Source organism: Leptidea sinapis, chromosome 4 (assembly GCF_905404315.1).
Source record: "Leptidea sinapis chromosome 4, ilLepSina1.1, whole genome shotgun sequence".
Lineage (NCBI taxonomy): Eukaryota > Metazoa > Arthropoda > Insecta > Lepidoptera > Pieridae > Leptidea > Leptidea sinapis.
In genome coordinates this window covers 16,540,364-16,828,721 of record NC_066268.1, presented here as the reverse complement: position 1 = coordinate 16,828,721, position 288,358 = coordinate 16,540,364, and the positions used below count along the sequence as shown (strand labels likewise).

Below are 288,358 nucleotides of genomic sequence, written 5' to 3'. Positions count from 1 at the left end.
CTGTCAGATCTGGACCAAAATACAATGGGACCACACGGGAAGCACCAGCTTTTAAATAAAAAAAGAATTATCAAAATCGGTTCACCCAGTCGAAAGTGTTGAGGTAACAAACATATAAACAAAAACCGACGAATTGAGAGCCTCTGAATAACTAAATGAAAACTGGACAAGTGGACATTGACTGTACTTGCAGGCAGTGGAACAAATTCTTAACAATTGCCTATAATCACAATATTGTTGGATTGGCAACCATGTGTCAATATGCTTTTGTTATTAGTTTTATCATACGGTTGCTATTGCTTGTTGAAGTGAAAACCTCTTAGACACACTGAGAGCTTCATTTTGTGGGTATTGTATAAAACTGAGCTATCACGTTCGGTTTTATAACGCTCCGAAATCGAAGAACTATTAAACCTAATTCCTTACGATCTGGATGTATTTCGTCCTTCCATATTGAACTTGCATATGCCATAACTAATGCCAGAACCAAAGTAGGAATTGACCTCTGTTGCGCGATGTTTACAGGACGATGCGACATAAGCAGCCCGTACGCTGGTTTGGCCTGCACTTTCATATAAAGTCCCTACGGTTCAGAATCTGTTATCGATATACTTCTGTATAGGTTTCATATCTCTCTGGAATAAACCTACTGAACTGACGAAGCCGCGTCTTAAAGCCAGTAATGCTATTATGACCTACGGCAGACTTAACTCATTAACTACACATTTCCACAGCTGAATTCAAATTTTACTGTTCAACAAAACATATTACACCGTATAGATAAGATAATAACACAATGCCAACTCCCGTTATATTAAAATTTTACGACTAATAACTGAATTTTACTCCTCGAATTCTGTGTTGAACAGATTAACTCACTCGAGAGCGACTCGAAACGTTCTTCCTGTTTTTCTTATAAATGAAATTATTACGGGAATAAAATATTTTACTGTCTGTCAATTTGCCGGGTTCAGCTTGTGGAAACACCGCGGATTTTAAGCAGAGGTTAAATTTTACTACTAGATAGAGTTATTATTTTATATCAACAACCTTTACATATTTAAACGCAATCTTTTTGCAAAGCAATATATATCGACGGAATATAGATTCCCAATATGTGTATTTGGGATGGGCATATAGTTCTACGGCTTTGTCCAGCAGTGGACGTCTTCCATTTCGTCGTCTGATATGATGAAAATTATGATTTTAGCTCCATGGAAAGACTAGTTAAACTTCAAGGGGAATTGTTGACCTATGGGGCCATCTCATAGCTAGGGAGGATCATTTGTTTGCGTATTATTACAGCAGAGGAACTGATGAAAGGTTGCCATGGTATATCGTCCTGGAAGTACCGCCAGAGGAAACTTCCTTTAAACAAATGTTTCTTAGGCATATAGGGAAATTTCAAGACACTCGCACTATGAATGCCATATTTAAAGGAATTCAAGGAAAAAATTATCACCTACAAACTGTGTAGTACCTACAGGTTTTTTTATTGCGCCCTTTTCCTTTTTTGTGGGAAAACGGGACGAGACGAGCAAGACATTCATCTGATAGTAAGTGATACGCCCCGCCCATTACTTTGCAGTGCCGCTCAGGGTTCTTGATTGACCCTGAAATTCAGGGCAGCATCGCAATTCCTATAATTTTGGGTCATAATGTGTTGAGTCTCATTAGCCCAGTAATTTCAGTAGCTATGGCGCCTTTCTAACTTGCATTGCTTGACGGCAAACAAAGATCCGCTGTGGCACCCATCGATTCGGATACTTTGTAAGGAAGCTAACCACTGGTATAAAGAATACAGATATCTGACTTGATCAAAAATTTCTAACAGTAGTGCCAATAAGGTTCACAATTTGCCCTGTGCTTCCCTGTGACATAAAAAAATAGGAAAGTCCGAGGCCCAAGTTGTCGTAAGAGACGACTAAGGGCATTTACCAAACCAATTTACCATTTTTTGTCTTCCTTGCACAGGATGCCGACTAGATTTTGGGTACCACAATGGCGCCTTTTTCTGCCGTGAATCAGTAATGTGTAAGTTGTGTTTCGGTCTGAGGGGCGCCGTAGCCTAGAGAAACTGCTGGGCAAATAAGACTTTACATCTTATGTTTCAAAGTGATGTGAAAAGAATTTTTGGATTTTTCAAGAATCCTGAGCGGCACTGCATTGTTATGGACAGGACGTATCAATAACCATTTATAGCTGAACGTACTGTTCGTCTCTTCCCTTATTGTCATAACAAAACGTGTGAGGCTAAACGTTGTATAGAAAGCAGCGTTTGGATGAAGAATCAAAACACGGCTTACGTCTGAATGGGCTTCTGATAGAAATGGAGTTGTTTTGAACAAAGGTGATGTAATTGGTGCATTGTACCGCCCGGCGCCCGTAGGCGGGCTTCGTTAGCCTTTCTTTCGTAGACGCGGTTTTGTCCGGGCCCTGCTAATTAACTATGAAGTTAATTGATGCAGCAAAGTTTCCGAGTGAAACTTGAATTAATTGGCACGTTGGACTTCAGTCTAATTAGGAGCCAGAGGCTTTTCAGTATCGCACTCGTTCAAGCCGTGAAAAACACACAAAAGTGTAGGACGGTTTCTGCGCATTGCGAACGAGGCCTGGCCACTTTTAATTGCGGCCGCTCATTGCCTTAACGAGTGATACTACCATCATTATATGGATGTAGTTTTGTTGCTAATAAGAAATCTGATTAGCACTTCAAACTCCAACGTACTTTGCTGGCTTTGTTTCAATTATGTGCTCGAAATTTAATTTTTTTGTGTTTTATGAAGGAGTTTGTATTTTGTTCATGTTGATTATTACTTAGTTTTGCATTTTAATTATTTTGTATAAATGTGGCGATTGTACAAAAGTGACGACGGATGTAAAATTAGGTGAGTTTTTTGTTTCTAGAAAAATTAAAACTCTTTCTCCTTTAACTTTTATTTTTCACTTTGGGCTTTAGATTCGTATCTAAACATAGCTATAGGAACGCAGGACCCTCGAAGTAGACGATCGCGTCTCGCATCCCGCTATTCTAGTCACGGGTACATATTTTCTTCTGTTTGTTTTTTAATCGAAATAAAATTTTAAACATAAACTGGGTACATTACTATATAAAATACGTATGTAATTTCTTCTACCATCGTGTAAGTCGTAAATTAGTTTTGGCCCTATTAGCTAAGGGGCGTCAAATTGCTGATGCTGTCTCATTTCCGCACACAGCCTTGATATGCAATAAGTGAATCGAGTGGATCGTAGTGCGCTTGAACTGATTTATAAATGTGTTACAAACCCATCACAGGTACAATTAGAAATTAATCTTAATAGCGGGCATTTAAAGTAGTCAGCTATTTCTTTGGTTTAACTAAGTGAAACATCTTTTATTTACCATATATAATATTTAATTTACAGCAAACTTTTTTAAGTTGAAAATCATTGTATTGTATAGTTTAGATACTTAATTTATATTAACGAGTATTATAATATTATATGCCGGTACAGTCATGAGTATTAATAGCAGTGAATTATTCAAATTTTACTGTCTACGAGCACATCTTAAACGTCAATAACACATTAAAATTATTGCTTTTCTAAATCATTAAACGTTTACAGCTTTGATGGTTCTTATTTTTTTAACAATATAATAATTGCAGCTTGCTTTGCCGATATTATGTCCGGCCGGCTAGTCGAAAGAGTTTCAGTTCCAAAAGACGCGCGTACCATTTACATAAATTTACAGAAAAGCCTAAAAAAAACAGTTCAGTCACGTTTCGTATATATATATATATCGGTACATTTATAACATTTGCTGGTGGGTAAGGATTTTTTGCCGATAGAGATCTCAGGCAGGGTGAGTTTTGTCCCGAGGCAGAAAATCCCCATAATTAACATACATTATAAATTATCGGAAATGACCGGCGGAGATACTGGTAATTACATGGTACCATGTTGTTGGTGAGCCATTATTAATGTGTTTTTGTTTATTAATACGCGACTGTTGTGGGATATTTTGTATTGTTGTGGCAAATTATAGCAACATATACACGTAATTGATCTTATTACGTGGTTTTGTTGTGTGATAATATTATTGCGTATGTGTTATTTGGGTTAGAGACTTTTGTAACAAATTCTCGTAAAAGTTATAGAAACATCACCAGTAAATCCCCGTAAAAAACATTCATAAAAATCTCCTATTATCCGACCACACTTAACACAAATACACTATACACACGTTTATTTGTGGTCATATTTCTCCTGCAGTTTTAAATCAATAAAAGAAAATAATTTTATAAATAAACATTATCAAGATAATGCACAAAAGCGAATTTTCTAGAAACTATGATAATTATAATGATAAACCAGGAACAACTTAACTCAACTATTCTAATAGAGTCCAAATATTAAGTTCGTTGTAGTTCCTTATTTTATTTTAATAGAAAATTATATACAGATGGAAACATTGACTGTGGACTTAACGTCGATGACGTCACATCGCCTCTTTGTTACAGTCTGCAAAAAAAGCATCATCTTCTATACATATTAATAAAATTGGAGTGTCTGTTTGTTGGTGTCTATTTTAGTGAGTTAGTTAGTTATATATATATAATACGGCACATACACTAAAATATTCTTTTTTACAATTTTTGTCTGCCTCTGTCTGTCTGTTTGTTCCGGCTAATTTTATTCTCAGGTAGCTGATGTAATAAGGAGTAACTTAAGCTATTTAAGCTTAGTGCTTTATTTTAGAAACATTATATTATTTTAGAAAAATAATGTTGAAATGTTCAAGAAACGGTCTAACTCTAATAATAGTAATGTCTACTGTGTCACTAGGATGTTATTAATTATTTTTAATAAATCAACAATGATTATTTTTTAGTATTATATGTAGATTGATGTAAAAATGTAGTGTTGTGATGCTGATTATCATTATTCTTATGATGAAAAATCATTGAAAGAATCTGGGTTATGTAGAAAAAGTATTTACTGTTCTGACAGTACTATTTATAGCGACACAGAATAGCAGAAACAAAAGAATTATTAACAACAAAAGTCAAAACATAACATGATCTGTAATAACCTAACGTAATGAAACTGCAAACTGTACTGACGCAACAGGATGAGCTCGAGGGGGTGAAAGGTGAACGGGAGGGGGCTTCACGTTTCAGCGAGATCGAGAGATAATGTTGCCATAATATAGTAAATATCGAAAATCCGTCAAGTTCACCAAAACTGAACTCTTTTTTATTATAGAAATAATCCAGGAAGATTAAGATATTGTACCCCTATATAACTACCTAGATTCGAGCCAAATATGATACTAAGTATCTTCATTTTGACTTGGTCTTGTACAATATTTTAACGAAGAATGTTCAAAATGACACATTTCTTACAGTTTCTAGAAAACTGATCTAAACCTGATAAATATCGAAGATTAACCAATTTTGCAAAATGGTTGATCTACACAACAGAATACATTATTTGGTAAGATCTTAACTAACATGACAAAAACAAAATAAAAATCAATTGTAGGTTTTTACACGCGAAATTTAAAAATACACTTTGATTTTTTTATAAACCTCGTAGGTACTAGAATTAATAGTCACGCTAGCTAGCTGCTAGCTTTATTTCTGATAATTTTTTTGAATATTTTTCTATTTCGGGATAAAGAAACATACAGGCATACTTGCGTTATAAAAATATTGGAATTGAATAAAATATCTCAGTGCGAATAGCGAGTTTCCCAGCGATGTTTCCACATGATCGGGGCTCGCTTCTGATGGTGGTAGCCGGCTCAATGTTCCGACGGAGGCAGCGTGGAATAAGCCTGTTGGGACACGGACCAGCGAGCATGATGAATACCGGCGCTCAGATACTGGCTGTGATTCAGAGAAATATTGTAAGTGATTGTGTATTTATTACTGAAGTGAATCGAGCGTGCTGAATGAATGAATGAATGAACATATTTTGAGTGGTTTTAGACCCTACATCTGATTACAATCATTTTCTGTTGGTTTATCTTGCGGTGGATTGAGGGTTCAATCCCCGCTCGCATAGTATATCCAAAAGAATTTTCGAAGTTATTAGTTCTTTTGGCGCATTAGGAAAAAATTATCACAGTTAATTTATACGATGCGCGCGCACACTGTCACGTCAACACACCCTAACGATAGCTGGTCAATTAAACCACTTGTATCATACTTCAGCTACCAAGACTGTGTTAACTCATAATTATGTCTGCTGAACCACAACCAATACACGAGAATTATTTGAATTTCAATATATAATGTTAACCCTTGCAAGAAGTTACCCAAATTTAAAAAAATGGTAATTTGTTAGAGCTAGGTCCGGGGAGTCTTATACATTCCAATTAAAGCTACTCTAATATGCATTGTGTGAAGCAGTTAGCGTTGTCCTGAAGCAGAAGTGGCCTGTAGAGATTGACAAGCCTCGGTTGTTTAGTAGCTAGCTTTTCTATCATGGTTTTCCATTTTCCGCAGTCGTCTGGCCAGATTTAAGAAAGCTGTAGTGAACGACACTGCCTCTAGTTAATCAAATGCTCACAAGTAACTTTTTTTTTGAGTCAATTTTCATTTGAGGTTACGTTGTGATGAGCGCTTCCCATTATTGTACATGATTCACTTTTCATCACATGTAATGATTTGATTTAAATTTCCTTCATTATTGTGCCGGTTGACTAATGTAACGCACCAGTCTAAGCTTTGTCGTTTTACTACAATTTATGAGGTTTTTCCTTTCAAGCTTTTTTACCTTCCCAATTTGCTTCAAGTGGATTAAAACAGTATTATCACTTACACCATAGCCTGCAGCTAATTCGGACGTGGTTTGTGATGGATCCGCTTCCACGACAGCCTTCAATTCTTCATTATCAACGTTGGTCTCCGGACGTCCACGGGGCTTGTTCTGTAGATCTAAATTTCATCAACGTTGGATACAAAAACGCAATGTGTTTTATTTTGCGACACCGCAGCCATACACATAATTAACCCTTCGAGACGTTTCTGCAGCACTTGTGCTACGGTGGAACTTGTACTCGTAAATACGCAAAGATGAAAATATCAAAAACAAAAGAGGAAAAAGCAAATGAATTACGGTTTTCGAAACGCATGAGTAAATAGCTGTATAAAATTGAATTCTTCCAAGGAGGAAATATTTGAGGTCAAAGTGTCCACGCCAATTTTATATGTAAGGACCTAATATTTTCATTGGCTGTTTTTAATACCTTATTTATTACAATATTATTTCTCTTCAAACGTAAAATAGCACGTAAAATATTTTTTTAAGGATATTCGTTTTATTACGCTAAAGAAGAATAATTTGTTGCGTACCTACGTACGAAAGTATACAAACACTTTTTTTATAACAATGTAACAAGACAATGAAACACCGTCGATAAGTTCACTTGTACCACAAAAAGCAGATTGTTGCTTGATAGTTTAACTATCTTAATATTTACGTCAGCCTGTATCGGCATATTCGGCGTTGATATATCGAGCGAGGTTCAGTTTCGTGGTCACTTGGAAGAGAAGAAGTAACGCGAGACAGTACTTCACTATAAGGAACCTCTGGGCGGGTGCTCCCCAGTACCAGCTTCTTCCATTTGACCGCATACAACGAAGAGCGGCACGAAACGTCGACGATCAAGTCATCTGCGATGGGCTTGATTCTGTGGCGTTGCGGAGAGATGTAGATTCTCTTTACATCTTCTAGCACATTTACCACGGGGAGTTCTTCGAGTGGATACCAGCGGCTAAATCCCACGACCTGACATCACATCAATGTCTGTCATTCTACAACCGCAAGTTTTGTATGAAATTTCTTGCCTCGCACAGCCACTTTGTGGTATCAATCACCAGCTGCAGTATTCCTAAGCCGATACGACTCAGAAACCTTCACGGATGGAGCATACCCCCACGTCAAAGGCCGGCACCGTATTTCTTGACCCCTGGTGTTGCGGATGTCCATGGCCGATAGACTCACCACTCCCCACAACGTGTGTCTCTGGTATTGGGTTATAATAAACCTCATATAATATGTTATTTTTAATTAAAAATAATTATAAATTATTTGTACAAATTAATTGTACAAAAGTACAAACCACGAGCAACGGGTTATCTGGACGACCACTTATTCAATTAGATCAACAATGATGTGCATATAAAATAATACACCATTTACCATCACTTCGGTAAATATTGAGATTTAATGAGAAGAAGTCGCAAGAAACTCATTGATGCAACAAAAGTACTCAGAAGTCATGACTAACACGAGTTAGTTACATAAATATATATTTAATTTAAAAAACACTAGAATTAGTATTAATAATTGTGTAGAGTATATTCATCAATCCACATACACTGAATAAATAAAGGTAATACGGGTTCATTATATATATAGAAAGTATATTAAAATAATTTTAAATCAGTGACGTACAATAAAAGACTAGACTCCCAAACGCCTATTAAAAGGTCGTCACAAAATGTCCGAGCGGCGTTGTATATACGTACCTATACATTAACTTACACATATAACATTAAACATACATTCAAATTAACCTTTGATCGTAGCAGTAATGTTCAAAGTTATTGATACGCTCATTAGGAGTAGAAGCACTACGTCACACGCGGGACCGACGCGAACAAAAGGCAAGAACATTTTGTTTCGGCAATTGAAATGTAAGAAACATGTTTTATTTAATTATCCGTTATATATTCAAATGTTGTGGAGCCTTCAGGAGTGTCAATTACGATAACATTCGTCTTCAATAAATTTGACACGTGTTTCGCATATACGAGGCATTCTCAGGAGATGTTGACCCGCCAAATTCTGGTACGAGACAACTAATCTACTCCGAACGTGACGAATTCTTCAAAGACGAATCTTAGCGGAATTTAAACTTCAGAAGAATCACAACATTTAAATATTGAAATGTAATTATTTAGCAAAATGATAAATAACGTCAAGTTAGTTACATAGTTTTGTTTATTAAAAGCGGCACTTACCTGAAATACGACACTCTGTCCTTTTTAAGTTTGCCTATGCTGTTATTTGGATAGTTTTTCACTGAACACATTGTCATTGCGTGGTGTTGTATTCAAAGCGCGGTTAAAACACAACTGAACGAAAACTCTGCTTAATTGAAGACTAGGCAGAGTTTTTTGTGTATTTTTAGAAAGTGCTTGTGTGCATAGTTATTAATTGTACATCAATGCCTTAAATATTTTAATTTTAAGATTAATAACATGAAGCAGAGTACCTTACGACATCCACCACGAGTTGCGCCCGTTCACAAGCCATCACCTCCCTCGACTATAACATTATATTAGTATTAAAACAACAACTGTCGAGAGTATATCTGTAAAATAAAATGTTCCGAACGAATTCTGCTAAAACAAACCAAACCCTTCAAATGATAATTGCAGCTCCTATTAACACTGAAACGTGCATATTCTTTTGTTAAACGCAAATTTTATAATAATTCAAATAATGACCGCGCCACTGGAGTGACCGTTAATGACCGCCGGTCGCGCGTGACGTCACCTCGTTAGCCGCCTGAGAGGCCATTGTCGGAGTAAAGAGTTCTCGATTCCTACCGAGATGTAATGCTCTTTCCTACTTCTTCCCTCAATATTTAATTCAAATTCAATATTTGCTTGCAAACGACTCACGTGTAATAGATTTTAAACGTATCGTATATAGACAGAGCTCATGAACGGATGCTACTTCTGGTGGCTGGATGACCCTGTTACCAGGAACTGTGCTTCATAATTTTAAAATTAAACTTATAATATCACTAATTAAATGCTAGCAAAGTACCTTTTATTTATTAACGGTGTGTGTGGATTGATCCATCTATTGTATTCAATTACTTTTGTTTTTACGTATTAATTTACATTTATTTGTTTTTTTAAAATACTCGTGCAAAATGTTGAGTATTTCCACCAGCTTGGGGGAAAGTTGGCATTCTATAAGCTGTTATAGACATAGCTATTTTCACTCTGTCTTCATCAAAACCGTCCAGTATTTATTACGTATCTCCTTGGCTTTATGACTGACGCCCGGTATCCACCAAAGCGAAGAGTTGAGGATGTAGTTTGATAAGCAATCAGATTTCGTTATTTCCACTTCTCCTCTCCGCTTAGCTTCGGTGGAAATTGATTAAGAGTAGAAGACAGCAGTTGTCTCATTATCTATAGAATTTTATGCCGCGTCGAGTGATACAGCGGCTCACGGCTCACCTTTTAGACATTTTCCATCTTCCTTTCGTAAACATCACTTGACTGATATTGAGCTCTCACAGCTCACATCTCCTCTCCGCTTTGGTGGATCCCGGGAATGATTTTGGCCATTAGGATAACTTCTTGTATTGCGCTTGCAGTCGGGATTTTCTTGAGGTAACTACATATTAAATGTTAGTGAATAGACCTGAGATGAAATAAAAATAATTATTAAGTTGATTTAAATCTTCAACGCATAACTCATAATAACATTAAATTATAAATTCAATTATTCAATGCAGAGTGTGAATATTCAAAATGTTGGAACAAACTTTACAAATATATGCAAGAATCCTTCCAACATAGAAATAGTTCATGTACCTATTATAGCTTGTTAAATTTCATTTCAAATGTTTATATTCAAAATATAGTATTTAACATCACTTATTGAACGTTACAAAATTGTCAGTTGTAGACACTCCCGATAGAAGTGAAAACTTAAAACTTTTAGTATTAAAGTTTGAAATTTCACAATGGTTTATAAAAAATTTATTATTAATTTCAGTTTACTTTTAGAACTTATTTTCAAAAATATATTAACGCACGCTCGCACGACAGGCCAAAAGTTAGGATATCATCCCCACAAGCTGGATCTGTGGCGGTCCTCCACAGTGCAAGTAGCTTTGTCTCACTTTTTTTTTATGGAATAGGAGGACAAACGAGCGTACGGGTCACCTGTTGTTAAGTGATCACCGCCGCCCACAATTTCTTGCAACACCAGAGGAATCACAGGAGCGTTGCCAGCCTTTAAGGAAGGTGTACGCGCTTTTTTTGAAGGTACCCATGTCGTATCGTCCCTGAAACACCGCACAAGGAAGCTCATTCCACAGCTTTGTAGTACGTGGAAGAAAGCTCCTTGAAAACCGCACTGTGGAGGACCGCCACACATCCAGATGGTGAGGATGATATCCTAACTTGTGGCGTATCGTGCGAAGGTGGAATTCGGCGGCAGGAATCAGGTTAAACAGCTCTTCGGAACACTCCCCGTGATAAATGCGGTAGGAGACACTGGATCGAGCTAATACTGGGGTGCGCCAGACCCGAGGTGACAGCAATACTCCATGTGTGGCCGGACCTGCGCTTTGTAGAGCGCTAGTATGTGGGCCGGCTTGAAGTATTGCCGTGCTCTATTAATGACGCCCAGTTTCTTTGAAGACAATTTAGCTTTGCCTTCCAGATGTCCACGAAATTGGCAATCGCTCGAGATTTCGAGACCCAGTATTCCGATACTAGGCGAGGCTTTGAGGGAAGTGTTGTCGAAGAGCGGTGATACGACAAATGGGGTTTTTTTAGTGGTAAACGCGCAAACTTGAGTCTTCTGGGGGTTAAATTGGACAAGGTTCAATTTTCCCTATTCCGCGACCTTCTCAACAGAGGACTCGATAGAAGACACAAGTTTCTCCCGGCGCTGGTCGACGATTTCCCGAGAGAGACCTGCATGGCCCGTGTATATGGCATCACCAGTGCTGACGTCTGCATAGCAATGAATGTTGGAAGTGTCCAACATATCATTGATATGCAGAAGAAACAGCGTGGGAGACAGCACACAGCCTTGGGACACTCCAGAATTCACGGGCTTCGGGTTCGAGCAATATCCGTCGACAACGACCTGTATGCTACGCCCAGTGAGGTAGCTGGAGGTCCACTTGCACAAGCTCTCGGGAAGCCCAAATGATGGAAGTTTGGAGAGGACCGCCTTGTGCCATACACGATCAAAGGCCTTCGCTATATCCAGGCTAACTGCCAGGCCTTCCCCCTTGCTTTCAATAGCCGCAGCCCATCTATGTGTCAGGTATACCAGAAGATCACCTGCCGACCGACCATGGCGAAACCCGTATTGTCGGTCGTTGATCAACTGGTGACCCTCTAGGTATACCAAGAGCTGACTGCTAATTATGCTCTCCATGATTTTGGAGAGCAGGGAGGTAATAGCAATTGGCCTGTAGTTTGCCGGATCCGAACTGTCTCTTTTTTTTTGGATCGGATAGACAAGGGCAGACTTCCATGAGTCAGGGACTACGCCTTTAGAATAAGAGTGCCGGAATAAACGCGTTAGCACCGGCGTCAACTCAGGGGCACATGTTCTAAGCACGATTGGAGAAAAGCCATCCGGCCCGCTCGACTTCCTGACGTCCAACGAAAACAGAGCTCGCCTAACAGTTGTCTGTCTGAACTGTACTTCAGGCATAGAGCTCTGACACTGCGGGATGGTCGGCGGTGTTTTTCCGTTGTCGTCAAGAGTCGAGTTGGAGGCGAAAAGAGTGCACAAGAGATCGGCTTTCTCTTTTGCCGTATGGGCCAGGGTGTCATTCCTCGTGTGCAACGGCGGCATGGACGGCTGGCTGAAGTTACCAAGAGCAGCTTTCGACAACGACCAGAACTTGCGTGTTCCGGTCGGGCAACTGGAAAGCTGCTCGCCGATTTTGACGACGTGTTTTGACTTTGCAAGGGCGATTTGCCGCTTAAAAAATCTGGAGGCATGGTTGTATTTCCTCTTAAGAACTGTGCAGTTCGGATCCTTTGTGCCCAGCGTCGCAACCCAAGTTTGATACGCCTGTTTTTTGCAGTCAGATGCTGCTTTAACTGACGCATCGAACCAGGGCTGTGATCTGCCACCGATGGGTACTACAGAGTTTGGTATAAAAATATCCATACCCTGTAGTATCACATCGGCTACTGCAACGGCGCAGGCTCTAGGATCATCCGAAGGGAAACAAACCCTGCCCCAAGGGTAGAATGCAAAAAAGGAACGCATCCTATCCCAATCTGCTGACTTGTAGTGTCAAACGCGGCGGGTCGCTGGTGGTCTGCGACGTTGGCGTCGGATAGGCACTACACTCCTGACCAGGCAATGGTCGGACGTTCCGAGAGGGGCGTCGACATAGACCTGGTAACAATCAGGATGTGTAGTCAGCAGAAGATCCAATAAGGACGGCATGTGGCTTTCCAAATCCGGAAGCCGCGTTGGCGACTCAACCAATTGGGACAGACCATACGCCAATGCAAAATATTGCACAGATCGCCCTGCGTAGTCTGTGGTACGTGATCCAAGCCATTCGGCATTGTGCCCGTTGAAATCACCCAAGACTACGATTTCAGCGGAGGGTATCTGTGCAAGTACGTTGTCAATTGCCGCTTGAACGCAGCCCATGAGATGATCAGTTTCTGCGTTACCACTATGGGACCTGTAGACACACAAATAGATGCGGACGCGGTCCTCTAAATCTACGCGGAGCCAGAGAGTGGACAGGTCCCTACCCTCAAAATTGCCGAGACGGCGACAGCAAATATCCTCCTTAACGTACACTTATACCCCGGCAGGAGGCAAAAAATTGTGCTCAATTTTGTACCCGGGGTACGTTAAATATGACGTATCGCTAGGTCGAGATATCTGCGTCTCAGTAAGGAAACACAAGGCCGGCTGCGCCGTCTCAAGGTGGTGGTGGACGGTGTTTAAATTGAGGTGAATTCCCCTGATATTGCAAAAGTCCACGTTGAGTGTGGAGCGGGGTGCCGTGGTGATACTGCCTCGTTTGCCCTTGGTCATGCGCGGTTCTGTGCCCTCCCCAGAATACGAAGGGCAGCCCGAGCTAGAGTGCCCGGGGAGGGATTCTCCAACTCTGGTAGAGCCGGTACCCTCCTGGGGTAAAATCTTTTTTAGTTCCGCTGTCATATTCGGGTGGAGGGGGGGGGAATGGCCACCGGTCCTCGACACTAACCTATGCGAAACATAGCGGCACTAGGCCGCTACTTCACGCCGGTATTCTGTGCGAGTGTGGTAATTAACCCGGACGAGTCTGGCCCGATTGTGCTGACGTCAAGAGACAGCAGCGTGACTCTCCCACTTCTAAACAGCCCTTAGTCGCCTCTTACGACAGCCATGGGCCTGGGACTCCGCTATTCTTTTTACGCCCAGGGAAAAGTACAGGGCAAACTTACTACAAAGCTATGGAATGAGCTTCCATGTGCGGTGTTTCCGGGACGATACGACATGGGTACCTTCAAAAAATGCGCGTACACCTTCCTTAAAGGCCGGCAACGCTCCTGTGTTTCCTCTGGTGATGCAAGATAATGTGGGCGGTGATGATCACTTAACACCAGGTGACCCGTACGCTCGTTTGTCCTCCTATTACATAACAATAAGAAACCTAGGTTATGAAAGTTGCGTTACTTATTGAAGTTATACTTCTTTTGGCGCGATGGAGAAAAATTATGAAGGTAATTTTTACGATGCGCGCGCACACCGACACCTGAATTCTACATCGTGAAGTTAGTTCTAGGTGGCATGTAAATCGATAACATAGTTATATTCAAGTTGTATATTCTAGTATTTTTATATTTAGAACACGTGTTTCGTAACAGTACAATTAAACAGTGTTTATAAATAAATATTATTTTGGTGTTTTTATTAAATCAATTTCATATACGACGGTGATAGTATTTACTTATAATTTATCAGTATATCTATATATATTGAATATTAGTGATAAAACTGATTAGAATATACTGTTTTGAGTGCATTTATAGATTTGAGGTTAATTGTCGGTATGTATAATTTATTTACATCGCTAATTAAAAATTATTACATTATTATCTAAATAAAAATTTTTTTCGTTTTGTTTTATTTCTGGATACAACTTTATCTTTTTTTTTATATGAGAGGGGGCAAACGGGCAAGAGGCTCCCGGGATGGGGAGAGGTGAGGCAACCGCCCATGGACATCCGCAACAACAGGTGTGTCAAGAAATGCGTTGCCGGTCTTTAAGGTGGGAGTATGCTTTTTTCTTGAAGGTCCCTATTTCGTATCTGTTCGGGAAGACCGCTGCAGGTAGTTGATTCCACAAAGTGGCTGTGCGAGGCAAGAAATTTCGGACAAAACGCGCGGTTGTGGAATGCCAGACGTAATGCAGATGGTACTTTGCACGTTATCTCCGGCGGTGGAATTCGCCCGCTGGAATCAACGCGAACAGCTCCTCTGAGCACTCCCCGTGATAAATGCGGTATAAGATGCAGAGGGAACCCACATCTCTACGCAATGCTAGAGAATCAAGCTGATCGGAGATGACTTGATCGTCGATGATTCGAGCCGCTCTTCGTTGTGTGCGGTCAAATGGAAGAAGCTGGTACTGGGGAGCACCCGCCCAGAGGTGAGAACAGTACTCCATGTGGGGCCGAATTTGCGCCTTATAAAGTTGCAGGCGGTGGCTTTTAGTGAAGTACTGTCTCGCGTTACTGAGTGCACCAAGCTTTTTTGAGGCCAGCTAGGCCTTCTCTTCCAAGTGACCACGGAACTGAACGTCGCTCGATATATCGACGCCACGTATACCAATACAGGCTGTAGCAGTTAGAGGAGTGTTCTCGAATCGAGGGGATACGACAAAGGGAGACTTTTTAGTGGTGAATGCACAAATTTGTGTCTTCTTGGGGTTGAATTGGACTAAATTTTGTCTGCCTCATTCCGAGACTTTGCAAAGCATAGTCTCGATTTCAGACACAAGTTTGTTCCGGTTCTCGTCGACGCTATCCCGGGACATATTGGCACGGCCGGTGTAGGAAGCATACCCTGTGCTGTCGTCCGCATAGCAATGAATATTGCTGATTTGCAGCATATCATTGATATGCAGAAGAAACAGCGTAGGTGATAGTACGCAGCCTTGCCTCCAGCGTTTATGGGTTTTAAGTCGGAGCTTGCACCGTTGATAACAACCTTGATGCTCCGATCAGCCAAAAAGCTAGTGACCCATTTGCACAACTTCTCGGGAAGCCCATAGGATGGCAGTTTCGCTTTAAGCACTTTACGCCACACCCGATCGAAGGCCTTCGCTACGTCCAAACTCACCGCCAACTCCTCTCCCTTCGACTCAACCGCTTGCGCCCATTTATGGGTGAGGTATGCACGAAGATCACCAGCTGAGCGACCCTGACGGAAACCGTACTGGCAGGCGCTGATCAGCTGGTGCCCCTCTAGGTTTCCCAAGAGCTGGCGGTTGATGATCGACTCCATTACTTTGGAGAAAATGCAGGTAATGGCAATGGGGCGGTAGTTGGACGGATCTGAGCGTACACCTTTCTTAGGGATCGGGTGAACTAAAGCCGCCTTCCATAATTTCGGGACTGCGCCTGATGAGCAGGAGAGCCGGAAAAGACGGGTAAGGACCGGCGCCAGTTCCATAGCACATGTCCGCAGCACTATCGGGGGAATGCCATCGGGCCCGCTCGATTTGTGAATGTCCAAGGTGAGAAGTGCCTTAAGCACGGCGCCATGCCGGATTTTTACCTACGGCATGTATGACTCGCACCGCGGAATATGCGGTGGTGGTGCACCTTGGTCATCCAGAGTCGAGTTGAACGCGAAGAGGGAGCCCAGGTGATCAGCTTCCTCTTTCGCGTCATGGGCCAGCGAGTCATCATCCCTGTGCAGTGGCGGAATGGCTGGCTGGCAAAAGTTTCCTTGGACAGCCCTGGCGAGCGACCAGAACGCACGAGTTACCGAGGGAAGGCGTGCAAGTCTCTCGCCAATTCTGCCAATGTGCTTCGACTTCGTGTCAGCAATAACTCTTTTGAAGGACCTGGAGGCATGATTGAAGTGTTTTTTAAGTTCGCTGGAATTCACATCCTTAGATACCACCCCATTGACCAAAGCCTGATAGCACTCCTGCTTTCGGCGAGAGACCATTTTGCAGGAGCGGTCAAACCATGGTTGGGACTTGCCACCACTAGGCACAGAGGAGGATGGAATGAAGAGTTCCATACCTTGCAGTACCACATCAGCAACAGCGTTAGCAGCGGCATCTGAATCTCCCAGCGAAAAACAGATCTGCCTCCACGGGTAGGATGCAAAAAAGGACCGCATCTCGTCCCACTCTGCTGACCTATAGTGCCACACGCGGCGACAGCTTAAGGATCGGGGCCGTGTTAGGCGCGTGATCGGCACGGTGCTGCGGATAAGACAGTGGTCCGTCGATCCCAGAGGAGGGTCAACGGAAACTAGGTAGCCGTCCGGATGTGACGTCAACAGAAGGTCCAACAGTGAAGGTGTATGATCTTGCACATCTGGGATTCGCGTTGGCGCAATAACCAGTTGCGTCAGACCATATGCTAAGGTGAAGTCGTGAACAGATCTCCCCACATGATTGGTGGTACGTGAGCCTAACCATTCGGCGTGGTGGGCGTTAAAATCGCCAAGAAACACGATCTCTGCTGTGGGGATCTGCTCCAACACGGAATCTGTAGCCATTTGGATGTGTTCAAGGAGCTGGTCAGTCTCTGCGTTACCGCTATGGGACCTATACAGGCATGCGTAGATTCGCGGATGGTCATCGCAGTCTACACGCAGCCAGATGATGGATAGGTCCTTCAAGAAAACTCAGGCGTCGAGAACAGACATCCTCCCTGACGTAAACGCACACGCCAGCCCGTGGTATAAAGGAGTGTTCCAAATTATACCCCGGGTATGAGAGGTAAGATGAATCAGCTAAGGAGGATATCTGTGTCTCGGTTAAAAAGAGCAGGGCCGACTTCGCCGTCTCCAGATAAAAGTGGACGGCATTTATTTTGAGCGAAGCCCCCTGATGATGCAAAAGTCCACAGCGAGTGTAGAGGTTTGAGTCTCCTGCTCTGTTTGCCCCGAGTCAGCGCAGATTTGCCCCCTCCAAAATACGCGAGGCAGCCTGGGCAACCACTATTAGGTACAGGCCCTAATTGTGGACGCCCAGGGACGGATTCTTCAGGGCTGCATAGCCTGGTACCGTCCTGGAGTAGTCTATTTTTAGTCCGTGCTGCCATTTGTTTTTGGGAGGGGGGGTGTAGGCCTCCGGATACCCCACTCACCGGACGAAACACAGCGGCATAGCCGCTATTTTACGCCGGTTTCGAGTGGCGGAGTGGTATTTCTCCGGGCGTGCCGGCCCAATTCGGTTGAGTCCGTGAGGACCCAACATGGCACTACCACTCCTAAACCTCGATAAAATTTGATTTATTTTCCATACGCCAAAGAAGTATAACGCGTGTACATAAGTACACAAACTCTTTCTTCCAATCACTTGAAACTCTTGGACATTAATGTATATGTTTGACTATTAATTTAATTTAATTTAATAAATCATAATAGTCGGAACACAAGCGAGGGTTCGGTCTAATATTTTTTATCATTTAATAACAAATGTGTAGTTTTCAGATTATTCCCTATGCTGGTAATATTAGACGGTGTTACTTACTTAAGGTTATATATCTATGACAACGGAATACTCTATATTATATATACGTTGTTTGGTACATAAACGGTAATTTGTTTTTTTTACTTTAACTTAGAAGATTGCATTTTTCACAACTTCAAATACTCTCACGCGTTCCCGAGATAAAGGGTCTTAACAGACACACATAACAACAAAGTGGTCGTATAAGGATTCTGACTTTGCCGATTGAGGCACGGAACCCTAAAAATATTGACGATTGATAAAACTTAATCACTCGAAGTACCGATTGTTTTATTGGTTGGACATCCAGTTATATACGAATATACATTAAAGTTTGTATGTCGATGAAAAAAATGTAAGTGTAAGACCAAACTCAATCCCCACATTTTGTAAACGTCACTTTTTTGGATTTCTTCCCGTCTTTGAAACTTATTTACAGGTAAAATGTCAACAATGCTTTAGTCAGTTATTGTATCAAGCCCCAGCTATTGTAACACAGACCTGCAAATACATCTAAATCTTTACAAGTAATGGCACTTACATTTAAGATGACAGATAAACACGACATAATAACAATAAAATATATAACAATAAGCCATTAGACGCGTTGAAGAAATTTTTCGGTTATTTTCGAGGTCTCGATGGCGCGCGCGCGGCCACTCTGAGAGCCGGGTCGTGTCAGTCGACGAGTGAGGTCTGGCCTATGACCTTACATATTATACACAAACATTTACGATCCATATATTATTATATGATGAAAGATTTATAGCTCGCGGCATAATTAGTATTACGTCTGATATTTTAGGAATGTTCATTACATAATTAATAAACGGCATAAGATATAATCTCTCAAAATTTATTCCTTAGAAATTATTTTCAATCGACATCAAAAACAGGAGGAAAGTGTTAATATATCTGTATTTTTTTTTTCATGTTTGTGACCTCTCTAGATCATTTATAAATTTAGATAGACTGTGACATCTGTGAAAACATTGAAAAAAAAATGAGATTGACAATTAACCTCTATTTTGAGCAATGCTACACTAAGATACAAATTGCTATTTTTTTTATTTGCTTGTTTTCATCGGTTGTCTAGCCGCAAGAGGCTCTATCTCAACATATTAATTATCTAAGGTTGCCGCATATCTCCGCCTTTTACAGACCAATAGTTAGAACTTACTTTGAAAGTGTTTACTCAATAAAGTAAGATGTTACAGACCTTTCCATAACTTCCACTGTTAGGACATGATGACCACGTGATAATGTAATATTCCGGTAATCAAATAAAACAGGTGATCGATAGTTCACCTCAAATAAAACATGAACGACCTTAGTACTAAATTTGGCATCAAGTTATACCTGAGAATAATCCAAAAATATGCTTAATGTTTTAAATATTCTTGGTTTATTCTCAGTATAAATTTATGCCAGGTTTATTTGTAAGATCGAAAAATTTTCTCATTTGATCAACGGACTGTCCCTCCGGATCGTTATATTAAATGCATTTAATAAAGATTTATTCACTCTAATGAGACTTTTGATCTGACCGCTAACTCAGCGGTCATTTTTCATACGTATTGAAGGGAACAATGTGTTATATTTATCTGTTATAAATTAGTACAAATATATGATATGGTCGGCGCCGCGGGCTCGCGTAAATCACCTGCAACCTCTTATTAAGTTGTTAGACCGCCATGTTGTGAACCCACGCGCTCACGATCCACGCTATGTGTCCACGCCCTTAGTTGTGCTCGCTATCTTGTATTTTCTATTTGTCTTGTTCACAGTGTAATTCAATTTTATACCAGTGCTGTTATTTATCGTACCGTATTGAGATGTTGATCGAACTGATAATGTGTTGCGTGGATTTGTTGAATTGATGATGTAAATTAATGAACACAAATTTTACCTAGAAAGAGATGAGAGAGCTTTGCCAGCTGTTGGGTACCACAGTGCTGCCGAGACTGGTCGCTGTCCGCCATTTTATGCCATTACGGCTTGAAAGATTGTTAAAACACCCGAGAGACCTATGGGTAACAAAAACAAATATTAGCACAGTAAATATGTACTTTGTCTGGCCATAAATACTGTTACAATTAAAAATGAACAAAATATTACATTTGAATTTGGAATCTGTCATTTTTATATGATTGTTCATTGAGTTTTCTCATTTGGGCGCCAATACATTTGTACAATATTTTGCGATATTAAAATGGAGTAGGGTGATGAAGAGAAACGAATCGCTGTGATTGCACTACACAAAGTAACAGACTTTAAAAGTAATAAATGTTATTTGCAATAGAAAATTTATTTTCTTTGTTTCAGTATTTATGGCAAGACTAGGTAAGTATTTATAGGTATTATGTTACATACCTCAAATAGAGACAATAATTAATAGAGCGCGGCTGGCAACCCTACGTATAGTAATAGGCCATTCGACTAACGGGGAACAAACTCTTACTACTATACTGTGTCAAGAAGCTTTTAACACCGTCTCTAACAGCAATCCCATTGTACAAGTAACACTTAAATATTTCAAGATAATCTCTTCCACGAAAGCACCTTACTATAGACGTACATAACTAACAGAGCTCGAGTTATTGTGAAACATAAAGAGTTGTTCCTTTGTAAGGGCGCACACAATAAGCCATTACGAATTAGCCATTGGTTTATCTGCCAATGAGTTTTATGGTACACGCCTTCAATTGAATTGAGTCGAGTTCAAAGATCAATTTATAATGAAAGATTTTAATTTATGATGAATTAGGTTCGTTACGTTAAGATCGTCGTTGTTTGTGATTTGCCGATTTTATATTGTAGAATAATTAGTTTTCTCGTTTTTTTATGAACTCGCTGGACCTCGCTTCAACGTGAAGACTTTACACTGAAGAAATCTATAAGACAATGGGTGCTCGATCAGAACTACGTCGGGGTACGGGGTGGCAACGTATGCAGGTTTAGCCGTGTTGGGCCTGCGTAACTCGTGTTATAATAATTTATCAATTAAAGTTGTGAACTGATCTAACAAGTACTTATACTGACTTTGAAAAAACATGTTGGCATTTATTTGAGGAATTTTGACCGACACAGTTTGCAGCGGCCCAGTAATTTTATTTAAGACTTAGTTGAAATGTCAAACTCTCAACATGCCATACATACACAGCAAATAAAGTAAGTAAATATTTTGTAACACAACCTCTTATAACAACGTATAATGCATGCAATGAGGTAATATATGAGCGAGTGTGTTTGTTAGTTTGTTTGTTTGTTAATCTCTCACCTCGGCACACAACAACGTGTCGACAACATTCAAACGGCAACTTTCTTTGTGTTTTAAAATCAAACTATCCATTTTATTATCTTCTAATATATCTGATTCTGCGTAGGCCACCTAATATTGTTTGTAAATTTTGTTGATATGATTTAAAAGATTTACTGGGATTTTTTATCACTTCTTCTCTCCATATCAAAGCCCCTTTATGAACTGATGTAGCTTCATAACATTTACCAAGTGTTGTTGCAATATGTTATATATGTACCTACTCATTAACTAATCAAAATAATAATATTTGTGACACACGCCGTTATTCTCAGCTCTGAGTCATATATTTGTGAATGGGAAAAAGTCTGAAGTTGAGTGACATAAAATCCTATTTCAATAAAAATCAATAAGAATCTAGGTGTGACGGAGCTTAAACTTTGAAAGAAATTATAAATGAAAACTTGAATATAGGTAGCTTAACCACTTAATATAGTTAAAGGTTGAGTTAGTAGATAAAAATAAAGTTTAATATATTTTTCACTTCTTATGCTCTGAAATTGATTATTTGAGCACGATATAGGCTGCACAAAATCGATTTTTGTGCACAAGTGCATAAACGTATCTACTCATAAATATATCTATATGCATGTCGTATCACCGCTCTTCGAGAACACTTCTCTTAAAGCCGCGCCTAGTATCGGAATACTGGGTCTCGAAATCTCGAGCGATTGCCAATTCCGGGGCCATCTGGAGGGCAAAGCCAAATTGGCTTCGAAGAAGCTGGGCGTCATCAATAGAGCACGGCAATACTTCAAGCCGGCCCACATTCTAGCGCTCTACAAAGCGCAGGTCCGGCCACACATGGAGTATTGCTGTCATCTCTGGTCTGGTGCACCCAGTACCTGCTCGATCCATTTGACCGCGTGCAACGTAGAGCAGCTTGAATTGTCGGGGACTCAGTGCTCTGTGAACGGCTGGATCACTTGGCGTTGCGTAGAGACGTCGCTTCATTGTGTGTCTTCTACCGCATTTATCACGGGGAGTGTTCCGAAGAGCTGTTTAACCTGATTCCTGCCGCCGAATTCCACCTTCGCACGATACGCCACAAGTTAGGATATCATCCTCACCATCTGGATGTGTGGCGGTCCTCCACAGTGGGGTTTTCAAGAAGCTTTCTCCCTCGTACTACAAAGCTGTGGAATGAGCTTCCTTGTGCGGTGTTTCCGGGACGATACGACATGGGTACCTTCAAAAAAAGGTACACCTTCCTTAAAGGCCGGCAACGCTCTTGTGATTCCTCTGGTGTTGCAAGAGAATGTGGGCGGCGGTGATCACTTAACACCAGGTGACCCGTACGCTCGTTTGTCCTCCTATTCCATAAAAAAAAAATGCAAAGAAAATGAGCCATACAGCCAAACACAATAAAAATTTCAGAGATAGAATTTGTTATTTTATAATATTTACTTTAATTTATTTGCCTGTGTTTTTTAAAACATATAAGATATTAAAATTTTAATACGGTAGGTTATTTAATTAATTAATAATATATATATATATATATATATATATATATTACAAAATTAATTTAATAGTAGTCTTTATAGGTCTGGAGCCCAAGCCTAATATCAATGCCGTAAGATTAAAAAAAAAGTGGCGGGAAACGGGTCTTGTTGTTTCGTGCGTTTATTAATTTCTTCAAATTTGCTAAAATTGTTAAAATGGCCAGTGAAGAAAAGGATTTAGCACTCTCTGCTAATACGCTTATGCAAAATTCTGAAAAATACCGTTAATAAGGCGGGAAAAACAATTTACTTCAGTATTCAAAACTGTGCTAATTTTACTTTGAATATTAATTAAAGAAATGTTATGTTATACAACTATTTTATTTGCTCGGGCTGCTAAAAGTCTCGGATAAAAATGGTTCTTTTCGTGCACTCGTTGTAAAATATACTATTAATTGTTTGTATAATACTTTTATTTATTAACAGTGTATATACAGATTGACACATCTACTGCATTTGTTACTGTCTTGAGTTTTTTTTTAGATTAATAACTTATTGTTTTAACTTACACAAGTAAGTCAAAATGTTTAAGTAATATTGATGCGTCACTTTATATACATTGTATAAAATATAATGTAAAACGCTGAAACTGTAAATATAGCTTAAAAAAAGGGTTTCATTGAGTTTCTTGTCATTTCTTCTCATTAAATCTCAACTTTTCCGAAGTGATGGTAAACTCACTTCTCTTCTTTCTTTTAAAACATTAAATAAGGCTACTGGAAACCCAAGCGCTGGCAGCTATTTCGGTCAACGGATCAGCCTTGCTATCCAACGCGGTAATGCTGCCAGTATTCTTGGTACGCTTCCACGTAATGATAGTTTTAATTTTATGTAGTCGTAGTATTGTAAATATAGTTATAAGATTTGTTTTGATTAAATAAGATGTGCTTTTAAAACATTAAATATTACATGTAATCATTATATAGTACTACTCAAATCTTCTTTTATACAAATATAAAAGAAGAGTACTGTGTAATGATTACATGTAATATTTATAATGATATAATTGTATATAATACTCGTGAGAGCCACAGAGAGCGCAGATCTTCCCAGCGCGAGCGTCCAAATAAAAAACAATATTGTTTATGGTCAATTATGATTATCAATTGATCTATGACCCGCGCCATTTGTTATAATATTAAATTTTGATGTCAGCTTATTACTTTCTTGGGAAGTTATCGAACACGTTTCTCTTATTCGTATTTCTGTGCTCAGTATGAAAACATACGACACAAGTAAAAACTTCATTATGGCGAAGTTGACAAAACGATAAACAATTACGCTCTCTTAGTCAAATCAAACTAACCTTACTGGTAAGGAAGGAAGTTTGAACATTCTGGAATGAGCGTTACATATCTGAGCGTGACACTTCAGTCTCAATCACTATGTAAAAAATTAAGTGCTCTGTGCACCCAATGAAGTATCGTGTAACAACCCCATTATGAGAATTTGCAGACAATTAAATAAGTGTGTGTTGATGTTGATAATTTCCTTTCATATTTAAGTACAATCGTTTAAAGATACATACTCACTATAAAATTAGCTAGTTTACGTTCCATTATATTTTAATAATTTTGTAATCCCTGTCGTGTCCACTTTTCTTACTGTAATTGGTGAATGCTGTGTATAATTTAAATTGGATCTCAGATCTCAGAGATCTCAGATGTACGTGTTATTAGATGATAGTTTTATTGTGTTATCTGTTAATATTATAAATAAATAATTAAATTACTACTACTTGGCGGCAGAATTGGCCACTATATAGTTACTGCGAAAATAAATCAAATAAAAAGGCTGCATTATGAAGTTATCACGTCAGAGGCACAACATAAACAAATGCTGCAAATAATTTGATAGAGACGACTCACGAATATTATCCAACGTATGAACGAACTTCACACTCTCGCGAGCTCTCCACTTAAGCTAATTATCAAAACGGCCTTTCAAAAAGTCTCATTAAGATTTAATTATAATTAGGCCATCAGAACACGAACCACCCTTTCTTCTTACATGTCTCTATACTCTGCCAGTCATCGGTATAAAAGAGCTATTTGTCGAGAGCTCGTCGACTCGTCGCAGTAATAAGCGTCGTTACATACGGGCCATGTGACGTCATTACGCGGGTTTTTTCGCAATTTGTCGAGAAACATTAATTAAAACACTCCCACGGTATTTGAGACAGTGAAGCGACTTGCGTTAGACCGGTCACACAACGAGTGCAACTCGATAAAATTAATGCAAGCTGTCTATACTCGAAACAGATTCACGACATTAGATATAAATAATGATTTTGTTGTATCTTTTACTGATTTCTTGTGATCTGCAAATGTTTGAGCACCTCAAGGCGTTTACTGGGTTTTAATCCGTGGAATATTTAAATATAGCGAATTTTGCTGTATTGTAAATGCGTCATAAAGGCTTTATTATATGAGCATGCAAAGGAATCAATAATTTAATCTATCATATTGAACTTTTAACGTATCAGCATGTATATTTGTTTCAGATATTATAAGAAAATAACTTTGTTTAATTTTAGCACTACTACTGATTAATTTAGAAAGCACATACTCAAAGTTCGATGGTCTGTTCCAACGTGAAATTGGCTAGACACACCACGTGTCTTCCACAGAAGTCACAGTAGGTAGCATAGAATTGAGAATCATCATCATCATCTTCATCATCAGCCGGAAGATGTCTACAGCTGGATAAAGTTGGATTTGACGAGTGACCTCTTTCGCGAAATTGGACCTGCCCTACTGGTTTGTTTGTCCGAGGTAGACGTACTCGTCAACAATTTCGAGAGTACAGTTCCCAATTGTTATGGGATTAGGTGCGACATGGACATTTGACATGATCTTCGTCTTGTCCATGTTCATTTTGGGACCTACTCCTTGGAAAGCTGTATTGAGGCCATCGAGCATATGGCTCAAGTCTTCCATGGTCTCCGACATGATTACGATATCGTCTGCGAATCGAAGGTGAGTGATGCATTCGCCGTTCCAGTCCAGAAGCTTAAAGACATCTTCCAACGTAGCGGTGAACAGCATGGGTGATATGACATCGCCTTGTCTGACTCCCCGCTGCAGTCGGATAGGCTTCGAGATCTGATGCTGGAGATGAACTGACATGGTAGCGTTTCCATACAAACACTTCAACGTTTCGATATATCGGTAATCAATGTGAGACCTCTGGACAGCCTGAAGCACCGCCCAGGTCTCGATCGAATCACAGGATATCTCATAGTCCACGAAAGCCAAGCAAGTGGCTGGTTATACTATTCTGTTGTCTGTATAACCAACCTGCAGCGTATAATGTGGTCTGTGGTGTTTAGCCTTTTTGGAATCCGACTTGTTCAGGAGGCTAGAAGTCGTCAAGCCTGCGCACGAGACGATTCGTGATATCCCTAAAAAACAGCTTATATACATGGCTCAGAAGTGATATGGGTCTATAGTTCTTCAAAAGCATTGTATCGCCTTTTTTGAAGAGCAGCACCACTACACTTCTGTGCCATGCTTGAGGCGGTTTGCCGCGAGAATCACGGAATTGAATAGCTTCTGCAGGGTCTTAAGTACAGGAGTACCACTAGCTCTCAGAATCTCAGCTGTGATTCCATCATCACCCGGCGCCTTTTTGTATTTAAGCTGTTTTAGGGCCATACAAATCTCGTACAGGGCAATATCTGGGATATATTCGGTATAGTGTCAGGTTAATTAGGCTGTTTAGTCTTCCGCCTTGTTGGTAACAGTTGCCCATGCGTTCATGTATAACTGTCCGTAGAACTTCTGGACTATCCTCAAAAGTTTGGGCTTAGATGAAACGACCCTGCCGTCACTGATCTTCAGCTTCGTCAGTTGGCTCTGCCCAATAAACAAACCTCATGCAAATACTTTGTAGCCTTTGCTACGCTCTATAGGCGCTTTTACACAATCTGTATTGAGACGGCGTATATTGCAAGTCAATGTTTTGGAGATCTGTCTATTTAGCTGCCTGTAGTGGGAAGCATCATCCGGGCACAGGTCATTTGGCGTTTTACATTTATCAATTTGAGTCGGAGATTTTGCCGGTTCGTTTTGAACGGCTAACCTTGAAGAATTTAGACCCAGCCGTTTGAACAGCTGCCACGAACACTCGTCATGTGTCCGGAACTTGGTATTATCAAGTCCTCACCTTTTCCTCGGACCTCAGATTACCCTACGATATCCCATCGTAATCTGCTCACAGCTTCCTCCAGTTCCTCCAACTTCTAATCGGCCCGCAGTGTCTTGACATTGTTGCCAGGGCCAACGGTCTTCGTTTATGGTAGCCTTACCAAACCCGGGGATTCTCTCTCGTCACTTCGCTTATAGCTGCTACCGTGGCTCGGGGCCGGGGCCTTAATGAGTCTCTCATGTTTTCATGGGGTGTTTTTACCATAGTCGCCACGCTTGGCAGGCGGGTTGGCGATCGCAGTAAATGGTGTGCTCTTAACAAAAGATGCTGCTGCCCATTCCCCTTTTGTTTGTATCCCTTAGTCGCCTCTTACGACACCTACTGGAGGAGATGGCTATTCTAGTGCGACACCAAACGCATTAGAATAGAGAATAGAGCATGCAAAGCTCACGATAATTATTTTAGTAATTAAAACATTTTTCATAACAGTTATCGGCATTTAGGCAATAAAATTAATACCTTACAATATGTGCAACCTTCTCTCTCTCAAGATTCAATACACTGTGCGACGCTTATTGGAAGCTCCTTCTCGCGGGCTCTGCACTCGGTTCAATTGTCAGTATTTATTATGTAAAAAGAGGAAAAAAACAAACAAACATACGGGTCACCCAAGCTATGTGTTCACCGCGGCCCATATTATCTTGTAGCACAAGAGGGCTATCAAGAGCGTTGCCGACCTTCGTAAGCTTCAAATAAACGTACATACTATAACCGGGAACACAATTATTAGTACAAGTGCAGAATTTGATTTGGTAGCATTTCAACAATGCACCTATAATAACCTTATTGAGAATTTCATCTGATTATAACTCAATTCAATAGAACTTTGCAACTTCTTAGTAAGGTCAAATAGCGCGGTGTGGCACAAGCTTAGATTGTCGTCATTTCCTCGAAAGTAATTCAAATGGAATCGTATGCGCTGTTATTAAATATTTCATAAGTTACCCCGTCCCCCGCGCCACCAGGCCGGGAGCTCGCGAGCCGGCCGCATATTAAAGTCATAAAAAAGGGTTGTTTGATCTATCCCCTAAAACAATTTACATATCTCTGCTCAGCCCGCCGCTAAATTATTTAATTAAGAGAGGCATAAGTTTTTATTATTTTAATATGGCGTTCATAAAATTGCGTTAATAGAACAATGGCGGTTTACTGGATTAGGTGTTGTCAAATATTAAAATTATAATGTCATCACATTTCAAGTGCGTGGCAACTTTATTGCTTTGTTAAGCTCACCTGTGCGTTGAGCTTTCAAAGCTTAACTTAAGGTGTTCCTAAGAAAGCAATATTTTCGGGATCTTTGAAATCTCTCTGCTTAATGCCTTTCAAATATCAAACCTAGGAATAGGATACTTATTTTTTCTTATTTATTTATTGAAAAACAAACAGCTTAAGTTATATACACATTGTAACACATAATTTATATTACATAATATAAATATAAACAAAGTAGGAGTTAACATAATACAAAACAAACCGATTTGATATACATTTAAACATAAGGCGAAAAAGAACCAACCAGAAACAAAAATACAAATGAAACAAAATTTATCAAATTTATCGGTTGGACATATTTTAAGGATGTTTAAGATATTTTTTAATTTTATAAGCAAATGTTAGATAGCTGCTATGAAAAATGTCTAAGTGACTATAATAATTGTTATAAGTGTTGCATGCTCTTATAATAAAAAAATAATTGCTAGTATAGTTAGTTCTACGAACAGGGATAAAAATGTATCTATAGAACGTGTATAATGTTTTGGACAGTTAAGTTTAATATTACTTAAAATACGATTGGAATCAATTAAGTCATGTAATATTTTGAAATGGAAAACTTGATCTCTGCTTCTTTATTTCAGTCTATACAAAAGCGCCAAAATAATTTTATTTTATTAGTTATAGCTTATTAGATAAAAAAATATTTAGAATACCTCTGTTTTGATTTATTTACATTTGCATTACTCCTCTGGACTATTATGACATAATGACTTGACTTTGTATTGAAAAGTACAGTTAAATAAAATCTTTCAGGTGACCAAGACAAAAAAAAATTTGAACAGTACTCTCTAAATTAAAATTAATGGTTTTGGCGTTTAAGATGTTTCATTCCAAGCTTAAGCCAGCGCTTCACATTATCGATAATCGGAAATGGGTTTAACTCGCAATACAACGTAATCAAACACCCAATCATTTCTACATACAAATATTATCAAATTGGAATTTGTATTGTTGATTCAAGATTTTGCAAAATATTTTTAAAGTTTTCTTGAGGCACGACTTGAGAGTAACTTAGATTTTTACTTCGGTCGGATATTGACGCTCTATAGCTCTATATTTTTTGAATGAGAATCAGTGATGAAATGAACATGACATTCGACTGGTGTCTTATGTAATGCTATGTTGTATATTGGCTGCGTTCTCTGACTATGTCCATTATAATGTAGTGTCGGTCACGATTCTTGATTGAACCCTAATTTTTGAGCTCCTTACTATTTTGTATTGAAAATTATTATTATATTTTAATATATATATAATATATAGCTAATGCACACATTGACAAATTAAAATGGGTCAGGTCAATATCGGGCTGTCAGGTCGTGTAGAATATATGGGACATCCAAATTTACAAAAAAATAAGACTAAGAAAAGCTGACACAGAAGACTTTCTTAAACAGTTTTTGTTAACATAAACAAAAATCATATCAGTTATATTATTATTTTAATGAACGCTTACAACGAATATTTTTATTTTGAAATAACTTCTGTAAAACGGTTTAACATTAAGCGAAGCGTGCTTACGGTCCTTTAAAATACACACCTCATTATCATTGGAAACATCATTTCAAAACACGAATAATACAGTACAAAGAGCTAAAGGTGCAATATATTACACACGAGAATTCAAAACTGCATGTGTAAAAAGGCAAACCAGACGGAAGTATTTAATTACGTAGAAATTTAGAAGTGCGGAGAAATAACAAAAGATAAAAACGGGACGCACCCGACCCCTGGTGGAATGTTAGTACTAGGTCGGTATGTTAAACAGAGTCTAATAAAAACAACCGCTGAGTATCGAACAATAATTGTCTCATGCTGTTATTAAAACCTATGCTTCCACGTTCTCTTAAAGTTCGTGCCAACTTTCAAGTATGGCTGTAATTATTAGATATTAGAAGCCACTAGAATTATGCGGGTAAAAACCTCACCATATTGTAATTTTATTCCTGGTACACCTGCAGTCTAGTCTTCTCGTTTCGTGCTCATATTTATTTATGTATTTTCTTTGATTGACGCGAGTGTTACAGATATAAATAAAACACTTTTAAAGAATTAAAACGCGTGTAATTGTAACTTTCTTTTTACATTAGATTTTTGCGTAAAAGTTTCATTTTTATAAATATTTTAGTTAACCCGACGTTTCAAGACCTTTCCAGATCTCGTTTTTATGGGGACTTTGTCAGCCCTCCTGATTACACGCGTTTTAATCCTTCAAAAGTGTTTTATTTAAATCCTGTCTATCCAAAACTAACTAAAATAGCAGATATAGGTCAATGTTAATTTAACCGATTCCCTGTAGTCCTCTAGAATAAGAATTGTTTTAAGATGGTAGGCGCTGTTAAAAATTTATATTAAAATCAACTTGGCACTGTGTCGTGGCGTATGTAGAATGTAAGTCAAAAAGGACAACCGGCGTTTGAGCAGGTTAATGAGAGAATTTTTTATGTGTTTTATAACAATAAGGAATGCAAATTTGTTGGTGGTTACCAGCGCGTTTCATTCGCTATTGTTTTAATGCCATTGCTTACCCGACCCTGCTATATTACGTTTAAATTCATTAACCCTGCGAGGAATTTAAGTCTTACCTTTTGTTTTGTTTTTAAACACCATTAAATGTAAGGTACTGCGTTATTGTCCAACAATAAGTACGGTCTTTCATTAACACCTAGAAATTTTAGAAATGGCTTAGTAAAAAGGAATAAAGGCCATTTATTTTCTCAAAATTGATACCTTGAGCATTCTTTTTGACATCACTTCTAACAATATACCACTGCATCGAAAACAAATTGCGCTCTAAGAAAGAAGAAGCGGCGCAAGAAACTCTCCCAGCATTATTTTTTTGCGTTAGTAAAATATTTTTTTTTTTTAGTAAAATCGTTTTAATCTGGTTGAAGTAATCGTCGCCCATGTTTGAATCTTTTGTTTTTACTAATAATAACATAATTATTGTAATAGATTATCTTTTGCCAGGATGGGATTATATATTATTCATTCCTCCTTAGTCGTTCATTTTTAGCAGAATGGTCGTGACCATGGGGCTGTCTTTTCTTAGAACCCTTTAGGCTGTATTGAGTGCTCGAGCGACGGTCATCGCTGATGTCGGTCGAGCGTAGCGCGTAGAGCATAGTGCTCAGCTGACAGCAAACTTGATTGCGCGTGTACAATTGCAGTATATTATCACAATAGCGCGTCAGCCCGACGTACGCCGCGGCTGGTCCGACGATTCTAATCAGTGCGATTTTGGAGGAGGTCTTTACCTGAGAGGGATTCCAGTAGAATAATAAATGAATACCTAACAATTCAAATGATTTTTTTATTAATCTTAATTCACACATCAAAAAAGTCTAAGCAACATGCATGATATTACAAATTTACCATTTATATTAATTAATTTCTAAGTCTTTATTTACTCAAAGTGCATAGGTATGTGAACATTATTGTTATTGATGACATACTGGCTGGTATCGATTATGTTTTGTTTTTTCAATAAATTAAATGAAAGGGAATTTGTTTGAATTTAAGTGCGTTTTATTGCTACGTTTAGTCTTGATTTTATAATTTTACCAACCATTTAAATAAAGTTAGCGACAAAATTGAATTGTTAGCTATTCTTTACGTCATGGAGCGACGTCATTTGACGGTGAATGAAATGCAAAGAGCTGTAGGGATGTTGCAAGCGGGAAGTAATCAATCTCAGGTATCTCGGCATTTTGGCATTCATAGAAGTGTTATTAGTCGTCTTTGGCAGCGCTACAATAATACAAGAGAACCCGCTGAACAGCATTCAGGCCCTAAAAGGAGTACAATCACTCGTCAAGGCCGGTACATACAACTGACTGCAAGACGCCAGCCGATGTCAACCGAGACATAAGTTTGAGGCTACAAAATTCAAGTGGTGTTGATGTAAGTCCCCAAACTGTGTGAAATCCACTAAATGAGTACGGCCTACGAGCTCGACGCCCAATTAGGTGCCCACCTATACGTCACGGGAATCGCGCTCATCGAAATGAATGGTGTAGAGAACGCAGAACATGGACCCAGGAACAATGGGATGAAATTATGTTTTCCGATGAGTCCCGATTGGGGTTTAGGCCTGATACAAGAAGGGTGCGAGTGTACCCTCAGCCCGGAAATACTGAAAGGCTCAGGTGCATTCAGGAAGTTGTCATTGTCCGCGATGGACTCCTAAACTAATGAACGGATTTTAATGGGGATTACTTCAGGTAGTGCAGTTAAGTCTAACTTGAGAGATAGGATACTTTTTATTTCGATTTGAGACTCATAATACCATAATACCATACAAAACAAATTTTTATTTCAAATATTTGTTTTGTATGGACATATATCCTATGAGAGAATTCGGGTCAGCTTGTATATATATAAATGAAATGAAATGAAAATTTATTTGCAAGAAATTCACAATGCTATCATTAATATTCATAAGACATTATAATATAAGACGTTAATAATTCAATAATTCATTTAGTACCTACGTATAATGTTAACAAATTCAATGTCATAAAAGTATATAATTTACATAATTATATTATTATTAAATAGACTAATTCATAATAACAATTCACTTTGTATTGAACAATTTATTTAAACTATAGAAGCACTTATTTATTAACCACTGATGCAGTCTTCTTTTAAAAACCTTGAAAGGTAAATCTCTCAATTCATTAGGTAATTTATTATATATTTTCATAGACATGCTATAACAATTTCTACTAAAAGATGCAGTTCTACAGAAGGGAATTATGAGTCTATTTGGATACCTTGTGTTTAAAACCTTCTGGCTTTTTTTTTGAATAGAAATCAGACATATATTTTTGAACAAATAGGTTTATCTCATAAATGTATAGGCATGGCAGCGATAGAATTTTCAATTTTTTAAAAAGAGGTCGACAAGAATCTAGTAGACCGGCTCCACAAACTGCCCTGATGCACTTCTTCTGTCCAATAAATAAATGCCCTATGGTCACCGAGTTGCCCCATATGACCAATTCATATCGTAAAGCTGAAACCACGAATTCATGATATGCCATTAGCGCTGTTTTTTCACCTATTATTTTGATTCGCGTCTGAGGACAAATACGTGTTGGTAATTTTTTTTTGCTAATTTTGTCAACATGTGACTTGAAGGACAAGTTCCTGTCTAAAATAATACCAAGAAAATTGACAAGTTGTGCTTCTTTAATATTCTCATTATTATAATTATTAACATTAATATCATTTCCTTTCCCATTCTTATTTTAATACTGCATATTCATTGTTTTTTTTTATATTTACAGTCAGGTTATTTTCAGTAAGCCATTCAATTGTGTCCTTTATTGTTTTATTAATGTTATCAGCAAAAAGTGTACAGTCATAAGTAGTAATGAAGATTATGAATAGATGTGGACCCAGTATACTTCCGGTACACCTTTCGTTTTAAGTCACAGTTCCGATCGATAAGGTACTACTTCTTGTTTATTATTTAATTTAGCAATTTCAACGTATTGAGTGCGGTTTGAGAGATAACTTTTAAGCCAGTCATTTGCTAGACCTCGAATACCATATTGAGCGCATTTATCTAATAGCTTTTCATGACAATCATTGTCAAAAGCTTTGCTCATATCAAAAAATACCGAAGTTACAGGATTTTTTTTGTCTATGCGTTCCGAAATTTCTTTTATTAGCGAAAAACACGCTATGTTTTCAAGAGAAATTTCGGAAGTTGTTGATTATCCTTTTTGAAAACCATTTTGTTCCTTCAAAATGATATTATGTTTCGACAAAAAACGATGCTAATCGAATGTGCATTAGCATCTTTTCGAAATTTTTTGAAATATCATCATGATACATTATAATAATTAATTTATGTTTGTTTTGTATAAGTAAAGGTAGATAAAGTGTTTTTCTTTTACGGTTATTTTGTAAATCTGGAAATATAAGGCGCGCGAATCCGACATACACTTGACCGTTTCTATTTCAAACAATTTCAATGAGAGATGTTATTTAGCAAAACAGCACTGAAACTACAGATCCCAAATAAATTGAAAGGCAAAACACACACGACGGAAATGATTGGTGAAACCGATTTCCAACAATTTCCACAGAAAAAGTTGGAGAATTAGAGCTGTGAGAGAGTTCGGAACAGCCTCGGGTCAGGTTCAATTACGCGAGTACGCCGCGCGCCCAATAATTGGCACCAGAGTCCGCGACAAAGCGCCCACAATAGGCTCTGATTAATTTTCGAACTACACCCGAATTCTAACTAGCAAACACGCGGCTGCCATGAAAGCTCTGCCAAAATTACTTCGATGTTTCGACGTCCAGTATATGTCGATGTATTGTCTGTCCTATATCTACTCTGTGTACATCCATTCTATTTATTACCTTTACTATATTTAGGATTTCATTTTCTGTGGCGCTTCGTTTGAGACGAAAATAGATCTTGCTTGATCATTACGAGTCTACTCATCTATTTGGAAGAACCTCATTAATTTTAAAATCATATTAATCCTAAAAAAGAAATTAAATATTATTTATTTTACGACTTCGATATGACTTAGGGACCTACTTCTCCCATCTCTTGGGCCGAATCTCTTAGCCTCTGGTATTGTTGTTCATGGGTGGTTGTTAACTTTTTACTAAAAGTATATCTTCTGAGACCCTAGCCCGTTTGCCCATTTAAAAAAAACTAATCAAGATAATTTTTTAAGAAAACATAATTACAGTATGTACAGCATAGATCATTTATACGTCTAGATAGACTCTGACAGCTGTGAAAACGTCGAAAACAATTGAGGTTGACTGCTAACCTCCATTTTGAGCAATGCACGCACACTAACACAAAGTGTCATACAAATAACGAGTGTAAGATGTAGTTTGTCACGCGTACTAAAGTAACAAACCATGGCCTGTTTTTGTCACATTGAAACGACACTGCTAATATACTGATACTTCGCAATCAAGGCACTAAAAGCATTACCCATAAACTGGAATGAGGAAATTTAGTATGATTATGAAACAAAGTTTAGAAGATAGAACCATATGAATGATCTATATACATACATACTAGAACATCATACTATATAAATACATACTGTAAGAGCCATAGTTTTTCGTAAATTAACGCTTCAAATAATAATAATTTTATTTAAGGTTCTATGACTAGACAAGTTATTATTGTACATTTACTGTAAATTTATAAGAATTATATTAATACTTATAAAGTATTTTTTTAGTTATTATTTATTCTACAGTTATAGTTTTAGATATTATTGTAACAACTTCTTAATACTTTTTATAATTCAACGTCACGAAATACATTTCTTCTGTTAAAGAACAGAAATAATATTTTATACTATTGTTATTGCTCGTTTTTGTGGACTGAATAATGAGTTATTACAGAATAATAAAAAAAAATATAAACATATTTAGTCAAACTTTGACAAAATACAAGTTGTGTGATAAAAAATTGCTAACAGATTATGATTAGTTTGAAATACACAGTTTAATTTACAATATTGGCATTTAATTTCATTAATTCAGTATATTTGTATTTTATTTTAATAACGGGTATGCCGTACCAGCTATGAGTGAACTAAATACATAATAATTGTAAACTGTATTGTTACTTTAACTTATTGTAGTTTATTTGTGTGCTTAAATAGAAATATATATATATAAAACTATTTATGATAAAATAATATACTATATGTTTATACACACATATTTATTATATCTTTATGATTTGTTCCTGTTTCGCCCCGCAAAGTATCGCCCCACACAAAAAATTCTTGTTTCGCCCCAGATTTTATTCCTGTTTCGTATCGAAAATAAGAATAATGAATAATTTATTATTTTATTCTTGTTTCGCCCCACTTTTTGTTCCCTACTCGCCCCGGGTAGTAATTTATGTGTTTTACAACATGTTTTGTACGGACAGCATACAAAATATTTTAAAAATCATATTTTTGACGATAAATATTATTAATGAACTCAACAAGTTAGTATTCAATACCAGAAATCAATTAATGGAAACAAGAGCCTTTTAACTAATTAAAATTTTACTTATTCAAATTGTTACATAAATTGGTTTAAAAACTCAATATTTCACCTTCATCTTGATGCATGGACTTTGGAATCAAGATAATTTTACTAGGTACTTGATCCGTTTAAGATATTTTTGTGCCAAGTTTTATCGTTATACTTTTGAGACAACCTAAGACAGCTGTGCCGCAATCTGCAAAAACATAATATCCTGTAATAGGCTTATTAACACCTTTCATGCGATCGTTTGGTCTTGGGTAAACTATCGGTCTTATATATATCTAGAATATTGTTGTAATTCACATTTTTTTTTTGGCTGTACAAAAGTAACATTTTAAAAAGTGGGACGAAACACGAATAAAAATCAACGTGTGACGAAACAGGAATGTGGGACAAAACCCCGGGGCGAAACAGGAACAAATCATTTTTATCGATCAGATTCCACCCGACAAAAGTCGGAGTAAACAAATAGTTAAAATTTATTGTTTTTCATTTTTCTAGTGACTATATTTTGTCATGACTCCATAAATTGTGACAACACTCTCCTATAAAGTATATATATAGATATTATGGTTTTCAATAAAGCGTTGTTAATTAAATGCCACTATCAGATATTTACTACTGCGGCTGATCTGTGTAGAGTAGAACACAACTCACTGACGCTGTGTAGGAAATTAAACGTCGCACGGTCACTTCTGAGGCTCGATACAAAGACGATTATACAGACGAGAATCACTAAGACACTGGATTAACTAACTCATTGTTAGTCATTTGTAGTGTAGAATGAATAATGTGAGTAATCAATATGGATACTAAATTCATTCGCGGGGAACTTTTATCTAACTTGAATATTTTGAACTAATTACAAAAATACAAAATATTGATTTTAAATATCATGTTTTTTCTGTTGAGTTTGCTTCTACGTCCTATTGAACGGAAAAGCATAGGACTCACTTGATAGGACTCAATTTATTGTAACACTCGGATAAGTCATCCGTTAAATTAAGCACTAACGTTGATCATTAAATTTGTTATGAAGGTTCTGTATTTTTCAATAATTTAATTTTCGCGTAAGGAAATTTCGACCTAGCGTCTCACGCACTAAGGTCGAGTATTACATAAGTTGCTATTACATAAACAACTTTTCTGTTTGTGTATGCTTTCTTGTGTATTATTTTCTAAGTGAGTGAACTGTTTGACACCATTGAGAACAATCTTTAGAGGTATTGATATTTATACCTCTAAAGATTGTTCTTATAAGCTGCACCTTTTTATTTTTAGTGACTTAGCGTTCGTGAAGTATGTTATTGGTAACCAGTAATAGTGTGCAACGAGTTATTGGTGCCTAGTATAAAGCTTACTGACAGCTTGGACATCAAATTTATTTTGCGAAATTATATTGATGCTTTCCAAACCACGTAACAATATGCAAACTCATTTGCAAAAAATCGGGGGGTTTTAATTTTTTCCGTCCCTTTAGAAAATACAATACCAAAAGAGGTTTTAATCAGTTGAGAATATTACTGGCACATTTATGGAGTGTTGTGGTGCATAAAAAAGTTTATTCCAAATTCAAGTTTAGACATAGTCAAACTTAACAAAAATTGCAGTTAATTATTATTATTGCGTAACGTGGCAGAATAACGTATTCTGCCATTTATTTAAATAATCTTTGCATGGCAGAATCGTTGATAGTTCGTATTAACTCTAAGCCATTTTTAGATAATTATTTCCTTGATATTTTTTTATCTTGATACCATCATTTAGCGGTCCCTAAAATGGTTTATAGAACGATAGCAACGAGCAAGATTATAGCGATACTTGAGAAAGGGTGATGTCAATGTTATGTGTCCCAGAGACTAAATGTGAGTCTGTGTCTGGAAGAAGACCATGCACAGAAGTTCTAGATGACCGTGTCCTGGTGAGCCAGACATTGAGAAATCGACAATCTTCTTATGTTGTCCTCAAAAATACTCTAGAGGAAGTAAGAGGAATGTAAACCAGCTTATGGACTGTCAAGTAGACTTCTCGCTGTCAATATATGCAGTCGCCGTCCAGTCCGCGTCGCGAATCACAGACACGATCTATCTAATACAAGCAACGTACTTAACGTTGGAAGAGTCAAAACCTTTCACCAATATCTAAAATTCTCCGAAACGGCTAGACCGATTCTCATGAAATTTTGTGTGCACATTGGGTAGGTCTGAGAAACGAACAACATCTATTTTTCATCCCTCTAAATGTTAAGGGTAGTCCATCCATTTTTTTTATATTTTTGACAATTTTTTTTTAAATTTTATTTTATTATGATTCAGCATTAAAAATTAGATACAACTTCAAATTTTTGTCCTTCTACGATCTATAGTTGATTTATGTATCGCGATGTTTATATTATTCCGTTCCATCCACAAATCCGCTATAGGGTTGCAAGATGGCAATCGAATACAATAATTGAAGTACGATAAATTTGGTAGGTCTGAGAATCGGTTGCATTTACTTTTCATACCCCAAAATTTTTTTTATTATTTAAATGGTAATACAACGTTTGCTGGGTCAGCTAGTCTTATACATAATTATCGTGTCCCGGTGTTTGTTACCAAACTCCGCCAAAACGGCTAAACCGATTTTTATGAAATTTTGTGTGCATAGCGGGTAGGTCTGAGAATCGGCTAACATCTATTTTTCATACCCCTGAAAAGGGTGACACATCCCTAAATATTTTTTTTATTTTTTTGAGCCCCGACAATCATTTCAAGAGGCTCTAACTTAATAACTGGATTTAGGGTCAGATACAGCAGGTAGCTGCAGTATGTTGGGAACGGCTCGCATCGTGTGTAATATCCTCAGTCTGTCGGCCTGCGACGCCGGCGGAACTGTAGTGAAGCTACACCGGTCGGATTATATTTTATATTTGTATTGATTATGTTGTTTTTTATAAATATGCTATAATAATAAATATACGAAAATTAATTTTAAGTTGTAATAAAGTGTATAATAATAATCTCGTATGTTGTTAAGATATATAAGTTGAAAAATTGGAAAATATGAACAAGAGCCTAGTTATTACCGCATGAGTCGAAGTAACCGAGTGGTGAGTACCGTCGGCAAATTAAACGGCCACGTGCACTCGAGGGCTTCAGGGACTCTGTTGTCTGTACTCGCGGTGGTAATTACTTGCCGACACTTAACTGAATTCGCTAAATCTGAACTTGATAGAAAAATAAGCGCTAATTGCTGCGCCTGGCCCTATATTTACAGCAAGGCTTGAAATAAAAAAGAAACGAAAAAAATATTTATTATTAATATAAGATAGTGATCGTAAATACTGATGACTAACCCCCTTATTCATAATAGTCTGCTAACTTAAAGCATTGCTAATTCTCACTCTTCTATTGACCTAAGTCAGAGTGAGAATAACACTCCTTAGCGGCTGTTTAAAGTTAGCGGACCATTATGAATAAGGGGGCATATGTATATTAAGTCATCAGTATTTACGATATTTCATGTATATGAAAGAGAAGAAGCCGTGCTATATTATTTGTATGCGTTACATTGCTTTGACTACCAGCGTTTGTCTTCCGTTTTGCTGATCTTCATTGGCTGTGCAATGTCTACCTTATGTTTTTAGGTTCAGATTGCCTGAAGAATATCTGAAGAAATCAAATTACCTACGACGTTGGAACTATTTTGTATTGACACTGACCGTTGACACAGAGCAGGTATAAAGCCCATGTACAGTCATACACTTACGGCCGTTCCCAATATTCAGTCTATCTCTTACTTGAGATAAAAATCGTAACTGTCGTTGACTTTTCTGTCCGAATAAACTTATCGACGGTAACTCACCTTATCCGTGCACGCTGTCTGCCAATGGGACGACATATAGCTTACCAGCGTTATAAAGTTTGTATGGTAATTGAAATTCACGCGTCCCAATATAAGGTGATAAGAATGACTTATCGGGTATATTGGGACAGCTTCAGATTATTGACAGTAGAAGGTAGTTATTTATCTCTATCTGTAGATAGTATATTGGGAACGGCCGTTTCAATATACTCGCGTATGGACAAGCTAAGCGAGCGGGAATAATGAACATCTGTAACGGAGATACAGCTAGATAGAAAGGGAAAGCGAATCTATTGTGACTGTAATCGACTTCGTTTGATGTATCGTAAACAGACAGCCACTATTGACATTAGTTCCTTAGTATTTTGAATGTTAAGCCAATAGGTAAGCTGCCGACGATAAACATCCATGACTCGGAAACAAACATCCATCACATAAATGTACCTGCACCTACCAGGATTCGCACCCGGGACCTCAGGCAGACTCACTAACTATATGGGTCATCGATTATTTAATATTTCATTATTATAGAATCAAAGAGTTTATGAAGATTTTAAATAGTGACTGGTCGCGGGCGGCAAGGATTGTCCACTCTCGCCAATTAGATGACCTCTTGGTTAATAGTCTATTAACACCAACTCGACACCATACCACAGTCATAACAAAAATACAAATACAAAATACAAAATCATTTATTTCGCACTTTTCATATACAAATTAACATTTTATACTGACCCCCACACTAGGCGTTGCCTGTCTCGTGGGGGAAATAGTAGAATTAACAGAAAATAAAGATATACAAGCGGCTAGTGACAACAAGCTGATTACTAAAATTTTATCAATCATATAAAGAAATAAAGTAACAGTAATAACTATACAAGTATTAATTGTGTGTATATGTGTTGTGTGTATGAATGTGTGTGTATTGTGTATATGTATTGTGTGTATTTTTTAGGATTGTACCTTAAGAAGAACACACATTGATACATTCATTCAGTTCACGCATACTAAGATTTACTTGTATTTACTATTAGGAAGCATGATGTAATTTTTCTATTGAGGTTTGTGAGCATTAAAATATTATATTAATATTATTCGGAGTGAAAACTTCTTTCGACGCTTAACCCTTTTTTTTGTCGGTTTTAAATGAGACTAAGCCATTACGCTTGACTATGTGACTACTATATATACTTGACTATAACGCTCCATTCAACAAAGTCACTCCATAATATGATGAATAAATATATTTGTATTCTGTTCATCCTTCCCCTTTTTTAGTGTGTACCAAATCCTCGTGTAAGTATATTATACTGGTTCTTACCAACACACCCTTCATTGTGCATCCTCGCGCGTCTCTGGTATCCACCAAAACTTAGTTTGTCATTTGGGATGATTACCAACCATATTTGCGCAATTTTTTTTTATGGAATAGGAGGACAAACGAGCGTACGGGTCAGCTGTTGTTAAGTGATCACCGCCGCCCACAACCTCTTGCAACACCAATCTCTTGAATCACAGGAGCGTTGCCGGCCTTTAAGCAAGGTGTACGCGCTTTTTTTGAAGGTACCCATGTCGTATCGTCCCTGATACACCGCACAAGGAAGCTCATTCCACAGCTTCGTAGTACGTGGAAGAAAGCTTCTTGAAAACCGCACTGTGGAGGACCACCACACATCCAGATGGTGAGAATGATATCCTAACTTGTGGCGTGTCGTGCGAAGGTGGAATTCGGCGGCAGGAATCAGGTTAAACAGCTCTTCGGAACACTCCCCGTGATAAATGCGGTAAAAGACGCACAATGAAGCGACTTCTCTACGCAACGCCAAGTGATCCAGCCGTTCACAGAGCACTGATGTTATCTTGTTGACTATTGTTATCTTTGATCTCTCCTTAAAGCACTATCATTAAAGAGATATCACAGAGACGACAAACATCTACAAACTAGTCCAACAGCTCTCCTGACCTATCACAACAGCTGCTTTTTTCAAAGTATTCGCGCTTTTTTGATCTTCCACAATCATGTCGATATGACATATACATGATGATAATCATGGTACAAGAACGTTCATTCCAAAGTTTGATTTTAACTGATATTACTGGTACTGATTGATATCCAGCTGGTGGGGATGATGTACAAGTGTGTGTGGTTTTTCGAAATTAGAATTTCATTAGAAGGTCAAAGGAAGTCAAGGAAGTCTTGCGATAAAGAGACACAATGAAGTAAAATGGAGAGCTCCTCCATCTATTAAGAATCCAGTACTCAGTGGCTCACTTGGGGTTCCATAAAGACGTCGACAAAACAACTTACTTAGAACAAAATGGAGCTGGCTCATGTTAAGGCAATAAAAAGTATAATAGATAGACGGCTGAAGCGAGTCACCATCCTAATACGTACAATTGCCGTGAAAGGTGTTGAGAGGTTAGCGAGCGAACTATGGCTCCGATTCGACAAACGCTTGGCGTTAATTAATTGGATATTTTCACACGTCAGTGCGCGGGTAGATCTTGCCAAATAGATCAGCACTCGTGCTCCTTAATTAGCGCTATCATCGGGAGGAGATCGCTGCGCCTGCCTTCTCCACGCCAATTTGGACTGCCCGCAGAGTATATTTATACAGAGTTATTAAACCAAAATACCGCTATTATAGGCTCAATGTCCAATAAAATCAATATTTGAAGCATCGACACATACTAAAATCTTTCACAGATATAATTGGATAGACTTGTGTGATGTAATTGGATGGATAGAATGACGAGCGTTATAGGAACAAAATGTTAAACATTTACAAAAAAAATCAATAAGTTACTTAAAATGTGCATTAGATTACCGATTGATAAGAAATTTAAGTATTTAAAAGGATTAGAATATTATTTTATGGTATCACCATAAAATTAATGTATAAAATGTATACGAAACAAAAAGAGTAAGAATTATTATCGGGAACGACTAAGTGTATATTACCAAATGTTATATTATTATATATATATTATATGTTATACAATTACCCGCAACCGTAAAACTTTGTATAAATGTAATTTTTACAAAGTATTGGTGTTGTTAATTTTACTTTGAATGTACTGTTTTATTAAATAAATAAATAAAACCCTATTTTAATGAAATTTTATAGACATACGCATTGACATAATCTGAAGTACTGACTTTATTATACCAATAGCTTATCAATATTTTTAGAACAAAATCAATATTTGTATCATATAAATGCCTTTTATGCCTTCTATATATTTTGTTTTTATAATAATACGACTGTCATTGAGGAGAGTGTATACACACAGCTTATGCTGATAAACAATAATTACCTCTGAGTAATTTCTACTCTATTGATCTTCGCGAAGGAATACTAGACAGATAAGGACCAGAAAGCTAGGCAATAACCTCATTATGAAATAAGTGGGCTTCTGCCGTTTGTTCGATTATTATGGATAATATCTGCTTGTTAGCAACCATCTCTGTTTCGTGCCGTGTTTATCATTCTTGCATAGGTCACCACATTTGTTACTGAACTAAGTTTTATTATTTTCTTATTTACTTTGAATTAATTTATACTTATGTCATGATATATTAAGGTACACTACAGTGCCGCGGAAGGAATAAAATGGAAACCAATTTCCGTAAGAAATTGTACATAGTATGTCTGTTTTACTAAACGTACCAAACAGATATGAACGATAAAAGAGATTCTGCATTTTCTGCAGAATTCTCACGTGTTAGCTAGATAGTGTTAGATAGATCGAGGTGTCTTAGAGATATACACATATAGATGAAAAAAAAGGTTTAGAATTCATATCAGTATAAAATGATAAGATTCGTAAACTTAAATCATAACATTTGATCAATAATTTTTATAATTTCCTGTGATGATAGCACATCTTGTATGATAATCTGAAGCGCTGGTTGCAGTGGCGGGACCCTGTATAGCTAGTGCTTTTAAATTGAAAATACTAAGGAGCTAATTCCAAGCGAGGCTGACCGTCTACGACTAGTCCATCAAAATCGGTTAGTCTCAATTGATTCTCTTTCCTTTTCTGTCCTTCTTTGCTCACTTTGTTCGTCTGTAGATTGTAAGTATGTGTTCAGCACACTAACGGTAAAGACATACTTGATGGACGTGTGAATGCACAATATAATTAAAAAAGTCAATTATCACTTATTGTAATTAGCGGCGTAGTTGCCGACAAAAACGTTATTGTTTCTCGACGGCTTTCAATCTCCAGGCTGAATGGAGTGGCTATCACACGTGTGGCCGCTGCAGTACTCGATACTCCAGCCCCAAGCTATGGCTCGTGAGTAACTGACACTGCTTTTTGCTTTCGACCGGCCTTTTATTGTCTAGTGAGTGTTCGATTAATGATGGCTTCATTGTTTAAAATTGAAAAAGTATTTATCTCTTACATTATTGACCAACCTGCTAATCTAAGAATTTGATAGAGCAAAAACTCGAACAAATAATTAAAAAAATAATTGTGTGTCAACTTCAACGCGCGGCCAACGTTATCTTTATAATATAGTAGGTCCTTACATATGAAATTGATATTTAATATGGAAGGAATATAAAGTAGTTTTTTCTTTCGTAAAATATTTTACTATACATAGTCCAATATTTTCCAATCCCTAACTCACTCTCGTGTCGCTATACATGCACTTTTTGCATATCAAAGATACCTAATTATATATTCTTCACTAAAAGAATATGTGAGGAAAATCAATAAACACAGTTAAGGTGGTTTGTACAGAATGAATAAACTCTCAGAAGGCTGTTTTACAGAATGAATAAACTCTCAGAAGGCTGTTTTACAGAATGAATAAACTCTCAGAAGGCAGTTTGATCTGCCACATCGGAGTTCAATAAAACAGAAACGGAAATCAATATATCTACGCTGAATAACTAATGATAATTTCGTCATAAATATTCCAAGCAACTATTTAAGAAGGACCAACCGAAAAAAGGAGAATTGGCGTCCTAGGTGAAGGTGAATAGAAAAATATAAAAGTGACAGCTTCATGTCAACTTATAGATAATGAGAGGACAGAGAGGCCTGTCACAAGCTGGAGGTGGACTATACCCAAGAAGGGGTTCCAATCAATACTGATTGGAATTCAATGGGTTTTGTTATTATTTATAATAAGTATTTCAAGAACCTCGTCAGTTGCTTTTTCGTGGGAATTATTGTTTTGTTAGAAGTCCAGTAGGGAATCGCCACCTCATAGTAATAACCATCGCCCACAATCACTGTTATCACAGCAGCTTTACTGGCCTTTTAGGAATGGGTACCCTGGTGTTGAAGGTACAAAGCTTGTGTTGTCCTAAGACACGGCGAATAGAAGTTCATCTAATAGTAACGTTGTTTGTGGAAGAAAGTTTCTCGAAATTACATTGTGAAGGTATTAGGACATTCAAATGATTAAGATGATGATAATATTTATGGCATCTGTGCGATGATGGAGTTAGGCGGTAGTGCAGCGCTCTTCGTGAGAATAAATAACCGCGATGAGAAATAACCAAATAGTTGGTCAAAGAGATATTAATATTAATAGCACTGAAAGTCGCCATAAAGAGTACAAACAATTTAAGCCCGTGTATTTTAATGTCAGTATGTAAGGCAGAGTTGTAACCTGTTTTTGTACGGATTTCTGCATTCCTGTCAGTAGTGAGCGAGGCTGGCTTCAAACGGGGTTCTGTACCAATCTGAACGGAGTGTGTTTCGCTCGCTCGTGAGAAACAAATGTATCAGACCTCTAATTACGCTTTATGCGATATGGCCATTTAATTAGCAACATGTTTCCCATTTCGAAACATTAATTAATATTTTCATCAGAGTTCTCCGCATTTAACTGTGCTTTTATTACTCGCTTGAGATTTTAATAAAGATGCCCGACCACCCTCGTCGGTATATTGTTATTTGGAAAGTCCTTATTAAGTTTTACTTCGTTTTGTGTTGTCGAATTGTTAAAATTTATTGATATCGATCTTTTTATTTGATTAATTGTAAAATATTAAAGATATCAGCTCTTAATTAAGAAAAGCGACTTATTGTTTAATTCAAATACGTTTTTACAATTTTAATTAAAGGTAATTCTCCTAACTCAAATTCAAAACCAAATTCAAATATTTTTATTCAAAATAGGATGTGACATCACTTATTGAAAGTCAAAAAAACTACCACCCATTCCAAAATGAATGCCTCAGGCCTGAGAAGAATGGACGCAACAAACTAAGCGGGCTTTTTTTTCATCAAAAATATGTTTTACAATTAAAGTAAAACTTACAAAGTAACATTGTACAATTAAACTTATTATTTAATAGCCTGAGGGCGGTCGCTCCATTCCCAATCTGTGGTATCATTAAGAAAGTCATTTATGTTAGAGTAACCTTTACCACTCAAACGTTTTTTAACAATTCTTTTGAATAACGTAATACTTTTGTTTTGAACATTTTCTGGGATCCTGTTGTAAAAGCACATACATTGCTCCACAACAGACTTGCTAACTCGTCTTAGCCGAGTAGTAGGCATTATAAGCTTATGTCTGTTCCTGGTGTTAACATAATGGTTATGACAGTTTCTCGCAAATTCACTTATGTGCCTATGAACATACATTACATTATCAAGAATATATTGAGAAGCGACAGTCAAGATGTTAATTTCTTTGAATTTTGCTCTCAATGATTCCTTAGGGCCTAGGTTATAAATAGCGCGATAGCCCTCTTCTGCAGCACAAATATTGTATTAATATCGGCAGCACTGCCCCACAGCAACATACCATAGGATATAATACTATGGAAGTAAGTAAAAGTATACAAGTCGCGCCGTATCTATGTCAGTTAGTTATATCATAGAAACGTTAGCGTAGTACTGAGCATCCAGTAAAGAACTCTGACTTGGAATTTCCAAATGTGTAGCTAAAATTCTGTTCTGATACTGTTAATAACAATGATGGTGATTGCCACTGATCAAGAGCTCTCGATTGTTTTAGATATTATTTAATATTTTTTTTTACTCCTCTCCTATTATCTGTCATTTAGATAGCACCGATCAGTAATATAAGTACATACATTATAAGTCTTTCGAAAAGTCTATACTCTTTGGCCAAAAAAAGGATTGTTTACACTACTTATCACCAAAAACGGTTGTTTTGGTGCCACAGACAACTAAATCTCGGATAGGTATTCGGTTCATAGAAATATTAGGTAATACGTAGTAGATACTTTATTAGTGAACATTTTAATGTCAACTTAAGAAAACTATTTGTATTTAGTATATTTTGTAAGTTTCAATTTTCAAGCGTTGGCTGTATGGCCTTTGCCATTCCTTGAAGGAAAAATTAAACCACTCACCAGAGATAAGTATGTATAAAAATAATTTCCCGCCCATTTAAGCAGAACTCAAAACCTTGTGATATTTGTGTGTTTATTAATAAATTTATAAAATAATGTCGCTCAGAATTTTTGGGTTTTTCAAGAACCCTGAGCGGCACTGCATTGTAATGGGCATGGCGTATCTATTATCATCAGCTTAACGACCTGCTCATCTCGTCCCTTACTTCAATATATAAACACTGGCCTGCAAAAGTAAGTATCACACTTTTCAAATTAATTTTTTTTCTTAACTATAGAAGGTAGAGATTAAAGATTAAAAACGTTTTGTTGCAATTCTTCTTCTCACTGTACTGTCACTAATGTAGTCCCTCCGGGTCTGAAGTAGCTGTTGCTGGACTTCAACTGTATTTTGGTGGCGATTTCTTAACACAGTGGAAATAATATAACGATCTTCTCGGGCACTGGTACACCTGGGTCTGCCAGTACAAGGTCTCCTCAGATGGTGTCCAGTCTCTTCGTACCTTCGCTTTACCTTCTGGACCGTTCGTACCGTCACACCCACCATTCTTGCAGTGCGACGCATACTGATGCCCAGTTCCAGAAAAGCCATGATCCTAGCACATTCTTCAACTGAAAGAGGCATGATAAATAAATGTTATGTGCTTTTTAGCATAAATTTTTAAAACAAGACCCATCAATCTTGAAAAAATTTAAAACAGAAAGAAAAATGTGAATGGTAAAATTGTAATTCGGAAACGTCCACTTTGAAAAAGGAATGGTTTTGTTTTTGAAGTTTTTTTTCAGCCAATTCTTAAAAGAAGGTTACCGACTATAAAGTTTTTATGTACAAAATTAAATTCTCTTTGGAGTCCTTTTTATTTCGAAAGTATATCTTGTGAACTTAAAACGTTATCCCAATTTTAATTACTACTATTATACTATTATAGGTGTAAGTATAAAAATGTGCATTCCAATTACTATTCTAACATGAAAATTACGTTTTCATTTTTCATCACTACTTAAGTTGTCTTCAAAATTGTCCATAACATTATTCAAGCAACTCCTTTTGTATACCTACTTAATTATATAATTTATATTTTTTCATAATTTCACGATATACCAAATTGGTATGATATTATTAGTATCATTATTTTATGGAAAGGGTGGCTATAATATGTCTAGTCCTAATGAGTCCTAGAAACACCGCGTCCAAAATTTAACTATTATGTTCGCCACTCATACTTAAAGCTCGTCGTCAAGCCTTGCCGCCTAACCGCAGTATCTTCTTGACGCCAGTATTGCAAACAGCACCTGGGAGCAGGCTGTAGTGGCTAAGGATGATGGTAGGCTTATGCATTAGTGGGCCGCAATTGCAGAGGAGATGAAGATTCGTTTCATCGGCATGGCAAAGTCTGTAAGTTCTTTCGTTTTTTATTCCGACCAGACAGTGCCCAGTTAGCATCCTGGTGAGAATGCATAGGTTTTTCCTGTTCAATGATAGAGCTTCATTCGTGGTTCTATTATTGAATGCCTTTATCAGTGATTTGGAATATTTTAAACCTGTTGAGTTGCTCCAGCGTTTAAGTGCTTCTTGTTAACATTGGTTCCTCAGGGTGCTACGAATGGTGCTCTGATATGATATAGAGACATTTAAATATCACCACCAGGATTCTTTGCTCATAATGCCTTCTAGGGGGAGCTATGTTTTGCCCTCAAGCAGTAAGTGCAAGCATTATTATGTTTCGGCAGGGCCGTTGCTAGTGAAATTGGTGGGCGTATGGGACTTAACAATGACTCAACTCAATACGGCTATGATTAAACTGAGCCAGGCATGGAAAGACAGAAATATTAGCAATCGAATTATGATACTCCTGGTTCATACACTTGTCACATTATCGCTCTATATGGTGCAGAGACATGGACTTTGAAGGCCACAGACAGACAGAGAATCAACCCCCAATGTGTGGTGTTGGCGTCGAATGCTCCGAATATCATGGATGGGCCGTCGCACAAACATCTGCATCTTAAAGCAGCTTATGATGAAGAATCAGCGTCACGCAGGGGAGCCGACAACCTTAAGCGTTTGATGGTGATGGAGAAAATAGGCTAAAAGACCTAGAGGTTATATATAATTGAACACATAAACTATTAATAGAAGAAATGAATGAACGTGAGTCACAATCCTCAGCATTGAGGGAATGACTAAGTAGAAGAAGAGACTTAACAATTTTATACTACTTACTAATAGACATTGATGATCACGTGTGGTACGTATCACTGTTCATCAGGTGGAGGTCTTGCTCGTCTTATCACTATTTCGGTCAGATAATTTAAGCGTCTAGATTAAGCCTCTTTCTGCTAGACAACCGATGAAAACAGGTCCCGTTTATTACTTTAGCGATATGCATAACAAGCTACGCCTTACACTCGCGATTTGTATGACACACTGTGTTAGTGTGCGCGCATTACTCTAAATAGAGCATAACTGTTAACCTCAATACTTTTCGATGTTTTCACATCTTATTCTCATAAAAGCACCTTCTAGGCCACTATCGTTGTTGGTATTTTCCATAGAAATCTTATTAATAAGGCACTTATTATTAAGATTTCTATGTATAGTATTTTGTGATGTTGCAAGAGTTATTTTGTCGTATTAAGATAATGTTAGACTCAATAAAGTAAGTAATATAAAATTAATAAGACCTTTATCTCTAAATAACTGGAATCGATGAAATTTGTATAATTCCACGTATTAAAGGCCCGAAGGCATGAGAAGAGCTCTGCTAAGGAAACCAATTACGCTAAATGTCTGGGTCTTCAGTTAATTAGAGGCAGAACGCATCAACCCTCTTAATTAATAGGTATTTCAGCTGGAGGCCCTCACCACGCGTACCTTGAATGTTGTGTTTTAATTGTTTCATTACTGATGCATCATTAACGTTCTTATAAATAAATATATTGAGACTGCATTATAATCATTGCTGTTATTAATTAAAATTTTATTATTAGACTGTGAACATGCTGAACAAAGTGTCGCGCGCACTGAACTAATAAACCGGGTTTATTGTCATGCGTTGCCTCATAGCAAGATGTTCTATCTAGATTCTAGACGTGTAAATTATTTAAAAATTTAAAAGCACTAATGAAAAGTATCAAAAACTCATTACAAAATAAATGTAGTTGCTGGAAGACCTGTACAAAGTACCTGGCGCTGCCTAGGAAGGTCAGACGACTAGACGAGGACAACTTTTTTACCGCCAAACATAATGTAGTATGTAAGCTATAGAATTCGAAACAAGAAGTTCCCTAACAGAAATGTTATCATTGATAACAAGTATTTATCCCTACTCTTTGTTGATTTGTCACCACAATTTGGGAAAATTCTATTACGTACGAGTCAAGATGCTAGACAGCCCGAATGTCTGACCCGGTCTGGTGACCTATAGCGACTAAAAAATACTATACCGGAGGTACGTGAAGAAGTGAAAACTTTCCTTTATTTATCAGTATAAAAGTACTAGCATTTATGTGGTTAAATACCATATTCATTTATTGCGCTACCGTACGGTTGCAAGTAAATAAATAAATTGTAAATAAAAAAAAAAAAATGTAATTTCAGTTTACACTGAAATTACATTTTTTTATGGAAATGGAGGACTAACGGCCCACATTCTAGCGCTCTACAAAGCGCACATCCGCCACATATGGAGTATTGCTGTCATCTAATAAATAAAATAAAAATCTCCGGTCTGGTGCACCCCAGTATCAGCTAGATCAATTTGACCACGTGCAACACAGAGCAGCTCCAATTGGTGGGAACCGTAGCGTAGACCTTGGCGTTGCGTAGAGACATCGGTTCACTGTGTGTCTTCTACCGCATTTATCACGGGGAGTGCTCCTAAGAACTGTTTCGCCTGATTCCTGCCACCGAATTCCACCTTCGCACGACACGCCACAAATAAGGATATCATCCTCACCATCTGGATGTGTGATCTTCCACAGTGTGGTTTTCTTACTTTCTTCCCACGTACTAAGCTGTGGAATGAACTTCCTTGTGCGGTGTTTCCGGGACGATACGACATGGGTACCTTCAAAAAAAGCGCGTACACCTTCTTTCAAGGCTGGCAACGCTCCTGTGATTCCTCTGGTGTTGCAAGATAATCTGGGCGGCGGTGATCACTTAACACCAGGTGACCCGTACGCTCGTTTGTCCTCCTTTACCATAAAAGAAAAAGTTTTTTTTAGTGGTAAACGCTTGAGTTTTGACTTGAGTCTTCTGGGGGTTAAGATGGACCCTTGTCTTTACTCAATTTCTCATTTCCTTTCATACCTTCTCAACAGAGGACTCGATAGTAGTCACAAGTTTCTCCCGGCACTTATCGACGATTTCCCGAGAGAGACCTGCATGGCCCGTGTATAGGGCATCGCCCGTGCTGTGGTCTGCATAGCAATGTATGTTGGAGATGTCCAACATATCATTGATATGCAGAAAAGACAGCGTGTAAGATAGCACACAGCCTTGGGGCACTCCAGCGTTCACGGGCTTCGGGTTCGAGTAATAACGGTCAACAACGACTTGCATGCTGCACCCAGTGGAGAAGCTGGAGGTCCACTTGCATAAGCTCTCGGAAAGCCCAAATGATGGAAGATCAGAGATACACGCCTTGTGCCATACACGATCAAAGACCTTCGCTATATCTAGGCTAACTGCCCGGCCTTCCCCCTTGCTTTCGATAGCCGCCACCCATCTATGTGTTAGGTAGGGTATACTAGAAGGTCGCCTGCCGAACGACCATGGCGAAAGCCATGCTGTTTGTCGTTGATCAACTGGTATTATTTTACGTAAGAAGCTATTTATATCACATAAGAAATTTAAACACTTCAGATCTATTACAATTATTTTACATTAAAAAGTATATCTCTCAGAAAAATCAACTTTCATCCATAATTTCAACGATTGTTTTCGTTCAGGCCCCGTGTCCTGCCGCGAGTTTAACATTTTTTACCCATCCCAAGAAAAGTGCTCAACGCCGCTAAAATAGTTTTCACTTCAAAGCCCGCCTCTTTCTTCTGTTCCCTCGTTGTGTTTCGCGGTATTTGCCGTCAAGCATTTCTTCACGGGGAGGGACTTAGCTGTTAGCTTGGCATTTTTTCCTTCTAGAGTACGTAGCTCCCATATCACTGTGGCTTCCCAGGCTGTCTGTAATTCCAGCAATATAGGCGTAATATTTTCTGACTGAATCCTAGTAGTGATTTTTTACTTATCGCCTTTTCCCATTTACTTCGGGCAGCTTTGAATCGAGGACATGTAAGAAATGTGTGTGCGTGTGTGTTAACAAACATTACGTTACTTGTAACTAAACGTTGACACGTTGTGGGACTAGTGCAGCAATGGTGTGCAAAGTGACGGCAATATATTACGAATCGAATACTGGAATATTTTCGCCGCATTTAAAACAGCAGTTTAGTTAAATAAAATGTTTAACCACTAAATGTCATGTCGACTGACTGCATGTTGTGGAAGATTTTTCGCAGAACTTATACTCAAATATTTTCGCTTTGTTTCAAGACCGCCGCGGCCGTTCCAAACAATTCTGAATCTGGTACTGGTACTGAGTACTTACTCGCTGGTGATCCAATAGTCACCTGTAAGGCGACATGTTCAAAGCGGCTTTTCTCAACAACTTAACATCAAACAAAGTCTCAATATGAGCGAAATAATCCGGATGGAGAAATAAGCAAGTAAAACTTTTATTTAACAAAATAGTTCGAACCCCCGCTCCATCTTGGAAATCACAACTTAAATCTAGCGCGTTAGTACCTACCTGTCTTGAAATTAATAATTTAACTTAGCCCTTAATGCGCAGCCGCTTGTAATGCGATCCACCGTATATACGATAAGTGGATCGCTGAATATCCCAAAAATGGATGAAAAAAATTTAGTTTCACTTTAACAAAGAAAAAATCAAATATCTACCTCTTCATGAGAACATACAAAATTTCATTAAGCTGAACACATAGTAATATATCTTGTTTATGTTAAAACGAGTTTCCAATTGATGTATGATATATTTTAATTGGGTGTTTTCAAAATTTTAAGGAGTGTCCGTGGCGCAGTAGGTACTTAATAGATTCCTCACCCCAGTACAATATTATGTTTTCGAATTTATATGCACGTTTATTCGACGATCTTGTGATTCGTCTGGTGTTACTCGATAGAATGTGAAGTATCAAATTACCCATATGTGTGCTTGTTTGTCCTCCAAAAATAATTAAACATAATGTATGCATTACAATAACGTTAGATTGGTTCTTATAAATAGATTCGTTTGTAAATTGCTCTACGATCCATTGGAGGAATCAATAAACTGTATTTACGAGGTGTCAGTATCAAGTCGTAAATGTGAAATTGTCCTCGGCTGTGGATAATGGCGTGCTTAATATATTTGTGAGGTTCCATGTACTGTAATACTTAAACCTGTGTACATTTCAACCGAGAACACGGCTCTTCGATTAACATAAAATGGAGTCGAGTTGCGTGGGCGCAGGACCTTGTTGGTCCTTCGAAGTGGGCCTTTCATATTAGATTTAGATACTCTAGTCCAATGTATGATAGACTTATTTGGTATTGTGCTTATTTGACATCATTGAAACCATATATAAGACCATTTAACTTTGCTCAAGAAGAGGGCTATTCCCGCTATTTATAACCTAGGTCCTAAAGAATGCAAAATTTTAAGAAAAAACATTTCCCTCTCGATATATTATTGATAATGTTATGTATGTACGAGTTGTCCAGCTGCTGTCGTGATCGCAGTATTAAAACCAGAAACAACATAATGGAATAACATAAAACTAACAATAATAATATTTATCGCCCGACCAAAAGACTTACTAACTCAACTTAACCGAGTAGTAAGCAAAACAAGTTTATGTATGTTCCTGGTATCATTATGATTATCACAATTTCGCTGACATTCTTATGAATTATGAACATAGCATTATCAAGAAAATATTAAGATGCAACAATTCTTTAAGACCTAGGTTATAATATGTAAATAACTAAATAGATTGAAAGATATATAACAACATCGGTTATGTTAACTGAAAAATTTAATAATAATATAACTTTATTGCAGACACAGAGATCCATAGTACACTAAATAATGCAAAGAAGCTATGAAATAAATATAAAAATATGGTAAAATTTAAAATAAACTGCTGACATTAATATACACAATGGTGTAATCATCATCGTTTCAGCCAAAAGACGTCCACTGCTGGACAAAGTCCTGCCCCAATGGGGTCCATCCCCACGACGGTCGATCACATCACTCCAACGATCTTGACGAGGTCATCACTACATCTACCATCACTAAGTCTTCCGATACGTGGACTTGAGACCGATATTTGAGGACCATTTGGATGGTTGCGAAACTGATTGTGGAACCAATGGGCTATATCGATGACTTTGGTTTTCCTAGGGATCTTCTCATTTCTGATTTGGTCTCACGGGGAAACTCCGAGCATAGCCCTGTCCATTGCCCTCTGAGCTACCATGAGAGACCACTTTCTCATCACACACGTTCAGAGAATGGTGTGACATCATGAAAATGGTACAATTACGGGTTTAACAACACATTAAACGGTTAATGTATGTCTCAAAATATTGAGACTATTGACCTTAAGTAAAGTACTTCAAATCGTGTAATTATCAACGAGGATCTCTCTAAAGTCGGTTAAAATTCAATTGCCAAGTCATTTATCGTTGTTTCGTAATAAAATTAAAACGAAACTCTTGTTCACTCATATCAGGGTTTAATAAAAGCCGTATTATAGGAACATTTTTGATGATCTTTTAAATGTAAGGCGTGTGACACATTGTACGTGTTCAACATAATATTGAATTTATTTTTAGCTCTTGATTGAAAAAATGTTTCAAGATATAATATAATATAAATATTGTTATTATTACTTTTTTTTATTCTATGAATAACTATGGGTATACGAAGAAAAAAGTTTGTTTTTTAGGACTTTTACCGTGCAGAATGCTTAAATGAACAACATTGTAACTTGTACTAATAAAAACCGACCAAATGCGAGTTGAGGTCGCGCACGAACGGTTCCGTACCATTACCTATAATAATAATAATCTATAAAAATCATGTTTGTTGTATGTGAGCTCCCTTGAATATTTATTTCATTCTGTTTTTTAGTATTTTTTGTTGTAGCCGCAGCAGGAATATAATATGTCTAACTATCCCGGTACATGAGATACAGCCTGGTGGCAGATTGACAGACAGACAGATGGACAGCGGACTCTTAGTTAACCAACGGGTGTCTTCTTAGCACACGATGCCAGGCAGGCGGCTCAGTTTCTTGCCATCAACCAGTAATTATCATTATTGTTTCGATTTGAAAGACACCGTAGCTTGTTACAATATTGGGCTCATAAGACTTAACATCTTACGTCTCACAGTAGCGAGCGCTGTTCCTAAAATTGACTCATTTACAATGCTATTCGAGGACGCATTTTTTTGTTTTAAACCCAGATTTTATGCTGCTGAATTTAAAAGAATTAAAATTACAAGGTAATTATCTGAAAATTAGTTTAATTTTAAGGATTTTCAATACATATTTTCTCATATTAAATTGTAATACTAAACATAATCTGTGAATGCCGAAAATAGAATTTAATTGGAACTACTACATCCAATTTTTGAAGAGAAAACACTTTCCTTGGGTTGGTTATAAAATTTTAAACTCACGTCAGGACATATGACCTAATCGATAATTCGCAACACAGTCGTTGAAATTATGGATGAAAGTAAATTTTTTAGATAGATAAACTTCTGTTGCAAAATACTAGTAAAAATAATAGAATTATAAACTAAATTATGAAAAAAAACATATTGATATAACTCACTTGAAAATTGCCTCCAAAACATTATACTTAAACAAGTTATTGGTGATACTTTATCTCATCGAAAATGAAAACGAAAACGTTTATTGTTCTCGTTCTCATTGACTTTCATCACTTTGATCGGATAATAATTGAGTCTCTTGGAACTATGTACAAAGAATACTCACACCAGACAAAACTTATAAGTAGGTCTGTTAGTGTATCGCGCGTGCTCATTGTATTAAGTGGTCATATGTAGTGAAAGGTCTTCTCCGAAACACGTTGCATCTTATGGTATAAGTATTATTCCGATCGGTTCAGTAGTCTTCATAGTATAACAGAAGGAAAAAACCGGGTATACATTTATTAAAAAATATATATTGTTTACGTAGACTCTGACGTTACAGAAATTGGCGTGTTTGAATAGCCCAAATATATTGCCCGAAAAGAATATTTATTTATTAATTCAATAAGTATGTTCTTATTTATTATTATGTGTTTAAGAATGTGTTTGATAGCTTTTAGGAAAAATCAAATTTAAGTATTTTTATAATCATGCAACCACATATAAATAGCAAAACAGCCGGGTCAGTACTTATTAGTAATATATATATTATAATGTGAAACAAATTGAGGCCACGACTCATTAATCTTGCGTAATGTTGTCCTTTTTGACAGTACGTCAACGAAGGCGGACACCTTTTTGCATCACTAACTTACAATTACGAATACATAACTCAATTCCAATTAGTTCATTAGCAATGGACATTCGTCGAGTGCTGAAGGTATAATGTTTTAATTTATTAATTGTTAACAAATGCAGTCTGAAGTCCCGACGGCGAGCCGATGCAACGTTCAGATAACATTCCGGTACGCAAACCGAACGTGGAATTCTTGACATGGTCGAATCTGGATCGAGCTTGAGGTAACCGTAGGTACTCGCTTTTGATTGAATGTGAGGAATTCACAGTTGATTCGAGTGCGTCTTCCATCCGTCCATCTGCAGCTGCCAATCTAGGATTTCGGCTAGTTAGTGGAGCAATGTTCCGAATTCCGTTGCTTGACGTCGTGGCATATTGGATGAGAGGTGGTTGGGCGATGCGATCGTGACAGAGAATTCGTCGGTCGAGTGCGGCCGGAATGTGAACGATAATTGATTTGTCGGATTGACGGCAGTGTCGACAACGGCGAGATAAACGCAGCGGACTCTATCCGCCATTGTACACATTACTTACAGTCGGCAACTGATGATCTGTAATACAGCACATGATTACGGCGCGCTAGATTAATGCTGCTGTCAGTTTGTTCTGAAACATGCAACAATAAAGAGCTGGTTTAAGTGAGATATATTTATCTGTTACAAATGTTATTAACATAAGTGTGTTGTTGGAAGTAAGTTTGTAGATATATTGTGTGTGTCGCGTGTGGCACTTGCTTCTATGTCCACTTATCGTATTACTATCGAAGCTTAGTTTAGCTTTTGGAAATAAATAAGTATACGCCTTTTTCTTAATTTGTATATTTAATCCCCCAATACCTGGATGTGTGGCGTTCCTCTATAGTGTGGTGTTCAAGGAACTTTCTTCCACTTACAACCAGTGCGGTGTTTCTAGGACATGTGTACATTTACAAGCGCGTACACTTTTCTAAAGGGCCAGTAATGCTCGTGTTGGTGTTGCAAGAGTGTAGTACGCTTTTTGCGCCTTCTTTTCCATAAAAACATGTATTACACAACCACCATTACCACCATCACAGAAGGGTTGCAGAGCTTTTAAGGAGGTGCTTGATTTTTTCCGTACCCTTTTGGTTTTTACCAGTGGGACGTTCCTTTGTACAGCATGCTGACTTGTTGAATTTTGTTAGTGCCATTACTGGCTAATGAGACTTAGTGTTTTATGTCTCAAAGTGCCAGGCCCATATTACGATGCCGCTAAAATAGTTTTGCGTTCAAAGAGCAATAGTCAGAGCTTATCACTAACAATCAGGTCTCATTTACTCATAAAAATCATCCTGAAAAGGACAACGAAGAAAAGAAGGAAATATTGAGAATTTCATTTGAATCTTTAGAAAAATTACTTTTTTTCGTCCCAAACGATAAACTTACATTTTAATGTTCCCAAAAGAAAAAAGTCATAAACACGTTTTTCCAACATAAAGAATCCTTCAATACACTGAAACTTATATGAATCTTTAACACAACGTGAATCATATTAAACATTATAATATTGTAAGAATGTTTATTTTGATATGCACGGTGGCAATTTATCGCACGCAAGGCCTGAGCGCTCGATGACCGGTTGAGGCTTGGTAACCACACGGACTCAAATAAAATTAATATTCATAGCCGTTGTATTTATTGGCTTTCAATTAGTATAATCTTAATGGTGCATTAACATATGCGCGGGCGACGAGTAAGAGTTAGCTTTAAGTGTTGTTGTGTGAGACTTTAATGTATTTTGTATTTATAGTGCGATTGTATTATTTTGATCAAATAACTAATAATAATAAATCTAATCTAAAAATAATAACTAATAATAATAAATCTTTATTTCTGACATAACCGTACAATTCTTAAATATAATAACTAAAGATAAGACACTAGACCCCTACTGGGTGAAAGACTTCTCAATTTCAGTCAATTTTTCTGTGTCGCCATCATCTTCCCATCATCTTTGGGTTAACACCTTTTACCAACAGGACCGTGCCACTTGTTGCCCGAATTGACCACCAATTTTTTGACGCGATGTTATCAGAACCGTATCGCAATACGCCACGCCATAAGCCATTGCGATCTGTTATGACTCACTGCCATATAGCAAGAGGTGCGCTTTTTGCTCTTCCCATCTCTTATCTATATATATAAAAATGAATTGCTGTTCGTTAGTCTCGCTAAAACTCGAGAACGGCTGGACTGATTTGCCTAATTTTGGTCTTGAATTATTTGCAGAAGTCCAGGGAAGGTTTAAAAGGTGAATAAATAGGAAAATGCTGCTAAATTAAATAAAAACCACAAATTTGTTTTTCCTTTGATGTGTCCACACACAATTTCTATGAGAGAATTTATTGACGCACGGTTTGACAGTTCTGCTGTGAAACAATTTCATTACGACAGCAGGGTGCATGTTTTACGAAGTAATTTTTGATGTTATGATATATTATTGACAAATTCATATAAAAACATTATTTTATTTATTATATGCAGAACAACGTCTGTCAGGTCAGCTAGTTTCCATATAAAAATATCGTTTATATAATATAACTAGCGGACCCGACAGACGATGTCCTGTACACACGTGTTAAGTTTGAAAATTCGGTCCAGCTGTTAGGAGAGGTTCACTAACATACACACGGGGAGGAGAATTATATATGGACTGAATTGACAACAAGCCATTTTCATTCACTAAATTCACTGAACCGCACGAAAAATCATCAAAATCGTCCAGCCGTTTAAGAGGTAGTTGAATTGTGAATCTAAATTCTAAATCATCCTCGAATCCACTTGAACACAAAAAAAATTCATTAAAATCGGTCCAGCCGTTTAAGAGGAGTTCACTCTCAACACCCGTAGGTATAGAAAAATTATATAGGTATATAAAGATAATATAACGTCAAAGAAAGTCATACAAATTATAAACAGATAGCCTCAAAGTCAGATTAGGTCAAAAACGACACATATGAATATCAAAGTGATGTAATTACAAGAATGTATATACTGCCGCTTCAGAAGAATTAAACTTGATGAGTTGAGTTATGAGTTAATCTTTTAAAGCAACACTTACAGCTTATATGTAAAATATTAACAAACTAAAAACTGTACTCTGAATATTTCGTTAAATGAATACTTTCTGTGTGCTATACAAAACTTGTTAGACTGATAAGAGGTCTTGACAAATAATAAGCTATAATATCACACCATATTCAGGCAAAGTATTTTTCTGCGTATAGCCAAATAATACATAACAGTACAAGTGTATAGTGTCCACGCAGTCGACGTGCCGGCACCATTTATATATGTATAATATACAACATTCATCCTCGGCATCAAAAATATTCTTGAATAGCTTAACACCTGCATCCTTTGTTGAACGTCTATACAAATGATTTAAGTTAATAATAAAATCTGGCACGAAACTAATTTTGGCGAGACAACACGTCCTGAGGATGCCTCGTGTAGAGGCGAAACACGTGTCGAATTGTTTAAAAAAAAATATTGGCGGAATTAACACTAAGGAAAAAAAGAAAAAAAGAACGTAAATCATTTGTATAATTATGGATTTCCGCAAAGTACGCCTACTTAAAATGAACGTCCCCTAGTAAAATGCCAAATTGTTTCAAGTAAAATGAGAGTTACAGTAAGCATTTGGCTTAAAATTATTTTTTCAAAAAAACACACGATAGTTTTACGGGTCAGAAGAGCATCCCGATTTAAATATTGGTGTAATTTTACTATGTTTCAGAAGGTCAGGAAACATGCCATGATTAATACAATTATTAAAGACTATTGCAAGTTATGGTGCTCTGACATAAATTATTGAACTTATTATTTTAACAGAAATGCCCCGTATAGCAGGAGTTTTTTTCGTGTCTAGAGATTTATAAGTTTTAATTATTTCTCCAGGACTATCAAAACTAAAATTGAAAATTTGTTGACATTCTCTAACATGTTCCAGAAGAAGACACTCAGCAACACTGGTGTAGGATACAAGAGTGCTTATGATGGAAACTGGAATGTCAGAAAAAAATTCTCAAAAGCAGTAGCAACTTCCTGCTGAGATTGAATTATTGTATTGTTTATTGATAGATTGTATTCAATGTTGCGGGTTTTCACTCTTCCAAATTCCCAGGTAATAAATAACATTCCATGTCATCTTTATCTGACCATATAGTTCATCAGTAAATGCTACACGATTACAAAGAAAGATTCAAATGCGATTTATAAAAACAATCAAGTTGTCATGAGTGCTAAAATCAGAGAAAACTGTAACAACAGAATCTGATAACAACATGTTGAGCTGCAACAGCGATTCACCTTTAAAAGAAATAGAAGATACACTAGAACGGAGAAAAACTTTGAGGCCAAGAAATAATAGACGTTTTGCAGCTAACCTTGCTGAATAGTCATCGCCTCAGACATGTATATATATATATGAAAAATTAATTATCTGCACATGAAGAATACAAGACATGGACTGTGGTAACAAGAGCGGATCAGCGGACTCTTACTACCAAGTGGGTCTTTGCAATCAAGAAAAACTAAGATAATCAGACACGGTTCAAGACTCGTTTGTGTGCACGAGGTTTACTCAAATTAAAGATCTGGACTACCAAGAAATATTTTCTCCAACAAAATGGTATGACGCTATAAGAATTATTCTTTCTATTGCAGCAAAGTTAGAAATTCAACAATTTCATGTAAAGACTGCTTTTCTTAATGGGCATCTCGAGGAAAATATTTTTATAGAAGTGCCGGAAGTTACACCTTTAGATAAAATTCATGTGTTAAAATTAAATAAATCTTTGTATGGGTTGAAAGAAGCCTCTCGTTGTTGGAATAAAAGGTTCACTGAGTTTTTAATGAAATATGGTTTTGTAAAATCCCAGGCTGATAATTGTATTTTTATAGGGGTGTTAAACGATATTAAAGTATTTTTAATTATTTATGTAGACGATGCCGCAAGCTTTGAAAATTAAAGTAATGGAATTATAAAGAATAAATAATTGTATCCATATACACCAAAGAGATTACTTAGAACAAATTATTGAAAGATTTCGTTTGACAAATGCAACTCCAACTGGTACTCTAACAGAATTTTACGTTACACATTATCAAGGTTTTATTAGCAATACTTACGATGACGACTTTAACAGGACATTTACGATAAATCAATGAAAGTGTGAAAGTTTGGTTTAGAACATATCGCTCCCATACACAAGCATAATATTTGAAACAAGTTTGAAATATAGCGGGAACTGAAAATTCAAAATCAAGTATTTTAAAATCACTTATTGAACATCAAATAATATGGCGTCATATAAAAGACTTACTAACTCGACTTGACCGAGTAGTAGGCACAACAAGTTTATGTTTGTTGATCGTGTTAACATTATGACTGTTGAAGTTCCTTAATGTGCTTATGATTTCGAAACAAACGAAAATGTCCGTTAATAGTTAATAGACGCCAATAGAAAGAAAGAAGGAAAAATGTTTATTTGTGACGTCTAAGAACCTACATGTAAATACAAAAGAATAAGTTAAACATACACAAAATTATATTAATTATGGGAAATATTATTTTCTATACGTCACAAAGTGCTCCCAACTTAGCATGTTTGCTAATATGAAAAGCAGCGCTGGTGTCCGTTGGGCCATTTGGTGACTTCGCCTTAAAGATAATATAAAATAATAACTAATTTTAGGTTCTAAGCTTAAACTATTTATGGCCTTACAAATAAAATTGGCATTAAGGTACAACTAAGCATAAACCAAGAATATGTAAAATGTTTACAAATAGACATTTTGCTGACGAATTTTCGGACGTATAACGTTTCCCGCGTTTATTTGCAAGGCAGTGTTGTCAGCGATATTGTAAACATTTTGCATTTTCTTTGTTTATCATCAGTTATAACTTTACACCAAGTTTATTTGTATGGCCGTTAAAGTTTTAGAAATAGTGAAATAATTAAACAAATAAATTGACACTTACACGTAATTAATTTTATTATATTAAATACCGCTGTGTACCGCAGTCTGGTTTAATTTAGATTTAGTACTGGTTACTCAATAGTGCTAACTGTATGGGTATGTTTTGAATAATTACATAAATGGGCAACTCAATGAGATCTTAGTTGGTAACCCCGCTGGCGGAAGGCTGCCGATGACCTCCGCGGACCGGTTGTGTGGCGCGCTCTCCCCGCGACCCGCGCTCCTCACTCCTCACTCCATACAGCCTCCGCCGAGACGTTTCATTACGTTATTATTATATTAAATGCTTGCATTGTGGGTATTAGCCAGATCATGCAGGATAATGCATAAATTCTTCGGTTAATATAGTTTTGAAATTGCGCTTGATTTAACCCGTTTCTTTTTTAAATTAATAGCTACGAGGTTGAGCTTATATCACGTTGGATTAATACTTTATTATGTTTACTTACAAAATCATAATAGTGAATTCATGAAGCTTAGACGATTAGTCATTTGTTTGTTGTATCGACAGAATACATTCTAATCCAGAAAAATGGTAATAGTATATGACATATTAAATTAATAGTTTGTTTGTCCTTATATTTAAGTGTCATACCGTTCATCTGATTGCGATGAGTTTTTTTTTGATTTTACACCTTGTTGCTTTTATTTGCATTCCAAATAAATATGATTATATTCTTGGACATTGAATGCAGTTTATAATCCTTTTTAACATTCAAATGATTAAAGATGATAGAAATAATTAAAAATAACAACCCATACAGAAACAAAATTCACACAAAAGACAGCTAGCAATAAAAAAAACTTTTAGGAAAAATGATGAGAGTGAATTTACTCGCGCACATTGACTTATTGATTTTGACATTGAGTTATCTAACATTAACAGAATGAAGTTGGTTTGTCTCTTAAATTAGCTCATGACAATTATTATACACTATTATGGTAGGTTTAGTCTCCAATCTCCATAGTTACTATATTCAAAGTGGTTATTTTATATTAATGGGACAATAAAATAAAATTATAGTAAATATTCATGTGTGTGTGTGTATTTTCTAATATTGCTACATAATATGGATAAGTATATGTGTATGATTTTATGTATGTATATTTGTATAAATACCTATATATATTTTTAAAATCTATGTGATAAGATGATTTTAGTGAATTTGTGTCTTCAACACAAATAAGTAGTCTGTGGATAGCGTAGTTGATTATACATGTATATATTTATATTATAAGAATTTTATTTATTAAGTAAGATGTCATGTATTGTTAATTGAAATTTTATTTTGGATATATAAGTCGATTAAGCCTTTTATTTCAAGATAAACGTCTTTCCAATTGGTTCGATATTAAGGTTCATAGCTTTCTATCAATATAATTTAATTTCGTACCAAAACCAAAAGATATGTTGTTCATTTTTTATGACAATTATGTTAAACCGCTAATTAAACTGTTATTTTTAATTTACGTTCTTAGCTTCTTTGATAAAAGAAGCTTTGCCGACGAAACACGAAGCATCCTCCTCCAGCACCATATTTCCAGAGCATTCTACCTTCATACCTTCTTATTTTCAACCTTGCATTGTCCACAATATCATACAAAAATATTTTTAACAGCAACAATATTTCCGTTGTAATGTTTTGCACCCAAGCGAAGCAATAAAGCACATAACAAAATATCATTTTACATCGTCCATTGCACTTGATCATGTCGGTGTCTTTTGTGCGTGTTTTTTCTTATTTTGAAAGGTTCCGACCACACTGCTTCATTTATGCCGACCGCAAACTGCAACTTTATTCGTCTCGTATAACACATCTTTAAAATCAATAGTCGTTTACTATAATCATATGTTGTGGTATTTCTGATTTGGTCTGTCTTTTAGTGAAAACGGAATTCAGCCTGTCTGCGAAGGTGCTTTATTTATTAAGATTTCAAGATTGAAATACAATTAAATTGTGCCCCCTGCTTGTACTGGTGTGCCTGCGCCGAAGAGGCGTAAGATCCTCAGAGGGTTTAGACAGGGCACATGCTCTGCTTTGAGTAAAGGTACTCTAAGACACCCCAGTATTATTCTGGCAATTGCCTCGCATTCCAGTAGTGTGTGTGTGTTTGGGGTCTTCAGTGGCTTCATAGCAGAATCTACAAAGGTTTGATTCACTGAGAATCATTCTGGCTAGGTTAGTAGCTTACAATGGCCGGAGAGGAGCCCGTGAGGACTCTCAGCTGTCTCCTGTCCAAATTTATGCATTGTTTGACACGCTTACGTTGATAGTTTCCCGAGAACATATCAGCTTGCCGATAGTGCTTAAAGCAAAATTACTCTATGAAGAGATATTGTGCATACTCTGTGATGCTTATTTGTTCTTTAAAGTTTGATGAGCCAATGTAACAGCGCGTCAATTGTTCTGTGCGTTCTGACCAGTTTATTCAACTTCATAATGTCGTACAATGTTGTAAGGATTAAATATCTAAGAAAAATAACGAAAAGGGCTATAGCTTAATTTATGCATATAAATATATTTATAACAATAAAAAAATAACTATTAAAAATTATTTGTGCGTTATTATCGCACGCGAACATACAGACACTAGACATGCTGTAGGTATATATTTCAAACGTCGTTCTTTCTGGTTACTCCTAGGATTTTCTTGCGATCATATTGTTGGTTGTCGATTAAAAAAATATTGGTCGTTAGTTTTTGCTAAAACTCCATATTACATTAGATACACAATAAAATAATCATTTTAAAAATAACATTAATATAATAAATTTTTGATTAATAATATTGTCATTCTTGAAAACATTTTAATCAAGGGAATTAAAATCAATTTCTGGACAAAATTATTGTATTTATATCGAGCGCTAGGTCTCACTTGTTATTTTAATATCAATATAATGACAAAGTAAATTTTAAAAAAACATTCGTTTGTCATTCCTGTTTATTAACATTCATAATGTCACACGAAAGAAATACTTTGAAAATCTAAGTATTTTTTTTTTAAATTGTAGTTAAAAAATCAAACGAAACTGAAATATTTTCATTGTCATCAATTCCCCACGATCAAAAAAGTCAGCCTCCAATTATAACCAAATGTAATTTTAGACACAAGGAGTAATACGTGAACCAAAATATTCGCGTCATTATTCACAGACAACCAACTACCATAGATAAACCGATTATATAGAGCATTGTGAAGCAGAACAGCTAAAACAGATCCACGTCAAAATATCAACGACCAACGAGTGCGTGCTGGCTCCGGCTTCGACCAATTTATTCGCAGGGACGTCAGATTTCGAGAGCCTCGTTACGACTAAGCCTCCAATTAGACTTATCCCTAATTAAGAGATGCCAATAAATTACCCTCCATCACGGCCTAACGAAGACGCGCCACACTAATAACACTAATTGATTTTGAGTAATGAGCTTGAGTTTTGATAGAGCTGATTGGGGGCGGGCGGTATTGATCGTATTGCAAATATACTGGTTGGCTGTTGTGGATCTAAACTTATTTATATGTGAGATCTTAGATAAGCTGTACGTCTAGATAGAGTCTCTTGCTGTAAGACAACCGATAAAAACAGACCAGGTATATTAGGTTAGTGCGCGTGAAGCTACGTCTTACACTAGCGATTTGTGTGACACATTGTGTTAGTGTGCGTGCATTGCTTAAAATAGAGCTTATCTCTAAAAACTGCTCTGAACTCAATTGTTTTCAACGTTTTCACAGTTGTCATAGTCTATCTAGACGTACAAATGATCTAAGTGTGAGATTGATTTGTATTTCATTTCAACTTGTGTCATATTAAGAGTTGTAATAATAAGTATTTGATTTCTATTTTGTAGTAGCTAAATGTGTATTAAACTCAAAGTAAAATATTGATTTTTCTATGAATTTCAAACAAGGATTGGTAACAACTAAATAAATTAATTTAGTCAATCAAAATACAAAATATTTATGAAGATTTTAATTTGATAGTTCTGATTAGACAGAGACATCCATAATAAAATATGAGGTCACGTCTTAGCTGTGTTTTTTTTTTATGGAATAGGAGGACAAACGAGCGTACGGGTCACCTGGTGTTAAGTGATCACCGCCGCCCACGCTCTCCTGCAACACAAGAGGAATCACAAGAGCGTTGCCGGCCTTTAAGGAAGGTGTACGCGCTTTTCTTGAACCCATGTCGTATCGTCCCGGAAACACCGCACCAGGAAGCTCATTCCACAACTTTGTAGTACGAGGAAGAAAGCTCCTTGAAAACCGCACTGTGCAGGACCGCCACACATCCAGATGGTGGGGATTATATTGTAACTTGTGGCGTGTCGTGCGAAGGTGAAATTCGGCGGCAGGAATCAGGTTGAACAGCTCTTTGGAACACTCCCCGTGATAAATGCGGTAGAAGACTTACAATGAAGCGACGTCTCTATGCAACGCCAAGTGATCCAGCCGTTCACAGAGCGCTAGGTCCCCAACAATTCAAGCTGCTCTGCGTTGCACGCGCTCAAATGGATCGAGCTGATACTGGGGTGCGCCGGACCAGAGATGACAGCAATACTCCATGTGAGGCCGGACCTGCGCTTTGTAGAGCGCTTGAATGTGGGCCGGCTTGAAGTATTGCCGTGCTCTATTTATGACGCCCAGTTTCTTCGAAGCCAATTTGGCCTTGCCCTCCAGATGGCTACGGAATTTGCAGTCGCTCGAGATTTCGAGTCCCAGTATTCCGATACTAGGCGAGGCTTTAAGGGAAGTGTTCTCGAAGAGCGGTGATACGGCAAATGGGGTTTTTTTTTAGTGGTAAACGCGCAAACTTGAGTCTTCTGGGGGTTAAATTGGACAAGGTTCAACTTACCCTATTCCGCGCGTGAGAGAGGACTCGATAAACAAGTTTCTCCCGGCACTGGTCGACGTTTTCCCGAGAGAGACCTGCATGGCCCATGTATACGGCATCACCAGTGCTGTCGTCTGCATAGCAATGTATGTTGGCGGTGTCCAACATATCATTGATATGCAAAAGAAACAGCGTGGGAGATAGCACACAGCCTTGGGGCACTCCAGCGTTCACGGGCTTGGGATTCGAGCAATAACCGTCGACAACGACCTGTATGCTGCGCCCAGTGAGGAAGCTGGAGGTCCACTTGCATAAGCTCTCGGGAAGCCCAAATGATGGAAGTTTTGCGAGGAGCGCCTTGTGCCATACACGATCAAAGGCCTTCGCTATATCCAGGCTAACTGCCAGGCCTTCCTCCTTGCTTTCAATAGCCGCCGCCCATCTATGTGTTAGGTAAAGCCGCACTGCCGATCGTTGATCAACTGGTGACCCTCAAGGTACACCTAGAGCTGGCGGTTAATTATGCTCTCCATGATTTTGGAGAGTAGGGTGGTAATAGCAATAGGCCTGTAGTTTGCCGGATCCGAACTGTCTCTTTTTTTGGGATCGGATGGACAAGGGCTGACTTCCATGAATCAGGGACTCGCCTTTTGAATAAGAGTGCCAGAATAAACGCGTTAGCACCGGCGTCAACTCAGGGGCACACGTTCTAAGCACGATTGGAGAAATGCCATCCGGCCCGCTCGACTTCCTAACGTCCAACGAAAACAGAGCTCCCCTAACAGTTTTCTGTCGGAACTGTACTTCAGGCATGGAGCTCTGACACCGCGGGATGGTCGGCGGTGTTTTTCCGTTCTCGTCCAGAGTCGAATTGGAGGCAAAAAGAGTGCACAGGAGATCGGCTTTCTCTTTTGCCGTATGGGCCAGGGTGTCATTCCTCATGCGCAACGGCGGCATGGACGGCTGGTTGAAGTTACCAAGAGCAGCTTTCGACAACGACCAGAACTTGCGTGTTCCAGTGGGGTAACTGGAAAGCTGCTCGCCAATTTTGACGACGTGCTTCGATTTCGCACGGGCGATTTGCCGCTTAAAAAGTCTGGAGGCACGGTTATATTTCCTCTTCAGAACTTTGCAGTTTCGATCATTTGAGCCCAGCGCCGCAACCCAAGTTCGATACGCCTGTTTTTTGCAGTCAGATGCTGCTTTAACTGACGCATCGAACCAGGGCTGTGATCTGCCACCGATCGGTACTACAGAGCTTGGTATAAAAATTTCGATGCCCTGCAGTATCACATCGGCTACTGCAACGGCGCAGGTGCTAGGATCATCCGAAGGAAAACAAACCCCGCCACAAGGGTAGGATGCAAAAAAGGAACGCATCCTATCCCAATCTGCTGACTTGTAGTGCCAAACGCGGCGGGTCACTGGTAGTCTGCGACGTTGGCGTCGGATAGGCACTACACTCCTGACCAGGCAATGGTCGGACGTTCCGAGAGGGGCGTCGACAGAGACCTGGTAACCATCGGGATGTGTAGTCAGCAGAAGACCTAATAAGGACGGCATGTGGCTATCCACATCCGGGAGCCGCGTTGGCGACTCAACCAATTGGGACAGACCATACGCCAATGCAAAATTATGCACAGATCGCCCTGCGTAGTCTGTAGTACGTGATCCAAGCCATTCGGCATTGTGCCCGTTGAAATCACCCAAGACTACGATTTCAGCGGAGGGGATCTGAGCAAGCACGTCATCAAATGCCGCTTGAACGCAGCCCATGAGGTGATCCGTTTCTGCGTTACCACTATGGGACCTGTAGACACACGCATAGATGCGGACGCGGTCCTCTAAATCTACGCGGAGCCAGAGAGTAGACAGGTCCCTACCCTCAAAATTGCCGAGACGGCGACAGCAGATATCCTCCCTAACGTACACGCATACCCCGGCATGACGCATGAAATTATGCTCAATTTTGTACCCGGGGTACGTTAAATATGACGTATCGCTAGGTCGAGATATCTGCGTCTCCGTAAGGAAACACAAGGCCGGCTGCGCCGTCTCAAGGTGGTGGTGGACGGCGTTTAATTTGGATTGAATTCCCTGGATGTTACAAAAGTCCACATTAAGCGTGGAACGGGGTGCCGTGGTGTTGCTGCCCTGTTTGTCCTGTGACATACGCGGTACTGTGCCCTCCCCAGAATACGAGGGGCAGCCCGAGCGCGAATGCTCGGGGAGGGATTCTCTGGCTCTACAAGAGCCGGTACCCTCCTGTGGTAATTTCCCTTTAAATACCGCTCTCATATTTTGTTGGGGGGGGGGGGGGGAGAATGGCCTCCGGTCCTCGACACTAACCTATGCGAAACATAGCGGCACTAGGCCGCTACTTCACGCCGGTCTGGCCCGATTGTGCTGACGTCATAAGACGGCAGCGTGACTCTCCCACTTTCAAAAAGTCCGTAGTCGCCTCTTACGACACCCTTGGACCTTAGACTACCCTATTTTTTACGCCCCGGGGCAGCACAGGGCAAGTGTCATAGTAGCCTGTGTTTTCTCATAGTTACTTTTTGTATTACGTGATAGGGATACAATACCCTTACACCAAAAGTTTAAATGCCTGTAAGTTTGTATTTATTTGTTTGATTTTATTTTTAACTGACTTCAAAAATGGTTCTCAATTCGACTATATTTATTTTATGCTTGTTACCTCAAAACTTTCAACTGGGTGAACCGATCTTGATGATTCTTTTTGTTGTTTGAAAGCTGGTGCTTCTCGTGTCCATAATACATTGCAATTTGGTCCAGATCCGATAATGGTATCCACGAGAAAACCATAAGTCTTAAATTTTAATTAAATACTCTACTAATGCACGAATAACTCAATATCGCGTAAACTGATTTCGATTATTCTTTTTTTATTGGAAAGGATGTACTTTATGGGTAGTTTGGTTAGGTTCTTAAGTATGGGAACTCTTCAATTCTTAGGAGCAGATTAAGGAAACTCAGTCAAATCCTTATATTATATCCGGATATATGGACCTACCGTAATTGTTATGGTCAAGAAATTTTAAGTTAAGGAGAAAAAGCGCGTACATCTTCCTTTAAGGCTGGCAACGGTCCTGTGATTCCTCTGGTGTTGGAAGAGAATGTGGGTGGCGGTGATCACATCCGTACGCTTGTTCATCCTCCTTTTCCGTAAAAAAAAAAGTCGTAGTCTAATATGATGATGAATGGAACTCCTTAACAAGTTCCTAAGTTACAGTAAGGGTGCAATCTATGGCAGTATACAAACTGTCTGTATTCAAATTGTAATATGCTAACGTTCATTGCTGAATTCCAAAATTTGGTAGGTCTATACAAATTCAGACAATTAGTTAGTGTACTTCAAATTAACTAAATATAAAAAAAAACAACCGACTTAAAATGCACTTAAACGTATAAAAATAATTGCGTATTTTCATATATGTTATCTAAGTATTTAATCTAATTTTAGTTACGATAATTGTTATTTTTGGAGTCAGTGTCAGCCAAGGTAGGCTTGTAACTACATACATAGTTATAGTTGAGATGTACTTGTGTCGCACGTGCGACGTGACGAAGCGAGTGGCGAGAGCGGGGTCGCGGCAGGTGGTCACCGATTACAGAAATAACAATAATCGTAACTAGCATTAGATTAAATAATTAGATTTTATAAAAAAAATTATGTCTATTGTCTTGGAATAGCTTTATTGAAGACGATTGTTTTTTTGTTAAATGTTTTATTTGAAGTGTACATCATTATTGTCATGTTATAATAATAATAATAAAAGCCTTTATTCACTGACCATGCATTTAAACTTATATATTACTTATTAGACATGTTTTCTTAAATCTATTAATTAAATAAAATTATGTTAAAGTACAGCAACCACTTTAATGGTCAGGTTGTCTTTCGACATAGGCCTCCCCCTGTTTCTTCCACTTGTCTCTATCTCGCGCTTACCTTCTCCATCCTGTTGGTAAATCGTCCTCCCATCTTTTAATTTGACGTCATTGGTATTTTGGTACATTGGTATTTTTTAGTTTTTAACTATTTCTTTTAGTGACCAGTACCGCTTCCAAGTGTTGCTTATTCTTCTATCTATTTCTTTAGAGTGTTGGTCTTTAATTGATATTAGTTGTGCTAAATATATATATTCATCTACGTATTCAATAATGTCTTGTCCTATTTTAATATTTGCTCTTGAAGTATTTGTCATTATTTTAGTCTAACCCAACAGGTTCATAAATAGACCAGCTTTTTTACTTTCATAGTCTAATTGTTGTATCATAGTTTGTAGTGTGTCTGGTCTCTCAGCAACAACAACTCTCAACATCACAATGTCGTCAGCAAATCTTAAGAGGTTCAAAGTTGATCCGTTAATATTAATTCCAAAATCTACCCAGTCTAAATTTCTGAATATATCTCCTAACACAGTAACACTGCCGTAAAGAGTTTTGGAGAAAGTGGATCGCCTTGCCTGACACCTCTCTGAACACTAAATTCTTCGCCTTGTTGTTCAAGTTGGACTGTTGCAGTGGTATTTTTATATATTTCTTGTAGGATTTTTATGTATTTGCTTTCTACACCTTGGTTTTTTTAGCGTTTTCCAAATATAGCTATGACTCAGAGAATCGAATGCCTTGTTGTAGTCGACGAATGCCATGTAATACAGTTGCCTGTATTCATTAAGTTTTTCAATTATTTGTTTCACGACGTGAATGTGATCATTGGTGGAATAATCGGCGCAAAATCCCGCTTGTTCTCTCGGTTGACTTTCTTCTAGGCGCTTCGTTATTCGCTCGAGTATTATTTTAGAAAACACTTTGTACAGATTGGACATTAGAGATATTGGTCTGTAATTATTTATTTCATGTTTGTCTCCTTTTTTGTGTAGTAGGACAATAGAGGACTTCGTCCACTGAGGAGGTATTTGTTCGGTAGCCATTATTTCGTTAAATATATGCGTCAAATATTTGGATGTCGCGTTTAAAGATTCTTTAAGTATTTCGTTACTGATTTTATCGTCTCCAGGTGCTTTGCCAAGTTTTTGTGTTTTCATAGCTTTAACGACTTCTTATTCTAATATACAGGGTATTTCTTCAGCATCTTTCTCTGTTTCTGCTGGTACTGATTTGTCTGTGTTCGTGTTTAGTTGTCTATAAAATTCTGTCGCTACTTTGGCTATTGATGATCTTTTTGCAATAAATTACTCATTCTTATTCTTACTTTTCGATTTCATATTGGGTATCCAAAGCGTGTATTGACTTAAGTGTTTTAAACCTTTTTTGATGCCGCCTGTTTTCTCAATATATTCTCTCAATACATTTAATCTCTCTATTTTTCTGTGTTTCCTTTTCGATGTTTGAATTTGTTTGCTTATACTTGCGATTTTTTGTTTATTGTCTTTTCGATTGTCTAGCATTTTGTTTCTTTCTTCCGTTAGGTTTAGCGTTTCTTCTCCTAATTTGTGTTGTTTCTCTTTTTTAGCACTCGATTTCTTTAAGTTTACCAGTTCTTTTTCTAATATGTCATACTTTTCTTGCAGCGGTTTTGTTATATCAATATTATCTAATGTTTTTCTCAATTTGTTTAAGACATTTCGTGGTATAGGTGATTCTATTGTAATAGTCTTCGTTGAGCAGATATTATATATTCTTGACTTGCTGTTTGTGTGTTGCATTACTCCTCTTACCATTCTATGATCAGTATTAAAATTTAACTTATTCACAACACCGACATCACTAAATATCTGCTTTTCTCTTGTGAGTATACAATCAATTTCATTTTTATCTCTACCATTTGGGGACATCCATGTCCACTTTCTTGACTTTCCTTTTTTGAAGAAACTGGTCATAATTTTAAGATTATTTGCAAAAGAGTAATCTATCAGTCTTTGCCCATTGTCGTTTTTGTCACCACCACTGTAATCTCCTAGGACAAATTGGTCTTTGGTCGACATGCTGCCTTGCCTACCTTGGCATTAAAGTCTCCCATCAGTATTATATTTTTGCTTTTCTTTTGCATCACCTCTATAAGGTCTTTTTAGAATTTATCTTTCGCTAATTTTGTATCTTGTTCTCTGGGTGCATGTAGTTGTATAATCGACGTTGGTTGTTTGGATTCTGATAGCTGTATATTAAGCATTGCAATTCTGTATGATATTCCTTGGAAACTAATTATTTTGTCTTTCAAGTGTCTTTTTATTAGGAATCCCATTCCGTATATACCCTGTTTTTGGCCAAAGAAATAAAAAAAATATTCCTTGTATTCTCTTATTTCTTCACCAATTCTTCTTACTTCACAAACACCAATAACGTCCCATTTTATATGCCTTAGGGCTTCTTCTAATTCTTCCAGTCTGTTATCTGTTATTAGTGTTCTGACATTTAATGTTGCAATGTACGTTTTACTGCAGTTTATTTTTTGGCAAATAGATGTATTTCTAAGGGGGGGTGGTGGTCTACTAACCCCATGGGGACCAGCCGGGTTGGGGTTGTTCTGCCTCTGATTGCTGATATTTAGTTGCTACTTAGGTTGGTTTGGGATATAAGAAAAAGAGTTCGATATGCATTTGATTTGATGTGACCTAAGTCTCATCATATCAAATGCATATCTACTATTCTCTTTTGCTGCTGAATTCTGAACCACTGATTTTTTGGCCTGTTTCTCATTTTCTGGCGATGTTAAATAGTCTCTTTTCCTTTTTTCTTTGTTTTGGTTTCCCTCTTTTACTACCAATTGGTCGTATTTAAAATATGCCGTATTTCCTTTCGCACGTTCTTCAATGAGTTTCGTTTTTAGTTCTCTTCTTTTTTCTAATACTTCTCTAGGGAAATCTTCAGTGACGTATCCATTTTTAAGACTTTTCTTTAATTTTAGAACCTCATTTCTCTTCCAGTGACTTGTAAAACTAATAAGAACAGGTCTTAATTTAGTTTCTTTGTTCCGGCCGAAACGGTTAATCTTCGATACATAATTTGCCTCTAAGGTGATTTTAAACTCATCCTTGATAATTTTCTGGACTCTCTGGAGCAACGATGAAGAGCCCTCACTCTCCTCCAAACCAAAAAACAGAATATTGTTTAACTTTTTTTCCTTTTCTAGATACTCGATCTTCTTTTCTAATATTTCTATTTTATTTTTTAAGATTTTGTTGTCCTCGATCAGTGGTTCTAATTTTTCATTCATTTTTTCAAATATAGTATTTGTTTGGTTTTCCATTTCAATTTTCATTTTGTCAAAAAGTAGTTTAAATTGTCCCTCCATTTTTATGTATTTCTTTATTTACTGCTTAGATGACACTCGAGTGTTATGTGACATAACATACGTTAGTAGTTAAGTAACTTAAGTTACTAATGACTTACTATCTGTTTGTCAACCACAGACACAAACTCTATTGTTGTAAGGTAATAGTGGAAGAAGTAGAAAAATAAAATAATAAAGCAGTGTCGCGTTTTTGGATTAGTTCCGGTGGCGCAAACGGCGCTAGTATCGAGTCCGTATTTTCTAGTACGAAGTTGGCGTTCGTCTCGTTAGAGCAAAATGCAAAAATGTTATATTCTCTGCATAGGTTTTGTTGTTATTGAACTCAAATCATTCAACTTAAGTTTTGTTATGGTGGTTGTTCTTGTAAATATCTTTGGCATTTGTAGATATTTAGTATAAACTTTAAAATAACCTTGAAACTTATGTTCGTGTTGTGAATCTCATATCACTATAACTCAAATGTTTTTGACACTGCTATCACACAATGATTTTTGTATTGCGATTACTTCGAATAATGCTAAAAGTTATTTGTAGATAATAGCACTACACATACACTACGCGAACTGCACTAACGATTCAAATTACAGATAAGTATTACTAATCAATATTTCCAGTTTAAAACATTTTTTTCACGGAAGCTAACTTGTTGACACCGATCGGGGATGACAGAATATTTAATGTTAGTTTGTAATAAAAAAATAAGTCAAATACCTCATTCTTAAGCTTTGAAAGTAGCCCTGTTGATGATAGCAACAGTTCGTCTGTTCGATTATTTTCCATACTCAAAGGACTCCGCTGTCGTTTCTTATTTCGTAACCCGCAGTAGTTATACAGCTTAAATTTTGACAGTGTTTAAATTATTTAATAAATTAAACACTGTCATAATTTTAAAGTATTTAATAAAAGTTTTCGTAAAGCAGACAACATCGGTAAGCAAGATCAGTGAACAGAGTCTGTGACAGGGTGCCGTCACATGAGTCGTGCGCCAGTAATACTAGTCTTCTAGTTTGAATGACGCTGTTAGAAGTGAAATTACTGAGTAATTGTAATTATTACATAATGAGCTGACGAGCCTTCACAAATTTGAGTTTGTAGGAATCTTGCAGCTTTCATTATTTATAATAAAAAAACCAATAGAACCTAGCCTTATTTATTAACTCGGCTTCACTCACATTTTATCGTTAATAAAATGCCTCCTTTCAGGTAAGGGGTTCCTTCAACCACCTTTTTCAATCTCCAGTCAACTTCTGCCCAAAACTGCTACGATCGTCTGCCCTTCCAGCACAAGGCCGGCCTCTCTCTCTGGTGCCTCCTTATTGTTACCACATATTTCTTAGGGTGTTCGGTGTTCCTGATCACCTGCCCTACCTTTTCTTTTCTTTGAAAGGAGAAATTAAGAGTATCACTAATCCAAAATAATGACATGTGAGAATCGCTGAGTCCACCTTCTAGGCCGACAATTGCCTGTGTGAGCTATTTTTTGTAGACATATTTTGCAACTAATTTGGGAGTAACATGGTGGCTAATCATTAATTTTGTGAATTTTGTCATTTCATGATACTAGGGTTGTATTATTAAGAAAGTAAAATAGGTTTATAAGTAATTTACTTTCTCTATCAGAACCAAAATGTCAAATTATAAAATATTTTCTATATATAATATCTGTTTATTATGTTATTTTTATTGAATTGGTAAGAGGAGGTACTGATGCATCTATTTCCTCCAAACGTCCTACGTGTTCAAAATAACAGTAGATTGTGCTGCATACAAACCACACCATGTTGCATTGAGACTTGGATCTTAAATATATATTATGTCGACCCATATAGCCGAATGATTAGTGACCCTGACTACTAAGCTAAAGGTCCCGGGTTCGAATCCCGGTAGGTACAAACATATATATGATGAATATCAATGTTTGTTTCCGAATCATGGATGCTTATATGTATGTTTAAGTAAGTATATTGTATTAAATATATCGTCGTCTTGTACCCATAGTACAGGCTTTGCCTAGTTTGGGGCTTGCCCCAAATTATCTTGATAATTTTTGTAAAAGTGTGTCAAAGTGAAAATCAAATCAAATCAAATAGCTTTTCATTTCATTTGTGAAAAGAAAAGGATACTGTTTATGCTTATAAATTACCTATCTCGTTTTATTGATTGAATTATTATTATTAATTCATAAATTAGGAAAAAAAAATTTTAATTAATCATACAACTACCTATTCTCTAATTCTCCATTTGTAAGATTTATTTATTCAAAAATATCAATTCTTAAACTTTGTTGCTTTATAAAAACAATAAGTGTGTGCGTGTAATCTTCACGCGCCAATTATTATTTCATTTTATATTCTACATATATAAAATTCGTTAATTCCGCTTTCATATTTTAAAAATGTTCACTCACTAAATAAAATAATTGGAATAAGAAATTGAAGGTTAGATTAGCACATGTCAATATAACGTTGTAATTTAATGAAAATTTCTGAAAAAAACTTAAATAATTTATTTATTTCAAAAGTAGTCATAAATAAAAAAATACACTTTTTACACAAAGAGATTTTCAAGAAATATTACTGTGCAATTTGAATAATTTTTTTTCAAAATCCTAAAATTTTAACAGTCAGTCAGAAAACAATTTGAGTCAGCCCCAAGTCGCGCCTAAAGAAGATTTACTTCAAAAATCTTTAACGATATGATAAAATGCCTTCCATAATAAAAAAAAAATAATTTCATAACCATGTTCCACTGTTTAGTAATTACATCGAGGGTATTTTAAACAGCTTTTTGCAAAAAATAACACAGTACGCGCTCATTAAACTATTATAATATATTATATCCTTAACGGATGAAAGCAATCGTAAGTTGGTATCAACAAGTAACTATGTACGTGCAATTTCCCTTTAATTGAATATCATTACCATAGTAAAAGCTTAAGTTTAATTACTGAGACCGTACATTGGACTCGCTTGAAATATTCCCTGATAGCTAAATATCATTTAATATGCAAATATATAATTAGATTCGTTTAGATGGTGTCGAACGGCTAGGGTTGTCGACTACAAACACCAATAATAAAATGTCCAATGTTTTAAATGAATTAAATTTTAGTACCTATGTAAAAATTTCACATGTGCGTTCCTTCGTCATCATCGAATTTGGTTCACCCAGTCGAAAGTTCTGATGTAACAAACGTAAAAAAATCCCTCGAATAGAGTAAAAATACTAAAATTCAAAAGAAATGGTAGAAGAATAGCAAAACTTGGAAATGATTCTGGTCGTTTAAAGAAATAGAAGGTATGATCGAGTTGATACCAATATCATCGTACGTACGATTAGTAAGAACGTTCTTTGTTTTATTCCGTTTTTAAAAATATTATTAGCAGTTTAAAGTTCATAAAGCCGTGTGAAACAGTAATTTCAGTAATAATTGGGAACGATTATAGTTATTATAGTTTGAATTATGAAGTTTTTATTTCGAAATAGTGTATAAATACTAAAACAAAACTCATGTATTTAAGTGGTATTTTTGTACTACCCTCATATCGATTGTGATACAAGTGTGAATGCAATTTGGTAAGTCGTTTATAAGATACAGATTGCAAAATTCGTAACTTTCCCATTATACAGTGTAGTAGTTCCAGCGCTTGATACAAATTGGTTCGAATCTTACCACCGAACAAATTTTTGAATTTTATATTTTCTAAAAATGACAAACGAATGTAATAATTGCAAATTGAATGTGTTGGTTACACAAAAAAGAATAAAATGCACAATATGTCAAGTAATGTACCACCTGAATGTGTTGTGCCATCTGGGAGTAAATCACCTGTGCCCCGGGGGCAGTGGACTTGTACAGTCTGTAAGAGCTCGTCAAAAGTTCTGTCATCAACATCAGAACTGGGAGACGACTGATGGTACGCTTACTTCAAATAACGAATTGTTATCGGGTGTAAGGAAAGAGGTGCAGGAAATAATTTCTCAAACCGTAAGTGTCGAATTAAAAAAAAATTGTGAGGAGCTGACTGGTCTACAAAGTATAAAGTCATCCATAGACTATTTATCAGGAGTTTTTGATACAGTAAAAACAGAGTTAGAAAACGCAAAGGCGGAAATCTCAACCTTAAAGAAAGAGAATATTGAACTCCGAGATATCATAAATAGTCATACAAACGCACTTAATATATTGGATCGAGAGGCAAGAGCCACCAATATTGAGGTAAATTGTATTACAGAGCATAGAGGCGAGAACTTAGTTAAAATAGTAGAACAAATTGGAAGAGTTATAAATACTACAATACCTGAAGGGAGTGTAGTTAAGTGCACAAGAGTCGCTAAAATTAACAAGGAATCTTTGAGGCCTAGATCCGTTATTATTAAGTTTAGCTCATCTTTGCTAAGAGACAAATTTTTGGCTGGTGCAATAAAGTTCAATAAATCTAACAAAGAAGATAAGCTAAATACATCACATTTGGGATTATCTGGAGACAAGAAACCGGTTTATATTTCAGAGCACTTGTCCTCCACCGCTAAAGATTTGTACGCCGCAACACGTATTTTTGCCAAGAGTAAACAGTACCGTTTCGTCTGGTCGCGTAACGGTAATATATTCTTACGAAAAACCATATCAAGTGACGTAATATTAGTAAAATCAAAGGATCAATTAGCCACCTTAGTATAAAATTCTCTAATCTTTTGTCCGTCTCTGTGTAAATAACTTTTTATTGTGTAATAGTTTTTGTATTTTAAAAGGCATCAAAACTTGTAACTGGAATTGATGGTTAAAGGTTTAAAAATTTTCTATCAAAATGTTAGAGGAATAAGAACAAAAACTAATGACATATATCTTGCAGTACTGAATTCGGACTTTGATATTATAGTGTTCACAGAAACATGGCTTAACAGCGGAGTATTGAATAATGAGTTTATTGATGATAGATATAATGTGTTTCGTAGAGATCGTGAATCTAGCGAGTCATGCAAATTGGATGGAGGGGGAGTATTAATTGCTATTTCTAGAAAATATAAATGCTACAGGGTAGATTTGTGGGAATCTGATCATGAAGACCTCTGGGTTAATATGGTCCTAAAATCAATAACTATATCGATATGTGCAGTATATATACCTTCACCGCTTAAATATGGAACTATTGAAGGTTTCATAAAGAATGCAGAACATACTATTATAAATGACCAATTACAAGTGATAGTGCTTGGTGATTTCAATATTCCATCCATAAAATGGAGTTATGAAGATACTCACGGCACAAGAATGACCCCATCCAATAGTGGTCCTGTAGTTACAATTATCAATGATTTTATGGCACTAACAAGTCTATCACAGTATAACTGCATATGTAACGCATACGGTAAAATATTAGATCTTGTTTTCTGCAACTTTAATAATATAAAAATAGTACAAAGTGACTTTTCTGCTTTCTCTATAGATAAGTATCATCCGCCTCTTGAAATAAACTTTAAAATAGATGATAAAGAAGATTTGCTTTCTCCTAATGTGATCATAAAATATAATTTTGGAAACGCTGATTATGAAGGCATCAATGACAATCTTGAGGGCCTTAATTGGTCGTCTCTTTTCAGTGAGTGTCAAACTGTAAATCATATGACAATTATATTTTATGCAGAGCTGCGTAAAATAATTGAAAAATGTGTGCCTAAGAAAAAAATTAAAAATAAAAGTTGTTATCCTGTTTGGTATTCAACAAACTTAATTAAAAGATTAGCTGAGAAGAATAAATATAGAAAACTGTACTTAAAATATTGTAATCCTATGGATGAAATTGAATTTATGTTATTACGAGAAAGATGTGAAAAAATTATTAATTTAGATTATAAAAACTATTTAGAAAGGGTAGAACATAATATTAAATTAAATCCTAAATTTTTTCATTCTTGCTTAAAAGAAAAGCGTGATAATAAATGTGACTATCCTGCTCTTATGTCTTTTAATGGTTACTCATTCACTGATGGCTTGGATATTTGCAATCAATTCGCAAATCACTTTTCAAATATGTACATAATGTCAGACAAAATATTATAAAGAGAACCATCTATTAATACAAATTCCATACATAACTCACAATTAGGCAGTATCAACATAACAAAAATGGATGTTATAAAACTATTAAAAGGCCTTGATGTTAATAAAGGGCCCGGACCAGACGATATACCACCCATATTTGCTAAACGTTGTTCTGTTTTCCTAGCAGAACCGTTATTGCTAATATTTAACAAATCTTTGTGTGACGATGAATTCCCAAGTATTTGGAAAAGAGCCAGGGTAGTTCCCGTATTCAAAAGTGGGGATCGAAAAGACATAGCAAAGTACAGACCAATATGTATTTTATCAATATTTTCTAAAGTTTTTGAAAAATTAATTTGTCCGCTACTAGCATGGTACATGAAACCAGCGATGTCAGAAAACCAGCACGGGTTCATTAAAAAAAGATCAACTATGTCTAATTTAGCCTTCTTTGTGGATGACGTAACAATGGCTCTGGATAATACAGCTCAAGTAGATTGTGTTTACGCGGACCTATCAAAGGCGTTTGATGTAGTTGATCACTATATTTTGTTAGAGAAACTCCGGAGATACGGTATCTGCAGGATTCTACTTAGCTGGTTTGAGTCGTACTTAACGAATCGCAAAATGAATGTGGTTTTAGGAGGATATCAGTCCCACACATTTGTTGCGACGTCAGGAGTACCACAGGGCTCCAATCTTGGGCCCTTGTTATTTGGAATATTCATAAACGATATTATTGAATGTTTCAAGTACTGTCAGTTCCAAATATATGCTGATGACCTAAAGATATACAGTAAGATTAATGACAAATGTGATTCAATTCATATTCAAAGGGACTTGGATAGACTTTCTGATTGGTGCGATCTCAATAATTTAAAATTAAATCACTTGAAATGCAAAAGCATAACCTTCAGCAGAAAAATTAAAAATGTTGAGTTCGATTATAGTATCAAAAACAACATTTTAGAAAAAGTAAATCAAATAAAAGATCTTGGCGTGATCGTAGATTATAAATTAAGCTTTATACCTCATATTGACAATATAGTTAAAAATTCACTAAAATTGTTGGGATTCATAATCAGAAATACAAAGGCATTTAGAAAGTCTTCTACTAAACTAGCACTTTTTAATTCGCTTGTTCGAAGCAGACTTGAATACTGTTCTATTGCATGGAACCCATATTATCAAATACATAAATATAGGGTAGAGAGAGTCCAGAAGAAGTTCTTACGGCACCTAGCATACAAGGATAAAATACATAAAAAGGGTAACACCTACACTGATCTTTTAAAATTTTATAAAGCGTCGTCACTGTCTGATCGCAGGGACTTAATTGATCTCTCTTTCCTAAAAAATGTTATAGATGGAGGGGTCGATTGCCCAAATCTGTTGAGTAGGGTTCAATTGGCGGTACCAAAGCGTAATGCTAGGTCACATGTTCTCAAAAAACTAACGTTCAGGCCTAGATTAACTAGATCGAACCTAGGCAGATCCGCCCCTTTGTATAGAATAGTTGTCACCTACAACAACTTGGTTAAAAGAGCTGGTATAGATATTTTTCAGCACTCTGCCCCATGTTTCAAAAAAGAAATCAAAAAAATTATGAAAGTACTGCAAGATGGTTAGTCATTGTTCGTAGTTATTGTTTTATTCTTTAGTTTTTTCTTGGTTATTAAGTAAGAACATAGTTATTTTATTGTTTTATCAGCCTTTTGCTTGTGGCTTTAATTTGTAAAAAAATTATCAAAAATTGTTTTCAAAAGTTTTAGTTTAACAAAGGATGTATATAATACTATTAAGCATGTCGAGTTAGCCTGTAAGTGGAGTATACAACATTATAAAAGAATTTTTAAATGTATCTATAGATTAAGATAGTTGTATGCACGTTGGCTTCCTAATAAATAAATAAATAAATAAATAAATCATTGAAAAACAAATAATATTATTATATTACCTAATACCTACACGTGCAGTCTCTTATGTCTCCAAAACCGTATATTTTTCCAACGCACACTGGAGAATGAACAGAATGACCGATTCAAACTAACTTCATAAATAAGGAAATGTTCAAAAAAAAGTAATGTTATACTAAATAGATATATCGATAATTTTTGAAACCAAAAAAAATAATAGTAGGATGAAACCCATTGTAAATGGAAGAAAATATAACAAAAATGAAAGGAAAAATTCTGGGGTGATTAAGGGTTAAAAACGGTTTATCTCGATTTCCGGCAAAACTGTAAGTCCTATGGAAATAAGTCAAATCGAAAAATTGTAGGTAATAAAAAGATCTAATCTAAAATCTAAAAAAATTGATGAACCATCCTACAATTTTTTTCACTTTTTATCATTTTCAAAGGGTTCAGTACTGGTCTAAAAGGTAAGAAAATTAAAATAGATACTGAAGTGGAAAGGGAGACGTCAAATCAAGAAGTACCAGTTCTTGAGATGACCTACCGAAAGGATAGAGAACGTTAGCTTCCGACAGAGATGACAAAGGCAACAGTAAAAAAGGATTTTAATGTAAAATTCTATTTTAAACTTACTGTATTTAGTCAAAGATTAACTCAATAACTGTTCAGTCAATAAAGTAATATAATCATTAACTAGATAAACATTGCATATTCGTAGCTGGCGCCTCCACTGTGCATCTCCATACCGATCGGTTATTGTAGATTTTGTTGTGAAAATTAAGGTGTTGCGAAGGCAGAAGGGTCACCTAGAGTTGATGATCTGATGATGATTTGGATGACACCCAGAACATTTATGTAAATATTTACCATATTTTTTGTGTTATGCAACTACATATTACTGTATATATTTTTTATATAATATCTTTGTTTTTCGTGGCAGCCCTGTTGCCGGCCAGTAGGTACCTCTAACGCGACTTATTAAATTAGGTTGTATGTTTTTGATACATAACACAAAAACACATAATTAATTATTAATTTGTAAGTATTGAGAGTTTTGAAATACAGTACATTGCACTCTCAACAGAAGATTGTATTAATTAATAAAAGTAATTAATTTTTAAATGAAGTTTTGTGAGATTATATTTAAATGAAACATGTAAGTTTCAGTTACTTATTTGTTTTAATTAATATGATTGCACCATTTAATTTAAATGAATAAAGAATAATAACTGGACATAGTGCTGTTAAAAACGTATTTATCTTATTACATGAAAATTATTCTGCATCGTAAAAATACCGTTGTATTTGCATATTGTTTTATAACTAGATAGCTATCTCTTAATTTGCTTCTCTTGTTATGTTAAGGAATTTTTACGAGGTATTTCGTCTGTGTTTATTTATTTTTTGTATTTTTTTGTGATAAATGTAAGTACCTATCTATCATACGCCTGTATCGTTACCCTTTTTTCAGATTTAGTGAAGCTGTGAAAGCATAGCAAAGAAACTCGTGTAATATTAAATATGTTGTGTTGTTATTCTCCCTTTAACGGAGAAATTCGAAGTATCATTTGTTTATAGTTTGTAGACATTTGCGGTCCATAATCAAAACGTTTCGATGTAGAGATAGGCGTGCCACAGGGTTCATTCCTTGGCCCGTTTCTCTTTTTGGTCTAACGTTGCTTCAACTTTTTAACTATTAAAATATTATACGCTTAATTCACATTAGGATTAATATTTAATGAATAATAATCAATTGTACGAAGTCATTGCTATGCTCATTACATGCAAGCACACATAACTGTACAATTGTATATAATGCATTGTTAATATTGTGCATTTAGAAGTCGCATCTTTGTGTCCGATGTAATTTAACATACATTTTGAATATTCATACTCTTGTGCTTCGCATTGTTGGAAATATTTGTGAGGTCACCGACCTTGTAGCCGAATACATTTGTTTTATTAAGGACGTGCCAAAAGAATGTATAATATTAGAATAGAATAGAATAGAATAAAAATTTATTGATAACAAAAACCACCACCACACAATTATTAAAATGATACAAACCAAAATAAGTAATAATATTACAAGTATTAGTTTGCGTGATGTCCCCGCGTACAGCACTAGGTACTTATGTCTTATAATATGTCCCTTAAAAAATATGTTTTGTATGATTAAGGCGCGTGTAATTGTAACTGTCTTATACAGAAGGCTTTGTGTTTCATTTTTATTATTATTTATTTAAGCCGACATTTCGTGACCTCTGCTGGATCACGTTGTCAGCGGACTGTTGATGACAGGATTCGAATAGTTCATAATGTGTTCATAGTTGCTAATGTGACGTTCAGCTCCATTTATTGCCTTGATATTTTCTATAACCATATGGGTTTTTCTAACCAGACCAGCTCTTTCGAGGTTAAGCCTGAGCAAAAAGACTGATAAATAAAACTATAATAAGAAAACTACATTTAAAAAAACCGACTTCAAAAACTAAAAATGTATAAAATATCTTAATAAAATTTTAATTTAATACACATCTTATGCAAACCTTTACCTTTAATATTCTATATACCACTTTATGCTACTGCCGATGTAATCATTGTTACCACATATTATTTAATTCAAACTATATGTCGAGACACTACAGACAGTATAAAATATAATACAGAAAAATTATGAAAATGATTTCAAATAGAAGTTTAAGGACTTTTAAATTTCCTCATTGGATTGGGTGGATTGAATGGATTAATATACTAGATGGAAATTTAGTTGGCATTTAATGCATAATAATGAATACAAATGTAAGTAATGAAACAAAAGAGTTGGAATGAAATAACTACTTAATTAACCCTAAAACTCATTAAGTTTAAATTGCTTTTTGTTGTAGCACTTATTTATCAAGTTTATTTCTAAAAATAGCTGCTGATAGGTACTATGTTTAATGGAATAGTGAAAATAAACAAAGAAGATAATATGTTTAATGTACTTGGAACGCTGGATTTGTAATGATTAAGAATTGTTATATTAAATAGATGATACCCGCGACTTCGTCCGCGTGCACACATGACTGAGCACATAGTGGTTATAAAAATATTGTTTCTTACAACTTTAATAAAGTCAAGATTTAGAAATATTTTTTAAGATTAGCGCCAAGTTTCAAAGAATAAAACTTTAAAGACTTAATTAAAATCTATCCAGTAGCTTTTCCTTATTTATATTGATGTCGTCATTATCATATAGACAATTTTTATCACTCGGACAGTTGACATTGTGTACGTACAAAATTCCAAAGTTTAATAGTTAAGGTCAAGAGTAACAAGTAAACTCACACGCGTTCGCTACATTAAAAGTTAGGTTTAGAATATACAGCTATTCTCTTAAAATTGTTTTGACAAAAATAAGTAAGTTTAATTAATCATATCATATTAATCACTAACCCCGAAGATACAGTTTTAACTAGTTTTAAAATCACTGTAAAACCGTTTTCCAACGTTATTATTATTATAATTAACGATAAAAAGATGTTAATAATTAAGTTACGTGCAGTGAGTGTAAGAAAAAGATGAAATAAAGAATTATTATTATTGAATCACTTTATATTTTACGGTCTAAACGATCTACCAACACAATATCAGGCTTATTAGCAATAATACTTCTGTCTCCGATGACGATGATGCAAACCTTCATGGTCTTGGTGATATTCATCTTGATAACTTCATCAGCAATTACACCGGCAAATCCTTCAGTTTCTCCAAAGAGGTCATTAAATCGTAGCCAGCTCAAAGATACTTGTTTCGGGGCTTTCAGTAATCAGACAAAAACGTCAATGAAGCTCTTTCCCGTTAACACATTCATCTTCAAATATATTTTACTATAAAAAGTCAGAATCTTCCACCTCTTTGGAAGAGGAATGTGTGTCATTGTCCGGACGATACTTCATGGATTCCATTTAGAAAACGAGTACAGCTACTGGAAAGGCCTCATGTGATCCCGCTGGAGTTGCAAGAGGATGTGAGCAGCGGTGGTCACTTCCGTACCGTACCGTCCTACGCGTACGCTCGTTGTCCATAAAAAATGACTCTTGCCTGAAAAAAAGGAACTCACAAAACAAAATTACAGCGCAAATTTTTCTAAAAGTGTTCTTGGAAATTTAAAAGAATGGAAGAATCCTGTCACTTCTTCTGATATCAGTCAACTTATTCAAGGTTTTAATAGAGGCCTTGGAATTTTTAAGTGTCAGTTTTGGAGTTGAGGGAATAAATTACATTTGATATTTGTCATTAATCAATAGATATAAAAACTTCGTATTACGTTCTTCGTACGCGATAAACTGCTAAACTAAGACGATTAAAACTATTTTGATTAGAATCGGTTTTCTTTTTTATGGAAAAGGAGGACAAACGAGCGTACCTGGTGTTAAGTGATCACCGCCGCACACATTCTCTTGCAACATCAGAAGAATCACATGAGCGTTGCCGGCCTTTACGAAAGGTGAACGCGCTTTTCTTAAAAAATTACTTATGTCGTATCGTCCCGGAAACACCGCACAAGGTGGCTCATTCCACAGCTTTGTAGTACGTGGAAGAAAGCTCCTTGAAGACCGCACTGTGGAGGACCGCCACACATCCAGGTGGTAGGGATGATATCCTAATATGTGGCCTGTCCTGTGAAGGTGGAATTCGGCGGCAGGAGTTAGGTGAAACAGCATCAATTCCGAACCAATCATAATCGAAATGTGTATTTGTAACAACTTAATACCAAGCTTATTTGTAAGGCCATTAATCTTTAAATCTTATAAAATACAAAAACAAAATACATACACATATATTTATTTGTTATAAATGCTTTTTCCATTTAAATTTGGATTTCGATCTCTATAAAGATGCGTGTAACCTGATACCTCATCGACACAATGTTCTGTTAAACAACTTCTGATCTGGTTTTAATCTGATTGCAATCAAAAATGTTGTTTTTCGTGTACGGCCTTATCTTTTATTAGTTTTGGATCGATTAACAATTTATTGAGGTGCATTAAGACTTTATTCACAACATGGCATCTTTTGACCTTGTGTTAATTTAAAAGTATATCAGAAAATAGAATACAATTAATATTGGCGATAAGAGTTTTATTACACGTCCTGCATGACCAGTTCCAATATTAGTCACGAAATGTCAAAAGATGTTAGATCAGGAGGATGAGCCTGAAATAAGTGTAAATAGATTCAAATGCAGGTTACAGCGGGTACCTACGTACTGTGTGAGATTAAGATGATTTGAATTTGGAATGCTTATACTTTTTTTTAAACTCTTGGCATACATTATCACACGTTTTATTCAATAATAGTACATTCTTATCGACCTGGCACCGGCTTTTGAATAAGAGGCAATTGCAAAGAATTTCGGCAATTTAATAATTTTTCATCAAGCGAAAGTGATTTAAAAGTGGAGAAGAAAGTTCCCAGTAGACTTCACATCGCAATAGGTCAAAAGAAAATACTACTTTTGGTTCGGGTTGATATTAAGACGGGATTTTTTTTATCCGATAAACGAAAAATCAAATAAATCGATTTCTTTTAATAATTTTATAACTACCCATCATTCCTGTTTAGGATGTAAGGCGAAGGATGTACATATCAGTCATTCATTCGTGAAGTTGGTGAAAATAACATTTAAAGATAACGTTACGTAGATAGATATATCGAAGTAAGATAAGCGTATAATAAATAAATTTGAATTACATTTCAAATTAGCTTTGTAACGAATTCACTTCTTATGATTAGATTTACTATTCGTAATTATATTTGCAACAGTCTTCGTGAACAACCACGGCAGTTAATCATAAACTCAGAAAATAATATCTTTAAAAATAATTGAGACGACGCGTATTATAACATTACAATGATCCGTGTTATTACTTTCATCTTGATATAATTCCACAGCATTGGAAACATGACAATCATAGGCTACAGTTGGAAATAGACTTTAAATCTACTAAATTTTAAGGTTAGTATCGCGTGTAAAATTCCATCCAAAGTTGTGTCTCTAACCAATAGTCGTAGATTCCCAATCTATGACGTTAAATAATGAAGCCTGTAGTGGTACCACTTACAACAACATTACTTACCATAATGAGAGGTCCAAGATAAGCGTAATGCACTTAATTGGATAAGTTAATGTTAGTTAGTAATAAATTTTCTGCTGACACACTATCGTGGTACGGGGAAAACGATCTATCATTTCGATAGCATATCGTGGTACAGAGACGTATGACTATTGTTTGTTGAACAAGATTTTGCTTTTTGGATTTTTGTTAATGTAGCTATATATCTGTCCGTGCGCATACTTCATAGCTTCATAAAATAATTTATTTGCATAATATTATTAGAACAAAGTGGGTATACTGGTAGTTGTGGCGAAGCTCTAAGGGAAGTTAGATAAAAAAGCATATGATACGCAAAAGTTTTATGTCTATAGACTTCTAAATGTAATATACTAGCGTCATACACTACCTGACAGTCCAATAATGTGTGACAAATTCTGATTTGTCAATATGTCCGTTAACTAATAGTTTAATATTCAAAATACTAAAGAGCCGATAGTGGCTGACTGTTTACGAGGATCAATTTTTAATTCAGTAAGGAACTAGAGCAGGACTGATGGTAATTGATACGCCCTGCCCATTACAATAGCGGCACTACAATTGCGCTCGTCACCTTGAGACATAAGATGTTGAGTCTCATTTGACCAACGCAGCTATTGAGCCCTGATGTCGCGGATGTCCACGGGCGCCGCGGCCGGGCGGTGTCTTCAACACTTTCCATCACGAAAGTCTCTTACTCGTCTGCCTCTCTTATAAACAACTAACCATAAATTAATTAAATAAAACATAACGAGACGATGCTAACTATTCGTTGTTGTTAAATAATCTCAGGTTTTCCGTGGAAAAGTCCCAGTCTTGTGTTGTTTCAATTAATTTCGCTAATGACGTTGACTTCGCTCGCTAATTAGTACCGCTAATTAATCAACGGCCTCTTGTAACTCGACTGTTGCCTAATAACGAATAGCGCTGTGCATTCAATTAATTATGCTATTAACTTTATTATTCGATTTGGAACTTGATTATTATTTTAAAATGTGTTTTAATTACGTTGATTTGATTGGTAGAAGCGTATTGTTTTGCTTCTTTATCACAAATGCTGACTTCGAGTTTTGCATTAATGTGTAGCGCTGGTCTGTCTGTCTGGAATTGTTAAATTCTGGCTCTACATATACTACAATATATTCTCGATAGACTTCCAAACAGGTAGGCGCATGCTTTCTTAATTTTGCTAATATTTCTTTGCGGGATGAACTCTGGATTAATTCTGTTTGCGTTCTGCCCTTCCCTCGTAAGTTCCTCTTTGGGCCATATTTTGACTTCTTTGATTTTGATTTAAAAAAAAATGTTATTCACAATATTACAACTTTTTATTCGAGTGTGTATTTTATTACTGTTCCTGAATTGCAATATTTATATGGCCGTACTTTACGTATTCAAGGATAAGTGTAGCCTTATTTATAGCTGTAGGAGTTGAGTTCAGAAGATTGTTGCGAGTATCAAATTGAAGTGCAATAGGTTGAAGATATAAAAGCAAAAGATTATATACCTGTAGCACTCCGAACTTAACGAGAGGGATGTGTGCGAGGGCGCGATATATCGATAACAGTTAGGCTGAGATCTATACAGCGTACTTTACTTACGTAAAACTTTGCTAAGTGTGATAAACGGTAAGTGTGGCGTACTTGACTTTTGCATTGGACTGTCTTACCTTAAGCTCAGTATAATTTTATCTATCAAATGACTATATAAAGAAACTCTAAGATTATGCTAAGCTTAAACTCAGCTAAATTTTACGTAAGTAAAGTCTGAGCAAAGTCTAAGTATGCTCTATAGATCTCGTCCTAAGCGTAGTGATTCCACCTTCGCACGACACGCCACAAGTTAGGATATCATCTCCACCTTCTGGATGTGTGGCGGTCCCCCACAGTGCGGTTTTCAAGTAGCTTTCTTCCACGTACTACAAAGCTGTGGAATGAGCTTCCTTGTGCGGTGTTTCCGAGACGATACGACATGGGTACCTTCAAAAAAAGGTACACCTTCCTTAAAGACCGGCAACGCTCTAGTGATTCCTCTGGTGTTGCAAGAGAATGTGGGCGGCGGTGATCACTTAACACCAGGTGACCCGTACGTTCGTTTGTCCTCCTATTCCAAAAAAAATGTGTTGAATGCTTTATTTTGCACAATTGTTTCTTATTTGAAACGTTACCGAAAGACACACAACTAGGTTCCTTCTTTCTAACTAGGTCTAAGTATTATAAATTGAAAATAAAACAAACATTGGAATTACTACTTGTACAAAAGTAAAATGAATAAATTTAATAATTGTGGCAGTTAGGTATTCAAAAGCTAATTAGGAACTCAAGGCTATATTATATACGGATAAGTAAGTCACATAAGTAAATCTGTCTGTAAATTCGCATGGACCGGTGTCGCCAAATGTTAGATAAGTTCAACGGTGGTGATTCAAATCCTGTATTTGACATCGTCAGAGGTGATAAAAGCTGGATATATTGCTTCGAATCCTAAACCAAAAAACAATCAGCTCAGTGGGTATCTTTCGGGGATTGGCCAACTAAGGTAAAGAAAGGAAGAAGTCAAGGAAAAAAGATACTTGCCTCATTCTTTGGTCGGAAAGGTCACTTCGCGACAGTTGTGCTAGAAGATGGAAGGACAGTTACTGCAGACTGGTATGTCAGTCGCTGTTTGCCTGTTGTCTTGGAAAAAATTCAACTGCAGTACCCTCCAAGCAGGATCCTCCTTCACCACGACAATGCTTCAGCGCACTCCGCAAAACGGACTGTTGAACATTTGACTATGGCAGGTGTCGAGATAATGAGTCATCCGCCAGAGAGTCCTGCCCTGGCGCCCTGCGACTTTTATTTATTCCCAAGAACTAAACATAAAATTCGAGGTATTCGCTTGACGAGCCCTGAAGATGCGGTGAAAGCGTACGAAAATGCCATAGAAGAAACCCCTAAGGAAGAATGGGCCCACTGCTTTTCTCAGTGGTTGGAACGGAGATTACGTCGAAAAACTATAAAAGTATTGGCAACTTTCTACATTAAGCCGTTTTTCATTTCCTAAAAATTTTCAGTGTTACCTAGGTATAGAGGCATTATAACAGGCAAAAACAAAAGTTATAGAACAGTTACATTATTTGTTGGCTACCGTAAATAGTATATTGCTTAGAGCTTTATTATGAGTAAGTTAATTAAATATTAAATTTAAAATTTGTGTATATTTATGGAGTAATTTTTAATAAGATTAAGTTGTTAAAATTTAATCCGAAACGTATGCGTAAATATAACATATTATATTCCACTCTAACGTCATTTCCTATAAATAGGAAGGTTAAATATAGAAACCAAAGTATACTTATAATTTAGTTTTATAAATTACCTGTGAACATGTTTTGGTTGGCAAGGTTGCGAAGAAACGAATTAAAATAAACTTCTATCAATTAATATATTCTGTTCTACATAACCTTGTTACTATACAAGATAATTATAAGAGGTTAGGAAAGAGCGACGAGGTGAAAGTTAAGCTTTATTTTCTTTAACGTCATAAGGTTTCAAATTGTATGTGATATAACCGCTCAGGTCATATGAATAATTTAAGTATCGAATAAAATCGTCGATATTTCCCAGCCCTACGGTCAGCCGGCGGGGGGTGCTTGATGATTGATAGCCGGCCGGCTGCACGACGTGTTAGAGCGAGACAACATCACGTGCATCAGGTATGGAACGTTTCGCTCGCACTTGCCCAACTCAGCTCGTAATTGAATGGCAATTACCTGGGCTGTAAATATGACACAAGCGCGTAATTGTAGAAGTGAGGGCCCGAGCGCAATGCGAACGGCTCTTTACAAATGAAATATTAAACAATAAATCGTCAGTATAATATCATAATAGGTACCCAATAACATAGCTTCATAATTATACTTATGTCAGTGTCAAAATAGAGAGCGCTGAAAGCCGAATGACAAAGAGGATGTAAATACTACGTAGGTATGAAGACGCGGGACTACCTAAGTAAAAATTTAAATTTAGTTTAGTATTAAACGTGCAGTGAGATTTGACATAAGTTTGAATTAGTAATTAGATTATGGCGTCGATGTATCATCCGGCTAAGGTTAAAAGTGCTGAAAACTTAGTGGATTTCGGCTATCTCCGATTTTTACAAGATTATAGCCGTCAATCAATCAATGACTGCACGTTTCATACAATCGAGTGAATCGCTTTTTTATAAGAGAATTACAGCCTAGCGGCTGCCGAACGAGTTGTTGAGAATCACTAATGTTAAACAAACTTGTCAGCAAGTATTTCCTCATGAGACCATCAATAACAATTTATTTTACCAGTTAACAGTAGTTAAAGAGTACATCGCGTATAAACAACGTGACTCGAAATTTTTATGAATACTATGTTGAGACGTATTTCAAATGGTTCGGTAAAGAGTTTTACATTTCCATATATATAATATATAATATATAAATTGAATTCACGCCTTTCATTATAAATTCCTAAAAAAATACAGCAAAAATATGTTTCCAAGTATAATGTATATTTTTTAACGAATTATTTAGCTCAATTTAATTATTTTATAACAAATATAAGTTATATTAACGTAACTTATATCTCAATAATTGTGAAAATACAATCGACGGACTTTGACATAAAACAAAAATAAATACAATATAATATAGTATGAAGTTATTCTCAAATGTTTGATATTCAGTTTAAGAGTGCGTTGACTTTTGTAATGTGACACTCGGTTATGAGAACAACAACACAACACAATAGACCATTATAATATGTTAAAAACAAAAGTCTACTCTGTTATTATTTAGTTTGACAAAAAAGATAAAAGTTAATATTTATTTCGTTTGAACACGAGAATTCCGCATCCTAATAATTTTAGCGCTGTACTTGTTTATGGGATAGGTGACTGGTGATAGGATTAAATATTGACTTTAATGAGTAACAACAAACAATCTGGTAGTTGACGAGTAACAAACATATCATAACTTTTATATTATCCTCAGCCTCTGGATGTGTGGCATTCCTTCACGATGCCGTTTTCAATTAACTTCATTTCACGTACAATTGAACAGTGGAATATGATTCCATGTGTGCAGTATCCAGCACGACACAATATGGATTGGCAGCCAGCAACCCTCACAAGAAAGTGGCCGCGGTGATCACTTAATACTCGTACGCTCGTTTGTAAAAATAACTCCAAAATATACAATTTAAAATGTGTAATTTAATATCATGTCACCCAGAATATACTCGGACACAAAATGCGTAAAAGTCATTTATTTTATCAAGTTTTGATCTGCATATCCCTACAACGAGAATAAATAGCGCTATAAGATAGAAGAAATTGCGTAAAAATCTTATTCCTATTTTCGTCCTTATAAAAATTATAGCATTGATAAATCTTCCTCCATTAGTAATTGCTAAAGATAATAATTTTGTACCCGTGGGAAGATGATTAGTGCGTGTGGTGTCACACCAGAATAGCACCACCCCATCTCCTCCTGTGGGTGTCGTAAGAGGTGACTAAGGGATACATACAACGGAGGATGGGCAGCAGCATCTTTCCGAGAGAGCACCAACATCTGATATGGTGGCAAGATGATTAGACGCCTATGATGGTCAGTGAGACAATACTGATGCAATAAAATAGTCACAATAAAGTGGTCAGGATGTAGATGAGTAATAAGATTAACAGCAGAACTTTTGTATTTCATGGAGCCTACTAGAGTTTGCAACAAGAAATTTATTGTTATCGTGTTGTTGCTATGAAATCACTAATTTGAGCGTTAACAACAACTTAACAATAATAGATTCTCTGTTCTCTGTGCAATCTGTTACCTTTAACACGATTCAGAAAGACACCGCCGGCCATCCTGCGGTGCAAGGGATCGAACCGTGAACCGTAACCTTTGGTTTTTCTTGGACGTTTAGTAATTTAGTAAGCTGGATGGTATTTCTTCCATTGTGCTCAGAACTTCTGTGTCTGAGTTTAATCAGGTGCTAAGGCGAAAGTAAGTAAGTCCAAAATCCTGCACACAAACGCAAATACGTAGGTGTACTGGAACTGTGTGAGTCAACCCTTGTCAATTGGATCCTAATAAAGATGACAGCTCAAATGCGGCACACTATAGGCCTAATTCTATAACCACCCTCTCTCTCTCACCTGCTCTCCAAAATAATAGAGAGCAGTATAGCCCGTCAGCTCTTGGTATACCTAGAGGGTCATCAGTTGATCAACGACCGACAGACCGTCATAGCATAAGGCGCTTGTCTCAAAACTGCCATTATTTGGTCTTCTCGAGAGACAGCATACAAGATGTTGTTGGATATTGCTCGAACAATTAATTGTGCATGTACTTTGGACGTGTTATCTGAAATATCGTTCATTATTTCTTCTGCATATAAATAGTATGTTGGATGCCTCCCAAATGCATTGTTATGTACAAGATAATAGTGGACATTCTGTATAAACCGGCCATGCTGGTGTCTTTCAAGACATCGCTTACCGAAGAAACTTATGTTTTCTATCGAGTCTTCCATATCAATGGGCTACCTACGTCAATATTAAGCTGGTAATTGTTTGGTGGAATACAATTTAACAGACCTGACCATCAAAACCTATACTTTCTTACAATAGTAGAGCATTAATGATTTACGCCTTTTATTGTATAAATCTACCCTCATTTTGTCGCTTCTGGTAAACGTTAGGAGTTAAAAAATAAAGGAAATCGAACAGTCTTTTCTGAAAGGTAAAAAGGAGCCTAGTAGACATCTTGCGGAAAATGTACGTTAAAACTGAGTCATCTTGCTGTTATGAGCACAAGGAAGAATTAGCTAAATCGAAATTATTTTAGGGAGGATCCACTTATACTAGACTAGAGTAGGTTAAAACTCTTTTAAAGGGATCAAAACGCGTGTTATTGTAACTGTGATTTTACTAGATTACTATTTGGTTTTCCGATAAAGTTACATTTTTATTATTATTTTAGTAAGATCCTCTAAAAAGTGTTTTATTTAAATGTGTATACTTGCGTTAATCAAAGAAAATAACATCTCTTTATGTTCTATATTTTTGACACCGTTCAATCTTGTTGCTGAATTATTCTTTACACTGAAGAAGTAATAAAAAATATTCAATTAAACTGCCGCAGTAATACGAACGAATTTTCGCCTACGATAAAAACAATGCATGTTTCTTTATTCGAATGCAGAACCCTAAAAAAACTCATATCAACAAACTCTTGTCAATGACGGTGAACGCGTGATTCTTATGCCAACTATAATATATTATGTTACAGTAGTATTAAGTTACAATAAAAAACAAAACTTTTTGTGATGAGAAGTGGTGGAACGGGCTATAAGTTGACCTGATAATATATATAATAATGAATCCGCCTTCTAGATTCTTAATAAGATGGAATCCCAAGTTTTGGGATAAACTTCATTGTGTCAAATTTTAAGCAATTCAGACTTCTTGGAACAGGTGAAAATTGCATTGACAGATACCACTGCGAAATATATAATACATAACGGAATAAAACTTATACAGTCGCATCAATTCCTTATGAAAATATATATTTGTGTTTTTTTGAAGTGAAACACTTCTTTAACATCTTTGTGATTTGATAATCGATGAAACAAAAAAGCGACATTAAAAAGAGAGAGAGAGACACATAAATTCAAAAGATTTAACGGGGGAGAAAATGAGATAGGAAGCATTATACAGTGTTTTAGTATCAGGCGATCAAATTTGAAGAAGCCATTGTTTTATGTATGACGCGAGTATACCTTAATAATATATTTTGACATCATGTTCATGACGTATTATTACATAGACACCAGGAGAACATAAATTTAGTAGCGTTGATAGTAATGTCTTTCATAGCGGTTGAAATCATATGTCATCCTAGCATTTATGTACCAGGACTTCATATGATTCAGATAGACTCAGCTCTGCGACGACAATGTTGTGACCGCTAAATTAGTGTATTTCAGTTATTTTCACAGCTTCATCACGTAAGGTATTTTACTGTGGGGTCATACTGCTGACATTCATATAGTGTTTGCTCTGCGAAAGAGAGCTAGCTGTTCATGCTATATATCAGCTTGGTTATAGACAGTCTCTCAAAGAAAAATTAAACAAATAAATATTATGACTTTTCATTGTCAGTACATTTATGAAAATTTAATGTACGTTCACAAAAATCGTCACCTGTTTGCTCTTAATAGTGATTTTCATTATTATAATAAGAAATAAGAAGACTCACTAGAAATAAGAGATTGCTTGTAACTAATTCTAGTAGGCTTCATAAGATACATAATAGCTTTAAGGGTAAATGTAAACACTTTTATAATAAAGTCCCAGCTACTGTTCAGGCATTATCTCTAAATAAATTTAAATGTTTTATTAAAAAATGGTTACGACGTAAATCCTACTTCTCCACAGCTGAAAATATAAGCGATCGGACAGCCTGGGACTAGATTATTATTATTTCATAGCAATAACAATGACAGTACAATATTGTGTATTTCATAAAAAGAAGGCAAAAAAGAATGCTATGAGAGTTTCTTGGGCTGCTTCTTCACTCTCAGAGCGCCATTTGTTTCTGAAGTAGTAGTAGTGTCTAGTATATTAGAAATGACATCAAAAAGAATTCGAAAGGAATCAATTTTGACAAAATAAATGCCTTTTATGCCTTAATGCAGTTTAGAGGTTCTTGCACAATGCAGGTTTTACTTCTGACATATTACGTACTTTGCACGCATGCAATATTTTTTTTTGTAAAACTGTCACCAGTTTAATTTACTGAGAAACTAGATAATCTGATGTAGACAATTTATGCTTCGTTTTTATTTTCAACTTCGGGTTCTAAAATAATGGCAATTGTCCGTCTTAGCTTTAGTATTTTGCTATAAGTATTTTGTCGTGTCATTGCAGTAATCAATACCTGATCACTACATCATTATTTAACGTGTGTTTAACTCTTAATCAATGAGTATTGTGTCTATTAGTATTATTATTATATTGAAAAGGAAACTTCTTTAACGGCGCTTAGCACTATATTTGGTATCGCCTGTGACCTGATCAAAAATTCGTAAACAGCGTTGAAATTATGGATAAAAGTTGATTTATCTGAGATATAATCTTTTTAATCTACAATAATTTTAGTATTTCTGAAGTGCAAAATTTGTTATGTTATATAAATTGTAATTTCAGTGTACGATAGCGCAATAAATGAATATTGTATTTAACCACATAAGTGCTAGTACTTTTGTACTGATAAAGAATTCAATTATTTCCTAACCAAAGTTCAAGTTTACTCTTCTGCCGGCGCTCCCGGAGTGCAACCTGTTATTTTTTTTTTAAATATGAATTAAATGATTTTCATGAATATGAGGATTTTATGGATTTTATAAAAGACCTATAATATTTTATCAAGAAGTCTCCTTCTTTTCCATCTTCGTCGCCAGATAGACGTTACGCCGGGGGCTATACACCTGTACTGATGCTACCTTGGTTCTTTCCACTAATGAACACACCCTCCACAATTAACCTATTTAATACATCTGTTTGTTATTGGAATAACAAATTTTGTTTCAATGTTTATTGATTGATGGTAATTAAGTATTTATTTTACTAAAGAGATCTTTGACATACAATATAAAACTAGAATTACAATCACGCTCAAAAAATGTCAGAAGCAAAACTCTGCCTGTGAGTCTATAAGGCAGAGTTTTCGTTCAGTTATGTTTCGATCGCGCTTTGAATACAACGCCACGAAATGACAAAGTATTCAGTAAAAAACTGCTCAAATGGACAAACTTAAAATCCATCCTGGATTGTCGTATTTCAGGTGTGTGTACATTAACAAAATTGTTTTGTTTAACTAACTTGACGTTTTTAATTTTGCTAAATAATTACATTTCAATTGCTTAACACAACAAAATGCTTAGATAATTAATTTTTTTTGACGTTTGCACATCTTTCGTTTTCCATCTAGACGTATGAATGATCTAAAATTAAATGGTTATGAGGAGAAATCTTTCCGAAATACACTTCGAATGAAAAGAACACATTATATCTCAACTATTTGTACAATTTAGTTTAGTCCAAATATATAACAGAAATGTATGTTAGTGCACAAAGTTTCAACTGTCATACAACACATACACAAATAGGTCAAGCAACGTTTGAAGAGCAACCAATTACTTCAAATTGGATATGCAATTATGTCCGATCCGTATAACAGAAACTAACGACGGCTCTAATGCAGCCAGCTACATGACAAAAGCCAACAGTAAGGTTTTAATTGGCGTGGCCCGAGGTTGGCTGCACCCTCCCTCGCCCCCAACATTCGGGTTTTTCTCACACCCTTACAACAGGTGGTCACATCTGACGAACAAATCAATTTGTAATAATATTCATGATAAAATCCTGATTGTATTTCACTTATAAGATATACACAGCAGTAATGTTGCACAATACGACAGCTGTATAGCTACAGATATATTGCTAAAAGTATTTCGGTGAAGCGAACTAACGAACCAAACACGAAAGTTTTCACTTCAAACATCAAGCAGATAATATGCAACATGAACATAACGCAGCTTCTTCTACAAATTATTTAAGACAGATTAGTTTTAGTTATTACAGACGAATTACCTTACCTATTTAATGTACAGAAGGTAATCGAGACGTTTACGTATTTCTGGTGAATTTCTTCCCATACATTGTCTTAGCATAATATAGAAAAATGTTGAAGATGTAAGTATTGATTTATAAGAGTGACGATGAGTTTCTTGCAATTTAGAAGTAGCTCATTTAAGTTCAAAACACGATAATTTTAGAAATATAGAAGTGATATTTTTGTAAATAAATGATTATTTGTTTGTTTGTTTGTTTGTTTGTTTTAGTATGGACATAGTAATAATATATAATAGTAATGAGGGGATTGAAAAAAGACAATATTTTATACTGAAACTTTGGAGTTTCATAGAGAATTTCACGCGGATAAAGTCGTAGGCAGATACATGTATTAAAATAACTTGTATTTAACGAGAAAAAACTGTATCAGTGATATTTTATTAGAAATGCACATTAATTAGACAATACTACACTCAACTAGCGATCTTTAAATGGTAAAGCTTTCTATATAAGGTTGTACAGGAACCGGAATGTAGCTGGCGACATCTTAATCAGGTGTTTGATATAAATCCTTCATGAACGAGTCCTTATACAATCGTTCATTTAGATCGTTCACAGTTCACACGCCTCATTACAGTCCGCGTCTACCGTTTCCCGCAGCACAATGAGCGAGTGATTCGGCGGCGAATAACGAGGGCATTTTGTCCGTCGCCTCTCACGTCCAACGCCTTCCGACGCTCAATGAAAGTTTACCTGCAGCCGTAACGAGCGATCTGTCCCCTCCACCCGCAACCCCTGGGCCCAAATCAAAGCCCATTCACATCTGCATGCCGACACAATGTCGGCAATTAGGCCGAGGTGGGCCCTACAATTGAATGTAATGCGCTCGGTCCGCGAGCCATGTCCCGCTAAGTCGTCTTGTCTCGCCAATTTTAACGCCTTGATATATTAACGAAGACGTATTAAAATTTCACCGAAAGGCTTTTTATTGCGAGCGAGTTTGACAAATATATTGATCGATAGATACATTAAGATACGAACAGGGCCCATTTATCAATTGAAATAATTGATTACCATTATTAATACAGTTATGTGACATAAATATCATGAAACAATATATTCAAGTTTGATGGCTTTGCATTTCGTATTTTAGGTCAATAATTTAGTAGGTTGCGTCAGCGCTCCTTTTGTGCAAGTAATTGCCAGAGGTCTGGGTCAACTGTATACAAGCTGAAGTAAAATCTTTTACAATCGTTATTATGTTTGCAGATGTTCAAGAAGCAATTAGTTTACCACCTGCTTAGCTTATTAAATGTTTTCTTTAATCAAAACTGTAGTGTGTAAAAAGGTATTATAAAATATAAATAGTTTTTAATATACTTGCTTTAATGGGTGGTTGGTAACAGGAAGTTTGTATATTTTTTAATCTTTTTTTTAAATTAGAATCCTCCATTAATTTTATATTATTAATAATCCAAGGATAAATTATATAGGTCATCTGAAAATCATAAGGATTCATTCAATCACAGCAGCGTAGCCTACCCTTTACAGTGAGTGTACCAACACGCTTTTTTGTAGGTATCCATATCGATCATGTAAAACCATGAAATTCGTGGTGTTGTATCAAATTCAATTTTTAATTCGGCAATTTGAAAGCGTCGGTAGAGTAATAGATTGAACCGTTGACTCTCACCACGGAGCCGTCGGTTCGATCCTTACTCGCCCTGTATTAATGACCAATGTGTTTTCGGATTTCTAATGCATTTTTTTTTTCTTTATTGATTTAGGGGCTTTTATACGTATGTACTTGTCAGCCCCAATAAAATCTAAGTATATTAAAAAGACAAAAGAAAAACAAAATTGTTAACTTAACAAAAAAAAAGTTAATAAAACGAAAAGCAAGTTACATCTATAGTGTTCAACAAATAAGACTTATGGATTCAAACAGACTTATGGCATCCTTAGATGCAGGGCGGGCAAGTATATTTATAAACATCGGTATCAAATCTGTTCAAACCCATAAGTCTTACAATTTGTCTCTACTAGACTGGAATCGGACACATTCCTTTAACATGTGCTCAACATCCTCAATTGTTCCACATGAATCACATAGAGGTGACTCCGCAATTTTCAATTTCTAATTCATAATGTAATGTACCATTTAATCGACAATTTATACCGAAAATAGACATTTATAAGAGCGGCAACACTCTTGTGATTCCTCTGGTGTTACCCGAGATCTCTACGCTCGTTTGTCCTCCGCTTCCATAAAAAAAAATCATCTCAGTTTGGTTGTATGTGGAACAATATGTATATAATATCCGCTTTATAACGCGTATTCTTGTAATATAATTGCTCTTAAGAAACTTGCCATCAAAAAAAGTTTCCTATTCATTTTGCAAATTACTCAAATACTAATCTAAATTAGACATCAAATCAATTTTAAATAAACGGGACAACAATTTAAATTGATAATTTAAGGTAAGTTAAATACCTTAATTCTATAAAAATACAGTAGATTGTTTTTAACACTTTCAAGAACTTAAGACATTTATATCACATCGTAGAAACACAAGAAGAGGTACCTATATATTATGTAAAAATTTGCATGAAGAGTTTATTTTTAATCCGTTCTTTACGAAGAAAACCCAGTCTTGATAACAACAGAAGATAAGGCATATAAACATCTACGATCATAAATTAGGATAAAAGGAAGAATAAGGATATACTAGAGTGTGTCTACACTCTAGTATATCCTAATCCTTCTAAGGTCGTCTGACCTGACTCGAAAACGAATCACCAATTTTGATTTGTCAATGTGTACGGTGACAGTGCCAGTGATTTAATATTTATAATACTAAGGAACTAATTCCAAGCGTGGCTGTATATATATTTTACTAAAAAGAATTCTGGGAATGTTTCTTGCACCGTTTTTTCTCTCTCAGAGCGCCATTTGTTTTCGAAGCGGTGGTAGTGTAGTATCTATCTTGCTGTATCTACCCTAGACATGATCTTCACTCTAGCACGAGTTGTTTCTCTTATACACTAGTATATTGGTAGTCTGCAATCATAACACAGGTAAATGAAACTTAACAGCCTGAACTCAATTCTGAATTAACAAGTTAACAATCACGCAGACTCTAGATGTGTGGGTGAAGCTGCTACACATCGTCGCGTTCTCGTCGGGTACATCATTAAGGAGCATTCAGAGAGTCCGACAATATTCTTCATTTGCGTACGGGGTGGTCGTCATTTGGCGCATTGTGACGGACGAGCACCGAGCGGGACACCCGCCCTTAACTGCAGATGCAATGCCGGCGCCTTAATTGTACCCTTGTTTGCATGCAGGCTGCAGAATTTACACTTCACTTATGTTCGGCTTAAACTACATTTTAGGCTCAATAAGCAAAGATCTCCAAATGAATTCCTTCATTCCATGTTGTGATACTTGAAACGCTTCCTGAAGTATAATGTGCTGATTGCGTTGCAGCTTGAATGCATATTGGGTTGGCTCAGGTTTAAGTCTGTAGAAAATCATTGTAAAACACTATTATTTCTAGAAGACTGATGTATTCCTGGAAAAAACTTTCCACGACACATGTTTCGGGATTAGTGTATCTAAGTCGACACCGTATCGATAAAATATAATACTGATTGATTTACTAAATCGAAGTATTTAACCTCCGGTGTCTGTACATTGCATGTCATATAGTTTGCGGTAGAACTGGTCTTACAAAACTCTTGTATTGCTTCTTTAATTTCTTATTTCTTCCTTGGGTAAACTCATCCAAATCACGGAAAATGATATGAGTCTGCTAGAACAAGGATTGGCATGTACAGAGGATGTCAGAGAGTTTCTAAATATACACCTGTAGATTTACATCGGTTTCTCGAATTCTTGCGTTATCATGGAGTAATAATAATGAAGATCGATTCATTGAAGTTCAGTACAATAAAATCCTGCTGTCATTATTTAACCAGATTCTGAGAAAGTTGTAGTAAACTACACCATGAAGTCTCAAAACAGTTGCCATCATTTTTCTATAGGGAAGCTTCGATTTGACTCATTTTTGCGGCTTTTGCTGGTGTAGGACTATCCACACAACCCACTTTTCATCAAACTTCCCAATCCTTCCCAAAATCCCTGCATTTCTGTGCCGGTTCAACATGGTAAGGCATGCTTCAACGTGTCCTTCTGACCTGTCCAACTGACCTATAGTTAAATTATGGGGCTCTCAATTTTTCTAGCCTTTTTATTAAACTGATTTGACGCACATGGGTTAATGTTGTTGGCATGATAACATCTCGCAATGCAACTAACCGACAGAAATAGAATGGCGATTCTACCAAGAATTAACGACTAAGAAGGATGCTCACATCAATGCCGCTATAATTCCTCGATAGTTTGGTGCCAATTATAATTACAATACTCGATAGCTTCTACTATAGCATTTAATTCATAATTATTTACCTTAGTGGCTGGTCTTACTCGGGGTACATTCTTTGAGCCGAAGTTTCCTTTATGGAAGCGATTAAATCAACAGCGCATGGTGCGATCATTATCCATATTCTGCCCAAACACAGCATTGATATTGCGAGCTGTCTCTGCTGTTTACTCTAATTTTCAATATACCTATCGATCAACACTCATAAGTCCGTATGAAAAAAAAAATGAAAGTAATTAATCCAACAATCCAACATTGTACATTTATTAAATGTACAATATTCTACCTGTCATGTGAAAGAAGTTTCTCTTTATAATCTTGCACCAGAGAGGTCTTATCCAAAGTAGCCGGTATGGCAAAGCGCAATATCATAGTTGACCACAGTGAAAAATATATCTAATCGACTTTCAAGGCGCTTTCATTTCTGATCGGTGGTTCAGTGCCCAGTGGATACATTCCTGAACCTGTGCCACATACATAATAACAAAATAATATCAAAAGAAACAATCGAAGTGCAGCTGTAAATGTTTCAACCGTAGACTTTTTAGAAAATCGAATCTGTTCCCCGTTCCTTGGAGGCACTCAAATAGATTGACTAACAGTATTGTTAAAATTCCGCTGCAAAAGACACCATTAAATTTATTGAACCACTTCTCACATTACTCGCCATTTATTAAGTTGTATTTAACCAGCATTCATTCACTCCGGGAACATAACTCACTTACACTTTATTTCACTCCAGTATGCAAATGCACTCCAATTAGCGGAACTTATGTTTCTACGTCGGTATTACTCATTATTTCAAGCAGTACTTTTTGCCTCAGTATCACGACCGCTTTAATTAACCCAACCCACCCAAGAACAAGATGGAGGTCCTTCAATATTTTGCTTATTAACGTCTAATCTTTAACGATATCTGGCTATGTTAATTAAATTATTAATTAAATAGTATAGGGAATTGCTGCGGCCCGAAATTTTAAACTTAACGTTCATTGTCGTAATGACGGACCGCCGAGTATACAAGGGGAGGCAAATTAATCAAATAATACGGTACGGCGCGGGGCGGGGGCGACCCCTCCCCGCGCGCCTCTCACCCGCAGGCGACCGCGTGCTTCAGTCGCGACCGAATCGCTGCATGGGGAAGTGTCGTCGATCCCCACGGATAACTACTTTTTTCGAAGTTCCCTTTACACGGTTTTTTGTTTTAAAGTATAACAGGAAAGTTTTTGTGTGTTCAACCTTTTGTTTTGTAGAACATAAGAGATCTAAGCCTGTCTTTGCGAGTGTTGTTCGAGTTAATAAGTTTGTGTTTTTTGTTATTGTTGATTTTTTTGGTGCATCGGAGAACGGCGGTTCCACGAGGTAACAAACGTGGACATACATTTAAACGGACCCCCGAGGACAAAAGCCTTTAGGTAACTGTCAAGAAATTGTGCATGCTTCAAAGATGTTGTAAAAAAATAAAAAGGTGAAATGGTCCGGAATTCGTATTCTATATATTATTATCCATCAGTGTTATTATTGGAAGAGATTTTGTTAAGAATACCCGCCATTTAAAAGAAACATTAACATATATACCACGTGTAAGTGCAAAAAGTTGAACTTTTCAAATGAAAATAAACAGTAAACAATAGTAAATAAAGATGGCATGAAATACTCGGCTCAATATAGTGTGTTTGTCTTGTTAGTTGTTACTGGTAATGGATTTTGTAAAACATTCTACAATTTTGAAGGTTATATACCTGATTAGTTAACGATTTCTATTATATTTTGCTATAGTAATACGTTCGGAGGTTATGTTTTGAGAAGTCGTTCGTGTAATATTAAAAACGACAACAGATTTAACGGTTAGTGTGTTACAAAATAGGTATATATTAAGACCAATACTCCGTAACAAGCCTAAACACCACAAAGTTATTGTTAAGTTTCTCGGAATAAACATTCTATTGTGTTAACTGTTAACAAGTTTTAATTTAAATTCAACAGTACTTGCACCTCTTCAACACGATTACTGTAAGATAATTAACCTCCTACTGATTGAAATGATAAAGAAAAGTAATGAGCAAAATAAACGTACTTTTAATTAAATCTTAAAGAGAAACAAATATAAACCAAACCAATTAGGTACCTACCATTTCTGAGTTTGTTCGCAGCAAACAGAAATGATAGGTATACCTTCCTAGCCAACAATAATATTCTTTTTCAATCACTTAACGCTTTAATTATCATGTAGATGTAGATGACAAAAAACCTCGAATTATTACGAAACTAAGTATGTACCTATGTAAGTTTAAATTACTTTTTAAATATATATCTTAGTAGTATTTATACGGACCACTTCATTTCATCACCGGTTTAATTAAAAACGAGTGCCCGTGCCCCTTACCTCCCCCCCTTTTTTCGGGTTGAAGTGTACTACACCCTCCCCCGCATGGGTGTCTCGCTCCGCTTATATTTAGATAATTGTACAATCATCTCATTTAACGAGTCTTTCGTCCGGCACACGGTCTATTGTTTCTTTTTTGTAAACTGGGACAATTTTAGCATTGATTTAAAGATTATTTTACTATTGGATGTGGTTAAATAGAATAAAAATTGATTATTCGCTAATATATAAGTTATGTTTAGACATTCTGCCAGATTCGCTTTAGAAGTTTCTCGAGCGTTGCAAATAACATACGCCTCTGGAAGTTTTGCTATGACTAACTAGGTACTACTCGAAATGTATTTTGTAATCCTAATAAAGGCACAGAGAATCATTTTTTGTATGCTTGGTTATAATAAAAACAACAAAGATTAGAGAAGAAGAATTCATCATCGTACCGGTGTGTCGAATAATCCTTAGTAAAAGTCTATAATTATATCTACACGTCATAACGTTTTTATTTATCACACCTACGTTCCCGAAAGCTTCTCATACTGAATATTCTAGAAACTGAACAATTTTGTATGTACTAAATAGTCATTTCAATGTGAGACTTTAAATATGGCTAAAAGCAAGCTCAAAAAAAAGCCAACAAAGAAATAAGAATAATTAGATAATATGCATTCGTTTTACTAAACGCGAATCATCGATATGATGTACCGAATATTTCTTAATAAAGGCTAACGTATAATTTTTCGTTCCCACTTCGAGAGATATATTTATACCCAGGAGAATGTTCAACAAACAATCCTTTACGCATAAAATATTCATTTCAATCTGAGACTTAGAATGTGGCCTAAAACTTATGTAGATAATCGTCTACTTGCACACAAAGCGGGCATTGAAAGTTCTCAAAAAATAGAGATATTAAATGATACAGTTGTGGGGCGCTCTTAACTCCGAGTGTCGTGAGTTCACACTGATAGAGTCAAATGCAATTAAAAGTTTGACAACGTGCGTGGACGGGCGCGCAGGCTTGCGGCGCTCGCGAATCTCCACCTTAATTTATGCCAGCGATAAGCTGGAGTTATGAGAACCAATTAATAACTTATTTAGGTAACACTTCCGGGATACATATACGATTATCTTAAATCTATTCAAAATTAGCTGTTTCTTTCAAGATAGAATATGATAAATTAGTAATTTTTATCTAGTTTACGAATACCTAATGACTGATTATATGTAATTGATAAAATCTGAGTGTTATCATAAGAACAATATTTCTCTTAATATTGCTGCTACTATATGAATATTGCTGTTCTCCTGTTCTAGTGTACCACACACTCAGCTTAAGCGTTTAACCAAGTGCTTGGCAGAGCTGCTAAAATTATAGGAGATCCAGTACTAAATGAATGGATCGATTGCTTGTGGTTACGTGGTGACGTAGTTACTTCGTCTTCTGTGTTATTTTGGCGTTGAACAAGAAACTCTATCCACCTTCAATCAACTGTTGTCAAAATAAAATTGATAATAATATAATATTTTCTCATCCTGAACATATTGAACTTAAACGTAATATTGAAATAATACAGCCGTCTCTGATTTTTTAGTACTTTGCTGATTTTATTTTATAAAATAAGTCTCCGAAGTACACCATGGTAAAATATTTTCAGTAACCTTACAATAGCCCCGGGCCTCTTTATTAAAACCCCAGTTATAAACTCATCTATAACCTCTGTTATGCTTTTAGAGTTGCCAAATTAAATGCATGAGGTGAAGGAGTGCCGAAGTGGGCAGGATGCCCCGGAAGGCCCCGGGCGATCTATCTAATGAACCAACCACCCCACCGCCTGATTTATTAACGAATTAAATGCATTCTGCTGCACCCTCATGCAAATACACATGTCTATAAATTAATGCTACTTGATTGAGAAATAATTTATGACGTAAGCGTCCATTATCGTGCAATCGGTGCACAGTTTTTGATACTACCCTCTTTTTTGTGCTTTTAACAATTAATTTGCCTCATGCAACTACCTGACACATATTGAAAACAAAACTTTTGTATTACTCGATTACGCTGAAAGGTAAAAAGTTGTGAAGGGATTTAGATAAATTAGATACATAAAATGAACATAAATTGTATGTTTATCAGACAAATTTAAAAGCTTGTACGTAAAGCTTTGCACAGATATTGATTCTTGATTTAAATGACATAAAATTAATAAGACTATAAAGCCGTGCAAATCTGACTTCTTATTTTATAACACTTTACCAGACGCGATAGGAGAGTGACGAACGAATTTCATCGTTGCAGCTTTTTGTGTTGTTAGATTTGTATAGTTTTAAATACTTTATAATATCTGTGCGTTAGAGTTATACTAATAATTTTCTATGTACTACATTATTTATATATACTACTATGGCACTAAGTTGCGAAATATATTTTATCTACAACGATGCTTTAAATCCTCTATTAAAGATTCTGAAACAGTTAGCTTATTACCAACATTAAAACACCCAATGTCGTAATAACCATTACATCATCCAAACGAGTGTTGTAATGTTGTACTGAATTTCATAACAACACTCCTTGGTTTTTTTTGCCGATCCCTTCATGCGCAAAGAATTTCAACAAACAGCCAAATTCTTATTGCTCGATGCGTGGTATCTGTATGAATTTCAAAAAAAGCATATTTTCGTTTACGCGCGTTTCACACTACTAGAACGTGGCGCGCCGTAAAAAAAAGGAGGTTATTCGAAACCCCGCCATTTTTCTTGAAAAAATGAGCGATTCAAGTTTTGACAGCACACCGCCGGATATTTTAAACGCTGCAAAAGAACATAACATTCAAGTGAATGTTAATACTTAGTTTATTTGTATATATTGGAACGAAGTTCCTTACGGCAGGCTTGGTGGGGATAGGGATTTTGCTGCGCGACCGAACTGAAAAAAATGTGATAGTAAAACCGTAAGAAAAAATCCGTGGAAAAAAGTGCGTGGAAAAGTGCATGGAATAAAACCGTTAAATGAGACGTGCGCAGGCGCGACAGTCGCATACACAAGCGAGTAGTGTATAATACCTTTGTCTTTTTTTTTTCAATTTGTGTCGATTCTACATTAGCCGAAGGAACTTCGTTCCTACCTGGTGTCCCACGACACCACATCATTTTTTGTATATAATAAGTTATGGATGATATTAGGTTACTACTAGGACTGGCTGTTTTAATGTTAGCAGTAAGCTAACTGTTTCAGAATCTTTTAGAGGATTCATATTCTGGGTGTAGATAAAGTCTTGTATGCAACTGTTGATAATTAGGTATTAAAACACTCATGTGATACTATTATCACTATATAAACCCACATTCGTGTTTTAATACCCCTTATTTTATAATACTGTGGAATTAAAAACATGAATTCTACTTTTTGACTTTAATAATGCGTTAGATAATGTAATTATTTGTAAATCATGTTGGGGAATGAAATATCTCTACATAGGAAAATATTGAGACGGGCTGGGCTACTCATAATATTGTTGCATCCATTATTCAAGACAGACGGCGAGGGTTCGCGGAGCTCTCAATTATTAAAGACACGTTATAAACACATCCCGAAACTTCTTTAATCTATATTGAATGTTTTGATGGAGAAAACATTGATTCTTGTCCAACATTTTATACCTCGCCGCTTCGAACTATGTTATAATTTTGCTGTCTATTAAACAATATCCTGTAAAATTGGTTCCATGTTTGTTCTAGCAACAAGCAAAGTCATGTTTGACTATAACGATGAAGGTTGTGCTGAGAGAAGTGTTAAAATAAGTAATACCGCTGAGTCAATGGATGTACATAATCGTAATGGATCGCACGTTACAGGCTGAGATTGTAAATATTGTGTTGTTGTGATGACAGTGGAAGAATTGGGAATCTTTGCCAACTCCGGGAAGCAGGCCCTATTATATTGTTGTTATAAAAAGACTTGATCGGCAAAACGCGTATTTGTTATAATTATTATCAGTGGTTATCATCTTACATCACTAGAGCCCACATAAAATAATTCAGAAAAATGAAACTAATTGGTCTAATTAATATTATAGTTTAAATTAGTTTTAACAACGCAATCAAAAGTTTATTTTACTGACATATAAAAACATACACCGAAACCGATTTCTAAATAAAGTTACTGTATTTAAATACGTTTTCATATTGATACTAGCCACAATTTGATTAATTTAAACTTATGAATAGTTAGATAAATCTCCTAAACGCCAAATACGGTTAAATTAAATTCTCATTGAGCCAGTAAGCCCAGGTACACAGGTGCTTCAATATCGCGTATGCCCTCACCCATAAACGCATTGACTAACCGGTTTCCATTTCAGGTTGTATACTACTACTAAGCTATATCCGTTTGGCAGTAACGAATCTTACAATAGATTTACGTTCTGTTACATGACCTCTTACTGTTAAAAACTTCGTTATTGATTCGATGTTTTGATTTTATAAGTTAGTAGTTTGAGTTTAAAAATCTTTTTATTTATCTAAGAATAGGCAAACGGGCAAAAGAGACTCACGTAATAAATAAAGCTATAAAATATTGCTGTCATCTCTGGTCTGGCGCACCCCAGTATCAGCTCTATCCATTTGACCGTGTGCAACGCAGAGCATCTCGAATTGACGGGGACCCAGTTTTCTGTGAACGGCTGGATCACTTGGCATTGCGTAGAGACCTCGCTTCATTGTGTATCTTCTACAGCATTTATCAGGGGGAGTGTTCCGAAGAGCTGTTTCACCTGATTCCGCCGAATTCCACCTTTGAACGACACGCCGCAAATTAGGATATAATCCCCACCATCTGTTGTGTGGCGGTTCTCCACAGTACGGTTTTCAAGGAGCTTTCTTCCACGTAGGACAAAGCTGTGAAATGGGCTTCCTTGTGCGGTGTTTTCGGGACGATATGACATGGGTACCTTAAAAAAAACGCGTACACCTTCTTTAAAGGCTGGCAATGCTCCTGTGATTCGTCTGGTGTTCTAAGAGAATGTCAGCATCGATGATCACTTAATACCAGGTGACCCGTACGCTCGTTTGTCCAACTTTTCCCTAAAAAAAATTGAAGTTGTGAGCAACTGCCCATGGACATCCACAACATGAGGGGTCAAGAGATGCGTTGTCCTCCTTTAGGTTGGGAGTACAAACTTGCACATGCAGCTTGAATGTTGTAGTTGATTGGTTGGTTAAAGATTACAGCCTTGTAAACCAAAGCAAAATCCGAAGCGTTACCGCTATTCTAGGTTATTGAGGGTACCCACGTCATATAAATTTGCAAACGCCGCACAAGAAAGTTCATTACCAAGCTTGGTTTCACTTGGAGGAAAGTTCCTTGAAAACTGTAAAATGTGAAGAAACGCAAAACAATAGAACGATTACAATAGAAACGTAATAAAACACCAGGTTGTAAGGATTATGCTTTGTTGGTGGGGTGTAGTTCGATGGTAGAATTAGACAGCAGGGATCAGGTATAACAGACGCACACTGAACGTCTCCAAGCTCCAAAACGTCATAGATTAAAGTGGAAGATCGACATAGGTGTCAAGTGAAGGGTCCACTTCTTGTCCGTTGATGGCTGATAAAAAAACACATAATTTAAAATTACTAATTAAGAAATTGTTAAGTTTAATAAGGCGTAAAATAAATTTAATGCCCGCAGGAAGCAACCGTGAAATTTAATAGTGAGTTCAACTTTTAGTTAAATTAATGGCCCGTAAGCTATTTTCTTAGGCACTGCAATGTTAGTGTGCATTTAAAGAACCACTACATCTGAATCTCGAAATTGTTCGGACTTTCAAACTCTTCAGTGATATTACTTCCACGCCGAAAGCAGGCAATTTTCTTGTCATCCACTTATAACGTTACGGTAACTCACATTACTGTATTAAATACATGAAGTCGATATCTCCATCCCTTGTCTGTGTCATGGTCACAGACCTGTGATAGCGGCGACACTAATCGTTCATTAAGAACACTAGACATCTATCTAGTTCGGTTCGCTATTTGACGTATCAATTCAGGACAGATGAAAGAATCTCTTGTTATTTTGGTGTTGCAAGAGATGATAGATGCCGATGGTCTCTTAAGTCGATGACACGCAGACTCCTCATATCTTAGAAACCCACAAATTATACACTTCGACTAAGAGACAGGAAAATATTTAAAAATGGGCGATTCATTGAAATAATGAGCCGTTCTGAATCATTAATATTTATAGGAATAACTATTTGGCTTCATATAATATTTATCCAACGATTACCGAGCTCTTACCAACTATTCCTGGAACAGCCAATTTAACCTTAAACAAAAATAAATAGAGTGAGCCATAGTGTGTTTGTTTTGTTTGAGTGACGGTCCCCCGTTACGGCAACTAATAATTATTGTTCAAATAATTGGGGAACTGGGAATAGAATACGATATTTTAAGTCAATTAGAGTTGAGAAGTATGATTCAATGTTATAATGAAGTTTCTCTTTTGCTACGATATGTACGATATTCGACGATATGAACGGGTACTTCGATGAGTTCCGAAATCAATGTTTAAGAGATTACATTTCTTTTACGGCACTTATAAGTATTAATTATTATATATATTTGATTTTTTTATAATTTAATTTTTTTGTTTATGCGGATAATTTGTTTGACCAAAAATCATCAATTGAGCCCCACTCATATCCACGAATATTTTTGAAGTACAACTTCTTTAGGCGCTTACTGACATGAAGGAGTAGTGTGCTTGTATTATTGTTTCACTGTGAAGGACGTCGTCGCTGGTGAAATTATGCAGCTGCAGTGTAGACTAAATATCTTATATCTCATACTGCCGATTGCAACTGCAATGCCATTCACAATTTTAGGGTTCTATCAAAATTCCTGATTGGTACTGCACTGTAATGGGCAGGGCTCGTCACTTATATATTAAATTATTAACCCCCTTATTCAAAATGGTCCGCTAACTTAAAACAGCCGCTTAGGAGTGTTTTTTCTCATTCTGACTTAGGTCAATAGAAGAAGACAGAGTGAGAATTAGCAATGCTTTAAGTTAGCAGACTATTATGAATAGGGGGGTAAAATACACGCATTTTAAAAGTGTTAGATAGTGTAACCAAGTAATCTTATTTATATTGAACTACTTAATTGTCTCCAAATAAAAAAATTCTCGTACAGTGTGATTCTAAATCAAAGCATTTTCACACATAAAATGAAGAACTATATTACCAAAAGTGTAAGCCACCAAATAAATATGTATAAATTATATTAATATAACGATGATAAAATGAGAAGCAGGATTACAGACAGGGACAGGGTGTGTGGAGCCAAGGTAGTTAGGTATCGTACTCTGCGTGCGGCCACTCAACTTTGGCCAGTCATCCTGTTTGATTGTAAGGGGAAGTGGCTCTCGTAATTGGTGATCATTATAATTTTGTGAATCATCTAAATTTACGTCGCTGAGATAATTGCTACTAATTATACTAGGAGGGTTTTAATTTAATTAAAGTTGTTATGTGTTTATCTAATTTGCAGAAGTTATCCGACTGGTTATTGTTACTTAGTTAATAACTTGTGCAGTTATGCGTGTTTCTGCTTTGTGAGTTTAATGTTACCTAATAGACGTGAAGGAATTGGTTCTTAAACGTAAATCAATATTTTTTTTTTAGATCAGATCATCATTGTCAGTTTTTGCCTTTTTTTATATTTTTTATTTTGGTAATGTTATTTATTTTCAAACAGTACTTAAAACAGCTTCATATGATGAGACAGCGAATGTCTCGTGTACCTTTACATATCTAACAACAATTAAAACAGTTCAACACAAAATATTTGTTTTCAGTTCAGACTCCCAAATTTCGTCACGATTGTAACAGCTGTTTGTGAACTAGTCGCGAACGAGACTCTGATATTTTGTGTTTTATATTATATTAGTCATGATATTAAGTTGGAGCTGCAGTTTTTCTTAGTTAGTTAGCGCAACAGAAATATTGTTTTTAAAATCTAAGAATGGCCTCACTTTAAGTATGTTCTTATTTATGATGTAACTTATTTTCTAATCTATGGTGTGCAAATTTTCTTCAAAACAATTTAATATTAAAAATTTCTTCATAAATATAGTTAACTATCTGCAGACTAAAACTTAAACAAACAAGGCGAAAATCTTTTCCTATATCTACAGCAAAGTTATTTATTGAAAAATACCTGTCTCTACCTTTGACACTAAACGCCCGAATTTGTCTTCAATAACACTATACGTATTTGTAATTTATTCAAATTGGGTATTTATATTTCATAACCATCAGCATGACAACGGTCCATCAAAACACGCGCAACTTAGTGAAATTAATAAAACATCTAAAGAGAAAGCTGAGTAAAAGCAGACAAGCAGCCGGTTAATTACGAACAAGGTTCTTGATATGAAACTTCAAATGAAATTGAACATGTAATTTAATTTAACTATTCCAACGTGGATAGTTGGTGGGTAAACAGAGTATTCATATATATGTGCAACATGTATAGAACTATATTACATACTAGGTGCTGCCCGCGATGACATCCGCCTGGAGACAGTGTTCTATTGCGTATAAAAACTGCGTTCTTCACTTTGAGACATAGGCTAATGAAACTTTACAAGTTTCATTAGCCACGCTCTTTATGCCGAAATACAATAATGCTTCTACACATCTGCTTGACGTCAGAAAAAGGCGCCGCTCTGGTACTGTCATAAAAGCTTCCTACTGGTAGAAAAGCAAATGCTTTTCAATGTGTCATAAAAGGCATAAAAGGCATTTATTTTCTCAAAATTGATTCCTTTAGAATTCTTTTTGATGTCATTTCTTATACTACTAGATACTACTACCGCTTCGGAAACAAATGGCGCTCTGAGAGAGAAGAAGCGGCGCAAGAAACTCTCCCAGCATTCTTTTTTCTGCGCTCTTTTCAATAAAAATATACAATATTGTACAGTCGCTATAAAATAATCACAATCTAGTCCCAGGCTGTCCGATCATTTAGATATTCAGCAGTGGAGTAATAGGATTTACGACAGAGCCATTTCTTTATCACGTCCACAAATCTAAATCCTCTTTCAAGATATCTGTACCTTTATAAGAGTTATTATTATTACAAAAATCATCACATCACATAGCCATTGCTAATTAGCTATACTTAACTCAAATTAAATTTTATCACAATACAAGATGACACGACACGCAATGTTATTCCCACAACTTTTACCTTTTTAGATCAAATGTCTGCAATTCTGTTCTTAGCGAAGAGCTCACAAAATAAAGTTTCGTTCCAAATTTGACTTTACTAATGGTGGTGTTGATAGATAACAGTTAACAGAAAACTGAATCAAATGCAGTCTAACTGGCACGTGTTGGCTTTAAGATAAACAATCCTTACATTAGTAGTGGCTGCGATAACATTATTGCAATCGTTAACAGCAAAACTTGACTTTACAATATGTTGCTTCATTATCGGGCCGTCCGGAGCGCTGCCGGCAACTAAGTAGATAACAATCAACTTGAAGACTTGTTCGGGACACGAAATTAATTAAAACAAGTTTGTTCGCGGATCCTATGCAGGGTAACAAAGCCTTGCTGAGTCACCAGGTAATTACAGTACGGCAAACGCCTGCAAGGCGCCTCAGATCTAACATTATTGACACGGGAGTGGGTCAGGGATTGGAAATAATACTCCGCTTATAGGAACGAGTCTTTATTTGCGTTCACTTTTTCTAAACTTGCACTTCGCCGGTCTGCCGCTGTTCCTCTTGTGGGCGGCGGTACCTTCAACGCGTCACACTGCACCGAACACTACTTCTCTTCTGTCTTCTTCTTCTTAGAACACTTCCACTTTTCACTACTTCTTCTTTTCTTCTTCTTCTTCTTTACACTTTCGAGTCAGAACTAGAACTGCCGTAGGCCACGCTTAGTACGGCTTATATACCCCCGGATCCGTTCTATTTTCAAAATGATTCTCCCATTCCATCTTTAAATTGAAATTGTACTAGAAAATTCTTTTAACTATTTTTATCCTGCTTACACATTTTCCATCCCTTTTTTTCTGTTCGATTTGATCCTGAACTTACTAGAAATTTCCTTTAACTTTACAAAACCCAAAAAAATCCATACACTGGTAGGTGTATCGAACCCGGGTCTACAGCGTCTAAAGTAAACACTTTTCCGCTGAGCTACGAGTATTGCTGACGGAGCTGTTGAAATTAACAATGTCTTGAAGTTTGACAACTCTCGTTATATACTTCAAAGGGTTGCTACGCAACATTATCTTCTAATTGTAACCTAGTACAGCTGTTGGCAACCACTTGCAACGTGGCGTTTGGGAGTCAATAATACAATGATACCTTCCGCTATTGTATATGATATATAGCTTTTACTGCAATACCTTCAAGCATAGAGCACAACTCATAACGTCCGTTTGCCCCTTCTTATATATAAAAAAAAAACTACAAAAAACACCCTCCATTAACCCTAGAAAGATCTGATGTAGATGTGCGGCGTCAATCACCTTGTATGGCGTGTACCATCTAAACGCCATCTTAAACCTCCTCAAAGTCACTATGAAGAAAGTTTACATTTATTTTTTACATAATATTCTTTTTTCGATTTACAACATGTCGCTTGTCACCTCTGCTTAAATCACACTTCACACTAATATTAAAAGGCGAAAGTTTGTGAGTGTGTTTTGTTTGTTACTTCTTTACGTACAAACGGCTGGACTAATTTTGATAAAAATTGGTATGCAGGAAGCTGACACCCTGGCACATAAGCTACTTTTCATATATATATTTTATTTACATTATTTATATATTAAAATAAGAAAGAGTTCTCCTGGTGAACGGCTGCGAAAACAATTATTGATAGAACCATTAAATGTTCTAAGGAATTATAGCACACCTATAAATAAAACCGCTACACAATATATATCTACGGTTATTACGGTTTAGCTACAGGAACGTCCACGCGGACAACGACGCGGGCAGCAGCTAGTCTTTAAATTAGTTAACAAAGTGCGGTGTGTCATCGGGAATTTTAATTATATTTCGTGATTAATTATTATGTAAGACGAAGGGAAGGAGTTGAATCGGTGATTGATGAGACTCGGCTCTTCTGGCCCTCATCACACTCATTGTATTCTACTAATTGCGTCTTTTAACTTATCATACTTCGTTTCATTGTTTTGTACATGATGTCTAATTTGATTTATTTATTAGCTGACTCATCTTCGATATTAATTTCGTAATGGCGAAGACAATGGTATGATTTGCTCCTAATAGGGCTGACTCACACTATGTAACGTTATATTGTACTCGTTATTAATACGTGTTACTGATTAATTGAGAACTATAATTGATGTTATTTGACTTGGGTTATACTCAACATTGGCGGTTCATATAAAGTGTGTTTCTACTTTGCATCTTGGTGAGAAATGTTACTTTTTTGGATATAGCAAAATAAGTAAATACCAAGAAATTTTTCATGTGTTCCAATATTTTACTTTTGTAGAAACGATGGTAAATTAATAAAATAAAGATATTAATTACAATTGATAAACGTTCAGTTATAAATAGTGCAGTAGTAAAACAGATACGAATAAAATTAAAAATATAAAATCAACGCTTATTGTGCTAATGTATAATGTCATATGTTATTTATTATACACTTATTCACAAATTATAGTTTTAAATACAATCTTTATGTAAAACACGTGATGAAAAATACTGGGTTAAATATTTTGAGTAAAGATATCGTTTTACACTATTCTATGAGGAGATTAACTTCATGGTGTAGAAATTATTTTTTCTGGTCAAGGTGGACAAACGCGCGTACGGGTCACCTGGTGTTAAGTGATCACCGCCGCCAATTGTCGTGCAACACCAGAGGAATCACAGGAGCGTTGCCGGCCTTACAGGAAGGTGTACGCTTTTGCTTGCTGTGCTTTTTTTTGGAGATATCCATGTCGTATCGTCCGGGAAACACCACACAAAGAAGTTCATTCCAAGCTTAGTAGTAGGGTGGAAGAAAGCTCCTTGAAAACCGCACTGTGGATGACCGCCACACTTCCAGACGGTGTGGATGATATTGTGGCGTGTCGTGCGAAGGAAAGAAGAATTCGGCCTCAGGCAGGAAGTATAAGAATTACGTCGCTGTGCGCGTGTCCTAAATACCTATTTACTCTTTTTGTCTTCGAACGAATCTTTATAAGTACTTAGGTCTCTAATACATCAAAATTCGTGTCACGATATGATGTTTTCACATGTCTTGGTCAGACCGGTCAATGGTGGCATTTAATATGTTTACAACTCTTCATAATATCTGTTAAAAACTGAAGGTTGTGCTTTACTCTCAAAGAACATTAGAACATTGGAAGTTTATTAGTTTCATAATTGAAAATTACCATAAAAAACTTAAAACATGTTTAACAGTGTTGAAATAGGTAATTAATTAGGAGACAACGACATGGCTTATCTTGGAGTTGTGTGAGGAGACGATCTCCTTGGACCGCCGACAGGTGCTCCACTAACCTCTGTTCATGATAACATTATCAGTGTGGCAATAACTAACAGATGTGTACAATAATATAATAATAGTCTCTAATATTTAAATGAATCAATGCATTATTAACAACATTGCGATTTTAACGATAAACTTATTTTTATAATTATAAAATTGTTTTATTGACGTTATAGTAACTATGGCGTGTACATGGGCTACACATTGTTATTAATAAATAATGTTAATTTTAACAAATAAAAATGTGGTAAAGAAAAAAAAATTATGTATCCAAGAAGTTATATATAGTTCTTAGACGTAATGAAACAAAAATTCACTTAAAATAAATATTTTTTATTATTAATTATAATATTTTTTTGTTCGTCGTACTCTAAGCGGGATTATTTTCAATACATCTCCAATCTGACTGTGAAATGTACGCTTATTGAATCTATTCAATGATTACCTGCCACATTAAAATAGTTAATATATAACAATTATACTTAAACAGAGCTCTGATACAGATATGAGCAAGTCGCCGAATGGTATCTTATCTGTTGAGGATATTTGCACAGAGATATAGCTCCGATGACCTATTATATATTATACTAGTGGTCCCGACAGACGTTGTCCTGTACACACGTCTTAAATTTGAAAAATCGGTCCAGCCGTTAGTAGGAGTTCACTAACATACACATGAGTAGGAGAATGATATAATATGGACGGAATTGAGAATCTAAAACAAACTCAAATTCACTGAAACAAACAAAAAAAACATCAAAATCGGTCCAGCCGTTTAGGAGGTAGTTTAATTGTGAATCTAAACCATTCTCGAATCCACCTGAAGACACACACCAATCTCAAATTCACTGGAACACACAAAAATATCATCAAAATCGGTCCAGCCGTTTAGGAGGTAGTTCGATTGTGAATCTAAACCATCCTCGAATCCACCTGAAGACACACAGAAAGTTTCATCAAAATCGGTCCATCCGTCTAGGAGGAGTTCAGTGACATACACACGCACACAATAAATATATATTATATTATACCGCAACTTAACATACATCTGAGTATTGTCATATTTGAAAATCAATTTTATTTGATAGTATTTTCTATTGGTTAACGCGAGTTTTTCACATTTATTATATATATATATATATATCATAATCAATTAAATTAATAAAATTAAACATATATAGCTAAAATAATAATAAAAATGTTACTTTTACGTAAAAACTATTGTATAAATACAATTACAATTTCACGAGTTTTATTCCTTTAAAAAGTTATATGAGTTTAAATAATAAATTTATTAATTTGGACGCGGTGCTCATTAGTCAGTTATTAATGATCACGATTTTTCGTAAACAATCCCTACTACATAATATACAATGAATGTTTCTAATGTGGTTTCTAAAAAGACTTTATAAGACGTCCATGCATTATACGTTAGATGTAACTAGACTAAAAAGTAACACCTTAACTAACCAATCAACAAAAAATTATCTCAAACTAATTAAACACAAGTTATATTGTTTCTGCAGGTTTTTTTCTCGGTCATATCCTTTTAAATAAATGATTTAATTTAACACTACATAAGAACATATACGTATTTTTATTTTAAAAATCGTGACAAAATCCGTTCGGTAATATCCCTCAGATCATACACACAGCCATAAGATTTGCGGGGAAAGTTATTTCAAATGTTGTAAGAGAACGCCTGAATTGGTTCACCTTGTATCTATGTCGGGGTGAGTGTGTTCACACGCGATGATGTTTGTGTGTGTGATGGAGGGTGTTGCTGTCTAAATTGGCAAGACTTATACAGAAGGGTGCGTTAAATACAATTCATGTACAATCAAACAAATGAGTGTCAATAAATACTATTGTAATATTGATCTATTAAGCATCTGATACCATTTTATATAATATCTAAATACTGGGTTGGAAATAACTCACGGTGTCAGGATATTACCTCAGACTGAGTCCATATTATATAACTTCTTAAAAATCACTTAAGTGTGTAGTTGAAATGTCAGAATATCAGAGAGATAGTACTCGAACATTTATAATTATAACCTTTTTGCGGGTATATATAATTATTTTATATATAGTAGGTAGATGATATAATTATTCTGTATATCTGTAGCTATAAATAAGTATGGCGTATTGCGGCTCTGAAATGCACGTTTAAAATTTTAATAAATACTAAAACTTATGTTCAACATTTATTGTTATAAAGTTAAAAAATAAATATAAAAATCGTTCTTTAAAACATTCTTATTTCAAAGTTTACACTTTGATTGAATACTAGATCATTCTATAAAGGTGGATCCCCACTAGATTTACTTTTCTTAAGGATTTTAGTCTGTATTAAGTTTTAACTTTGCATAACATATTTATTATTTAGAATCAGTTATGAGTTTATGACTATTGATAGTAAGGTTCGGTGCCCTTCAACCTTTATCCCGAAGACCCTGACACTCTTTGTTCTCTGTCCAAACAATAGATAGACTCATTGCGTATGCGCAATCTCTACGACCGTTTATACTTACCTATTCAATATTTAATGTTAAAATATTGATTAAATTAGCAAACTTACAAACATGTTATACAATGTTTGAAATTCGGATACGATTCATTTGAATTGTTCTGAAATCTGAATTTTTAATTTTAATAGCTTTTTCTCGTAATTATATTTATAATAATGTTTAGCGGTATGATCTTATAAGTAGTACAATTATTATTCTTACTTATGCCCGTGCGTCTGGGGGGAGGGGGGGTTTTGCCATAATCTCCACGCTTGGCAGGTCAGAAAGATGCTGCTGCCCATCCTCCGTTGTATGTATCCCTTAGTCACCTCTTACGACACCCACAGGAGGAGATGGAGTGGTGCTGAGGCCTTTGTCCAGCAGTGAATGTCTTCCGGATGATATGATGCGCGTTGATTGGAAAAGTTGACCATCTTAGTTGAGAGATTGTCTCAGTTGAAGTCCCTTGGATGCGTGTATCCAAATTCCTTTGCGGCCTTTCATAGCAGTGATCAAATATGATCCTTGGTAATATTGTCAGGCAATAAAATCCTGGTTAAATTGGTTTCGGCGTCGGGTTACGAAACCTGCAGTTGATGGAAGATGGAGTTACGGTGGTGTTCACGTTGGACCAGAATATTTTGAGCTTACTTCACCGTGTGTTCCCGGATAGGGATTCGGATTCGAAGTGGGAATTCGTTGCTCTTAGAACTGGAATATATTTCAATCATAAAAAATGACGTTTATTTTAACCCCAGTCAAATGTATAAAATGTGATTAAAATAATAATAGTAATGGCGTCCAATAGTCTAGAGAGGAAGCTTGGGGCGAGGGGACCCCGCTGTGACGCTCGTTAACAACACAAACAGAGATAAATTATTTTTATCTCGCAATTTACCCCAATCTACTCTATTGTCGATACTCGATGACAGCGATCGTTTAGTAATCGATTTGAGATTATCTCGAATGGTCTATCTATTATCTCATAACGCGTTCTCTCGATTGACTTAATCAGTCGTAATTTTTTTGAATCACTTACTGGATTTTGCCCGCGATATTGTCTACTTGGAATTCTGTAATGGGCCCAGAGACAAATCTTAAACGAGTCGGACTCACCCGTACCTGTAGGGTACCGTACATTTTTTTATGATTTAATTAAAATGTACCTATAGTGATCACATTTTTCACTATACTTGCAGTATGTAACGGTATTATTTGCCAAATTTCACAGTTTAGGTTAACGGAACATACCCTATAAATTTTGATTCCCTCGAGATTGTTGAAATATATGTTTTTGCGGCGTATATTTTTAACAATTCTTTAAATCAAAATGAAATTTAAACTTAAAATATTAGGTATAGTTCTAAAAGGCAGTACCTATCTTTATTTAACGTGATCTTTAAAATTTGATTACAGACACTGTAGAATTGTATATATCGTTTAAATTTCAACTTGATACCTCCACTCGTTCCCGAGGTAAAGTGTCTTGACAGACAGACAGACGGATGAACAGATACACAATAAAATTATTGTATAAGAGTTCCGTCATTCCTTTTGGGATACGGAACCCTAAAATCAATGTTTGTTATTGTTATTATATTTTTTCAAATAAGTACTTATATTAATTAATTGACCTTTACTTTCTCCCTGTTCTAAATTCTGCTCCTAATAATTATACATTGTGTGAAAACTACTTTAAAAGCCTAATACGATAATAAGAACAAAAAACAGGAATAAAAAAAATTGCTTATTTGTCTTCTATAAGAACTAAGTACTTTACTTCTTTTTCTTACTACCCTTTCTTATTTGTTACTTTTCTTGCATTCCACACACATAACTTATTTTAGTTTTTTATCAATAACCAGTAAATACTACAGCGATAGTTGATAATAAAGCCAAAAGTGGATAAACAAATACATTAAAATTAAATACAATAGTGTGTTTATGTAACAATCACAACTCCACGACGAAAATGTAATGAAGTGCAAATCGCGCATATTGGGCTCACTTTGCTCTACCCAGCACTCGAAACCAAAATAAACTCATTACATTACAAATTTACATTACATTAAATAAACGCACTCAAACTCACGATTCATGTGCTCCCCGATCAACAAGTTGCATTTGTTTTTTTCTCTTCTGGGTGTCAAACTCAAATTTAACAAAATTTATGTTTTTTATTGGTTTTTCACAAGCTCGCTAGTTATGACTAGATTTCAAAAAAATATTTTTTTTAGGTTAACATAATTTAATCCGAAATTTCGTTGATTTTTTCATTCAGCCATGTCACGGGCAGCAGCAAGTGTTAATCATCTTAAAAGTATATTTTTCAAAATTATCGTAATTCGGCACATTGAATATGTGTATATATATAATTTTGCATGCTCTTATTAATTATAATTGTCAGTAAAATCAAAATATAATCATAGCAATGAGTTTCCGGTATTTAACTAAAATTAAACTCGTCGCAGGCACAGTATACATATGGCGCAGATCACCTGGTTGTAGTTTCATTGGTATTGCTGTAAGTAGCTTCACATTATACACAGTAATTACTTCAATAACAGGTTAGCTTAATGATATATTTATATACTTACACAAGTAAAATTAAAATAACTCACTACCTACTTTTAATCTCTGAGATACAGAACAAAGTAAGTAATGTTATTATTATTTGTAATATAATTTTCCCAAATGTTTGCCAGAGAAGCCCTGTACATTCTGATGAATAATATTAAAATAGATGTATTTACCCTTTGCCTTAAATTTTAGTTTAAATAGTTAAAAGAATAGAGCAGCCGCAGTGTACATCATTTACGTGGCAATCTGATGGTCTGATCTTATTCAATATATACCTACATCTTAACGTGAACTGGACACTGATTACAATCTTGAGAGTATTTTCTTATGCGGAATTAAATAACTCATATATATAAAAAGAGTCGGTAAAAGTCATGTTTAACTCGATCCAGTTGTTTCGGAGGAAGCAGTTCAGCCAGAACAGAAAAAAAGAGAATAGAAGAGAAAATTCTGTGAGAGTTTGTTGTGAAGGATACTCAAGGAATTAAATATGAAAAAATTCAAGATTTATGACGTGTGTGATATAGAACCTTTGTGCACGTCCGGCGTGCACTTTAATGTTTTATTTTAATCTATCTATATATAAATATAAAAATGAATTGCTGTTCGTTAATCTCGCTAAAACTCGTGACCGCCTGGACCGATTTGGCTTATTTTGGTCTTGAATTATTTGTGGAAGTCCAGGGAAGGTTTAAGAAGTGAATAAATAGGAAAATGCTGCTAAATTAAATAAAAACAACAAATTTGGTTTTCCTTTGATATGTCCATACATAATTTTTATGAGAGAATTTATTGACGCACGGTTTGACAGTTCTCCTGTGAAACAATTTCATTACGACAGCAGGGTGCATATTTTACGAAGTAATTTTTGATGTTATGATATATTATTGAAAAATTCATATAAAAACATTATATTATTTATTATATACAGAACAACGTCTGTCGGGTCAGCTAGTAAGTTAATATTATTAACAAATTTTATATCTACGTAAGGAATTGCCCTTACAATAGATATAAAATTGAGTTGTAGACTACACACTGCTTGTTACGGCTGATACGATATCAGTGCTCGCACGTCATAGCCGTGTGTATCGGCAGTCGGCAGGCTCGAGGTCCGCGGACCGTATCTCCTGTTACAAACAAAAGCCTTATCTTATCACACCGCCCCATCCCGCCGATGAATTAACATAACTCATTTGCATCTACCAACAAGCATTATTTACGACTCCGAGATGACGAATTTTCTTCCGTTTCCAAATGTGGGGTTGGTTTTGTGGGTTTTACATTTATGATTGTATGCTCTCGAACAAAATCGAGAAGCGGATGCTTGGGAAAACTTATTGAAATTGAATACAATCGAAACTACCTTTAATTTTACATTTACACCGAAAGAGAACATTTTTCAGAGCTTTACGAATTCGTATGACAATGTGTAGGTACCTAATTATACTATTATTTTAAATAATAGATATTATAAAAATATATTTACAGGGAACTAACTTAGTCATCCGTTCAACTCTGTGGTTCATTAATTAGCCTCGTCTTTTATTAAACTTATATCATAGCCATCAGGGTGAGTCAACCACATAATTAGATAGCTAGCCATTGAATTGGCTTATAACTAATATGTACTTACCTATCTAACTTAATCTAACCAAACATTGCAAACCCATTTATAGTTAATTTAATGAAATGGCTGTATAGGTTTAACTAAATGTTGCGTGAACGTTCGGGCTAGTTTTTGAGGCATTTGAAAAATATATATATAAAATTGTGAGTTATAGATCCCCAAGACGTCTTAAAAATTGATTTAAAATCATTCAGTAATACATTACATAATATAATATTATGTACAATAATGTTACACTGTTTAAACAAACAGTCGTAATTATTGCATCAATAATAGATTCTAATACTGCAATAACATGTTTCAACGTTAAACAGCGAATATTAACCGGAGTATTGAGAAATCTATTTGGTAACCTCCTATTAGTTCCTGCGAACTTGGTAAGATCGTAGAGACATAACGAGTTAACTAACTGTAATACAATTAATGAACTGGACTAACTCTAGTTATGGTGCTAATACTGATTTGATCGCAATGGTCGACATATCATTTATGAGCAGATCTATCTGGTGTGTAGGTATATTACTCTTACAATATAATTTAAATATAAATATAATAGCTTAGGTGTTCCTGTGAATACGCGAGTTTTATGTCTATATTAATACTTGTAATAATTGGTATTGAATTTAATTATATGGGTAACAACTTAGAGTAACTACAATTCGTTAAAGTATATAGTTTATAACAATATACTAGCCTACAGACGACCAAACAGCTCGATGATGCGTGACCAATTTTGGTTTGTCAATGTCAGAATACTAAGCGCGGCTGACTGTTTACGACTTGTCTTTCAAAATCGGTAATATTAACCATAGATTTGCTTTCCCTCTCTATCTTGCTGTATCTCCGTTAGAGATGTTCGTCTATCTGTCACGCTTTATGTGTAAGGACTACTAGTATATTGTAAATCTGTTAAATGTTGAACGCCATGTTACCATGTGTCAAATCATTGTGCCTCATTGTATGTCGCTGTCATCTGTCACTTATATGAATAAGAATCTATGACTAATGTATATATTTCCCTCCGTATCTTGTAATAAAAGAAACCAGTTATTATAAAAATCAGTCTTTACTTCAAACATATTCTTACAAAATCGAAGTTTAGAACTAAACTGGCAGCCAACAGACATGTTAAGTAAAGAACGAATCATCAACTGAAATACAAACTATAAAACACTTCGATTAAACGTCGAATGTTGTTTCATTAAGAATTTAAAAGCACTCACTCCCACTCGTCCCATCACCAACATCAGCTATCCCGCCATGTAATGTTTTAATGTGCACTCAAAATTAGGGAGCACTGGAAATAAGTCTTAAATTACTCACTTACAGAGTAGTTATCCGAAAGAGCTTTTAAATCATTCACAAAACACTAATGGACGTGATGGGTGAGGGGGCCAGGACGTGGGGGGGGGGGGGGGGGGGGGGGGGGGGGGGTAGTGTTGAGCAGATGTACTGGCGATGAAATGAAATGGAGATATAACAATATCAAGGTGCCTCGCACTGCATTAATACGCAGAACATGCGAAAAGTTAATACAAATTGTTACCACGCAAAAATATTGTACGATAGGATCTCTTAACCATATACAATATATTAACTAGTCTTTCTTTAGGTGTGACTTGAGTGAATTTGGAGGGTACACTGCTTCGTTAGGTAAAGCTATACTTCAGTCGGCAAAATATCAATTGAAACAATTTTTAACCGTTATAATTTAAAGGATTTCAAATTAAAAAAAAAGTTGTTTGAATTGCTCAGTTATATTTTTTGAAAGTCTCCACGTGTATTTGTTTATTTATTACTTTACCTTTGTAAAAAATAAAAGTTCTCAGAAATTTCTGTCGTTTGCGACATTTGTAAATTTATTTATTGGTTTCCTTGTCCATTATTAGAACAGACAAAGGGTTCAAGCCCATACAGCCATATTCGTTAATATTCAATAATTATTAATTTTCAAAGCCATATTTGCAAGACTTTCAGATGATATGTAGTTTAAAATTACGTTGCTAATAAATAACCATAAGCCAATTGTTACTTTTATGGGATTAAATATTGATAAGTACTAATAATTTACATAACAAAATTCGTACACATACATTAAATTGTAATTGAAATATTTTTTATTCTAAAAGATTTTATTAATAAATAACCTTTCCTTAACCTTATTATTATCATATATCAAGTTAAACAATTTCAACTTAGTTTAAGTTACCACTTCTGTCTGGAGGCCCGAGACGCAATCGTTTTTATTTTAAACAATTGGTTTACTAAAATTAATAAAATATGGGATCTCGGCACAACCTACAAATAAATAATTATGTTTTAAAATTGCTCAACATATTTCAAGATCGTAAAGTTTGATTGGTATTACCGTGTTGAACAAAGTAGTGCACGCGGTCCTCGGCACTGTTGCGGGAATAATAAATGTGGAGGGGGCTACAAGGGGAACCGAGTGCCATTATTATCGGCGGCAATTTAATTAGAACCCCTGCGATATTACCTCTGATTCGTTTTATAATACCACGCTAATGTATGTCCGCAGTCAGCGGGACCCAAACGGATATATATCATTCACTATCTACCCAAACGGAGACGGCATTTATTGTGATGTAAACATGTGCACCACGAAACGTTTTTTTCATTACTTATGGTAGTTTCACTTATTAGATAAGTTTTAATGCCTTTAGCATTAAAACTCAACACTAATAAAAACACAAACTTTATTCTTCAAAAAAAAATATAATTTATTATAAAACGACACAGATGGGTGATTATACAAAAGTTAGGTAACTTTTGAGGATATTTTATTTACAATGTATTAAAATACTAATCTAATGAATATATTGAGCCAGACACTTCTTAAAGTACATTTTAAGATATTTAAAATTTTCATAATTTGACTGCCAGGGGATTGACGCGGGTAACATAGTACTGATAAAATGAACTATTTTGTAAGAATTATAATGAAATTTAATAAATTGATAGTGACACATGTCTTTTAAGTATTAAAATCACATAGTAGCACCTAAAATAATTGTTAAATATGTTTAAGTAATACCGGAAGAAATTACTATCTCAGTTTTCAAAACAGCCTTTTGACATTTAACGTGACGTGATTCACTTAACTTTGGCTACTTTGACTTAGTTTTACTTAAAATTTCTATGTTACAAACAATAGAAACAAAAATCTAACAATATTTATCTTAAAAATACTAATTATCATGAAATTAAGAACTTAAAGCATTGCTAATTCTCACTCTATTGACCTAAGGCAGAATGAAAAATAACACTGTAGCAGCCGTTTTAAGTTAGCGGACCATTATGTATAAGGGGTCTATCTTAAAAGTAGGTAATTTGGCCATGGAGGTCTGAGGTAACAGGTAATTTTGGAAAAGGGGTCACTTGTCCAAAATAGTTTGGGGATTACTGTTCTAAAGTAATTAAATAATTTTTTAAAGTTTAAAATATACACTCGTCCACTAAGCATATTAATTTTGTGACAAAAATGAGATGAAGACTTTTTAACATTCACATAAAACTACGAATAAATTTTAGGTCCAGGAATCACTAACTCTCAGGCTGAGTGTTCCGATCACCTTTAAGTTGATTAAATTTTTAACTTCTAGAATAAGTTTAAAGCCAAGCGATCGGTGACAATGATAGGCTTCCGGTGCATCGATATTCGTAGCGAATCGGCGAAATTCAATAATTATCCCGAACACGACTTCATTCATGAAAAAGCTCCGTAAAAAGGTGTGAATGGAAAGAGGAAATTCGTTCGAAACGAGCCTTGGTCACTTTTTGTGGCGTTTGGTGTTTCACTAAAGCTATTTGTAGTAAGATAACATTTAAAATGTCCAGGTGGCAATCAGTGCACGACCAATTTCATTCAATGGAAGTTCTTATTCGAGTTCATTCATTATTTTATTCACTTCTATTCTTCAAATTGTGTTAACTATGTATTACTATCACACTGTGACGTAACTTATTTAAAAATAATTTGCTATTATCTTTTGCCCAGAATCGGGGTGTCTGAAAAGTCTTTCGCGAATATTCCAGCTCCTAGCATCCTAGCTCCTAGGATCGTTTTGTTTTTACTTTATGGAGTTACAAGAATTTTTAAAAAAATCGACACAATATTGTCAATATAATGATATGAAATGTTCACTGTTTTGCCTATGACTAATATATAAATACATAATATTTATAAATCGAGTGTCCGAATGTTGGCAATTCCGATCTATTATCATATTTAAAAATAAGATTTGGGCATACGACTTATAAATAATTATTTTGTTATATCATAATCTTATATATAAATATATTAATCGGTCACATAATAATTATATTTACGTTAAGCATCGTTTATCTTCTTAGTAGTAGTTGTGGGATAAAACAAACACGAATTTAATTAGAAAATATGTTTGGCATCGATGAACAAATAGTGCACAAAACGGAATTGTTTACATTCATAAAGTTATGACGGTTCATTAAATAATCTTATTTGATACTCTTTGATCTGTGTAAACAGGTCAAATCAAAGTGTTGAGAATATGTTACAAGTATTTTATTACTGATCGTAACTAATTTATGGCTTGTAGGGACGTGCGCCCACGCATCTCTACGTTACATAAAATCGTCATTACGGCCTCAAAATACTATGAAATAAATTTATTTCAAGGACGTTATATGTTCGTAGATCAAACATATTATGTATTTACGTTAAAATTGTTTACTAAAATTCATATATGTTTTAAATTACAGATTCAATTAGTTTGCAGCTCAAGGTAGAGAATACATCAACACAGATTATTTCGGCCCAAACCAGGCACAGCCTTGCTCTATGGGTGCAAGACAAAGATAAATTTACGGTAAACATAATATGGATGTCGAGTCGAGTCGAGTCTAAACTCGACTCGACTCTGAAACAAACATTCATCATATACATTTTACACCTACCGGGACTCAATCCAGGGACCTCTACCTCAGTGGGCAGAATCCGCGATGTATTATGTCTATTTCTTAAGGATAACATACTATATTCATTTTAATACTTAAAAAAATTGCCAATTATAATACGGTAATTTAAAAGCTGTTTACACAAATATTATATTAATTCTTATCATTTAATTACTACATAATATTATTATTAAATCATTCAGAAATCAGAAATACGGTTTTGTTTCATTTAATTCATTAACTTTGATTACACATTTCCGATGTCTTCAGACTACATTATCCTCGAATACTTATATTTTTTTTTTATTGACAGACCAGCGTCTGTCTGCCGGACAGACTCGGTTTTAAAAACGATCCAGTTTTCTATCTTTGTGTCTTTTGGCGTCGGCTGTTTTAATCTTATATCTTTAAACGAGCAATTCTTGTATATATATAATCTGAATCTCGGAAACGGCTCCAATGATTTTCATAAAATTAAGTATGCAGGGGATTTCGGGGGTGATAAATCGATCTAGCTAGGTTTCAATTTAAAAAAAATGGTTTTATCCATGTTTGAATGAGAAACAGCTACAATAACATTAGAATACAAAGGTAAATTTCGCCACTATATACATATATACGCTATTATAGCTCAGATGGGACATTGGGTGATCCGGAAAGCAGAAGACCCCGGTTCGAATCCAGATGTCCTATTAGTTTTTTTTTTGTTCAAGTTTTGTACATTCTTAAAAATCCGAGCAAGGCTCGGTCGTCCGGATATTGCTATTTATATACGCTCTGCTAATAAATCATATTGTGTTATCTATGGTAATCTGGCGCATTTTCTATCCATAAAAAATAAATCGCTATTTTTTACCGTTCCGTTTTGACGCGAAGAAAGCTTAAACGTAAAACTACTTTCTCGTTTATGATACAAATCACTTTAATTTTTTTTCTTTTCGTTTTCGTCTACAGAGATTAGTTTGCAGCGTGCGTGAAATTAATATTTGACTCCGTGACGTTAAAATACTGGTCTTTCGCCAAACGAAACTTTCTCGTTAACCTTGACCTAATATTAACTTTACGCTCATTATTGCCTGACTCCTTTGACTGGCATAACCAAGTATTTCTATTCGTGGCTTAAATCATTATAATATATTTAAGACAGCTTCCGATTTAGAAATATAAACATGTATTTAGGTCACTTATTTTGATTGCTTATTCGATTTTAACGCTCGCTCTAATTTCATTTAATTTGTTTTTGTTAGGGCTTCAACATTATACTATGCTCTACCTTGAGCTGAAAACAATTTTGAGAAACACTGTCTTGTATCCAAACGAAGGTCAGTGTTCATAAATGTTATTTTACTCTGGGCAAAGTTCTTGAAGTTCTCTTAATATTTTTTTATTAAAAAGACGCAATTACTTACATTTAAAAAAAAAATCCATACGAATCGGGTATTTGAAAATAATTTAGAAATAATTTAGGCAAAAATTATTATATTTAATAATGGAAGTGGTAACCCTGACCGCACTAACGTCACTGACGAGTCATCCTCCACCCCCACTGCAGCGCCTCTTTCCACTTGTTTCATCTATTTATTGCGAAGATCTACTAATAGATTAGTACCTTCTTTGCTCTGGATATCGGAGCGCTCACGCATATATTATGTAGTTATGTAATGGGGTGTATATTGTGTTACAAAAATAAAACTTGAATGATTTAATTTCATTGTTTCATTATAAAAACAAAAAAGTCACTATAGATATATAAAACCTCTCCGTGCCAGTTAGACTGTATATATTCTTCCTGCGCATTCAATGACACAGTTCAAGTAAGACAAAATCAAGAAACAACTAAAATTTGATTATTTTTTGATTTTTTAAATTTGGTGGTTGTTTCATGATGTTAATGGTTATAACAGACGACTTTATTTATTAAGTTTCAGTAAACATAAACGAAGTTCTATGTATATAATATAAAGTCTTCATCCACGGAAAAGATTTTTAATATAAGTAAAATAAATAAATAATTTTGATTCAGATTAATATTTTCATTATTATCAGCCACCTCACACATTCAAACTTTTTATTAAAGATTAGTAATGTTTAATAATGTAGTCCCACAAATGTACAAGTTAGTTAACTGTCTGTCGATGAAAATGTTTTCTTTTGTTTACTAAAAGCTAAATATTCTAGAAAAAAAACGAATCAAGTACGTTCTCGTTGAATTAAAATCATATGATAAAATTTTCTTATTATTACATTGCAATCAAATGACACTTTTCTTGATGAAAATATGAATCGAAATGAATTCCTAGCGAGATCTGTGAAGGTTGAATTGTGTAGTTTTTATGAATACCTCGAGCGGAGTCAGCCTTATGACAAACATTCCAAGTTCGTCTCGCAGGGGAGAGTGGGGTCGGAATGCGGCCTACCTGCTCGGGACCACCGCTAATCAATTTAACTTTATTATCATACCAATAACGCTTCATTACAACTTTAAAATTTATCTCAAACAACAAGTGTCGCTTACTGCTTCGTTTGTTGTTATTGATATACTTAGTAAGTAAATACGGCAAAAATACAAATTACCTACTACATTACATTAAATTAATAAATTTTTAAAAATGATGCCCGGACTACTCCATCCGTGCAGATAATTGTTAATGTGAATCGTCAATCTTCGAAAGTATACAGCGCCATCTGCTGTTTTCAATTATAATTACCTGGAATCATTAAAAAAAGATCGATCAATTCTAAAAGAAGATATAAAGAGGTGTAGAAATAAAGAATTGATAACATGGGCATTACGGAATTATATTTAAAATGTAAATCTATATAATACTAGCTGACCCGACAGACGTTCTGTAGATAATTGAAAAAAATATTGTTTTATATGAATTTACCAATAATATTTCAAAACATCAAGAATTATTTCGTTTATAATAAAATTGTTTCACAGTGGAGCTGTAAAACCGTGCGTCACTAAATTCTCTCATAGAAAATATGTCCATACAAAACAAATATTGAAAATAGAAATAATAATGGGTCCCAAATCGAAATAAAAACTATCCTATCTATCAAGTTGGACTAAACTGCACTCCATGTAGTAATCCCCATTAAAATCCGTACATTAGTTTAGGAGTCCATTGCAGACAAACAACGTGACACGTAATTTATATATATTAAGATATGTATCTAGGTACTTATTCACGCGAATAAAATCGCGAAATTTAACAATATGTTGTGGCTTTAATATTTATAATTTTAACTTTTAGCATCTAGGTACTTAAACAAACCAAAGTTGACGCAGATTGTATTCTTTAATAATAACGGTGATGTAGATACTGTGATTATTATTTATTTTTAGATTATTATTATTCTTAGGAAATTCTCACGACACTTTATCGTTGTTTTAATTAACATAATTAGTATAACAGGTTTTAAGACATCGCCAGGCCGTGGACGTGAAGATAAGATCATGTATATTTTGTAATGTAAACATAATAATAATATTATATTTGTTGATATTTTTTATAAAAGCCAGCCGAGTGCGTTACCTCAAGTCTCGTACCGTCGCGTCGTACAAAATATGAAACACATTATTTTTTTTTGTAAAGTAAACTTAAGCGTACCGTCTAGAATTAGCCATCTTGTTTTCTTTATTATTTGTTGTTACAGTGCTAATAATACTGACATAAACTCTGTTCAAATTTCAGCTGTAAAGCTAGGTATTAAATGAGGTACACGACACTCGTAGACAGATTGCCAGACGGAGATCATGGTGTTAGTATTAGGGTCGCCGTTGGTTACCCTTTGGTTGTGAAACCTTAAAAAGTAGAATTAATGTATTGCTTAATTATTTTGACAAGGCCAAAGTATTTTAAATTGGGTTAGTATATTTCCCATTCTTTCCTGATCACCCCAACAATATAATTGGTTATAAATCATTATTGATATATTGTGGTTGCTTTGACCCTTAGCAAGTTACCAGTGATTAAGACGTAAAACTAGTAGCCACTTTATATATTTATTTTAACTATTATATAGAATAAGCTTGCAATCACGGAAGATATCAAGTAAACTTGTAACAAAATGTATCTTGTTTATATTTCTTGCCAGGCTTGATGGGTATTACACCATTGTAATGGGCAGGACATATCACTGGCCAGCAGGTAAACGTCCTGAGAGTCTCGTTCAACTCTAAATGTAATCTATAAATTATTTTAAGGTAACACACACAGCACGCAAACAAACAAAATTGACATGTAAAAACAACTTTTACCGTTTTCGAAATGAACCTACGGACCTTGAGTCTCACTCGCGTAATGGGTTTGTTACTCTCCAAAATGTGGAAAATTTTATAATAAAGTTTAAGTAAACTTTGCGATCTCTTTTTTTATACAGAAATGAATCAATATTAAAATGTCTAGTGAGCAATATCTAAAAAGCGAGACAACGAGAGAGACCAAGGCATTACAATCTATCCGCTAGCAATGATAAATGAACAGTCACTGTCAACTTGGAATCATTAGTTTGGTTAATTTGTTTTAAAATTATCTTGATTGCATCTGAAATTTATTTGACACACTATTACTATTAAGCTGCGGCGAAATTTGGCACAATATTCGATTTACTAAAAGATTAATGCTGACAATACTTTGATATACAATTTTAATTAGGGTTTAAAGTGGGATCGACATAAAAGTGTTATGGGGCCACCTGGCAGTTAGCCGTCAATTGAGTTGCCCCGGTCCCCGCGCCCCGCTCGTTCCCTCCCACTATTATATCAACATTTTAATCCACACGTCGGCGTCGCTCGCAGGCGACGCGACGGTGCGTGATGGCCAATTGACCCCTGCATACTTTCTATGTTACATTTCTATACTATTTAGCACGTTAATAGCGAAATATGTGTAATAATTATATATGCTGCTCCTAACAATTTTATTGTATTTTATACTTACTGCTTCATCGATATTTTTGTATCTAGATATAATTTAAGTGATTTACTATTTATAATTTAATAATCCCTAGTAATAAATTAATAGACAAGATTTACGACCTCTGCACCACTTTATAGTAAAAATATAACTGATAGATAGTTTTACAATCTGTACATGGAAAGTATTTAAGAAAAATTTTGTATACCTACCTTATATTACATTATATCAATTAACACAATTAATCTCTTTTGTTCTTTAACCTATGGTACAATTTTTCTGTAACTGTCTTTGTCTTCGTTGGTTAGTTAGTTATTCATTACCAATGACAGTGATCACCAACCATCAGGTGACCCTACTGTTCGTTTGTCCTCCTCGTCCATAGAACGAATACCAATCGGAGCTTGTATTTACAATACTGTTGAATATTACGTAAGACTAAGATACTACATAACACTGTAATGTTGCTCTGTACTCTGACATCTAAATTATCATTGCCCCATGGAAGCATACCATAAATTCAAATGTTTATTAACACAGGCTAGGATAGAGCACTTTTGAATGGTCATTGTATTTTAAATTTAATTAACTGCATTTTTAAGTATAATTTATTTTCAATCGCACAGAAACGGCGACTCCTGGGTAGATAGGTAACGCCACTTGTCTGAGCGGCACCAACGCTAATAAACATATGCTGCTTCACTTAAAGCACATCATTTATTCCACATTAAAGGGTAAAATAACCATACAACGACGAAAAAAGTAAAAAATAAATTATCGCACAGCAGCATTAGTTTTAAAATTCACTTGGGATAGAGAGAGGTAGCCATTTTGTCAATTGTTGAACAATAAGCTTGCTGCCAATCAGTGATCGACTAGACATCTCGAACCTATTTTCAGCTGACAAAAGCCAATCAATTAGAAACAGTTAATATTCCAGTTACAGCAGACCACCCACTGGCCGACTTGTGTCCATCAATGTCACTTGATCGGACGCAAAAAATTCATCTGTCATTTGTACATTTGTCTAACGATATTGATTTACTATCGGATTTATTTCGACATTACAAAAAATTTGAATTTGCTTTTTTATTATTGAAGTTATACTTCTTTTACACGCAATTTGGACCGCCTGACGTTAGCTGGTCAAATAGACCATATTTTGTGTCATATTTCAGCTACCAAGCCTCTTATAACTGGATGGATGAGAATTGAATAAGTTTCAAAATATAATTTCAATTTATATAAAAATAATAATCTCTCTCTAATTGTACATAAATAATTTAATGCTATTTAATTACAAGCTATTTAACCAAATTATGCGGTATAACAATATTTTCATTGGTTGTATTTACATTATTGTTTTTTTCTACAAACGTTAAATACCATGAGGAATATTTTTTTTTTCAGGTTTTCTTTTATTACGCCAAAGAAGAATAACTTCTTACGTACATAATTACACACGCCCTTTTTTGTTAGAGTAAAAGCTCTGTAAGTCTAGGATGAAGTATTTACCTGGATGAGACACACAAATAATAGTACCATAACATTAAAAAATTGTTAGGCAAATAAAACAGGAAAACAATATTTTGTGTCTTTGTCAGTGTTAGTGGTTTGTTTGTTGGTCGTTTAGTTGTTGTCGGTGCTTCAATGTTAATTATTAGGATCGTAATTCGTGAGTTTTGCTTATGAATATAATTCATATTAAGAAACGTTGTGATATTGTTATATATTGTTAAGTCTTCATAAGCTGTACTGAGCAGAAATCATAAAATTCACACGTACAATTTTGAGTTTAATATTTCTTGCTTTGTCAATAGAATGATATATAATAAGAACACTAATTATTAATACGTGACAAACAATTCCATAGCATTACAAATAATGCGTAAAACCTTCAGTATCACATAGTAAAATATTATTCAACCAATACAAATCATTAGATCAAATTACCATTCTTGGTTCCAAAAATTCTACTTTTTAATTTGCGCGGGTTATAGGATTGCTTGTGTGCGGCATCTTCGCGTATGGCATGGCATATCCACTTGTTGCTTCATCCTAGCTGAAAGAACACCCACAAGGGAGATGGAAAAACAAATCGTGTTATATATTTAATTATGCAAAGGTTTTGATAGATTTTATTTAGTCGAAAAAAGAGAGAGGTGAATTATTGAAAACTTTTGAATTATTGTTGAAAAATATATTGTATTAAAATGGCTTGTTAGGAATGACTGATTATTCGACTTATAGATGGTGTTCATTCATTTCACTTTTGTAGATGTCGCCTTAATGACATCCGTATCTCTACTGTATTTAGACACTTGTTAGTAAGGTGAATCGTGTCCACTGTCGATTGTCGAAATATTAGAAGAGTCCCCAGCAATGGGTCGGAGGATTTGATTCGACTGGAATGAATATTTGAAGTTGAAACATGAAGATGTTTCACTGAGCACTTTATTTTGTGGGTATTGGCTCAGGCTGAAGCTGTCCCGGTCGGCATTGTTAACGCTTGTCTGGTAAAGTCGCCTTAATTAGATACATTGTTAGTGTTTTCACTTTATGAATATAGAACACAAAAATGTTGTATTTAATAATATAAGAAATAGATTTTCTTGTCATATATTCATAAAACAATAATATCTACAATTCATAAATTACTTTGGTAATTTTTGGGCCGACTGAGCGCCCCATTTGTCGTATCAAGCTAAATTTACCGGAACAAACGTTACATAGTCGAGAAAGAATGGCCCAATCTCATTCAAAACCCGTAAAAACCTTGCTCAGAAAGCCTGCAGTATTTTTAATTACAAAATTTTGAAATATTGTCAGGTAATAAAAATTCGATCCATGTTCTACCATTAAGTTCGTAAGAAAGAGAAGGATGGGGAGAACGATAATACCACTCGCACGTTTTGTATCTGAGCGGAGCACTAATATTGTTTCAAACTAATGATGCTTTACAATTATCTCGTTAAAATGATCACAGTTTATTAGTCATAATCACAAATTAAATCTACTATTGCTGTTCTTATCGTGAGCTATACAAATGACATGGTCAGCATTATAATAGCTAATCTGTGATTAAAATTACAATCGGGCTGTAATCCGACCTGACTTTAACGACCGCTCACACCACAACAATACAATATGATTCAATTGACTATAATTAAATATTTAACAGTCCTTTTTATGATATATGTGATTTTTAAAGTTCTGTACTTCTAAAAGGGCACATCTGTAAAAGATTCATGAATATAATCAATCTTTATATTGAGCTTAGTGAGTTAAAAGTGGCTATCACAATAGAATATCACATTGGTCGCAGTGAATCAAGGCTGCACTGAACTGAACTAAAGCCACTATACAAATCATAGCCATGAGGGGCATACCTCGACGGACAGTGGCCGTTGGGGCATTAAAGTTGGTAGATCCCCACAAGATGGACCGATGATCTGGTCAGAATCGCCGGAATATGTTGGATGAGGGCAGCGCAGGAGCGATCAACGTGGAATCTTAGGAGGGGCCTTTGTCCAGAAGGGGACGTCTTCCGGCTGAAATGATGTACTTGTAAAATAATAAAAATTAATTGGTTGTCTGCCATTCGACCAGTATTAAGATTCTGTGCACAGGATGCTAAGTAGGTATACTACCTGTACTGTCGACAAAATTGATTCATGACCCACTTTTCTAATAATTCTTTTAAAATCATAAAAACAGGTGTACGTATAGTTCCATGAAAAATATTATATAACAATTGGTCAAATAGTCAGTGTGTAATAAAACCACAGAATGATAACAGTTAATTAATAAGTAAGTATCCATTCCTACTCTGTGCAGTTACTTCGTAAATGTATATTCAAGCGAATCTCGACCAACTTGTTTATTATGACTGTTAGAAAATGACGTTAAGATTGGTCACGATTAAATGTTGTTGAGGGTACCTACCACAACAACGCCTTTTTCTGTCATGAAGCTAAAATGTGCAAATAAAAATGTGTTTCGGTTCTAATGGTGCCATAAATACTAAGATATTCGAAAGAGTGGATTATTTAATACAACATATCTTACTAATTGCGTACCTACAATTGTAATTTTATTATGTAAAGTAATCGCAATTCTACTTTTTCCACGAAAAAGTTTGAATTTGGTCGATGTCCAATTAATTAATTTTGTCTGATTGAATACACAGGTGTAAGAGTTGGCATTCAGGCCAATAAAATGGTAGCGCTCTATTGGATATTTGCAAAAAATAATTTATCTACATTTTCAATGGACTTTAAAATGGAAGAAGTGTACATGCTATTTAACTGTATGATTTTGTTGCGTATTTGTTACACCGTCAATGGACCGGTTTGAATACGTCACGGGCTTAGGTTCAAACAAATTTTAATAGTTTGTTGGTTTTGCAATAATTAATTAATCACTTCTGGGATTAAGTATACAAATTGAATTTGTATCTAAATTTATGGACGATGCTGGACTCGAACCCAAACCTCTCGGACAGTGGGCTTAGTTGGTAGAGCGCTGAGACCGCTGGGACAGCTGGTAACCCGAGACAAGATGACAGAAATTAATACAGAAATGATAAAAGTCTTTTGTCAAATGAACCGGTAGACTAAATGTTTTTCAATAAATTTATCTTTATTGTTAGTACTTGAATGTTAATTGATACCCATTTAGTTTTTAATTGTATTGACTTGACACAATACGTAATCACTACATATTATAAAGAGAAGCTCTCGGCCGCGTCTGTCTGTTTGTCTGTTCGCGATAAACTCAAAAACTTCTGCACAGATTTTCATGCTATTTTCACCAATGGATAGCTTGGTTTAGAGGAAGGTTTTAGTATATAATTTGTTAATTTTTTGTATAAAATATATTTGTATAAATTAACAATATTTGTTGGAGGTGTCGGGAAAAAAATAAGCCGTCTCGGAGATTTCAACGAAAACGCTGTCTAAGCCCTTTGAGATATAACAAAATAATGTTTGGATCAATTGTGTCTTATATGGGTCTACAGAAAAGTCGGGGATGGTATAAATCTCTTAAGGATAACATACTATATCAGTTTTTTAACTAATTAAATAATGATAAGACATTTCCGATATCTAGACTACATTATTCCTTACATCATATTTTATTTATATTGACTAGCTAGTTTATAATAATTAAGTTACATAAAAAGCGCGTACACCTATCTAAAAGTCTTGCAGCGCTCCCATAATTTATCTGATGTTGCAAGAGAATGTGGGAGGCGGTGATCACTTAACACCAGGTGACCCGGACGCTCATTTGGTCTCCTCTTCCATAAAAAAGTTATTTAATTAATATTTTAAAAAAAGGATTTAGTAAGTTTCATGCCGATGCTTAAAGCTCTTCTTCAATAAGCTGCTTTATAAATGGACGAAAGTGCTTTAAATGTAGATTACATTCAAAAATGTTTTTATATAAGTGTAAAAATTGTCTCGTACTACTAATAATAATAATATTGGCACACTTTTCACAGAAATTATCTTGCCCCAAGTTAAGCATATATATAGCCTGTGTTATGGGTTACAGGACCATGGTTATGTTTAATACAATATACTTACTTAAACATACATAAATTCATATATAAATACATTTAAACATGCATGACTCGGAAACAAACATCCACAAAATTCATCATATAAATGCTTGCACCTACCGGGATTCGAACCCGGGACCTCTAGCTTAGTAGGTAGGATCGCTAACCACTCGGCTATACAGGTCGTCTACTACTGCCATATCATATCGAGTATTCACCATAAAATGATAAGAAAATCAACAGGCAGCGGACTCATTAAAAGATTGGCGATTTGCGTAAGACAAGAGAGATCACATTTTTCTTTTGAAATACTATGTTACTTAAGGCGAAGTGTAAGCAAAAAACACGCAAACATTTGTGGTGAAAGTATAGCATTTCGAGCTATGAACACTACTTAATTCTGTTACACATATCCGTAAGTCTTATTTGTAGGTTGCTAATGCTTGCTGTTGGTGCTTGCTGCCGAGCCTTTTTGAACTACCACTTTTCTCTGAAGTTGAACAAGTTTTTTGGCATGGCGTGACGCATTTTTGGTACTTCTCTCGGAAAAGTTATTCTTATAGCTTGTACTTTTTTGTGTAGGTTCATTTATTCAGATTAGTAGTGAATAAGGAGGATTGTAAGCATATAAACTGTTTTCCACGCAAGAATTTTGGCTTTGTTACATAGATGGCGGGCCGGCAGCCGTGAACTCATATCGCTCGGCATATAAGGTCGCTGGCATTTAGTGTCGCCTTAAGAAGAGTTATTAGTTTTTGGCCATTTTTTCGATTGGCATCATAAAAGTAGGGGTGTTTTTTTACATTTAAGTCGGTTCGATTCCCAGACGAGGCAAGTAATTTTTAGAAAATCTTTGAATGCAGAATTACTAACTTTCAAAAATAACATAAAGTCTTCTTTCAGTAAAATCTTCGATATTTAAGGTACTTTCCCTTCATGTCCCATAACTTTGGGACACCCTGTATACTAGAATCAATTATTACTGATACGATTTAGTTAGTTAATTCATTCTCTGCAAGGACCAGATGAGTATTTGCGGATGATTTCTTACTTAACATTGGGTGAACCACTTGCCATCACACTAATTAAAAAAAGGTGTGATTCTGTCTTTATATTGATAGTTACAGTTCTTCGGCTCTCGAAGTCCGAGCATTCATTCATTCCGTATCAAACCTTCACGCACGCTATACTAGTTATTGTATATAATATTGTATTTAGTAATTTTGTCTGAGTTTTAATATATACATTTAAGTTCATACATCTTTTATTTATGTTCAAGTACTGAACAATAGTTAGATTCTCACCTGTGTTAGAAGTACAAACATTGCATAATAATATTTATATTCTAACTTTAATATATTTTTTATAGTCTGATCAAATTTATTTTAACAACATTTATAGTACCGTTGACAACCCTACATAGTAGCCTCGTGGAGTTTTTTCTAGTTAATAATTCAAAGGTATAACTGGCGAAAAATTCAAAAGTGGTCAAGATACAGCGGTGTCATATTCCAAGTAACAAGAGCGTCATTATCTTAAATATCAAAGAAAAATAATAATTGGATGTTCCGCGGGACCGCAAGGAAAATGGCAAGTTGTCGACACGTGAAGCAATTATTATCAGGGAATGTGTAATGAGGGTTGTTACTTGTTAGTCAGAAGTTCGTTGAGTCTAATTAGTTTAAAACAGAACGTTCCAACGATATTGGAGCACGCAGGCCCCAAGCTACGGCCAGTGGTGTTATTTGGAAATGTGTGTGGTTTGGAAGTATTGGCAGTTAATAAATGTTGAGCGGTGTCATTAAATATGAAGGAGTCTAAAGAGAAAACATAAGTGGACACTGTTCATACAAACGTTCGATCGAGAAATTTCTCTTCTTAGTTTATAAACCTAGATCAATGTCATTTTATTTTTAAAGCAAAGGGCACGGTAAAAGAACGCCAAACATCCAGTTGGTGGGGACGATATCGTAACTTGTGGCGTGTTGTGCGAAGGTGGAATGTTCTAGCTGACCCGGCAAACGTTGTTTTGCCATATAAAGTATAATTCACGCGATACTTTTATAAGTAATAAAATATTGCCTATATTATAGCCTGTACATAATTTTGTTCTATTGTCACTGAAAGAATCATTCAAATCGGACCAGTACTACCAGAGATTAGCGCGTTCAAACAAACAAACAAACACTGCAGCTTTATAATATTATATAGTATAGATATATATAGATTTTACAATTTAAAAGTTGATAAGTGCCGACTAAAATGAAACCATATTATTCATACCTCTGTATTAATCCTCATCCCATTAAATGTAAATTAAATTAATAGTTTATTAAAGACCGTTTCAATGCCTGTAAAATACTATTTAAATTAATGGGAGGGGGGATGGGGCACCATTATCTGTAAAAACTGTGTGCAAAAATAAATCTATAGTCCGACTTAGTAGAGCTAGTAGACCACTACCACGAGATTGGTATCTACGCGGGCATTGCTAGTATCTAATACAATACACTTACTTATACATACATAGATACATATACACATCCATTACTCGGGAACAAACATCCATATTCATCATATAAATGTTTGTACCTACCGAGATTGGAACCCCGATCGCTAGCTGAATAGGCAGTGTCACTAACCACTGGGCTATGGGGGTCATCAATTGACTCAATATATTTTTTATTATATTATTATTATTAGCTACGTTCTATTATAAACTACGATGAAAATCAAAGAAAGAAAGAAAGTTACAGTCATTTTAACTTTTAGAATAAGGGTCTATTGAGCGAAAATATTAAAAAAAATATCATCATTTAATTTGTTATTAATTCTAGTTTCAATTTGAGAATAATAACCCGATTGTGTCAGCTTCGGAAGAAAAGCCTTGACCCATAAGATTGATCGTGACCCAACCAACGTCCCTGTACCTGCTAATTATATTTTCGCGTGACTAAGTTAATAAGTTAGTTAATGTTAATTATAGCAGGATAGTAACTATCTTCCATTACATACAAAAATAAGCTATACTAACCTATCTATTATGTAATCGGATGTTTTCAGAAGAACGTTATAATGCTAACTAACTTTAGATAGCTCTATTGTGGACGAGGAGGAGAAACGACAACCATCCAAACATAAAAACATGGAATGTCTTATTACGTACGCGAGGATTGTATTATGTATCTTTTCCATCCGATTATTACCAATGGGATTTATTGAACAAGGAATTTCCAGTGTTCATAAATCGCGTAGCCAGTTATTAGAATGTTATTATACACAGTTACAGCCATTGTTAAAGAGTGAAGGTTATCGCAAATACAATCTTGAGATAATTTACAGTCATTACTGTAATATTGCTCATATTAATTTGAGTTCCATGGCGGCATTCGACACAGATCTCACTAACATCATCAATACCTGTTTTTTTAATGAGAAAAAAGCTGTTTTATTTACTTGTTATGTTTGGTGCTCTGCGAAAGGCTTACCAACACTTGGAGTTTCGTAAAACTACATTGTGTGTTTTGTACTGCATTTATGACGGGGCCAGTGTGTGCCGTTCCTCCACAGTGCGGTTTTAAAGGAACTTTCTTCCACGTAGGTACAACCAGACTATAGAATGAGCTTCTTTGCGTGGTAACGTCCGTGTGCGTCCTGGAAACGGGACGATATATTGTTATATATATAAGGCATAATTGAAGGTACCAATATATATATATATATTTGTTGCCTTCAAAAGAAACGTGTTCACTATCCTTAAAGGCCGGCAACGCTCCTGTTATTCCTCTGGTGTTGCAGGGTCGTGGGCGGCAGGCACTTTACATCTGTTACGCACACGGGCACTCGCTTTTTTTGAGCTTTACTCTTCCAAAAATTCACACAACCGATAGATAATAATAATCTTTCGGTAGCTATAATTGATCGATATAACCATTTTATTAAAAAAAAAGTCTTTGGCGTAATAAAACAAAAATCCTAAAAAAGTTTGTTCCTCGTGCTATTTTACGTTTATAGAAAAAACAATATTATAATAAAGCAAGCATTAAATATAACATTTACATTTCGGTATTTAATTCTCATCAATTGTTCTGTAGACATATGTGTTACAAGAGGCTTTGTAGCTCAACTATGTATGTCACAAATGGTCTAGTTGAAATTATAGTGTCGAGTTTGCGTGACGGTGTGCGCGCGCACCTTAAAAACTCACTCTGATAATATTTCCTCAACGCGCCAAAAGAAGTCATACAGAATACAGAAGACAACATCAAAAAGGGAATCAAGAACGATGAAGGATTCCGAACTATAAATAGTGTATATATTATTAATATTTTATACATATTGTTTTAAAACTTTTAGGCGGTACCTTTAAAAATAGGGGAGGGTAATGTTCTTGAACTAATAAACAGCCGACAAAAGCTTATTCCCGCCGCAGTAGCGAATCACATTGATTTCCGTATAATATCAAATAATAGTGATATACGCCGTATATCCATGTTTGAGTCACAAAAAAATATATTTGGATCAAATTAAAGTCATTTGAACTGAGTAAGTATGGATCAAATTGGCTCAGAGAGAATATTTTTTTTAACTGTTTTTTTTTTTAAATGGGAACGCGAAAAGAACTGATATTTTTTTAAGATGGGAACGCTTTCTTCCCGTTACTTTAAATTCAATTCAAGTACTATGGGTACTAGTCCGCTGTTAGTGTCCCTGTCTTCCAATATTAGAGAAAGAAAGGTCCCGGATTAAAATACCAGTAGGTGCAAACATTTATATGATGAATATGGATGTTAGTTTCCAAATACTGGCTATGCCTTGCTTGGGGCAAGATAATTTTTGAGTAAAGTGTGTCAATATTAATAGCTTACAAATGGTATTCCTTGAATCCTTACAAATATCCACAATAAAAGATTTCAATAGCTAGAGTTGGAGGATCGTGAGTCAACTCTGAACGGCACCACAGCGACCCAACCTCCAGAGTCCAGACAAACCATTAACAACGGCAATAGAGTCATTTGTTAGTCGGCCTCTACAAAGAACATCTTTGTCAGCTAATTAGCTTCATTATATGATTGAAACGAACTAACATTTGTTATAATTGAACCATTTATATTCTCAATAGCCGTCAGCGATATAATCTTTGCTTGATCAAAGCGCATATAATAATTAATCTATCGATATTAATTATAAATTTTAAGAATTCAAAAATATCGATTCAAATATTATATTTTAATGAGTATCTCATATGTTTGTTATTTCTTGTTTTACTTTCCGGTTCCGCTTTAGCAGGAGGTAGTATAATATAAAGTGACCTTTGCGTTTCCTTGTTGAACAAGAATAAGCTTCAATTAATTAGTGGACAGTATAATATGGGCAAAAATTAATTTAAATTATGTTAATTTTGATCCCTTAACAGTTCTTAGTATTCCGTAACCCACCCGTTGCTAAGACTTCTCTGTTCTTGCGTTCGTCCGCTTCTTATAGATGATAAGAATAGCCACGGACGCGCGGAAACCTTGAGGTAGATAAGAAGTGGGTTGTCAATCGCTTTCAGCGACGGCGACGTGCGTTCCGCTATAGCAATACGTATATTGTGGCTATAGGATCCGCACATTTGTTATTGTACCTATGACTTTCAAGATGGGGTGGGAGTTTCTTGTCAGTTCTTCTGAAAACGATCATCGTTGTTGCAATATGTTATGTTATTGTCATCATCATTTCAACCGAAAGATGTCCACTGTTGGACAACTGCTTCCCCAAAGATCTCGCGACGAACGAACCCAAGCTGCCCTCATCCAACCTAATCCGGCGATCTTGATCAGAACGTCAGTCCAGCTTGTGGGGACTTCCAGTACGTGGTCGTAATTCGAGGACTTTACTGCTCCAATGTCCATCACTAGCAACACAAAGGTTAATAAATACATTTCTATTTCTATTAACTGTGGCCGAAAAGAACAACGCGAATTCCTGAGTCCACAGACGTAATCGGCTAAAGTTATTAAATATTTCTTCATTATATAAAACTGTTACCTACATTAATAAGATGCGGTTGTCATCTCACGTGAATATAACGGTGCAATGTCATTCACCGTTTAAATTTAACTGTAGTTCCGTGAAAACTGAGAAATTTTCGAGCGTAATTTAATATTGTTCAAAACGGGTACACAAGTGAAATTAGTTAAACATGTTAAAAAGTTTAAATAAATATTTTTTAATAAGAGGGATCCCTTATATAAATCTATTCTTTCTCTTTATTTAATCTATCTAGATTCAGACATATCATATCCATAATCGATAAATACATTAATAAAATACCTGGAGCGCGGCCAAGTATAAGTAGAACATCTTCCCTTCCCGTAGATTCACATAGGTGTGACGAGCGACGCCTGTACGTTTAACTGTTTTTTAACATGAACATCTACTTACTTACACAACACAAACAAAGAAACTTAAACATTATGAAATGAAAATAAATCTTAACAAATTATGTATTCAATATTATTTTATTAGAAAAGCAGCACTTTAATTAAAAATTACCGAGGAAATGTAATATTTTTGATTGGTATATTGCAAGTTGTGGAAGAGTTAGATGTTAGGTGAAATTGGAGGTGGCTAGCTAATAATAACACAAATAATTACGCAGATCGATCAATATTGACTGATAACACTGCAAAGTGCATTGACAGTGCGAACAAAGGAGTTTCTTATCATTCCGTATCGTTATAACAACACTTAGCGATCAGCGCTCGCTTACAAGTTATATAACTAAAGCAATATCAACTAATATCGGAAAAAAATTATGTTTAAAATATTCCTTTTTTAATTCTTTTGCTGTTACACGATACTCGTACCACCAGGTGACCCCTTTATGTATAGTTTGTCGTCCTCTTCTAAGTTCCTCTTGTTTTCCACTTATTATTCGTCATGTTCCTTTCTAATATCATTTATTTGTAAGAAACGTCCAACAACGAGTTGGTTCGTAAGTTGAAGGCCGTATTATTGAGTGAGCTTCATACCTCACCTGTACCAAACTGTGTTATTAATATACGCGAAGTTAACTTATTACAAATTTAAAACTTTTTGTCTTTAACCTTTAAACTTTTGTCACTACAGAATTATATGACAGGGAGAAGTAATTTTAAACTTGGAGTAACTTGACATTGCGTTTATTAGATAATAAGTACAGCGTTTAGTTTCTCGACGGTCAGAAAAACATTATAGCTAGGTACTTGTTAAAGATTGAAAACTATATGTTATAAATAAATGTTGAAGAAAAAGATCGATTTTTTATAATTTGTATAAGATTCTTAAATTTGGCTTTAGCCTTCCCAAAAGTACAAGTAATGAGTTGGCACAGTTTTATCATAGTTAATGCACATGTATTATTTCTTTATGTAAGAGGAGGACAAACGAGCATACGGGTCACCTGATGGTAAGTGATCACCGCATACCATACTCTCTTGTAACGCCAGAGGAATCACAAGAGCAATGCCGGCCTTATTAAGCATCGAATAATCGTACATATGAAATGGAAAAACGAAAATACGTTGGTACGTGGCCGACGAGGATCAAACCGGGGCCGGGGGCTCCGTGGTTAGAGACAACGATTCAAGATATTGAGTAACCGACGCTTAAATTAGTTATAGACTTAAATGTTAGATATAAATGAAAAATGTGACAATAAGTTATATAATATGTCGCTCGCTACATTGACCTGCTGGCTATGCACGGCGCGTACCTAGACCGGTGACCCTGACAATTTGACGATTTTATTTAGTCTCTAGTCAACAGCCAACCTCCTGACCTTGATGCCATGTTTACAGAAATTTAAATAATTCCAAGAACATGTATTGATTTTAACTTAATAGGTAGCTACAAGTTTGTATATATTATATAACATTTGCAACTGGCCATAAAAGTATAGTTAGAGCTATCTACCGTGCCTACAGATGAACTCAAAGTCAAAGTCCAATAAACTATTCTAATATTCGTACAAATGAATTCGAAAACTGAAATCCCATTGGCACGTGGCGGACGAGGATCGAACCGAATGTCAACGTCTACATATTGCACTACGGACGGCTATCTTTATCTAGGTAATAACAATTGTTACGGTTTCTTCAAAGCAATGCGTTATCTGTGTGAGGAAACGTAGAGCAAACATGACAGCGACAGCTGACTCTACCTGTGTCAACATGAGAGAGTCATTGTTAATAGCGTTGATAAGTAACACGTTGTTCTTAATACGAAATGCGCCCTCAATTAAATCAATTAATATACATACTTGTACACATATTTTGTCTTATTAATAAAGGCAATGTAACTGTTACTCCAACCTTAAAACTGACTTCTCCCTTTCATGTATTTCAGTAGTAACAAAGGTTTCTTTCTGTGAAGAGAAAAATATTTTAATTTGGCATAACTTTAATTCGCATCTTTTAATAAAACAGAATATGTTCCAAACTAGGCATTAATTGTACTATGTGCTCATGCCAATAATAATAATTTATTTTAGAAAAAAATCGTTAGTAAAATGTCCTTGCCAATGACATATATACTTACATAATATAAACATTTTTATGATTTGGAAACAAAGATCCATTCATCATATTATACGTATTTGCACCAACCAGGACTCGAATCCGGGACCTTTTGCATTTTATTCTGACAAGACCCTTGCCAATTAATTGGTTATACAAAATATGACTTGAACAAATCAATGATTCAAAATTATTCTCCAAAATCATCAATACAAGGCTTCATTGCATGGCCGCTAGTTGTGTGCCACAGTGGCGCCATTTTCTGCAGCAAACATTGGCCGAAAGCTATTGCTTACGCAAGCACTACTTGCTGTTCGGTTTGAAGGGCATCGTAAGTACTAAAATTATTAGCTATTAATGAGAATAAACTTACATTTTATCGGTGTGGGTGAGGAATTGCCATGCCACTCAAAATCTTGAGTTCTATTAAAAATCCTGAAAGGCACTGCATTGTAAGCAGGGCGCTATCACAACCACCACCAAGTAATTCGTTATTCTGAAAGACTCATTGCTTACATTATTATATTTACATTGACTGTGTCTTTAGAATTATCTCGTTAAAATTATATGACGTAAAAAAAACTGAAGTATGATACGAATGGTCTAGTTGACCAGCTATCGTCAGGGTGCGTGACGGTGTCCGCCTGCATCGTAATAATTCTCTCTGATAATTTCAAAAAGAATCATCATAATTAATATGTTCAATACAATTTCAGTACTTTAACGAGATAATATACTGTTTTAGTACATATTTGTGAATGTGAATTTGAATCATTTCCAAAATATTTCACCCAATTTGCGAGAGGCATGAACCATGAATGAATGTGGTTGTCTATTGACGAGATATTATGTTATGTATAACATCAAAATATTAGTTTTAATATAATGCTCACAAAAGGTTTGTTTTCAATTGTTTCATAGAATAAATAGTCAAGTAGTTACATAAATGTGATATTTATTATATCCGGGATTGCTGTAGGAGGTCCCAAATGAGGCCCGTACGGGAATCAGCTAGGGTTGACACCTAACTCTCAATAGATTAACTAATTAGATATTTAATTATTTTCAAACTATCAACTATAAACGAATTGACAATTTCTTGAGGCTTGCTGAGCTCTTTAATTCTGTGGGTCTTAAACGAGATTAAGCTGTAATGATCTGATCTGTAACGCGTGTTACGTTAAAGTTCTAAACATTCTAAATAAAGGTCGAGTCATCGAAGGGGTTGCAATAGTTGAGATCAAAGTTTTCTAAAATATTGAATCATACAATCAAATGCCCTCACTTGGTTCACATACCCTTTTTATCCTCATCTTCCAACCAACTACACTATCTATATATAAGTTCTCTATTTCTTTTAAATAAGATATGGCTTATTTTACTTATAAGGTCCAATTATATACCCTTCTATTGGTGCAAGTATTATTAAAATAAGTTCAAGTATTTTTTCACTTTAGCCACTACAAGCAATAATTAATATTTTTCTCACTTCATAATATTATTCGAATAGTACCTACTACCTAGCGACTCGCCGATATGACTTCGAAAGATACTCAAAAAGAAATCATTCATAATAATAATAATATTGACACACTTTTCACACAAATTATCTTGCCCCAAGTTAAGCATATATAGCCTGTGTTATGGGTTACAAGACAATGATATATTTAATACAATATACTTACTTAAACATACATATATTCATATAAACATACATAAATACATTTAAACATCCATGACTCGGAAACAAACATCTATATTCATCATATAAATGCTTGCACCTACCGGGATTCGAACCCGGGACCTCTAGCTTAGTAGGTAGGATCGCTAACCACTCGGCTATTACAGGTTGTCAAATAAATAAATAATAAACTCTAGGTACCTCTGTTTATTTTGTATCAGGATATAATATTATTACAATGTGATTAAGCAACGTAGTAGGTTGAGTCATCACTTTTTTTTCACTAATTTACTATCCAGGACTATTCTGTAGATCTGTAAAAATAATAAAATAATCCTACCATTATTTTTTATATGTCCAAATTATTAACTTTTAAAAAAAAATTCGCAACGTTGTCGATAAAAAAATCTTTCCATATTATAATATACCAAAACCTCACCACGTCACTGGATATCGTATTTTAATCAATTCCGTAGATTTTGATTTGAATTGATTAATATAATATATATATATATATAATAGATTGAGTTTTTTGATATAGTAGTATGCTTAGATAGACTAAGTTATAAATAAAAAATCAAATTTTACCCTTTTATGATAATTGTTTAGAAGAAGCTTATAACGAGAGGCAGCCCTAGGGGGTGTAGGCGAGACGCTCGGCACCATCTTCCGCCCCTGGCTCTAATTAGGCTCACATTCTCATTCCACTTTCGCGTTTAATTTCGCCGGCGGTTTCTTCTTAATTACATTATCCGCGGGAGCTGTTGTTCTTGTTGAACCTGTACTAAGACTAGTGACCGATTCTAGCCGAGTTTAAAGCGAACACTTTTAATGAACGCTCTTGAATGGCCAGGGTTGTTACGATATCGTTTGTACTAATTAAATTACTTTTATTTAATAAAAAAATTATTAATTTTCTTTATTGGTTTGTGGGGATCTATCCAAGCTTTTTGTTGTCCTAAATTAGGCTCCATTGAGTAAAGAGCGTCATAAGTTGACTCTGAGCCGTAGCTGTGAACCCACTGCCCACATCATAACTATTGGTTCAAACAAAAGTGTGGATATTTAAATCAGATTTACATGAAATTCTTAAGGTGCTTCCACACAAGAGTAAAAAAAATGTTTACATTTTCTACAATTTCTAATTTATCGCTTTTTATATTGTATTATATCGGATACTATTATTACATAACATATTGCAAAAACACTTGGTAAACGTCATGAAGATATATCATTTCATTTGACATGGGGAGAAGAACTGATAAGCAACTCCCAGTTAATCTTTTAAATCAAAGAATAACAAAACTTTTCAGCTTACTTAATATAATATTATACAATTAAAGGTGGCCTGCGCAAATCCAGTCAAACACTAGCCATTATTATCCATAACAGTAGCCTAATTTTATGATTTGATTTATTGTATAGAATTCAGAACTTCCTTCCGACATGGTTTCAAATCAATATGACAGAAATAAAAAATAGTGAAGTCTGCAATCGTAATTCCTCTGGTGTTACCAGGAACCATGGGTGCCGTTAACACGAGACCAACAGTTAAAGGCCGCCCCGACTACCGATATTGTTTTCTACTACCGTTGCTTAAATAATAGCAAAGAAGGCAAGAACTGATGGTAATGATATTTCAGTAATAAAAATCGTCAGTAAGATAAAATAATAAGAAACAATCCCTAACAGTCAACTTTGTAACAAAGACTCACTGAAACACTAAAAATTAAATCAAAATCAGCTTAGAAGTTTATTAGTATATATTTAGTTCATTGGTATAAATTAAAATATGGTATACAATTTGAAATTAACAACTTATTAAATTAATACACATTTTCCGTACAAATATCTTATTGGTCAAATAAAAAATCACCTTGATGTCGAGAGCTCCATAAGAATCACTCAACACACTTACGCTTCTTACGTTAAAAATGTCTGACGAGATGACTTACAGTTTCATTAAACATTTGAATGTGCAGTTCAGCGTAATTGAAAAAAAAAATCACTTAACAGGTAAACAAGAGGGCGCACTTGTGAGGAGGAGAGGCTCATAGCGCTTTGTTGTCGGGCGGTTGCTAATAAGATTTTTAAACGCCAACAGTATCCAATCAATGGGGCTTGAATAATGAAAATGGCACCTGCACAGGTTCCCAGGCCACCCCCTGCCTAAACACGCACCGCTGTACAAAAATCAAACTAAAATAGACTCTATTCCCTCATCGTAAATCTATTAATCGCTCGCATCTCACGTGACGTTAAAAAGATAAAATAATTTTGTGTAATTATACACAATTGGTCCGTGCTTTGGAAACTCGCGCTGTCGTGTTTTTATCTTATAATAACGTTTGGTTGTCTGCAACAGTACCAACACGAACAAAGTGTAATTGACTTGTGCATTCGACTGTACCTAGATTTGAATCTCAAATATTGTAACAGAACACGTGTTCGTAAGCAGCAACAGCCGCGTATCTTGGGAGCGGAATAACGAAGGACGGATCGTAGCCAGCACGCGACGTTCGCTCATTAGCACGCACGCGACTGTACCGACTACCGCGCATGGCTCTACACGCCAACGATACTCCTTATAACCTTCATTAGACATACCCGGAGCCGTCGGTAATGGCTTTCTACACGCGTAACCCTTCGCTACCGAGCTCGCTAACAAGTCAAGATCACTCACGAACATACGCTCATTATTCCATCCACGTTGACCAACAAAACATAACCCTCTAGCCATCTGCAGCCTACCCTTCCGCCCTCGGACAGAAATTAAGCAAATTACGTTTAGCAAAGCAAATCGCTTCAAAAGAAAGGGCTACTGAAATAATTGTCTACGTTACTCTCGGAGAAATAGAATTACAATCTAAATTAATTACGCTTTTAAAACGTCCGTTATTCTTAATTAGTTTCTGCACCGCAGCGGAAGCTCCGCGCGGCCCGCGTTCTCTTAATGAAGGGTAGTTTGAAATCAGTGCGTTTGATCAACTCTGTGCAGTCTTAATTACGGCAGCCGTTCTGAGCGGGACAATCCTGTTATTTATGACTACATAAGCTTGATTATTCTTTAATTAATACTTGTTTTAAACGTTTAATTAAGTTTTATGGCGACAGTGGGGTCCAGACGTCCCGCGGCTCCGCCGGCCGCTGCCTAATTGGATCGGGTTGAGTTGACGCGCTCCCCGCGCCTGTTCCCCGCAACAGCCAACCCCCACCCCTTTCTAATTGTATGAAATTGCTAATTGGAAAATTTTATAAACGTAGCGGTCCACTGCTTAGCAATACCGACCGGAAATTAATTAAAACACGCCGTTGATATCCGCGGTTTGTATGAGGACTAACAAATGTAATTAGTAATTAGTGTTACGACCTATAAATGCTTTGAATGCAGAACTTTACTATTGAGTACCATTGTTGGAGCAGAATTTAGTATTGATTAGGTAATTATGTAATATTAGGTAATAAACCACACCAGAATTTGTATTGATTTCATAAGAAGTTTAAGATTATATTAAAATGAAGTAATTTTAATAGTACGATTAACTTGAGCGGTGAGCCTTCTAACACTCTCACCTGACCGATGTTCATGTCGCTACAACAGCAAACTATAGCTATATTTTGTTATCTATACTATTCTGGATTGTCTCCCACTATTGAAGCAAATTTAGAAAACGTTGGATTTCTTCAATCGAAAATATCCACAAAAAGATCTAACGCTTATTTTGCTACCGTACTAACGTCCAATGAGCAACATTGTAAAAGTCACTTTTTCTACCCCTTGATAAACGACGCATAATATCCAACATTGCTTTCTTCTTAAAAATAACTTTATAAGGTTGATGGTCCAGATCACCTCTCGAAGATTTCACTAAGAACTTCGCCATCTATGTTTTATTTACTTTAATCATCTACTAAAATTATTCCTTGCGGACCGGCAACGCTCCTGTGGATCCACTGGTGTTGCAAGAAATTGTGTTCGGCGGTGATCACTTAACACCCGTACGCTCGTTTGTCCTCCTATTCTATAAAAAAAACCGAAGCAATAGTTCTATTTGCGGACTAGTTTTACCTATCTGTAACGCTACAAAACAATAATTTATCATCAATTCATTTTTCGTATCCGTTCACTAACCCTTTCATATATACTGAGTATGCTTACTATTAGATATTTACTAACAGAGAATAATGTTATACCTGAAAATAAACCTAGAATATGCAAAACTGACAACACTGTCAATACAATGATAATTCTGATGATAATTTCAAGTAGCCTTGCAAAACGCGGCTTTACGTCCGAATAAAGCAATCGTAAGCAAAATATCTATTTGTTAACATTTTGCATATTCTTGGTTTATTCTTTATTGCTATTTTATATTAAATAGTCTACTAAATAATTTTCCTTCTTAATAAGCTATAATAAGCTCTGTCTGTAATAAGCTCTAAGTTGGTAATTTATATTTTTATAATTTTAGATCACTTATATGTCTAGATAGATTATGACAGCTGTGAAAACGTCGAAAAAAATTGAGTTTAGAGTTAACGTCTATTTTGTACAATGCACGCACACTAACACAGTGTCATCCCTACAAATCAAGAATGTAAGACTCAGCTTGTCACGCACACTTAAGTAAAGGGGTTAAAGTATGAAATTGCCGATTTGTACTGAAAAATTTAAATTCGTTTTTTGTTTTAATTTAACATATTTATTTAATCAAAATAATTACCATTATTATCTATACATTACTGCCATCTAATAGGAAGGTTATTTTAGCATTTGCGATAGAACTGTGATCATCTAGATCCGACAAACTGGGTGAAAGCATTTTGTACTGCTTCCTAAGAAGAAAACTGTTTATATATCTTATATGTAGAAAATTGTTCAAATCACGAAAAACATGGTAGTCCATTAGAGCTAGGGCTGGCGATTACGGAGGGTGATGAATGGTTTCTAATTGCCGTGCCTTTAGAGTTAAAGCGGTTTCTCGTGCTATATGAGGTCTCGCATTATCGTGGAGCAATCCTTATGGTGAAGATCAATTCATGAGTCGGGGCTGTTTCACAGCTACTTTTGCTATCATTGTTCGGAGTTCGGCACAGTAGATATCTGCCGTTATTGCTTGACCAGATCGGAGAAAGCTATAGTGAATAATACCATGCCGAGACCACCAAACAGTTACCATTACCTTTTTATTGGTAAACTTTGCTTTAGGACACTGTTACGGTATGTGACCTGGGATCAGCCACCGCATTTTTGGCTTACGATTATCGCAAAGAATCTACTTTTCATTACATGTCACAATTCGATCCAATATTTCTTCATTGCTTCAATTCAACGAGGCAACACAAGTTTCAACACGCTTATCTATCTGCAGATCACTCAAATCGTGAGGCACCAATTTTTCATATATTTTTTTTGCAAATGAGTCAATATTGTTGGTAAAGTAACGTTAAACCATGCCGCTAATTCCTGGGTAGTGTGGCTCGGATGGGCTTTCACCATTTCTTTCAATTCATGTTTATCACTGTATGGGCGGTCTTCCACGAGGTTCGTTCTTCAAATCAAAGATTCCATCACGAAAGCGTTTAAACCAAAATGGCACGGTGTGTTCATTAGCAGTCCCCTCTCCAGACGCAACATTGATATTGCGAGCTGTTTCTGCCGCGTTAGTTTCGCATCAGAACTAGTATTCAAAAATCATAGTTTCAGTCATAAATGTCAAGGGCTCGTTTGTCGCAGGGCGGGTGCCGCGGCCGGACGAGCGCTCGCCGCTCGCCGTCTCCGCCAAGCTGGCCGCCAAGCTCGCCATGAACCCGCACTACCACGGGTACGCGGAGCTCAGCTCGCCGCACCCGGCCTCGCCCGACCACGGCTTCGCCAACGGCCACGACTACCCGCACCACAACAACAACGGCGCGCTCAAGGAGTGCGCCGGCTGCGGCGGCAAGATCGTGGAGCGCTTCCTGCTGCACGCGCTCGACCGCTACTGGCACCACGGCTGCCTCAAGTGCACGTGCTGCGGCCAGGCGCTCGCCGACATGGGCCGCTCCTTCTACTTCAAGGGGGGGATGATATTGTGCAAGAGCGATTACACAAGGTTAGTAGTACTCTCAATAGTAATTTCATTCATCGTTTCATCCGGAAGTAGGCCTCACCCAAAGATAGCCATGACGATCGGTCCTGCGCTACCCTCATCCAACGTTTTCCGGCGATCGGCGATTAATAGTCGAAAACTATCGCTTCTATGGAAATATAAATAGGAAAGTTATATTATAATTGCTATTTACTTGCGGATTGACTGTCGCCGTTGATGTATATTCATACATTACAATACTACGTACGCTTGCTACTCTCCGGATATTCAGAGGCTTGTGCAAAATAGAGGGAATTCAAATAAATTTAGTATTTCATGGTGCAAAATGATCGCCATACAGTTTGTTTAAAATAAACAGTAGCTTAGCTAACAAAAAAATTACCGATAAAATGTAGTGACTAGTATAGTTGAAGAGTTAGATAATTATACTGAAATACACCATAATATAAATACACCGTTTACGCTTTTTTTCAAATTAGCTGCTCTGATTATTAATGAATCACTATATAATCAATATCTTAGTCTATAAGGTCACCTGGTAGGTTACTTGGCTGACGCGGGATTATCAATTCTAATACTATCAATTAATGTTTTTATTACTGTTACTGTAGACCCAAGCGCCAATGGAAAGGCAGCCAGTACTACACTTATACCTAGTGATAGTTTTCAACTTGTTATCACTGCAAAATATCACGTGAGATAACTTTAAGATTTCTATCTAATTAGATAAATAACACGTCGAATGCGACGAAATATTATATAAAAATGACTTCCAAATATCTCTAAATAGTGAAATATCAATGGGGCATTATGCAGAAGAGATTGGCACAGGGTAAATAGATGTGCTAAATAAGCGGGTCCACACCGGACAAATCATAACCATTTTGCATAGAATTGAGTCACGGGCATGTCAACACGCTCGCGGTGAATCGTGTAGTGTGCACTAAGCTTTTGAGAACTATAATTTTTCTCTCTTCTGAACAGATATCAGACAGCATGCATAATTTTAATTACGTTGCTGTTTTGGATAATTTAACTTTCTCTGTCAAAGATGTTAAAAAAAGCTTTTAAATATTGATTTTTTATCAAAAACTGTGCTAATACTGGCTAAAATATTTTAGTCACTTGTTTGCTGCAATATTAACTGATACATGAAGTCTATTTTAACCATGCGGCAGCACGGCTTCTATAAATTAGATCCACTACATCGAATGTTGGTCACTTATGTTGAAAATTTATCATCTCAAGTTGATAGAAATAAACAAGTATGTGAACTATATAGGGACTTCTTTAAAGCGTTCCACCTACCTTCTTATTGATAAGCTATTGTATTACAGTTCCGTTGCAAATATTCTTAACTGGTTTTCCTGTTACCTACTAGACAGACATATGACAGTAGTATTGTGTGGTTCCGAATATCTTCTATTTCTTGTACAGCGCGCTCTGGAGTGCCCTACGGATCTATTCTTGGTCCGGTGCTTTACAACATACACAATGGAATAGTAAATTGTTTTGTGAATTCTGAAGTTTTGCTTTACGCCGGTGACGTTTAGTGCGATGAACTCTTTAAAGGACTCCTAATTGTAACAGGATGATCCAAGATGTTCAAGGAAGTGGTGTATTGCTCATAAAATGGTAGTGAATCATAATAAATGCGTTTCTATGAATTGTATTCCGTTTCATAGAAAAGTTCATCCGATTCAATTCGTGTATAGTATAAATGGCCATGATGTTCATAATGTAAATTATATTCGAGACCTAGGGATCGTTTTAGATCATAAATTAAGCTTTATTGCTCATATTCATAATATATGTAAGAAAGCATCAAAGATCACTGGGTTCATTATGCGTAGCTCCAAAGACTTTCGGAGTTCGAATACTAAATTATTGTTGTTTAATGCTCTTACGAGGAGTATGGTTCATGAATCCACACTATAAAGTCAAAGTTCTTTATTTGCCAGAAACATTCACAAGTAAAGTTGTTTACAAATATAAGAGCAGGCACATGTTTCGTCTTGACAGACATGCAAATATTTTTGTGGTTTCCCTTCACAATATTATAAACCTAACAAAATCAATAATTACTGCTACATTTAATTTGACCAACGTAGAACCATACCTAAAAGACCTTACAATACACAATTACAATAATTTATGAAATGCTAAGAGATAATGTACTAGAAATAATCACAAAAAAATATAATATTATTGGTAAAAATAGTATTGGTGCCACTTGGTTTGATAATATTCGTTTATTGAGTAATAACAATATTTTTTTAATAGTGTTAATAATTTAAATTTAAATCTATTCAACACTGTCTCCTCTCTTATTTCTTTTGGTAATTTATTAAATACTTTTACACACATAGAATCACAGTATTTTTTGTACAAAGTGGTTCTAATGTGGTGTACTCGAAGTCTAGTTGGATCACGCGATGTAAACAAAGAACAATCGCACAGCCGAGTGAATAATTTAAAAATTTTCTTAACAAATAAGCTAGCCTCTATTACATAAATTTCGGTACAGTCAGTATGTTTAAATTTAAAAATAGTGTTCTGCAGCTATCGAAGGGCTCTATACCAGCCACAGTTCTTATGCAACTTTTTTGAGCCAGCAATATTTTGTTTATGTTTGTGGAGTTACCCCATAGCCGGATACCATACCTAATTATAGATGCTATATAGGCATGATAGGCAATGATTGCAGCTTTTTTTGATATAGTCTTTTGGTTCGCCTAAGAGCAAAGACAATTTTATGTATCTTTTTAACCAGTGATTCTATATGAGCCTTCCAGTCTAAATTTTTATCTATACTATATAAATACTATATTATAATGCACACTCTATGAGAATTGAACGTATACAAAAGCACTTTCTGCACCATGTTTGTTTTGGCGATAAGTTATATAATATAAATTCTAGCTACTATTCCAGACTCCGACACTAAACTTATTAACTCTGTCGGATTGTAGAAAACTATTAGCCCTATGTTTTTTACATTGACTTTTCAATAAGGCCTTAGATGTGTCTGACTTATTTTATAAAACCTCTGTAAGAATTCCAAAGCCGTATAGTCTAGTCGTATAGTTTAAAAACTATTAAGCCTTTTAAAACTGGTATCGCAAAAACAAATCTGGGGCTCTCATCACCTATCAGTAGGATGTTACCTTTATATAATAGTATAAATAAGGTTCTTGACTTTGTCATAGGAGGTGATCGTCTTCCTAAATTCAAAAAAAGCTAAGGGACCACTTCCTATCACAATATAATGACGAAATAGTTTAGTATCTTATTAATAATTTATAGTATTTGTTATTATTAGTATTCTTATCTTTTTATTTTGAGTTACCTCTAATTGTATGTTATTTGTTCATGGCACTAGAACCAGCTCCCCCTTCTTTTTCATTTTTACCCACATCTAACTAGTATCTCTTTTGCAAGATGTGGCAATCTCTAAGTGGGTGTACAATTTAACAATAACATGTACCACATTTTGTTTAGTTTAAGAACGATTAATTGCAACCTGTTGATTGTCTTTAACTAAATAATTCACATCACTTAATGAGATTCAAAAACTACCACTACACCCATTCGAAAAAGTATGCCTCAAACCTGAGAAGAACGGGCGCAAGAAACTCTAGCATGTAATAAGATTTATAATTTTTATTCTGTGTCATTCACCTTAAGATCTACTTAAGAACTGTTATCAAAGTTCCATAAATACACTTAAAATTAAAATTAGAGTAATCAAATCATTTTACTCAATATAAAATTCAATTAACTCTTAACCGGATTCCATTCTAATAAAAGTTAAAATACTTTTATAGAAATAAAATGTCTACGATCTTGATCTTAATATCCTTACAGTAACTATTTATTGCGATTTCGCGCAAATAAAATTCATTTAATTGCTTTCTTTAAACCCCTTTACTTAAATACATGAAATTAATTAGTTCTATAGATCTTCTCGAACTATTTCAGATCTTGTTAAATTACTTAGCTCAGTAACATTACATTAACTGAATTCTACATTCACTTAAAATATTGAATTTTATGTTTTTGTTTAATTATTTGTAATTTATTTCTTAGAAATGATTTTATTTATTACATATATATTGGTATTATTATTTTTACAGAGGTTTATTGATGCATTTACTACAACTATTTTGTGATTAATTTACTTTTTATTTTCTTAATTCGAACAATTTGGGTGTTTTTCTTGCACCTGCTTACAAAGATTGAATTAAAATAATTTTCTAAGTGATGAAGTTTGCCACTATTAAAATCATTATAATCAATATAATGATTTTGAGACTGGCAATGTGTTTGTTGCCCTATCTCCTATATAAAACTTTTAATGATAAAATTTCAAATAATTTATACGTCCACATAGAGCCTCTAAATGTTAGGCAACGCATGAAATTAGGCCAGGTTTATTGCTTTACTACGTCTTACACTCGCGATATGTATGTGTGACTTTGTTTTAGCGTGCGAGCGTTTTTGAAAATGGTTGAATGAGGTTAACAGTTTACCGCAATTTTTTCGATATTCACAGCTCTCTCACAGTCTATCCAGAGGGATAAATTAATAAGGGATTAAAGTATTTTTACATTTGAAGTGTTTTTTTTTACTAGTAAAATTTTATTTTATATATTTTTTTTTGTATGGATAAATAACGTAATCCAGGCCGTCTAGCGTTTTATTTATTTAAATGTCCTGACTCTACAACGCAGTGCTAGGTTTTAGACGCCTTACTAATGGGTTCCACCCATCTAGAAGCCATCTGTAGAAATAGAAAATCACGCAGCTAATAAATTGGTTGTCAAAGGTCTTCTGATTCTTCTGGTGCTGCAACGAGATATGGGACGTGTGATCATGTCTGTCAGTTGGTGGTTAGATAAGTTACCACAGACCAATAAGCTAGTTAAAATTTGCAGTTGTAGAGGCTGTCGATAGAATTGAAACTGAGAACTTTTAGTATTACAATTTGAAATTTCATAATATTTTAAAAACAATTAAATTATTTTTAAAACTTATTTTCATTACTATATCAAACAAAAACTTTTTTTTACAATGCATGGTTTAAACACATTCAACTTTTCCCTAAATCCATTCAATTTCACTTATTAGATAATATACACACCTCTAATGTTGCACAATACGTCCGCTGTATAGCTACAGATATACTGCTATAAGGTGACGCGAACTCACGGGATTTCACCCATCTAAAAAGAGTCTTACTACCTATTTACATATTTATTTATTTTTAATTATTTATTGATTGCGTGCGCCAGTCATGAGCATGTCGGTGACGTGAATTCATAAGATTTATCTAATAAAAAGTGCACAACACGACTGAAGAAGTTTTCACTTCACAAACAGGTTATATTACTTAGTCAGGTGTTTAAATGTAATTAGTGAACACAGAAGCCAATTAAAACTGTTAAGTAAGAGATCCTTCAGTTCATTAAGGCATAACATACCTCGACCATATTTGAAAGATTTAATTAGTGTCATATTCAATTTCGGTATTCTATACAGCGGCCTTCCCGTCGATTGTCAATAACTTGGGTTTTTAGTTCATGCAAGGACGACAAAGGCGTGTCTGTCAAACGTTTCGATCAAAGAAAAAAGGGTTTACCGAGAAAGATGTGCATTGTTATGAAAATGGCTCAGAGCCGATGTATCTCTACCTGAGTGAGGAACAAAAAAACAGTTTGCACATCGCAGCCGATCAGAGAATCTCTGAGAGAGACTAAATTGGAGTCTTTGAAAAACGTTAAGGACAAATGTAGATCGGCGGTAGCGGATTATTTAGTTTGTTCCCCCACTAATTAGCCGATGCGTTTGTACTCATTTATAATTCACGTGGCCGTAGTGATGTTTGAAGAAAGAAAACTCATGTTTTGTGTCAGATACTTGTCGAAGATGTATGGGTAGAGCGCGACATTGAGATTGATGTGAACTGATAGGCTTTACATTAATTGGAGCTAATGTTCAAAACAACATATATTTTATGTAGCGGATCATTTTTTATCGGTGAAACGAATATCTAACATCAATACTGAATTTCATGAATTTCATTATTGATGTTAGATATTCGTTATTATTATTATTTTGGACTTTTATATTATTATTAGTTTGGACTATAAATTCGTTTGTTTATGAATTTGAAAATACTAAGTAGCGGGCGGAAATTATATTATATAGTAGGTATTTACTTCATTTCCGAATCATGTATAGTCATATAAGTTTAAGATAATATCAACAGATGGCGCTTTTAGCGAAACTATAAATATTATAATTAAGGTTGAATAAATAATGTTGATTTAAAATTAGGATCTAGTGTTGCACTTAAACCTTTATAATTACTAATATAGAAGCGCCCAGCTAGACAGTCTGAGCCTAAGACAACTGAATCATCCTATATAGCGTCACCAAGTAACTTCATCAAATACAAAAATAGGAATAGATATGAAGAGAGGAAGATATTTATGAAAACCCTAGCCTTCCGGCGTTGATAAGATATTCCAGAAGTCTTTAATTAGTCGTAAATGAAGGCATATTGCAACGTGCTTGTAAACAAAAAATCTGCATGTGCTTCGTTGCGGTTTGGTACAGGATCTAAAGCCCGTATTCCCGGCGTCTCTATACGTGACCCGTGATAAAGTGTAATGAAAGTCTGACACAATAACATTTAAAGACGGCCCAAACCTCTGTGTCAACAAACCTGGTATAATATAACTTAATTTAAACGAAACACGCCAGAAAATATTAATAAGAAGTAATTCCTTCACATGGATAACAGCTGCTTCGAGGCGACTACAAACTAATTGGGCCTTTTCTAAGAAACCAACGCAATTTAAGTTGAATTAATTTGCCAACCAATTATCGTACTTAATGTAGTTTCTTCCATCAGTTTGCAAATCGTCCCGTTCCCCTATTTGTCATGAAAGGAAATACAAATTCATTTTACACTGATTTCCCCTGTTTGTCGGCGGTCGAAGCTAACTAGAGAAGAGTGGGCCGACCGCGGCGCGCCTCGTGCGTCGTAGATTCGATAAGGCTCGTCTCGCAGTTGACAGACGACGAGGCTAACGAGCGGGGCCCGGGGCCGGGGCCGGGGCCGGGGCCCGGGGCCCGGGGGGCGGAGGGCCGCCATGAAGAAGTGCGGTCTCCTGCATGTCTCTGCTGATTGACCCGCGTCACTCAGCAAACAACAACTAACGAGTCCACCCCCGCACCAGGTACTGTAATTCGCTAGAATCGTTCCCGCGGCGGCCCGATGTACATATGTCGTTGGTCGGTCGTGAAAATGGGCAGATTCTGATGTGGCTTAATTTTTGTAAAACACTTCTCACTTTATATTATTAACTTTATATGTACTATATACTTCTTAATTTATATGTTTTTTGTGGGAAGAAAATATTTGTGGAGGTCAATTTTCAATAACAAGAGTATTAAAAGCCCTGACAGTTTGAGAATTGTCATCATATTTCTTTGATAAATTCACTGTGAGTTCAGGAGTACGGCCCGTGAGAAAATGAGAAGATACTGTCTTCTCACTCTTTTTAATATTCAAATATTCTTTAGAAAACTGCTTATATTATGGTGCGTATTGGTTGGTGAAACGTAACATGAAATGAATCATGCAATTAAATAATTCGCCGTCATATTGCTATAATGTATCATGAAAGGCAAAACGAGCATTTCACGCGCACTCTATGGGCATTAAAAGTCGCGCGCGGAGCGACCCGTAATTATTCGGATTTTGGAAAGAAAAGAAAGGGTCCGTACGCGTCTGAATGGCTTTTAAAAAAAAATTAAGAAAAAAATTACCAAAAAAACTACCAACTTCAAAAAGAAACTATACCTATACAATAGATATAATATGCACTAAAAAATAAAAAAAATTACAACTTATTTTTAAACAATCTAATAAATCTACTAAACTATTCTAATTCTAGTAACAATAATTGTTATTTTTGCGGTTTGCGCGATATTGAGTTATTTGTCCATTTGTCGCGAACATACTTCCTATAGCAAATAGCATATTTCAGACTTTTATGGTTTTCTCATGGATGCCATTGTCAGATCAGGACCAAATTCCAATGGGATCACACGGGAAGCACCAGCTTTTAAATAAATCAAAATCGGTTTACCCAGTCGAAAGTTCTGAGGCAACAAACATAAAAAAAATATACCGACCAATTGAGAACCTCCTCCTTTTTTGAAGTCGTTTAAAAAAGAGAGGGTTTATAGGAGGAGAACATATTCCTACCAGCTCCACACTGTATAGAGCATATGTTCTCAACGTGGGCGATAATGCCCCCTTGTGGGCGTTTGAGACTTTCGGGGGGCAGTAGAAGACCCAGAGAAAGGGGGCATTGAGATGGCGCAGATGGGGCGTGGGTAGATTAAAAAATATAGTCTAAAAAGGCAAAAAATACACGAAAATACTCTAGACAAAAACATATTCTCAAAGTGGGGGGTGAGCAATATAAGGTTGAGAAACTATGGTATAGAGCGTATACAATGACGACAATAAATAAACTCATGGGTAGTAGTAGTAGTAAGTACTTAACCGTAATCATACAAAAAAAAGGTGTGGTTCAAATCGAAGTAAAACTTAATAATAATTATCTTTAGGAATAATTAACAGACGCATAATACATTAATTTTATTTATTTATTAAATAAAGCCGTGTTATCAACTAAGCACTCACGTATTACTGAAGAGCTAGGAGCATTGTTAGATTTTTTGCTATTTTTTTTCTCAGAAAAGCTGACTTTATATTTATTACTATCTTTTGAGCAAAGTTGGTATTTTCTCTACCTAAAATAAAAAGAATGCCTTTATTAATATAAAATATAATTAATATTAGTTTATCAAGTAAGATTTTGTATATTTTACAAAGAATGATATAATGTTATATTTTGATATTATTATTCATCAGAATATAAACACTTACACTTTTTACAGGTCAGGCTTATCAGGTTTTTGATTTTCTCTTTTATTCTTATTTATTGATGAAAGAGTAAAATGTTCCTGGGATTCCGCCATTTTATTTGACTGATTATTATTTTTATTATATATTCTATTTATAATGCAGTTCATTTTCCATTCGCTCATTTTTTCACTCATTAATAAAATAATTGATAATAAGAAATTTAAGGTATATAACAAATATGGCTGTATGGGCTCAAACCCTTGGCCTATCCTAATATTGGAAACGAAAAACAAAAACCAAGAACAAATTAACGAATGTCAGAAAATTTCTGAATACATATATATATATATTATTTATTGCAATAATTGTAGTAATAAATAAACAACAAAAACACTTGGAGATTTTTAAAATAAAATCTGAGTAATTCGAAATATTTTTTAAAACCATTAAATTATAACGGCCTTAAAAATTCTTTCAATTGACTTTTGTACTGAGCGTTACTTCCGTCAGAAATAGTTCTGAGTTACCCCCAAGTCGCGCCTATTAAAGTAACAATAATCAAAAATAAAATACATAATTCATCTAAATAAATCAATTTTCCAAAATATCATTTCGTAACAACCTGTAAGTAATATAATAGCCGCGCGCTATCGTTGATAGATACTGACACCTACTTCGTGCAGTCTTAAACGACCACGTAAGGGTGATTAAAATTTTGTTTCCTATAAAATTTCAATTATTTACTTAAAAATTTTTGAATGATTTTTTACGATTGATTATTTTGGTTCGCAATAACAGAAAGAGATACTCGTGACCTATTCTTTATTTAGTTGTAAATTTAGTATTTTTAATAAATTAAAATTTTTCATAATAGCTATAACATGACACTTCCGTCATCTGACTACAGAATCTTAATAATTTCAAACTATTTGACCACAGACAATCTTCATTAACATTATATAACATGATAATAGGGCACATAATATTGCGACTTGCTTCCGCAACCTGCCTACAACATCCACACCTCCTGATTGATACACCTTAACAAAATTAGCGCTGTCTCACGCAAACAAGTGGCATGTTTACCGCCTTTTGTCTTGATATGATGGATGGGTGTCGCCGCGACGTAATGTTACTGTGTATCATAATGTTGATTACAGAATACACATCACATCTGCGGAGACACTGAACGAGACTGCCTTAATATTAAATCTTGGCTATGAATGTCTTAACAGTATTAAATTATGCTTTCAGCTTTAATTGTTACTAATATCACCCATTATTACTGTATGAAGATAGAATATTACTATCTCCGTTTTCACTTTTTTTTTTATAATCACTTTTGTAGCATTAAAACGCGTGTAATTGTAACTGTTTTTACATTAGATTTTTCTGTCCCCCTGAAAACGAGATCTGGAAAGGTCTTGAAACGTCGGGTTAACTAAAATAAAAATGTAACTTTTACGAAAAAATCTAATGTAAAAACTATCCTACAAAAGTGATTTATTTAAATGTGTAACACTCGCGTTAATCAAAGAAAATACTATAATTTATTTGAAGTTGTTGTTGCTAAATTTTATATTTACAATAGCTGAACCGACAAACGTAGTTTTGCCGTACCAATTAAAAAAGAATGAAAAAAATATATATTTAGAGGTGGGGTCCTTATCACTAAGGGCTATAAAACATAGTGTGTGACCTATTCTCAGACCTATCAAAAATACAAAAAAAGCCTTTTAAAGAATTTTATTTATTAGATATGATGGTACATTACTTTTTAACTTATAAATAACCTTCAATAATTGCAACAGTTCCGACTCATAGTTTAAATCTAAAAATCCCAAAACGATACAGAATAAAGGCGATAAAAACGTTGATAGTATTGCGTTGATCCCTCTTGGAAGCACGTGCACGTCCGCGCTTGAAGCAGGTTCGTTAGCCGCGTCAATCAAGGCAATTGCTGCTTAATCGACAATCAGCCGGCCGCTAACGAGCCACAGATAAAACCAACTTCTTACCCCTTGCATTGACCCATTGTTCGCAGTTCGCACTCCACGTTGCAACCGTGCGATTTACTTTTCAATTATGTCCACCAATAATTCAATAACCAGCTAACTAACAATCTATCTAACAATCAGGATATAATTTAACATAGGAAATATTGTGTACTGTTACGGACATCACGTCGAATTTTCGCGAGAGTCGTAGAATTCGATAGGTACGCCGGCACGGTAAGGCAATCTTGACCTTATGGCTACACTAAGTTCTAGTATGAGTTGACTTGCTGTTACATAAGCAACGTGTATACAAATTTATTATTTCTTGTCATTGACGTATATTTACAACAAGACGTAATTAAAAGGTCGTGAAAAATGTTCGAGTGGCGTTGTATAGGCTATACATTAACTTATACAGATAACATTAAAACATTCACTCAGGTTAACAGAAACCAGGATTCGAAACCGGGACCTCTAGTTTACTAAGAGAGTCACAAACCACTTTCATTAAATTGATTGCATTTCTGTAAATTATCCATACACTAGCGGCCACCCCCACTTCCGTCGGGCGGAATTTAAGAGTTTAAATTGTTGGTGTGTGTTTCCCGAGAATAATATTACTTATTATATTGTTACGTCGAATGTTCGCGAGAATTCTTCAAGGTATTCGATTCGAATACCTGAAGTTGATTCGAATAGCTTTAACACATATTCAATAAATTATTGAGTTTTTCGGTTTTCTAACGCAGAGACCACCATAATTCGCCATTTTAACGGTTCACAATAGTTGGCATTTGTACCAAAGAGCATAATGTAACTTTAATTATTATAAGAAAATCATCTCAAGTTTCAGTTTATAAATACTGCAGGGAATTAGACAAAAGATATCTTGTAAAGTCAATTCAATTTCAGGTATAATCATTCATTCTTTACTATTCTCTTCCCTTGCATTTGGTTTTGATTAACATTTTTTGGATGAATTACGATTCGCAAAGGTGGTCGATTTTTTATGAAATACTGGTTTGTAAAGCTTATGAAGGTGCAGCCCGAACCTATGTTGTAGACGTTATTGTTCACTCCATAGTACGAGTACCTGATATTCTTTATTTTTTTTAAAGCACAATCTTATATACAAACGTTAAATATTTTTTGTTGTCTATTATTAATCTTTAAACTCGTTTAATTCAGAACATTTATCGAATTAGTCGATATTTTGCCGAAATCCATAACTATATAAATGTTGTGAGTTTATTTGAGTGTAAATTCCGCTATGATTTGTCTTTTAATTCGACACGTTTGTATTTCGCCTCTACACGAGGCATCTTCACGAGATATTGACTCGCCACAATTCTGGCACTAAATTGTGAAAAACTCTCATCATAGCGAATTTACACTCAATAAAAAATTTGGATAGTTTCATTCAATATATTAATATAAAGATTCACCAGTTAAGACTAACATTATTGATTATTTCATAAGTATTTTGACTTAATATTCGCTGGATAAATTAAATTTTTAATGATATCTCAAAAACGAAAAACTGGTATAATAAACTACAAAAAATAATAAAGGCATTTCTTTTCTCAAAATTGATTTCTTTCGAAATCTTTTTGTTATCATTTCTAATATACTAGATACTACTACCGCTTGGGAAACAAATTGCGCCCTAAGAGAGAAGAAGCGGTGTAATTAACTCTTTCAGAATTCTTTTTTGCGGTCTTTTTAAAGAAATATACAATATTGTACAGTGTACTGTCATTGCAATTTCTTTAAATATATCATAATAATATATATCATAATCTAGTCCCAGGCTGGATATTCAGCTGTGGAATAGTAGGATTCACGGCAAAGCCATTTTTTAATAAATCATTTAAATTTATGTATATATAACGCCCGAACAGTGACTGGGACTTTACTCTTGAAGCTATTATGTATCTTATGAAGCCTGCTAGAATAAGTTACAAGCAATCCTTTATTTCTAGTGTTATTATAATGAAAATCACTATTAACAGCATAAAGGTGACGATTTTTGTTTAATATGAGAGTTTCATAAATGTTCTGACAATGAACAGTTATAATATTTATTTCATAAAATTTTTCTTTTGAGAGACTGTCTATAACCAAGCTGATATATATAGCACGAACAGCTCTAATAGAAGAAGAAAACTTTTATGAAGTAATTGTCCAAGTTTACAATTTAGATGGCTCGTTGTTCAAAAGACGCGGCGTTTAATTGTAGCAGTCATCTCTAACGAGTCTCCCAGCTCGTCCCTATTATGTTGTTCAAATTGACATTGCAAGCAAATTGGTATCGACTGACACTCGTTAACTCGTCCAACATAATATTCCATCCTACATTTACTTATATCAGCTCTTTCTAGATAAGCTTGGGACTTGAGCGGTCAGCGAAACGAATATTCTGATCATGAATCTAAATGGGTTTGATCTACGTACGGTTCCTGGCCCTCAAAGAAAAATCTCCACATACAAACGTGCGGATGCTCGCGTTCTTTCAAGTATGGTAAAAATAACACTTTTACTTTTAGGACATAAGGTCCAAATGTCATTTTTCCGTTAAATAATTATCATTCCTTTATCATTATATTGTAATTGTTAAAAAATTTGTCAAGAAATTATCGTATATTGTATTAAAAGTGTACGTCATCTTAACGAAAAACTTCCAACGAATATTATTTTAAATTTTTGGGCGTCAATCCTTACAAATATAAGTTAACGGTCACCAGCAGATATCAGTCAGACAAGCAGTTTTGGAGATTAGTTGAAACAGTGACCCAGATTGTTATTTAAAAAAAATATGCTCTCTATATGAATGTGTTACTTTAAGGGTTATTGATATGAAATGCGAGATTTGACTAAAATAAGAGAATATATGACGTATCTCTCAGTAAACACAATTTCCTAGGTCCAGCAAACAAGTTTATGTGGTCGGCATGAAGTTTCTTGCAACACGACTCATCCATGTTAAAAGGCTTGTGTCGGGCAGCGGGGATTGGATTACGCCGGCGTCCAACCCCAATTAATTTTCGTTTGTCTCTTTGTGCGTCAACACAAAGTCAAAATACGGACCAAGAGTTCTGGGTCCGTTCGACTTGTAATTTAACTATCGATGCAGTTTGTTGCCGAGTTTGTTGATCACTTTAATTATAGCTGCTAATTTACTGACTTCATTTGTATCTGCACTGTTAGGTTTTACTAACCGACTTCATAAAGTAAGAGGTTTCGGAGACTGGATGAACCGATTTTGATGATTATTTTTTTATTTGAAAGCTGGTGTTTGCCGTGTGATCCAGTTTTGACAATGGGATCCATGATAAAACCATATAAGTCTTAAATTTGCATTAAGTATGTACGCCACAAATGGACAAATAACTCGATACACACCAACCAATTTCGATGATTCTTTTTTATTGGAGCAAATTAACGATACTCGGCCGAATCTTTTTTATGCTATCCGGATATTTGAGTCACCTACCGTAACGTCGTTATGGTCAAGTAATTATCGTAGTCGAATATGATCAATGGAACTCCTCAAACTACCTTAGGTTTGTAGCTACATACATAGTTATAGGTGAGATGTGCTTGTGTCGCAAGCGCGACATGACAGCAGAGAGCGGGGCCTCGGCGGGAGGACACCGATTCCAAAAACAGTAATTGTAACTGCTATATATATTGATTATTAAGTGGTAGAAGAATACGTAATATTTTTTTTTACTTTTTAGTGCCTCTTATATTGTTTTGGAATAGATTTGTTATTTTTTTTTGTAAATCTTACCTTTTTCACTGTTTCTTCTTAATACCCAATGAAAACTCTGCGTCGTGATTTATGTTCTGTTACAATTTAATTAGAATTATGGACCTAAATATTAATTTTATATATCATTGTTTTATAATAAGTACTTCCTTACTTTACCAAAAAGTATTATATGTTATATCAATTAATACCATTTCGAAATAATTAACATAAGAAGATAATCTAGTAGTTTTGTCTCAGTCGTATATTTCGGTATTTTAGAAAGTATTTCTATAAAAAAACAAATTTTCTAACGCAACACTACCTGCTGGCGTTTTTATTTTTTTTAATTTTTATACAATAGGATATTTTGACTGTACTTACCTGTCAATAGCACAAAGAGAGTACTAAAGCTACTAGGAAATTAGTTCAATACGTAAAACTCCTGAAAATTTATGAATGTATTTCTAATTAGTTACCGAATTGGCAAATTTTGTTACAGCAGCCGAGTTTTAAAAATGACTCAGTACTTAACGTTTAATGAACACACAAGCGCTACATACAAACTGGTGTCAATAGAATACAATACGGCCTATAAGATTGTCGTGTTGGGAATGTTGTAAATGTCTTGTTGACGATTGTTGTCGATGACGACACACACACCAGCTGCTCCTGGGGCCGGGAGATATTCACGAGACGTTGCTTGTTCTTGTGTCTTTGTCGGTTAAATTGACTCTGGCTTCTTAATTGACGAGACTTGCACTGATATACGTGGGGCCATGTCTTATGTTATTGTAGCGTGTGAGACCTTCTTAATTGACGAGACTTGCACTGATATACGTGGGGCCATGTCTTATGTTATTGTAGCGTGTGAGACCTTCTTAATTGACGAGACTTGCACTGATATACGTGGGGCCATGTCTTATGTTATTGTAGCGTGTGAGACCTTCTTAATTGACGAGACTTGCACTGATATACGTGGGGCCATGTCTTATGTTATTGTAGCGTGTGAGACCTTCTTAATTGACGAGACTTGCACTGATATACGTGGGGCCATGTCTTATGTTATTGTAGCGTGTGAGATCTTCTTAATTGACGAGACTTGCACTGATATACGTGGGGCCATGTCTTATGTTATTGTAGCGTGTGAGATCTTCTTAATTGACGAGACTTGCACTGATATACGTGGGGCCATGTCTTATGTTATTGTAGCGTGTGAGACCTTCTTAATTGACGAGACTTGCACTGATATACGTGGGGCCATGTCTTATGTTATTGTAGCGTGTGAGATCTTCTTAATTGACGAGACTTGCACTGATATACGTGGGGCCATGTCTTATGTTATTGTAGCGTGTGAGATCTTCTTAATTGACGAGACTTGCACTGATATACGTGGGGCCATGTCTTATGTTATTGTAGCGTGTGAGACCTTCTTAATTGACGAGACTTGCACTGATATACGTGGGGCCATGTCTTATGTTATTGTAGCGTGTGAGACCTTCTTAATTGACGAGACTTGCACTGATATACGTGGGGCCATGTCTTATGTTATTGTAGCGTGTGAGACCTTCTTAATTGACGAGACTTGCACTGATATACGTGGGGCCATGTCTTATGTTATTGTAGCGTGTGAGACCTTCTTAATTGACGAGACTTGCACTGATATACGTGGGGCCATGTCTTATGTTATTGTAGCGTGTGAGACCTTCCCTAACACGTGCGATCGTTGTACAAATAAATATATTTTCTCTTGAATCATATTTTATTTCATTATATTTATTTATTCTTATTAAACATATCATTTTCCTTTATATTAAATATTATTTCCGACGGTTCTTATTTCACTTCACCACCTTATCTCTCTATATCGATTGTTTTTCATTAAATTTTTTCATGCGTCATTTCAATTTTTAACCGACTTCAAAAAGGAGGAGGTTATCAATTCGATCGGTATTTTTTTATGTATGTACACCGATTACTCTGAGATTTATGATCCGATTTACGTATTTATTTTCTTTTGTTTGATGCGAAATAGATGCCATTTGGTCCAATAAAAATTTTACATAGTACGGCCCAGTAGTTTTCATTTATTGAACATTAATATGAAAATATTCGTCTACCTGGATGACATAATTCATTTCTGTGTACTTACGGCTTTTTTGGAGTTTTCATTCAGGTTGATTATATATTATTATTAACTGACGCTAAAACGTAAAAAATTAGTAGCTTTGAAGTTGGTGCCAAGCCAAATGTAATAAAGGTACCTACACTCGTCACGCGTGACTTTGAGCGTGATAGCTTCGTCTAGAACAAAACAACCCAAGCGGACAGACACGCATTTCCAGACAACCTTAATAATTACAGTAAGTAAGCTGTTTATAATATTAAGTTTTATTTTGTTTAGGGCTTGGCACTGACTTAAAACCTATAAATAGGTAGCACATATAAATAATAGTATTTTATTAATATTAAAGGTAAAGGTTTGCATAAGAGGTGTATTAAATTCGGTTTTTTTAAACGTAGTTTTTTTTAAATAAATACTTATTCCACCGTTACGTTTCCTTCAATCTCGTTACAATTAGTTCTTAGCGAATAAGAACTCTTTGTTACAATTTACTTGCAGAATACCCCTGCTTCGCTGATTTAAAAAACATTAAGAATGAATGTTAAAATGTTTCAATTGAATTATATAATTTATAGAATATAAATTTATATAGTCGTAGGTACATCGTACTACGTCTTTCTGCATTTTTTACTATTTTTGATTTTAATAGTTTTCTATTAACGATAAAAGCCTGTACAGACTTAAAATATACTAGGTTATAGATGACCTGACAGCCCTATGATGCGTCAATACACACTGAGTGTTAGCTTGTGGGTAGACCAATAAAGTAAAGCATTACTGTACGTAAAAGTCAAATGACAATGATATTTATGTTGGAATATAACTTTAATAAAAATAATTAATGAACTTACTATGTAAAAGAAATACTCTGGCCGTACAACACAACAGTCATCGCAAGTTTATTCTAATGTTTTTTTTTTATTTATTAAAAAACAATTTTATACGAACCAAATAAGTATGTTACTCCTAATATTAATGTAGACTTCACTCCCTGCAACTAATATTCTTGTGAGCTGTGCAATTAGTAATAAACTGTTCTTTTGATGTAATTATAAAGAAATATAAATAATTCTACAGCCTTATAAGTTTGCTGTTGAGATTCATTCTAAATGTTATACAACTTTATTTGGCAAAGGCAAAAACAAATATTCTAAAGTAAAACAAACTCAACTTCCTACAATTTACAAAAAATAAGTACATTCTTAATGAAATAAATAAATATGATTACGAAAGAGTTCGGGAAGCTCCGTAAAATGATCTCGTCCAAAATACCACAGTGTTCGAAGACGAAGGTTTTTAACCATTGTGTGTTGCCCGTAATGACACACGGAACGCAGACGTAGTCCCTACTATGGGCCTTATGAGGAAGCTCATGGTCGCTCAGTTTTACCCTGCGAGATCGAATCAGAAATGAGGAGATCCGTTGTAGAACCAAAGTAACTGACATAGCCCAGATGGTTGCGAAACTGAAGTGGCAGTGGGCAGGGCACAAAGCTCGACGGACAAATGGCCGTTGGGGCAGTAAAGTCCTCGAATGGCGACCACGTACCAGAAGACGTTGTGTTGGTAGGCCCCCCACCAGATGGACCGAAAATCTGGTCAAGATGGCTGGAATACGTTGGATGAGGGCAGCGCAGGACAGATCGTCATGGAAATGTTTGGGGGAGGCCTGTGACCAGCAGTGGACGTCTTCCGGGTGAAATGATGAATTACGAAACTCAACTCTAATTCGCCACTCTTTCTAATCTATTTTTAGTTATATTACTAAAAATAGGTATCTATATTTGATAACCATTGTTTAATATAGTGATGTCATTTCCTAATTAGACGTTTAAAACACATTGTCAATGATAATAGCTTAAGTTACCAAATTAATTAATATCATCTGAGACGATCCCATGCAGATAAAGGGGGTCGAGGGATGTGTGTGGAGCCCCCTGGGAGGAGGAGGGCGGGCTCGATGTGATGTTAATTAATAACGTCTGTGTCACGAGCACTAACGACTCCGTCACGACTACATTATTTAGCCACCTGATTAGTTCGCAACACTAATTAGTGAGCTCGCGGACTCGGCCCAATTTGATTTGTTATAATATACGTGTAATAACTTGAATTGATATCGATCTTGATGATAGTAGTGGTGGGTTCTGTTCTTATAGTATATTTGTTGGCAGAAATTATTTTAAAACAGTTACCGGTAGGGGCGTATAGTTTGCCGTATCTGTAAAGATTTGTCGTAGTCTCAAGATTGTTAGTAAAAAAGAGAGTTAGAGTTTAGTGACTTATTTAACTTTTTAATGGGAGACATTAATTATTAAATGTATAATAATTTTGTCTTTTGGTCTTTACGTAAGATCACACAAACAGTGTCTCGTATTTTAATAATCTCCGCAACCATCCATAACATCACATCCATCAAATTCATTAAATATTGAACCCAGTCTCTCACATCCGTTTTCACGTTCAGTTGGTTCCGTCAACATAGAAGGCCTCGTTTTATTTCTATTCTATTATTAAAGCGTTTAATTTGGGGCAACAGTTTTACACAAAACGATCAAAACGTAATTTCCCGGTGACGGTCGGACGGGACAGGAAACCTATTCCAAATTGATATGGGTGGTGCTGGAGCATCGCCACCGCGTCGACACAGCCTGAACGATACCTGCTGGACGTAAAACTGTGCGATATTACCGATTGGTGCTCGCCGTTCTGAGCTTTACGCCACCGTGTTACAGACTATTCTAGAACGAGACTAACGCGACATGTTAGCTGCAGACGAAATTTGTTAATAAATAAACGCGCGGTCCCCATCGCGCGACATTCGCTCGTCAAATATGTAAAAAATGGCAGGCACGAGTTGGCGCAGGTATGCGAGCGATAGCTGGTCCGATGTACACAAATCATTATTCGACAATAGTCAAAGGAATTTTTAATAGGCGCCGAGATTCAGTCGGGGAATCAACTTGTCATTCGGAATGTGCACGTTATATTGAATCACGAATATTGGTGACATTAACGTGTTGATCCCTGTATTCTGGTTTTGAATATTTTAAGAGATCTGTAACAAACTGGAAATAGAAAACAAAGAAAAATTTAATAATGGTCTGACTGACTTTTTTAAATTAATTATAATATGTTTACGTGTTGATACACATACTGCCAGCATCCTTTACAGTTTAAAATAATAATCATTGTATATTATACGGAACCCGCAGTCGTTAGTCTTACTCTCGCTTCGCCATTAATGTTAGTACTCGCAGGTAATTTTCTCATATTTATATTTCGTGTGAGTTATAATTAAACAAGTAGGTACCTAGGTCCATTGCTTTCGGCAAATCTTTTGTACCTTTTTGTATGAATTCATTTTCACTAGCAACACGCGTTTTCACATAATTAAAATTAAAACAAAACGGATTCGTTTCATACAAACAAACGTCGGAAACAGAATTAGGCTTTGTTTTTATGGAATACTTCTGTTTTTATGTGAGAATAATAATAATGGCCTGTTATTACGTTTTTATGTATGTCCATTGAACGAACGTTTTATACAAAGAGAATACGAAATATATAACCGAATTCAGATATTTTTATTTTTGAGTATAATAAACATTTTTACTACTGAACTGAAAAGCTCTAATTGTTTGAAAAATTTTAATCGTCTTATGCAAATATTTTTATTCAAAATAGGATTTATGACCGTCAAAAACTACCATCCATTTGAAACAGTATGCCTCAGATCTGAGAAGAACGGACGCAAAAACACAGCGGACGTTTTTTTTAATTTCTTGACAATTTATGTAATACCGAACGATAAAATTTATAATTAAAAAGCCTGAGGGCGTTGTATGTGGTATCATTAAGAAAATCGTTTATTTTATAATAATGATATATTTATTTGCAAAAAACATACTTTACAATGGAGTTAAAATATTATAATAATAAGCTTGTATGTTTTGCTAGCACTATTCCTAGGCATGCAAATATTTAACTTAATACAATAATTAATATCAGAATTTCTTATCCATGAATTCCTTATAGTAAACCTTTACTTCACAAACGTTTTTTTATAATTCTTTTAAATTTCGTAACACATTTGTTATGTACATTTTCTGGGATCATATTGTAGAAACATATACATCGCCTAATAAACGACATACTAACTCGACGTAACCGAGTAGTAGGCATAACAAGTTTATGTTTATTCCTTGTGTTAACATTATGATGACATACGTCATTGTAAGAATTGGCCTGTGGTGTTGCTAGTTTCAGTTCTTGCTCTAACAATTTCCATTATCCAAATCCATTGTAGGTATATACCGAGCTTTATATTAAACTAGTTGACCCGACAGACTATATATAGAATATATCATCATATAGAATATATCATAACATCATGAATTATTTCGTTAAATATGCTCCCTGTTGTTTTAATCAAATTGTTTCACAGCAGAACTGTCAAACCGTGCGTCAATAAATTCTCTCATAGAAAATGTCCATACAAAACAAATACCGGGGACACATCAAAGGAAAATCAAAATTGTTGTTTTTATTTAATTCCGAACGCTTTCATATTTATTCTTTAAACCTTCCCTGGACTTCCACAAATAAATCAAGACCAAAATTAGCCAAATCGGTCCAGCTGTTCTCGAGTTTTAGCGAGACTAACGAACAGCAATTCATTTTTGTATAAGTATATAGATTATTTTGATTTTTTAACTGTACTTAAGTAAATAAACTTTGGAACTTATACTTCTTTTGGCGCGTTTGGGAAAAAATATCAGAGTGAATTTGTACGATGCGGACGCACACCGTCACGGAAATACGACACCCAAGTTGGTCAACTAGACCATTTTTAATATGATACTTGTGACTAAATTGACTATGTTGTATAATAATATTTTTATTGATTGTACTTAATAACTTCATTATTTATTATAATATTAATCTTTCTTAAAACGTAAAATAGCACGAGGAATAATTTTTATGGATTTTTGTTTTGTTACGTAAAGAAGTAAATTTCTTTAAATAGGCTTTTTAGCGAAAACCGCATAAAAGTACCGAATAGGATTGTTAAAATAAACATTATCGATATTTTATTTGTTTTACTTAATAGTTATTATATTATTGTTGATATTACTTCCATACCTACATAAACGTTACAGTGTTAAATAGCTTTAAAGCAAGATTTAATAATTTCTGAATAAATAAATTGAAATCGAAAAAAAAGTAGAACTGTTCGTATTCGAGTTCGTTTCGTATTAAGCCTGTTGTATGTATGTAATATTTTGGTATCAGTTAGTATCCCAACCGGTGCTGACGCTGTTCTGATCTTAATGAACCCCATGTACTAACTTGACATACTGCTGGTGCTGGCTGCCTCCAACCAAGTTCAGCTTATTAATATTGCGAGCTAATTTATGACGTCATTAGCTATCTGCGTAAGTTGTGCAAGCAATATGGAGGAAGATTGCAATTTTATAGTACGGCTGATAAATGCAAAGTTAATTTAATGGTTATAAATTTATTATTAGTATTAATTTTATATTTAATTAGCATAAATAAATATATTTTATTATGGATTTATATATAAATATATATATGTGCATATTACCAGTCAGTAACATTTTCATTAGACGAGTATGTATTCGTTTTATCTTTCTATGTAGTACAGATAGTCTTTTTACTATAAATTAAGTGACTTTATGTGAATATTTTATACAATTGGCAAAACATCCTGTACCTACATATTTTGGTGAAATAAAAACATTTGTTACCCGTTGCGGCGTCATCAACTATGAAGAATAAGGTGCAATTCTAGATCTCCTTAAGAGTCTCGGATTGCGCTTTCAATCCCCGATTGGCGTTGTTATTAACATTGAATATATTTTCAATGGGTATGGATGAATGTTCATAGGCAAATAACCACAATTCACAAATCCATTCAATTAATGTACTTGTTATCAAAATAAGAATGGTTTTTATTATGATGTAGAGTTATAAGCCATCAAGTGAGCCCCACGATGGTTGCAAGATGGTGAGGAGCTCATGAACATCCGCTACACCAGGAGTCCAGAGATGCGTTGCCGGCCATTAAGTTGGGAGTATGGTTCGAAATTAACTTGATGTGATTATCTAACAAAAACATTATTCCAGCAATGCACAGTATATACATATTGATTTTTTCACTAAATTCATTCAATTTACTTATAAGATATAACACAGCACTAATGTTGCATAATACGTCAGCTGTATATATACAGATATACTGCTATAAGCATTTTGGTGACGCGAACTCACCAGATTCCACCCATCCAAAAAGTGTCTAACCATATATTTATTTTTTTATTTATTTATTCATGAGCATGTCGGTGACGGATTAGATTCTCCCCTACCAAGAAGTGACCGAGGCGGCTAAAGTAGTTGTCACTTCAATACGTAAATTGAGCATTAAATAAAAGAGTTCGTTCAATATATATGTGTATGATAGTTATTATCAGTGGCGTCCCCCACGTGTCGGTCCGGCCCCACCGGCCCCACTCGAATTAGTAAACAAACGTCTTTACGAGCCGCTTTACGACCCCGCGATATTTCGGTCTCGCGCTCTTTTACGACATAATGAATTTGTTGATGAACTACGTACTAGAATGTTTGGAAATAGACGCGTCTGGAGCGGGTCGACTGTCCGGTCACCTGCACGTACACACACATATACTATATCATACACGTACAGATGTTATCAGTGCTGGAGTGGGGCAACTGTCGTACCTACCTATAGTGGAGTAGAACAAACAAGCTCACGGTTCACCTGATGTTAAGTGATCACAGCCGCCAACATTCTCTTGAAACATCAGATAAATCACGACAAACAGCTCTTCGGTACACTCCTCGTGATAAGTGCGGTAGAAGCCACACAATAGAGCGAGCAACGCCAGGTGATCGAGACGTGTACTGAGTACTGGATCCCCGACAAATTAGAGAAGCTCTGTGTTGCACGCGGTTAAATGGTTCGTCTCATATCAATCGAGTGCTATATATTTATTTAAAAAAGCAACAGCTGTTTAAAAACAACTTGCATCAATGATATTATTTTCATTGATATAGTTGAAGGTTTTATAAGGGTTTCCGCACATAGATATCTCTACACAATATTATAATTGTGAATGTAAATTTGTTTGTTTCGCTTTCACACCTAAACCACTGAACCGATTTATTAAAAAATAGTACAGAAATAGACTAGAATTTGGAAAAGGACATAGGCTGCCTTTTATTACAAAAATAAATGAAGGGGTTGACATAGGGGATGCCAGTTTGTATGGAAATTCGTCATTATCGAAGATGAAGTTTTGTATTAAGGCACTTAATAAGAAATAATTTATAAATATTTGTTCGAGCATTTTTGAAATACTATTGAAGAGACAGTCCTCCATGACAAGGGATATCCGCTGTATCATACAAGAGCGCAACGGAAAGAGCAGTTTATGTGTATTAATTTATATTTGAAAAGTATCCCCTAAAAGATTAAGAAAATTACCCAAAGTAACTATATAACGTAGACGAAGTCGCAGTTAAAAGCTGGTACTATATTACATAATACACAATATTTACCCTACGCGGTATTGTACGTCCGTCGTCGGTCCGATTCCTAAATAATCACTACTTAGTTCCTGTCGCGTCTATCAGTCACGTATGAAGCATCATTCAGGCAGTTGGTGAGAGCGCTGTGGCGTATCCCGAGAACGCAAGTTCGAATATCGAATACAAATTATGGTACATATTAAATTTACAAATTTATCCATTACATTAAGAAAGTGAGCTGTACTAAAACTGAAGTATTGAAAAATAATGTTGCAATATATGCAATAGAAATATTATAATTAGTAACTTGTGTAAGTAATTGTAAACCTAAAGGGTTTTTTCTCTTAAGAAATATTCGTTTGGTATTGGCAAGATAGTGACCATCGTATGTCCTCTATTCTTAGACTGGAAGTTCAATCTCCTCTATATCTCAAGGGAGCATGGGCCGATAGAAAATGGTAATTACATGACGAGTTACCGAAACTTCCTTTTTTTTTACCCAAAATAACACACAATTTTTGATTTAAAGAGCTAGTTAGTTTGTTAGAGCGAGTCTGCCTATCAAACCACGAGTTGTAGGTTCTATTTCCGCTGGGAACACTGATTGGCTCAGACCACAAGAATTTAACGTTTTGCTAATCAATTGCTTTTAAATATAAAGAAAATAAGGGACGAGACGATCTGATCATAATTGATACGCCCTGCCCAATAAAACCGTTATTTAATTTAGAAATTGAAGATGTGCTGCCTAAATGCAGTCCAACGAAAATGTCTGTCGGACATTTAATAAGTTAGATACAGAACTTGAAACTGACTCTACAGGTCACAAGTTTTAATGAGGCGAAATTCCCCGTCTCGATTCGACTTCTCGTCGCCTTAAAGCAACCTGTTCGTTAGCGCAAAAACGCGCCACGCTAACGCACGATTAGAATACACCCCTTAGGCTGCGGCACACCGAGTGCAAATTTATGAAGTGTCATTGTCATTAGAGATGTCATTGCAAGTATCAAAATAAAATTTTAAATCATGAGTTAGATGTAATCGTGATACAGTATCTTTTTTAATTGTTATGTTTCTATATTGGCTGTTTGAACCTTGTACCTACACCATTTATTTACCCAAATCGTTTTCAGGAAACACTTTTTTGGTATAAATCTATTCCCTTTTCCTTATGGCAACTAACAAAACAACAAATTGAATTATCGAATTAAATTGTTATAGTCCTTATTTCCTAATGTTCATTGTACCTAGAGTAGAACGCGCGCATATGAAAGATACACAGCATGCGTTTTTTTTACGGAAAAGTTAATTAAGTATCTTTAAGGAAAATGACTTAATGCATTATTTATTTAATTTATCAGTAATTATTGGGATAAGACTTGAGAGTCTTGCATTCTTGACAGAGTGGTCGTGGTTGCGTGAAGCAGTACATTCTTAGCAGTAGTTAGAAGATTGGTGCTGCTCAGCTCCTTACAATATTTTTACATATTTGACGTACATTCAGTTTTTTCCTGTTGAAAACGTATGAGGAAAAACTACTACTAGGTATTTCAACCAACCCCTGACAGTCCTGCTCGTTTACCTTACAAATAATCAATAATAATTACACACCATTCACAACGCTTTACAACTGAGTTATATCACATCTCTTGCAAATTTCGGACCACATTGATTAATTTTTTTATATCACTTACGTCTAGCATTACAGGATTACTATTTCTAATTCGCTAGTGCAACATTCATCTTAAAAAGATAATCTAATAGGTATTTAATGTAACACTATCACACATACATAAATAAATACTTAAAACCTAATCTAATTATTATTAAATTATTCACCAGAGTTCCACCCAGAGTGTAACAAACCAGGTCGATCAGCTCGGCCACGACGTTAAGAGTCCAAGCGCGTCCTTCTTAAGCAGGTTGGTGCGCCCGCGGCCCTCGTGGCAGTGCGCCACACGTTCCGTTCGGCACTCGAAGATTCAACTTAAATACGATTTTATTATTTACACAAACTTACATGCGCCGACTGTGTCACAGCCTAACCCCGAAAAGATGCTCCCTAATTTGTGGCGGACTTTCTCTGTGTTGTCACATTAGCGAATAACTGCGAAGTCAACTTTGTCGATACGTTAATGATGTCGCCGGGATGTCTATTAATGTGAAAAAATCTCTTTTGTGCGGACCCGTCGTCGAGATCGTCGGTTTAGTGTTGGCGAACGCTGGTCACGTGACTTGCATCCACGATGAGGTGGATTCAACGAAATATCGTGTGCATTAAGAATAGTTGGCTAAAAATCCTACGATTTCTATTTCTGTTAATAAGGTTAAGCCAATTTCCTCAGAGATTAAAATATTTTTATCAATCAAGTGAAACTAATATTATGAATCGATAATAGAATGATATTTTGACAAAGCAATAGACAATAGACAATGTAAGTTAAGACGCGTTAATGACAATATTATCTGAGCGTCAATCGCAATACCACTTGAGTCCCTTACACATGGCGCAACCTCCGTTGTATTGTATTTGTCACGAATAGATTTCTTCGAAGTCTATAACAAGCCTTCACTGAGGTACTTACTCGCGGTAGGATAACCGTGAAACATCAAATGTACACATTGATTGACATCAGTTTGAGACATATTATTATATATAGATATACTACGACAAAGATCGGACACGGCTTATTTCTTTTTAAAATTACAAAATATAATAAACAATTTTATTAGGAAACAATCTCAGATAGGGTCTGTGGGGTACTGTAGTAGGGCACGGCACGGCACGGGTGTCTAATTAGGGTGGGTGCAGGTAATGAGACGCGATCGCCGGCCGATATAACGAAAGCTATTTACGCTGCGGCCGGCCGCTCTCAAAATTGTGAGGTTTTGTGTTAAGAGCGGTAACCGTTTGAGTTTTGTGATTAAGGAGTTTAATTAGATTGTTGTTTACAACCTCATTATTGTATCTCTGGAATGAGCTTCGATCGGACGATGTAATTTATGATATTGAAATATAAATCTCGCCACAAAGGGGATAGGGTAGGGTGATTGTGTGTATGGAATTTGTTGCTTGAGTTTTGTGACTCAATTGTTGTATCTTCTATTGATTATATGCATTCTCTCTTAACGCTGTTATGATTAATTAATAGCATACATAATTAATAGCATACAATAGCTTGCCCTTCACAAAAAATACAATAATCACCATAACAACATAATATAGATAATTCTCCATATACTATAAAACTTCTATGACCGTTAGATATTTTTGGAATCAGAACTCTTCAATTAAATTTCGAAACAAAAGCACCCCACACTATGAGGCAATTCCAATTATTTTTCGTTCCAATTAATTGATTCAATGCGAAAGAAGTTTAAATTGGCTCTCATTAGCCGTGCTAGCCGCAAGGACGCCGTACGCATAGAGTGTACCTGTAAGTGCTGCATACGAACCATCCAATTACTGGACCCTTTACCCTAAATAAAGCACCCTACTGACTGGACGCTGGAGATATATTGCTACTAACTATGATATATCTATGTTACTATTATATATATTGGAAACTATTGAATGTGGACGTAGGATTTATTATTTGAATTATGTGTAGCGTTTATTACCTACTTATTAAATATAGAAACATTTACTGCATGTCTTACTCTTGTTAGTATATACAGAATTGTTGGTCTTAATAAATGTTTTCTTTTATTCAAAATCTGTTCAAACAGGTAGCATCACATCAGGCGTAGGGCTCCCTTGATGGATTTTCCCCGAACATTACGCAGGAAGTATATAAAGGAAATTGTAACATCGAGAACTGGGAAATATCCAATGTTGTCCGTTGTTCTACCGACATTAAATATTTAAACATTCCTATCACCTGAAATATGCTCGAATAAGTGTTACTTAACACCCAGACTTAATTATATTTATTTATTTTTTACAATTTAATATACATGCGAGCGCTCTTTCCACTGAGCCAACCGAGTTCGAAAGAAGCATCGTTGATAAATCTTGTATGTCTTGTTCAACTCTCAAGCCACTCTGAAGCCACAAACTCAGTGTTTTTAAATTTAATTTGTATAATTAATCCCAGGAGAAAAGGGTTACCACTTTAAGAAATAACAAATTCTTTATTTATTTTTCATTAATAATGCTTGTCATTGGAGGGTCCGCTCTTCCCTTACAAAAAACCAATTTTCTTACTTACTACTTATTCTTAAACGATACACTTAAAATTGAAATAAAATATGTATATATGTAGTGCGAGAGGTTGTATTTTTTTTTAAATTTATGTTATATGTTGCAGAAGACGAACCGTTTCTTCGTATTTGTTGTAATTATTGTGATAATTGTTTTTTAAAATCGAAATAAAGTTTATCATAAAAAGATATTTGTTATACTTACAAATGATTTAAGTTTTCTTTAGTGTTAATTCCGCCAAAATCGGCACTAGATTTTGGCGAGTAAAAAACGTCCTGAGGATGCCTCGTGTAGAGGCGAAACACGTGTCGAATTGTATTAAAAACAAATATTGGCGGAATTAACACTAAAGAAAACTTAAATCATTTGTATAATTATGGATTTCCGCTAAGTAACGCCTAATTCAATAAATTTTCTAAGATATTTGTATAATATATTATTAAATTCAGTATTGTTTAGATAATCTCCAGTTTAGATGACTCGACGTCGAGAACATCACTAGCTCGTTGATGTCTGACTTAAGAAATATCAGTAACGAGACAACAACCGCAAAACAATCATCGAAGTAAAGCTCTGCATGGACCGATTAGAACACCTATCACAATGACCGCCTTACTGTGTGCAACATAAAGATTATATTGGCGTGTCCGATCGCGTCTATAAATGTCACTGGGTGATAAGATCGGGTGCGTTTGCCATCGGCACCCTTTATTTATATAATCAGTCTGAAGGACGGACAATGTGCTGTTGTCAGGCTGGATATAGTGCGGACTGTGGGCCGTGGGCTCCTCGCATCGTATGACAGGTGACAATGAAGAAGTATCATTGATAAATATAAAGTTTGTCATTATCTTGCGTTAATTAATAATTTACTAAATGCTATAAGATTTATTGAGTGTTAATTCCGCTAAGGTTTGTCTTTTATAATTCGACATGTGTTTCGCCTCCACGTGGGGCATCCTCAGAAGACGTGGACTTGTCGGATTCTGGTTCGAGCTTGTAGCGGGATGAACACTGAAGAACACACATAACATATTTTGTATAATAAATTGATTTTTGCTAAACTGCGTTATTAAAATAGATAATTAGATAATTTGCTAAACCGGTTCAAGTTTTTGGTTGAATGTTATTCGTATTATCTAAGGATAAGGATTTATATTTATGTATGTATTTTGATAGTGAAATTTCTTTAGGCCCGCTGAGTACTTTATTGTGGGGATTGTGTAACACTAAGCTGTCACGCTCGAATATGTAACACTCAAGTTGACTACGGCGCGATTAATTTTAATTATAATATACCTATATATTGCACATTTAATTACTTTATGAATTTTTAATGATTTTTTTCGGATTATTAACATGGCCATTATAACGCAGGTCGGTCCTTTAGTAGGCAGTCTGACAATATCCTATTAATATTATAAATGTGAAAGTTTGTATGTCTGGATGTATGTTTGAACTTCTTTAACGCAAAAACTACTGATTTTATTTTGATGAAACTTTACAATAATATAGCTTATACACCAGAATAACACATAGGCTATTTATTATTTATAAAACTATCGCGTGAATTATACTTTATATGGCAAAACAACGTTTGCCGGGTCAGCTAGTATGTAATAAGACAATTTTATGTATTTAGCGCAAGTTAAAAATTACTGAGTGGTGTACAAATAAAGTTTGGTTATAGAATAACGGAATCAAATTGAACAAAATAAGTTTTGTTTTATTTTTTATCGGAAAAGGAAGACAATCGAGCGTACACCCTAGTGTTAGGTGATCACCGCCGCCCACATTTGCTTGCAACACCAGAGGAATAACCGGAGCGTTGCCGGCCTTTAAGGAAGGTGTTAAAATAACTCTCACACTGATGGTATATATTAATTTCGGTTCCTATTAGATAAGCATTGCCTTTATGGAAAGCACGCCCCTGCTTGTATAGCAGGGCTGCGCCAACGCGGCGTCGCAACCTGTGCCCACGAGCATTATACTGTTGTTGTGTCGACTTTGAAATTAAATATATAATACAAATGATTTAAGTTTTCTTTAGTGTTAATTCCGCCAATATTTGTTTTTAAAACAATTCGACACGTATTTCGCCTCTTCACGAGGCATCCTCAGGACGTGTTGTCTCGCCAAAATGTGTTTTAAAAACAAATATTTGCGGAATTAACACTAAAGAAAACTTAAATCGTTTGTATAATTATGGATTTCCGCAAAGTAACGCCTAATTCAATAAATTTTCTTAAATCTATATATATAAAAGAAAGTCGTGTTAGTTACACTATTTATAACTCAAGAACGGCTTTACCGATATGGCTGAAGATTGGTGAGGAGGTAGCTTAGAGCCAGGAGACGGACATAGGATATAATAAGTCATAAAATATAAAAAAAAAATCGAAAAAGTATTATTATAAAAAAAATATTTTCTGATACATTTTGTATTGATTAACATTTTGATGACACCTCGAGAATAGAAAGAATTCAATAAAGTTTTTTATTAGTTTCACGCTACATGAGTTATAAAATACAAGACAGTGCACGTCATGTTATTCAAGTTGACTGGTTGGTGTGTTTGTTTCGAGTTTCTATTAGCTTATTGTGCCGATATTATCATTAACAATGTCACAACCAAGACGATCAAATAATTCCCGACACAGACGTAATGCAACTAGGATTAGAAATATAGCGCATGAAAGGACTGAAGAAGAACAAGAAATTGCAGGTGAAAAGAACCGCGTTAGTATGGATCGTCTTCGTGCTATGAATCACAAGAGCAAAGCGTAGCAGCCCGTAAAACGGATCGGCTGGCAATACGAAATCGTCCAGTGAAACCTCAGAGATCAACAACTTATAGATAATTTTCGACGCACAAGAAGAAATTTATGAAGTACTGATTTGAATCGAGCAGCGTTTAGATACGATTGCAGTACTTATACTGTACTGTAGTACTGCTTGCATACTAGCTTTCGCATTGGGCCGATGGACGTTGCCGTTGTTTACGAGTATTCTGCGGAGTAACGCAAGAATTGTGCTGCCATGTTCTAGAAATTAATTCTAATTCACAATACAGTAAAAGAATAACATACGTACTATACTTATTCCTATGTATTGTGTATGCTAATTCTAAAAAAAGTGTTTATAAATCAGTAATACGGGTTTTGCTTTTGATATTGTAGACATAAGGACAGATTCACCATCGTATTGGATCACTGCAACCTCTCGAAGATGCACAGCTTAAATTTTTTACAATTATACTTCATGGGCAACATGGACAAATAACTTGATCGATGTCAAGAGATCAATGCAGCAATGATAATAGCAATTCTTCAGATATGCAGCTACTACTTAATGAACATTTTGCATGACGAGTTAGCCCGCAAATCTTTAATTTCCGATCCGTCTCGCATTCGCCCTGACCATTCAAATCTTAAGGCCAATCCTTGAAAGATTGTGGTATGAATCAAGACAATCCATTTCCGAAGTTCAATCTATATATATATATATATATAAGAGACTTCCACATATATATTCACTCATCACGATATCTCTGGAACCACTAGAGCTAAAGATTTGAAATTTGGTAGGAATATTCTTTTCACCGAGTAGAGGTTAGCTAAGAACGGATTTTCCAAAATTCCATCCGCAAGAGATTTTTTTTTTTTTTATGGAATAGGAGGACAAACGAGCGTACGGGTCACCTGTTGTTAAGTGATCACCGCCGCCCATACTCTCTTGCAACACCAGAGGAATCACAAGAAAGTTGCCGGCCTTTAAGGAAGGTGTACGCGCTTTTTTGAAGGTACCCATGTCGTATCGTCCCGGAAACACCGCACAAGGAAGTTCATTCCACAGCTTTGTAGTACGTGGAAGAAAGCTCCTTGTAAACCGCACTGTGGAGGACCGCCACACATCCAGATGGTGAGGATGATATCCTAACTTGTGGCGTGTCGTGCGAAGGTGGAATTCGGCGGCAGGAATTAGGTAAAACAGCTCTTCGGAACACTCCCCGTGATAAATGCGGTAGAAGACACACAATGAAGCGACGTCTCTACGCAACGCCAAGTGATCCAGCCGTTCACAGAGTACTGGGTCCCCGACAATTCGCGCTGCTCTGCGTTGCACGCGGTCAAATGGATCGAGCTGATACTGGGGTGCGCCAGACCAGAGATGACAGCAATACTCCATGTGTGGCCGGACCTGCGCTTTGTACAGCGCTAGAATGTGGGCCGGCTTGAAGTATTGCCGTGCTCTATTAATGACGCCCAGTTTCTTTGAAGCCAATTTGGCTTTGCCCTCCAGATGGCCACGGAATTGGCAATCGCTCGAGATTTCGAGACCCAGTATTCCGATACTAGGCGAGGCTTTTAGGGAAGTGTTGTCGAAGAGCGGTGATGCGACAAATGGGGTTTTTTTAGTGGTAAACGCGCAAACTTGAGTCTTCTGGGGGTTAAATTGGACAAGGTTCAATTTACCCCATTCCGCGACCTTCTCAAGAGAGGACTCGATAGAAGACACAAGTTTCTCCCGGCACTGGTCGACGATTTCCCGAGAGAGACGTGCATGGCCCGTGTATACGGCATCACCAGTGCTGTCATCTGCATAGCAATGAATGTTGGAGGTGTCCAACATATCATTGATATGCAGAAGAAACAGCGTAGGAGATAGCACACAGCCTTGGGGCACTCCAACATTCACGGGCTTCGGGTTCGAGCAATGTCCGTCGACAACGACCTGTATGCTGCGCCCAGTGAGGAAGCTGGAGGTCCACTTGCACAAGCTCTCGGGAAGCCCAAATGATGGAAGTTTAGAAAGGAGCGTCTTATGCCATAGACGATCAAAGGCCTTCGCTATATCCAGGCTAACTGCCAGGCCTTCCCCCTTGGTTTCAATAGCCGCAGCCCATCTATGTGTTAGGTATACCAGAAGATCACTTGCCGACCGACCATGGCGAAACCCGTATTGTCGGTCGTTGATCAACTGGTGACCCTCTAGGTATACCAAGAGCTGACGGCTAATTATGCTCTCCATGATTTTGGAGAGCAGGGAGGTAATAGCAATAGGCCTGTAGTTTGCCGGATCCGAACTGTCTCCTTTTTTTGGATCGGATGGACAAGGGCTGACTTCCATGAGTCAGGGACTACGCCTTTGGAATAAGAGTGCCGGAATAAACGCGTTAGCACCGGCGTCAACTCAGGGGCACACGTTCTAAGCACGATTGGAGAAATGCCATCCGGCCCGCTCGACTTCCTGACGTCCAACGAAAACAGAGCTCGCCTAACAGTTTTCTGTCTGAACTGTACTTCAGGCATAGAGCTCTGACACCGCGGGATGGTCGGCGGTGTTTTTCCGTTGTCGTCAAGAGTCGAGTTGGAGGCGAAAAGAGCGCACAGGAGATCGGCTTTCTCTTTTGCCGTATGGGCCAGGGTGTCATTCCTCATGTGCAACGGCGGCATGGACGGCTGGCTGAAGTTACCAAGAGCAGCTTTCGACAACGACCAGAACTTGCGTGTTCCGGTCGGGTAACTGGAAAGCTGCTCGCCGATTTTGACGACGTGTTTTGACTTTGCACGGGCGATTTGCCGCTTAAAAAATCTGGAAGCACGGTTGTATTTCCTCTTTAGAACTATGCAGTTCGGATCCTTTGTGCCCAGCGCCGCAACCCAAGTTCGATACGCCTGTTTTTTGCAGTCAGATGCTGCTTTAACTGACGCATCGAACCAGGGCTGTGATCTGCCACCGATCGGTACTACAGAGCTTGGTATAAAAATATCCATGCCCTGTAGTATCACATCGGCTACTGCAACGGCGCAGGCACTAGGATCATCCGAAGGGAAACAAACCCTGCTCCAAGGGTAGGATGCAAAAAAGGAACGCATCCTATCCCAATCTGCTGACTTGTAGTGCCAAACGCGGCGGGTCGCTGGCGGTCTGCGACGTGGGCGTCGTATAGGCACTACACTCCTGACCAGGCAATGGTCGGACGTTCCGAGAGGGGCGTCGACAATGACCTGGTAACCATCGGGATGTGTAGTCAGCAGAAGATCCAATAAGGACGGCATGTGGCTATCCACATCCGGGAGCCGCGTTGGCGACTCAACCAATTGGGACAGATCGTACGCCAATGCAAAATTATGCACAGATCGCCCTGCGTAGTCTGTGGTACGTGATCCAAGCCATTCGGCATTGTGCCCGTTGAAATCACCCAAGACTACGATTTCAGCGGAGGGGATCTGTGCAAGCACGTCGTCAATTGCCGCTTGAACGCAGCCCATGAGATGATCGGTTTCTGCGTTACCACTATGGGACCTGTAGACACACGCATAGATGCGGACGCGGTCCTCTAAATCTACGCGGAGCCAGAGAGTGGACAGGTCCCTACCCTCAAAATTGCCGAGACGGCGACAGCAGATATCCTCCCTAACGTACACACACGCATGAGGCAAAAAATTGTGCTCAATTTTGTACCCGGGGTACGTTAAATATGACGTGTCGCTAGGTCGAGATATCTGCGTCTCCGTAAGGAAACACAAGGCCGGCTTCACCGTCTCAAGGTGGTGGTGGACGGCGTTTAAGTTGGAGCGAATTCCCCTGATATTGCAAAAGTCCACGTTGAGTGTGGAGCGGGGTGCCGTGGTGTTACTGCCTCGTTTGTCCTTGGTCATGCGCGGTACTGTGCCCTCCCCAGAATACGAAGGGCAGCCCGAGCTAGAGTGCTCGGGGAGGGATTCTCCGACTCTGGTAGAGCCGGTACCCTCCTGGGGTACTATCTCTTTAGGGACCGCTTTCATAATCTTTGTTGAGGATGGGGGGGGGAATGGCCTCCGGTCCTCGACACTAACCTATGCGAAACATAGCGGCACTAGGCCGCTACTTCACGCCGGTATTCGGTGCGAGTGTGGTAATTAACCCGGACGAGTCTGACCCGATTGTGCTGACGTCAAAAGACGGCTGCGTGACTCTCCCACTTCTTATTATGAACAGAACAACGTCTGTCGGGTCAGCTAGTATATAAATAAAGATAAACGTTTTGATAATGACAGCTTAAAGATGGAAAGGTCTTTCTTTTGCTATATAGTGCACTGAGATTTATTTTAAGTGATGTAATCTGCACCTTGCTCCAGGCACAGGCAACAGTAGTATATTGCTATGACGCCGACCGCCTGAACTTATAACAATTGATATAATACAATAAAACTGTTAAATTATATTCATAGGCTTAGCCGTGATAAATTCTAACAACTATATTTCAGCGTCACCTTTTACTTGTAATTAAATACAACGTATATTATTTGTTTTTGTTTATAAACATTTTTAATGTCGCTATAGGAACGTCATACTTTCATTTATATTATGTGTATATCTGAACATTAACTTTAACTTATTATAGGATTGAACATTAAGGTTAAAAAAGCTTCTTTATATGCTTAAAAGAAGGTTCTTGCCACTATATGTTAAAGTGAATGTGTTTGAAACCTATAAAGAATTTCTATTAAAAAAAACATTTTTTTTTGTTTTTTTATGGAATAGGAGGACAAACGAGCGTACGGCTCACCTGGTGTTAAGTGATCACCGCCGCCCACATTCTCTTGCAACACCAGAGGAATCACAAGAGCGTTGCCGGCCTTTAAGGAAGGTGTACGATTTATTAAAAAAAAAATTATACGGTTTAACATTGAACCAAAATACATTCGTTAAATATGCAGCAGTCAATAGCTTGTTTTAAATTATATTTAAATGATTATAAACTTGCATTAAACAGGACACACCCATAGAATTAAGCTATTCTATAATCTACGTTTATTTGGATTCGTAAATTTATTTAAATGTAACTCTTAATTAAAACCCGAAGGCGCTTCCATTTTACCGCACCATAATAAGCGTACAAATGACTATGTGACTCAGATATTAATTAGCCATAGATAATTTATACGTGTAGATAGAGTCTCTTTCTGTTAGACAACCGATAAAAACAGACCAGGAATATTAGTTTAGTGTGCGTGACAAGCTACGTCTTACACTCACTATTTGTATGACACTTTGTGTTCATTCATTCATGTTGTCACACACACTGCGTGCATTGCATTGTAGACGTATAAATGTAAGATATCATAGAGACGAGTCGATGGTAATCGGTGCAGCGTCAAAAATGTTTAATTAAAAAGATTGATGCGTACCGCGGGCCGGTAACGCGGGCTTCACAACTACAGTGGAGTTGCAAACTTATCTAATTAGTTAGCTGAGCGGGCTTCCCTGTGCGCCGAGGGTGTCGGGGAGGGCCGGGAGAGCAGGGAGGACGCGGGGGCAATTAGTGGTGATAGTCGATTAGCTCATCGTATGAGCGCGGCTTTTGACAAATGTAACGTGTGATAAATTAATATTATTTATACGTGCTGCGGATAATTGGTGTAATTAATACGCGCGCTTGCGGCCAATTAATTTAGATGAGTTTGACCGATCACTATTGTTGCAATTATGTGTATAATGAGCGGTCTGATGTTAGGTAAGGAGATACTTGTATATAAATATAAGAACATATTATGATGAGTAAAATTTTATTACATCGCCTCAAATTTTTTCGTCCATCTATCGCATGTCGCATTACAGACGGACGCTGAGTAAAAGGCAGGTTAGCTGAGTGGTGTGAGGTGCCAGATTTTAGCTCTAGTTCCCGAGAGAGAGCGTGTGTTCGAATCCCACTCTTACAAAGGTTTTTAATTATATTATATTTTTATTTTTTATGAATAATAGTAGAGGATATTTTTTATGAATTTGCTTTGCTTTATTATTATAGATCTGTCAATACGTACTGAGTAGATTGAAATACTTATTTTCCTTGTATACTTTCTGTAGCATATTATATACATCGTGATTCATATAAAGTTCCGTTCTAGATTTGTGTAGAACATTTAGAATTCTAATGAATGCATAGTATGTTTGAAGACTTTGAGAAACTTTATCACGTAATTATATTAATACAGATTCATATAACTCCGAATTTACTATTTTATTGTTTTATCCGGAGTAAGTAAAGGAATATTTAATTATTATTATTTTTTTTGTAATATTTATTATTATTACTAAGTACTCAAGTATCTATTATATTTTAATAGTGTTATTACAAAATATAATTTAAACATGTGTTTTATTAGACAGTGACATAACTATAACAATGGCAGTGACCTAACAACAACGTCTAAAATATACTATATCTTTTTTCTATTACAAAACATTGTTTAACTTGCGTTTAACTGAGATGTCGTTAAACAAAACATAAACTGAAGTGTAAGTGAAGGAACAACTACAGGATCGGAACGCAATTTTTGACAGCTGTCATCTATCTGTCATCATATAATCTAAATCTTCCTTATGAATATGATCTATCCGTTAGACACACCTTAGATAAGCTTCGAAATGTGTTTAAATATAAGCAATGTCTAAAGATTGTTGAACCATAAACAACAGAAAGACATAAGTTTGTAATAGAACTTTTTTAAAGCAAGTGTTCAACACGTGTTTAATTTTTTTTGTAATTACTCAGTAATACTCTGATTATTATTATAATGTAGTGTGTATTACCATTTTCTTTTTTATGAAAACGTGAAGTTGTAAAAGAGCTTATCTTAATATATGAATATTGTTTTGCGCCGCGGCCGTGACTTAATATTTAATTGTTTTCTTTAGTTTTTTTAATAGATAGACTTGATACATTACTTTTAAATATTATATATTTTAAATAATACTATCAGAAAACTATAAAATTGACAATAACTTACCGTTTAAGTTTCCTTTAAACATTATAATAAGTATACCTTAAAAAACTTACCTACGTGTCTGTTTGTAATATTATATTATTTCAACCCTTTCGTTTTATATAGTAGGGCGACGAAATTATAAATACAATGTAAAAATAATATTTAACTAAACGAAGAAGATTGATTACTTGAACTTTGTTAATAAAATGAAGTATGTCTGAGTCAGATGATTTGGAGCAAACTAATTGACAAATTAACGTTTATTATAAAAGTTCAAGCGTTATTGGTTAGAGCTAACTTTCAAAATTATGTTCTTATTAAATACAGAACTGAAAACATTTCTGTTCCCTCTTATTAAATGCGATGATCTAGATTACATTGTAATGACTTTTGATTATTTATTATTTTTAAATGAAACTGATTAAATTTTAATTCTAATAGGATTTTTAATAGAACTTTTTTTTTTAATATAAGAAGAAGCAACCGCCTTTAGACATCCCCAACACCAACACCAGGGGTCCAGAGATGCGTTACCGGCCTTTAAGATGGGAGTATCTTCTATACTTGAAGGTCCCTAAGTAGTATCGGTTCAGGAAAACTGCTGTCGGTAATTGATTCCACAAAGTGTATGTGTGAGGCAAGAAGTTTCTCAGATCACGTGCTGTTCTACAATGATAGATATCAACATGACGCCTGCGGTGGAAATCGATTGTATACCCGAATAAGTCCTCTGAGCACTGCACAATGTTCAATCGGTGCTAGAGGTGGTTCGATGTCCTTCGTTATTAAAAATTAAACATTCGTACCACGCAGTAGTTACTCGACGTATGTAACGCTCTCAGCGGGGACGAACCCGCAACTTGTTAAGATAGTGTAGTACGCGTTATTGGTCTCGTTATCAATTATATCAGTCAGACTCCAACAATAGTGCCCCGCGCGGCCACACCACCCGCGGCGATACTTCCGCTAAGCGGCCCGCCCGCTCTCAGCGGCTAGCCGGCTCATCGCATGCGCCTTAATTAGTTTCATGCCGCCCTAACGGGCTTATTTTGTTTTTCTCGGATAATTTTTAATTAAACGCTTGATTAAAATGAAAGTTTGCGTAAGTAGCGAGCGAGGAACAATCGGGCCGGAGTTTAGGATAATGAATTGATGGTGTTACTTTGCTCGACGCTCGCAGGGGACTTAATTAAAAATCGCCGATAGAGTGTGTACCTACAGGGGGAGTCGGAGTTGGGAACGAGTTTATGGAACTTGCTCTGGAGCCGCTGTTGTTTCACCAGTCACTAGCTATGTCAATTTGAATACTAGATTGCAACACAACAGTCTCATCAAACGAATAAAAATATTACTCTTACGATACTTCGAATACAAGTGATCATTATTGTCTAAACTAACTAATCCATATTCTTTGACTAAAGCGAGTGATACACAATTAAATATATTACTTTGCAAGGATTAAGATCGTGTGCGTGTCATTGAAGCTAACTTTAACATTTGTTTTTTGCGTAAAAGTTGCATTTTTATTGTAATTTACCCGATGTTTCGTGATCTTTGCACAGCACGTTTTAAGGGGGACTGGCCATTCATTCATTCAGTCAGATCAAATAATAATTAGAATATAATATATTAAAGCTAAACTTTGGATCTAAATTTTCTTGAAATAATTTTTAGCTCCCCTGGCCCTTTGATAATTGAAATGAAGTTGTGGTTTAGCTTAGCATAGATATGAAACAAACCTAGAGACACAATTTTTTTACTTGTTTGCACTGGGGTCAGTCGGGATCAGATAACTGGAGACCACAGTAACCTGCGTGCATTATTGTGTTTCGTGGTAGGTAGTGAAATAACAGGATAGAGCGCTCGGACCGAACCCGAGGAACAACGTTCATTGTTCATGAAAAAAAAATATTGACCGCTTAGTTAATAGTTTCTAATTGAACTGACTATTCTATCGTTTGTATAATAGTATTTTACTCTATCAATAAAGCTATTTTATGTGTCGAATATTCAATATTTAAGAACGTGCCAAGAAGCGGTCATGTCGATAAGCGGAGCGATTGACGAAGAGATTCAATCATGGAGTCTTATTTCAAATATTAGTATTTTGGTGTAAGAACTGTTGATGTTAGGCCAATGATAAATTATTATGACTGATAGATAATATTGGTTTCAGATTTCGTTTTTTTTGGAAGCCCTGAAGAAGATGAGATAAATATTTAGATATTATAATATATAATAAGTTAGATACAGCCGGATTAATTATAGGGTATTTCCAAGACGGTACAAAGTATAAGCACAAATGTGATTGTTAATTTATCGTTTCACAATTATTTTTTTATATTGCGTCGCAAATAATAAACATATCTGATTTTAATAATACATTAATTATAATTACTGATGAGTGATTTTGAATTAAATTACCTGATTATCATACATACCTACATCATAGTATGTATATAGTATATATCATCATACGTGTAAAACATGCATGAGGTATGATTATACTATGATGTAGGTATAAATTAAAAGAAAAATATATTTTTGTTTTATAAAACACCACGCATATATAAAAGTATTTCAAATCTATCTGACTTAAAACTCCGATGACTATTTAAATAAGTGAATATTATTATATTATTTAATCTGACAGTTAAGTCACAAACTGCCCCAGGACTGTATCAAACTAAATAATAAACTGTTCAACAATAATAAAATTCACACTTTATAAGGGCGAAAATATTAAGTATTTGAAAGGTTATTTATACAAATTCAGTAACATATGGTTATAAAACGCTATCTAGCCCGCTATCGCTCATTCTCTGATCGGCGTATTAATAATATACACTCGCCGCTTGCCGACAACTTCAAAATGTTGTTATATTTATTTATGACACTTCATGAAATTTGTTTACCCTACGTACCAAAATGAGTACTCCCAAATACATTAAAGTCTTATCAAAATTTAAATTCAAATGCGAAATTCTATTGCACGTCATATCTAGAAAAAGTACTTAAAGTAAAGATTACAAATATAAAATATAGATGAGTAGAGTATCATTAGCCTGGCCAAATATTTTTATCACTCAAACAATCTTAGATTTTCTAGTACACCATTTTTTCATATGGCAGTTTTTTATTTGTTTTGAAATTGTATAGGCAAGTCAAGAATACTTTGTGGCAATGTATTAAATAGTTTTATATCTATCCAATTTAAATTAATCACCAACTTTGTACAGCTTAAGATTTAGAACTTCGAGCTTATGTCTATTTCTGGTGTTAAAACTATGTTTCGATGATCACCGCTGTCGCGTGTGCTACCGCCACCGCTTCCGCCGCACGGCCGCGTATCACTGACACGAGCCGGAGCGGCACGCGTCATTAGCAAATAGTTGGGTTGTCGACGGTCGCCCCGCCTCGGCCGAGACGCTAACGAGTTTCTTACTAACGACGTGCTAACTTGATCCACCAGCACCGAGCAGCGAGCAGCGATCACGGAGAACCGACCTGCAGAGTGCGAGGCTCGAGGCCGCGAGCTGCGTCTAACATGCATTGTGATTATAACGACATCCGATAACACCTCTACTTTATGCCTAGTTACACTAACTAGCGTGGCAAACACTGATTAAAACAATAACCAAAATACGTTATAGAATGATAGTAGTTGCATACGTCTTATTAAGAATTACCTTTATAATGAAAACGACAAGGAAATAATGCAGTGAAGTGTCGTAAATTGATGGATGAACAGATCGGCATCTTATTGGCTCAATGCGATCAGATCCCTCAAGATCAGCAACAAGTAGAATGCTCCCTCCCCCCTGCCCCCCACTCCCGCTCAGCCACCATTCCATTCAATCTCATCAAATCATTCTTTATACTACTCTTTCCAAATACTGACAGGGCGTGATCTATTCAAACTGCTTATTAATTACGTTACCGAAGAAAATTTACAGAAATTTACAAACAATAAGAAGACAACGCTAAGTATATTAGCAATATCATGTCAATAACACGTCCTTCAATTACTGAGAGTAAAAGTTAAACACATAATAGATCTCTATGTAATACTTTTGTAATCTTCGTTGCAGAAAAAAAACAACACGAAATGTATTTGATATCGAACGTTTATGAAACAAGTTCAATATCATTAAGTTTAATAGATATTAAATTATAGAATTGTATGACGATCACTTTCGAATTATAAAATGATGTATATATATATTTTTTGGATTTTTTTCTTTTTTACTCAAGACCAGAGGGGTCCAACGTCAGGCGGAAGAATTTCATAAAAATGATAACCAAGAAGCGTAATTATTTGTATTTTATATTTATTGTAAAGCGAATTATTTGTATTTAATATAGTCGCACCTGTATATGTACAATACTAGTGTATACACAACCTGACAGCCCGATAATGACGTCACTCATTTTGTTTTGTCAATGTGCTAGTGGTGGTGGTTACCTAGTGGTCGAAATACTGAGGAACTAATTCCAAGAGTGGCGTGACTGTGTATGGCGGCATGTCAATCAAAATCGATTGCAGTAATTATTATAGATTCGCTTATCTTTTCTATCTTGCTGTATCTCTGTTAGAGATGTTCTTCTGTCTCGCACGTTTGTTTATATAAAGCTTAAGCGGTAGTGTACCGTAAGCCTTCGGTCGAAATGGAAAGGGAAATAACGGCGGTAGAAGATCGCGCGGTCGTTCTCCAACAATATGGACCGACCAGATTAAAGACTCTTCATCCAAACGTCCACTGTTGTTAGAGACGCAAATCAAATCAAAAATATTTTATTTGATAGGTAAATTACTACACTTGAAATATGTCATTTTTTCATACAGCTCATTCGGAAGGCAGATTTCCTCAGAGAAGAACGAGCAAGAAACTCTAAGGTTGCTCTTTTCAAAACAGAATGGTATTACAGGTTTCTATTTCAATTAAATTTACAAATCATTTCAATTACAATATATGCAAAGTGATGAAACAAAAATACTCAAACGACAACTACTAAATGCCTTACGCGAGTAAGCAAAAAAAATGTAAATTTATAAGTAAAAGCACAAGAGTAATTGAGTACATACATATAGTAGTACATATTATAGTACAACAGAGTAGAGGCATCAATGTAGATTACCTAGCATAGGTGTAGACATACTTTAAATAAAATAAAGGCATTATGCGACCATTTTATCTATATATATATATATATAAAGATTAATTGCTGTTCGTTAAGTCTCGCTAAAACTCGAGAACGACTGGACCGATTTGGCTAATTTTGGTCTTGATTGATTTGTGGAAGTCCAGGGAAGGTTTAAAAGCTGAATAAATATGAAAATGCTCGGAATTAAATAAAAACAACAATTATGTTTTTCCTTTGATATGTTCCCCATCGTTCAGAAATCAAATTAAAAGAATAGTTTAAAATGTATAACTAATTAGAATCTTTCTAACTATCCCAGGAGTTAATATTTCGTAGGTCTTAGAATCGTTCGTCATCTATTTTAATACCCCAAAAATTTTAATTATTGATTTTCTTCTTATTACGGCAATACAACGTTTGCTGGATCAACTAGTTATATATAAAAAAAAATATGTATATATATATATTCCTCAGGCGTGAGGGACCGACCCCAGAGAGAGAGACAGATGGTCAAAATACAGCCGACTAGTGGATTTCAACTCTGCTATAAATATATGGTAAATTAACACTTCTAAGACACAACACGGTTCCGAGTTTCATAATTCGTTGTTATTGTGAATATATAGTCAGAATAAGACTGTAAAACAATATTAGAGCGCGAATTAAATGGCGCGTGTTCTTTTAATATTATGTCTAATTGGCTTCGCGCTGCTTTTTTAAATAACTTTGTCATTACAACCTTTTGTAACGCCGTAGATTATAATTTGGATCAATAAATGTTTACAATCTTTAACAAGACGTTCAATGCTGGACAAAGACCGATCATCATGGAGATCTTTGGTCCCCTCAAATGTGATGATGAATGAATGATCGGTCGTGCGATACCTCATCCTACGTGTTCCGGAGATCTTGACCAGGTTATCAGCCCATCTTGTGGGGGGCGTACAAACACTTTGTTTTCTGGTACGTGGTCGCCATTCAAGGAGTTAACTGTCCTAATAGCCAATTGTCCGTTTTTCTCGTGTTTGAGAAGGCACATGTACTTGTGTATGGAGAAATGAATCGTTCAGCAAAGAGGCTATACTGTATCCATATTTAACTATGATATATATAATTGTTCCTGATTATGAATAGTGGCTGCAACAGTTAAAAGTAATTCTATAGAATAACTATAGCTGACAATTTATCGCCAACTGTCTTACCAGTGAAAGATGTAAAGAGGGAATAATCCTTCATATTTATATTATAGTCAAAACAAAATTTTCTTTCATGGAGGAGTTATATTATTAACATAACAATATTCGCACTTAAGATCAAGTGTAGAATGGATGAGAATCCTTTTCACCTGTTCTCATTCGACTCACTAATGATCTCGTCGAGAGCTTTTAAATTATGTTCCTTATAACAATCTGAAGGCGACACGTATACAGCACCGCGCGGAGACGTCCCCGTAATGAATAAAATAACATGTCAAGATACAGTCTTCATCTTAAATGAATGAGGATTCGCGACGTATTCAATTTACACGTCACGAAAATAAACTTCGGCGGAGAAACTTCCTCATTAGACACACGTTAATTAATATCTAAAATATAAATGAAAGGCGACCTTAAAGTTATATGAGAAATCGAATTTGTCGTTGCGTAAATAAAATGGAGAGTGCGAGTAAAAGGATTCAAACTAAATCCTGATATCAGTTTCTATATCAGATGGTGCCCTTTGGAATGTACGAGAGTTGATTAAACTTGCGAAATTTACGACCGAATAAATAAAACAAATTCATACAAGACCCTCGTATATTACTTTGAGATGTAATAAGTTTTTCAATGAAATATTAAGTTCTAGAACGGTGTTTCGTTTTCAGATTATTCAGCTATTTTCATTAAGTCTTTCGCAACTGAGTACAATAATGTTTTGTGAAGTGAGTACCTACAGTTGTTAGTATATAAGCTTAAAGTATTTAATTAAGCGGAGACGATATTATATATTATATATACGCCTTAATACGATCTAGGTTTTTTGTTGTGTATATTTTTTTATGGAAGAGTGCATAAAGGAGCGTAGGGAGTCTCCCTAACTCACTCTTCCACCTCTTCTCTCTTATTGTTGTTAGTGATCACCGCCGACCATATTGTCTTGCATCACAAGAGTGTGGCCGGCCAATATATGATAAACACATTATATATTTCATTGCAATAATCATAATAATAAATTTTTCACTTGCAATTTATATCATCTCGTGTGTGTTTTTGAGTATCTAATGACCTATAATAACTGCGAGCGATCATTCGTATCTAAAGCGCAAAAAGACACGCCCGCCTGAGTGTTCCTTCAAGTGTTTTCGTCGGAATGTTACTGAAGCGGTTGTGAATAAAATAAGTTTTTTGTCACAAATTAGTATTCAAAGACATACCAAAGATGGGTGAATAAAATAAGTTTTTTGTCACAAATCAGTATTCAAAGACATACCAAAGATGGGCCATTTCCATTAACGGACCAATTGTCGTCAAGATCTTGTCTTACTGTTACAAATCTTATGTTTTGAAACTCTAAAGAGAAAAACTAATTTTTTTTCAGAGTGAACACCATGTTTAGTTAGATAAAGTATAAAAAAATGATTTGATTTACAGTAGTATTCATAATAAATAGTCCTAGCTTTAGTGTTTACCTCCGGTGACGATTTCTTTGTCTCGTACTTCCAAAGTTTATTATTTCCGTTCCGTTAAGTAGTCTATAGATAAAATATAAGAGTAGCAATCAAGTAATTTATATATATTTATGGGGTGTTTCGCACATCGTTCGCACGATCGTCCAACACAAATAGATTCGTACATGTTTGTCTTGGCTCAGTTTAATTAATGTTACCTTCATACACCAATACCTACTCGTTGTCGGTCCTTCCTTAATTGAAAACGCTCTTACCGGAGTAAATGAAATGAAATCCTATTTGCAGCGAGTGATTGAAATGAATTTATCTTTTAAGACTTTCAAATTTATCTCGCGGCCGAGTCAGGTAGTTAAATTATGATTGCGTTCAGTTGAATTGTTTCGATATTAATATACTGTAAATAATATTGGTATCCGGCCCGCTAATGGTTGCCAATGATTACTCATTAAGTATTAACTGGGGCTATCAAATGGCGCAGATGTTTTGGTTCTTGCAGCCGTGGGTACCAGTTTAAGTAAATTTACACTTGCATTATAGCTTCGGTGCTTAATGTAACCAATTTGTAGAGTCCTTATTAAATGTATTGACTCATAAAAGCCCGACAGATGTGAAAACATCTTTGTGTGATGCTAATTAGCTAATGAAATACCGACTAAGAAAATTGATGATCGTATTGGATTTGTTCTGTTGCGATTTTTAACAGTAGGAGACTTCTTATATTGCTACCTTAAGGTCGCCTTTATCTGCCACAAAGCAGCAGTTGTTCAAGCATTATTGTGAGTGAAGTTACTGGGCTGTTGAGACTTACATCTTATAGCCTAATCACATGATCGGACTTGGTACGTGCGAACAATTGGACGCGGTCTATATTCGATGGTGTGTCGCATTGTCCATCGAACAAAATCTTGTTAAAAAAAAAACAAAATTGTCCGGACCGTACCGAATACGGCGCCGGACTACTTGGTGGTAGGCACCCACCGGAACGCCTGGTGGTCCGGCCCTACCAAGTCTGACCGTATGTTTAAGCCTAAGCGATCAGCGCAGCTATGATGCCGCTCCGATTTTGAGTTTTTCATTAATCCTTACGGGGTACTCCGGTGTGGACAGGGCGTATCACACATTACCTCACTTTGATATCAATGAATATCAGTGGAAAACCACGTTTTACAATAACTTTATATAAAAATAAAGTGAAAAAAGCAAAGCGATATCTACATATTAATTGTAAATAATGTAAACAGTACCTACTACAATTATATTAATTAAACTGAAAAAATCCATTTAATTTATTTCCCGCGTCAAGTTGAAGTGTTGCCTTTTTAGCATAAATAAGAAATTGATTAATGTTGTTTGTTGTGTGTCCAAACAGAAAAATATCATTTATAAACCACAAAAGTTCATCAATTTATCCTCACGATTAAGCAAATATAAATGCTATCTGCGTCAATCAAGATTGATCGTATACGTTACTTCACTTTATTGTCAATCCATCAATGTTAAGCGGGCTATATTCGTGTGGCCACACTAAAGGTTACCGATGTCTAAATATCAAACTTATATTTTTAGTTTTCTTTATCGAAGCATGAAATTATATACTTTGCCTCATATTTGTGATTTGACCGTTCCCGTACGAACTCCGTACTTGCTACCCTTATATATATATATATATATATATATATATATATATATATATATATCGCTTTCATTTAGGTATTATATGCAAATGGCCTGAATATATATTTGACTAAATACTTCGTATGCCGGTGGAGAGCTTTGGTTAAAGAGAGATGTTTTCAAATAATAAATAAATCGAGTGGCTTTAGAGCACACGACTGAATTAAAACAAAATATTAATTTATAAAATTGTTTAAGAATTAAATGAAATTACTAAATAATAAAGATATCGTCTCTCGTCACTCACTAATGAGCTTACTTCCCAACTCAATAGTGCGTGCTACGTATTATGTATCACCAACGACTTTTTCTATCGCCAAGCAGTAGTTCGCAGACGAAACAAGCCAAATAGCGATGACCTTCATCATTTAGTCTACCTGCCTAAGCAGGGCGTATCAGTTATCTCCAAAATAACTATGCAATTCTAAACAATTTGTTATGTTCTAAAGTGATAACCCTCACTTCTGGGATCCATAATCACACAAATTAAATGTTAAAATATAATTTTGCGAATAGAACGAAGCGGCCCACGACCTCAACCTCGCTCTTACAAACCGTTTGTGTGACGTATCGTCATAAAATGTGTACGACTCTCAGCTTATTGCTTCATCTACAGGTTCTACTTAACGGTTGATAACCTTCTCAACCCCAATCTTTGCATATTAGGAAGTTGAGATGTCGCTTTTGCTAATCTAATCTAAACAATTAGTCGTGAATCCTGTAGATGAAGTCGCACCGATAGATTTGAACAAAGCATACAAGATTTTATGACAATACGTCACTCGGACGGTTAGCTCAGTTGGAAAGAGCGCGAGTGGTCACGGGTTCGAGTTCCTTATCGTTCATAAAATTTTGTTTTCAAATTTTATTTGTGTAATGTTGCAATTATTAACGACATGTTCAATATTGTGTTGTGTTGTTCGCAGAATGTTCGGCACAGGCGGCGCGTGCGCAGCTTGTGGCCAGGCGATCCCCGCCAGTGAGTTCGTGATGAGGACGAACGCGCCGCAACAACCCCTCCACGTGTTCCACATAAAGTGCTTCGCGTGTTCCAAGTGCGGCTCGCACCTCATGCAGGGCGATAGGTAATTACTATCTAACGTAAAACTTAACGCTATGAACTTCTTGGCTGCCGCTTAATCTCGATGAAGAATCACATCATCGTCATGTCACGTTTGGGATTTGTTGTAAGAGACAAAGTGACGAGACGAGACGCATTATCGCGGGATATACGCTCGTCACTTTGAGTATGACTCAAGATGTTAAGATCCATAGCCCAAGAATTTTACAAGTTATAGCACCTTTTATACAGAAACCCAATAATGCCGCAGTGGTACCCACCTCGCCGGAATCTTGGCCAAAGATACCTCCCACTGGTAGAAATACCGAGGGATGAAATTCATTACTCAGTTCATTTACAAGTGAAAGGAATTTGAGTCGGTAAAGTCCTCGAATGGAGGCCACGTACCGGTAGACGAGTGCTGGTAGGCCAAGATAGATCGATGAGGTTTTATTAGACCAGCTTTGTCCAGCAGTCGACGTCTTCCGACTGAAATTATAATGTAGCGAGAAGTTAGAATTTAAAATACCATAATGTAAGCTTCCAAAAGTAAGCTTAGCAATGGCTAACACGTCAAAAGTAGAATTTTAATGCGTATTACAATTAAGAGTGACTCATTTGGCTCTTGTTTCTCATCAAAGTATACCCACCATGTGTTATTGTTCAGGTACTATATGCTGGCTGGTTCACTCGTGTGCGAACAAGATTGGCAGAAACTAATGAAGAGCGCGAACTCCGGAGCTGGTCCCGGAGCGCCCGTGCGGAAGGGCAAGGTGGGGCGTCCGCGGAGGTCGCGGGAGTGAGCCCCGCCGGGCGCCGGGCACACCGGGCCTGCGCCCCGCACGCAGCGAGACTTCGAGGAGGTTGGTTGATATCTGACGGGTGAACCTGGTGTAACCATATAGTTAACACCAGGCTCAGACATAAACTTATAATGCCTACTACTCGACTAAGTCGTGTTAGTAAGCCTTTTGTGGAGCGATGTACATATGCATTTACTACAAGATCCCTTGATCCAAGAGCTTGTCTGTATGGTCTTCGCGAGTGCACTATGGCTTCGTAAAACCATGCGATAGGGCAGCCAGCGACCACAGATTCATATTGCTGAATAATAAATGGTTTGTGTACGTCGCGTCGTAACAATATTAATTATCTTAAGTGATTTAAAACAGATAGGCTGTCAATGATAATTGTGTCGTTATTTGTCATTGATGCAGATATATCATAGATATCAATCAAAAGGTTTTTTAAGTATAAACTTCTTTATCTCTGAAGTGATTTGTAACTTAGTGAAACAAAAGAGAATTTATCATCTGAGAAAATAGAATACAAATAGATATATAATTTTTAGTTTACTTTACATACATACATAGTTTCTTGGTTCTAACTTAAGAAATATTCATTAACACAAATATTCTTAATTATCTTCTGAGCTACTTAACGTTAAACAGGTGACCCTCGCTCGTTGGTCCTCCTCTGCCATAAAACTAACTACTAATTAATCTACTTGTGGTAATAGTTACCTTGTTATACATTCTAATGACGATCCATGTAGCCTAGTGGTCCTTCCTCAACGATCGATCATTAAATTTTTACGATGAATGTGGTTGTTTGTTTCCGAGTCATAGATGTTTGTACGTATTAATGTATGTTTAAGTAAGTTAATCGTATTGAATGTATCGTTTTGCACCCATAGTGGACTGTAAATCCATAGGTCACTGGTTCAGATCCGGCTCGAAGGACCATTTAGTGTTGTAGGGATGCGCTGGTTTGTTGGCGTAAGAAGAAACTCACTGAAGTGTTTCAAGTTGTATATTTGGGCACTACCCAGTACCCACTATTGTTGGGGACGAGTTAATATAACGAGCGCTCGAGACGAAGTGAGAGCGCTGACCGTTGGCATTGACATTTAACGATAACAATGTACAACCCAATAAGTGATACCATATACTAAATTTTGTTTACCAGTAAAGCTGTGTTGGTGAAATCCCAACATAGGCTATGCCTAGTTTGAGTTAAGGTAATTTGTGTAAAATTGTGTCAATATTAATATTATTATTATTATATACAGTGGCAGTTATCGGGAAGGTTATCGGAATGTCACAGCTCCTAATAAACAGATCCAGCCTCGTTACCAACTAGTAACAAGTGATCAATATTAATTGTTTGCCAGCGCTAACCCACAGTCACGACAAACGCTAATTAATAACAAGAAAGGTCACGGAATGAGCTATGTTATATGTTGCTGCATCTCACACGATCGTTATTTTAGAATCTTCAAGAATAAATGCTTTCTAGAAGTCTACGGTTCTAATTTTGACGACATCTATAGCTGAGTGATTAGTGATGGTACTGACTTAGATATTCCGTGTTCGAATCCTGGTAGGTGCAAACTAATATGATGAATGTGGATGTTTGTTTCCGAGTCATGAATGTTACAAGTATACATATATACTTTATAAACACTCATGTTTCTCTAAGTATTGTATGAAATATATCGTTGTCTTGTACCTATAGTACGGGCTATGCCTAGTTTGAGGTTAGATAAATTGTGTAACATTGTTTCAATATTATTATAATTGTTATACGGAGATCAAATGAGAAAATACAGTATTACATTAACGCCCTGCAAATCGATTTAGGAGAGAAGAAATTATTAATCATTCCTACGATCCAGAAAAGAACGTGTAATCAGACACCAGCAGCTATCAAAACCAATCGCTAATATAAAATAATTAAACTAATTTACTATACATATAACTAATCATACTTCAAATCAAATCAAATCAAAATCAGTTTATTCTCGTAGGTCACGGAAATGACACTTATGAATGAATGACACTAACAATTTGTCATTCTTAAAATACACAGTTTTCAACAGTCTTCGAAGAAGGAGAAGGTAGAAAATAACAATAATTGAAACTATATTAAATTGTTTTAATAATTTAATTGGGTTTTAGGTAGGCTTATATCTTTCATTTAATTTAACTAAGGAAAACTCTAAAAATAAGTTGATTATTAAGTTGTAACAGAATACGCATTTAATATTTTTACTTTTTAGTGCATTCGTTTGATTTTAGTTAAAATGTATTAAATAAGAAATTCGTTATGTATTCACGCAAGAAGTTATATTTCTTTGGCGTAATAAAACAATTTTTTGTGGTTCTGTAAACATATGCGTTACAAGAGGCTTGGTACCTGGATATATGAGACAAATGGTCTAGATGACCAGCTATCGTCGGGGGCGTGTCATTGTGCGCGCACATCGTATAATTCACTCTGATATTTATCCCGTGACGCGCCAAAAGAAGTATAAGTTCAAAATTCGGTTTCAAAATGTGCGCGTCGATTGTTTATATGAGGAAGTGAGATAATATAATTAGAACTGAAATCCAGCAAAACCTGCAAGCTCTCGTAGGCCTGTATGTGGTTTCAAGAGCAATTACTTGAGGAACTTTGAAGTTTCTAGGCTAGGCACTCAAACTTATAAGCAGGCCTACCTGTCATAATCGTGTCCCGAAATAGGAACAATGAAAAATTCACTAAAGGGCTTATTAATTATAATTTTGTCCACTGTTATCAAGTGTACTCTTTCAAGAATGAGCAAATAATATAAGAAAATATGGTTGTAGATTATATATCTTAATATATATAAATTACGTGACACGATGTTTGTCCGCAATGGACTCCTATACTAATGAACGGATTTTAATGGGGATTACTTCATGAAGTGCAGTTTGGTCCGACTTGAGAGATAGGATAGTTTTTATTTCGATTTGGGACCCATAAATATATTTTTTTTTTCAATATTTTTTTGTATGGAATTTTTTTCTATGTGAGAATTTAGTGACGCAAGGTTTGACAGTTCCGCTGTGATACAATTTCATTATAACAAGAGGGAGCATTTTTTACGAAATAATTCTTGATGTTTTGAAATATTATTGACAAATTCCTATAAAAGAGTATTTTTTTTATTATCTACAGAACAACGTCTGTTGAGTCAGCTAGTAGTATATATGTATATTATGTATAGTATTGTTATATTAATTAATATATTAATAAGGCGAAAGCTTTGATATAGATAGAGACTGGTATTATTAAAATTTATAGAAATCAAATGATGATCGCCGATTAAGTGTACAATCTATTAAGATATTTTAAATAAAATGTGTTGAAGTAAATTTCTTAACTCATTAGCTTTTTATGTTATTTTTAACGAACGCAGACGATATAAATAAAATATATATTTTTGAGCGATATTGGCATTTTTAAATAGAATTAAAAAATATTGTAAATTAAAAAAAAAAAACATTAACTTTTTGTACAAGTCGAGGTCGAGTCAACATGACTTAATAAAACACTCCACCTCCTTTTTTAAAAATTAGTTAAAAAGAAGCCTACTATAGAATAGAATAAAATTGTTTTCTCAAATTTTAATGTACAATAGGTATTTCCCGATTTGGCTTACAATTTCGTAACTATATTAAAATGTAACATAGCAAGTTCATAGCGAGTAAAATTGAACTAATTTGTGAACTGAAATTAATATTAATAAGGCACTAATTGTCATACAAAATGTTAAAGTGGCATTGCTGTGTGTCAGTTTAAAACACGACAAGTGAAACAGAATGGAACTGAACTGAGCAAACAAGATATTGAAGAAATGATATTAATCTGTTCAATGATTATCAGACGCTTTTGAAAATGGAGTTATTGAAACGTAAGTGATAGGACTAACTTTGTAACCAAAACAATATTTGAGCGTCTCTTTCTAAAGAGAATAGTCGATAAAACTTTGTTATTCAGGTAGTTAAACCAACAACACATCACTATAGTTCAAGCTCGATTTATTTTTGGTTTTGGAGGGTGCCTTAGATTGAGAATTATTACGCTACTAAGACTTAATACGTCATGTTTTAAGGTGAAAAGGGCTTGTGTTGAATGGCCCTTGGCGGCATCGCATAGTGGCGGGCATGGCACATCACTTACAATCAGCTGAACATCTTTATATTATGAAAATAATTGTCTTAAGCAGTACTCAAACAAATTTTTGTCGGAATGGTTCCCAATCCAATTAGATTAATTTGGCCATCTTTACATTACAATAAATTAAGAATTATTTCTGGGTTTATATCTGTCTGGTGTCAGTATACATTAATATTTCTTTCATCTACCGAGATCATAATCGTTGATATATAGAAGACGATGGCATTTAAATAAAAAATACTGGTTTGACAGCTATCGTATTTGACAGACACATCGTATTTGACAGACAGCTTTGAGGATCCTTTCATTACTGATGTTCGGAGTATCTTGATGGACACAAGATGAATACGTCTGTTTATTTTACTAAAAGAAGTGGACGTTTGCCCTGACTTCGGCTTGATTGGAATTAATGCCAGGCGTCGAACTGCACGTCAGAATTGAAACCTTCCTAGCTTCACAAAACTGTAAAGAATATTTTTTGGGTTGAAAATAGGAATCGTTTAGCAAGTGTTCTTCATCAGAAATATTTATTTCAACGAGTTTATATTAATACATATTTTACTTATTCGCTGTTTTACATAAAAATTGATTTATAATTAACCTTTAAATACAAAAAAACTTATCATAATATAAATTTTATAAAATTTGAACCATCAATGGTTTTCATCAATTTTTAACCATATTATAATTCTCAGATTATTATCATCATTTTTAAAACTGTTTGTGTTTGTGGTTACTAACTAAAATAAGAAAATAATAATTTTAATTCAAGTGTGAAATACCTAGTCAATACCACGTGGTATAATTATCATACCATTTTTTTGTTCATTTTGTCCCGTTTTGCCAAAATATTGACTTTACGATAAATATCTTTGGGGAAACGGGTTACCGTGAGTATTGAGAGAGTTTGGTATATGGCAAGAGCGGTGAGCTTACGTCAGTAAGCTTACCGCTCAGTTGAGTTTCTTGTGTGTTTGTCTCATAAGTTCAATTTTTTACGAACGTATGGTAAATTCAGTAATTTAAACGAAATATTTGTAGTAACTATTCAAAGGCGCTTAGTCTAAGCCAATTGAATAAAGTTTATTTGACTTTGAATAACATTTCCTGTTGTTTTGAACTTCTTCTTGTAATTAATTTTGAGAATTATTGAAACACACAAAATTGACATTCCATCTATTATTATAATCAATGTTACTTTCCTAATGTGAGTTTGTAACGCTTTCATGAGGAACCTGTCATATCGACACTCACAATGGTGACAAATAACGTGTTCATTGTACATCATAAAGTTAGTTCCGATATTTATTATTTTAATTTTTGGACAGGAGACAGCTCAATATAATCCGATTGACCACAATCAAATATCCAGGTAGTAAATAGAGTTCTCTGTAAAGTAAGCACAAATAAAACAGCTTGATCCGAACTTTTTTCATCAGTAACCTTTCTAATTATCTGTAATTCATGTTTCCAACGTTATTAGGCTTTGAAGTAAACTTGTAATTACAGCAATTCTGAGGCAGGGTTAGTTCGGAGAGTTAATTAGCTCGTAGAGACGACCAACGTCCGATGGCTGCGGGCGATGCTCTCCGTGCTGAACAACGTGACGCTGTGAGCGTAGCGGCCGCGGCGCTTGCAAAATGCACTGTTAACCAATTCCAAACTTTAAATGCTCCAAACTTATTTTGGGAACTCATAAAACTTACAGTTTTTGTTAAATTAACAGCATTTGACAAATATTGACGTAAACTACTTTACGCTATATATCCATGACGATTCACACAGATTTCAATGTATTAATAAACTAAGAAAGCATAATATTATATGTTATGATGTTATCAAGGCTCACAAAAAATCAATACAATTGATTGTTTAGTGAGTCTTCTTCTTCTCTTCATCTAATTTAAGAGAGAGCTCTTGTCGGTGCTGTTTCTGTGCCATGATTTATTTATGTAACTCTCTCCATCCTTCTCTATATGATGCCACCTCCTCGTCCTCCTTGTAAGCTATGATATCTATTATCTTCTTTATGAAAGATATATATAACTTATCCGTGGCCTGCTTCTGCATAAATGTATTTCATAATCAGTGAGCACCTTCAAACAGATCTTTCAAAGGCGTGTTCATGTATTGCCCCGCGTGTTGTATGTTAATTATCATTTACTATTAGATGACGTTCAAGGTACATTTTTCATTCAATTCTATTCCTCAAAAACATTTAAGGGGATTTAGTGGAAAAAGATGTTACGCATACTTTAAAGTTAGTCCGTGATGCTAAACTTCGGATTGCTTTATAGAGAAACTACACGTTCGGAGAAATGTAAATTTTGATATAGTTATAGTTTATACGAATAAAGTTAACAATTGATTTTAATATTATTTTACTATAAACGCCTTATCCAATGATGTTATACAACAATTACGTCATAATCTTTTTGTGTCTATTATAGAATTCTAAATAACAGGTTCTAGAAGTCACATTACCTGCGTAGGTATAGCAAGCTTAATATCCGAAGCGTTGCAAGCGTCCGTGGCTATGTAAGGTATGTACATATATATATATATACATATCTATGTGACAGTTGCAGCGCAGGGAATTAGCACTTATAACATTTGTATTACCTTTAATGTTTAGATTTCTATAGTGTCCATTATTGTCATACAATGTTATGCGTGTTGCCCTGGCCGACTGAAATAGTGAACAGAAATAGTCGCCCATCTAGAACCATTGCGAGATTACAGACAGACACTGTCCCAAAATAATTTTAAAACATCGAATAACGATATTCAATACGAAACGATTGTAAACGTATAATAAGCACTTGGGTCAACAAACTTGTATCAAATTTAATCTTCTAAATTTATTGAACTTTTCAATGCATGAAAGCCAGGCAAGGAAATAACGTAATTTCTGATTTTCTTTATGATATTGCTATTGATGTTTTCTTCATCTTAGATGTATTATATGGCTAGTAATATATGAGCTCAATTAAATAGAGATATACGAAAAAAATATTGCGCCTTGTCCTATTGAAGCTATGCTAATCTATGATTTGCAATCTTAGCTTTACGCTATATAGATACCCTACCTGTTATAATTTTATATATTATTCTTGTAAAAGGTTTTCGATACAAGCTCACTTTCCAAGCGCCGATAAAAAAGTACTAAATTAGAATTCGCTTCCTGCAGTTTTGCCATTAATAGAGCTACGTAAGTCAAATAACAAAGCTGGCATTAACTCTCTGTGAACTATGGTGGTCAAAGGCAATTTTAATTGGAATACACCTGGACTTGACAGCGGGCTTACTGCGCGAACGTTCAGAACAAAAATCACGGCTGGAGTGGCTCAAAGAGCTGACCAGCTGGCGGCTTTGTAACACGATTACTGCGACTTGTCGAAACTTAATTAAATAACGTTTTTCGAAATTAGCCGCCGGCCACGAGATCAAAGTGCTCTCGCACCCGCTTTGGGAATCTTTTCACAAAGGGCTAGCTGCGGGCTACCTCCGTCTGATCGTAACTGTGCACCGGCGGGACTGTGGCCGACAGGTGAGCCAATATACGACCAATATACGACGAATATACGACCTGACAGCCCGATATGTAAACAATGTTGATTTGGTAATGTGTCCGTTCGCTAGTGGTTTAATATTCAAAAGTTAGATCATTCATATGTCTAGCTGGACTGTGAGAGCTGTGAAAACGTCGAAAAAAATGAGGGTAACAGTTAACCTCTGTTTTGAACAATACACGCGCACTAACACAAAGTGACATACAAATCGCCAGTGTAAGACTTAGCTTGCACGCACACTAAAGTAATAAACCGGGCCAGTTTTCATCTTCATCTAGCAGCAAGATGCTCTATCCATATCTTATATCTTTACACGAGCAATTCTTGTATATATATATAATCTGAATCTCGGAAACGGCTCCAACGATTTTCATAAAATTAAGTATGCAGGGGATTTCGGGGGTGATAAGTCAATCTAGCTAGGTTTCAATTTAAAAAAATTGTTTTATCCATGTTTGAATGAGAAACAGCTACAATTACATTAGAATACAAAGGTAAATTTCGCCACTATATACAAGACTATTATAGCTCAGATTGGACATTGGGTGATCCGGAAAGCAGAAGACCCCGGTTCGAATCCAGATGTCCTATTAGTTTTTTTTTTGTTCAAGTTTTGTACATTCTTAAAAATCCGAGCAAGGCTCTTTGTTTTGTATATATTATCTAAGAATGAAAATACTGAGAATCTAATGCCAAACGTGGCTGACTGTTTATGACTTATCAATCAAAATATCAATAACTATTCGCTTACCCTTTCCGTCTTATTGTGTATCTGTTATAGATGTTGTTCTCATTCGCTAGTTATTGTAATAATAATATGATATGGCTGGGAACTTTTCCAAATCTGTCAGCTGATGACGTCACACTCAATTATAACACTGATTATTTAATTAGAATACGAATATTTATGTGAACCGTTTCGATTCAACATTATTTTAAGTTTGATACAGCTTATTTTTAAACGCAAAGTGCCATCGTAATTCCCAAATTAATAAGTCTATTCTGATGCGGTTTTTTTTAAAGCTGGTGACATAGAGATGGTAAGTATATATAATTTAGATTGGTAATGTGAATATTTTCTATAAAATATTATAAACTTGTGATCTGTTCACAAAAATAATTGGGGCCCTCTTCACTATATCAATAACATTAGTCTTAGTTGACTCAGCCGAGCCTGTTATGAAACAAATATATGTAATTACGTTCAGTTTCAAATGATATATTGGTGAGTTTTTACAGACTTAGATGATAATTTTAAAATTTAGTATCGGATTTTGTTGCACTTATGCGATTTTTTTCTGAAAATGTTATAACATTCAAATGATGACACGAGACTCTGCCAGATTTTGGCGACTCAACATGTCCTGAGGATGCCTCATGTAGAGGCGAAACACGTCGAATTGTTTATTTATTTATTTATTCATAAAGGCTTACCAACTAAATACAATTTATTAACTTATGCACTAAGAATTAAACAAATATAATAAAATAGTTTAAATGTACTTAAATTATAGGTAGGCACAACATTACTATAAGAAATACATGTGATATTTTAAAATATATAAATTTTGCAGAGCAATATAAATTTGTTTTTTAAAATTAAGAAAGTTTGAAAAGAAGATATCAGTGTTTTCATCTATATTAAAAATACAATTATATAATTGTAACATTAGCTGTAGAGGAGAGTTTAAGCCATAATTACTGTGGTGGAATTTAATGTGCATTTGGGAAAAAGCACTAAGCCGACAATTGAAGGCAGGCACATGCAAACCGATTTGTGATCATATCATAGCTTAAAAGTTGTTTATAGACAAATATTGGCGGAATTAACACTAAAGAAAACTCAAATCATTTGAATAATTATGGATTTCCGCAAAGTAACGCCTACTTCAATAAATGTTAAAACATTAATGACATTGTTAGTATAAAGTTTTTCCTTATTGTCAATGACATTCTATACAGTATACAAAACATGTCGTATTACAACGAAGCTGAATTATGGAACATGTCACGAATTACCTACACCATAATAATCTTCGACTGCTGTATATCTATACATTGCCGCATTTGTTGTTAAAATATTCTTGGTGAATAAGCAGCAATGTAAATCATTTATCCTGTTCAGTTTTGATTCGGACAGTGACAGTTGACACACGACTTAGGAGAAAAGTGTGTTTATACTGTCTTGAAGCAAGCACACTTTTGCACACATGTAAATAGAACATCACTGTTTATTGTAATACTATAAAAAGGAAGAAAGTTTATTTCGTACCAAATATTGTGTAATTTAATTTGGATTATGACTTGTAAGAACATTTAAATACAAACTTGTTTTAATATTAAAATACATGCACAAGGCGTGTTTACATCTCATGCACGAAACAATCATATCAGTTAAATGATATTAATTGGCACATATTATGCATGCTTTTAATGAATTGTCCTTAGACCGCAAGACGGGCGTCGAACTCTCCGATATTGCGTGTTCCCAACGATACGAACGCGATGTAATCATTTTCACACTACTTATCTGTTTCTAGTTAAATGTTTATAAAACAGATCGTTATTTCGCGTTACGAATCGATTACTGGGTCGGTCTTCTTAGAATAGCAGTTATAATAGAATTATAAAATAAACATGCTTAACTCTGGTGATCTTTAGTCATTTTCTCGATACAAATTTTCCGCTTAGTGATTTCGCGACAAGAAATTGATCTATTCAATTTCAATTTAAAGTCGTTCATTTTTGATGATGTTTTTATATGCCTGCCTCTTGAGATTTTGTTATATATTTCCCGTTAAGTGGCTTAACTTACAATTTTACAATTTTCACGCATAAGCGAGACTCAAAAGTAATAAAGGTAAGTAAAAACGTGTTACATTATTATCAATAGACTATCTTCTTGGATGGTGACTGTGAAAGCGATTCATATGGTATATTTTGGTTTGGGGCTCCTTGATTCGACATATTTCCGTGCAGTTTTGACTGGTTACTCCACCCAATATACATCCGGAAGTTCAGAACTTTCCCTGAGTGATGTTTTCGAGGATATCGCCCGTTAGCGGGCCACTCCTGTACATTCCAGGATCACATGAGTGACTATTTCGTATTCGACCAGACGTGGGTATGTCCACTACTTTGATTATGAATATGAGCATCTTTGATGGTATATACACACCATATTAAGACAATGTGATTTATTTTATTTCTATATATAAAAATTTACATTTCATGTTTAATGTTCCACATTAATCTTAACTTTACACATCTGACATATAATTAGATGTGATATTAAAATAGTTTTAATACGATCATTACATGCAAGGTAATCCGCTTCAAATAAAGTATGTCAAGAAATTAGTATGTAATTTATTCATTGGTTCGCAGTTCGTGTCTGGCTCAGTTATTACGAAGCAAGTATAACCAGGCTTAGAAATTAATCAACTCATGAAGGAAGGTCACGTAACGTTGATAGCTGATAAATTTAAATAATTGATTTGATTTGATTTATTTATTATGAATTGAATCAAAAAATAGATCCTGCAGTGCAAATTTTTCGCCCTGTGTTTTTTGTGGAAGAGGAGGACAAACTCGCGTACTGGTCACCTCACCCTAGTTCCTGCATCACCCTTGATCTCCGCCGCCCATATTCTACTGCAAAACCAGAGAAGCATTGTCGGCCTCTAAGCAGGATCGTCGAAAATCCCTCAAGAAACGTAGCAGATATTGTAATGATAAGAAAGTGGAAAGAGTGCGAAATATGTCCGATACAAATAACATTTCGTTACCACTGGTATTAGTACTGTAACACTAAAACTATAACGATTCCAGATCCCAGTTATAAATAATATTATTAATTAAATTTAATGAACGGACCTAAAAGTTTCATTCGACTAAAGTGTAACTAAAAGCAATTACGAACTAATAAAAGATTAAAAATTAATCAAAAGCGGGCAACTTTAATGAACGCCAATCGTTCACATGTGGCCGCAATTTACGTCTCCGCCTCTAATTTAAAATTAATAGCGGCGCGCTTGTGGAAAATTTGAAAAGTTTGAACGACACCGCCCGCTTTTCTCGCCCCGCGATCGTCGCGGCCGAGCCTCAAACCCCGATTGCATTTTTATACGAAGAGAACAACCTCTTAGCTTATTAGAGCTATCGAGGCCCAAGAATGTCTCCCCGGGCACGCCGCGCCACCATACGGCTTCGTCCCACTTAATTAGTTAAATGGATACCATTTCCGCGTCTATCTGCCTTATGATAACGTAAATCTCATTTCTTTGATGCTGGGTTCGAGGAAGCTATTCAAATCCCCTAAATTGAAGCGCGCTTTATGTTAAACGCGGAGTCGACCTTCCGAACGGGGCCAGTGCTGCTGTGCAGGTTCCCACAGTCCGGTGCGCCGGATTCGCAGTTCGCACGACAAAGGACATCCGGCCACAATAGCTCCATTAAAATAATGCAAGTAAATGAGGATTTGTAGCTAAGCGATGCAACGAATCGCTCGCGTTCGTTGAACGTCGGTCGGTCGTCACAATGCTCGCCAAGGCAGCGAACATGTTTCATTAGCTAAGTGGAAGGCTTTTGGTGGTTAAATCTGTGTAATGCGCGGCGCGGAGCTAGATGCAGCGTCGCTTTTACTTAAACGCCGTAATTAAAACGTCCCCTTCTCCGCCAGGGGTGAGTTCAAAACTCTGTGCAACTTGTTGTGAGTGGCCAATCTAGTTTTAGTGTTTCATATTCAACTTACCGATATGATTACCTTTTATGAACGCTTAAGCATTTGTTTTTAGGTGATTTTTAAACTGAAACAATCCCATTAGTACTTTTGGCTCAGAAGAGTTAAATTAAGTATTTTGCATTAATATGTGACTCATGCCATTCGATGTTTAGTCGATCATTATAAATTTGTTACCAATTTCATTAAGAGTAAAAGTTTAATTATTTTTTTATCCAAAAGTACAACTCTTTTTTTAGAACAATGATGCCACAAATATATCCACAGAAATTCGTTAAAGAGTAACAGAAGGACAAACCGATGAAGATCGTTATGATATTTTATGCATAGTAAAAAAATACTCCCTACGGTGTCTGTTAACAGATATAATATAATTGCGATTAACAAAAAACCATATAATAAGGGTTGTGTGATTGTAACTACCTCTCATAATTATCTATATATGATCTGTGACCTTGTGTCCTTAGTGAAGTCATGACGTGTTAATTATCGCTAATTATCGATCATAAACGAGATATATCGATAGAAATTGACGATTGTAATCGACAGCCGCGATCCATTCGATCGATTCATTGCGTGTCGATGCCCGATACTGGGGTTAATTTAATTGAAAGCGAGTTGAGTAATTAATTAGTGTCGAAAGCTTTCAGCCGGATGAAGATCGAGACCGCTGCTTTACAACGTTCATACATATTGAGCCCGATGTAGCCGACGACGTCTTCTGATTGTACACGTTCCTGACTAATTGATCTCTTATTAATATTGTAATTAAGAAGCAAGCTTTCTTGATCGTCAATGTCTGAATGTGCTTCGAATGCATATTGCCTCTCAATGTATTGTTGATAATGTAATGGTATTCACTTTGATGAGAATCTCAGGTTCGAAAAACATATCAATGCCATAATGTCCAATTGTTTTTATAGAATTAAGGTTTTATACCGGATTAGACCATATATTAATGAAACATTGCGTCTTAAACTTTGTGAGACTCTAATACTCTCCAAATTAAACTATGGAGACAATGTTTACGGACCAAGACTTCTGGCCCGTTCGAGGGATGCTGTACAGCGGGTCCAAAATGCTTGCGCGAGGTACATTTGGGACATTCCTCCGCGAAGTCACATTACTCCATATTTGATAAAATATAAAGTTTTAAATATGGAGAATAGAAGACGCCTGCATTTCGCAGCTCTACTTTTTAATGTGGTCGCATCTAAGGCTCCCGCATATTTATATAACAAATTGAACTGGTTGAGCAACACGAATACCTTGTACCACACCAGAGCGGCGCTACACGGTCTTCTGTCTTTTAGTCGGCATCACACTGCTGCCTTCAAAGGTAGTTTTAGTTATAACGCAACTAAGTGATGGAACAATATACCGCCACCTTTCAAAGCCTCATTATCTGTTTATTCCCTCAAATTAAAAATGAAAAAATTTCTATTACATGAATATCAAAATCAGTATTCCAGCATTAGTTGCGTTCAAAGAGACTAGGAGCTTTTTGTTTTGTTTGATCTTATTATTTGTCATTGTTAGGAATTTTTTATTATAATTACTTTTTATGCTTGTTCTTGTTTTTAAATTTAGTTTAGTAGTTAATTGTTTTTAAGTTTAGTTAAGTAGTTAATTGTTATAAGTAAAAAGTTAATTTATACTTTAATTCAGGCGAGGTGTCGCCCTTGAAGTTCATGTGTAACACGGGGTCACAGAAAATCAGCGTTACAGCACACTTGTGTTGAAACACAAGCTGAGTGGCTCCTTTTTAAACACCACACCTTTTTATATTTGTATATATTTTTAAGTTTCTTCTTTTTGATTTGTGTGAGTGTTAAAATAAATGTTTTTTCTTTCTTTCTTTCTTTCTTTCTAATGTAATTAGCTCTGATAATAAGATAAGACCTCTGACATAAGACCGGCAAAGCAATAGAATGTATATAACAATATTTATAATGTTTCATCAAGTTTATAAAGTATTGCAGTCTACGAGACTTAATTTTGAATGTTATCGTCGTTAATTGTTGATATATATTTGGTTTGATATGGTGGTATTTGGTTGAAGCGGTTGCCTATGAGTATTCATCTATCTTCCACTTGGCACTCTGTCCTATTCCAGTACAGGAACCTCTTGTAATATGCCTCATGCCTACATTGATATCAATACCCCACAATCGTATAATGAATGCACTTCCACGTATTAAAGCACCTCTATTGATTGCTACTCGAGCCGTGTGATATCCGTTAATGGTATTTAATTCCACTAAAACGCCACGATACGTCATAATGAATATTTATTCACACAAAGTCTGGCGCACACTTTTATGACGAATACATATTTTAGTAGCCGACGTAATCCTCGTGATTACTTTCTTTAATTTTTCTGAAAACCTTTATCTACTGAGTGTATTAAAGCTCGGCGAAGCAGACAGCCGAATGAAACGCTAAGTGAAATTGTGTTGTTAATATAATTAATTGTAAATATAATCGAGGTTATTAAACGTACGTGTTACTTTTATTACATCCTCGCTGATTTTATGATAGAGTTCATTCTGTGTGTATGTTTAAAAGGTTCTTAATTTAAGTATTAGTGACTGGTACTGTTTTAATATTAAAGTATTGATAAGTCTTTCCCATTCCCGCTGAAGTTGAACTGAAGTAAAAATATAAAATAAATACGCTTAGATACTCCCACTTTCTTGAAATAATATTTAAGAGACATCCAATTTTTAAGACTATCCTTTTAGCCCATTAGTTAGTGACCCTGTCTATTGAGCTAGAAGTCCCGTATTCGAATAAAGGTTTGTAAGTATTTACGTATGTTTAAGTACCTATATTGTGTTAAATATATCGTTTTGAAACCCATAGTACAGGCAATGCCTAGTTTCTGGCTGGATAATTTGTGTAATAGTGTGTCATTATTATTTTTATTAGTTAATTTAACTTAAATTCAAATTAAAAAATAGTTCTTTTGTTAAGTTACCGATATTGTAATTAGTCAAGTTTCTATCTTGCAAGCAACGAGTCATGAGTTTGATTTCCGTTAAGCTCTGACGTTTAGAGAACTTCCAGAGCTGGGAATCACATTCCTTAAAAGAAAAATAGTAAATAAAGTTTCAAATAATATGTATTACGGACAGTAAAATGGCTGGTCATTACATTTTATCGTAAGATTAAAAAGTGCAAGCGAGCCCGCTATATTGGTAATACTACTCCCCCGTTTTATTCGTACGCGTGCAAACTGTACAGATTCAGATACCTGTTATTAGTAAACTTATAGTATATTAATATCATAAGAATCATTTAAGCATATAGATTAACAATACTTGGTAATCTATCAAGAATACGCTCAACGTAATCAACCAACACCAACTTTCAGTATTTCGCCGGTGACAGAAGCCATTATTCACGTAGCTTATTTATTAATTAATTAAAATCCCGCCTCTATGCGGTCTCGGCCCCGACGATCGTGTTTACACTCATTTCATCTCGTTAACACTCATATTAAAGCCATTAATGTTAGTAATTAAAACATCACAATTTCATTTTTTTATTTAGTGGCCTGTGAGGAAAATGCGTAGTTGTAATTATTGTAATGCAGATATTTTATTATTAACAATATTGACACCAATATCTATTAAATTTTCATGTTTTACGTACGAATCACCCGGGATACATAAATGTTATTGATTTTCATTGTAATTATTGCTTAAATATAGTAATTGCACTCATTTTAATCCTTTTAAATATTTAACCTTAGTTCATTTATATGTCTAGATAGACTTTTTTTATGGAAAAGGAGGACAAACGACCGTACGGGTCACCTGGTGTTAAGTGATCACCGCCGCCCACTGTGTTCTCTTGCAACACCAGAGGGATCACAGGAGCGTTGCCGCTCTTTAAGGAAGGTGTACGCGCTTTTTAGAAGGTACCCATGTCCTATCGTCCCGGAAACACCGCACAAGGAAGCTAATTCCACAGCTTTGTAGTACGTAGAAGAGAGCTCCTTGAAAACCGCACTGTGGAGGGCCGCCACACATCCAGATGGTGGGGATGATATCCTAATTTGTGGCCGAAGATGGAATCCAGCAGCAGGAATCAGGTGAAACAGCTCTTCGAAACACTCCCTGTGACAAATGCAGTAGTAGACACACAAAGCGACGTCTCTACGCAACGCCAAGTGATCCAGCGGTTCACAGAGTACTGGGTCCCCGACAGTTTGAGCTGCTCCTCGTTGCACACGGTCAAATGGATCGAGCTGATACTGGGGTGCGCCAGACCAGAGATGACAGCAATACTCCATGTGTGGCCGGGCCTGCGCTTTGTAGAGCGCTAGAATGTGGGCCGGCTTGAAGTATTGCCGTGCTCTATTAATGACACCCAGCTTCTTCGAAGCCAATTTGGCTTTATACTCCGGATGACGACGGAACTGGCAATCGTTCGACATCGAGACCCAGTATTCCGATACTAGGCGAGGCTTTAAGGGAAGTGTTGTCGAAGAGCGGTGATACGTCAAATGGGGTTTTTAATATGGCCCGTGTATACGGCATCACCAGTGCTGTCGTCTGCATAGTAATGTAAGTTGGAGGTGTCCAACATATCATTGATATGTTAGAGACCTCCAACTATCTAGACGTATAAATTATCAAAGAGTGAGAGACTCCTTAATATAGAAGTTTTTTTGAGAAAATGAGACGAACAAGTGCTCTCACTATTACTACTGCATAATGTCAATATTTTTGACGAAATTATAACAAAGTTTATCTTTATTAAATATCCAATTAAGAGTCTAATACACGAAATAACAAGTTGACTACCCTTGGATTGTTTATTCATTATAATGAACACGTAGACACATTTATTTAATAATAGCGTCGACATACCCAGATCAATTAAGATAATTTAAAGATCATGTTCCGCTCACAATAATTGGCAAGATAATCTTACAATTACTGAGGTCACTCGCTCGCTAATTACAATTGGCAATGCTCATTATTCGCAAGCTCACAACAATAATAATCCGTGTGTTTATATCTTTTATTTACCTGTACGGAGTTTGATAACTACTATAAGATGACCGCCACTATCTATACTTGTAGGATCTCTATACTGTTTGTAAATTATTATTTATTATTTCTCAAATTCTTTGATAAATAGTAGTTTCGTGATTGATAAATATAGAATAATTTATCACTTCGATTATAAAAATCGCTTGCTTTCTAAAAAAAATTCAGTGTAGCAGAATGAACTCAGTGGATTTTTTTTCTTTTACTAGGAAATAAATGTAAGTAGTTCTCGTATACTTAAAGTGGCGAGACGAGGATACCTTTAATCTTATAGTAAGTTATACACCCTTCCCGTTATAATGTAGTATCACATGTTGGCCCTTCCCCGTACAATTTTTTTTTTTATGGAATAGGAGGACAAACGAGCGTACGGGTGTTAAGTGATCACCGCCGCCCACATTCTCTTGAAACACCAGAGCGTTGCCGGCCTTTAAGGAAGGTGTACGCGCTTTTGTTCCGTACGAATTGGTCGGACTATAGTGAAGTTACTGGGGAGGTAGCGGGCTGCGGCAGCCTCACGCGTTGGATTTCCTCGCTCTCACCCCGTTGACATCCTTAGTAAACCCCCCCCCCCCCCCCACAAACGTCTGTCTGCCCGTAGGACGGTCGCGCACGCAGTTGTCGGACTATAGCTCTGAAATCCCGTACAAAAAAGCCTTCCACTACGATAATTAACATATAAATGATATATGTACATTTCTCACCTCTACCTCATTCACCTTCATATCACAACCGCTATAACAGACACCAACTCGATACTTACATAATAACGCAGTATTCCATTTAATTACTCATGATTGTGAAACACAGGTTTTCCACTGATACACCTTTAAAAAACATTAATCACTCAGCCACCAGCCGGCGCGGGCGTATTAATTACATTCACATTTTTATATCGGCATTGTCGATTGAAATGAGCAATATGTATTAAATATGTCCCAGTCCATTAGTTATATGAAACATTACCATGTGCCAATACAAATGATATGGAGGTTTATGAATGACGGGACGGCGAGGGAGCTCGTGGGGGCGCCCTCAGGATGGAGGAACACTAATGGATTACATTCGCGCGAGTGAATTAGGATATTGTCGTGTGATCTGTTTCAGTGCACTCCTTTATACCTCCCTTTCATACATATTGCCGTGTCCGTCGAAGGTCGTTAAATATTAACGGAATGATAGAAGCTTCTCTTATCTTGTTTCTGTTCCGATATATATAATTATATTTTACACAATACATCAATTAGCCATAGCATATTGCTCTGCCGTTGACTTTAAGAGGATTCATTGGCAAAACATAATTCACAACGATCCAATAATAAATATTCTAAATTAAATTAAAAATAAAGTAATATGTAAAACATTATACGTAATATCTATCCCTACTCTGTGGTAAAACAAAGACAATGCAGATATTAAAACGCTAGCTGACCCGGCAAACGTTGTTTTGCCATATAAATTATTTCTAGATTTCTCCGACTTGCAAATCCGACTACCATAAAAAAAGTCTTTTTATTTTTCGTGTTAATATATTATGCCACTAAGTAAATCCAAAGATTATTTCCCACAAACTCATAAAATTAACCTCTTTATAACATAAAACATAATTTCCGAACAATTGAAAATATTATTCCCAGATATGATGAAATATACAAAACAGACGCAGGTCACAGTGGTATGGCAGCTGTAGGAGCGGCAGTGCCAAGTACAGCCTCCTCGCTACAAGACTTTCAACTTATCAATTACAGCGTTCCCTACTTACCGCGCGGAAGGGCAAATTGATTTAATGTAACCGGAGTGCTTTGACGAATATTATTAACGTCTTTTTACGCCGAGACGCTTTTGTTTCGCGTTTTACATCGGATCACACTTAGCCACACTTTGCCACCATGAAATATGAAGATCAGTTCGGATCCGGCAAATTATTATCCGGGGTATAAACTACAGTTTTTTGTGTATAATAATTTGAAAAGAGTAACAATACTCGAGTTTCTTGACGCTTCTTCTCAAAATAAGCAGCTTTACGAATCAGATAGTGAAAGTAAAATATTTACGATTAATAAGTGTTTTATAAATATACTTAAATTAAATAAAAACCTCGAAAGATTACTGTATTTCTAAAAACTACTAAGAAAAAAATATTTATTAAAAATCCCTAGAATTAAATTGAATTAAAGTTAAATTTTGTTCAATTTAATACATAATAGACCAGTGCCTTTGAAAATGATAAAAAGTGAAACAAAGTAATAGTAGGATGAAACCCATTGGAAAAGGACGAGAATATAACAAAAATTAAGGGAAAAATAAATTACGGGCAATCTGAGGTCGGGAACTGGAAGTGAAGTCAAAAATTTTTTTTAAAAGATAAATAAAAAACCAAAAACTTCGTTTTTTGAATTTTTCACCTTAATTTTGAGGTTATGTGAAAAAAGTGTAATTACAAAAGTAGTAGATCTCTTTATTACCTACAACTTTGCCTATAAACTTTTTGCCATAGGACTTGTAGTTTTGCCGGAAATCGAGATAAACCGTTTTTTACCCTAAAACGTCCCCCTTTTCCAATTCCCGACTTCAGATCGCCCGTAATTTATTTTTCCCTTAATTTTTGTTATATTCTCGTCTTTTACCAATGGATTTCATCCTACTGTAATTTTTTTTTGGTTTAAAAAATTATCGACCCTGGTCTATAATGTTTTCGGCATTTATTTGTCATATTTACAAATAATAATTTATTACCAGTAGCATACATATACTTCAATATTAATTAGCTGGTCAGTCCTTCACAATATTCGTGTAAATTTTTGTCATAAATCTTAATTAAAGAAATTTAATAAATATATACATTTTGTTTGTTACACCTATATATATATATATAACTTGTCACTTTTGGGTGTTTTTTTTTTTAATAATTTTGACAGAGTTAATTTTTTAAATGTAGATTTTGTACATTTTGTGGTTTGTGATAATAGCTACCAAATAGTTTATTCATATATATTTTCCATTGGCATTATATACATTATATAAATTAAATGCTGTAATATTTATGTTCACACAAACACATGAACATGACGCAGAAAGTTCATTAAAATAATGAAGGAGATAAAAACAAAAGTAATAGAGTTTCTCGATAATAAATACTTGTGTTCGAAGTGATCTCATTAGAGAGCCATAACTCCTCATTAGTGGGATGCTAATTAATGTGACGTTTACGACAACCGACTATCGTAACTCACTCGTCCCACTCCCCCCACCACCACCGTCTACCAACCAACAGGCTATTCTCATTATTCAAACTTTTTCTCTTAATTAACATTATATTTCATTTTGTGTTTTAACATAATTATTATCCTGTTTTAATGTTTCCAGTTAATTATATCGTTTTAGTTTCGCATTGCTTTCCGTATTCGATTAATACTTGGCATATAGAATACTAGCGTTTAGACGACCTGGCAACCAGACAACGCGTGACCATCTCTTCCTTGTTAATCAAATATTTACATCGGTCACATACTGACTGTTTACGAGTTGTCAATCAAAATTCAGTTTCAGTAACAATAATAACATTCGCTTTTCTGTATTTCTGTCTCCGTTACAGATGTTTTTGTCTCTCGCACACTTTGGTAATTATTATTTGCTTGTTTTAACTTTATTGAGTGCAGTTTTTAAAGTTAATAATATGCATTTTTCTTCCTTTAGTAAATCTCAAATTATTTAGTTGAAAGTAAACTTATCATTTATTAGGTTGTTATAGTAAATAGGTAAGAAATTTTTAATTAATAGATTTTTTGGTCTAATAGTCATTTACTTTTTGCAAATAATAGTTATCTGACACAGAGTAAGAAATTAATTTTAAATTATAAAACATAGTATGTATTTATATTGTAAAAACGCAAGTTGAAAATACAAAAAAACAAAATTAATTTATTGTATAAAATAATCGCAATAAATTTGTATTATAAATGCAAATGGCGTTTAAATTAAAAACATAACCTTTTTAATTCGGTTCCGACAGCATCCCAACAATACTAGATAATAAATAGGTCAGTTTATTACAACAAATATCTGACAGATATGGTGGTGTTGAAAACCAATTTATGGCACAAGCTACCATTTTATTGGGCAAGCATTTACCTTAAGTGATTATATTATACGACCTGTAGTCGTTTAATGTAAATCAACCAATAGGCGCTTTAAAAGGAGATTAATTAGATACAATGTTATGAGAGATGTTTAGGGTTCCGCAACCAATTATCAAAGTATCAAACAATATTAACAAGTGGGGAATTAATTAAAATAACTATTTCCACTTCTCTACTTTGAAGCATTCATACTTCACTCGGTCGGGTTTCTTTACAACACGAATTTCGTGAAGGGCGGCCTTCAACTGCCGTCAACGAAAAAATTGGAAAAAACCCGCGGATTACCTATGAGACAATTCGACGACTATTGGGGATTGGTATGAGCCAAATTCAGAAAATTTTACACGAAGAATTGAAAGTTAACTTGAATGAATGAATGAACTGACAGCGGAGCAGAAGCGGGCTCGCGTGGAATGCTGCTCACAGATGCTAATGAAGTACGACCACCGATTTATCGTTTTGAACCCGAAAAAAACAGCAATCTTGTGAATGGGTGTTTGAAAATAAGTACAGGCGAACAAAAGTGAAGCAGGCGAGAAACCTTGGTAAAAAAATGATCGCATCTTTTTCTCAGCTACGGGTCACTAACTACGGGACAATAACACGCTCAATTCTAAGAAAAGAATAACTTGAAAGTGTTTTAGTATTAATACGTTAATTCTGTCCATTAACATAAAACATGAAGCAGTCATATCGAGGCCACTCCATCAGGATCCTAATTAAGGTTTAGGGTAAAACTTACACGTAAAGATCGTAATCGGAGCGTAATTTTAAATCAAATTAACACTTCAACTTTTAACCGAGGTCATTAATGCCATTACGAATAAACAATATGGAGTCGTGACCGAGCCTTCGGTATCTAAATAATGAATTAATAACTGATCCTATCGCGATCTGTCCGTTTGGCTTTAATTAACAATTTTGACGAATCGTGGTCCAGTGGTATAGAAACCTACAGACTTACAGCGGATTTTAATATCCGGTTACTAATTTCTTGTATAATTTATTAAGAATCCCGATTTTAAGCCTTAATTTCACGATTGAAGAAGATTTCTATTACACTTTGAACTAAGCTTAAGACTGTAAACGAATTTACAGATTCAATTCTTATTTCACCGACACAAACTAAACACAGTTCTAGGTTAAACGCGTTTGAATGTTGAACGCCGAATTGTGGACGACCAACATATTTGATCGCATTCAGGAGCTGTCACTGTCGTTATCGACAATACAAACATTAACATTTAATAATTTTCATTTTGTTCATACTTATCAATGACAGTTTTGACAGTATTTGATACATTGTATTGTTTATGACAATATTTTAACTCAGTTTACGTGTACGTCGCTCAAAAGGTATTGGTGAAATCGCTTTGTGTTTTACTTGTGATCAAGTCTAACATTTGAACTCGTTAACGTAAAACTGAGTTTTATTAAACTCAGTTTGAACTTTTTGAAGTGTCATAGGTGTAATTGGGGCAGTCATCCGTCAATTGATCAAAAGCCTTTGAATACAGAAACTTGCTGTTATAAAGAAACAATTCCACTAAAAACCATTCAAATTCATATATTTTTATTCAAAATGAGATTTTATCAATACGTTCGTCAGACCTGAGTGAGATAAACGGGCAGAAGAAACTCGGCGGGCTTATTTTTTTTAAACAAAATTTCAACGAAATAAAATTTTATTATTTTAATAGACTGGGCGGTCATTCCATGGCAATCAGTGGTATTATTAAGAAAGTCATTTAGGCTATAGTAACTTCTACATAGTTGTTTTATACGTTTTCTGGGATCATGTTATAAAAGACTTACCTAGCTCTACTTAACGGAGTAGTAGACACATCAAGTTTATATTATGTCCCGGACTTCCTTATTTACTTTTAATTTAACTGCGCATAAATAGGCAGAATTCAATCCTTTCGTATAAAGATCGTACAGCAAAAACGACGATAAGATATTCTATATAAAATGTTAAATAACCCAACAATAGTAATTAGTTGGAACAGAGCTCGGTGTCCACTACTTGATAGAGCACTCGTTGTAGAAACACCAAAAATACAAATTAGCTTCCCCACTTGAAAGCGGTTCCGTTATCTCGTTACCCTAATGAAGTCTACGCTAATGACGAGTAGGTAAATAATAGGGCGGCTAATGGGGGCTTTATCATTCTCGAGTGCGCTCCAGGTAAGGGCCAATTAGAGAAGCCGACATCGGCATATTGTTCGGCGCGGGGCTCGCTTTGATTACGATTATACCCGAACGACTGTGGCCGCTGATAAATTGGTCCAACTATATCTGAATGACGTTCGCGGTCTGCGGTAACACTTTAACTATCTCAATCATTATGGGCTTTATTTTTTTATGAAAATAGGGGGCGAGATGAGCAGGACGTTCAGCTGATGGTCATTGATTACAATGCAGTGCCGCTCAGGATTCTTGAAAAATAGGAGCCGTTGTGGTACCCATAATCTAGCCGGCATTCTGTGCAAAGGAACCTCCCACTGGTAACTTATGGTCTTTGTTATTTTAAGTAATGAAATCCCTTAATTAAATTTGTTACCAAAATTTATAAAAAAAATTATTACGAACGACCACCAACCAACCCAGCCAAAGGTGACGCATGGATCGTGTATGTTGGTATATCTTGTTCAACTCTCAGGTTGTGGATCTTAGATAATTAATCCCAGAAGTGAGGGATACCATTTTAAAATAATAAATTGATTACATCACTTAAGTATGCAATTTCTTTTAAGTTCGTTATCTAAAGGGTGAACAACGATTATATCCATTTGACTAGGAACCCGCTCTCTGGCCGTCCCGTCCGTATGTCCTTTTGTCAGCGAGCTCAATAGCAAAAAAATCAATACAATGATGGCGATTTTTTTTACATCCTTTAAGGCATTGAATTACAGTACCGACATCTGTTTTGATACAATGTGCTGTGGCAATTATAAATAAAGTGATACCTCAGTTTAAGTTAAATCTCAAGAGTGGTACAAATCCTCGGACTAGAGCATGCTGGAGGAGTAAATGACGGCGTGTTAAGACTTACGAAACAATTGCAATATTTTTTAATTTGGTGCTTCATTCGGTGCACTTTTAATGTATAATATATAATATGTATACATATTAATATCATTTTTTTTCTTTTACCTCCGACGATTAAACAAAATTAAAAATGATTAAGATAGTTATATAATTTTTAATTATGGTTCTTATCTGTATTAATAATTAACGACTTAATTCTTACGGGCACCATCTAGAAATCACTTGGGCGCAGAGTTTTTAAATCTTTCTACGTTACCGTGCCGTAGTAACATAAAAGTCTTCTATTAAAAAAATGGCTCCATTACTTGCCATTGGTTGGTGAAAATATCCCGGCATGAGGCAGAAATCAGGTAAAATAGGGCTGAAAAACAATGGTATCGAATGTCAGAATCAGTTGTGGTGGACGAGGCCGCGGCGCTAACTAATTATTACACCGACTCAATGAGTGTCGCTCGCCGAGCTCGGCCGGTACACTCGTTAACACGACCTATGTCCTCACTGTGCTCTTGTATTTTGTGTCGTAAAAAAGATATTATTTTTTGATCACTATTTTATTTAAATTCGATGTATTTTATGTACAAGAAACATTCGCATCCTGGCCCATAGTGCTCATCATGTAATCTGATATCATCCTCACCACCTGGATGTGTGGCGGTCCTCCAAAGTGCGGTTTTCAAGGAGCTTTCTTCCACGTACTACAAAGCTGAAGAATGAGCTCCCTTGTGCGGTGTTTCCGGGACAATACGACATATGAAAAGAGCGTATACATTCCTTGAGGGCCGGCCACCGTGCTGTGATTCCTCTGGTGTTACACGAGAATGTGGGAGGCGGTGGTCACTTTTCATCAGCTGATCCGTTTGTCATCCTTTTCCATAAAAAAAAATTAGCGCCCGCTGTCGGTGTACAAAAGAGGATATAGGTAATTGGTGGATAACACGAATGTAATGTGAACGTAGTAGTATAGATTGTAGTAATATAATAATGTCGTGTGAAACGCTTACGTCGCAATATAATATGTACAGTGTAACTGAGGCCAAATAATTGATCATGTCTCTTACTGGATGTGTTCGTTGTTACCGTGTGTGATTCAACCAGTTATAAACATAATTTCTTATATGCAAGCCTGAAACAAAATTTCGAAATGAATGGTGCAACTTCAAGAAAACATAAATTTTCTTTGTGAGTTCGTAAGGAAGTACGCGGTAGTGGGCCAGAGCTGGCTACATATTTTATTGCTAAGTGTGGTAGCAGTTCCAATCCCTTGGCCGCAGTGAAACTTCTCAACACTGTTTTTTATTGCGCTGAATTTAAATGCATTTTTGATGTTAGGAGATGACACGGCGCGGCCCGTCCCCTCCCCGCCTCCCCTCACCTCCCCCCGCTCGCGTCCTATAATTTTCAAAGTTGATCCGCACCACGGTGTTAAGAGTTGATTGCTTCAACAAAGTTGAGACATTTTGGCGTATTCTTTGAATTCCCAGGACGCTGTACACTAGGAAGTGGAATTTACGATTAATCATATGAATGTATGGAATCAGGGTTAGTACAACATCACTTCTGTAAATGATATGCACTTTATTAGTTGAAGACTTAGAGCAATACTACGTCTAAGTAGACTGTGACAGCTGATATAACGTCGAGAAAATTGAGGTTGACTGTTAACCTCTATTTTGAGCAATGCACGCACAAAGTGAATAACGACGTAAAACGTAGCTTGTCACGCACAATAAAATAATGAACCTGGCCTGTTTTCATCGGATGTCTAGCAGCAAGAGGCTCTATCTAGAGTGTAGACATATAAATTATCTAAGTTTGAAGTATATTATTATATTTCTTGTATTTTATTTTGTCACCATTTTTTTTAAATCTTATATTTCCAATCAAAATCTTTTTATAAAGTTAAAGATAAATCACACCAAAGATAGCTTATATATGTGATCCTCTTTCTCATAGACATAAAATTATTTAAATTAAATTACATCTAGAAATTAACATTGGTAGTTAGGACCAATCAAGGTTAAAACATTGCCTGAGTATAGCATAGGTCATCTAAGTTATACAGATTGCCAGCAACACATAGATACATTGTTTACAGAAGGGCTGCCAACTATTAATTTTATTTATTTAAATCGGCTCGGCGCGGTAGTGAGATCGCAGTGACGTAACAGAATTTGTGCTCGTAGTGCAGGCCTGGACAGGGCAGGGGGCGCTGCATCTAAGACGAATAAAATAACTTAACTTAATAATGTTCCACAAAAGTCTATAAAGAAAATTGTCTATTAAACTACCTGAGATAAAAATAAATAAATAAAATAAGCCTTTATTGCTGGTACTAATAATAACAATTTTTAATAACAACTAATTCCTTACGATTTTCCTTACAGTTTGTCCATCAACATAGGCGCCAAGGACTTCCATGTTTCTCTCTCCCGCCATTCTCATCCATTCTGGGTCAGCCACTCTTTTAAGGTCATTCTTTGTTATCTTTTACTTCTTTTGGATTCTCGTGAATCGGATCGGTTGTTTTTTGTCCATTTTCCGCTTTTGTCACGTAGCATATCTCCCGGCCATTTCCAATTTCATGTTACTTTGAATACGTTTTGGTAGATTTCAATTTTGTTCAATAACTTTTCTGTTGATGCCCTAAAAGTACCTGAAATAAACGATATTAATGCCCTAGAAAGTTCAATTTCCAATTAAGTAGTTCGGGTAGGTTGGGGTCAACGTCACCGGGCGGTGCGCGCCAAACACGACAATACGCTTAGACGAGGCGCGGGTTCGACCGAGCTCTGGCTTCCTCCAATAGTTTTATAACTTAAAAGGATTGCCGTGTTCGATTGATGCTGAACGAATAAGTAGTATAGAGTATTCGTCATTTATTTTAATGTATTTCTCACACTTATAATATTAACGACTAAGAATAACACTATCAAATGTATATAAAATCCCTATATACTTCAAAACGGTTGAACTCATTTAGATTGTCTATTCTATTCTAGTTTTTTTATTCAAAAAAAAAGTAACCGACGGACCGTGAGTGTAAGACGTAGTTGTCACGCACACTATATTAATAATTCTGACCTGTTATCATGCAAATGATCTAAGCTTATTCAAAGTCCATAGTTCTCGTTAAAATATTCGCATAAAACGGAGACAACACACGTCCGGCTTCACTCGCAGACTAATTAAGACCGTAAAGACTCATCAAAGTTCACCACTTAATTAGCATGGCAGCCTCCCTTCCTTCGCCTTTGTCGTCGGTACAATAGACACTGGAGCCAATCACCCATTCCATGCCACTTTACTTAATCATTGTTCAGCACCAACATGTCAGACATCAACAAACTGTATCTGCATTTTCAAAAATGTAAATATCTTCTCAATAACACAGTTAAAGATAAGGAAGTGAAAACTTACAAATTTTAGTATTAAAATTTTAATTTCATAATGTTTAAATACAATTAAATTATTAATATCAATTTATTTTTAAAACTTATTTTCAATAGTATATTAATCAAACAAAAACATTATTTCAACAATGCACAGTTTAAGCACATTGAACTTTTCACTAAATCCATTCAATTTCACTAATAAGATATACACAGCACTAATGTTGTACAATATGTCAGCTGTAAAGAAGCATTAGCATGGGACGCGAACTCACGAGATTTCACCCATCCAAAAAGTGTCCAATTGTTGTGCTTTATTTATCAGGTGCGCCAGTCATGAGCATGTAATGTTGAACTTATAAGATTTTCCCCGACCAAAAAGTGTCCAACGCGGCTGTGTAGAAGTTTTCACTTCAAAAATTAAATTATTTTAATTCAAATCAAAACATACTTTAAAACCATTGAATTTCCAATTCATATCATATACTCCTGCGTGGAATATACAGGCTCAAACTAAGCTTATTAATAGAAATAGATTGTGGGAACTCCAACACTATTTCTAAATCACTAAATCAAATTATATTTAATTGTAAACTTTGTAGCGAGAACAATATTTTACTCACTTATAGATAGGTGTTTAGGAAAATATAAAGTCCGAACTCTATGCAGAAAAATATCCAAAACAATATTGTATCTTACAAAATTCTCGCATAAGAAGTGAGGTCTAATTAACAATTTTATTCCAGTCAAATCTGTGACAACAGAGTGTGTCGTGGATCTCTGGCTGGCTGAAGTGTACCGCAACCCCGTTCTTCAATTAGGCTAATGGACACCATCCAACCTGCATTCATATTCGAAATCTTCCCAGTTGCAGCTAATTTTCGTCTTAAACGTGATAGCAAACGTACACGAACGGCTTAAACGCACCGGCTAATAGCGTAGTCTATCTAAGTACTACGCTAACTTAAACCAGTGGCGTAGCTAGCTCACATAACTGGGCTCAACTGCACATCTTTTATTTTTCTCTCAAGCACAGTTATAAAGAAAGTGACAAAGTACAATTCGAGACGCCTTCTGAAACCTTCAGACCTAAGGTCCGTGACCTGGAATCCTTATCCCAAAGCGTTGATTGTTTCCGCTGTTTTAACCACCTTTTTTTAACTCATAAGGTCAAAATACAAAATCGCAATATTCTGCAGTTACTGCATCAATTAACCGGCATTTTCTTCTAATTCCTTATACATGTAAATAGTAAAAGAATACACAATACTTTTAACAATAATCTTAGAATACACTAGCATATACACGAACCAATGCAAATGGTCCGACAATGACGTGACCAACTTTGATTTGCCAATGTGTGGATTAGCTAGTAGTTTTATATTAGCTAAACGCGGCTGAATGCTTACGAGTTCTCAATCAAAATCGGTTACAGTTACAAAAGATTCGCTAATCTTTTCTATCTTGCTGTATCGCCGTTAGATATTGTAAGCCTAGTTTAAAAAGCCGCTCGTTCACTCTGTATTCCCCCGGCGCGCATCACATCGCGACTCATTACTCCTCTAATGTAGACGTTAACGAACCAATCTAACAGATTACTTAACAGTTAAAAAGAATTTTATACCAGACTCTATTAGCTTTATTGAATTACAGATATCTGTAGCGTTACATGAATAAAGAGTGTCCCGAACAGCTATTTGACCTGATTTCTACCACCGGATACCTTCACACGACACGCCACAAATTACGATATCAGCCCCACCATCTGGATGTGTGGCGTCCTCCACAGTGCGGTTATCAAGAAACTCTTTCCTACCTTCCCGGTACCTTCAAAAAAGTGCCAATACTTATAGAAAAGTCCGGCAACGCAACTGTAATTCCTCTGGTGTTGCAACAGAATGTGATCGGCGGTGATCACTTAACCGTACGCTCATTTGTCTTCGCCTTCCATATAAAATAATTTAAATAACCAAAACAATGTGTTCCCCACCAAAGATGAATGTAAAAATGTTTCATATAAGTTATTAATATAGTAGGTATGTATACAATTTTCCATTGGAAAGAGTATTATATATTAATTTGTATGCACGCTTGTATAATAGCTACACAACAAAATTAATTGAGTTTAATAATCCAAAGTTTAAAATGAACTGAATACGCTTAATGATCCGCGTAATACGGCTGCAAATTAAATTTGTGTCTCAGTTGACAAGCGGGCACTAATAATCGGTAAGGTTAAAGTGAGACTCGCGAACTTCTTCAACAACTCCAATTTGCAGCCCCTTTCAAGCGTCTCTACAACTTATATTAAAAGGTCGACAGTAATTTTCTCGACAAACGCCATGAATAACGAATACGCGATATAAAATGCGAGGCACCACACCGTACGTGTCGCCTCTGTTTATCTTGCTCTATGCGTGTGTTCGCTAATTGTGTTACATTATTTCCCTACGAAGTTTAAGTTCATGCGAGTGCTAAGCGAGGAAGAAAGTACACGGGGCGGTGAGAATTCAATCAAGTTGGAGTTCGACATAAGGCGCAAGATTTATGATCGACACAAATCGAATTCGCTAACAAACAATATCGTATTCGAGGCGGTACTGGCGGCCCGTGGCCCGTACGATACGAGTATATCAATATTGCAGGCGCTATTAATACGTCCGTCTCATGAGCGTGGAACCCTTCCCCCCACACGCTCTCCCCCCACCCGCTCGCCGCTCTTAATTGAATGAGGAGCGGGAATTGTTTCCCAAAATGAAACAATTAATTGTGCAACGGCTATCCCGCCTTACATGGATAATTCGTTCGTTTATGGCCTCCTAGCGCGGCTGCACGGCGTCCTTTATTGGACCGAATCTAGGAATTCGTGTTATTGGCACTCGTACCCAAAATTTAATTGCGAATTTATAAGATGCGGTCGCAATTAAGAGAAAATTCCTGCAGCTGTTTCGCTACTAAATTTAGCAACTAGAAAAGGAACGGAAAAAGCTTGGGCGATTCGTTCGGTCGGATCTTTTACTTTGAGTTGCGTCGTTTAAAATGTTCATGGTCACATCATAGAACGTGTAATGTGGCCATCCCGCGGGATATTTCAGCGGAACACGAGAACATGTGGCGCGGTCTAGTTGAAGACGCGTCGTAAACCGCCTTTACGCCTCTCGCCGCGAGAGCCTCTCAAAACTTTTCATATTCCCCGACCGTAAAACCAGCCAAAAAATACGAGCAGCCAAAAACATTGTAAACGCTCGCTCGCTATCGGGCCAGCCGGCTATTACGACAGAGAATTAGTTTCAAAACATACTCTTAACGGCTCTCGTTGCACACGAAATAACACGTAATTCAGTTTGAAAACGAACTAATTCTTCCTTTAAGATTTTAGTTTAAAAATAAGTAATAAAGTAGAAATTAATTTTGTTTAGAATTATACTTTAAGATATACTCTGTAAATAGACTAACAATATACTAGCGTATATACAAACAGAGCGGTACAGTTTTAATTTGAATTACATGTGGTGGAACATAAAATAATTGTTTACTCAATATATATAGCAGTATTGGGATGTATGTTATAATTAATTAAAACCACGGTAAAATACAACGTATCTAATAACAAGCCGGACTCTGTGTAATGTAAAAGAATTATCACTTAGGTGTATTGTCAACTACTCTGAAAAAAGGATATATAGCGAGCCCGGGCGGCGGCGGGTTGTCAATCACAGGAAGTGCGTCATCTCATCGCGGAAGTGGTTTCTCTTGTCGTCTCTCTCGCGCCGCTCACATCGGATGGATGCTTTGTAAACGGGCACGTTAATAGACGAATACGGCTGCTTCGTGCGGCCCGATTGAATGCATTCGCTGTACGAGTATGTATGGCGCGCGTCGAATGTAATCTTGTGAGCATTATGAAGAGCTTGTCTAACTGTATTGAATGTTTGTGTTTGGTTCACTATCCTTGCAATATTTTATGATGGAATTGGCTTGCTTTTTGATTATTGTGTTCACTGACAACTGTTGTTCATTCAAACATCGAAACAGATATTTGAAAATTTGATTTGTTTTAAAGTTATACCCCTCACTTTGGCTTGGACTTAGTTGGTAAGAGTGCTGGGACGTAGCCCGAGAGGATCCAGTTCGAATTCCTTACCCGTGGGTGAACAGGGCGGATGAGTCGTATTTAAAGGTTAAAATAATTTTTAATTTATAGATTAATTAAAAGATAATACAAACTAAATATTCCAACGTCTATTTATAATTTTTAGTAACAACTTTTGATTTGTAAAAATAATAAATATAACAACTACTACAAAATATTTTAGAACTGTTAGTTATATTCGTGAAAGTTCGGTATTCAAGTCAATTCAGCAATGAAATATAGTATGCTATATAACTACACCGATTTCAATCAAAATTCGACGTATTGGTGTACGTATACGTTTGGTGTGCGTGACCTAGCTACGTCTTACACTCGCGATTTTTGTATGACATTTTGTGTTTATTTATTTTTTATTTATTTTATTAATAGCTATATTTCCTTACATCTATACATTAAAAAAAAATATTTATAAATTGTATTTGTAAGTATGTGTTAGTATTTCACTATTTTAAATAAAAAATATAAATTTTGTTAGTATAATTAGTTAATTATTTCGACATAAGGACCGCCTTTAGCGGTAAAAGCCTCCTCCATTGATTTCCACTTGTTCCTGTCTCTTGCAATTCTTGTCCAATATTGTGACATTTTGTGTTAGTGTGTGTGAATTGCTCAAAATGGAGGTTAGTTCTAAACTCAATTTTTTTCGACGCTTTCACAGCTTTTTTTTTTTTTTATGGAATAGGAGGACAAACCAGCATACGGGTCACCTGGTGTTAAGTGATCACCGCCGCCCACACTCTCCTGCAACACCAGAGGAATCACAAGAGCGTTGCCGGCCTTTAAGGAAGGTGTACACGCTTTTCTTGAAGGTACCCATGTCGTATCGTCCCGGAAACACCGCCCAAGGAAGCTCATTCCACAGCTTCGTGGTACGAGGAAGAAAGCTCCTTGAAAACCGCACTGTGGAGGACCGCCACACATCCAGATGGTGGGGATGATATCGTAACTTGTGGCGTGGTGAAATTCGGCGGCAGGAATCAGGTTGAACAGCTCTTCTGAACACTCCCCATGATAAATGCGGTAGAAGACACACAATGAAGCGACGTCTCTACGCAACGCCAAGTGATCCAGCCGTTCACAGAGTACTGGGTCCCCGACGATTCGAGCTGCTCTGCGTTGCACGCGGTCAAATGGATCGAGCTGATACTGGGGTGCGCCAGACCAGAGATGACAGCAATACTCCATGTGAGGCCGGACCTGCGCTTTGTAGAGCGCTAGAATGTGGGCCGGTTTGAAGTATTGCCGTGCTCTATTTATGACGCCCAGTTTCTTTGAAGCCAGTTTGGCTTTGCCCTCCAGATGGCCACGGAATTGGCAATTGCTCGAGATTTCGAGACCCAATATTCCGATACTAGGCGAGGCTTTAAGGGAAGTGTTCTCGAAGAGCGGTGATACGGCAAATGGGGTTTTTTTAGTGGTAAACGCGCAAACTTGAGTCTTCTGGTGGTTAAATTGGACAAGGTTCAACTTACCCCATTCCGCGACCTTCTCGAGAGAGGACTCGATAGAAGACACAAGTTTCTCCCGGCACTGGTCGACGTTTTCCCGAGAGTGACCTGCATGGCCCGTGTATACGGCATCACCAGTGCTGTCGTCTGCATAGCAATGCATGTTGGCGGTGTCCAAGATATCATTGATATGCAGAAGAAACAGCGTGGGAGATAGCACACAGCCTTGGGGCACTCCAGCGTTCACGGGCTTGGGATTCGAGCAATAACCGTCGATAACGACCTGTATGCTGCGCCCAGTGAGGAAGCTGGTGGTCCACTTGCATAAGCTCTCGGGAAACCCAAATGATGGAAGTTTTGCGAGGAGCGCCTTGTGCCATACACGATCAAAGGCCTTCGCTATATCCAGACCAACTGCCAGGCCTTCCCCCTTGGTTTCAATTCAAATTCAGCTGTCATAATATATCTATACGTATAAATGATCTAAGAGTAAAACCTCTTAAAATATATTTCAAGTGTAAACACAGTGTATTGAAATACAAAGCAAATAGTACCGGTTCCAAAGTATGTCATATAACCAGTATAAAGAAAGTGAAACTGTAAGGTTTAATCTGTGGCGCGGTGACGGGCGCTCGATTAAAACGAATCTCAACAGTGCTAATTGGCTGCCGGTCCGCGGATCATCCAATTAGCTGCGACTTAGAAACCCCAGGCCACAAGCTGCTATATTAATCTACCCGCACTTTTCCAATAGCAACTAACCGTCGCAACTTTTCATCAACGTGGGAAAATTATTTATCAGGATAGTTGAACTTTCATGGAATATACTTAGCCTGAGATTTATACAGCTTACTTACACTTTACTTACGTAAAACTTAGCTGAGTGTGATAAAACGCGAACGTGACTATTGCATTGGGCTGTTTTAGCTGCTCAGTATAATTTAAGCTGTTAAATGAGTATAAAAATGAAATCAAAGAATATGCTAAGTTACACCCGCTCTACTTATTAATAAGTAAAGTTATTTGTAATTTAAAACTTTTTGTCACACACAGAATTACATGACAGAGATAAATAATTTTAAACTTGCAGTTACGCTTATTGCGTTCATTAATAAGATAGGTTAAGTTGTACGTAAGTAGAGTTTGAGCAAAGTTTAGGTACGCTCTATAGATGTCAGTTTTAGACAGAAAATTTGTATTACATTGTTATTTACGTATAACTACATATTATAAAAATAAGGCCCCCACCGCATCTGTCTGTCTGTTTGCGATAAACTGAAAAAAAACTAAGCTGATTTTAAAGCGGATTTCATTAAATGATTGAATAATTGACGAGGGAGGTTTACGTGTACATATAATATGTTAAGATATTGTGTATATAATGATTGAAATCTGACGACGATTGTAACGAAGGTACTTTCATCGTTACTTTGAGACATTACAAAAAAAAAACAATATTTTGTAGGTTTTTTTTAAAGAAAAAGTCCGCAATGGTGTATGTCTGTCTTTACAAGGATTACTTACGAAACCAATCATTATTTAAAAAAAAACTGATAATTGCAACAATATTTGCACGGTTTCGTTAGCAAGCTTTTTCAAATTAAATACATTATTTTGAAATTTATTTAATAGATGTCAATTGGTTATGATTCAATAGAAAAATGGTTACAAGAGATTTATGATAGCTGAAGTATGTTACAATTACAAATAGTTGACCAGCTAATGTCTGCAGGAAGTCGAATTTGCGTGACGGTGTGTGCTCGCTCATCATAAAATTCAATCTGATACCTTTCCCTAAAGCACCAAAAGAAGTAGGTATCTTTATACCTACTTCTTTTGGTGCTTTAGGGTTTGGTGGTTTTCTACTAATTTTAATATTATTTAAGGAAATATTCGATTTGTCTTTTAAATACTAGATAACTGAACAATGTTGCCAATTCAAAACGAGTAGAGATAACGACTTGCCCGAAGTCTTGTTGACGTTCTTAATGATAAGAAGTCGGTGGCTTCACGTGCACAGCTCTTGTTATATCTTTATTACAAAGGAGTGTCTCATTAATTTGGCAGCCCTTCAACATTGAGAGTCGCGGATCCTTGACCTCGTTCACAAGGGCTTGTGACAAGCGTCACCAATTGAAACTTCGACGCACCTATACATAATTAACGATACTCGTTACTGCCTAACAAAATCTTTCACAAACCTCGATGATTCCTCGCAAACAACGCTAATAAAACTCCAACTTAGATCATTCTACTTGAGCACATTATCTCTTGACTCATCGCTCGGGCTAGACAGATTCTATTATCCCTAATAGTGGCTGTAAGAGTTTTAAAATGGTTCGGATACGAAACTTGTTCCGTTCAGGAAGTGTTTCCACGGCTATGTTGCTGCAGCACTCCGAAGTTGGATATTGGATAGATTTTATTGAGCAAATACGATAATCGCACATGAAATAACAAAAGTTTTAAATAAAACACTTTTTAATATATTAACACGCAGGTAATTGACATTTTTTTAAAAATTGATATTGCAATATTTTTATTATTATTTTAGCTAACCCGACGTTTCGTGACCTTTTCAGAGGACTTTTTCAGGGACTGAAAAGCAAAAAACACAGTTACAATTAAAAGTGTTTTAATGTACGACCTCTTATTTTTTTATATGATCACTATAATAGCTAAAACAATCTTCATAATATTATTATTAACGTTAATAATTGATTAAAACTTAACCTGTCAAACTTTGTAAAATGGAATACTGTAAAGTTTCAAAATAAACTTTATTCATTAAGGCCTAAACTAAGCGCTTTAGAATCGTCACAATAAATATTTATTTTAAATTACTGAACCTTCCACATGTTCGGAAAAAGTAGAGCTCGTGAGAAGAACATACAAGAGACTCAACGGCCACTCTTTCCAATCAAATAGAGTAATAAAGAAGATAAAGAGTTCTACAATGGTTGTAACATACATAACTAATTAATTTGTAAGGTGCTGCATCCAATATATGAATCATGCCACATCCAATAATATCAAATATTTCATTAAAAGTAATAAAGTTTGCTTAAATAAATAAATATTCTAAAAATATTGAGCGTAAATTAAGTTGTTTTATTAATAATGATAGTTGGGCGCGGCGCTAGTAGAGCTCATGAACACAGTGGCCCGCGTTCCGTCTCGTGGCCCGACCATACCAAGAGGGTGCACTTTACCTTTTAGTCCACTAGCAGCCGGCCGTTCATTAAATTTTCACGCGCGTCAGTTTCGGCCGAATTTTCCGCAGCGCTGACCGGCTGGCTCGCTATAACGAGCGTCCGTGGCCGCCGCACGTACAATATTATTAATACCGTAACTGGAGCCGCGCCTTTCATGTAACTTGTTATTGTAAATTATGGCTGATTGATGTTTACTTTGAAATACAGACCGCCAAATGTACATTTGTATTTTTAATATATTTTTTTTACCAAATATTAACTTACAATTTTTTTTAATAAATGAAAAACTTTTGCGTTAAGATCTTGCCATCTAGGCAAAGTCTGAACTATGGGTGCCAGACGATGGTATACCTAATACTATTTATGCCTGTGGTTGCATTTTACATAAAAAAGATGTGTTTTGTCATTTATTTTATAGAATACTAGCTGACCCAGCAAACGTTGTATTGCCGATATTAAAATCGCGATACAAAAGTAACTGTTGATCTTAGATTGGTAAAAATTTGAAGTTGTGTGTATTTTTTAATGCTGACTCATAATCAAATCAATTTAAAAAAATGTCAAAAAATTAAATAAACAAATTTAGCGTGGACCACCCTTAACATTTAGGGGGATCAAAAATAGATGTTGTCCGATTCTCAGACCTACCCAATATGCACTCAAAATTTCATGAGAATCGGTCAAGCCGTTTCGAAGGAGTTTAACTAGAAACACCGCGACATGAGAATTTTATATATTAGATTATGCCATTTTATAATTACAATTAGTTATTATTTTGCAATACCTTACCGTAATAACATTGAAATATGTTTTTTGTTCCATTAGAAAGTTGATAAACAATTAAAATCTTTTGTAAAAATTAGGGATAAAAATCAGCCTATTTTTTTTTTAAATTGTTTTAACAGTAATTACCTTTTCTTTAAAAAAATCAACACAATAATTACTTTCTACGAATTTATTTTGTACAAAAATTCACATATTATACATAATATCTGTGGTATCAAAGACAAATAAACTTTATTCAAATAGTCTTAAAATGAGCACTTATCAATTCGTAATATGTATACATTAATTCGTAATTTGTCACATGAAACAGTAAGAGTCCCAGTTGAAGGTATGAATGTAATATGTATCAGATGGTAGCCCGAAGACGAGCAATGATAAATGGAGGAGGGTTGCGGCTCTAGATTCGCGTGTTGCAGCGCCATGAATAACAAATGAGCGCGCGCGCACGACACGCGACTAACTGCCGCGCGACACGCCACCACCTACCACCTCCCACCTACCACCTACCACCTCCCTCCCCACAATAGATAGCTCCACTATCACTGCTTTCTTATCGTACGCTACCGTCTAACTAATATTTAGGCTAGGTTTCATCAGCTAACTGTAGCAATAACAAACATGTTAAAGTACCGGATAAGCATAAAATGTGTTGCACCATTTAACAATTTTTAGATGACTTCGTTACAGCTACTGTTAATGTTAAATAGCTAAATAGCGACCTGTCAAAAGTTTCAAATAAATATTCGATATTGACTAGATATTTCACTTTTTAACTTTATAGCTGTTAAAGTTAGCATAGTTGCTAACGAATACGATGGTGTTACACATTCCGCAGTCTATATTAAAGTCAGTGTTACTGTTAACGTTAGATTTGACTTAAACCTTAATTATAACAACTAATATGATGAAAGCCTGCCTTAATGTTCTTTAAAAAAAGTTTTTTAATATTTTCTTTACCTCTACCCTACTACTCTGCTAATTTACCTAATGTAAAGATTAAAATTATAAATATTAAGATATTTATATTATAAGTGTAGGTATGTAAAAGTCAAGATAATTGAATACAATTGTTTATCAGTACAAAGGCTGCCAATAAATTATTCAACAACAATTCAGTTTCAATTATTCAAATATTCATCTAATTGGTGTAGCATTTCGTAAACAATCCAATAACCGTCGATTGTTTAAACGGGGCTCACTACTATTAAATTATTTAGGCGGTACCTACTGCATTGTCTCGCGAGTTACTGACTCAATAGTGGGGAGTGGGGATGGGGACCAATATCCAATGTTACTTGTTACGATACAATGTCGTTTACTCGATCATCTCCCACTTGGGTTTCCATCTGATCCGACATACTCCTAAATAAACTGTATTTACCTCTATAATATTATATTGTGTCCATTTATCGCAGTGGCCAGGAACATAGGGTTACAATATACTAGCGAATGGATAAACGAACCGTGAGAGAGAAGAACCTAGATGCAGCGTAGGTAAAAGTTTTGTGAATTTATTGTTACTGTAACAGATTTTGATTGCGAAGTCGTAAACAGTCAGCAACTTAGTATTGTGAATATTAAAGAAATAGTAACGCACACATTGACAAATCAAAATTGGTGACGCGTTATCGGGCTGTCAGATAGTTTATATTGTAAGTATATGGCGTAGAAAATATTACAATCTATTATTGTTTATTGTTCTGTTAAATTATGACAGTGACATAATGTTCAGACTATAGTTTTGATACCAAGCGATAAGAACAAGCTAGATATCAATAGCACACGTCTTCATAATTTGTACTATGTACTTTAATATTGACACCAATAAAGTGATAGAACTGCTCCTTAATGTCATCATTCTTTTTTTACTATCAATAGGTCTGTTTTATATATTTTTCTTTGTTATCGTTTAATACATATGTTGAAGTTACTTATTTTGTAAAGATTCCTTTTTTATTATAAAAATTTTGACATATATTTAGCAGGTGAACTTAATATGTTGCTAATAAAGTTTATTATTATTATTATTATTATTGTAATATTTTTGCATGGATCGTTATAATAATAATTTATTAGAAGTATTAATTATAAATACTTGTAGATTAATTAAAATAGTTTTGAAATGAAAATTTATGTATTGAATTAAAAGGTTTCGCCCAAGGCTCGTAACGTATTCTTGAGATATTGTGGGTCATACAATTAGCGAAGTTCATAGTTCAGAGCTTGGATGGACCCCGCATGGACTGGAGATTTACCGACTAATGACTGAAACATAACACCGTTTTATGCAAAATTGAGAATCTCATAACATTTATTTTAAAATGTTCTGTTTTTACTATTTAGTAATAATAACTCATTCAGTATTAACATTTTGAAGAGAACTTATTCAGCCATAGATAGGGTGGGAGGTGATAGGAGAGGCCTTGTCCTTGTCCGAGAAGCACATTGATCTTAAATATATCCTGTACTCCATCGTTCAGGGTAAAGGGCTCATTTATTTTTATTGAGCCATGCTGTATTTTGTGGGTTGTCAATAATGGCTATGAAATACTTAATATTAAAGTTTTAAGCTTTCATTTATCTGAAAGTCAGCTAATTTACATTTCCAAAAGTTTCATACCCACTTGTCAAATAAAAATTTAAAGACATAAATATTATGACTGTTCATTGTCACAACATTTATGAAAATTTAATACTCGTGCATAAAAATCGTAACCATTTTGCTCTTAATATTGATTATCATTATTATAACACTAGAAATAAGGGATTGCTTGTGTCTTATTCTAGTAGGCTTCATAAGATACATAATAGCTTTAACGGTAAATTTATACACTTTTATAATACAGTCCCAGCCACTGTTCAGGCTTTATCTGTAAATAAATTTAAATGTTTTAATAAATAAATGGCTCTGTCGTAATAGCCTGGGACTTGTTTATGATTATTTTATAGCAATTACAATGACAGTACATTATTGTAAATTTTATTAAAAAGAGCGCAAAAATAAAGAATCTTGCGCCGCTTCTTCTCTCTCAGAGCGCCATTTGTTTCCGAAGAGGTATTAGTAGTAGTACTAGAAATGACTTCAGTTATGGTTCGGCAGTCAAGAGTTGCTGCTAAAGAAAAAGTTATGTGGTTGTGGTCGGACATGGAGTTTTCATTACTTGGAAGGTTTCAGGATATGTCTGGCAAGATTTTCCGTAGCGAAGGTTATGTATGTCCAAAACGACCTGCCTTGCTCTGGTTACAAAGGTAGGAGTAGAACCTATGTACAGAAGGTCAAGATGGTTAGTGTTAAGGAAATCATTTAGAATCTATCCTCTGGTATTGATGTTTGTGCTCTCCCATGCGGAGTTGTGAGCGTTGGCATCGCACCCAACCAGTAGTTCGGCCTTGTGTTTCCGCGCATATTCAACCACAGGCTAGGATGGAAGTGCCAGCAACCCAAGCTTCTGAATGAGGGCGAGGTCTGCTGTTCCTTCTCCAAGACAGTGCTGCATTACTGCATTGGCAGCTACATCATGGTGGAGGTTAGCTTGGAGGATCCATTTTGCCTTTTGGTTTTTATCTTAGGGCTTTTTGCCTTTTGCAGGTCTAATCGTCCTTTTGTGCGGTTTTTCACCGCGAGGACGTCAGGCCTGCGGTTTAGTTATATGTGCATCTGACAGAGAAGCCGTGGCTCCAATTGCAGATGTTCTTAGAGCATTTGGAGCCTCTGTCAGGGCTAGAATAGATTTAGTGGGCGTACCAACTCCGGAGGTGCCCGGAGCGTTCTATACCCCTACCCGGGCCAGATCCGACCCAGATCCACCCTCTGCGGAACCAACTGTTCCGCAAAAGTGTTTGTAGGTCCGCTCTGAAATGTGAAGCTGACCCTCTTGAAACCAATGATCACTTTGACCTCCACAGTCGTAGACTTAGCGCTTTCAATTCTGGGGTAGGCCCAGGCTTACGATTTGGTCCCAAGGCTGAAGGCCCTTTAGCACACGAGGAGGTAGCTGTAGCACCCCAGGACGTACACTAACTAACATGAGCTCTCGTCACTCTTCCTCTTTATAAAACAAATAGTCCTGTTATTTAAATTGTGTATAGTCAAACCTATAGCTAATAATAATATCAAATGGATACCGTACAAAGTGGGTCGAAGGTATCATTAAATATTTACTTGACAAACTAATTTCTTAGTTTGCATATGCATTACATGATTGTTTATATTTGTTCAGATGATCTGCGAAATGGTTTTACGTAATTACGAACAAACAACAGGTTATATTTACATAAATAGTTATAATAATGTGTAAACTTTATTTATAAGAAGGTACAATTCGTAATACGACACTATGCATATATTACTCTTATTAGTTTTCTTTTCATCGTGTTTCAAATCACATATAAGTTATCATTACATACATAAGAGATAACTAAAGTATGTTTTACCATACTTTACGAAAAACAACAATTGTATTTAGTCATTGTCAGAGAACAGCGGGAACAAAATTCAATTTTGTTCTAATGGGAACTGAGCTCTCTCCCGTCTGATTGGTCAGATTTCCTGCTTATTAATATGTAACAAAAGAGGACAAACCTATAACGTATGACGTAGCTACTGCCTGGTTACATTTTGTCGGCAATACGCTGAAAAAGTCATGTGCAGTGTGCATCCATCTTTCTTTTTTCTCATAGTGAGCGATGACAAATTGTGAGTCACACTCGGGGCCGAAATATTTTGTTCTCGGGCGGCGTATATTAAATTTCTCACTACGTTTAGGATCCAAAATATCGTCCTCGACTCACAAACCATCACTTTTGTCCCTTGTAACACAGTTTTAACACAAATAATTACTGAAAGAATGAATAAAAAATATAGCTTTGTCACTCTCTATATTTTTGTAGTCTATGACCAGTTAGCGAATTATGGTTATTTATTAAATATTAATGAGATTAATATACAGCTTGTTGGATGATCTGATAAAATTGGTGAAATAATATTGTTGGTGAACCTTCAAAGGCGTATTACATTTCTCTCTCGTTATAAAAGTTGTAAATTATTTCAAATGTATCAAGCGCTGTTTCCACATAGAATGGCCCATAAGTTCTGACAAGTTTCCAAAGCAATAGCGCCCGTAGTTCTAAACCTAATTGTTTAGTTGCCAGTCGCCAGAGGGCCTGCGGTGGCCACACTACCCGACCACTACGCATGTTTAATTAACGTCATTCGTAATTCATAATCCGACATTGATAAATGAAACCGCCGCTCGTAATTAGGTACGCAATTATCGCAGCCCGTTTGAATTCATTATTGCCGAAAGTACTAGCCGAGTGTGATTTATCGTGTCGTAGCTCGGATCGTAATTAATATCGCGTTACACGTGTACCACCAGTCGCCACTGTATCAATCACACGCCACTTCTACTTCCTGTGCGCGTTATTAATAATAAGCTGCAAGCTCCTCGTATTGTTCAGGGCTCCTGTTATGGACAAGGATCGTTCTTCGGCCGCGGGAACCGTAATTGGAAACTGTATACGGCTATTTAATTTAGCTAGCGGCTCGCCACCTGGCTCGATGGCGAAACAATTGCCGAGCGGCTAATTATATTTTAATCGCAACATGACCCGCCCCACCCCCCACGTAAGTAGGGAGGGGGGGGGGGGGTGTTGCGGCGGCACACCACTAATTCATTTGTGAGGCGAAGCTCTGGACGAGCCGTCCGCAGCGATTGTTTATTCTCATAGGAGAGTTTAGGTCTCCTAAAGCAAAAGCGACGCTTGAACATATTAACCGGACCGTTTACGTGGAGGGTTTAATTATGCACTGAACGTAGGCGCAGTAGGGACCAGTTAATTAACCAAATAGCGTTGTTTTGTTCGGAAATATTGACGTGAATATTTGTGTTGTTCAATGGAAGACTTCCCTTTATTAAATTAAAAAGATAAGATAAAGAGACGAGTAAGACATGGTATGCCATCCCAACACTCTAACGGCCGTTCCCAATATTCAGTCTATCTCTTACTTGAGATAAAAATCGTAACTATCGTTGACATTTCTGTCCCAATAAACTTATCAACGGTAACTCACCTTATTCGTGCACACTGTCTGTCAATGGGACGACGTATAGCCTTATAGCCGTAGCCTATAGACCTTACCAGCGATATAAAGTTTGTATGGAAATTGCAATTCTCGCGTCCCAATATAAAGCGATAAGAATAACTTATCGGGTATATTGGGACAGCTTCAGATTATTGACAGCTAATTACTGACAGTAGAAGGTAGTAATTTATCTCTATCTGTAGATAATATATTGGGAACGGCCGTTAGGGTGACATTTATGAGGCGTACTTTTACTTTGCTCAGACTTTACTTACGTAAAACATAGCTCATTGTTATAAAACGGAAACATTACTTTTACATTGGGCCAAAATGACCATAGAAACGAAATCAAAAATCATAACCTAAGCTTACACTCAGCTAAGTTTCTCGTAAGTAAAATCCAAGACTAAGTACACTCTCTAGATATCGACCTTAGTAGTATTACAATTGCACTTGTCACATCGAGATATAATTATTAAGTCTCATTAGCCCAGTAATTTCATTAGCTATGGCGCCTTTAAACTGAAACACAACAGTGCTTGCAACAATGTTACTGCTTTGCAGCAGAGAAAGGTGCCGGTGTGACATTACTGTGGCACTCATAACTGTTTGGAAGATAGGTCTTGCAAAAGAATGTATTGTAGAAGAATTACAAAGGTTTTATCAAAAATAGCCATTCAGTAAATCTTATTACACAACTGCAGAATTATCTAAAATATGTGGCAGCCGGGGTCCAACCAATAAACTCACCCAGGCGGGTGAGTTTATTGCTCCGTTTCTTCTTTCTCAGATTTTCTCCTGAGCAACGGTAGAGCAGCTAAAATCATCCTCTAGCAACCAATTCTTTAAAAATTAACTTCATGACATTTTCTTCTGTTTTCACCCTATAATTGGAAGTATACATTAAATCACTTTATTCATGTAGGTCAAGCAAATGACACTTATGAATGTCAAAAGGTTTCTTTCTTTTCACATTTACCACAACTGATGCAACATAGATACTCAAACGTCAAAATATATTTATTAGGGTAAACTCAACAAAAATTATTTTTTGGCAGTTATCAACTGTTACATTAACTTGTATGGTTACACTAACAATGGGCCATTTTAATTTAAGTCGTGATGAATATCTAGTAACGTACTTTAAAATATTATGGTTACGACCTGGGCTCGGGGTGGGTGTCGCTTAATACATCAGATGATGTATACGTCTAGTAGGAATGTGACACTTTGAAATAATAGCGCCGAACTGTTAGCCACTATTTTCAGCAACGCATGCACACTTAAACAATGTGACTGACGTATCGCGAGCGTAAGACGTAGCTGTCACACACACTAAATGCACAATTTTCAAAATATGTGACATAACCCTAGGTAAGGGGGTCCCTCACGAGGAAAATGGGCTCTGTTATTTTGTTGGAGAAACTCATTCGTAAAGGAGCACAGCGGCGCGGGCGGTGTGTGTGAGTAGAGCTGCAGGAGGTTGAACCGAGTTCATCAAGTGCAATAAATATTAAAGTTACAATATCATTGTTAGAACACTCGCTATTGAAGTGAACTATTGCCAATTGTGAGGCCCGCTTTGTTCACAGCATCAACTATGAAAACGTTGTTATACTAAATTGGTTCTATTAATTTGAATTCCTCTTTAATAATTGCAAGTTGCTGAAACTAATCGTATTAAAATCTATAAATAAATTTTCTCTGTATATTTTATACCAGTGGGAGGCTCCTTTGCACAAGATACTAGGCTAGATTATGGGTACCACAACTCCACATGTCTCAAGGTGACGAATGTACGTAATGGGCAGGGCAGCAATCAAATACCATGAGCTGAAAGTTCGTTGTAATAAAATATATATTTATGTTTGCCCCTATGTCCAGTGGTTAATGAATCTGACTAAGTAAGCTAGGGGTAACTTATTATGACGATAAATGTACCTTATTTTTAATTAAAATTATATTATCACTAGCTGACCCAGCAAACGTCGTATTGACAATTAAAATTGATGACGACCGATTCCTAGACCTACAAAATACATATTTGAATAATTTATCGTACTACAATAATTATTGTATTCGATTACCATCTTGCAACCCTGTTGCGGATCTGTGGATGGATCAGAATAAAATAAAAATCGTGATTAAAAAAAAGGAGTTGGTGATAAAAGGTTAAAAATTTAGGGTTGTATGTATTTTTAATGCCACATTATAGAAAAATAAAAACAAAAATTTTGTCCAAAAATTAATAAAAAAAATGTTAAGGGTGAACAACCCTTCACTTAGGGGTATGAAAAATAGATAGTAGCCGATTGTCAGACCTACTGATTATGCATATAAAATTTGGTAAAAATCAGTAAAGCCGTTTCGGAGGAGTAAGGTAACTAACATTGTGACACGAGAATTTTATATAAAAGATGTTAAGTATATCGTAGTAGTAAAATTAAGATATTTTTATTAAATTTAATTTATTTATCATGCGAAAATAAATTAAGGTATAATTGCGAATCGAGTCGTCCATCCTATGTAGGGGAATCTACACCCTAACTTAGAGCCTAAATTTTTCTACGCACGAAATCTAACGAAACCAGTAGCTATTATTAACCAAGATGTTATCATTTGAAAAAGTATAACATTATACCTCATTATGTTTGTAATACTTTTTATATTTAATAAATAATAAAAATATTGAGAATACATCCATGTGTATACCATATTAATATTTTAAGCACTTTGGTAAGTAAGGTACGGCACCTTCCGGTTCTATCATCAGTTAAGTTTACAATTGAGTTCTATTTTCATTACAACCCTTGAAATTTGGATGCTTAGGAAGAAATAATTGATTGATAACCGTGAAATACTTATCGTTGGTGGAGAATAAATGAGGTGTTATACAAATTGATTGTTTGTATGTAATACTAATCTATATTAATGTATCCATAAACAACTTGAGTTCTCTCATTTAGCCATATATTCATCAGAACATATTTTTATGGGACTAATTATAGTTACAAAACAATCACGACCTTACACAAACAATGAATTCAAGCGTACCTATAGGTTGGTGCAACCAAAGTAAGATAATTTATATTTATATAGTTAATTGTTTATTAAATAATTTATATTATTTAAACACGATTCATATATTGGATGCAGCACCTTACAAACTAATTTGTTATGTATATTACAGCCATTTTAAAATACTCTATTTAATTGAAAAGAGTGGCCGTTGAGCTCTACTTTATCCGAACATATATCGTAAATTCAGTAATTTAAAAGAAATATTTATAGTGACGAATCATAACAGCTTAGTTTAAGCCTAATTGAATAAAGTTTATTTAACTTTGACTTTAAATATCTATAAAGGGCTGGACCGATTGAGATAAAATTTTCAGTTAGTCTTCAGATTAGTTTTTTATTGATTTTGGGCAAAGCAATATTCGATCGGTGGGTAATGTATTCTCTTAACAGTTGCCGAGTGTTTCCTATAAATGGAAATCAAAGCTTACCTGCTGCACAACTTCCCAAAGTATCAGCCTGAAGCCAGCGATGAAGGTTGTACATTGGCCATTAGTGTGATTAGAGACTCGGTCACTTCCGATTTCTTTAGACTCTCATAATACCTCGCACATATTTCATTATTTATGTAGGCTGTGTCCCACTCCGATCTACTCCGGAGATTGCGTTCACGATATACATAAAGATCTTTGACGTGCCAAATTGCCCTCGTGAATTATTGTTATGTGTTCTGTTAAATAAATCTACTTTCCCTGATCAATAATTTACTTAATGTATTTGTTATAATATTGTACTAAAGTATCAAATTAAAAACAAAAGATAATTAAAGTAAGGATACTTAAAATACTTTTATTAATCTGAAATAGTCATATAGTTTAGATTATTTTTGTTTTGGACTACAGAATCGCTGTGTCGCCCATCTTATCACCTAAAGTGACCTAACCACGCACTTTCCGTACGTTTTCAGATGTCATTATTATGAATTATTACACTTATTGAACGTCAAAACCTATCACCCATTCGAAAATGTGTACCGCAAACCTGAGAAGAACAGGCGCAACAAACTATTCTTCGAAGAGGGCTTCTTTTTTTTTAAAAAATTCGTTAGAATCAAATTCAAATAGCTTGATTACTCCATTCCCAATCTGTGGTAATATATGGTTTACAACATAAACATCTTTTAATAATTATTTTGAAATTAAATTTCGTATTACTTACATTTGTTTTGAACATTTTCTGAGGTCATGTTGTAAAAGCATACACATCGCCCAACAAAAGACTTACTAACTTAGCCGAGTTAATTTTATTTGTTGAGAACAACATAAACATAATGATGTGTGCACACTACTGGTCCGGCAAAATAAGCCTTCTTGGTAAAATAACATACATACATATATTACACTATCAAGAATAAATTGTGATGCGAATAAATTATTCTCTTTATTTATAAATGAACTAATTGCTCTCTTCTGAAGCTGGAAGATCTGTTTGGTATCGACTGCATTTCCCTGTCTGAGCCCTGGAAAACCTGTTGATAGATATATTTAGTACATTAAATAATAACTGAATATTTGTTACAGATGATGGCCTGTTCGTACTTGAGAGCGACGAATATCAAACCTGAACCGCCTGCTACCTGGTCCCCGTACACTGTACCACCTCGACCCCAAGCGACGGTGGTGACCAGACCCAGTGCAGAGCCAGCGCTCGACCTATCGATGACGTACAAGCCATTACTGCCCCCAAACGAGAACTCGCAGTGAAGTGTTGTGCAAAGACATTGAACTGTAGTCGAGTAGCGCGGGTGTCGACTTACCTTATTGTTAATTTATTGTAATTGATGATAGTCGAACAGTGTGAATGTAACTTTATAGTTAGCTCGGTAGAGTCAGCAACCATCGATCTTGGCCATCATAATCAACTTTAACATCTTTTAATTTACTGTATTTATCGTGCGTTCGGAAAAAATTGTAACGTGTGGGAAAGAACATACCAGAAACTACTGTCCTCCATCGCAAATAATTGTTTGTATTTATGTAGATCGTATATTAATGTTTGTAAAGTGCTACTGTGTTTATTTTGATGCCTCCTGTCAACGTCATCTCTACATGATGTGTTACCATAGAATACTCCGATTAGCCCCCTTCAATGTACAATCCAATGAAATATGAAAATATCATAAAGATTATATTCGTTTAGCACTTCCGAAAAATACGTAATATTATTAGCGATGCAAAGAAAGATAGCCCTTAGTATTATCAATTTTAATGGTAAATGATGTCAGGTGACCGCTTTCGGTCTTGTACGCAATTTCAAAGTAAATTGTATTTTTTTAAGGAAAAAGATGACAAACGACCTAACAGGTCACCTGGTTTTACGTAATTCATCGCCGCCCTCATTCTCTTGCAACAAATACAGGAGCGTTACCGGCCTTTTGAGGAGATGGACGCACTTTTTTTTAAGGTACCCATGTTGTATCTTCCCGGAAACACCGAGCAAGTAAGCTCATTCCACAGCTTTGTTATACGTGGAGGAAAATTCCTTGAAAACCGCACTGTGGAGGACCGCCATGTTGCCAGGTGCCTTGGCGTGTCGTGCGAAGGTGAAATTCGGCGGCAGGAATCAGGTCAAATAGCTCTCCGGAACAAGAACAACAATAATTGATTCTTGTACTCATTTCAAGTCTCCCGAATAGTTGATATGAGCGTCTTTAAATTAGTTATAAATAATTTAAATCTCTTTCCATTCGTTCAAGTATTTCTAAATATGCATATAGCATTTCTAGGAGGGCGGGGGGGGGGGGGGTAGTAGAGGTTTGAAAGATTGACATTTTATTTTGCTGACTCTATCGGTCACATGTTTGTAAATCTATGTCGGTTGTTTCATTTGGGTTGTGAAATCGCAATTTATGTAAAATTTACTCTGCTATTAAACATTCAATTCTCAATATTAGGAATTTAAGAAATGTGTTAAACACAAGAGTGTTGTTTCTGTGTAAAGTGATAATAATATTATAAACGTGTAAATTTTGAATGATATAATTACATATCGCTAATTATTAACGACTTACCCTACCTATTACTTCCTCATATTTGTTAAACTCACATCTGCCAACGCAATTTGTTTGCCTTGCTCGTGATTAATTTGTTTCGTGTTATTTATTTTGCGGATGTTCATTTAAATAAATATCGGTCCTGGTATGGATCTTGAGCGGTGTGTCAGGCCAGAAGTCGACCGACATGTGTACATCGCACCCAGCGTACGGAACTCAATGCAATATCAATGCATGCAGCTGCGTATTCGATTCGCACACAGCTTAAGGTCCTTGCTTGGAGACATACAAAGATCAACAATATTTGAATAATATCTACAACGGAATGGATTGCTCCAACTTAGATAGCTAATGACGTAAATATAAGTATAAGAAGACTGTGTAATATAAATCACTGAAAAATACACGAAGCTAGTTTGTTGGCACTTCTTCTGGTGCTTCAATCACGAGTTGTCGGTGTAAATGACGTGTTATGTGATAAATAAATCTTGTTTTCAATTTTATTTGTTTTGTGAACATTAAAAACTACTATTACTCATGCGGGGCTCATATACTTTACGGGGATTATAACCATCGAGGTAATTAATATTATGTACAACGTACTACAGAAGACGTTTCACCTTGATTTTTAACACCAGTTGTGGTCACCTGTAGTCAACTCTCTTAGTCTGTGAAGAGCGGTTGTAGAAATAACACGCATTTCAGTGCAGAGTTTTTTTGAAAATATGCCTCCGTGTGTATTGTGATTATATATATATATATATAGTGTATAAGTCAATGAGGGACATTACACCAGTAAGTTTAACATATTTTATTTTAAACACGCAAACTTTAATTATATTGTGTCGGTTAACTTATAACGGGTGCCCGCGACGTGGTCCACGTGTATTCTATAAGCAGCAAAGATACTATGTTTGCATATAACGTGATACTATGTATCCTATGTGGCCATGTTTTATACGTATATTAAAATGAGTTTTTGTATTGAACTACCCGCAAACCCCCTTGCGAGTGAATTATCGTAAAATCCATTCTTAGCTGACGTCTAGTTGACGAAAGGAATTTTCCTAGCAAATTTCAAGTCTCTGGCTACGGTTCCAGAGATACCGTGATTAGTACATATGTGGTGGAAATGTACCTATTATATATACAGGGAGTAACCGACAACCTCCGAATACGGAAGGGTTTCGTAGAGCATCCTATAACTGAATCAATAAAGCAAAAAAGTTCTGTATTCAGAAAAAAATATTTGTAGACCAGCTTTGTAAGGCAATGTACAGTTTCTGTTCGGTAAGCTGTTGCGGCGAAATCACATTTCTGCTTTTTTGCCCCCTATAATTTGTTCAGAATGTCTTCTCTGTGTAGGTCGTTGTACATATTACCTCAATGATTATGACGTAGTAACCAGATATGACATGATCCATTCAAAATAGAATCTCGGTTGTTTTAAAGAATTTTTTGTGTTATATTTCCACACAAAAAACGGAAACACTTTGTAAATAAATAGCGTTGGTCCTATTTCAATATAAATCTCGTTAATGTATGAACATTAAATATAACCTCACTTAATAATTAAAATGTTTGTTACCTGTTTTTGTGTATTTCCTAAACATGACTCAATATTTTACACAGTTTTGTATGTAATAACTAAATCTTGCCAATGAGATGTACCTTTTTTGTATTCAATTAATACTTAACACACGTCTGTTATTTCCAATCATACTATTGTATATATTCTCGAATATATTTGTTATTTCGTTTCTAAATGTCAGTCTGTTACATAAATTTCAATACTTATTAACATTTAAATTTGTAAATAATAGAATAAATGAATAGATATAAGTAGACGCATCTTGTATGTTAAGCAATACAAAGTTTGTAGCAATAACTTGGATGCCAATACCTTTACTTAACTGCAACTTAATGAATGTCCCTGTATATAATATAAAGTGTGTATCTTAGGATAACCAATCTACTTAAAATACAAAAGTATTAAAAACGCGTAAGATATTTTAAACGCCAACATTTTAATTAAATCAAAAATCATTCTAAATAATAGTCTTCAAGTTATTAGATAGATATATTTTATTCAATTGAATGCCATTTTTCGTATTTGTTAAATGTGTTAGCGTTTAAACCTTGCCAGTTATCAGTCTTGTTAATTAAATTTCACGTAGAAGACAGTGTTACCATTTAACATACAGAAGAATCTTTCTAACCTAAGTCATTGCGACAGGAGAAATTAAATTTTGTAAATTAATTTTGTTGTTTTTTTTACCAATATATTTTTTATGGGGGAAGTGATTGCCTTTTACAATACCAGAGGAATCACAGGAAATTTGACAGCCTTGTTGGTACTTGTACTTGTTGGTACCCATGTTGTATCGTGCTGGAAACACTGCGCTAGTAGATGTATAACTACTCGGCCACTTATCTCTGGACGTCGTTGTAACGTGAAGCCCCCTCCCCGTTCTCCTTTCACCCCCTCGTGCTCGTCCTGTTGCGTCAGTACGGCAGTTTGTTTACCGTTACCATCATCCATGTAATATTTTCGTGCTATCGCTGCTTTGTTTTTGAAGATTTAATTGTAACGTTTTGAGTTTTGTTGTTAATAGTTCTGCCAGAAAAATGAATAACAACATACCTTATACTTGCAAATGGGTACAGCAGTGAAACATTTTAATCAAATGAAACATGATCTTGAGTTGGTTCAAACTCTACCACCGCTTTGGAAACAAATGGCGCTTTGAGAGAATGATAATGATATATAATGAATTGATATAAAATAATTATACTTTAGTCCCAGGCTGTCCGATCACTAAGATATTAAGTCTACTATAATTACTTACAAGTAAGGCGTGTGTGGTTGTCCTACGATATTGTGAATAACACATGGCGGGAATCCAACTGATGAGTGCTGTCGGACTTAAAGTTGTACCCTGTACTCGTAATCTGATGATTGCGTACTTCCCTGGAGAGGGAATGACAATAATATAACATGTTGCAGCAGTTCTTAAAGTGGTTTTGACATGGAGAGAAGAACTGATAAGAAACTACAATTAAAAGATGCGCTGTTAGCGCTAGTGTGACTTTAATTCATATAATAAAAACTTAGCCTTTTAATATAATGTTATACAATTTTAGGTGGCCTTCGCAGAACGAGACATGAACCATGCATCATTATCCTCTGTATAATCTATATACGTATATTAGTATGTATAGACAAAGAACGCTTTCTATAGTATACTATACTAAAGAAAGCCTTCTTTGTCAAAGTTTGTGTTCAGTGAGTCCTAGTAGGTATACTGTCTGGTATTTTATTAAAAGTAAAATTGAATACCAAGACCCATGAAAGAGCCCTTAACCCTAGCTAACTTATTAACTAAATGACGCATTTTACGCAAATGATCTAGCCTCAAACTAGACATAGCTTGTGCTATTACAGAAGCCACATATATTTAATAAATTATAAATGAATAAGATTCAGCAGCCTGCCTACCGCTGTCGTATGCATGAGAGAAAGGAAATCCAGACAGACTGGAGACTGGAGTCGTAACGCATTACTTTACGAAGCGGTTCACCCCCATAAGAAGTTATTTATCACTTCGAAAACAAATTTAAAGTTCTCTGTGTGCTTAAGACCGATTAGATGTTTTCTTGGTTCCCTGTCACCCCTTGATGAAAAAATTTAAGAAAATAAAATGATGTAGAGCAATGTTACTTGGCGCAATATTACACTTTTGCTAACAATATACTGCAGGCGCTAACAATAATTTTGGTTCACAGTTCAACAACAATTTTTTCAGTGTAAACTTTTTTAGCCGCGTTGGGTACTTTTTGATAGGGGAAAATCTTATGGGGTTCGCGTCACCGACATGTTCATGATTGGCACACGCGATAAATAGATAATTAAAAAAAATAAATATAAAAATATGTAGTTAGACACTGTTTGGTTCGTTCGTTTGCTTCACCGAAATGCTTATAGCAGTATAGCTAACGTACCTACTGTGCAACATTAGTACTGTGTATATCTTATAAGTGAAACTGAAATGATTTAAATAAAACATTTTATAGGATTAAAACGCGTGTGATTGTAATTGTGTTTTTTCATTAGAAATTTTCGTAAAAGTTATATTTTTATTATTATTTTAGTTAACCCGTTTCAAGACCTTTCCAGATCTCGTTTTCAGGGGGACGCGCCTTAATCCTTTAAAAGTGTTTTATTTAAATGTGAAACACTCGCGTTAATCAAAGAAAATTGAATGGATTTAGTGAAAAGTTCAATGTGTATACTTAGTTTGGCCATAAATGCTGTTACAATTAAAAATAAACAAAATACACATATCAAAAAAGTCTAAGCAACATGGATGATATTACAAATTTACAATTTATATTAATTAATTTCTTAGTCTTTATTCACTCAAAGTGCATAGGTATGTAAACTTTTTTGTTATTGATGACATACTGGCTGGTTGTAAAAAAAAATTTTTGATTATGTTTTTTTCATAAAATAAAATGGACAGAAAATAAAGGGAATTTGTTTGAATTTAAGTGCGTTTTTATTGCTACGTTTTTTTCGTAGTTTTAATTTTATAATTTTACCAACCATTTAAATAAAGTTAATATTCTTTACGTCATGGAGCGACGTCATTTGGTGGCAAACGAAATGCAAAGAGCTGTAGGGATGTTGCAAACGGGAAGTAATCAATCTCAGGTATCTCGGTATTTTGGCATTCATAGAAGTGTTATTTCTCGTCTATAGCAGCGCTACAATAATACAAGGGAACCCGCTGAACAGCATTCAGGCCGTAAAAGCAGTACAACCACTCGGCAAGACCGGTACATACAACTGACTGCAAGACGCCAGCCGATGTTAACCGCGCGAGAGATAAGTTTAAGGCTACAAAATTCAAGTGGTGTTGATGTAAGTCCCCAAACTGTGCGAAATCGACTGCATGAGTACGGCCTACGAAGCTCGACGCCCAATTAGGTGCTCACCGATACGTCACGGGAATCGCGCTCATAGAAATGAATGGTGTAGAGAACGCAGAACATGGACCCAGGATCAATGGGATAAAATTATGTTTTCCGTTGAGTCGCGATTCGGGTTTAGGCCTGATACAAGAAGGGTGCGAGTATACCTTCGGCCCGGAAATAGTGAAAGGCTACGGTGCATTCAGGAAGTTCATCCATAGAGTGGCTCAACAGTTATGGTATGGGCGGGTATTATGAAGAACAGGCGAACTGAGCTCGTTTTTGTAAATGGAAACATGAATGCTGAAAATTACGTTGAGGATATTCTCAGACCTTATGTCCATCCATTTGCACAACCCTTTGGCTCCGATTTTACGTGAATGCATGAAAATGCGCGTTCACATACAGCTCGGCGAACCAGTAACTACTACCAACGGATAACGTCCGGGTATTGCCCTGGCCTGCACAATCGCCAGACCTCAACCCCATCGAGCACGCATGGGACACGCTCCTGAGACATGTTTTGAAGGACTTGGACGGAGTGACAACAACCCAACAGCTGAAGGATTTGCTACAATTCCATTGGGAGCAAATACCGCAAGATGACATACACAGTCTCGTTAATTCAATGAATATTCGTTGCCGACACGTTCTGAATAGCAGAGGAGACCATATGAGATACCATGCATTAAATTATCCTATTCTTTCACAATAAATTCATTTTCTTTAGAAATTTCATTTTGTTAAAAAAATGTTAGTTACTTATGTACTGACACGGGAGTGGGTCAGGGATTGGAAATAATACTAATACTTATAGGAACGAGTCTTTATTTGCGTTCACTTTTTCTGAACTTGCACTTCGCCGGTCTGCCGCTGTTCCTCTTGTGGGCGGCGGTACCTTCAACGCGTCACACCGCACCGAACACTAAGTCTCTTCTATCTTCTTCCTCTTGGAACACTTCCACTTTTCACTACTTCTTCTTTTCTTCTTCTTCTTCTTTACACTTTCGAGTCAGAACTAGAACTGCCGTAGGCCACGCTAAGTACGGCTTATATACCCCCGGATCCGTTCTATTTTCAAAATGATTCTCCCATTCCATCTTTAAATTTAAATTGTACTAGAAAATTCTTTTAACTATTTTTATCCTGCTTACACATTTTCCATCCCTTTTTTTCGGTTCGATTTGATCCTGAACTAACTAGAAATTTCCTTTAACTTCACAAAACCCAAAAAAAACCATACACTGGTAGGTGTATCGAACCCGGGTCTACAGCGTCTAAAGTAAACACTTTTCCGCTGAGCTACGAGTATTGCTGACGGAGCTGTTGAAATTAACAATGTCTTGAAGTTTGACAACTCTCGTCATATACTTCGAAGGGTTGCTACGCAACACTGCCCCCTCCCAAGACATGATCGTCCCGATCATCGTTGCTTCCGTAGTACTTAGCCACCCGATCGACATGTACGATTTTCGGGGGACTTCGAGGGGTACGCTGTATCCTGAGAGTCACATCATTTATCCTTGTGATTACTTTGTATGGTCCCTCCCAACTTGGTTGGAGCTTCGGAGACTTCCCCTTTCGCCTTACAGGATTGTGTAACCAAATCAGGGTTCCCTCTTCAAAACCAGGAATATTAGCTCTTCGATCGTAGCGGGTCTTCATCCGTTCACTTGCCTTAAGCCCAGTTGTTCTAATTTCCTCGTAGATGTCAACCATCTTTTTCCGTAACTCATCCACATATTCTGTTATACTTTTCGGAGTATCCGGTGGACAGCCTGAAAGTAAATCAGCTGGCAATTTCAATTCCCTTCCAAAATTGGCGTACGCAGGAGTCACCGTTGTCGTCTCATGTATTGCGCTTCTATACGACATAAGAAACAGTGGAATGTACTCATCCCAGTTATCCTGATGACTGTCCACTACTTTTGCCAGATGTCGCTCCAATGTTTGGTTAAACCTCTCCACCATCCCGTCCGACTGTGGATGATATGGCGTAGTTCTGGTCTTATGGATTCCCAAGATCTTGCAAACTTCTTGAAATACTTGTGATTCGAAGTTCCGCCCTTGGTCACTGTGCAACTCCAAAGGCACACCGAATCTGCAGAAAACTTCATTCACCAGCTTCGTCGCAACGGTAATTGCTTCTTGATTCGGTAGAGCAAATGCTTCCGGCCACTTCGTGAAATAATCCATCACCACCATTATGTAACGGTTTCCAGATTTGGTGACTGGGAACGGTCCGGCCATATCCAGAGCTACTCTTTCCCACGGAGCCCCAACATTGTACAACTTCATAGCTCCTCTGCTTCTGGTCTGAGGTCCTTTGACAGCAGCACAACTCTTGCATTTTCGGCACCAGTCTTCCACATCATCACGGCAATGCAACCAGTAAAATCGTTCTTTAATTTTTGTGAGAGTTCTTCTTATTCCCAAATGTCCACCTGAAGAACCATCGTGATAAGCTCTCAGGATCTCGTTCACCTTCTCCCTGGGAACGACCAGTTGCAGATGGCAATCCTTTCCTTGCGGGGTTTCCCATTTACGGCAGAGCAACCCGTCATGCATCACCAAACTGTTCCATTGTGCCCAGAGACTCTTGGTAGCCGTACTGTGTCTAGCCACTTCAGACCATTTTGGTTTAAGTGATCCACTTGCTAGCCAATGTAAAAGTGGTTGAAGATCCTTATCATTTTCCTGAGCTCTCCTCATTGCATCGTTGCTCCAGTTCTCGTCGATCGAATCTGTTCCGATCAGCCGGATCATAAAATTCTCTTTCTCCTCCTGACGAATGCAATGTTTGCATTCCATCGGACAAGGTCTTCTAGATAACGCATCTGCATTTCCATGACTTTTTCCTCCTCGATGCTCGATTTCAAAGTCATACTCTTGAAGTTGCTCAATCCATCTGGCCACTTGTCCTTCCGGATTCTTGAATTCTAGTAACCACTTCAAGGCGGCATGATCAGTCTTTACGAGGAATTTGCGACCCAACAAATACTTTTTGAAATGTTGTAATGTCTTCACCACGGCCAGTAACTCCCTACGAGTTACACAGTAGTTTCTCTCCGGCTTTGATAAAGATTTGCTACAGTATGCAATTACAACTTCTTGATCTCCTCCCTTCTGAGATAGTACTCCACCAATTCCAGTGTTGCTAGCATCAGCATCCACTATGAATCTTCCCTCTGTGTCAGGATATCCGAGGATAGGTGATTCACATAGTCTTTTCTTCAACTCTAAGAAAGCTTGGTAGCATTCTTCATCCCAGGAAAAGGCTCTTTTCTCCTCCGTCAGTCGATGTAAGGGCTTAGCAACATCGGAAAACCCTTTCACAAAGCGTCGATAATAAGAGCATAGTCCTAGAAATGCTCTCACATGTGTCTTTTCTGTCGGCGTCGGCCAGTCTTTGACAGCACTTATCTTGGCAGGATCCGTCGCAACGCCTTGCTCCGAGATAACGTGCCCCAAGTAATTCACCTGACGTTGAAAGAAGGAACATTTCTTTGGACTCAACTTCAAGTTGGCACCCTGCAGTTTTGTGAAGACTTTTTCGAGCTTCTTAAGATGATCTTCAAAACTTCGTCCCATAATGATTATGTCATCCAAGTAGACAAGGCAGGTTTCTCCCAACATACCTGCCAGCACATGCTCCATCAACCTTTCGAATGTAGCTGGGGCGTTGCATAATCCGAAGGGCATTGTTTTGAACTGCCATAACCCTTTTCCGGTTGAAAAAGCCGTCTTCTCCTTGTCTTTAGGGTCCAGATCGACTTGCCAGTAGCCACTTTTCAAATCAAGAGTAAAGAACCACGTCATGCCACAAAGTGAATCTAATGTGTCATCGATTCTTGGCAATGGGTAACTGTCTTTCTTAGTTACATCGTTCAAACGCCGATAGTCCACACAAAATCTAGTTGATCCATCCTTCTTCTTTACCAGAACCACTGGAGAACACCATGGACTCGATGACGGTTCTATCACACCATTTTCTTTCATATCCCGATTCATGTCTTCCACTTCTTGTTCGCGTGCAAACGGAATACGTCTTGGTCTTTGCCGTATTGGAACAGTGTCTCCTGTGTCGATCTTGTGTTTCACCAAACCATTTCTTCCGATGTCCCCGTCGTTCTTTGAGAAAATTCCGGAGTAGCGTAGCAGGAAATTTCTCGCTTTTATTAACTGTAGCTTGGTAAGATTGTCCTTACAGCCATCCAGAAGTTTCTGTATGTTCACATCCTGGTTTGCAGCTTCGGTCTTCCTCCCTTCTTCACACTTTCTTAACCAAGCTATCTCCTCACAAGCTCCGATCACTGTTCCCTTCCTAATGATTAGCTTGTCCTCATGAGGATTAAACACGGGAACCATCGCAATCTGGGAGTTACCCACAACAGTCCTGGCTGGGATCCATGTCGTGTCCGATGTCTCTCTTTCTATTATAGCGCATTTACAAGGTCTTCCTCTGTCATCCCTTGGCAGGACTACCGGGACTAGGATCTGCGATCTCGGATTTAAAGTAGTGTCTCTTAAGCACAACACTTTCCCAACAGTTCCGCCTTTTATTGGAATTTCTTCACTTCCATGCTTCAATACACCATGTTTCATGTCAATGGTACACTGATGATTTCGAAGAAAATCCAACCCAATGATGCAGTCATCTGTGATATCCGCGATTACCACTTTTTGCCAGTACAACGTATCCCCGATTTTCATGGCCACGATCTTCTCTCTCTGGACTGGTATGCGCTGGCCGGTAGCTGTTGTGAGTGTTAAGTTTACATTTTCTCGCATATGTCATCTTCCGATGCTCTCTAGTCTTCTTTGGCTAACGACTGTACGTGAGGCTCCCGTATCCAAAGTGAAACGGCAAGATTTTCCATTTATCATTCCTTCTATAACTAAAGTGTTTCCGTCACATGTCTGCTTAACGAAGATCCTTGGGGCTTTGCTTCTACCGGCCAGCGACCACCACACTGCCTGGCCTTTTCCTGCTGCTCCAGCGGTGATGTTGAGACCGCCGCATCCTTCCTACCTTGCGTTATGCTCTCACGCCTGGGGCAAGTGCTTCTAATGTGTCCTCGCTCCCCACAACCATAGCATGCTGGGTTATATGCTTGCCTTCGGCTGGAATCTGCTGGTACAATTTTGCGGAGTCTCAACGCCCGAGAATCGTGGCGAACCGCTTCCACTTCCAACGCATGTGCCACCGCTTTCTTCAAGCTGGTATGATGACTCAATCGTACGGCTGCTCTAACTTCGGCGTCCCGTATTCCATCGATGAAAACTTGGAGCAACATTTCTTCTATTGCAGCTGGCGACGACTGATATGCTTTACGCACTAGTTTCTCGGCTTCCACGGACCACTGCTGAAGAGTTTCGCTGGCCCTTTGACTGCGGTCCTTAAGTTGCGCCCGATACACATATTCGAGGTGTTTATCACCATAGCGTGCCTCCAACGCGTTAAGAAGGTCCGTATAGGTTACTTCCTCCTTCCCAGCGCCGAGTGCTTCCAATACGGAAAGTGCTTCATCACGGAGCGCTAGTGTGAGGGCAGAGTGTGCTTCTAGGTCACTCCAACCACTTGCTCTTCTGACCGTCTCTAATTGTAGCTTGAAGGCGGCCCAGGAAGACTTGCCGTCGTAGGGGGGTACTTTCAAACTTCTGGTCGATGTGATTCCGCAGGTGACTCCTGGGTTGGCTGAAGGACCCCCACACATGACCTTCCTTTTGAGCTGATGAATAGTTGCTTCCATCTCCCCCATCTTCCTTTCCACAGTGTCAATCCGGGCGATCTCCTTTTCTACAATGTCAATCCTGGCGATCTCCTTTTCTACAGCGTCAATCCGGGCGGAGTTTTTCTGCACCACTGATAAAATTTCCTTGGAGAGGCCTTCATGCAGACCTCGCAGCTGCTCCTCCTGTCGACGTGCTTGCTCTTCCTGCAAGCCCCGCAGCTGCTCCTCCTGTCGGCGCGCTTGCTCCTCCTGTCGGCGCGCTTGCTCTTCCTGTCGGCGCACTTGCTCCTCCTGTCGGTGCGCTTGTTCCTCTTGCAAGCCCCGCAACTGCTCCTCCTGTCGGCGCGCTTGCTCCTCCTGTCGACGCGCTTGCTCTTCCTTTCGGCGCGCTTGTTCCTCTTGCAATCTCCGCAGCTGCTCCTCCTGTCAGCGCGCTTGCTCTTGCATCATGGCGGCCATCTGCTGCATGAGCGCGCTGATGTCTACGGCAGGAGCCTGCGGTGCTGACACGGTCGCACTGAGTCCAGAGCCGGATGCTTGTTGTGACTCGTCCTCTGCCGCTGCAGCTGCTCCCGCTCGCGTGGTCACTCCCTTCTCGTTGCTGGGCACTAATGGCATCTTTCCAATCCAACTTCTGACACCAATTGACACGGGAGTGGGTCAGGGATTGGAAATAATACTCCGCTTATAGGAACGAGTCTTTATTTGCGTTCACTTTTTCTGAACTTGCACTTCGCCGGTCTGCCGCTGTTCCTCTTGTGGGCGGCGGTACCTTCAACGCGTCACACCGCACCGAACAGTAAGTCTCTTCTATCTTCTTCCTCTTGGAACACTTCCACTTTTCACTACTTCTTCCTTTCTTCTTCTTCTTCTTTACACTTTCGAGTCAGAACTAGAACTGCCGTAGGCCACGCTAAGTACGGCTTATATACCCCCGGATCCCTTCTATTTTCAAAATGATTCTCCCATTCCATCTTTAAATTTAAATTGTACTTGAAAATTCTTTTAAGTATTTTTATCCTACTTACACATTTTCCATCCCTTTTTTTCTGTTCGATTTGATCCTGAACTAACTAGAAATTTCCTTTAACTTTACAAAACCCAAAAAAATCCATACACTGGTAGGTGTATCGAACCTGGGTATACAGCGTCTAAAGTAAACACTTTTCCGCTGAGCTACGAGTATTGCTGACGGAGCTGTTGAAATTAACAATCTCTTGAAGTTTGACAACTCTCGTCATATACTTCGAAGGGTTGCTACGCAACAGTACCTTAGTTTCTGCAGTATATTCTAATTTTGTTAATTTCTGTTATTAAAAGAACTTATAAAGACAACGTCTGTAATTGTTACATCATAGGATCCTAAAAATATTATTCTAAAAATAAAATACAACGATATAATGTGAAAAACCATCCTAAAATTTAAATAAGTACATGTTGCTTAGACTTTTTTCGACTTTTTTTAACTTCGACATTTGAATTTGGAATCTGTCATTTTTATATGATTGTTCATTGAGTTGTCTCATTTTGGCGCCAATACATTATACAATATTTTGCGATATTAAAATGGAGTGGGGTGATAAAGAGAACCGAATCGCTGTGATTGCACTACACAAAGTAGGTATGGAGCCAAATGCAATTTTTTTAAGTGAAACTTCTTTATGCTGGGTAATAATTTTACGAATGAAACGCAATAGAGTGTCACAATAATGTGGGACGTTTTTGTTCAAGAAGAGGAGGAGGGAAGGGAAACTCGAGAGTAATTCTTACTCTCGGGCTTCCCTACTAGCCTTGTATCGTGCAGGTTTTCTTTCAGGACCAGACGAGCAAGACGTTCAGCTGATGGTATTTATACGCTCTACCCATTACAATGCAGTGCCGCTCAGAATTTCTGAAAAATCCAAAAATTCTGAGCGGTAGGTACTACAATTGCGCTCGTCACCTTGAGACATAAGATGTTAATGGGACTAGACGACGGCCAGTCTTCACCTCTGATGAAGTCCAAAACGTTCGTTTCCAACCAAGACTGAGTAGACCGAGCTTTATGATAAGGCGCCGAGTCGTGCTGGAAGGACCATTGTTGGTTATTGAATATGGTGTTGTTAGGGGGCTCCACTACCTTCTCAAGAATGGTATCTATCCTTATACACTTGTGCCGATGTTTTGATACATTTTTCACAAAAGTATGGCTCAGTCACTCCTTCATAGCTATTTAGCTGGTGGGGTATTATACATATATATACACCAAACCGCTACTGAAGTCGGATAGAACCCATGTTGCACTCTGTCGACTAATTTGGAAGCTTCCTTAGAGTTTTGAGCATAAATACGGTCATTTTGTTTCACGTAAACACGTAAACGTAAAAACGTAAGCAAATTTTTTCTGTGACCTCCGAAGGGAGGTTGTTGAGGACTTTGTGTACCGCTTCAGTAGTTGTTTCGACTTTACCACCCTATCGTTTTTTAAATTATCAGTTAAGAAATGATCAGTACGTCGCTTATAGGCTTCATGCAAGTACTTTTTTAAAATACGCCACATGGTTCTAGACGGTGCTATTTCCTTTCCCGAGATAAAATTTTTGCTTTCGAACAGGATTTGTATTAGGCAGTATGCAGTATGAAGAGTTTAAGAAATTGCTTTTGGCTCTACACCTATTTTGTGTAATACAATCACAGCAATTCGGTTCTCTTTGTACTATGTATTGGCGCCACAATGAGAAAACTCAATGAACAATCATATTATAAAAATGACAGATTCCAAATTCAAATGTAAAATTTTGTTTATTTTTAATTTTAACAGTATTTATGGCCAAACTAAATATGTAATATTATTGCATATATTAAAATATTAAATAATTTTTAAGCTTTGTAAAAAATAGTAAGCCTTACATTTATCCTCCTGATACTATCATCCAACTCAATCTCTCGTAGGCTACCTCTGATTATAATACTCGTTGAAAAGTATTGAAAATGATGTATTGAATTGTTTTAAACAATCCTAATTCTTTTCATATGTTTATAAATTTACAGTTTACACAAAGCCACTGTTTATTTTTTCAATACTTTCTAATGAGAAATTTTAATCAGGAATTTTTCATAAGTTTCACTTCTACCGTGTGTGACTTGCACACATACACATGTATTTTTTTGTTATATATTCATAAAGTGATAACTTTTAAAATGTGTACATATTTATTATGATGATTGCGTATAAATTAATTACTGATCGAGCTCCCTTAGTCGATTCAAGCCGACTTTACCTGAGCTAGCGTTACTATGTAACGTCACAGATCAGTTATTCAATAACCACAAAATAAATTACATAACACGCCTTAAGAAGTTTTCAGTTTTAGAAACTTAATCAGTGACGTAGTGTTAATATTGTAAGGGGGTAAATATCTTAAAAAGTTTAAATTTAAAGAGATACTGCAATAGCAATCTAAGAATAAAAATAACAAACTCATCAGTTTTAGACTATCTATAGCCATTAATGGACTTTTGAAATGAAATGAAATTATAGTTGCAAGAGACATTGTACTTAAGATGTTAACATAATATTATTGATAACCCAATATGTTTCGTCAATTGACATGCAAAATATATTATAAAAGTCTCTCTGTCACACTACTGTTATACTGAAATATGTAGCATTTTACAACTCATCATACAATCATTAATATTTATAAAATTAAATTTTAAAGATATTATTATATAAGACGTAAGTAATTTAATAATCAGAGTCATAGTCAAAAAATCTTTATTCACTGTAAAACTTTATAAATTATTTAGTGCAAGTCAGGATGAAGTACAAAAGTTACAATAGCATTCAAATGAGTATAACAATATTCATTAACAAAATTAAGAACATTAATTCCAACTATCTTTATCATTCAAATAATCTTTCACATTATAATTAGGCCTTAGATGTTAATTTAGTGTTTACGATATATATTTTTTTTTATAGGTAATATTTTATCGTATCATATCGTATCGTATAGGTATCATTTGGGAGTTTATAATAAAATATATCACAATCCATTTTAAAAGATTTAGCAATTCTACGGAGCGTAGTAGATGGAATTGCGAGTTTATGTTTGTTTCGAGTATTGACACTATGTACATCACTATTCTTTTTAAGGTTCTCGTATATGTACTGGCAGAGTAATGTCATAATATTAATTTCACTAAACTTTTCTCTCAATGAATCCCTTGAACGCATTTTATAGACTGCTCGAATTGCTCTTTTCTGCAGCCTTCTGTAATTCCTCTGGTGATGCAAGAGATTGTGGACGGTTGTGATCACTCTTCTTCTCTTCGATAAAAAATGTTTTTATGGTATAAATATGTGGATATAATCTGTTGTTTGGTTCAAAAAACCAATATTGATTTGTTTTAGTAACAAAGTGGTGCTGTGTAATAATTGAACGCCTTTTGTAATATTCAGACAAATTTCGATTACTTCATTTTAGCTCTCAAACATTAATGAATTCTCGAGAGAACTTAATGAATAAAGAAATAAAACAAAAATGGACACAACTTCGCATAATTTTGCCAATAACCTTAAAAGAGTCAGACATTGAATTTCCTTCTCTCATATTTGGTGAATGGGGTTAAAACCCTTTGTGAGCAATAAAACAAAATTAATTTTATTATAATTTAATGCTGAGTTACCGCATCGTGTTGTTGAAAAAAGCAGAGTTTCTGTGTATTGAATTAAAAAGCAAGAAACCAGATGCTCGGACACTGTTTAACATTGCAAATTCAATCATTGTGTAAGCCAGCCCAACTGAAGCCTTTTCCCGGTGACGTGACAGAATAATTAGTCATGTTTTATTATTACTTCAAATTGTTTTTCCAGTTTTCTTTCGCAGAATTCAGATTCTTTGTTTTTATAAGTACTCAGACTAACAATGATGTTTGTATTATTTTTCAGACTTTTTCATATTTAAACTTATAAAAGTATTCTCTGCTACTTGTACCACAGGGTTATTATTTATTATTTTATTTAATATATAAATAAAAATAAATAATAAAAAATATTCCGATTCATTAAAAAACGAACGGTATTTGTGGTATAATTTTGATATAAGACTTCCTAAAACAATAATAACACCAATGTCACCTGTGAACGACGGTAAATGACGTCATGTTCCTACGCTCCAGAGATGTCAAGATCATGTCCGACGTTTATTGACATCAAACATATTTTAATATATTTTTTTTGAAGAAATTTTAATTATAAACCATTTGTAGCCATAACAAGATCTTTGTTAAAACACTCAACAACCAAGTGAACCCGTGTTATAGATAAGTAATAGAAAACTAAAAAAAAATTTAACAAAAAACAACCGCCTTCAAAAACACTATTCCAAAACAATATATATAATGCGCACTAAAAAGTTTAAAAATAATTGCGTATTTTTATACAATTATTGTTATTTTTGAAATCGGTGTCCTTCCGCCGCAACCCGCTCTCGCCTTTCGCCTCCTCACGACTAAAGCACATCTCACCTATAACTATGTATGTAGTAACAAACCTACGAGTATCTTGTATGACACCGACTCCAAAACTTACAATAATCGTAACTAGAATAAGATTAATTAATTAGATTATATAAAAATATGATTTTGAATTTGAATTTGAATAGTGTTTTTGACGGCGGTTGTTTTTTTATGAATTTTTTTTTTATTTTATGATTTTTAGTGAATTTGAAGCACACTAACTAACAATTTGTCTAAATATGTGTAGATATACTAAATTTTTCAATGCAGCATTGAACGTAAGTACTTTGCAATTTGATTACAGGCAGTGTTCCGTTACTTTGTCATGGATTCCGTAATCAGAACCTAACCAAACTCTCACCGAACTATCTTTGAAGTATATGCTTTCCAATAAGAATTATCGAAATCGGTTGGCGCTATATTGAGTTATTCGTAAATTTATCATCCAATTTGCTATACGTATGTATAGCAAAATTTAAGACTTTTATGGTTTTCTCATGGATTCCACTATCAGATCTGGACTAAATTACAATGGGAACATTCGGGAAGCACCAGCTTTCAAATAAAGAATTATCATCTATAAAAGTAAAAGCTATAAAAATAACCCATCTGAGTTTCGTACTAAACAAATGCGTCATACCGAGAAACAGCGTGAATAACTGTAAATAAAATAAGTAGTTAAAAATAACTCTGGAGTGTTAACTATAACCAACAGCAAGTATTGGTAGCGTAAGAATAAGATTTAAGGGTATGTCTAACAGGGTAAAGTAGTGTTCATAGCTCCAGATGCTATATTTTCACCATAAAACCTGCATAAAAACACACAGTTTGCGAGTTTTCTCCTTGCTCTTCGCCTTAACGACTGCACTACCTATATCTTTCCTAAAATTTAATCAAAATTGGTAAAGGCGTTCACCCGTGCGAGATTTCTTTGCGGAGGATGCCGGCCACAGCGATACAAGTATTATTGTAGCTAGTGAAATTAAAGGGGTTAATAAAGTGGGGATTATATTTTATTTATTTATTTATCCAGAAAGGCTTACCAACTAAGTACAATTTATTTACTTATACATTAAGAATTTAACAAGTATAATAGTTTAATTATACCTCAATTACAGATAAGGCATAATATGCCTATACTAAGTACATGTGATATTTTTAATCAAAAATCTACAATTTTTGGTGAGCAATAAAATTTGTTTTTTAATTATAAGAGAGATTGAAAAGATTTTTCTGAGTATATAAACTGTCAATGTTTGTTTTTTTTTTTTTTCAATCCATAATTACTGTGATGGAATTTAATATGCATGGGGGAAAAAGTAGGTACTTAGGCGACAATTGAAAGCAGGCACATGCAAACAAATTTGTGATAAAATCGAAGCACAGTCCATATCACAGCTTAAAAGTTTATGTAAAGACACCAATTGTGAATAATTTCTACGTATTTGGAGAGATTTCATTTGAAATGTATGTAAATAATTGTATTTAATGAGATATAATATCTCCAAGTGACGAGTGCAATTGCGGTGCCTCTCAGAATTTTGGGTGCATTCGAGAATCTTGAGCGGCACTGCATTGTAATGGGCAGGGCATATCACTTAGTATCAGATGAACTTCTCGTAACTATTTTTTATAAAAACAGGAGAAACATGACTATCTCCTCAGGAATCACTGATATTGTTTGCATACATTCCGCTATTTACCAACAACGTGCAACGGTCAGTTAAGTACATCGTACGAATTAATATTTCCATACGAAGGCACAATCACACAGTGGACACGAGATTTAGACGCCTCGTCGCTTGTGACAATTGGATAATCCGATTGTGTCAGCGCTTCATTGGAAAGGAAATAAACACGCCAATATTTTTTGTACATTTTATGTTGGGTAATATTCATGTAGAGTGGCAGATGACAAATGGACGAGGAAATTAACAGAATGGATACCAAGAGAAAAGAAAGGGGTAGAGGTAGACCAAAAAAAAGATAGGAATACAAATAAGGAATACGATAAGTTAGTTAGTTACATATAAATAAATTAACAAATAATAGATAGTGACAGAACAAGCAGATAATCCTCGGGAGGATAATAGTCGATAGTATCTGAGTCGTAACGTAAACGACGATATAATACAACGATATAACGAAGAATGTCACATTTGCACGTCTTTATACAAACAACCTTTAAAATCACAACAATACATCGCTATTTTGCGGTCATTATCGACTGCCCATAATAGTGACAATATCATCCGAGTCGCAATGCGACTGCTGTGATAAGGCGGGACAGGTTTAATAAAAATATTATAATGGAAACCAGTTTACATACCTCCAATACATTGTTGATCACAGTAATGCATTCGATACCTTGTTGTTATTATAAATTATTCAACACGTGCAATCTATTTGGGCTTTAACAGAGGCCACGACAAACAAATCTGTCTGTAGGCAATGAAGAGGAACTTGTATGTGAACCAAGAGAATGAAAAAGGTCATTAGAAGCAGAACATCAGTTGTACGTAGCATATCATCTAAAACCAGAAATCTCATATTGCGATGGACATGCAAACAGCACAGGATAAGTGGAAAATTGGAGCAAAATTGTGACATGGTGGTACCTCAGTAAAGTTAAAAGGGAAAGATGTAGAGCAAATAATATCAGACATGACAACAATTGACAAAAAAAGGCTATGTGGAATTGTTATATGAGTAATATGTATATATGCAGACAGTTTGTACTCCGAATTTAAAACAGCACAAAATCATGGACAGAATACTTCATAAAGTATATTAATATAGGGCGAGCTTTCGATTTATGAATAGAATTATGAATTGAAGAAAATTTGTAGGTGATATACAACAGAAAATTTCGTGGGTTAATTTATTTTTAAGTTTTCTCATAAGTGTGTTTTGTGATGGTGACTGATAAACCATTTTTTTTAATTGTCTAAAAACAGCTGTAATTGACAAGAAAAGATGACCGTATTGTGTAAACAAGTTATGAGAGATTTTTGAATGTTCCAATGAATACTGCGCGCTATTAACTCGCCTCACAGTGCTAACTGTATTATTTAAACGGCGCACGTTTGGTGCATCCAAACTTGCTCGGTTTATCAATCCTCTTACACAACGTACCTTCATAAGCTAAAAGCATTGCTTGAAGGTTAAAGGAGTATTAAGTTTGCTCCTTTACGTCTACCATTTAAGTATTGATAAAAATCTGTCTACACTACTACTATAAATCTGCAGGGTCTGTCTCTAATTTTTTATTTATAGTCGAATTTTTGAAGATTATTAGTTTTACAGGTCACTGAATGACTTCACTTTTGCATTGGGTTGTCTTAGCTTAAGCTCAGCATAATATCAGCTGTCAAATGACTATAGAAACGAAATCAAAGATTATGTGCTAAGATTAAACTCAGCTAAGTAAAGTCTGAGGAAAGTTCGCTCTATGGATCTCAGCCTGAGACAAGCAAAGGAACATCATGGAAACATCTAGAACCTGTGAGTCCGTCCCTGACGGAACATATTCTGCCAACTTTTTCTGGAATAAAAAGAGTATGTCTCATTTCAGAGAGGGTAAATAAAGAGTACAGATTAATTTATTTTTAAGATTTTAAATTTATAAAAAATTTTAAAATAATATTCACGTTATATTTAGTTGATTGTGGCTGCGATCAGACACTCCCGTGTTTTATGACTTTGGCCAACAAGTATATTATTCTCTGAGAATGATATTTTTTGTTTTAAAGTACCCCATGTTCTAATACGGATAACGGGATGTGACTGGACAAACAACCTTATAGATTTGTAGTATAGTAGTCTTAGATCATTTATACGTATAAATAGAATATGGCAGCTGTGCAAACGTCGAAAAATATTGAGGTTGACATTTAATCTCTTTTTTGAGCAATGGACGCACACTAACGCAAAGTGACATATAAATCGCGAGTGTCAGAACTTGTCACGCACACTAAAGTTAAAAACCTGGCCTGTTTTCATCATAGAGCAAAAGGGCCGTGTTGCTCTTTGGTTTTCATCAGTTGTCTATCAGCAAGAGTTTCTATCTAGACGTGTAAATTATCTGAAGTATAAGTAATAAATGTTTCTAACGAGCTATATGGTCGTACTAGTATTGTTAGCTATAATATATGTTTATATTATTGCAATCATCTTTGAGATGATGGTACTGCCACGTATTACGTATAAACCATTCACAAAAGCATCACCAAACATTCCAAAAGCACTGCTACACTACGGCAATCCCAACAATCCTCTAATGATAGCACTTAGCAGATGTCAGCGAAACACAACAATAAGCATCGCCACTTTAGGTTATTTTCGCTATTACCTCGACTCTTGCTGTTACAATAATTGTGGTAGAACTATCATATTTGCTATTCTCTAAATACAAACCGGCGCGGTTGCCAATTAAGCAACGTGGCTTCCTTCCTGCCAGAGATGTATCTAATATGTACCCTCCGTTTGGAGGGCTAATAGCGAAAAAGCACGCTATGTCTGAGTGACGTGTGGACGGCATGAATGAATGATGGCCACAGCTCCGATGACTAATCAATAGTAGCCTGCAGGCTGTCTGGGACACACCAAATATGAAATATTATTAAAACCTGACCATAAAGTACCTTCTGATATTATATTCACGGCAATTAACGCCACACATGATCTGACAGGAGATATAAAATAATGTGAGCGTAATATCTACATGATTGTAGTAAAAGTTTTTAACTCATTAAAGCTTTTTTGTTTTTTCTCGCAAGCGCTGACGATAGAATTTCTATTACATTATTTATTTTTTCTTTCCATTTATTTTATTTTATTACATTCTTAATTTATTTTCTTAATTTAAGTGAAGGAAAAATGCGATGTTTTGTTAATTGGAAATCTAAAAAATTGGAAAAATTCGATTATTGTTCAGTTTTTAGTGATATTGTTGAAAATTAATTTCGAATAAATATATAAAATAAAATAATAATAAAAAAGTGCGAATTGTTTCCAGAAACTGCAAATATTATAAATTTATTTCATTCATCGAACCAGTTTCAAGTCTCGAATAAATCACGGAATTACAAGAAAAATATCCTAATAATGGTTAATATTTTTTTTCAATGCTCTTCTACAACTTAAACACAGGGTGAGTTGCGTAAGATTGTAGAAATGGAAATCAAGTGTTTTGAAGATGCTTCGAATAGGAGTAGTTACGAACATATTATAAATGTTGTACAAGAATTGCTCCAACATAAAATCCCACTGAATACCTGACCAAGATAGGATAATATATTTTAATAAGACCTGACCAAGATAGATAATATATTTTAATAAGATAGGACTTCCACTCACAATAGTTCTGTTATTCAAAATATTTCCAATGAATTCACAACTAAATAGCTTGGAACTTGCTGCTTGGGTCTTATTAGACATATTGCTAGGAAACTCGACTTAACAACTTAGGAGTTCTTTTTGTGGCGTAATCTAAAATAAAAAGGGAACAAACGCTCATATTTTAGTAACCGACTTTAAAAAAGGAGGAGGTTCTCAATTCGTCGGTATGTTTTTTTTTTATGTTTGTTACCTCAAAACTTTCGACTGGGTGAACCGATTCGATTCGAACCGAGGACGATACGACATGGGTGCCTTCAAAAAAGCTCGTGCACCTTGCTTAAAGACCGGCAACGCTCCTGTGATTCCACTGGTGTTGCAAGAGAATGTGGGACACTCGTTTGTTCTTTTCCATAAAAAAACAAAAGATACAGCAACAAGTTGCTGCGATGAAGAACGTTGGACGAAACATGGCACTTACGTGACGCGTGTCCCGTTACCTTCCATCTTTGATGACGAGAATACTGTACGATAATACTGCCGTCTAATAATAAATAATAATAATAATAATATTAACACAATTTTACACAAATTATCTTGCCACAAACTAGGCATGGCCTATACCTACTGTTACGGGTTTTGTTATGTAAATGACACACCTTTGGTAAATAAGAACTTATATTTCTTCCAACCAACTGTAGCCTAATTACACCTAATTATATTTAAACTAAACTATAGCTAAGTACTAACTAAGACTACTCTGGACGCCAGGAGAATTTTATCCACGTTGGAGGGAATTCTACCAAAACCCAAGCTCTCGGCTGCTCAACCTCTCAGGGTACTTATGTATTCATTAAAAGGGCATTTCCATAGGCTAGGACAATACAAAATAGTAATATTATTTTCAGATAAAAATGCATATGCCTAACTTCTATCCCAATTAGATATAAATTCTGTGCAACTTACCCCTTTCCTTGTGTTTTAATAAATATTTTTGATGGCACAAACTATTGTATTACCATATCAAAACTATAACCATGACGACATATAATATAGGTCACATTGACGCTTACAAAGGTACGTGCTACTTTATTGCACAGCTGATCGCTAATGTCAATGACCGACCGTGACATTCGTTATGAACCAATAATCTAGAAAGAAACAAAAAAAAACTAAAAACGAAAATGAACCTAGGATTCAAACCCACGATGCACGACAGTATATCGCTCCACGATTCTAGCGTTGATACCGCTAGACCATGAACGCTATGACACACAGTGTGAAATTATCTATTATGTTATACTCAAAGAGTCGTAATACTAATTCATAACACTACTATGGGTACAAGACAACGATATATTTTAAGCAATACATTTACTTATACATACATAAATACATGTAAACATCCATTACTCGGCAACAAACATCCATATTCATCATATAAATGTCTGCACCTACCGAGATTCGCAATATTAATCACGCTACACCATAACGTTTAGTGTTTCAGCGATGCATCGAATTTTAGTTCCAACTCTTAGCAAAAGGAAGCATGACATTGCTTTGTTTAAATTATCTATACGTTAAAAACAATATCTATTTCAATGAAACACAACGATCTATTTTCTAACAAATATAGCCACCACTATCATCACTTGCTCAAAGGGCGAAGCATACAACATCATTTTAAGGCGAGGTTTTCCCAACACTTTAGGTAAAAATTGCGCGAACGTTAGATTCGATAGGTACGCATGGACACGGGCGTCGGGCATGGCTGAGAACGAACCGAGCGATGCGGGTCAACCACCGCCGACCCAGAAGGACCGCGTAATATTTTTTAAAACTTACAGTTGTGCTAGAGTACGGAATTACTGTGATAATATTTTTTATGCATTTTTGAAGTAAATCTTTTTTATCGACGTATGAGAGAAATGTTATATTACGCGCAAAATTATGATTTCAACATTATGGATATGGTATCCGAGATTCTCGAAGGTGCAGAGAACTAATTTGGGATCATTTTTGAAATCCAAGATGGCCGCTGCGCAAAAATATGATTTCAACAATATGGGTATCGTATCCAAGGTTCTCGAGGGTGCAGAGAACGAATTTGGAATCATTTTTGAAATCCAAGATGGCCGCCGCACAAAATTATGATTTCAGCAATATGGATATCGTGTCCGAGGTTCTCGAGGGTGCAGAGAACGATTGTGTGATCATTTTTGAAACTAAGATAGCCGCCGCACTTAACTATTATTTCAGCAATTTGGATATCGTGTCCGAGGTTCTCGAGGGTGCAGAGAACGATTTTGGGATCATCGAGACGTAAAAATTATCTAAGCCAAAAAACATTTTCCATTTACCAATTCGTGATCCCAATTTGGGCCTCTCCGAAGCAGTCGCGTTCCCAAAAACGGATTCGACTTAATGTAACAACGGATGATATAATTTATCTAATTTCCTGTGAAAGATTCTAAATATTACCATCACACTACCTGCATCATTCGATTACCACCATCTTTACCAAAGAGGATGTAAATACTACGTAATAAGAGGCGGGCCTGCCTCGGTAAAAATTTAAATTTACTTTAGTATGAGACGTGCAGTGATTTGACGTAAGTTTTAAATAGTAGTAATTACAAAATCGCGGTTGGCCCCAAAGTGTAATCCGGATTAGTTTGAATTTGATTTGACTCGTTATCATAGACATTGCAGAGGGCCACTAGTTCACTTGTCCACCTTACAACGAGCACAATAAGTTTTACGTAATATTAACTTTAAAGATAAAAACTAATTTTATTGAAAACAAAACAATATTAAATATGATAAAAAATATTAAGAACTATAACACTTAACATATAACACTACAAGGACGTTATACCAAGAATTGCACTAGCAGCATTTTCTCGTTCGATAGCTGAGCCTACCCGTTGACCGGAATAGCTGACTGCGCTTAGCTTACCAGTAGCCCTATTGAGGCATATAGTATATTGTATATTCTTCGCGCCTTTGGGCCCCACGGGCGAAGTGTCTCGACATCAAACGGCACAAACATCCAACTCACTGTCGTCTTCAGCAGTCAAACAAGCAGCCCCAGCACTAACTGAAGTTAGCTTGGACATGAGATAAAGCCAGAGATCCGACGCAAATCGTGTCCGACACCAGCGCCCTTCGCCGTGTCCTTCTTTTGAAATAAATTGCCCTTTAATATTATTTTTAATTACATAAGATGGGGCAAAAGAGCAGGTGGCTGATCTGATACCAAAGGTCAACGAATTCGATGAAGACCTTGGAAGGGAGAGTCTGGAGAGACTTCAAGTGTTATGCTTGAAGGTTTTATGAGGTAATTTCGGTTCCGGAATAACGTAGCCGGCGTGTTATAACACAAGCTGGCGTTATTACTATTTTCAACCAACTTCAAAAAAAGGCAGGTTCTTAATTCACGTGTATATTTTTGAAGTTTGTTACTTTTGAAGTTTGTCCTTAGACGATTTGGTATGCTTTCCTTTTAGTCCTAATAAACATCTAGTTTAGTTAGATGATGAAAACCATTAGGTATAATTTAACGAATAATGGAACTAATTCACGGTTGTCGATAGTAATCAGATATTATGTGAGTTATCTACGCACTAAGACGAAATTAACTTGATGGTAAGTCAATCCAACCTTTTTATCATATCTATATTATATATCAAGTCTTGCTGTTACACAGAAACAATTATTAAGGCTAAATGCACAGAAAATATTCCATAAAAAATTATTACTCTAGCAATACGCATAATTAAACTCATAAATAATGTTCCCCCCGCTGACCTTAATTTAATCCTTCACATGTTATCAATTTCCACAAGCACAGCCTGAATAAGAAACTCTTCACTGCCAATCTATTGCATCGATATGCCAATCAAACATGTCTTAAACTCTCTTAAACTGACCAAAAATCATAAACCAACGAATTAAAATTCGAACTGGTCAGTCTTCAGCTCTGATGATGTCAGAAACGTTTGTTTCCAACCACGCTCTTGTGGCTCAGGCTCGGCAAATTACCGTTCTTAGTAATGGAAGATGGAATTAAGAGGCTAAACCACTTTCTCAATAATCGAATTTGTATGATACACGCTTTGAGTTGATAGTTGTTTTAACTTGATTACTCTTCATTTTTAATTTAACAGTTAAACGATTTCATTAAGCTCTTTTTTTAGCTCCAAGTATCTGCATATCTCGAGATTATCCTTCTATTTTTGAATAATATATTTTTTAAATCTTTCCTTCACTGCTTTGATTGGCTTTTAAAAAAGAATATCACGTACATGTACCACCAGATCTTTTCCTGTCACAATCAAACGTTTCACTGTATCTATCAATAGCCTTTTAAGTTTTAATAATGTTTTCAGTTTCAAAAATTTCATTTAGCTGTATTCCTACTGTGTAATGCTATCACAGCAATTCGATTGTCTTTATCCTACTCCATTTAAATATCATAATTATATTTCACACAGATTGGCACCAAAATGAATATTCATATAAAAATTACATGTTCCATATCTAAATTTTTTATTTTTTTTTTAAATTCATCAATGGTCATTACAATACTACACTTATAACTATGCTAAGTTACAAAGGTCTTAACTCAATGCCCTACCTTTTAAGCTGATAACGCATGCCAAAATGTATTTGAAATCCTATTTCCTACTAATATTAAAAATGTGAAAATTGGACGTATGGATGTATGTTTGATACTCTTTTAGAAAAAAAAAATTGCTGAATAGATTTTAATGAAACTTTACAATAATATTGCTTACACGAATAACACATAGGCATAATTTATAAAGATAAAGTGTGAATTATCCAAAATAATACGATAAGTGTATACGAGCTATTCATGCGTGCGGTACAAAAATTGTAGGAGTTACAAATATTATAATCTAATATATAAAATTTTCGTGTCGCGGTGTTTGTAGTTAAACTCCTCCGAAACCGCTTGACCGATTCTCATGAAATTTTGTGTGCATATTGGGTAGGTCTGAGAATCTATTTATTTTATTTATTTATTTATTATCCTATTCCATCCACAGATACGCAATAGAGCTGCAAGGTGGCAATCGAATATAATGATTATTGATTGTAGTATGATAAATTTTATGTACGATATATTTGGCAGTTCTGCGAATCGGTCGTCATCTATTATATATATATTATATATTTGATGCCGATATTTCAATCCAATTGCATGAATCGTGGTCACGGCGGAACTGCGCTGGCAGCGAGAAACACTTGACACATTGACACTTGACACTAATAGTACATCAATCTGTCCACTTGGCACCTAGTTCGTTTTGGTCTTTGATTCCCTAACTCACGACACATACTACTGACGACGTCCATACTTCCGGATCTTATTATTTCATTCGTACTGCACATAGAGACCACGGGATTCCACGTTTGCGCTAGCCTGAAACCCTGGGGAGGATCCCTATTAAAATTGTTAGGATGCTTTTTAATTTCTATAGCTTCTCTAACAAGCCGCGGGATGTATGTATAATTATATGTAGCAAGTTTTCGGCTATTGCGTTGACTGCAGCTGCGGAAGCTCATATATCGGAAAGACAAAACGAGCTATTTCACAACGCATTAACGAACACATCAGCGCATTTAAAAATAACGATCCTAAAAACCTGCAATAGCCGATCACTTTCTACGCCAATACATCCCGCGGCTTGTTTAGAGAAGCTATAGAAATTAAAATGCAACCTAACAATTAAAATAGGGAGGATGGTTTTAGACTAGCGCAAAAGTGGAATCCCGTCTCTCAGCAGTACGAATGCAATAAAAAGATCCGGAAGTATGGACGTCGTCAGTAGTGTGTATCGTGAATTAGGGAATCAAAGACCAAAACGAACTAGTCGCCAAGTGGACAGATTGGTGTACTAATAGTGTCAAGTGTCAATGTGTCAAGTGTTTCTCGCTGCCAGCGCAGTTCCGCCGTGACCACGATTCATGCAATTGGATCGAAATATCGGCATCAAATATATAAAATATATATCGTGAGTACCCTTTATAATAATAACAATAATATTTGAATAGTTATGACCATTACGATAAACAACAACGCGATAATATGTTGTGGTCCGGTGGCGTGCGTATGGGACGGGTGCGCAGGCTGTTGGACGACTGCGGGTGGGGGATTTGTTAATTTTGAACGCCTGCAGTTCAATTAAAAGTTGCATTTTCAATTACTATCAACAAATAGCAGGGTCAAACCTTAAAGGTATCAGGCATACATTTGGGCATGCCATGTTTTTAGCTGACCAAAAAAAAATTTTATCATAGTTTATTGGAGAGTTTTGCAGTAGCTACCTATTACTTTTGCATTACCATCAATTATGATATTCATTCGTACTTATCTATTCTTACAAACTATAGCGTTTATAATACCTATTGTTCAGATCATAATAAATAATACTTTTAATAAATTACACACATTACACTATATAGTTGTTCGAACACATAACTGGAGAACAGCAGGACCGATTTTTATGATATTTAATTGATTGGATTTTTCTCTCTTCCGAATTACATAATATAGAAAGATTGAAATATTGATAAAAAAAATATATTGGTAATCTCTGGATCTTCTGAACCGGTTTTGAAATTCTGTTGCGAATAATCAGTACTCTCATTTCATAACTGAGAGACTTTTTCGTGTTCGTTTCTTTTTAAATGGAAGTCGGAGAAAAAACGGCCGAAATTAAACTAAAAATAATTTATATGGCAGAACAACGTTTCCGGGTCAACTAGTAGTTATATAAAATTATAAAACAAACGACCATAGAATGATCTAACGAAATTAAGAAATGAACAAAATCTACCAAACAAGTCGGAATATACTAAACAAATCAAGAATACATAATATTATTGTTTTTAAAAGGTATTCAAACATTCCTAAAACAAGCGTGGACCTAACACGCAAACCTTCACACACTCAACGGAGACCCTTCAAAAGTATAGGTCTTTTTTTGATACGTCCCGTTCAAAGATTATTATTTCCCCGCATAAACAAATCACATTACTTAACATATTAAGAATTACGTAAAGCTATTGTGCCCTCCGTATAGAGCGGTTTATATAATAATACATTTAATAATGCCAGCATACATCATTATCTGTGCTCACTGGCCGGTTACTGTTGTAACAAATTCTCCAATTTAGGTATTTGGACTCTAACAATATCGTGTAATTGTAATAATCCATATATTTTAGACAAAATATGTATAGACATATTCATAATGTATTTTTTTTTCACATCAGACTTAAACAAATACGATCTATTTTACCCTAATAATAGAAATGTACCTAAATAAGAATGTAATAGAATAATAATTGTTTTAGGTAGTAATTGATTGCGGAACCACTGCATACGTACGCTCGCAACACCAGATATTACATTCTAGGGGGACATTTGCAGCAATGGTGGGAAAAATATCGGCAATACGATTAAATTAAATTAAAGAATCTCATAGCCAAAAATGATTGTCATATTTTATTTAAATTAAAATTTTATTGAACGTCAAAAAGCTTCCACCCATTCGAAATAAGCCACCTAAGATATGAGAAGAACGGGTACAAGAAACTCATCGGGATTATTTTTTCCTTAATTTAGCTACAATATATGTAGTATCATACAATAAACATTTATAATTAAATGGCCTGAGGGTGTCCGCTTCATTCCCAGTCTGCGGTATGATTAAGAAAATAAAGTAACCTTGACCACACAAACGTTTCTTAACAATTCTATTGAATTTGGTAACATATTTGTTTTGTACATGTATACATCGCCCAATAAAAGACATACTAACTCGACTTAACCGAGTAGTAGGCACAACAAGTTTATGTTTGTTCCTCGTGTTAACCTCGTTAATGCGCTTACGAACATAAAATTTTCTCTTAATGATTGTCTAGGATTTGTTTAACGCAGCTCTGTCACTTCTACAAATTTCTAATTTCTATGGCCCACTGAAGATGTACTAGACGTTTTCTGTGCACCAATCTTTGATCTGATCCTTGAATGATCGGAGCTCGACTCTTACCATCACTTCCATACAGATTCGCTCTATATTGTGCTTTTACTTTCACCATTCTCTCCATAGCTAAACTCAGAATTAACTACAAAAATGTCGTGGAAGTCCTTAGTTACGCTACCATTTTATCCAAGTATGCGCGTCTTCATATGAAACTGCCCTTTTTTCTTTTCTTTTTAAAAGCCTTCAGGTACAAAAACTTAAAACAATAGAAGTCAGAAGGTCGACGTGAATGGCAGGAGATCTCCTGGGATTCCTCTCAGTGGTGTATTCCTATTCCTACCACAAGGGTATGTATTCTTGGACCGTTCCTCTTCCTTATCTATATAAATGATCTAATAAGATTAGGATAATATGATAGAAAAAAATTAGGTTGTATTGTTTGCGGACGACAATTCACTGATATTAAAGTGAAAAGAAACCAAACAATGTATGACGTAGTAAACGATATTCTATCTGAAATCGTGTATTGGTTTAGCGCTATTAACCTATTGTTAAATAGCAAGAATACGACATATATAAAATTTGCCGTACCAAATATCAAAAATGTAGATGCGAGTGTTTTAAATCGGTGGAATCTGCTATATTTGTTGGCATTAGTCTGGATTCCAAATTACAATGGGGCCTTCATATCGAAGAAATTAGCGAACAGACTTAGTTCTGCAGCATATGCGGTTAAAAAGATTAGACAATTAACTGACATAGATACGGCGCGACTAGACTACTTCAGTTTTCTCCATAGTATTATCTCCTATGGTATATTGCTTTGTGCTGCAG

At 35.9% G+C, this 288,358-nt stretch overlaps 1 protein-coding gene across 1 annotated transcript; it reads left to right on the top strand.

The window, feature by feature from the left end:
* Positions 1-106,055: 106,055 nt before the first annotated feature.
* Positions 106,056-260,218, top strand: LOC126979987 (LIM domain transcription factor LMO4). The gene is made up of 5 exons (XM_050829602.1): positions 106,056-106,342; positions 158,002-158,359; positions 207,127-207,285; positions 207,928-208,123; positions 256,487-260,218. The coding sequence occupies exons 2-4, from the start codon at positions 158,070-158,072 to the stop codon at positions 208,061-208,063; spliced, it is 585 nt and encodes a 194-aa protein (XP_050685559.1). The 5' UTR covers positions 106,056-106,342; positions 158,002-158,069; the 3' UTR covers positions 208,064-208,123; positions 256,487-260,218.
* The last annotated feature ends 28,140 nt before the right edge of the window (positions 260,219-288,358 follow it).

Bases quoted from the DNA above. Each gene is read 5' to 3' on its own strand.
- LOC126979987 (XM_050829602.1), top strand. From the start codon at position 158,070: ATGAACCCGCACTACCACGGGTACGCGGAGCTCAGCTCGCCGCACCCG. The intron at 158,360-207,126 runs GTTAGTAGTACT...TGTTGTTCGCAG, and splicing joins TGCAAGAGCGATTACACAAG to AATGTTCGGCACAGGCGGCG. The intron at 207,286-207,927 runs GTAATTACTATC...GTTATTGTTCAG, and splicing joins CACCTCATGCAGGGCGATAG to GTACTATATGCTGGCTGGTT.